Source organism: Hoplias malabaricus, chromosome Y, assembly GCF_029633855.1.
Source record: "Hoplias malabaricus isolate fHopMal1 chromosome Y, fHopMal1.hap1, whole genome shotgun sequence".
NCBI classification, from domain to species: Eukaryota; Metazoa; Chordata; class Actinopteri; order Characiformes; family Erythrinidae; genus Hoplias; species Hoplias malabaricus.
In genome coordinates, this window is record NC_089820.1 from 1,413,603 (window position 1) to 1,698,999 (window position 285,397).

The following is a 285,397-nucleotide window of genomic DNA, read 5'->3' on the forward strand; positions in this document are numbered from 1 at the left end:
AATTGCTAGGAAAACAAGGGACAATTTTTAAAACAATTGCAGTTATTAGGATAATTTGTTTATTTTTAAAAGCTCCCATGCAACGAAAAATATATCATTAATTTACCCATTGGTTTCAACCAGTGCTTTTTATGGCAGACTTAGACATGTATGTATGTATGTAACCTAGAATACTTACTGTGGTTTACCCTACTGATGCTTCTGTGTAGTGATGTATAGTAGAGCCTACCAAAGTTAGAAATCAACTTGCTGTTAAACTGGAATTTGATCTTGTTTGTTCATGTTCTAGGTCATATTGAGTAGAATAAATTGTGCCCTATCTTTTAAAATACACAATTAATACATCTTTGTAATCTTTAATTACAATGTGGTGATGCTTTCTTCCTGTAAAATGTTTTAAGATGTGTGATTGCTGATGTGGGGATAAAAATATTATATATATATATTAACCAATATGCAATAAATGAAATTTAAATTAAATTAAATAATGAAAATGTATGACCCAATTATATCATATTTTCCCTCCACAACAGCTATTACAGCAACAACCTGAGAACCCAGCAATGACATAGAGGCATAATGACGAAGTGCTGAGAAACTTCAGCAATATACAGGTGCATAAAATTAGATACAGGTCATAAAATTAGAATATCATGAAAAAGTTTATTTATTTCAGTATTTCAATTCAAAAAGTAAAACTTGTATATTATACTCATTCATTACACAGAGACTGATATATTTCAAGTGTTTATTTCTTTTATTTGATGATTATAACTGACAACTAATGAAAACCCCAAATTCAGTTTCTCAGAAAATTAGAATATTATTATTATTATTATTATTAATTATTATTATAATTAACTCAAAACACCCGCAAAGGCCTTTAAATGGTCTCTCAGTCTAGTTCTGTAGGCTACACAATCATGGGGAAGACTGCTGACTTGACAGTTGTCCAAAAGACGACCATTGACACCTTACACAAGCAGGGCAAGACACAAAAGGTCATTGCTAAAGAAGCTGGCTGTTCACAGAGCTCTGTGTCCAAGCACATTAAAAGAGAGGCGAAGGGAAAGAAAAGATGTGGTGGAAAAAAGTGTACAAGCAACAGATAGATACATACATACATACATACACACACACACATATATACATACACACATACTTACTTCCTTTATTGATCCCCAGGGATAACGACACCCCGGAGAGGATTGTGAAACTAAACCCATTCAAAAATGTGGGGGAGATTCACAAAGACTGGACTGCAGCTGGAGTCAGTGCTTCAAGAACCATCATGCACAGACGTATGCAAGACACGGGTTTCAGCTGTCGCATTCCTTGTGTCAAGCCACTCTTGTACAAGAGACAGCGTCAGAAGTGTCTCGCCTGGGCTAAAGACAAAAAGGACTGGACTGCTGCTGCGTGGTCCAAAGTTATGTTCACTGATGAAAGTAAATTTTGCATTTTCTTTGGAAATCAAAGTCTCAGAGTCTGGAGGAAGAGAGGAGAGACACAGAATCCACGTTGTTTGAGGTCCAGAGAAAAGCTTCCACAGTCAGTGATGGTTTGGTGTGCCATGTCATCTGCTGGTGTTGGTTCAGTGTTTTCTGAGGTCTACGGTCAACACAGCCATGTACCAGAAAGTTTTAGAGCACTTCCTCCTGCTGACCAGATGCAAATTTCATTTTCCAACAGGACATGGCACCTGCACACAGTGCCAAAGCTACTAGTATCTGGTTTAAGGACCATGGTATCCCTGTTCTTAATTTGCCAGCAAACTCACCTGACCTTAACCCCATAGATTTTCCATTGAAGAGGAAGATGCAATACACTAGACCCAGCAATGCAGAAGAGCTGAAGGCCACTATCAGAGCAACTTGGGCCTTCATAACACCTGAGCAGTGCCACAGACTGATCAACTCCATCGCTGCAGTAATTCAGGCAAAAGGAGCTCCAACTAAATATTGAGTGCTGTACATGCTCATACTTTTCATCTCCATACTTTGCAGTTGGCCAGCATTCCTAAAAATTATTATTTTTTTTGTATTGGTCTTAAGTAATATTCTAATTTTCTGAGATACTGAGTTTGGGGTTTTCATTAGTTGTCAGTTATAATAATCAAACTAAAAGAAATAAACACTTGAAATATTAATCTGTGTGTAATGAATGAGTATAATACAGTGGAACCTCTACCTACGAACTTGATCCGTTCTGTGACCCGGTTCGTAAGTAGAAAAGTTCATTTCTCGAGTCAATTTTCCCCATTTAAAATAATGGAAAAGCAATTAATGCGTTCCAGCCCCTGCCCCGAAAGTCACCCTTTTTGCACTGATATATGTTTACAACACTCTCAAATTAGTAAAAAAAATATATGCAGCATTACTAAAAATAAAAGAGAAATACAGTGGAAACAGTAATAAAAAAGAAATAAAGTTTTAAGTTGTTACATATCGCTACTTTGAAGACGTGACGACTGGCTGGAGGAGTAACACAGGCACTGGCTGTATGACGGGAGGTGGGGGGTGGGTGGAATAACGGAGAGTAGGTGGTGAATGTGGGGATACGAAGCGTAGATACGGCTTAACTTAGCACGAATTTCGATGTCTGCTAAAAAATATTGGACAATTATTGTGATTTTGAATGTCATTTACTCAAAAACTATACACTAAAATCACTTCATATTTCATAGACACATAGTATAGTAAACACAGAACTGATATCCGTTGGTTGTGTGGACTACTTATTAGAAATTACCATATTATAAAGCAGTGAACTTGACTCATGTTAAAAAACAATGAACAATTATAGGGATTTTGAATATCATTTACTCAAAAACTATACAGTAAAATCATCTCATACTTCATAGATAGATAGTGTAGTAAACCCTGAACTGATATCTGTTGATTGTATGGACTGCTTACTAGAAATGACCAATATATAAACCGCTTAAATGCCGTTACTTTTTTAAAATGAAGGGCATAAGCTCAGGTCTTCACGCTCATTGAGTATTACCGGTTTGTCACTAGTATACGCGCACTAAAATTTGACGTGCAGCTAGTTTAACCGTGTTTTCTCAAACAGCGGCTGGCTTAACCGCAGTCCAGAGGTCACTGCGTTGATCGGAGCCGCATTCATCTGAATTAACGGTCACTCCACCAGCGCTGCAGTAGCCCTCTTGGTTCTGTGATGAGGTCAGTGAATTGGACCCATCACCAAGACTGGAATATACATTAAGGAATGTATATTGGTATTATTACTTACCTTGTGTTTCAGTTCCTGTTCCTAGGGGAAGGGCAGCCAATTTCCTGTCTGTCTTTGTGCTAGCCGAAGGGCCCACGGTGAGGTATAGAGAGGGGGAGGGAGGAGCTGGATTCAGGAACCTGTGAAAGGGAAAAAGCAAATGAGTAAAACTATTAATAAAATATGTACATAGATAAACACTTACCAGTGTTGCTGGAATGAGATGTGCTGGGGATATCAGTTACTGATTATACTGTAGAGAATAAATATCTTCCTGTGAGTAACTTTCTTACCCCTTTGCCAGAGTTGGGTTAGTCCAATTAAGAGAGGGGTGGGGCTAAGTTCTTAAAAGGAGGGGGATTTGGCTGCAGTAGCCAGGTGAAGGTAGATGGAACTGCAGTACGGACAAACTATGTCTGTTTAGTTCTAACGCGCGCGTTTTATTTAATTTTCTTTTCTTTTCATTTCTTTATGGGTACCTCTCTTATTGTGACGTCATCACGTGTGCTACGTTTGAATAAATTCTCACAGAAAGAGTTATTTTGAGTCCTGCCTGCTCCTTGCTGAGTGAACCCAAACTTCTTCATCCGTACCCTCCACACTACAATTTTAACATCCATTCCACAGGTTCTCTGACACTTATGGTGAGTAGCATTTGGATTCTTGTTCATTCATCTGTTTATAATCGCCCTTCACGATATGAACTGCTTAAGAACGACCAGGTTTCATCAAATAAACAAGGTGAGACACTTTTTAAGACCTTCCAGATGTTTTTAACCCCATGTTAGCTATCGTGGCTTTCCAAAACTAGCTTTATTGCTAATATAAAACGACAATAATATCTCTGTATGAACTTCTGTAAAAAGTAGTTAAAAGCAGTAAAGATTTGATAGTAAAGATGTATTAGTGAACTGCTGCAAGTTTAAGAATTGTTTCCTCTTTAAGCAAAAGAAACCAAGCTTGGTGACATTTGCATACTGCTAATAAGCATCTTCACTTAAATGAAATTCAGTATTATCATGTAAAATATTAAAAATATATTATAATAAAATACTATCTATATTATAAATATATATTTAATATATGATCTATACAAGTTATTATCCCATGATACATATATTAAAGCCTCATTTATAAATATTTTTCAGGCATTCTTTAGCCTATCAAACTAAAAATAAGATGCCAAACTTTGAAACAGTTCTATTGGTCTACACTAATATCACTAATGTTAGCATATCAGCATTGACCTAACATTGTGTTCAAGTTTAAAGGTTTTAACTTATCTGTAGTAAACTGTATTTATTAGGCATTTTGTAGATAACTAAATTATATCAAAATTTAATATACAAAATGCTTTACATCTTAGAATTGCTGACCAAATTTTGGGCAAATGTCTTATGAAGGAAACTTTACAAATAACTATTTACAGTTTATATTTCTATTATGTTAATTAAGCAGCAATTTAATTACAAACCGGATTCCAAAAAAGTTGGGACACCTAAACAAATTGTGAATAAAAACTGAATGCAATGATGTGGAGATGGCAAATGTCAATATTTTATTCGTAATAGAACATAGATGACAGATCAAAAGTTTAATCTGAGTAAATGTAACATTTTAAAGGAAAAATATGTTGATTCAAAATTTCAGTGTCAACAAATCCCCAAAAAGTTGGGACAAGTAGCAATAAGTGGCTGAAAAAAGGAAACTGAGCATATAACGTACAGCTGGAAGACCAATTAACACTAATTAGGTCAATTGACAACATGATTGTGTGTAAAAAGAGCTTCTCAGAGTGTTAGTGTCTCTCTGAAGCCAAGATGGTAAGAGGATCACCAATTCCACCATTGTTGGGCAGAAAGATAGTGCAGCGATACCAGAATGGTGTTACCCAGTGTAAAATAGCAAAGACTTTTAAGTTCTCATCATCAACCGTGCATAACATCATCAAAAGATTCAGAGAATCTGGAACAATTGCTGTGCGTAAGGGTCAAGGCCATAAAACTCTACTGGACGCTCGTGATCTCCGGGCCCTTAAACGTCACTGCACCTCAAACAGGAACGCCACTGTCAAGGAAATAACAGAATGGGCTCAGGAATACTACCAGAAAGCATTATCAGTGAACACAATCCACTGTGCCATCCGTCGTCGTCAGATGAAACTCTACAGTGCAAAGAGGAAGCCATTTCTAAGCAAGCTCCACAAGCTCAGACGTTTGCACTGGGCCAGGGGTCTTTTAAAATGGAGTGTGGCAAAATGGAAGACTGTTCTGTGGTCAGATGAGTCCCGATTTGAAGTTCTTTATGGAACACTGGGACGCCATGTCATCCGGACCAGAGAGGACAAGGATAACCCAAGGTGTTATCAACGCTCCGTTCAGAAGCCTGCATCACTGATGGTATGGGGCTGCATGAGTGCTTGTGGCATGGGCGGCTTGCATGTCTGGAAAGGCACCATTAATGCAGAGAACTATGTTCAGGTTCTAGAACAACATATGCTCCCATCTAGACGTCATCTCTTTCAGGGAAGACCCTGCATTTTTCAACAAAATAATGCCAGACCACATTCTGCAGCAATCACAACATCATGGCTACGTAGAAGAAGGATCCGGGGACTGAAATGGCAGCCTGCAGTCCAGATCTTTCACCTGTAGAGAACATTTGGCGCATCATAAAGAGGAAGGTGGACAAAGAAGGCCCAAGACGATTGAACAGTTAGAGGCCTGTATTAGACATGAATGGGAGAGCATTCCTATTTCTGAACTTGAGAAACTGGTCTCCTCTGTCCCCAGACGTCTGAGTGTTGTAAGAAGAAGGGGGGATGCCACACAGTGGTAAAAAATGGCCTTGTCCCAACTTTTTGGGGATTTGTTGACGCCGTGAAATTTTGAAACAACATTTTTCCCTTAAAATGATACATTCTCTCAGTTTAAACTTTTGATCTGTGATTTGTGTTCTATTCTGAATTAAATATTAGATGTTGGCACCTCCACATTGCATTCAGTTTTTATTCACAATTTGTTTAGTGTCCCAAACCTTTGTTTTACTGGAAGAACAGACTGACGCATCTTCAAGGTTAGTTGCACTATAAAACCAGTGACTGACTTTTATATATTTATTTTCGTTTGCCATTTTTGTTCATACAAAGGTTTCACTGAGTAATTGAACCAGACAATGGAATGTGCTCTGGAACCCAAGGCTATTCTTTGTATTTTTTCTAAATCCACATGTCACCATATATACAAGTGATCAAGACCATATGATCATAAACAGAAATGGACCTAGCAAGTAAACGGGGCTAAATGTTACCAATCATTAAGTTATTGCCTGTCTAATGGTGGTTCTTATTTGTTTTTTGTAACTTTTTTTTTAATGTATTGGTTAAGAGAACATCTAACTATAAACAATCTTAATGTATGAACAAATGTTCTCAAATCCTGAGAGAGCAGTTCACCTTGCTGCTGGAGGGTTATGGGTTGATATTACTTCTCCAATATAGGACAAAGCTGAGGTTTTCTATTGCCTGATTTTCTTGAAGAAGATAATTTTTTTTCTTTGCATACGCATTATACACATAAAGAATGCAATATTACATAATCCTTAGATTTAGTTGATGAACATGAATCTGTATAAGAAGGCATATTCTAAATCAGTGAATCAATAGTGCACAGACCTTCATTACCATTTTTAATCAAACTGTCAACAGTTGATCTAATCTGTTTGAGCTCATTTAGAATTCTTAATGAAGTGTTCGTGTAATGTAACTAGCCTATAAGTGATGAACCTTGGAAGTAGGTCTGAGGCAGTATTACAGGAAGATTTTCCTTTTAGCTCTATGTAAATATCTGACTGAGTCAGGTTAAGAATTTTCACAGATTCATATTACAGAAGAAAGTACTATCTTAATTTAGGTTTAGTACTCCCTGAATTTTATTTATTGTCTCTAGTTACGAAACCTTGATCTACTCAGTCGACAGTTCAGTCATGACTCTTACTTAGCAACAAGCCGTACAGCTGAGAAGTGAATGCACACAGCTTAGAAATGAACACATCAAAATAATGCAAAAGAAATAAAAACATTAAGTAAGCTCTAGGTAACTATTTAAATGTCTGCACCTTTCTTTACTTGTTAAGGGGGCATTACACTTTCCCAGTTTCCTTTCCTAAAACATTAAATGTGTTTTGCGTTTCCTGTCAGTAAAACATGTACATGTATACAAACCCGTTTATACTCTTAATGAGCCATCTAGACATAAGCCGTTTACTAGTTTCACAGTAAACCACTGTAAAAATTCCTGACCATTAGTGATACTGTTTTAATGTTAATGTTTACTTAAGTTACAGCATCAACCACAGTTAAAAAATATGCATTCTAATGCATGCCAGGCAGAATTACAAACACACTGCCCATTCCACATTAAATAATGCCAGGCACCATGCCACCTTAAATTATAGCATATTGTTTAGTGCCCCCCCAACCTTAAATTGAGAATACATTTCTGAGACAATTTCTATGTTAAACTACATAAGTGAAGTTACCTTCTAGCTCGCACCCCTCTATAGGTGCTGCGGCGGGCCTGTCTCCTGTCCAGCGCTCTGAGCACTCTACGTAGGTCTACTCTACGCATCATCTCACCCCTCCCCTTATCATCCTACCCCTCCCTTCATCATCCCACCATCCATCATGTATGCCTCAGACCTTCTAGCCCACACCCCTCTATAGGTGCCGTGGCGACCTGTCTCCTGTCCAGCGCTCTGGGCACTCGATGCGGTCTATTCTATGATCTACTCTGCACATCATCCCACCTCTCCCTTCATCATCCCACCTCTTCCCCCGTTTCAGCCGCAGCTCCATGCCTCAGACCTTCCAGCCTGCACCCCTCTATAGGTGCTGCGGCGGGCCTGTCTCCTGTCCAGCGCTCTGGGCATTCGATGCGGTCTTCTCACTGCATGGCTTCCTCATTGCTGATTCATTTTCTTTCCACCCTCTGCCCCCGCTACTCCTCTATGCCTCCTACTTTCCAGCTCGCACCCCCTCTACAGGTTGCTGTTGCAGGCCTGCCTCCTGCTAGGTGCTCTGGGCATTCTATGCAGTCTCCTTGCTGCACAGCTTCCTCACCCTAGATTCGATCTCATCCAATCGTCTCATTCTCCCAGCCTCTACATCAGCAGCTTGCATACTTCATGGACGCTCATCCCAACCTCTTCAATTTGCAGCTGTGCCATACCCTGTCTCTAACATTACAATTCTCCTTTTTCTATTTAGGTGCTGCTGCAGACACTCAACCTGACTCCTCTGCTGATGTGCTTCTCCCACCCTCTGGCTTCCAGTTTATACTCTCTTTTCAGATGCTGCTGTGGACTATCATACCGAACCCTCCTCTGTGCTGCCTTGCTGCTCACACTCTACAGCTCCTAGCTCCTGCTCTGTTTTCAGGTGCTTCGGTGGACCTTCATCCCCCACTTCTTGCTGCTGCACTACTGAGTCTCTGACTTTCCAGCTCATCGTCTTCCCGGGTGACGATACAGGCCATGTTCTAATCCTCTCCTTTGCGGCTGTCCCGCACCCCGCCTCTTCCTTTACAGCACGCCCTCTCTCATGCCACAGACCTTCGTCCCAACCCCATAGCTTTGCGGCCGCACCGCCCACCTCCAACCTCTCAGCTTGCACTCTCTCCTCAGAAACTGCTGTGGATGCTCATCCCTATGCCTTCCCCTCACAAACAAACGGCACCCTGCGTCCACTGTACTGCTTGCACTCTCTCCTGCTGGATCTTACCTTCTGCTTCTGCTTGCAGCTAAGCTTCTCCTAGCGACTGCGCCTCGCACTGCCTCTTATGGTACTGTTCGTACTAATTCTTCCAGCAGCTGCGGGCTTTCAACCTGACCTCTCCTCTTCGCAATGATGCCGCTCCGAGCCCCTAAGTTCCAGCTTATGCTCTCTTCTCAGGCATGGCTTGGACCAGCCCCCCTTACGCAGCACTTAACACCTGCGTAACACCAGCCCTTAACACCACCTCAAATTCAATTCACCCTCTCACATGCAGCCTCGTCGCTCTCAGCTTCTAACTTTCCAGCTCGTGCCAGCGAGGACCTTACTCTTTCATCTCTCGCTAGCAACAGCACCTCACCCTGCCTCCTATGGTACTGGTCGCACTGATTCCTCCAGGTCCTGTGGACCTTCAACCTGTCCTCCTATCTTCACAACCATGCTACCTTGCCTCCTTGCTTGAGCTCCTCAGCACCTTTTGGAGTTTTCTCCCATGTGACAAAATGCCTTCTCTCTATCTCGCCTTTCCTGCGGTGCTGACCTTTTTGGGCTTCTTAACTGGCCTCATCTGTCATCCCTCTAGATAACCTTTCCATTCTCAATTCCCTCTATGCGATTGGAAAGGCACCACCAGGGCACACCTGCCAGCGAAGCACATCTTGCTTTATTAACGCTGCCCCTCTGTAGTACTTGACTTCAAGGCTGCTATTAATCCACTTTCCACCTATTGTTGCCAGCCTCAGACCTCTCACTATTACCCAATCGCTATCAATTACACTGAAGTAGAAATTGGACTTAGCAACACTCTGTCCAGTGCATCCAGCCTGATGCTATTATTGTTACATCGTAGCTTAATGACATTTAGCTTTAAAATTCTATTATTAGTTGATCAATTTGATTTCTGCCGACACGATGATCTTGTCCATCTTAAGACCAACTCTGACTCTCACTTTTCGCAATCATCACCCCTTTACCACAGCGGCATCTGAATACTCGAATTACCAGTCACGCTAGAATTTCCGTTATCATAATCAATAAAGGACATTCAACTTACTCATGCTATTTCTCTACCGTCTCACATGACACTCAGTCATGCACCAGTTTATTAAATGTAGTTCATTCATAGACTCACTAACCCCTTCATTCACCTACACACAACCAGGACACCAATCAAAACCCTTCACCTATCCATTCTGCAGCACTTAATGACCAGCATTCCTGTAAATTTTGGGGGGTCTGGCTTCATACGCATTCATAAGCTGCCCTGAACTCTTCCCCAAAAGACTTCTGAGTTCACCTCCCCGTTTCAGCCTCTACGGGCGTGGTCCGTACTAGCAAAATAAGATTTATAAGTTTCTTTAATATGACCCCAGGCTTAAAATAATGAACACATGTATTATTATACCAATGCGTTTTATGTGTAATATATAATTTCTAAATCTAACTTCAAACTTTCTTCTGCTCTTCTTTCATTTTATGGTAATTGTTGCATTGTTATTTTTTTAATACTATGTTCTGATACCAGTTAGGTAAAGCTGCTTTGTGACGTCAGTTGTAAAAAGCACTATAGAAATACATTTTGATTTTGATTTATTGATTGATCGTTAATATACTACGTTCACAATGGCTAATATTGCAATCAGTGTCTTTAAATTGACTAAACCTGAACTCATATTTTGGATACAATATTCCCACGAACAGAACAAATAGATCACATGCTTCTGCAGCGTTTTTCCTGATGGAGCTCATAATGAATGCAGAGAACAATAAGTTCTTCACTCACAATTTTAAAACTAATTTATTTTAAATTCAACTGTTAATATAAAATGGTGAAAGAGATGGAGAATATTTGTGTTTAGAAATACAATGATACATTACACAAAAAGTTTTAAAACGTGTGTTCATCTAAAAAAATAAATTTTTATGTATCTTGCAGAATGTCAATCTAACCTGTAAGTTATAAAATAAAATGACAAATATTATGACAGTTGTCTCAAAACAATCAAATTTTAAAATTAACTAGAGAAACTATGGAACTGTTTTAAATATAATAATTTTTTTTAAATAATTCAAAATTGCTTTTGCATGCAATTTATTTTAACATTTTATTTGACCATTTTACCATTTATTTTATAGGTATCATAATTATTTAACCAAGGAACAAGGCATTTTTAAGAGATGTTATATATGCATTTTACATCCACCATAGACACTCGCCCCCACAAATACTTTCAGTGCGTTAATCTAACCTCGCTGTCAGGATTTTGCCAGTTGCATTCTGAATGGTTCTCTCTTCATCCACGTATATGCACTTCCATGTATCGTTTTGTACTTGCTCTGCTACTGGTCCGATATGAATCATAAAGACTGCCTCCTTCTACACATCATGCCAAAATAACAGACTTGTGATTGGTCATTTTGCGTGTCAATCAAATTTCTTTTCCTGCAGTAGTAGGTGGTTCTTGGCCATGTTAATTAGTGAAAGGTGCAAGACATATGGAGTGAGATCACTGTCTTTTATGCGAGAGTGCAAAAACGACACTAAATCAATCAAGTCAGACTCAACGAGCGCACCGAATCAAGAAAACCCAATGAAAACAGTGACAGTGAGTGCAGAAAAACAAGCACCGTGCTTGCTTCCTGTAGCTCCACGCTCGTTTCACTGTTTTCAGTGTGCGTTCCAGTTTTTTCCTTGCTTCAGAAATTTGAGCTAGCTTCTCAAAATCTGCTCGCTTCTCAGTTTTAACAGGAAATACGTCACAGATTCAAAACCTGGTAACCAATACCTAGTGATGGCATTTAGTTGGTATTTTTTGCTGAAGCCATGTCATGCCTGAATATGTGGACAGATGTCAAGATCACCCAGCAAATTATCTAGGTTTATATTTTACACATTTAATGCTGTAATGTAATGAAGTGTTTGATTAAATCAACTTTTACTATGCTGAATTGTATTGTCACTGAAGTTAATCATAATTAAGTCATTATTTAAAGTTTCATGTTTTACAAAATCTTGTAACCTCCAGTTGCATTAATATATTTTTTTTGAAGTATTCCGGTATTGATGTGGTTTCCAGCAATCTCCTATGAATATTCTGGTGTTTTCTCTGACATACTTGATGTCTGGTGCAAACTATCTAACTGACTATCAAAGTTAAAGTAAAAAATGTAAATACTATAATATGCAGAACAGGGTACTGCAGGGCTAGGACTGAGAATTTGTGGTGTACTTAAATACAGAAAAACAGTTAAACAGTTATTCAATCTTTCAAAATCTAATAAAAATGATATTCCTTAATTTGTTAGTGAAATAAATAGTACAGATCGCATTATTTCCATGTTATAATGTTATTTTCAGTAGGTTAAGCTACATTTTTTCTTAAAAAGTAAAACTGCTGGAGAACAGCAAGATCTGCAGATCTGGGCTGGAGGACAAACTAATCTGAAATGCCAGTGTGCGGATCTGGGCCATAGAACACTAGGCCAGATCCGTTTAATGGATCCGGGCCAGAACTTGTATGTGATCTGGGTAAGGTCCTTTTTGCTATCTGTGATAACTGGCAAGGGTGGCATGGCGTGGGTCCATTTTCTATTATACTCAGCAGCTGCATGCAGGCTAAAATACGAACAGCCCTTAAACACTAAAACATGTCACAAAAATATACAGGGGTGCTGCCAGTGGGTGATAATGTAGGACGATTCTAAAGGCCAGGCACTGACGGGGCCCTTTGAAGGCTATTAATATTATTTAATAGTATTACCTTGTGTAGGCTTTTGAAATAAAACATATAATTTATTATTTTACATATACTGTCTGTTAAAATAAGCAAATTAAACATGGTTGCAATTTGCTATTACATTTTTCTCTATCATTGTCATTTCTCCTCTCTCTTTTTACTGAATGGTACAGTGTGATTCTGGCTGGACATGTGAAATGCGTATGCTCCGGGAATACACGTGAATAAATGTGAGCGATACCACTACACAGGTACACACTTGAGTCTTTGCTAAGCAGAAATGATGGTGATGGTGAGGTGAGCTATGAAATCCAGTTACCAAAAATGCAAGGTGAAGCAGCAGAAAGCTGAGATGGAGAATAAGGGCTGTAATCTTTCATGGGGCCCAAGATTACTAGCTGATAAAAAGATTACCCTGTAAATAGACATTCTAAATAGTCATCCGAAGATGGTATTTTGTCATTTGTTAGATGTTTTTACTTTTTTTAATTAAGACTTGTGCCCAGTGATTCTGGGTGGCCTCCAGACCCACTGCAACGCTAAACTGGATAAGCAGTTACAGACAGTGAATGAATAAATGAACGAATTAATGTATTTTTTTAAAATAGGCTATACACATTATGACTGAGACATTTTCTTCAAATTTTATTTTTTAATTTATTGATTCACTGCAACTTCAAACTAAGCTAAATATACTAAGTAGCCTACTACACAAGACTCATCAAAAACTTTTTAAAAACAATTATTTTTACAATATTTACTTTTTTTGTCTCATTTCTTGTCCAATTTTTGTTTTTATTGACTAAAAGCTCAAATATTACAAAAGAATTTAAATGCAAGCAGCTGGAGAATTCCTAAGTGTTTATCTCATAAGTATATTGCTATATTGTACCAATCCAAGATAAAATCAGAGGTATCAAGTTTTATTGTTTATTTTTAAAAAATAATAAACTATAGCCAAAAAGAATTTAGTCCAAATATAGATTGATTCATGTGCTTAGATGAGGATCAGGTGCTTGGATGAGGGAATACAGGGGCCCCACATTGAAAAATGCTTGTTACAGGTTTGTTCAAATCTGTCGGCTGAAGTCCAGTGACAGGTTAACTACTCACTGCAGTTCACAAGATGTCAACACCTCTGCTACTACTGAGGAGAACACCAGCACAAATGTACAGGAAGGTGAATCTTATGTTAACCAGAGGGATGGTGGCAAGCAGGAGAGTGAAACAAGGGGCGAAAGAGAATTGGGCAGAGAATAAAGGTAAAATGGGCAGCTACAGTAGATAAGGTAGCTTGGAAGTGATTTGAAAGGTATATTGGCTGGTTTGAAGGGGATCAACAGAGAAGAAATTGAATAGTTTAGGTATAGTTATTTATGAATATGGAATGGCAAGGTTTGGTACGTTGCAGGAAATGCAAAGGGGACAAGACGGCAAGTATAAATAGATAAACTAAATTAGGAGTTATGGGCTCTTAGAAAGCAGTGGAGGTGAGTAGAGGAAGAGGAAAGAAATTATATTAAAGTACTACAGAAAGAGCTTAAGGGTAGGCTGGCAGTACTAAGAAGAGCAAAGGAGGAAAAAGAAAGAATGTGCTAGGGCAGCGTTCTTTAGGAATCCTTTTAATTTTTGAAGATCTTGTGAAGACCTTATTTGCATTTCTGTGGTCTGTATATAGATAAAGTATAAGAAAAGATAAGGAGCTAGAGTTGCCACGGGATATTCCATCATCAGGTGAAATCGAGCAGCAAATGGAGATTAGCCCACCAAAATGGAACGAGGTTCAAGATTTGGTGCATCATGCAAAGGCATGTTCTGCTCCAGGGAGTAATGGTGTGCCGTATCTGGTGTACAAGTATGTACAAGTATCCTGAGGTTTTTGTGGAGGTTGATGGTTGTTAGGAAGAAAGGATCATTCCAAAATACTGGAGAAGAGCAGGTGGTATCCTTATCCATAAAGAGAAAGATGCTGTGAGTATAGAACACTTTCGGCCCATAAGTCTTTTTAATGTGGAAAGTAAGATTTTCTTTGTTTATTTGAAAGCAAACAAAATAACTGATACATAAGGCAGGGGTTTCTGGTTTTGCAGGTTGTTTGGAACATAGCAGCATGATGTGGCGTCAGATTCAGGCAGCAAAGAACGAGGGTAGGGATTTACATGTTTCCCTAGATTTAGGTGGCAAATTATGTTACTAGGCTGGTTAAATACTCATATGTTTTGGATATTCAGTTTTGCTTTATTACAGGGGAATTATTTACATCATGGCAGCGATTGGAAATAGGCAAATGGCTTGATGTATGAGGTAGTAATTAGGGCCTCTAAGTGGGTCTTAGGCAGGGAGAGGTTGCATGACGGTACTTGGCCCCCACCAAATAGGGCTTGCATGGATGACATGACAACATTAACGACTACTGTGCCTTGCACACAGATTATCATTTAACTTTTGCAGAAACTGCTAAGGATGGCTAGGCTGAAAGTTAAACCAAGCAAGTCTAGATTATGTCGATTGTCAAAAGAAAACATGTGCAAGAAAAAAATTTGATGGAAGGAGAAATGAGCCCTACAGTACTGGAGATACCAGTGAAGAGTTTAGGTAGATGGTATAGTGCAGCGCTAAACGATACAGACCCAGTGGCTTTGATGGGAGAGTCTAGAGAAGCGGACGATTTCCTGGCCACGATTGTGGCCAATGGAGGCAAGTTGTATTAAGTTTTTGCTGGGAGCAACTTCCTTCCTTCCTTCTTTGGACGTCCTTCCAAAACCACACAATCTTGGACAGTGGGTAGGTGAAGTTGTGGATTATGTACAGGGGTTGACACACTGAAGCATATTCTATCAGCCTGTAAGGTTAGTTTGTCACAGGTCTGTATACATAGAGACATAATCAGGTGTTAAGGGTTTTAGCATGTTTGTTGGACAGCAAATGGCTAGATGTTAATGCATTGAGTGGCTGTAGTAATAAAATCAGTAGGTTTGTGCGTGAGTGAGGGGGAATGTTTTTGAGAATGTGCGCAGGCTACAAATATTAGTAGATGGGGTGAAGCACGAGATTGGAAGTTGCTGGTGGACATAGGAAAAAAGCTGTAGGTCCCATAGTGCATTGTGTTAACTACATTGAGGCCAGACATGGTGCTCTACTCTGAGAGTAAACCGAATTTTATATCAGAGTTAATGGTTCCATTTGTGGATGCAGTAGATGAAGCATTCGAAAGGAAGAAACTGAAACTGGGGGGGGGGGGGGGGTCTGGGATGCCAGACTTCACTGTGAAGTGAAAATTGCATCAAAGTAGGGCAGAGAAATTAACCAATGAACTTAGATTTGAAATACAAATAAAAATTTAGTCTAACAAATTTTAAATTTAAAAAGACAGCTATATATATATCTTTCTCTCTCTGAGAATTCTTGCATTCTTTGGAGAGTGCTTCTCTGCTATGCTTCATTTACATAAAGTCCACTAAGAGGCTGCAAGAAGGAGGAGGGATGTCCTCAGGATCTGAATAATTCAGCTTTTCTAGTGCTAGGCTGCAGCCTGTGCCAGCCTTTGCATTAATCCACACCTAGTGGCAAGAATAGGTAAAATGTACATTATACATTTTCCCCTTTCAGGATTTATTTCTTTGCAAATTCATTGGCAAGGTCTACCAGACAGGAAAGTCAACATCCTTAACAAGATTTCCTCTGAACCAAGCAGGTATGAGATTACTCACAATGTTTTGTTTAAGTGCTTGTTTAAGGGTATAACAGCACTGCTTCTAGAGAACATCAAACATAATTGTGGACGTCTCTAAAACAGAGGCTATATTTACTGTAGTATTATTCAGCATCTTTTTCAGGTGCTGATTTAATTGGACTGTGTCTGGTTCTAGTTTGTAGTGATGGTTTAGACTAGGTAGTCAATTCCTCAGTCAGGAATGCACAGGGAATCAAAATATCGCTGTGTAGCATATGTGTTGGTCATTAGATTTCAGGTTTGACTAAATTCATCTCACTCAATATTGACTGTATTTGCATAAATACAGCCCTCAGCAGGAACCTTCCATTCAGCAGAGAGGAGTTCTCTCCCTTTGATTCTCTTGATTAAATGTTCAATACAACTGGTGGCTGTAGCCATGCAGACAACAATCTTAATGTTTATTTATATACATGAGACATGGCAGCAACCTGGAGATTACCTTTGGCTGAATTTGGTGACAAAATGTGGCTATGTTTATCTAGCTAAGCCAAGGTCCCAAGAAAAAACCTGGCAGCCTGGCTATTTGTTTATAATAATACATTTAATATTAGCCTCTGTGAATGTCATGAAGTAACGTTATTTGAATTCATGGTTTGAAACTGATTGGTACAATCCCTTAACTCTTTTTGATTAAACTACCACCCACGCAAATATTCTTCATATGTTCTATCACAGAGTTCAGTCAATTAATCACATTTGACCAGGGGTGACCAAAGTCTGAGTTTAAGGGCCACGGCATAGAAAATAAAATTAATCACAATAATCACTGAATAATTCTCTGCACGTATAATGGGACAGATACAACCACAGTGTAATTATCACGATTCATGGATGTCGGACGCACATGCTAATAACACAGATGTTTATTAAAGCGAACTATAACCAAACAGAAACAGATAGACTTGCTACAATGACAGTGGAAAGGAAACAATGACAATAGTTGAAACGACAGACTAGACTTGGAAAACATGACACGGGAAAACAAACAAGAAACAGCAGAGAGAGACTAAAGAGCTAAACAATACGATACTAATGACCGATCACCAGGAAATGACACAAGGGAACTTAAATACATGATACAGATGAGACACACCTGGAACAGATAACGAGGGGGACAGATAACCAACGAGACTGACGAGGACGAGTGTGGAGACACGAACAAAAACAAACAGAGCCATGTGCTAAGAGAGCACATGTCGGGGAAAACAAACACAGGACGTGACAGTAATTGTAGATTGCAATGTGTTGCTTAAGTCATACTATGGTATATATTTCAGGAATAAACACTCAGTTTCCTTCCACATCAGGACCAGATTATGATTAGTATTTAAACCCTGAATTGGTGCACAATCCTGTCTATTCAGAAGAGGGCATGTAGTTTCACAGGATATAATTAATGATCATGAAAATGCTAGATCCAGAGCAAGTGGAACTCCAGCGTGCCCACGATGCTCCATCGCGTTACGGCTCATGGACTCGTACAATAAACCAAAACCTTATGCATCACAGTCAGGGGCTGCACTGACGGGGTTTAGTCATCATGTCGTGTGGATGCATTTAATAAATTCTGTTCACTTCGCAGACTGCTTCTTTCATAACTCACTCATGGCGCACAGACCGCGTGAGTCTGTCTGTCTACATATTATAGAAAATAATAACTCAAATAGTGTTTCTCTAAATATTCTGACTGTATTCTTGGAATTACAGATCTTTTTTTACTCAATTATTCTGAGATTTTTCTCAGAATTATTTTGAGAATATTCTCAGAATTCTGACTATATTCTCGGAAATGTATTGTTTTTTTTCAATGCTGAGGCCCTAAAACTCCGTCGTAGCCCCCCAGGCCAAATGCGTCTGCTGTAAAATTTGAATTGGCTCGCGGCTCACTTTAAAGAATACATCATTCATAGCCTACTGGCACTTGGCAATTTTTTCTTTCACCTGACGGTGGCAGCAGTGCGCTAATGTATAGGATATTGCACCAATTTGTTAAAGAACTTAGCTAAACTTAAACGCCATTAATTCCACTGGGTCAGCACATTCACAGAATGACATTTGGTGATGGCTGCAGCAAAAAAAAGCATAAAAATTCACAATGAGAACGAGTGATTTCAAGAGAGAGGGACGTATTTGCAGTAAAATGCTGGACCTTACACTCTTTTGATATCCTGCAGTTAATGCTCTAAAATGAAATTCAGTACTAAATGAATATAAACTGTTTTATAAATTTGTGTGTTTCATATTTTGAATACACTGTTATAAATAATTCAAGAATAATATACTTGGAACGAAAGATTGGCCCTTAAGAATTTTGATCCAGAACATCCAGTTCGGCCCCCTTTGAAAAAGGTTTCCACACCCCTGTGTTAGACAGTTCTATGTCTGTTTCGGACTGTCCTTGGGCACTTCAATATCCATGTGAACACTTTTCATTATCAGTGGTGATTGTGTCTGTGGTTAAATTATTTAAGTTGGACTCACCATGTGGTTCTTCCCACTCATTCTCATGGTCACACACTTGATTTAATTAAAACGATCAAAGCTAAAGCTAACTACACAATCTTTTGTAATATCAAGTCTGTTGATCTGAATGTAGATCTGAAACTGCTCTTTTTCAGTCTTCTTCGCTGTGTCATATATTTAAGCTGTCATGTCCTGATGACATTCTGTCAATTTTAATGGCACGGTCTCATAATTAATGAAATAATTGATCAGGTACCCTCATCTCAATCCACCCATGGTTTACCTCTGAACTCAAAACGTAACTTTAAAGTTCTGTCTGATTTCTCTCTCACTGAGCCATCTCATATATCTGAATTAATAGCCAAATCCAATTTAACTACATTTCAGTTTGATGCTGCCCTTTCCTCACTGCTCAAGAAATGTCTCTCAGTGATCTCTGCCCCGCCTGTCATTTAAGTAACTTGTCTTTCCGTATGTTATGTAGTTACTGCCCTTAAAAATTCTGCCATAACTTGCCTGCTCATAAACTGGTCTTAATAGTAGCTCCCCTGAACATTATAGACTTTTTTGTAAGCTTCCATTTTTAGCCAAAATCTCAAAAAGAGCTGTTGGTTTCAAACCGTCTTTCTTAATATTTATATTATTTAGTTTGCACTTATTAGACTAAAAGTGTTCTTTGAATATGTATAAGAATATAGGCTATTTGATGGCATGTTTATTTAGCTTTAATTATTTCTTTTTTTAAATTCACATTTTGGGATTATTCACAATATTGGTTCAGGTTGATCTTTATGACTTATTTTTGACTTCAGAAAATGTTTGCTTTTGCACACATTACTTATGCAGTGCCATCTCACTCATTTACTGACATCGGGGCTTCGTAAACACAATAGACATTATGTTAATGTTTCTTGAGCGGTCAGAGTTTATCATCTCTATTAGAGATGCAAACAAACAAATAAAAAAGCTACACATAATATTTAAGCTAGGGCGGCACGGTGGCGCAGCAGGTAGTGTCGCAGTCATACAGCTCCTGGAGGTTGTGGGTTCGATTCCCGCTCCGGGTGACTGTCTGTGAGGAGTTGGTGTGTTCTCCCCGTGTCCGCGTGGGTTTCCTCCGGGTGCTCTGGTTTCCTCCCACAGTCCAAAAACACACATTGCAGGTGGATTGGTGACTCAAAAGTGTCCGAATGTGTCTGTGTTGCCCTGTGAAGGACTGGCGCTCCCTCCAGGGTGTATTCCCGCCTTGCGCCCAATGATTCTAGGTAGGCTCCATCCATATTCCATGGATGGAATATTTAAGCTAGCTTAATAATAATAATAATAATAATAACCCAAATATGTGGTCTATCGCTCCCACTATGCACTCAGAAAAAGCTAATGAGCTTGCAGATCACTAATGAGATTGCAATCCTTCACATAATATCTGTCTCTCTCACTTTATCGCCATGTCTCCATTCACTTCTATTCCTGTCTTCCCACAATTAACACATGCATCACCCTTAAATATCTCTTTCCATACCAAATAGCCAGCTAACGTCATCATATTGTCTTTTTTATAGCATTTTACAAAATGTCCCATGTGATTTGTACATAAATGTCCCTTTTGCTTCCATTTGTCATGAGCTGACCTCAAAAATCTAAGAGTGGCCATTTATTGTGGCCGGCCTAAGGCACACCTGTGCAATAATCATCCTGTCTAATCAGCATCTTGACATACCACACCTGTGAGGTGGATGAATTATCTCGGCAAAGGAGAAGTGCTCACTAACACAGATTTAGACAAATTTGTGAACAATATTTGAGAAAAATGCCTTTTGTGTACATAGAAAAAGTCTTAGATCTTGGAAGTCAGCTCATGAAAAATGGGAGCAAAAACAAGTGTTGCATTTATATTATGTACTTCCATCCACATGACATGACAACTAAACCTGTCAGTGCAGCCACTGACTGCGATGCATATGGCTTATTACTGTACATGTCTATAAGCCATAACACTATGGAGCCTCATTTTCTCCACATACGGTGGGCGCCTGAATTCCACTCTCTCTGGATCAATCATATTCATGATCATTCTAATTGTATCCTGTGAAACTACTTGTCCTCTCAGTGCAATGGTGTAGTTTATTTATACTTCATCACTTAAAATGTTTTTTCTTCCTATTCAGTTGATGAGGAAATTAACTTGTCTAAGATCTTTGAATGTCAAGAAAAGCTACCAGTTTCTGGTTACATGGGGCGTACAAAAGTACCCCCATGAAATTGACAGCCGTCTAGGAAAAAAAGGACTGAGATTTAAAGGTTATTTTCAGCATATGGCAATTCCACTGTAGATTCAGGCTGACACACAGCATATTATTGAATAAAAGGTGGCCATATTTTGCTACTCACACCACCTGCGGCTTGATTTATTATATTAATACTTTGAAGTATTTTCCATTTTCTGGAACACAGAATATATGATGCACTGATTTTGATTCTAATATATGCACCTTTGAATAATATATACTCGAATATGTAAATTATAATGAGCAAACCTATAGTAAATTTGCAAGGCCATTTTTGCATATGCAATGCCTAAAAATTATTCTTCTGGCAGTTTATGCAGGAACAGTTAGAGGAACCTGTTGCAAATGGACCCTTGGAGGGTTTGGATCAGAGAAGTTGAGAGCAGTGTTGTCATTAGATCTGTTGTAGATCTAAATGTTCTTTAGCCCCACCCAGTAAGCTGTCCCATAATATTTGGGTTTCCAATTTTCATACTCTTATTATAGAAATAATTTATACCAGAGTGCAACTTTCATTATAAGTTCTGATTTGTATTTTTTAATTCCTCCACCATCCCCTTACCCCCTGCCTCAAATGTAAAAGTGGATTAACCCGCCGACTATTGCTGGGCGATATGACCACAAACAATATCATGATTAATTAAACAGGTTACTTTGATTATACATTTGATTATATTGTGAGACATTCTCCTAAAGAACAAGAATTCATTTTCCTTTCTGTTCTACAACATATTTTTGAGTGAAACAAAGTCCAGTGTCAAGTGTTTAATGCATGTGTAGGAGGATATTTCATTTGATATTATTAGCATTTTATATACACCAAATTGTATTAAAATAAAGACCATTTGTTGTCAATTGAAATGACATAAAACAAAAGGGCTTTACTGAAAGTAAGAGGCAACTCACTTAACAGGGTGAGTCACCATTATGCTGACATTTTCGTGTACGTGTTGCAGCAGCATTCAAATGCAGTGTGCATGGCCTTATTGATGTAATATAATTGCAAAACACAGTCAAAACTAGTTCATTTTTTCCTTTTGTAGTGTGATGTAATTGAAATTCAAATGACATTTTCAAGGTTGGAAAAACATTGCTCTAATTGAAAACTACTGCAGAACCTTTATACCTTATATTGTAAATTTTAAACACTATGAGTAATTGAAATTTCCTCCTTTTGTCTTTGTCCCCTCTCATGTCATATGATATGTCCCTTGGTTCATGTTTCATGTTTCATGTCACGTAGTGTCTTTTTGCGATTTGTCATTGTTTATGTCACGTGTCTTATGGTTCCACCTTTACCAGTGTTTCTTGTATTTATGCCACTTACAACCCTGTGTTTGTGACTAGATGCTGCCACTCATTTTTCATGTTATGTTATGTATAGTTGTAACGGTGGCATATATCTTAGTGTTCTATTTGTTTCACTCTGATTTAAACCAGTTTTGACCAGAAGAGGATAGGCTCTCATTTTGAAACTAGTTTCCTCACGTTTTTTCCTCATGCTCTGAGTGTGTGCATCCAAAACGTTCCAAAATCTAATGCACAATAAAGAAATATTAGAAGAAAAAAAAGCAAACTGAGTCATGATTACCTCCACTACACTTTAGCAATTGGGCTGGTGCTGGTATGGAAACACAGTGCTCGTAAAGTGTGGAGAAAAGAGGATTGAGATTGGGGGGTGCCTCTGGGATGCTCACATGGGGCTCAGGCATGGCTCTCTGTAAAGCTGCGTTTTGACAACTACTTTAAAAGTCTATTAATATATAAATTTTAATTTCATAGGCCCTGTGAAGGACTGGCGCCCCCTCCAGGGTGTATTCCCGCCTTGCGCCCAATGATTCCAGGTAGACTCTGGACCCACCGCGACCCTGAACTGGATAAGCGGTTACAGATAATGAATGAATGAATGAATTAATTAATTTCATAGACTAGGATGCATGGCACAAATCTACTTGCTTCTCAATGTTTGTGATGTAGGCAAAGCTACTTGCTTGAATCTTTGGCAGACTACAGTTTACCAGCTATAATCAGTCATGAATTTACTGCTTATTTTAAAACTGAAAGCATGCTAATTGTACAGCTGTATTTACCTCATTTAACTCATACATGGCAGTGAACACACACCTGGAGCATCAGGCAGTCACCCTTGTTGCCCAGGGAGCATTTTGAGGGTTAAATGCCTTGCTCAAGGGCACTTCAGCTGTGGAGTATTCCTGCCAGGATTGAACCAGTGTCCTTCTCGTGTCAAGCCCGCTTTTAATTCTCAGTGGAGAGGATCTTTAAAAAACACAATATCAGACCAAATATCTCATGGTCTAGTTGGCAAAAGCAATTGTTGAATTCACCTAATTAACCTTTATGCAATCTCATTCAGTCAAAAGAAGCAAAACCAGAATATGTACACATAATTTCATAAACTCAATTTTTTGGTTTCTTTTTTGTTACACTATGTTCAAATGTGATAGGTCTTGATGTTTACACATCTGCTTTTAGATTCATTGCTACGTGTGATACAAGTTAGCAATGCTGCTACAGTACATTCTCAAAATTTCTGCTAAATACCCAAGCATACAGTGTATTTTCTGAAGGACGAAAGCTGTACTGGAGGTTGTCCATAGACAGAGCTATCTGAATATGCAGTGTTAGAACTAGCATTTTATAACAATTTAAAAATTTTTAGAAGACCTTAATCACACAAACAGCAAGGTGTATCATGGTTTAATTTCAAAATCTTCTCATCACATTCCATATAACAATGCAGGATATACATCATGACTACTTGAGTCAATCAGGATCTATTGTATCTGCTCTCTGCTAATAAATTATTTTGATTGTTGTGGTCATGTGCCGATGACCTAGTTAGCTTTGTAAGTGCCTTTGTTTTGGATGCTCTGATTGGAGAGTATGATGTAGTAACTGCCCTTTCAGTGATGAGATTCTATGGCTCATTAATGCTGCATTCTCATACCTGTTTCTCCTTCTTTATCAAGTGTGCAAGAGAAGGGCACACGGCTGATGACTGACATATTAGAGCTGGTCTGCTGGTGTGATAGGTCAGTGTAGCAGGGCTGCTGCTGTTGACACCTCAGACAAACCTATAGTTAAACCCAATAGAGAGTGTTAGTTCTATCTAGTTCTGTCTGTCTGACTGCCAGGAAATTAATCATACACAGAGAAGAGGAGAGGGGATAAGATAAAAAATGGAGATTAAAAAGGGTTAATGATATAGTTCTGGTTCTATGCCTAAATTGCAGGAATAATTGTATAGGTAAACATAAACCCTTAAAAATCCCATGAATATCTACACATATATTAATATTATTATTGTTATTATTATTTATTGCATGGGGGTATTTATTCTTCTCCCAGTTTGCCTATTATATTATTCCTCTCTATTAATATTTTTTTCATTGTCTTTTTCCACTGTCTTTTTATATGTCTGTAGGGAAAAGCAGAAAGAGACTGAGTGCGGCGTGTGCACGTCTAAGTCTGAAGCTTGCTGATCTTTTGTCCTGACTTTCAGGTTGACACATCAAATTGAAAAAAAGAAAAAGGTCACTAATCGCCTGTTTCTACTTGCTGGCCTGATCTCCCCATTTCTGCAGACTGTACTAGGAATAACACTGCAACTGCCAGACTTTACTACCACAAGCTTAAAAGGGCAAATCTATAAGAACCAACCCTGTGTATCCGGTGAAACAAATTACAGATTGTTTACAATTGGCATGTAAATATATATATATATATCAATTGTATTTCTGGTATATATATATGCCAGAAATTCAGTTGTAAAATGTTTTTTTTTTAAACATAGTTTAATGAATAATACTATAACCCAGGCCATCACTAGAGATTAATGATTAGGGGGCTAAGTTTTAACAAGGGGTTCTAGGGGTAATTGCTTTATAGCAGCAAATTTCTTTGACGAGGTACAGATAAAGCAAAGCCAGTGTTACTTAGTGCCACGTCCTACATATGCTCAGTATGCATTTGTTCTATGGTTGTAGCTGTTTAATAACCTGGTTTTCTGAAAGTGACTTGACAGCAGAAATAGTTTCTCAATTAAAATTATATTTATTTTCATATAAAGATATATTACAAAATTTAAACATTTTTTTAATCTTTTAAGCAAAAGCCAGTTGAAAAATAATTAGAATGTTTTCTTTAAACTGTAAAAAAATCCTCTCACCTGACTGGCCTTTAAAGGATCTGCTGCCTTAAAATAAAATAAAAATATATCCATCTACAGGTAGAAAAACAAAACTAAGTTTGTGAAGGGGGGCTACTATTCATTTAATGAATAAATTTTGAACAAATCATTGCACTGAATCACACTAATCAAGAAAACAATACAGATGATTCAAAATATTTAGTGGCTTTTTGCATAGTATATTTCTGTTCTTAATGAATTTTGTCTAATTCAAGTTGGATAGCAAAATAAAAAAAATCAAACTAATATATTTTCATAATGATAATCAAAACCTTTGGTTTACATTTTCAGATTCAGTAAAGTTTAGTCGCAAAAAGGTATGGTCCCATTAAAAGTTTATGCCATTTCTAAAACACATTTGAAAACTTCCAGACCATACAAGTCTAAATTAATCTCAAGAACTTCTCACAATCCTAACACGTAGGATTTATATTTAAGACAGCCAGTAATTTTATCAAGCTAGCCTTAAAGGAGCAATCCGTAAGATATTTACTTTTCTTAGTCATAAAATGTCCAGGGTGTGTGATCATAGATTATGGAAAACACTAAGTTGAAGCACTGGCATCCCTGATGGGAAGCAGTACATTGTCTTTGAGAATACGGAGCTTTACTTGAATTTTAGCCTGAGATCCTGTCTGCTGTCCAATCACATTAAAGTCTCAAGGCACCAGGTTGCAAGGTCTACAAGCATAGCATTTTGCTGCTATGAAATGTAAATGTAAACAGAGATAATGTTGTACCCAAAAAAATTACCAGGCCTAAAAAACACTCAGTGCCCTTTTAAAAATATCCCTAAACTATAGACTGTATGAGAGGACATATTGACCATGTGTTTGAAAGCTAGAGGCAGCTTAGAAGCAAACTACCAAGAGATCCATTCATTTATTGTCTGTAACCACTTATCCACTTCAGGGTCACGGTGGGTCCAGAGTTGGCTAATTTTCTATTAAACAGGTAGCGGATAGTCAAGCTCTGTAATACACAGCAAGTATAAAGGTTTCAACAATATGCAGATGTTTTGGTGACATGATGTACATTTTGTTGTGTATTTTAAGTAGATAAAACAAGAAATAAGAAGCGTTTTAAAAACGAGTTTTTTTTTTATATAAAACCTAGTGCTATCTTTAACTTCAGGTTTAAGGTGAAAAGGAGTAGTCAAGGAACTGGAGAATGGTGGCACAGCAGCTAGTGTCGCTTTCACACAACTCCAGGGTCCTGAGGCTGTGGGATTAAGCCTCACTCCAGATGTTCGTCTGTGAGAAGTTTGGTGTGTTGACACCGTGTCCACGTGGGTCTCCTCCGGGTACTCCGATTTCCACCCACCGTCCAAAAAACACGTTGGTAGGTGGATCAGCTACTCAGAGGTGTCCATTAGATATGAGTGAATGTGTGAGAAAGACAGGCACCCACTCCAAGATGTGTTCCCGCCAGTAATTCCAGCTAGGCTCCGGACAATGCAACCCTGTACTGGGTAAGCAGTTACAGGCAATAAATAACAATCAAGGATCTGCCTCCTAAGATGATATTTATGGTTGAATGGAAAATAACAGCAGCCTTTCATTCATTCCTTCATTCATTATCTGTAACCACTTATCCAGTTCAGGGTCGCGGTGGGTCCAGAGCCTACCTGGAATCATTGGGCGCAAGGCAGGAATACACCCTGTAGGGGGTGCCAGTCCTTCACAGGACAACACACACACTCGCACCTATGGACACTTTTGAGTCGCCAGTAACACCTACCAGCGTGTGTTTTTGAACCGTGTGAGGAAACCGGTGCACCTGGAGGAAACCCACATGGACACAGGGAGAACACACCAACTCCTCACAGACAGTCACCCGGAGTGGGAACCAAACCCACAACCTCCAGTTCCTTGGAGCTGTGTGACTGTGACACTACCTGCTGCACCACCGTGCTGCCCTCAGTAAAGGCTTGTAATCTCAAATTTGTGCCTTTTACTTAAGTAGGTATATGTTTAGTGAACGATGGTTTGTGTGTTCACAGGAATGTCTGTATTCCTTTAACTTTACCCTTCTTTTCCACAAGTTTATGAGTGTATATTTAGTCTCAGAAAAATAATCACTATAAAAGTACAGAGTACACAGTACCAGGTTGTCACTTTTTCAGCATGATCTGATTACATCTACACTGACATACAGGATCATCACGTTCTGGCAACAATTCCTGACACACTCCTTAGATTCTTTCCAATTTCAACTGCTGTCCCCTTGAATGCATCCTGCCCAACTGTGTGACAGTGTGGTATGGCAGCTGCACAGCACCCAATCAGAAGGCCTTGAAGTAGGTGGTAAGAAATACCAATGCATCATCAGTACAAAGCTATCACAGAGCTCAAGTTGGGAAGATGCCTGAGGAGGGCAGGACATTTCTTGGGACATTTCGCACTCTGGCTGTTGACAGTTTACATATCTTAAGTCCAGGAGATGCTTCATTTGAATAAACAACTGCCAGTTTTCATCATCTTCCCAACAATTACTACCACATTCATAGGAATACATGTGTGTATACTCTGCTGGATATCTCATCTGTTTATCTCTCTATACTGCTGAGCCAAAATGCCCTTAAAATGAACAGCTGTTTTCTATACCCATTGTCCATAATTGTACACAAAAACAGAATGTAGTCCACATGTTGCTCTGCATAATTTGTTACTGCACATTTCTTCAGTGGTTAGGATCACCACAGAGCAGGTATTCTGGTGGTTGATTACCTCAGTACTGCAGAGACACTTGCATGGTTGAGGAATATTAATGTGTGTTGTGCTGGTATGTGTGGATCAGACACTGTTGGAATGAAAATTGTCCACCACCTTAAAATTTCCAGGCATCATTGTCCTGCGAGCAGCATCCTATGCCCACTGATAGACTCAATAGTAAATAAAATAAAAAATTGATTAGCTACTCTGACTGCAGAGAGCACAGTGATTATAAATTACAGCAGTACTGCCATTTCAATCACACATACAATCAACCACCATGTCAATGTAGTGCAAAGAATGATCCACAACCCAAAAAAATACCTGCTCTGTAGAGGCCTTGAATTTGAACATTTTGTTGCTATATATATCGCCCAATAGATGTCGAACTAGAACACCAGCATTTCAGATAAAATGGAATGGGCAAAAACGCAAAATGATGCCTAGTCCAATCACTCAGGAAAACACACGGAACATTATTTAGTCATTAAGTTACTTACAAATTGAGGAGAAAAATGCTAGTTCAGAGTCATATTGAAGGCCTTTGGCAGCTTTGTTTATTGCAGTCTTTATTTGGAAAACGTTTTGATCTGTTTGCAAATTCTCTCACATAATGTGTTGAGCAATGACACCTATTTGCTTGCACATTGAGTCATTTGTGGATGCATATTTTACACCAGTTCATCTGCTCAGACCTATCCTACAGATTCATCACTCTTATTTTGTCTCATTAAATTATATCAGGAATGTTGTTGCAGTAGAGAGGGGACCCTGATGTATTTAGACTAGATTGGATTAGTGCAGTCTAAAATGTGTAGAAAGCTGCTTTTCTCAGTGGACTTTGGATATTAATAGCTTTAATAACAAAACCTATGGCATTACTGGATTTAATAGAAAGTCTGCCGATTCCTGCAAGAAAAAGTGCTTGGTAACTTATAGATTGTGATCATTGAAACATAATTATTTATAGCTGTTATCCAGTCTATTCTCATTTATCTTGTCTCCAGTTAAGCCTGCTCCCTGTGTACTAATTTGGGATTTAGCTGATAAATGCTATTAAATATTCCAATGAGGTATCTGCATCTGCGTTCACAGTGTAGTGCAGTATGATGAATGTGCATTAATTTCTAATAAGAAATTTGACTTTTTGAGACATAATCTGCAGAAACTTGGCCTGGTCAGTACCAGTGACCTAACTTTACTCTCAGCCACTCTTTTCACTCCATATTCCCAGGGTCAGGAATTCAGATAATGTTTTGGTGCCTAAAAGTCTGTACCAAGAATCGTAAAACTGACCCTACATGCCACTCCAGACCCTGTTTATGACCCAAGGTCTCTAAAAGGGTCAAGAAAAGGATTTGGACTGAGCCACAGAGTCAGAAAATTCTCCCCTCTGTGAAATAGCAAGACTGTTAAAACTAGAGGATCAAACTACTAAACTACTGCTAATTCCCATAGACAAATTCATTTGTTTCATAAGTTTCAATGTTATAAAATTTAATTCCAGTTAAACAATTAGAAATGGAATTATAATTTTGTGTTTAAATTGACCTTTTGTATGAACCTATTTAGGAACCAAGGTCATCACATATGTGTGTGTTATTTGGTTAAGAATGATGTAAAACATGGTTTTGTCTGAATGATATTACTTTGTGTTAACATATAATCTTTTATATTACATGAGCACATTCAGAAATCTTGGATGCTCATTCAACAGGGGTCTGTGTCTTGTCAAGTGTCGTAAATTGTATATAATGTCATTACTAAGGGAGGTTTTAGTCTAAAAGAACATCCAATCAGAGGCAAGAGATGCTCCAATCCTCAGTCCCTGAGGACCCATCAGGCCTTCAAGGTGGGTTTCCTGAAAACCAGTGGGGCAGAGACTTATAGCTCTCTTACAGACTCTCTAATGGCCTTCTTTAAAACAGGCTCTTAGGCTCACTCTCAAGCTCTTCAACACTTCAGCCTGTGAGAACAAACCCAGAACTGAGAAAGGAAATGTAGAGAGAGAAGGAAAGAGAGGGGTGGAATGAAGGAAATATTTAGATTCACCCAATGGTGAATCTGCTTCAACTTAGGAAGCTCAAGTTTTATCTTTATTTCTATTAGTAATGTTAGAAAGCTATAGGTTAAATCCAGCAAAGCTCACTGCCAAGCCCAGAGCATGAAAGAGACCTCAGGCCTCTGAACCCTCAAAGCGGTGTGACAAGAGCTCCATAATAGTGACAGAAAAGGCCACATGCACCCTCAGAATGATCAGCTTCTGAGGCAGTGCCTCTGAGCCAAGGCCCAGGAGAGACATGCATGGACATGGCTCACACAAGGAAGCAGATCACCAGCGAAGGAGAATGCCCCGCATGCACCTTTAGAATGCTACCAGCTCAAACAGAGTGGTCGCTGTGTCCAAGACTGTGTCTGTGACCAAAAGCCCAAAGGGAAGAAGAAAATCAATGCTACAAGGGCCATGTCTACAAGAATCTCCAGAAAGCCCAGCACGTCTGTGAAATCCAACAAGCCATCTACACTCTTCTCCAGGGACACGTAAAGTGACTGGTTAAATTCTTTCATAACTCAGGAGATTGGTGCTGAAGGCTTTGCTGGGATAAACTATAGCCTTTTTAGAATTTAGGGTAGTTATCATAGGGAAATGCACCTGGGGTATAGCTGTAATCCATTTTATTATATGAATGTATAATCAATATACATAATATAAATAATCTTTAGGGCGGCACGGTGGCGCAGCAGGTAGTGTCGCAGTCATACAGCTCCAGGGACCTGGAGGTTGTGGGTTTGAGTCCCGCTCCGGGTGACTGTCAGTGAGGAGTTGGTGTGTTCTCCCCGTGTCCGCGTCCGGGTTTCCTCCGGGAGCTCCGGTTTCCTCCCACAGTCCAAAAACACACGTTGGTAGGTTGATTGGCGACTCAAAAAGTGACTGTAGGTGAATGTGTGAGTGTGTGTGTTGCCCTGTGAAGGACTGCTGCCCCCTCCAGGGTGTATTCCCGCCTTGCGCCCAATGATTCCAGGTAGGTTCTGGACCAACCGTGACCCTGAATTGGATAAGGGTTACAGATAATGGATGGATGGATGGATATTATCTTTAATAAACCATGTGTGTGATAAAACCAGTCCTTGGTTAATTGTTTGTGTGTGCATCTTTCTTGTGCGGAATTATTATTTTTGGGTCAGATTCAATTTTGAACCTACAGCGGGTCAATAAGCATGTTAATTCATTAATAATAATGAATTCTAGCTAATTCGGCTATGTTATGTGTAATGTCGCTCAGCATGATGGGCTATTTTTTCAAGCTGAGGCTGGACAGGTAAAGACACTACATATTACTTAATGCCTCTCAACTGTGGGGTTTAACAAAATGAATTAAATAATTAATTAAATAATAATTAATTACTAAGTATTGCCCAATACCCAGATTAGCAAATCCCAATTTCCTACAGGAAAACATCACATTTTATACAAATTTCTTATATAAAACATGGAATATGGAAGAAATATTAGGCTCATGGATAGTCAAATATCAGAAAAACTTGATTAGGCATTTTTCTTTTGTGGTGCTCCAGCTACTAAAGCTAGGGTGACCAGACGTCCTCTTTTACCGGGACATGTCCTCTTTTTTAGACTTAAAAAAATGCCGGACGGAATTTCAAACGTCGAAAAGCGTTTCGTTTACAAACTAGTCCCACCCTCCCCTACTCCGTTTGGTTCGCTTAAGTGAGAAGAGCGAGTGGTGAAGTGGCCTAAAATCTTCTGATTGGACGGTCTGAATGTAGAGCTACCGTTATTGGTAGATAACCTTCTCTGTAAACATTTAATTGGTCAGTCTGCACGTCAGTAGTCCTTGTTTACGTCAGGTAAAGCTCATGTACCTTACCCTCATCTCAAGCAGCTATGCCAAAATGTAAATGTAAGTTCTTGGATTAATTAAAAAAGAAATTCCCATGTTGTGTGTAGCAAATAAAGGTGTAAAGGACCTAAAAGCACACATAGGTTCAGCTAAACATACAACGGCACCGAGGGGTGAGAGCTCATCAACCCCACCCCCCTGTGGGACGTGTCCTCTTTTTCACCATCTCTGATATGGTCACCCTACTAAAGCTACATAATTCTCTTAAGACTTTCTCCCCTGTCTGTTTCATCAGCATTTGCCGGTGGCATTAAAAGATTTGAGTACATCCTTGAAATATTTTTTATTGATTTAAATTTTTTTTTTTACTTATTATACTGTGGCATATTCAGAGGCGGAGCAATGACACTTTGACATTACTGCCTTTATTCACTTTATTTAAGTGCCCTTATAAGGACACTAGCAGAAAGGGGCTAGTTTACAGCAGTACATTTGTGTTTGGTGTATGTTGGAACTGGAGAAGACTCTTGTCCAGCCTAAATCCCAAACTCTGGAGGGTGAATACAACTCTGCCTTCGGAGACCGTGCATTCCAAAAACACCAAATTTCCAATAACCCTAGTTTTTTTCTTTTTAACAACACTGGATGGCAGGTTACAGTATACTGCTATTATGACAAGAAAAAGCCAATTAATAACTGAAGTCAGATAGGCCATAACAGCCCTTAAAAGTGCAGATAATTTCTGTAGAAAATCCGCAAAAAGGCAACAAAAGGCACTTGGAAACTGTCAGGAAAAGGTCTGGACTGACTCATTGCCAATGCAGGTGAGTTTTTGTATGGTTTCAAGGAGGCAAAATTATAGTTCCTCATGTGTGTGTAACCAGTTTTCAAATATGATGGAGGAAGCATTAAGGAAGGGAAGTGCCCTGGATGGAGCACCAGTCAATCACATGTAATCACACACTTACTCACACACACACACACACACACACACACACACACACACACACCTGTGGACATTTTTGAATAAACAATTCACGTACAAATATTTGTGGATCATGGTAGGCAAACAGTTCCTGGAGAAAACCCACACAGACATGGAGACCACACACCAATGTCATGAGTGTCAGGGCTGTGGTTTGAACCCAGAACCGCAAGGCCCAGACTTTGAGATTTTTGGGGACTTGAGGTGCATATCTGTTTTTTGGTGCATCTCAGATGACTTCAGGAACAAAGAACCCACCCCACCGGACTTTCTGCACAATTTTAATTTATGTCTTCCTCTTTGTATAATACCGTCTCAAGTTGCATTTCTTGATGCATTAGTGGGCTGTGTTAAGTGACAATGGCTTTCCAAACTACTTCTGTGCCTATGTGGTTATGTTCAAACATTGCAGCTTTTCAAACAATAACACCTCACTGAGGGCTCTATGTTCACACATAATCAGCGGTTGTTTCTGCCCTCCTTTACCCCTGACTCCCTTAGTCTTTTCAATTCATGTAGATGGTAAAAAACCTAATTCTTGCATTAAAAATTGTTTGAACTTATTGAAAATTTTCCCACAAAATCTGGCAAAATGTGAAATAATGATTTTAAATGAGCTTTTGCTGGCAAAATCTCATTTAAACATATTTTATATTTACCTGCTTATACTCTTTCAGAAGTGACAATATTTTCTATAAACTTTTTACTCTTATTTTGCCTGTCACAGCTTTTCTGTAGTGTTTTTCCTATGTTTAAAGGACCATTAATTTGGTCAATGAGAATATTGCAAATCTTATGTCAATTAAACAAAAGTTAGGAGAATTAACAAAAAATATAGATTCATATTTTATTTTGTTTTATAAAATGTCCCAACTTTTCTATAAATGGGAAGTAAAAAAAAAATATTTCAACATTGATAGATTGTGGTATCAAGGGCATTTATAATACTTATTAAAATAATGATGATCAGGTGAGCATCATCATCCGAAATGTGAAAATCTCTAATTTGCCAAAAAAACAGTGCTTTTGTCATAGAATGCTTTTTAGAGTGCTTTTGTGAATTCAACATAGCAGTAATTGCACAATGCAATGACAGGGAGTGCTGTAATTCATTCATTCATTCATTCATTCACTGTCTGTAACCGCTTATCCAGTTCAGGATGGCTGTGGGTCCAGAGCCTACCCAGAATCACTGGGCGCAAGGCAGAAACACACCCTGGAGGGAGCACCAGTCCTTTGCAGGGCAACACACACTCACAGATTCACTCATACCTAGGGACATTTTTGAGTTGCCAATCCACCTACCAACGTGTGCTTTTGGACCATGGGAGGAAACTGGAGCACCTGGAGTAAACCCACACAGACACAGGGAGAACACACCAAACTCAACACAGACAGTTCAATCCTCACTCCAGGTGCCTGGAGCTGTGTGACAGCGACACTACCTGTTTTGCCACCCAGAATGTCAACCAAAATCTCTTTTGAAATAAACATGTTATTGCTGCAGCATAAGTTTTTAGCCTTCTGGGTAGGCTTTACACTGGGTGTTGAAATATAGCACTGAAGATGCCATTGTATTCTGCCACAAGAGAATTGGTAAGGTCGGGTACTGATGTTGGATGACAGTTATTTGATCACAAACACCAATCAAACTAATCCCAAATGTATTAAATTATGTAGCACTTTTTCAGAGAATACAGTTTCAAATCCTAATGCTGGGGAGCTTATTTTTTTTTCTTTTTACACCTTTTAGCTAACATACTGTGTGACATTCAGCTGTGTATGACTTCTCCAGAGTGATTCAATGTGACAACACCAAATACCCTGTAGACACAAAAGCAGGCAAGTCTTGCAATCTGGGTGAAGTCATACTAGGATATATTCTGGCTTACATAAATAAACCCATTAAAAAAAAAAAAAAAACCTCTTTTTGTGGAGGCCACTTATTCTTAGTGAGTTCAGGTGCATTCAATGCTGAACACCCAGTTAATGTGTTCAAATGTTAACAAAGATCATGCATAATATATACATAATAATATGCAAAATGTATTATCTAAACAGAAAAGCATGAAGCAAATCAGGACAGTATTGAGCACCTCCACATAAGGCAAAAGCCTTTGATTTTTGATAGCTGAAGGCTGCGGACTAGTGGACCTGCATTCTCATGAATGATGACATGCGATTTAGAATGTTTGGGATGAGTTGGTTTAGCATTCGTCACCCAGAACTATTCCCACAAGTGCTCTTATGGTCAAATGCCATTAAATCCTCACAAAAATGCTACAACGTCTAGTGTAAAAATGGCACAAAATGTGGACTCTTAATGGTCCAAAGTATTGCACTTTTGTATTTACACCTTATATGTTGATGTATACTGAAGGATCACTGTATTAGGAATACCTACCTTGTATCTACACTAACTGTCAATTTTATCAGCTCTATTGAACATACTGAAACACTTTGTAGTTCAACATTTACCAGCCACCTGTTTCTTTGCATATTTTCTTATCCCCATTTCACCCCCACCCCAAGGACCACAACAGAGCATGTATGATTTGAGTTGTGGATCATTCTCAGTGCTGCGGTGACACTGATATGTTGGTGGTGTGTTTGTGTATGTTGTTCTGGTATGTGTGGATCAGGCACAGCAGTGAAGCTGTCCACTGTGTTAGACATACCTACCTTGTTGGTTCACCTTGTAGATGTAAAGTGAGAGACAGTAACTCATCTGTTGCTGCACAGTTCGTGTTGGTCGTTCTCTAGTCCTTCATCAGTGGACACGTGATGCCCATGGAACGTTGGTTAGATTTTTTTGGTTGGTGGACTATTCCCAGTCAAGTAGTGACAACCGGAGACTTACTTATCATGGCCTGTTAATGCAGTGTAGCTCTATCCCTGTGGTTGTGTGGTCTAGTAGCATGGAATTGCATTTCACAATAAAAGTCAGTCTGAAACAATTTATTGAATGATCAGCTGGCGAAAAAAAAAAGCTTTTTCCAAGATTCACATTATCTTCTAAAAAACTATTCATGCTTCCATGGAACAGTGGCTCTCAAGATGCCCCAGGCAACCCAGTCCATAAAACTGTGGACCATGTGAGGATCTCTGAAGTTTAAATTTAAATTTAAATTTATTTTTAGAACTCAAAAGCGTATAATGTATAGTTTCATTAATAATTTATATTTCTTTCTAAGAGAGTGGAGGTTTTTTAAAGTTCACTTTAACGTTTTTCACATTCACACACACAAAGCATGGCTCTTTAAAAAAAGATCCATGTATGGCACTGCATAAACAACCTGTTTTCGTAAATTGTATATGATCCATTATTTACATCTTTTTAAGTCATTTGCAGTTTATTTAAATATTTAAAATTCTAGATACAAATCTCTTCTTTTTTCAAACATTATTTTTAGGCAAGCAAAAGTGGTACTGGTTTGGAATTGTTCTATGCTCCTTTGAAATCTTTTTCCGGTCATGTAGAAACAAAATCTACAGTCCAGCCCTGGCACTACCTAGTAATGATGATGATGAATGGAAATATGACTAAGCCACATTACCTGTCAAACTAGGAGAAATGACTCTTTCTTATACACCTAATTTGGAGCTGGAACTCAGAGACGTAAAGCCTGGACTGACACAGTGTCACACTCTTCTTCTAATAAAACACTGTAACATAAACAGCTCAATCCATTTCAAATATAAACAGACTCAGTCTGTAAACACTATACGACCTACCTAGACTGGGCATGGGAGAGATATAGAAGACAGAAGCAAATCTTAACATCATAGCTAAGCTTTGCTAAAAAGAAAAAAAAAACATATTAACCATGTTAGAAAAAAGATAAATAAATAAATAAAGTTAATAAAGACTTACATCTTTCATTCAATGAATGGTTCTTTAGGTAGTTCTCCTGTGGCTTTGCACCACAGAAAATGATCTTTTTCTTTGAAGGCTGTATAGTTACAATAGCATAAAATCATCATGGTCATCTATGACGTTTCTGTCTGTCTTCTCCATGCCAGTGTGAAAAGTGCCAAGCAGCACTTCAATTTGTGGCAAATAAGAAACAGCTGCTAACAGTCATGGGAAAAATGAAGATGTTTCCTGTTAACATTTCCATAACCTGCCAGCCAGTGTTCATTTCACAAAAGATAATGAAGTACCAACAAAGGGACGAAAAAGAAAATCAGATATTTTTCAGAAGCCCAAGCTGTTGTCTGAGGTTGTGTTGAGTTCCATCCCTGGATTAAACAATGTCAAATACCGATAGTAGCAGGATTAAATTAAAGTGTTCAGCGTCAAATGAGAACAAGTTGGAAGCGTATGGAAAATGCATGTTTAAAAAAAAGGGAAAAAAATAGAATTAATGAACCTGTATTACGTTGGAAATATTTACAGTTACTTTTGCTGCAGAGTAAGTGTAGTTCCTAATTTCTGTCTCTAGAGGATCTATCAAGAATCTAGAATATTATCTGGACTTTGGAAAAAAGAAAAAAAAAAAAGCCATGTGCTGCCAATTTATCAACTACAAACAGTTCAGCTGTTCTCATTTTTAAATACATATCTGGGATACATTTAGGTTTCATAGATTAGTGTAATGAAATGTATTTTAGAATGTTACATGATGATTTATACATACATAGTTAGCAGTTAAATATGTTGTGTTTATGCTATGAAGGCTTATGCTGTGTTTGTTCTGTGTATGGACTTTTGCTAAATGCACTTTACCTTTTGTCGTGAGCTTGGGGAGGTTTGATTACATGCTTATCAGATTCAAGATGTAAGCCATTACAATTTATCTGAGCAACTTAAGTCACTATCACTTCACTCTTTTTGAAGCTTCCCTCAATTTCTTTGTTGTAGCTTCCCTCAATTAACAAGTACAATCAGATGAGACTGATGCAATGATTCCATTCTATGTAGAATATTTAATTTTGTGGCAATTAACTTCATAAAAGCGCATAAATTGTACATATTTGTGTGGTTTCTTTTTGCAGAGTGTATATATAGAGTTTTTGAATATTCTGTTTATATCTGTGTTACATCCCACCCTCTATTTTGTATGATGGCATCTAGTGGTATCAAGGGATGGGTATAACAAGGAGTGTGTGGTGCAGTGCGAAAGTGAGGGAAACATACAATATAGTGCTCTTTTCAACTTTTATCTGAAGCAAAACAAAATCCAGGGTACAATAAATCAGCATTTGTAGTGTGATATGGTGTAAAGTATACAACATGTAAATGCAAATGTAGTTATAGAAGTGTAATGTAGAAGACAAACAACCCAACGTGCTAAAACCAACCAACCACTACTGGGTGAACAGTGGATGGTGCCAAAGAAAAGAAATAAACAAAAAAAACAACTTCCCTAACAAATAAAACTAACCTACACCAAAAATACAGATGTGGCACCCACCCCTTACCTAGTGTAATATACAGGTTTGATCCTACCCTGGAAGTGTATAGGCACCTGTACTTGCCTGTCCACACCAGCAGTGGTGGTAGAGATGTTTAACAAAGCAATCAACAGTTTTCAAAATGTCTATAATGAAGCTAGGCTAAAGCTAAGCTAGTAAGAGCAAAACTATGCCTCAAGCACTAGCTAGAGAAAGTAATGAATTAACCTTAACAGCAAAAATAACTAAAGGTGAAACTAGCAGCAAAGATCAAACAAAACAGCGGCAACCTCTGTAAACCTAGGCTAGCAACAACAACCTCAAGCCATAACCAACAACTAACTCTCACTAAAACCAGAATTGTCCCTTTACTTGTTCCCCCTCCTTGTGTTCCACTTGGTGGGCTTTATATCCAAGACGTCCCGCCTCTTTCAGGTGAACAGCTCATCCTATTGGAAGATCAGGACAGCAGATCCCCCACTGGCTGAACAGACAACGAGCTAGTGAGAGAGAGGAAAAAAAAAACAACAGTGCCTTTCTGGCAACAATCTGTAGAATGCCAAAGCTGCTAGTCAGGACTAAATAGCTTAGGTTTGTATTCTGAGTGTATATTGTTGCTCGTAACAGTCTGGACTGTCCTCTTCTTGAGTCCTGACCACATAGCATCCATTTCTCCTAAACAGGCTTATAATATTGGTTCAGCTGAACGTAATACACATTCCTACTGCATAATGTTTCCTCCAAAATGTCTCCAAGTCCAGAATATTTGATGGATATGGTTTCTGGGTTTTCTTTTAGTGTAAAGTTTTAACTGACATTTGTGGATGTAACTACATACTGTAATGCTTCACAAAGGTTTACCAAAGTAATCTGGAGCTGTGGTTATATTGACTATAAATGAATGAGAGTGCCCATACAACCTTGTATAAAATTAATTTAAATGGGACATCTACAATTGTGGGGAAATGTACTTGTGTTTGTTTACATACAGAAGCTCTACATCTTTTAAGGTGGAACAGTTTGGTTGTGGGGGAAAAATGACTTCTGCTTGCTTAAGTATAACTTATCTGTAAGTTTTTAATTCACTGTTTGAATTACCACAGAAATCAATTTGTTACACGAGCCATTAAGTTTTACAGCATTCTTAGAATCAGTACACTCAATTTAGAGTGTTTCTAGAGTCTGTATGAGCTACAGCAGAAATATTTCCCACCTATGGAGCAGGAATAGAGCAACATCCTTATCCCGGTTCATGTTTTTCAACATTTGGAGGTGTATTTGTTGCTCAGATGTCATTTTGATCTGCCGTGAGCTGAGAGAGAAAGCCTAGCATACCGAACAAAGACCCTTTTACACATTTACAGACACTGGGGTTTGGCAAATACATTTGATCGGTTTCAAGCACGCTGGTGAAGTAATATCCTCAAAATTTTATAAAAAGTGTTTTTTTATTATTATTAAAACAGTACACATCTTTTTTAACACGTCATACACTACTCGCAAAAGTTTTAAGTCCTTAAAAATCCACAAGATTTATCAATGATAATTTGATTATTTGTGCTGTGTCATATTTGTGACAGCTCTCCAAGACCAACTCTCAAAAAAGTTGATAGTTTTATGTAAGATCAACAATTAATATAACACCTAAAATGATTTGTAAAATAATATTTTTTTGCCACATCTGTACTATGGAAACCCCATGTTTACATAGATTAAAAAAGGGACATTACCTTAACAATGATAAAATGGGCCTTACTCCTTAAATCACACAAGGCCATCCCTTGTCTAGACTCTCAAACTCAGCATCTGACAAAAAGGAGAGTTGTGAGGACCCAGGGACAGGCAAACAACTGCTTTGAAGGAGCAGCAAAGGACAGTGGCTGAGACTGGAGTGAAGATGCACCATTTTCAAGAGTTGTATTATATGACCTGTGTTATAGGATGGTAACTAGAGGTCATTACTGAAGAAAGCACATCAGACTGCCCCAGCTGAATTGTGGGGGTAAGGTTTTGGTTAGATGAAACAGAAAAGGGTTTTTAGATTGGAAAAAAAGACTCCTTTAGGCAGGACTCTCTTGTTTACACTGGTGAATGATTTTAGGTAATTTGACAAAATAAAAATGTGTAGCATAGCTAAGGTTAATTCAGTTTTCTGTTAATCTCAAGACATTTTCTAGCTTTGTTTTGAAAAATGGCATTCTGCATATTTGATACTGAATATTTATACATATATGATAATAATGAAAACACACCATAGCATACAGTAATGCCGCTTATTTAAAAAAAACCCAGAAGAACTAAAAGCCAAGAATTTTAGTGGTTAAACAGAATATTTAATTTGTTTACATAACAATGTTTTTACATCAATATCAAGGACCACAACAAACAAGAGTTTCATTTTCACAGAAAATTGTTTACGAATATTATTTTACCTGTCCAAGTTAAATGGATACTTATTTAAATGCCAGAACGTCTGATGTGTGACAGATTAATGGGAAAAAAAGACAAACAAGGCTCACCCTGCACCCATAGAAAAGCCCTAACAATCAGCCACAAAGCTCTACAGAATCCAAACACCTGAAAGATTTCTCTGCTAAATTATGCCCTGAGGCACTGCTGGCTACCTTACATATATTTTACAGTCAGAACAAAACATTTATATCCACTTATAGTTATAAGTCATTTTAAAATGCTGACTGCCATATGTTTTGTAACACTTTATGTTTATGTCATTGATACATTTTGGACTGAGTTTGACATTAAAGAATGTATTAATACTATGTATTAATGACATTAACATAAAAAACAGCATGTTACAGAACAACAAATCATTTATACTGCATACTGTACTGTAAAGGTATACTGTACTGCAGTAGATAGACTTGTAATGAACTGTCAATTATTATTACAAAACTGAAGCTGGAATTAACAGATTCAACATCACTGAATACTTTGCTGAACTGCACTCGATGTCCCATTAAATACTCTTGTTATGCTTGAAGCTTGTTGGCACGAGCCGAGCATATTCATTTGAAACAGGCTGAGTTCAGAAAATATATCAACAAAAGCATTGCAGACAAAACTAATCTCAACGGTCCAAAAACAGAAAGGGTACATAACTAGACTGAGCACAGACAGGAACAAGACAACTAAAAAAAATTGATAAGGCTAGGACTACGAATAAAACACAGATTAAACACAGAGACAACAAGAATAAACACAGGATACACAGAGTAGCAGTAACACCGAGACCTCCCAAATGCATTAACAAACCAAGCCATGATTTGTTGCAGGTGTGTTTGGTTGAGAAGGGGCGGAGCAAAGGAGGAGCCAGAGCTCAAATGAACCACTGACCAAAAGGAATGGTTCGGTTCAGGCTCTCTGAAGAGAAGAAACTGACAGGATTTCACCATCACTATGAACAGTTTACAGAACAAAGCCAAACATCAATACAGCTTTAAGTCACCAATTTTATCCTTTCCTTATTAATTTCATATTGCAATTAGTAACAAGGAAAATTACTTCCTGCTAACCATACTCAAGACTTTTCACACACCAATAATTATTAGGTATTAACAGTATTGGGACAACTACACGTGTCCAATAAAATATATGCATTTCCAAGTAACTTTACACAAAAAGGAAAAAACGTCTTAATTTTCAACGTAAGTCAGTTGAAAACTTTACACAATATGAAGGAAATCTGCTGTGTTCACATAATGATACATTTCTTCTATTGGACAGTGATGATTTATAGGACGTTTTACGACATCCCCTTTCAAAACTATAATAAAACTTCCAATCTTCTGGCAAAGCTTTCTACAAGGTTTTGAAGTGTGTCTGTGGGAAATTTAGCTCATTCATCCAGAAGAGGTTGTGAGGTTAGATACTGATGCTGGATGAGAGGGCCTGACTCACAATCTCTGTTATAGTTCATCCCAAAATGTTCAATGTAGCTGATGTCAAGGCTCTGTGTGGGACTGTGAAGTTTGCCTTTATGGACATTGATTTGTGCACTGCGGCGCAGTCATGCTAGAAAAGAAAAGGGCCTCCTCCAAATTCTTCTCACAAAGTTGGAATTATACAGTTGTCTTGGTGTGCTAAGCATTAATATTTCTCTTCACTGGAACTAAGGGGTCTAGGCCAACCCCTGAAAAACCCAACAGCATTATCTCCCCATCTCCCCTTCCCCCAAAATTTTACAGTTGGCACAAGGTAGTCAGGTAACGTTCTCCTGGCATTTGCCAAACCTAGAGTAGTAGATACAAAAGCATGATTCCTCATCCACGGGACATGTTTTCATTACTCCATGTTTTCATTATGGCTCATTCCAGTGGCAGCATGCCTTACACCACTTCCTCTGATGCCTGGCAATGTGCTTGGTGACATAGGGCTTGCATGCAGCTGCTTGGCCATGGAAACCCAAAACAATCAACAAATAATTAAAACAGTAAATATTTCAGTAGAAATTTTAGTTCTCCTTAGCCTTTAATATGGCTCATTCTTTTTGGGAATCAAAATAAGCAGCTTCTTATCCATAGGATACCTCCCCCTGCATTCAAGAGCATCAGAGTGATACATACAACATCTTTGACATTCAGCAACAACAGGCTGGTATCATTCCTGTCTTTCCCCTAGTTCTGAGAACAAAGGCTCCTGTTTGATAAGTACTTGGTCTGTTCAGGGGTGTGCTGGCTTGGGGTTGTTATCTTGCTGTAGGATTAATTTCTTCTCAGTTAAAGTTTCCAAGGAGTATTATATGCTGAATTAAAAGTTTCTTGTACTTATCAGCATTTATACAACCCCAAAAAAAAAAAAATTGCACTTATGCCTCATGAAATTGAAGGTTGTAGACATGTACAAGGATTATTTCATCACTTTAGCAACATGTGGACTTTTGTTACTTTTAAACATCTCAAATTTTATAAATTAATTACATTGCAAAAACATAGGTTGATTTTCTCCTGTTTTTTATAGATGAAAACAATGAACAAAAAAGTATTTTCAGAAAAACATCATTTAGCAATTTTAGATGCACATCAGAAAGAAACTATGTATTTATTAATTAATCCATGTATTCATCTTCTGTAACCACTTATACTGATCTGTGGTGCAGTGGATCTACCCAACATCATTTGACACAAGGCAGGTCCACACCCTGAACAGGAAACCAATCTATGTCAGACCGTGAATCCTAACAGTCACTCACACGTGACAGAAATTTGACACATTTACAGTTACCACTTACCGATGTGTGTTTTGGGATTGTGGAAAGAAACTAGAGGAGGAAATCCACACAAACACTGGGAGAACACACCAAACTCCTCAGAAAGTAACCTGAGACAAGCCTAGCTGTTGGCTCTGGAGTTGCGTGAGAGTGAAAATACTAATTGTGCAACTGTGGTAGCTACCCATTAGGATATAATAATATAGGATATATAATATAATTAGGATATGATAATCCTGTATTTAACTGATAATAGTACAAATGTTGAAAGAGAACATTTTTAAATATATGCCCATTTTGAATTTGATGCCAACATGTTCCAAATCAGTGTGAATGGGAACCAATTTCCTTCCCAACCATAATACGTTTGTGTGTGTATGTGCATGGGGGTGACAGGGTCCTTTCTTGGATGGTCGACTGGGCAGTCTGTGAGGTGTGTTTTCCTGTAAGGGTTTCCTCAGATGATCCAGTTTACTCCTGGTGGTAGGTTCATTGATTTGCTTATGCATTTAGCACAGGTTTGTTATGCCCTGTAATGGACTGGCACGCTGTAACAAGGTGCGTTTCCTGCCCAGTGCACATAGATTCTGGGTGGCTCTGCACTCACAATGATCCTGACCATGATGAAGCGATTACAAAGGTGAAAGAATGATAATGAGGTTTTAGAGGTTTTAACCAGACATTTCAATATACTTTGCCTTTGAAAACTGAATGTAAAACCTTTAATGATCTATTTATTGTAGTATAGTAAAAGAAGTTTAGGTGATACTGGGGTACATCACAAAATGCATTTTATACATTTTACTGCATTTATAACCCTACATAAATAAATATATACAGTGCTGTGCAGAAGTCTTAGGCACCTAAGATAATAACATATTTTTAAACTAATGCCTTGTCAGTGCGTGTGGTGCTTGTATAAAGTTATACATCATCACAGTAAATACAAAAAAATAATAATATTAAACAAATAAGATTTACATTTACATTTATATTTATGCATTTGGCAGACGCTTTTATCCAAAGCGACTTACAAAAGAGGATCTAGATTTTGTTTATAAGGTAGTAGGTGTGAGTGAGTTTGAAGATCAATATTTTGTTCAGATTCTCTTTGATTGCGTGAATTTGTTAAATCAACATCACATTATTTAAAATTATTATTTATTAATCGGTAAAACCAGGTATTGGATGATAACCTCAAATAATACGGACTGTCACTAGGGGAGAGTTGGAAAAAGTTAAACCAACACATTCACACACAGAATATCAAACGTACTGGAATAATGTTATTTGTTTTTTAGCAAATAAACACTTACTGCTCAGATAAATAGCTTTTTAAATCTCTGGTGCCTAAAATTTTTGCACAGTCCTGCATATTATGTTCATATAATTCTTATCCAGCACTTTCTAAATAAAACCTTTATGTAAAACTTACACTGGGTGGATATGCTACTATAAGGCTTAATGCTGTAAAAAGCTCTTTTGAAACACTGTACTCACACACAACCTTCGTGGTAAAGGTGGTTGCTGTTGGCAAGGCTGAAGCTGGCTAATGTTGGATTCTGTGTGCTCTTCAGAGAGCTCATGCGTGTGTTGCCATGTGAGGTACTGTGGGTGCACCTAGTCAGAAGAGGACAGCAGCAGCACAGTTGTTTGTTGAACTGTTTCTGAAAGCTCTTGCTCAGCAGATAGAGGGCAAAGGGATTAACACAGGAGTTGGTGAACGCCAGGATGCGAGCACACACACTGGCAATGAAGTGACTCATGGATGTGTCCACCTCAGAGTAGCGGTAGGAGCGGTAGAGGTAGATCACGTGACTGGGCAGCCAACAAATTGAGAAAAGTGCCACAAATACCAGCACTGTCTTTGCCAGCCGCTTTCTTGACTCAATCTGAGGAATGCAGAGGGAAAAGACATTACAAATATGCCTATTTTTATCAAATGAAAAATTGTATAGGTCAAACTTCATTACTTAAAAAGGTATACACATAGAGCACCAGCAACAAACCAAATAAACAGGTCCAATTATTCTGTCTTTTTAATGAACAAGAGCAAAGAGAAACTAGGCAAGCCTAGTTTAGCCGGACCTCCATAGCCATATAGTCATTGTCACAGAGGTTTTTCTGGTATTTCATAAACAGGAAAGCTCAAAATGCATACCCTTGTCATTCGAAGTTCTGGAGACGCTTTGGTGCTTCATATCAACGACTTTATACCTTGCTTTTGAACATTTCTAAAACCAAGCACCTTAACATTTTATCAACCAAGTAATCTATACTTGATAAGGAACAGGGCATCGCTGGGAGCTAGATATTAATTACTGACTTACATTTCTGTAAGGGTCTGACTGATAAAACGGTGCTATAACAAATTCACAGCATCGTTGAGTAACACCTCACTCTGGTGTTCTGGCTTTAATAATCCGGAGATTTTGTCAGTTGCATATAAAGTTAAACAAAAAGCTGTGCAGAGTAACTGTTACGGGCTGTATGCCTGTGTCTCTTCTTTTCCTTTTCTTGTTGTCTTGCTATCCCTCCCTGTCTTTAGGTGGAGCTGTGGAGATTTCTGGTATTGCTGGCTACTGAGGTGCTTCCTGTGTCTGCCTATAAAAGAAGCAGGAAGCTGAAGATCGGAAGGCTTTTTTTTTTTTCCAATTGTGAACTTCTGTGTATATCTGGAGACTGTGTGTTTCCTTGTGTGTGTTAGTTGTGAAATTCTGGAGACTGTGGGTTTCCTTGTGTGGGTTGATTGTGTTCTGTTTATTATTTTTGTGGTCACCTGTGCCGGAAGGGGGTAAGCGCCTTTTGAGTTTATCTATTTTCCCTTGGTTTATTGTTAGATAGGGAGTCAGGGTTATTTATTGTCTTTTATTTGTTTATTGGTTTGAATAGCAAAGTTAGTGTTGGGTTATGTTTGTTATTTTGGCCGTGGCTTACCCCTGGAGATATGGCTTTAAGTTTTGTGTGTTGTTATAAATTTTGTTTGTTTGATTTTGTTTAATATCCATATTTTCTTTGTAAATACATTTTTTTCATTTATTCTAAACTGTGTGAGTTTCTCTTTTTTTTCCTCTTTCTACTTTATTTCATTCACCAATATACCATCTCCTAGACCGAAACGTAACAGTAACTTACTCATCAGAAAGTCAGTAACGGTGAGATGTGTCTGTGTATTCCTGTCGTTATAGGGACAGGCAAGATGACTTTCTGTTTGTTAAATATATAGTAGAAAACAAAGAGCTGGGTCACAGAAGCATTCTCCAAACATGAAGAGACTATGATAAATATTACCTCAACAACGTTCAACACATTTCTGTTCAAGGTGCCAGTAAAACACTGAGCCACACCGCGGTGGATGGTGGACCTACAGCGCTGAAGCAGCGCAAGTGTGTCCCAATTTGGCTCTCAACTCTCTGACCCCCTGAACACTTGAACACTTCATTTTTTAGCATTTTTTAGGTCCCAAAAAGGGTACATGTCCAGGGAAAAAAGGACCTCTGGTCACCGCCGAATGGTTCCAAATTTGATTCACAAACTGGAATGTGAAATATGGCTGAACTAACAACAGACGTTGTAGTGGCACCAGCTTAAGTTCTCAGTCAGTCAGTCAGCGCCTCTAGATATGCCTCTTCTAGGCCAGGGATCCGGCAAAAATTTAAATGACTGCACAATATACAGTTCACCTACTGTATCTTCTGGGGAATGGTTCCAATCCCCAGATTTTCAAAATCATTATATAAAATGGAATAGTATTTGCATATAACCTATACACATCCTTTTGTATGCTTCAGTGTAACACTGGATTAGGAACACCTACACTGTATCTACACTAACTGTCCAATTTATCAGTTTCACTGACATACACTTATACACTTGTAGTTCTACAATTACAGACTGTAGTTCACCTGTTTCTCTGCTTACTCTCTTGTCCCCATTTCACCCTGCTCTTTAAATGATCAGGACCCCCAAAAGACCACCACAGAGCAGCTATGATTTGGGTGGTGTATTATTCTCAGCGCTGCAGTGACACTGACGTGGTGGAGGTGTTAATGTGTGGTGTGTTGTGGATCAGACACTACAGACCTGCTAGAGTTTTTAAAGCCCTCTGAGTATAGCCCACCAAATAAAAATATCCAGCCAACAGTGTCCTGTGTTCACTAGTGAAGGGCTAAAGGACCAACAAAAATTACGCAGCAACAGATAAGCCACGGACTCTGACTTTACATATGTAAGCTGATGTATAACAGAGTGGAGAGTGAGAGAACATAGTGTTCAACAACTCCAGCAGCACTGTTGTGTCTGATCCACTTGTACCAGCAAAACAAACATTAACACATCACCACCAGGTCTGTAACTAGAACTAAAAAGTGCATGGAAAATGGTCAAAAAGATTTTGAGCTTGTAAAACAATATTCACAAATATATGAAAATTTGCAGTTGTGTTTGAGCAAAATTATTTTGAATGAGCAAATATGAAACAAAAACGAATACTAATAAATAATAATAATATTTCACAAATAAATATTTTTAATACATAGAAATAAATTTTACATTTGTAGAAAAGATTGCAATTTGCTAGTACAAACCATGCCCATAAAGGCTGAAACTGGAGGTGAACTCATATATATTTCTTGGGCAGAAGTTCAGGCTGGCTTTGGAATACATATAAATCAACCTCCAAAATTTACAGGCATGCTTTTCATTAAAAGCTGCAGAATGGTCAAGGGTGGGGAGGTACTTTGGTTGGTGTCCTGGATCCTGGACAGGTGATTGAAAAGGGGTTATTGAGTCCAGGAATTAATAAATTAGTGTGTGACAGAGCGCTGTGTGACATGGTAGAGGAATAGCATTAGGCCGAGTACACTGAATGTCGTTTATTGATTATTGACAAGTGTTAGAGTGGAGGAGGTTGGCACAACTGGGTAATTGGAGTCCTCAAAGTGCCGCTGCAGACAAAGGGGTACCAATTACGCAATACAAAAGAGTCAGAGTTGATTTTCAAGGTAGTTGAGATTATCGAACTGGACGGAAGTAGATCAGTAGCTACCATAAAAGTTGCCGAATACTACAAAGGTGGCAGCATTAATAAAATTGAGATGTCCTCAGTTAGCAGGTATGCCGTAAATGTGCCGTTCTGGTAATATAGTGGGAAACTAGAATTAGGAAATGAGAAATCTAAAGGTGATCTAGAGGGATGATTGGTATGGCAAAATAAGAAGCTCCAAAATGGGAGCTGACAATCAGCACTGCATGAACAGCAAGAGAGAGAGAAGGCATCTTGTCACATGGGACTGAACCCTGAAAGAAACAGAATCTGAATGGTGCTGTAAAGCTCAAAAGTTGACTCAAGGATGGCAGAGATGCCTAGATGACGATGGTGTCGGATGAGATTGAGGAAGACATCCGAGGGAGAGGCGGCTTCAGGTGCCTGGATCGCTGGACAGGAGCCTGGTTCACAGCATCACCTGAGGAAAGAGAATGAGCTGGAAGTAGGGGCTGGGAGCAGGGACTTGCAAGGCAGGAAAGGCAATAAGGTATCAGGGCAATTGCTTTCCAGCTCAGACACAACCAGGAAGAGTAATATGACGGTGAGAAGACAAAGGTCATGCGGCCTGAATGGCCAGAGCAGTGGGGAAGCTGGCATGACAACGACTTATTGCATCCCCAAACATGAGGCAGTCACATAGCAGTTTGGCCAGAGATGGGGGTAAGGGGAGGCTCTAAGATGCACGCTGGTGATGGAGGCAGGGGTTCACTCAGGAGGCCGCTTGCAGCGGGAGGAGGAAAAGCAAGAGAAAGCTGAGGCTCGAGCGGGAAAACCTGGAACACGCCGCAGAGCTTAAAGCAGTCAGAGCAGGAAGCAGACATGACAATGGTCGAACTCAAGGCAGGCCCATATTTAACAGAAGGGGGAAATGGGAGTCTCTGGACAGATGATGGAGGCAGACGTAAGGGTTGAATTGTGAACACTGGCTATAGCAGGAGGAGAAACTGAGGCTGTGTGGGAGCCGGTGGGGGGTAAAGCTTTTCCACCCTGTCTCCAAACTTTTTCTTGTATTCATCTATCCAAAGGAGGGATTTGGTTTCATATGCTTTCCACAGCCACCCTGAACACCTCCCCAAAAACATTTGAATTCACCTCCCTTTTTCAGCCTTTACAGGCGTGGTCCGTACTAGCAAATTATACTTAATTATATACCATCTGACTGCATTTCTTTTATTAATATTTCAGCACAACTTTATGTCCTCTATACTAACAAATGGTTTCTATAAGAGCTGTGATTGATTTTTGTTTTAATAATTTATCATAAATAAAATAAAAACAGAATACAATGATGCATATCATTTACACCCTATATTTCATTGAAAATATAGCAAAGACAATATTTTAAATTTTGAAACTGGAAAATGGTTTTATTTTTATTATAATTATATTTTTTTTTTACATATTTGCCCAATTTAAGTTTGATGCCAGCATCACCTTCCAAAACAGTTGGGACAAGGAACAACAGCATAGCTTCAAAAAACAATTAACTATCTCAATTACAGCATTAAATTTGTTATCGTTTTAAACAAAATGTTTAAAAATAAGCGCCACTTATTTTAGCTGCAGGATCTTCAGCTGGGGACCATCATTCCCCAGAACATATGGTGGTGGTGACACAAGTCTTTTCTTTGTACTCATCAGGGTGTATTTACAGCCAGAGCATACAAGGGCTTAACTATTAATATGCATACCAAATAGTTAATTATGAATTCATATTAGCATAAAGGATTGTAGTGTGCAAATTAGATACATCTATTTTCATATGCACTGTGCATGTGACCAGATGAAAAAATTCCAGCTATATATAACTTCAGATTTCATAATTATGGGCCTTAGTCCTATAATTTTAGTCATATTAATAACCAAGCCAGTAGATATGATATGCTCTTTAGCAACCTGGTTGTGTTTGGAAATTTGTAAGCAATGTGAATACTGGTTTACCACTGGCTCTTAACCAATAAACAAACACAAATATACGTTGTAGTTATGGTCATTATTTCTGTTGTCAGTAATAGTAAATGTATTCTTTCAAAAAGCTTCAATGCCTTGTAAGAATTTGGAGTAGCTCACCTGTCTCCTAATAGCTATGTGTCCTTCCACAGGCATGTTTATTGCACTTCGAATCAGACTCCTGGCGATGAAGAAGTAGTATACAGAAATGATAAAGAGAGGAATAACATAGAAAATAAGAAAGGAGGCCATGGAATGAATTTTGGGGTGCAGGTTTGATGCATGAGGGTATGGAGCACATGTTTTGAAGGTTTCATTGGTTTCTGAGATGTGGAAAGTATGCAGGTCTGAGAAGATTGCTTCTGGGATAGCCAGGACCATAGAGAAAAGCCAAATTGCAGAAGCCCTCAAGCAGATCCTAACTGTGGCATGGGACACTGGGATGTCCATTGGTTTCACAATTGCTTTATATCTGAGTGAGAAGAAGAAGAAGAAATTCTTAATCAATAGATGTATGCTCTTCCTTAAAACGGGTAACGTAGTAAATACAATTACCTGTATTTAGCACCACTTTTTTAAAATAAGGGTGCCACAAATGTTTGTCTATACAGAATCCCTTTGATTAGTAAAAGCAGTGTTTTTCAACTATGGCTTTATTTGGTTTGCAGACATTTGTACTGGATTACCACGTGATGTACGAAATATACGTGGGAAATTTAAGGGTTGGTCAAAACAAACATTTATTAATATGTTTATTAAGCGTAATGCTTGTGGAAGGCCAAGGGTCAAAATGACAACACATTTTATTCATTCATTCATTCATGCATTGTCTATACCCACTTGTCCTCTTCAGGGTCCAGACCATTTCCAGAATCACTGGGCACATGGCAGAAACACCCTGTAAGGGGCGCCAGTCCATCACAGGGCACAACACACTTATACAATTCTCACAGTTATGGACACTTTCCATGGCCAGTTCACCTAGAGGCATGTGTGTTTGGACTGTGGGAGGAAGCTCTGCACACATAAAAAAGGTTGGTTCTACAAAGGTACTTTAGTAAATAAAATGGTTCTATGCTTAATCATTTTCTTTAATAAAGAATCCTTATAGAAACAATTTTTCAGTGTAGCACCTGTAAAAGAAACAGGCACAGACATTGGAAAAACATGCCAGAGATGGGATTCAAACCCATAAATCTAGGACACGAGCTGTGTGATAGCGACAATACTTGTTGTGCCATTATGGTACTACAATTCAAGACAAAATTCTACAAAATTTGGACAGTACTTCATATGCAAATAAAAACAGCATACATTTCATTGTAAGATTTTGAATACTTGCCTTAGAATGTTTTTTTTTTTTTTTTGTTAGAATTAGTGAAATGTAAGACAAGGATTGTAACGTTTTCAAAAACATACTAAAAAGGTGATACTGGTACATCAAATTAAGCAATTAGGAATGGTATTTATGAGCAATGGCTTGTCAAGGCTCAACTAAAAATGCATTAGCCAACAATTTACCAATATGGAAACATTCTTCAATTCTTATTTTTTTGCCCTTTATAGAGTATATCATCATTAAAACATTCAGGCATGCCGGAGAAATCTGTTTGCAAATGGCAAGACTAAAAAACCTTAACTGAACATCTGTGACCTTCAGTCCCTCAAATACCAGCACACCCTTGTGATGAAAATTGCTGCATAATCTCTGAAAACTCATATGTCAATAAAATCCAAACAATGGTTACAATTGTAAAGGCATTTATCACTGAAAGAAATGTTCACATATTTGGAGCAAAATGTGCAGCCATCCAGTGAATGCTTCTCACAAAACACCAAACCTCATTCTGCACCTTAAGACAGCATGGCTGGAAAATTTTGTGTAAAAGTCTAACATGCAGATTTAAAGATTTTATAGCAAGATTTTACTTAGATAATTATACATATTATAAAGTTAGATATAATCAGAATAAAAACAAAAAATTAATAATAAAAAACAAATAAGAAATAATATATATATATTTTTTTACAAAGTAGTAGATGTGAGTGAGTTTGAAGAGCAATGTGTTGTTCAGATTCTCCTTGATTGCATGAATTTGTTAAATCAACAGCACTTTATTTAAAATCGTTATTTATTAACTGGTGAAACTAGGTATTGGATGATAACTTCAAATAATACGGACTGCCACAAGGATAGATTTGGAAAAAGTTAAACAACACATTCACACACAGAATATCACACTTACTGGAATAATGTTATTTGGTTTTATTCTAATGTTAGGCATTATTCGTTGTTTGTTTCTTAGCAGATAAACACTTACTCCTCACATAAGTAGCTTTTTAAATCTTATAATTTCTGGTGCCTAAAACTTTTGCACAGTGCTGTAGATCTTCAGTCCGAAAATGAACAATACTAAAAACATTTGTTATGTACACACCGTTTTCAAAAAATTGGACAAATTTAAGAATATAATACTACATGTTAAATATATACAAATTTAGAAACTGATGTCTGTAACACTAAACACAAGCTGTGACAGATTATCACTAGGTCCCACCACCATTTAATTATAAATTTTAATAAGTTGAGAATTGAATATACTATTTGTTAGATATAAAGGAATAGCAAAGAACTTTGGGATTTTCTTCATCTACACTGTTAAAAATAAATGTACTACCGAGATTTCTTTAGGCAATGCCATAGAAAAACCACTTATAGAGTGTGAGTGTGTATGTGGGTGAATGTGCGAGTGTGTATCGCCCTGCGAAGGATTGGTGCCCCCTCCAGAGTGTGTTCCTGCCTTGCGCCGAGTGATTCCGGGTAGGCTCAGGACCCACCACAACCCTGAATTGGATGAGCACTTGCAGATAAAAAAATGAATGAATTACCACACAAACTCTTTTGTAATTTGAGTTGTTTAGTTTTGTAGCACTTTTGGTAATGCAGTTAGCTGCCTCCCGAAATTGGAGACATTCCACCTTAAGTGATCTAAAACAGCAAATATAAGGCACTATTACCCGTGTATGGAGCAGGAATAGAGCAATATCCTCTTCTTGGTTTGTGCTTTTCAAAGTTTGGAGTTTTCTCTGTTGTGTAAAAATTCCATATACCTTTGCTCTGCTGTGAGCATACATGACCGAAACAGTTTTTTTTTTTAAACCCATTTACTGACACCAGGGCTTTGTTAACACATTAGACCAGTTTTGCGTGAACACAACCTGGAGAGCTAGCTATAAGTAAGGAAACATGTTCAGAATTTTATAAAAGCTGTTTTTAGATTGAAACTGTAAACATCACCTTTAACTGACAAAAATTACAAAGACTTCCAATGAATGTAAGTATATGCAAATTATTTAAAACCCAAATGTTGAAACTGAGAACTAACTGTATTAAAAAAAATGTTATATATATAGTAGTGTTGCAGTCACACAGCTCCAGGGACCTGGAGGTTGTGGGTTCAATTCCCGCTCCAGGTGACTGTCTGTGAGGAGTTGGTGTGTTCTCTCCGTGTCCATGTGGGTTTCCTCTGGGTGCTCTGGTTTCCTCCCACAGTCCAAAAACACACATTTGTAGGTGGATTGGCGACTTTAAAGTGTCCGTAGGTGTGAGTTAATGTGTTGCTTGGCGCCCTACATGGAAACCTACGCGGACACGGGGAGACCACATCAAACTCCTCAAAGACAGTAACCTGGAGCAGGACTCTAGCTGTGTGACTGCAACACAATCTGCTGTGCCATCGTGCAGCCTGTGGGGATTCAAATACATTTTTTCCCCTCAAACAAACTGTTCCACCTTAAATGATGTGGAGCTTTTCTTCATATAACCATAAAATAAGTATATTCTAAAATAACCACAAGCAATACATATTTGTGGGTTTTAAACTAATTAAATTTGTATAACATGCTTCAAAATAATCTTTTTAATTTCACAAAAGTCTCATTCATTTTGTTAATCTTGTGTGCTATTCTTGCATTTTGGCAATGCAAAATGATCCTCCCACTTTATGAGTACTTTCTGGCCTGTTTCAAAATCTCATAATTACTAACAGGAAACATCACTAAGAGACACAGTCAGGGGATGAACAATTACTATTCAAATGGTTTCACTTAACGGGGTGAGTGTAAAGCTGCTGTCTCTTTTATGGATTAAAGATACTGATGTGCACTGCCCAGTCTGGAAATGGTTGCTGGAAATTTTTATTTCTGATTAATTAGGTTTTACTGTCTACTGAATTAAAGGGTTATTGACCCTATTGACAAGTGACTTGCAAAAATCTTGGCAATAGAGTGTTCTATCTCTTTTAAAACTTTCACAGAGATGATTAATAAATCATTTCACTGTTTTCTGCCAAAGCATCAGGATCATTAATTCAGATTAGCAATTGTTTCAGCTTCTGGTTTTCATAGAAAAGTTTTAATCACTTTTTATCTACCAGTACTTATTTGATTAATTTTCTAAATATGGAGCCCAGTTATCAGTAGGCAAATATTCATATTTACTAATGAAAATGTGCTTTTAAAAGATGTATATGTCATGCTCTCATGACATATGCTGTCATTGTGGCAATTGATCATTATATTTTAGGATTTTTGGATTTGGAGTAAAAAATATTTTACAAAGTAGTCAGATAGCAAGACATAATCCAGATAACTCAGGGAGTTTGCAAAGGCAATATCTGTCATTGTTTTACCTCTCACTATAGTGTCCACAGACTTGGGCAGGGAGAAGGCAAGCATGGCTGTTTTGTGTCAAGCCACAAGATCATTCTGTTTGTTTCAGGAGACTGTAAGGTAAATGTTCTATGGACTACCATGCCAGAATGACTTTCAAGGAAGACAGTTACACATTTTCCTGTCTTTAGTAACAGAAAATTGTATACATAATACTCATTTGTAAGCCAGTGGGTATTTGCCCAGTGGATCAGATTATTAGAATGTTTTGAACCTTTTCTATATTTAAATTTATGCTAATATAGTGTGAAATGAATGTTTTAATTTCTCTTATAAAAGAAATTTGACTTTTTGGGACCTAATCTTCAGGATTTAGACTGGTCACTTTCAGAGACATCTCCACTTCCCCCAACTAAGATTGGAGTTTGAGATAGCACCCAGAGAGGGTCATAAATTAAAAGTACAGGCCACTCCAGGCCCTGTTTATGACCCAAGGTCTCTAAAAGGGTCAAGAAAAGGATTTGACCTGAGCCACAGAGATAAATACTCACATAATCATCAACTTTAATTCCCAATTTCTTCTCACACATTTCAACGACTGTTAAAACTAAAGAATCAAACATTCCTAAATTCCTTAAAATCCTTAAAGGTTTATCACATGGCAAACAATGTTGCAAAATTTAATTCCAGTTAGACAATCAAAACTGGAATTATAAGCTTATGTTTAAAATGACCTTTTGCACGAACTTATTCAGGAACCAAGGTCATCACATATTGTGTTAGATAGTGAAATAACTGTGTTATTTAGTTTAAGATTTATGTAAAACATGGTTTTGTGTGTTTGCCTAGCAGTGATGGACAGTAACGAAGTAAATGTAAATACTGTACTTGTTTGAGTGTATCTGTATTTTACTGAAGTATCTCCATTTTGGGCAACTTTAACGCTACTACATTTCATACCCAAATATCTTACGTTTTACTCTACTACATTATAAAATTCTGCTGTTCCTTTTGTTGTGTGTGGATAAAACTATAACATGTCTGAACAAATCTCACGGCTCCGTACTGCTCTCCGCGAGTCCCCATTGGCCGGAGATGGATGGATACAGTTGGAGCGCTAAAACAAGTGAACCTAAAGTTTCTCTGCCTACAACTAAGTAATAAGGCAGATTTTTATTTTGACTGTGGTGCATATTTGATCCTGTAAGTACAAACTGGATTCCAAAAATGTTGGGACACTAAAGAAATTGTGAATAAAAACTGAATGCAATGATGAATGATGTGGAGGTGCCAACATCTAATATTTTATTCAGAATAGAACACAAATCACAGATCAAAAGTTTACACTGAGAGAATGCATCATTTTAAGGAAAAAATATGTTTCATGGCATCAACAAATCCCCAAAAAGTTGGGACAAGGCCATTTTTTACCACTGTGTGGCATCCCCCCCTTCTTACAACACTCAAAGGACGTTTCTCAAGTCTAGAAATAGGAATGCTCTCCCATTCATGTCTAATACAGGCCTCTAACTGTTCAATCAGTTCTCCTACGTAGCCATGATGTTGTGATTGCTGCAGAATGTGGTCTGGCATTATCTTGTTGAAAAATGCAGGGTCTTCCCTGAAAGAGATGACGTCTAGATGGGAGCATATGTTGTTCTAGAACCTGAACATAGTTCTCTGCATTAATGGTGCCTTTCCAGACATGCAAGCTGCCCATGCCACAAGCACTCATTCAACTCCATACCATCAGTGATGCAGGCTTCTGAACGGAGCGTTGATAACACCTTGTGTTATCCTTGTCCTCTCTGGTCCGGATGACATGGCGTCCCAGTGTTCCATAAAGAACTTCAAATCGTGACTCATCTGACCACAGAACAGTTTTCCATTTTGCCACACTCCATTTTAAAAGAACCCTGGCCCAGTGCAAACGTCTGAGCTTGTGGAGCTTGCTTAGAAATGGCTTCCTCTTTGCACTGTTTCAGCTGGCAACGGCGGATGGAACGGTGGATTGTGTTCACTGACAATGCTTTCTGGAAGTATTCCTGAGCCCATTCTGTTATTTCCTTGACAGTGGCGTTCCTGTTTGAGGTGCAGTGACGTTTAAGGGCCCGGAGATCACGAGCGTCCAGTAGAGTTTTACGGCCTTGACCCTTACGCACAGCAGTTGTTCCAGATTCTCTGAATCTTTTGATGATATTATGCACGGTTGATAATGATAACTTAAAAGTCTTTGCTATTTTACGCTGGGTAACACCATTCTGGTATCGCTGCACTATCTTTCTGTGCAACAATGGTGGAATTGGTGATCCTCTTACCATCTTGGCTTCAGAGAGACACTGACACTCTGAGAAGCTCTTTTTATACCTAATCATGTTGTCAATTGACCTAATTAGTGTTAATTGGTCTTCCAGCTGTTCGTTATATGCTCAATTTCCTTTTTCCAGCCACTTATTGCTACTTGTCCCAACTTTTTTGGGATTTGTTGACACTGAAATTTTGAATCAACATATTTTTCCTTTAAAATGTTACATGTTCTCAGATTAAACTTTTGATCTGTCATCTATGTTCTATTACGAATAAAATATTGACATTTGCCGTCTCCACATCATTGCATTCAGTTTATATTCACAATTTGTTTAGTGTCCCAACTTTTTTGGAATCCGGTTTGTAATTACTTATTGCAATCCTTAGAACTGTTATGAATTAAGAAAATTGTTTATACCATTCAGTTAGGTTTACAGATCTGTACTTAGATGTCCACTTCAAATGGTTTGCAGGTTTATTTAAGTGTATAACAATTTACAGTGTAAATAAACACAATAATTGAAGCGAGGTCAAAACCAGAAATATTCCAAAACCTGAAAATAAGTACAGCAAGATAAAGTCCAAAAGGCAAATGCAAAACACAGAACCGAGTATCAGGCAAAAGGTCAGAAAATCTAAAACGTATTTAAATAACAGATGGCTCAGAATGGCAGAAATAGCTCAAATAATAGGCCTAATTTGCAGCTATGAAGACAAAACAGAGTTTAAAGGAACTCTATGTAATAATTTAACCTTAAAAACACAGCTTCAAAATTATTGTGATGCTTCCATGAGCTGTAATAGGGAGACCAGAGCCTCCCTCCTCCAGCACTGCAGAAACTGCATGTTTGGAGGAGGACATAGGCATATTTTTCCCATGTGTTCCTGCTCCTTGCTGCAAGTTTTAAAATATTTTTTTCCCCTGAAATGTCTGAAATGTCTTTGTTTAACCTTTTTATTCATTCTGTGATGCCCAAACCAATGTCTGAGGAAATCTCTGCTGTGAATTTGCTGCTGTCCGCAGTCTCTGTAGCATGGAGGATTTCATATTTTTTGGAATTCCTTGGTTCAACTTGAGCCATGTTTGTGTGACTGTGGACCACTCACAGTCACCTGCATCGATGCAATGAGTAGTTAGTTATATCTTTATGAGTGCCCTACGGTGTAAGTTCAACGCAAAATCATAAATTGGGCTTAATACTCAGGAGACAACAACCTCTGTTGGTTTGGAGGGAAAACACATTGGGTATATGTGACATTTGATGTGACATTCATTGTATTTAATATTTGGCTGTTTCTGTTGTGTTTCAGTGTGTGATGTATGAGACTAATTGATGACATTCTATTAAAAGACGCTAGAGTCTGCACAGGACATTAGAACCAAAATAAATCATGGTATTTTTACTTTCGATACTTTGGTACATTTAAAAGTACGTTTGTACTTTTGCTCAGGTGGAGATCTAAATCGAGGACTTCTACTTTTACTGGGGTAATATTCTACATTTAGTATCTGTACTTTAAAAGTACGTGGTTTGTGTACTTTTTCCACCACTGTTGCCTGGTATGCGTGTTACTTTGCTTTGCAGACTGGGGCCCAGCTGCCCTGTGCACTTACCACTTATCCCTACTCTTATATTTTGCCTAAGGGAAGGAAGACTCAATTTTTGTTAGGGTACTGCAGAGTTAGTGCTACCTGGCCCTTCAAACTAAGATTTTTCAGCGGCACACACTTCACTCAGAGTGTTTTCCCAAGATACATTGTGGCAAGATGGCTGACAGAAACCCACACATTTTCTTTTTAAAAACTAAGATATACATTACATTTTTTAAATGTAGTTTCAATTCTTTATGACCCTTTATAATATACAACATTGCTAGTAGTATACTGATGCCTCTGTAGTTAGTTAGTAAATGTCCCAACACCACTTTGTTTTCTGACACAACATTTAAGGTGGAACTGTAAGGTTTGATTAAAAAAATGCCAAGTAAAAGATGAACTGAGCTTTATGTCACAGAAGTGTAAGAAGTTAGGAACACTTTTGAAGGCATACGATTCTCTAAATGTAACTGAATTCCAGACTACCAGAGCTGCTGATGACATGTCATGCTCCTGATGGGTTGTCCCATTTCATTGGGAAAGAATTCAACCAAAAACTCAGCTCCAAAAGGCAATGTAACGCTTGACAGAAGGAGTAGGGTTAAATATAAGAAATAGGATTGGCTCTGGGTTTTTCATTCAGTTTAGTTGCCCCTTACACTCCCTTTAAGGAATAAAGACCTTAGACATGCACTTTAACTGAAAACAGAACGAAAGTAAGATGTTCATGATTTTATGACCAAATGTATAAAGTCTAGCACAATAAAATTGTAATGCTTGGATACAAAAAAAGGAGCAAGAAAAGGCAAAAATGGAGATGGGTTTAATGAATAAGAAAGGAGATATAGACAAGAACACGGAATGAAAGAACACAGGAAGACAATAACTCAAAATGAACAACAAAATGCAACATAGAAAGAGGATAAAAAGGGGAATAGCAGGGAACACCAGCAAAATAATCAAAGGACATGTGACAAGGGCGTGGCAAAGTGAACACAACGATGCAGATCACATGGCTAATGAAAACAATTACAAAATCAGATCAGAACAACAGAGCAAAAAACAGAAGGGATGCCAATATGACAACAATAATCATGGTTTAAAATATATTTGGAGGTCAAACATTTTTTTATCTGTTTATCTTTGCATTGTCTAACAAAATATAAGCGAAATATATTTGATTGTATCTTTAGGAAAATAATACATTTTATTTTGTTGACTAAAACAAGCAGATACTTTGACAATTATTTAATAACTAATGCATTGAGAAGCAGAGTGGTAGAGGGAACACTTTTACTCAGATGAAGCAGACATTCAAATCTCCGACAGAAAACACAGCACCATTCATGTGGAAGAAAAAAAAAATCTTAGCCAAACCTGTTGTCGCTCTTCCATTATTAGCCACCTTCTAATTTCCCCATTATCACTGTACATAGTCATTCATGGTTTTCAAACCAGTGTAAGACTGGCAATGTTTATTTTGACTGAAGTCATTCGATTTTCTAGCAGGTGTTCTGAGTTTCCAAAGACAGCCATTGGTCATGTTTCATATTTGAGGTGTTGGCTGACAAAATACACTTCTCTACTTTAGAGATATTTACACAAACTCTCACCGCGACCCTGAAATGGAAAAGCGGAAAAGAAGATGTATGTATGTATGTACACAAACTCTTTGGACAGGCATCTGCAGCAGGATTTTACATAAAATATTTGAGTACACTTTCAAAAAATGGTGGGGATGAAATCAGTCATTTCAGTAAGTGGGAGGGACGTGTTCCCAGGGTACATGGTGCTCAGACAAAAAATTAAGCCTAGCCTGTCTTATTGAGGTAGGTAGTGTTTTCCACACTGCTATACAAAGCAAGGATTTCAAAACATAAAAATAAACAAACTGAAATTATGCCACAATGTCATGGATCAAAATAGGGTTGAACAATTTAGAGTTCTACATTTAACGCCTGGACTGTTTAAAGGCACCCTGCTGGATAAATTGTTTCTGTAGGGTCTGTAATGGCAGTGAAAAAGAACAAAAATCTGGGACAAAAGCATGTACATCACCAAGCAGAGCCAATGAAAAATTAAAAAAAATGTAACAAGCCTTTAACTGCTTTTTAGGTACAACCCTTTTCTACGGGTGTTCGGGTTCATTCAGTAATGGGCATTTTGTTGTGGGTTATGCCACCACTCTCAGAAAATCTCACACTGTGGTGATACACCCAGAAAAACCATCACTGTGGTTCCCTCAATGGTACATATTCAGTGCCTTAAATTAGGTAACATAGCGGTAAATTTTAAAATAGAGTTGATTTCACACTGCACGATTTAAATCTATTCTACACAAACCTCACAAATCTTCACATCTCCTCCTGGAGAAGGGTATGCAATGTACCTTTAGGAAACAAAACTAGACTCTGAAACCACTGTTGTTTAGACTAGGGGCACGCAAATTTAGCCAATGTGCACTGGGTTTCTCCCACAGCCTGAAAACGCATGCTGATAGGTGCATTTGTTGTGTTAAATTGTCCAAGGGTGCAAGTGACTATTAATTAAGTAATGGTGTGATGCCCTGGTGCCCTGTCCAGGATGGGTCCGTGCATTGCACCTAATGACTTCAGGTACACAAGTAAACTCACCAGGGTTAAATCAACACTATTAGTGTTAACATTATTACACTAACAGTGTTAATTGAACTAATTAAACTAATAATGAACAAATGAACGAACAATGTATTGTGTGTGTGTGTGTGTGTGGTGTTGAGTATAAATTCTCACCTGTCCGCCGCAAGCGCGGTGAGTGTAAACACAGACACACCGACTGAAGTGAGTTGTATGAAGGGGATAAGTTTGCAGCCCACCCTGCCGAACAGCCAACGATCCGCCAGATAACGGCTCGCGTCCACCGGCGCGCAGGTCACCAGCAGCAGCACGTCCCCCAGCGCCAGGCTCGACATGAAGATATTGGGGACGCTGCATAGGGACTTCGCCGTGCAGAAGGTGCGAATGAGCGTTACGTTGCCCACGAGCCCCACCGCGATGATGAGCGCATAAACAGCGGCGATAAAAACGCCCGCCTGCCACAGAGACGAGCTCGTGGCGACCACCGCGCTCCTGTTATACTGAGAGTTTTCCTCATGCGTCGATATGAAGGTTTCTTCTGAAGACATCTTAGTGTTTTGGCATTTTTAGTTTAAACGTGAAAGTTGTTTAGTCGCTGTGTTTCCTCTAGTTAATTCACCCTATCGATTCGGTTTGCAGCAAAGGTCTCCAACGATACGCCTCTCTGCTTGTCGTCTTAGTGTAAGTGACGCTTCTTCACAGCTCAGCACCTGGAGGCTGAGTGCCTTTGTGCGATTATCTCTTTTAAACTCAGTAAACTCCGCCCCAGCAGCAGGATTGGAGACGACATGCTAGACCACAAGACTCTCAAACGATAAATACGCAAAGAAGCCCCATTTTACACTTCCATTTCCTAAATGTGCTTTGGTCAAAATGCCACAAAGATCCAACAAAATACCATTTCACTGTCTAAACAGCAGTGATATTCAGGCACTGGACAGAGAGACAGGTTCAAACAGATATGAGCTCCAAAGTGATTACATTATTAAATTCTCAATAACTTGATTTGATTAGGCAATGATATATTTTTTATTATTGTTAAATCATCTACTAGTTATCTTGTTAAGGGTCGTTGTGGACCGGGGAACACTGGACACAAAGTGGGGGACACATCCTGGACATGGTGCCAGTCCATCACAGGGCACCACACACTTACAAATTCACTCACACCTACAGACACTTGAGTAGCCAATATACCAGTGACTGTTTTTGGACTGTGGGAGGAAACTGGAGCACCCAGAGGAAACCCACATGGACATGGGGACAGCACACCAAACTCCTCACATACGGTGACCCACAGCGATGCTTGAACCCGCAACCTCCAGAACCCTGGAGCTGTGTTACAGCAACTTTTGCCACTGTGCCACCCGCAATGGTATATTTAGTCAAAAATTAAAGGGAATTTCAGGTATAATTCTCAATCATCAATTCCTGAGTTGAGGTGACCAACCCAGCAAAAACTCAATGTGTTTTTTGAAAATGAATGGTGAAAATATGTCTAGAAAAAGATGACCCTCTACATTTGAAATGAGTTAAAACACGGTAAATCATCTGAAAATAAAACATTTGGACCAAATCAGATGGACCAAACAATGCCTAGATTTCAGCTGCTATATTTTGAGCTAAATAAAGGTCAAAATGAACCAACCAGATTTAGCCCATAAAGTTCATATGATATCTGGTGTCTGATGGGAATTTTTTAAGCAGACAAAATGAATACTGGATGATATACAGTATAATGCTTTGTTTTTAAAAGTGAAGCTGCTGTTAACAGCTTTTTGTGTACATTAATGTGTAGTCTATGTGCATTTAACTTGATATAGAACAATGCTATTTATTATTCTATTCATAGAAATTCACTCCTGTGCCAGCAATGTGCAAGTTATTAAGGTCACATTAGAAAACATGTATCTCTATTTTTGTCAGTTTTTAGTTTACTACATCATTTGAGCACAACAGTTGTCCTTCATATTGTGTAAAATGTTTATAATGAATGGACGAATAGAAACGCTCAAAAATTCCTTGGTGCTAAACTTTACTATTTTGGAGATACATATTTTTCACTGGGCAGCGACAATATGTAAGTGTATTGCACTAGTATGTCTGTCGATTTTGACTTAGACAGACATTTTAGTGTCTATCCATTTATGAACAAGATGATATTATGTAGCCTTGTTGAGAACCATCATGATGTCTTCTAATGTTCCTCACGTTCCTCCCTTACAAACATTTCTGAAAGAAAAAACATATCAGCTGCACCCAGAACAACAACATTTCCTTAATGCATCCAGGTGGGAGCAGAGTTAGAGAATTTACCCTTCCTCAGAATCAAGCATTTACTAGAGATCTATAGACTACTAATTGCTCTAAGACTGCAAGGGAAGCTCAGCTTCCCCTAAAATGTCAAAAAATAAGTGATCAAATATACACTGTTGTGTACATGTCATTGAATAAATATGCACTACAACGCGCTCAACTTTTGTTCAGAATCAGCTTCTTATCACTGGTAAAGATGCGGTTTTCCTCTCAATCATTCCCGCAGCTTCACAGTGCTTTAAACAGTGAGGACGCTGGGCGTCCACAGAGTTCAATGGCGAAGCAGCGAAGTGCAGCGAAATGAGACGAGTCATTGGATAAATGCTGGGCTTTGTCCCGCCCATCGGACGCTCAGCGTCTCTGGGGGTCTATGGGGCAGTGGGCTGGCCTCGGCTGGCCCGGACACTCAGCTTCTGCATGATGATTGGATGATCTGTCTGAGGCTGAATCCCTTTTTGATTGACAGCGAAATGAGCGAATCAGCGATCCTTTGGTGTAAAGATCCGTGGGAGCATTACATTTTCATTCTGTTCTGAGTTGAACCGGAGATTTTCTTAATCCTCTTAGCGGCATTTTCTTTGTTAAAAATGACTAGCGACAAATCGAGCTTCTATTTCTGGTGGGTTTCTTGTAGCTGCTTGTGTTTGGAGACTGACTTCTATCACTCTTTCTGACTTCTATCGCAGTTTCTGTCCAGCGGGTGCTGCTGAGCCCCTCCACCGTCACAAAGCACTCACAGGCGGACACACTTCACATGGGCCAGGGCCGTTTAAGCAGCCTAGCTCTGCTGGCCATTGAGAGGACACTAGTCAAGTCCCTGGAAAAGACGCCTTGTAGGTACGACAGGGTCACAGATCATTTTCTTGAAAAGGAACGGAGGGTAGAATTTACGCATAAATAAACCGACACATTTTATGATGTAGACCGAAAGTGACCTTCCCCTCCTTGAAAGACCAGCATATGCAACTGATATATATATATATATATATATATATATATATATATATATATATATATATAGTGATGAGGTCAGGGAATTGGCCCCGTCACCAAGACTGGAATATACATTAAGGAATGTATGCTGGTATTATTAATTACCTTGTGTTTCAGTTCCTGTTCCTGGGGGAATGGCGGCAAATTTCCTGTCTCTCTTTGTGCTAGCCGAAGGGCCCGCGATGAAGTATAGAGAGGGGGAGGGAAGAGCTGGATCCGGGAACCTGTGAAAGGGAAAAAGCAAATAAGTAAAAAAGTAACAAATTATGTACATAGGTAAATACTCACCAGTGAAGCCGGAATAAGATGTGCCTGGGATATCTGTTAATGGTTATATTGTAGGGAATAAATATCTTCTTGTAAGTAACTTTGTTACCCCTTTGCCAGAGTTGGGTTAGTCCAATTAAGACAGGGGTGGGGCTAAGTTACTAAAAGTAGGGGGATTTGGCTGCGGTAGCCAGTGAAGGTAGATGGGACTGCAGTACAGACAAACTAGGTCTGTTTAGTTCTAACTTGATGTTTTTAATTATTTTCTTTTCTTTCTTGGTACCTCTCTTATCATGACATCATCATGTGTGCTATCTTTGAATAAATTATCATGGAATGAGTTATTTTGAGTCCTGCCTGCTCCTTGCTGAGTGAACCCTCACTTTTTCAGCCGTACCCTCCACACTTCAATTCAAACATCCTTTCCATATATATATTGGGTGCACCCAAACCTTCGCTAAAGAATACATGCAGAATTTTATAAATGAGGACTCTGGACTGAGCACAAATGCAGAGAGGTAAAAGGGGAATGGAAAAGTACCGATATTAAGTCAAGAGCATTGGTTGTGAATTTAAGTTTCTGTTTGCAGTGGTGGACACTTAAAGTACAGATTTAAAGAACAGATGCTCAATGTCAAACTCCAGTAAAAGTAGAAATCCTCAATTAAAATCAGTACTTGAGTAAAAGTACAAAAAGTATTTATTTTCACAAGTATTAAGTGGGATGACCATATTTTGGTTTCGAGAAATAGGACACTTGGGGCCGCACAGGAGCTGTGTAAGATGTTGACAAATGCATCCATAACCATTCAATTATATTGTTGAATGTTATAAACAGATACTTGTTAACAAGACGTTTAACCTTTGTGGCCTGAATTTTTTCACTCAACATTTTGGCATCTACAATAAAGAAAAATCTATTTAAAAAATTGACAGTTCCAGACATTTTATGAGCACTTCATGAGAGTCTTTTCTGTTCATACCAAACTACAAAACCAAAGCATATTGATATACAAGTAACACGTTTGCACCAGAAAACTCATGAGTTTAACAGTGATGCTTTTTAACGTTACTAAAAGGACACACCTCATTTTATCACCAAGAAGTGCACTTGATCAATTAATATTTATGCCTGATAAAACAATGCTTCACAGCCTTGTTCCTTGCTCTCTGGCATTTTGGATTTCACATGGTTTCCTGCATAATTAATTTTACTGCACAGATGTAATTTACTCATCAGGAAGTCTGTAACGATCAGATGTGTGTATTTGTATCGTTATAGGGACAGGGGGTATTCTAGTGAAGCTCTAATGTTGAACAGAGCTCGGCTGAAACTAGTGAATGGGGTTTAAGCAGTAGCGTTGTACAAACATAAAGATGGGTTTAGAGCTAATGTCAAGGATTGGAATAAAGGAAAACCTGCAGACAGCAAAATCTGGATATTTTTAGCGTGTTAAAAATTCCCACAGGATGCATTTTTTATGTCCAAAAAAGAGGACATGTCTGGCAAACTGAGTATCGGAAGTAAAAGAACCATGATTTATTCTGGTTGTAATCAGAGGTAGGTAAAATAGCCAAAAATTGTACTCAAGTAAGAGTATTTTTACTTTAGAATAATATGACTCAAGAAAAAAAACAAACAAGTCACCCAATTAATTACTTAAGTAAGAGTCAAAAATTACTAAGTGAAAAACCTACTCAAGTACTGAGTAACTGCTGAGTAACCTTTTTGTGTAATAATCAGGACGTCAAATAATAGACCTGAATGCCCAAAAATATAAAAAAGCAATGAAAAAATTCAGAGCCGGAGAATATCTCTTAAACAATAATAAATTAAACCTTTACAAAGTAACAAATTAAAATCAGCCGTAAAATCTTAATAACAAAACAATGGGCTCAAGAGGTAGAGGTTACAAAAAATAAGAACAAGAAGAAAAAGGCTCTCTGTACGTAAGTTTATATAAATCATACAATGCATGTGTGTTCTGTGTATTTACATTTTCACTAACAAAACAATGGGCTCAACAGACAGAGATTACAAAGAATAACAACAAAGAGATCATGGCAGTCCACACATAAACCATAAATTCTGTATGTGTATATGTTTGCATGTTCACTCCGTGAAGTGACTATTCAGCTTTAACAGCAACTGTCTCTCAAGTTTTCATGGTGACGGCTTGGCTCTGTTTGTTTGGTGAACTGGAGTTAAACGTTGTTTGTGGCTGATTGGTGAGAGGCAGTGATGTGACAAAGCCTCTGTTGGAAGTCTCGACAAAACAAAACAAAGAGACGCGAGTAGAATGTCACTGTAACGGAGTAAAAGTACCGCTTCTTCTTCACAAAGATACTCAAGTAAATGTAAAAAGGTTGCTGCATTAAAGCTACTCTTAAAAGTACAATTTATCAAAAAGTTGCTCAAGTAAATGTAACGGACTAAACGTAGTGCCCTACTGCCCACCTCTGGTGCTAATATTTTGATATTAACACCAGGACACTGGCACTGTTGTTTCCCCAGTTTTTCAGGACTGATCTGTTGCTCTCAGGGCCGCAGCAAAAAATTCGCAGATGGGAGTTTTAGCTACACAAACTTGTTCTGAGGGCAGAAAGAAAAAATTCTTGGTTCAGAGAGATAACCAATCAAATTTAGAGGGGGGGGGGGGGGTACGCACAATAGGCAGAACCAAAATTTGAAAGACACAAAAAATAAATAAATAATACTCTCCCACAATGCAAGATTGTGGTTGTGCACCTGAGAAAAAATGAGGCATACTTTCACAAAATGTAAGAATTTTTCAGTCTTATTTTTTTTCACTGTGGAACGCTTCTGAAGGTGCCCTAAATTTAACGACGTTAAAGTCCATGGGGACTTCCCTAATTTCGCTGCAGACTAGGGTTGTCAAATAAAATACGTTAAAATCATCCCGTATTTGGATTAAAACCGTGTTGGTTATTGGACTGATATGTTTCGTATTTTTGAGATTGGATTAAAACGGGTGATTTGTTTCAGACAGATGCTTTCCCTCAGCCGGAGGGAGGGGAAGATACCCCACGGCTCCGAAACAGAATGTGCGCTTCTCATTGGTCATCACTTTTATTTAGCCAATCAGCAGCCAGAGTTAGCTGTCTAACATTTACTGCGGCAGCCAATAGAGTCATAGTCCCGCCTACAGGAGGTTGTTTTGCTGGCCCTGAGAGCAACAGGTCAGTCCTGAGACACTGGAGGAAACAACAGTGCCACCTAGCGGTCTAGACAGCGACCTCTGTTGGTTTTGAGTGGCAGCACCTTGGGTGTATGTAATAGTTTATATAACACCATTCGTTTTATTTAATCTTTGCCCATTTCTGCTGTGTTTATCAGTGTCAGACTAGTGTCAGTGACAGACAGACAGATGCCCTCCCTCAGCAGATACTCCACGGCTCCTAAACAGAAAATGTGCTTCTCATTGGTCATCACTTTTATTGAGCCAATCCGCAATCAGAGTTAGCTGTCCATTATTTGCTGCGGCAGCCAATGGAGTCACAGTCCCGCCTACAGGAGGTTGTTTTGCAGGTGGGAGTTTTAGTTACACAAACTTGTTCTGAGGGCAGAAAGAAACATTATTGGTTCAGAGAGATAACCAATCAAATTGTAGTGGGGGTGTGGCAAAATAGGCGGAAAATTAATAAATAAATAACACTCTCCCGCAATTGTGGTTGTGCAGCTGAGAAAACTGAAGCATGCTTTCACAAAAGGTAAGATTTTTTCAGTCTATTTTTTTGTGGTTATTTGAGTTTATATTATTTAGCAAAGTTCAACTGAGTGCACGTTAGCTGATTTACCTGATGTCAGCCAGCAGGTTGAATTATGTTCCTTTGGTAACATTTCACTGACGAATATAACTTTACTTTATTCTGTGGAGAACCAAGAAATGAAGCTTTCATCTAAGAGCTTAGTTAGCTATAGCAAAATTAGCTAATTATAATGACTGTGAAATATCACATAATGTTGACTGGTAGCTATGTTAGCTACATGTTTACATGCAACCCCATGCTAGGAATCCTTATATATTTGGGATTGAGTGAATTGAGATTAACTGAGTACTGTGTACCATAGCAAACCCAATTAGCTAACTTAACTCATTAGCCCATATCATACTACACGGTGTGGGGTGGGTGCTGCTTTTGGGGCAGGAGTGCTGCCTATTAGAAGGATACATAGAGAGAAATGTTGTTATTGGGGCCGGAGTACTGTTTTTGTTTGGAGTAAATTATGCTTATTTAAACAACTATTTTATTGCTTAATCTTGCGCTTAAGGCAGAAATGTACTGTGTAGTGTAAGAGTGCTGCTCTAATGGGAGAGGAAATGTACTGTATTACTGCTCTAGGGGCAGAGGAATGTAGCTACTGCTCTGAGGACAGGGGGAATGTAGCTAATGTAGAGTGGTACTGCTCTGATGGCAGGGGGAATGTAGCTACTGCCCTGAGGACAGAAGGAATTTAGCTACTGCTCTGAGGACAGGGGGAATGTAGCTACTGCTCTGAGGACAGGGGGAATGTAGCTACTGCTCTGAGGACAGGGGGAATGTAGCTACTGCTCTGAGGACAGGGGGAATGTAGCTACTGCTCTGAGGACAGGGGGAATGTAGCTACTGCTCTGAGGACAGGGGGAATGTAGCTACTGCTCTGAGGACAGGGGGAATGTAGCTATTGCTCTGAGGACAGGGGGAATGTAGCTACTGCTCTAAAGGCAGGAGGAATGTAGCTACTGCTCTGAGGGCAGGGGGAATGTAGCTACTGCTCTGAGGACAGGGGGAATGTAGCTACTGCTCTGAGGACAGGGGGAATGTAGCTACTGCTCTGAGGACAGGGGGAATGTAGCTACTGCTCTGAGGACAGGGGGAATGTAGCTATTGCTCTGAGGACAGGGGGAATGTAGCTACTGCTCTGAGGACAGGGGGAATGTAGCTATTGCTCTGAGGGCAGGGGGAATGTAGCTACTGCTCTGAGGGCAGGGGAAACTGAATATATGTGTATATGTACACATCATGCAAAATATTTTGAGCTGTGGTTACACAGTACATATCAGCTTATAGACATAAGGTTGATAGCACAGTATGTTTAAACAGTTTCAATCAAAATTTAATATCGTATAATCTAAAAAAGTAAAGGGAAATACTTACAAGGCAATGATAGCTGATTTCAGTTGTTTCATTGTTTATTGTATTGAAATATTTCAAATTGATGTACTGCATGTGTATGCACACTCTTATAGTATAACATTACTAACGAGCGCTAAAAATGAAAATGTCACACTGCAAATTAAATTTGTCTGAAATGCATTAAATGTTTTAATGGCTTAAAATCTATTTTTCTTTTTGCATAAACTTTTAAAACTTGTTAAGGTATTATGAGTATTGTGTTTCCTTCAGAAAATGTATATATTTTTGTTTACTCTGATTTTCTGTGTTTTGTATCAAAACAGTACTTTCATTCTCCATACATTCCTGAAGCTGTTGCCTGTACTGCTGCAAATAAGTAATGTTTCGCTGCTATATGGCTCTAATATCATGGGCAAATGTTCACAAACCTGCCAGCCACATTTCACCCCTGGTGTAGAAATGACTGTAAGCACATATACTGGAAATTCTAGAATAAAAACGTATTTCATCTGGCTGATGGAGATTCTCAATTGGAGATGACTTTAAGGAACCTTATGGAAGACTTACTCCAGGAACTGCAGAAAGTTTATATATGTATGTGTGTGTGTGTGTGTGTTTTTGGTTTTTTTGTTTGTTTGTTTGTTTTTTATTTATAAACAGATTTTATCTAACGTACTAAAATATTTCCCATTGTCTCATAAGTTATGTAAACACATGACACAAATCATTGTAGTTTGTTCAAGTGCAGGGAGGTTATGATGCCAGCCCTCAGCAAAGGTCTGATGGTGATTGTGGAGATATTGATGAATCACCTAAAGCACAAGGAATATGTACAGCGTCCAGAAAATAATATGGGCTTCTCATTGCTGTCCACAAATCACAACATAGTTGCTCAATTCTACAACATGAAAACATTTATTGGTTAGAATGCATGGCACATTGATATTTAAGTTGCTGTCACACAATATCGTGTATTCATCAAATACCTTTATATGTTAACATAGTTATTCCTACTAATAGCCTAGCTTATTTCAGCTTAACTTTGGTTGTGCATGCTTTTTCCAGAGATGAATCTTAACCACATTTGAGCATCCTTAGTGGACACGAAATAAGCAATCTCAGGCTTCCCTGGTCCTTGATCTACAAATACTCTTGACAGAAAATAAAGAAAAAAAAGTGTGAATTTGAAAGGATAAAGATGTAATACATTTTCTAAATAAATTCCTTGAAACAAACAATTTCTCTCAGTAGAGCTCAAAACGTGAAAATTGGCAGTTTTCAAGTACATTATTTAAACACAAAATGTATCCAACCAGTATAATGTCATTCAGCCTAAAATATATAGTATATATCACATAATATTCTAGACTGTTAATAAAATACTACCCCTCTTGAAAAACAAAGTAATGGCCCCAAATTGGTCCTAAAGTACATTTTTCCTGCCTGTAGAGCAGTACATCAGTACATTACTCCTGCCATTAGAGAAGTACTACACATACAATAGCTACATTACTTTTGCCCTCATAGCAGTGGCTGCATTCCCCCTGCCCTCAGAGCACTAGCTACATTCCCCTGCCCTCAGAGCAGTACCACACTACACTAGCTATATCCCCCCTGCCCTTAGAGCAGAAGCTACATTCCCCCTGCCCTCAGAGCAAATGCTACATTCCCCCTGCCCTCAGAGAAGTACTACACATACAATAGCTACATTACTTCTGCTCTCAGAGCAGTAGCTGCATTCCCCCTCCCTTCAGAGCACTAGCTACATTCCTCATGTGCTCAAAGTAGTACCACACAACACTAGCTACATTTCCCTGCCCTCAGAGCAGAAGCTACATTTTTCCTACCCTAAGAGCAGTACCACACTACACTAGCTATATTCATCCCTGCCATCAGAGCAGAAGCTACATTCCCCCTGTCCTCAGAACAAAAGCTACATACTCCTGCCCTCAGAGCAGTACTGCACTACAGTAGCTATATTCTCCCTGCCCTCAGATCAGTAGCCACATTCCTTCTGCGCTCAAAACAGTAGCTACATTCCTCCTGCCCTTAGAGCAGTACATTTCCCCTGCCATTAGAGTAGCATTGTTACACTACACAGTACATTTCTGCCTTAAGCGCAAGATTAAGCAATAAAATAGTTGTTTAAATAAGCATAATTTACTCCAAACAAAAACAGTACTCCGGCCCCAATAACAACATTTCTCTCTATGTATCCTTCTAATAGGCAGCACTCCTGCCCCAAAAGCAGCACCCACCCCACACCGTGTAGTATGATATGGGCTAATGAGTTAAGTTAGCTAATTGGGTTTGCTATGGTACACAGTACTCAGTTAATCTCAATTCACTCAATCCCAAATATATAAGGATTCCTAGCATGGGGTTGCATGTAAACATGTAGCTAACATAGCTACCAGTCAACATTATGTGATATTTCACAGTCATTATAATTAGCTAATTTTGCTATAGCTAACTAAGCTCTTAGATGAAAGCTTCATTTCTTGGTTCTCCACAGAATAAAGCAAAGTTATATTCGTCAGTGAAATGTTACCAAAGGAACATAATTCAACCTGCTGGCTGACATCAGGTAAATCAGCTAACGTGCACTCAGTTGAACTTTGCTAAATAATATAAACTCAAATAACCACAAAAAAATAGACTGAAAAAATCTTACCTTTTGTGAAAGCATGCTTCAGTTTTCTCAGCTGCACAACCACAATTGCGGGAGAGTGTTATTTATTTATTAATTTTCCGCCTATTTTGCCACACCCCCACTACAATTTGATTGGTTATCTCTCTGAACCAATAATGTTTCTTTCTGCCCTCAGAACATGTTTGTGTAACTAAAACTCCCACCTGCAAAACAACCTCCTGTAGGCGGGACTGTGACTCCATTGGCTGCCGCAGCAAATAATGGACAGCTAACTCTGATTGCGGATTGGCTCAATAAAAGTGATGACCAATGAGAAGCACATTTTCTGTTTAGGAGCCGTGGAGTATCTGCTGAGGGAGGGCATCTGTCTGTCTGTCACTGACACTAGTCTGACACTGATAAACACAGCAGAAATGGGCAAAGATTAAATAAAACGAATGGTGTTATATAAACTATTACATACACCCAAGGTGCTGCCACTCAAAACCAACAGAGGTCGCTGTCTAGACCGCTAGGTGGCACTGTTGTTTCCTCCAGTGTCTCAGGACTGACCTGTTGCTCTCAGGGCCAGCAAAACAACCTCCTGTAGGCGGGACTATGACTCTATTGGCTGCCGCAGTAAATGTTAGACAGCTAACTCTGGCTGCTGATTGGCTAAATAAAAGTGATGACCAATGAGAAGCGCACATTCTGTTTCGGAGCCGTGGGGTATCTTCCCCTCCCTCCGGCTGAGGGAAAGCATCTGTCTGAAACAAATCACCCGTTTTAATCCAATCTCAAAAATACGAAACATATCAGTCCAATAACCAACACGGTTTTAATCCAAATACGGGATGATTTTAACGTATTTTATTTGACAACCCTAGTCTGCAGCGAAATTAGGGAAGTCCCCATGGACTTTAACGTCGTTAAATTTAGGGCACCTTCAGAAGCGTTCCACAGTGATCCCCCTCCTAACTGTCTGTGATATGAAGCTGAATTCAGCGGCTTGGGGGCTTTTTGTTTGAACTTCCACATTAAATGCTGCGCAAATGCTTCTCCATTTCAGTTGGCCCCCACGTCCTAAAACAACAGTGCCACCTAGCGGTGGCTTGTTCGCCTGTTGGCTACATTTGTGGATCAGGCTGCATTTGTATTTGGAGCGGGTGAAATGCGAAAGGAAAGTCTCAAAATCCAAAAACCCGCGAGAGGAAATGAACAAATGCACGTCACGGAAAACACGTGAGTGACTTGATCCACAAACGCAGATTCTACATTTTACAAATAAATTTTAAATTCGAGACTTCATCCATCCATCCATTGTCTGTAACCCTTATCCAGTTCAGGGTCGCGGTGGGTCCAGAGTCTACCTGGAATCATTGGCCACAAGGCGGGAATACACCCTGGAGGGGGCGCCAGTCCTTCACAGGGCACACACACACATTAACTCACACCTACGGACACTTTTTTTGAGTCGCCAATCCACCTACCAACGTGTGTTTTTGGACTGTGGGAGGAAACATGGGAGTTTCTTTTTTAATTCATCCGAGAACTTGCATTTACGTTTCGGCATAGCTGCTCGAGATGAGGGTAGGTACTAGTGATGTGTCGGTCGCGAACGAACCGGTTCAAAGAGCCGGCTCTTGTAAGTGAACGATGAGAGCCGGTTCCCGTCTAAGACCGAGCCATTTTTTTCTAAGGCTTGTCATTCAACCAATCAGAGAACAACAAGCAAGCTCCAACCCTCCGAGCTGAGACACTTGGTTTTCCTGAATGCCAATCTGCCTTCCAAAAATAGTTGAAGTAAATGTTAAATCAGTTTTGCACTTTGCAGTGTACAGTGGAACCTATACTTACGAACTTGATCCGTTCCGTGACCCGGTTCGTAAGTGGAAAAATTCGTTTCTCGAGTCAATTTTCCACATGTAAAATAACTGAAAAGCAATTAATGCGTTCCAGCCCTTTTTGCACTGATATATGTTTACAACACTCTCAAATTAGTAAAAAAAAAAAAAACATGTAGCGTTACTAAAAATAAAAGAGAAATACAGTGGTAACAGTAATAAACGACTGGCTGGAGGAGTAACACAGGCACTGGCTGTATGACGGGAGGTGGGGGGGGGGGGGGAATAACGGAGAGTAGGTGGTGAATGTGGGGAGACGACGCGTAGATACGGCTTAACTTAGCAGTCTGCTATTTACACTAATGCTAAATTGTTAAAACTACAATTTGCTAATCTTAAAAGCTCGAGGGTCAAGAAAACGGGTCAATGACTCAAGTCTGGGCGCTGGGAGACTTGTCTATTGGGGTCAGTGGCCATTTCCAGGCGGAGGCTCGGGTTCGTTTCTAGAGTCATGGTTCATTGGTGGAGGCAAAAAATATTCAAATGCCTAGTTCGTATCTTGGAACGTTCGTTAGTATAGGCGTTCGTAAGTAGTGGTTCCACTGTATTTGTTTATTTTATTAATCAGTAATGGATGATTATTTAATTTAATAAGCTGTTTTGTAATACCTACCTTTTGGGTTCCATTGGCTGTATTTCAGAGTTTACAAGTGATTTTTTATTAAGGTGTTTAAATAAAAATCCAGTTATTTATACAATTGAATGTGTGAGTGCAATCAGTGAGTTATTACAAGACAGCCATAAAACAATTGGCCATTGCAACACTATTTATTATTTTTAATATTGAACAATAATATTTTCTCCATATAGTCATGTAAAATGTAGGTTATATTGTTTTGTACCAGTGGAAATAAGTGGTAAAACAAAGAGCCATTTAGGAGCTGAAAAAGCCAAAAGAGCCGGCTCTTTATGAAGAGCCGAGCCAAAAGAGCCGGCTCCCCAAAAAGAGCCGAAATTCCAATCACTAGTAGGTACATGAGCTTTGCTTGACGTAAACAAGGACTACTGACGTGAAGACTGACCAATTAAATGTTTACAGAGAAATTTATCGATATATAAACTATATTCACCACGCCCCCTTCTCACCCAAGCGAACCAAACAGAGTAGAGAAGGGCGGGACTCAAAATTCTATGTAATAGTGATGGGAATTTCGGCTCTTTTTGGGGAGCCGGCTCTTTTGGCTCGGCTCTTCATAAAGAGCCGGCTCTTTCGGCTCCTAAATGGCTCTTTGATTTACCACTTATTTCCACTGGTACACAACAATATTACCTACATTTTACATGACTATATGGACAAAATATTATTGTTCAATATTAAAAATAATAAATAGTGTTGCAATGGCCAATTGTTTTATGGCTGTCTTGTAATAACTCACTGATTGCACTCACACATTCAATTGTATAAATAACTGGATTTTTATTTAAACACCTTAATAAAAAATCACTTGTAAAATATAGCCAATGGAACCCAAAAGTACAAAACAGCTTATTAAATTAAATAATCATCCATTTCTGGGTAATAAAATAAACAAATACTCTGCAAAGTGCAAAACAGCAGCATTCAACGGTAGCGATTAAAACAACCACAACTGTCAACACACATTTAACTGATTTAACATTTTCTTCAACTATTTTTTGGAAGACAGATTGGCATTCAGGAAAAACCAAGTGTCTCAGCTTTGCTTGTTGTTCTCTGATTGGTTGAATGACAAGCCTTAGAAAAAAATGGCTCCGGCTTAGACGGGAACCGGCTCTCATTGTTCACTTACAAGAGCCGGCTCTTTGAACTGGTTCGTTCGCGATCGACACTACTATGTAAACTGTAGAAAAACAAAATCCCAGACGTTTGTGAAATTCCGCCCGGACATTTTTTAAGTCTAAAAAAGAGGACATGTCCGGGTAAAAGAGGACGTCTGGTCACACTAGCCAAAAAGTAACGGCAGATTTTCATTCCATTTCAGTGTAGTGGAGTAAAAAGTATGACATTTGCCGTTGAAATGTATTGTTTATGCCATCAGAGCTCAGGCCTCAATTACTGCTACACTCAGTGTAAACATGCAGTGTTTTGTCAGAAGCATAATGGATGCTTGTATGGAGTAGGAGAGAGAGCTCGTTTGTGTGTGTGAGCTTACTGTGTCCAATGCTGCTTTTATTCATAAACCTGCAAATCTTTACTTTCTGGTGTGCTTGTCTGATCTCTATGAAAACTACAGAGTCAATTGTATTTTTAAATAAAAACTGAGACATCTGGCACGTTAATTTTAATTAGTAGGCAATATTTTTCTGCGAATGGCAAATTTCTATGGTGGGTGCCTGGTGTCTTGAAACCACAAATGCAGTGCTTAAGGATATATATTCATTCGTTTTAAAGTTGTTGATGTATTACTGGCATCCTTAAAAGACATCCCTATAGATGACTGCTTGAAGGAGCTTTCTCAGGCACCTGCTGGGGATGATTCACATCCTCCAAAGAGAAAGGGAACATTGAGTAAACACCTTGGTGAAAACGTTGTGCTCTCAGCTGTGAGTCATATATATTCTGATGATCCTGCAATCACCCTGTCAGCCAAAGCAAACAAGATACTGATGTGATAGATAGATAGATAGATAGATAGATAGATCGATCCATGACTGCTACAGAGGACTACCACCCAGCCCTGAGTAGGTTTGGGATCCTCAAAAAATCATCCAAAGTTAATATCTCAGTTATTGATTCATTCATTTTCTGTAACTGCTTTATGATTTTCATTGTCATGGTGGATCCGGAGCCTATTGGGAATCACTGAGTGCAAAGCAGGAAGACACCCTGGAGGGGACGCCAGTTCATCACCACACACTCACACCTATGGATTTTTATAATATTTCTTGTTTTAAACTGAGGATAAAAATTGAGGCCTTGTTACTAGGTACAGATACTCAGAAACTAACAATTGGAAATGCTATTAATTTTGACAATTTCCCAGTTATGCCCAATGCCTTCATTAAAACGGTAGAAGTAGCATTCAGCTAGACTCTCTCATTTGACACCTGTATATAAAAATTTTCATCTATAAAAACTGCATTTTTCCACTTACACATTATTGCCTAAATGCATCATGGTTTATCCTTAAAGGATGCAGAGATGCGATTCCATGCATTCATAATTTCAAGGCTAGATTACTGCAATGCACTTCTGGTAGGGAGCTCCTGCCAAGCACTACACAGGCTTCAGTTGAATCAAAATGCAGCAGACACAGTGTAACATTTTACACGGACTATAAAACATTCCTTTTGAAATCTCTAAATGGTCTCTAAATATAGCTTTCCTGCTGCCATGTGGGGCTCAGACATATTTTGGATCATTAAATCTATACTGAAACCTACATTTTCACACAGGCTTTTGATTAATCATCCACTTTTCTATCTTTCTACTAGAGTTAAAGCTGTTTTTTTACTTACTACCATCATTACAACCATTTGTAATGTTTTTTTTTTCTCTTGCCTCTTACTCTTGCATTGGGATGTCCTTTTCCTGCTGAACCCCCTGGTGTTGCTCTCCAGTGTCAATCAGTGGAGGATGGGTTCCCCTCATGAGTCTTGGTTCCTCTCAAGGTTTCTTCCTTGTGTTTAGAGGGAGATTTTCTTTGCCACTGTCAATCTTGGCTCATGGCTTGGGCCCAGATCTCTATAAAGCTGATTTGTGATGATTTTCTTTTGTGAAGAGTACTTTAAATATAAAATTTGATTAATTAATTGATTGATTGGTTAACTTCTTTGTCACATTTCTATAGAGACTGTATGTGAGGAGTGAGGTGTGTTCTCCCCATGTGTGGGTTTCCTCCGGGTGATCCACGGTCCAAAAGCACAAGTTGGTTGGTGGATTTGTGACTCAAAATTGTCCCTAGGCGTGAGTGAATGTGTGAGTGTGTGTCGCCCTGTGAAGGATTGGTGCCCCCTCCAGAATGTGTTCCTGCATTATGTCCAGTGATTCTGGGTAGGCTCTGGACCCACCGCAACCCTTGGATAAATCTTTTACAGACAATGAATGAATGACATTTCTATAGAGGCAGGGACAAATGGTGCACTGATAGATAAATAATGTAGGAGAATGTGTACCTTTATATCTAAGCCACTTTAAAAAAAATTTTTCATTATTTTCATGAACAGAGATGAGCTTTTTGGGTTTTAATCAATGGCAGGAGTTGTTCAGTAAAAAGTTCAGTAACATAGGTAATAGAAGAAACACAGAAAATGTTGTAATATTTTAATTTAAAAGTAAACTGGCTCTGCAAAATGTTGAATGCACATTTATTTTTAAAAAGATTGTATGAAATTCATATTTTGGTACATTAGCTCAGTCTCACACTTGAGTATCTGTGGATGTCTTATATTTGTGTAGAAATAATAACATAATTACAAGCATGGGCACAGTGATTTGCAAGGTATATATTTATCTGGGGGCCATGAAAACACTTCAGACCATGGTTTCCTTGCTTTCTGTGAGTGAATTGGCAGTCAGGTGAAACCCCATTCAGAGTAGGCAAGATAATCTAGGGGGATGGACAAAGAGAGGAGTTACCCATTCACAAAGGATAAGGCCACTCTCTCTTTCACCCCCCCCCTCTCTCTCTCTGGTCCAATTCTTCCTTTGTGAACCCCCTTTGGTGTGTCTGTGATTCATTAAAGCTTCTGTGTGACTTTGTGTGAGGTAGCTAATACAACTCTATGTTGTTACCACAGGGACACCACTATGTACTTTCTTAAGGCACACAATCTGCAATAACTAATTGCTATACACACACACACACACAACTTCACAAAACAGTGGTTTGTTGGACTGAAAATGATATACTGAAAATGAGTGTACTGTTTACACATATCCTGTTTACATCATGGTTACATCCAGTTACCGTTTACAGCACAAATGCACTTTAAATTGCAGTGTCTCTCTATCTCCCCCCCCCACACGTAACTATGGTTTTGTACTGTATTGTAATTGTTATAATATATAATATATAATGAGGTGTCTTGATAAATATAACTAAAAATCATTATTATTATCATAAGGAAATATTAGAGTAATTCTTAAGATTATTTTGGAGAATTGTGTTTAAGAGCATTCTTATGAACATCTTAGTGTTCATCTTAAGATACTTTATACCTTTTATTTATTAGGAAAGCTTCTGCAAATTTGACTGCTGCTTCCCAGGACATTTTTTACATGGGCTCTCTGAAATTGTTCAATAGGTCTAAAACATTTATGAATGAGAATATTGGGGGAAAAGTGAATATGGGGATATTCACTTTTAAAGGGATGTTGTACAGCATCACACACAGGGCTTATCTATACAAGACTTGAATATTAGAGGTGAAAATAAATAGACAAGGGATGAAAAAGACTGAGTCAAAGGACATCAGACTGGAGAATTCTGTGACATTTCCACAATCACATAGCCTTTTATTATGCATTTCATCAATCACCCATAAGGCTAGAATCACAGTCCATGACAATCAGAACTGATTTAAAGGGGACATTCATGTCAATTCAATTCAAAGGTTCTAGCCCTTGGTGAGCATCGCTGATGTAACAATGGCAAAGAAAAGGAGGAACTCATCCTGCTCTTTTGGACACCCAAGCAAAAAAAATAATAAAAATAGAACAGTATGTAAACAAATTGCAGCTTCTACAGCAACCAGCAAGAAAAAACAGTTACAGTGTTATAGTGATTGTAAAGTGGTCCATTATACCAGGCTCTAAGTGTGTTAACCCTTGTGCGATCTTAACATTCTGTTTACTCCCCTTGTCCTCTGGGTAAAAAATGACCCGCCCTACCAAAGCTTATTACACAATACAAGAAGATCACCAGTGAAAAAGATTACACTGCCACAACAGTTTTCTTTTACACAGTAGAGGTTTATTATTGCTATAATATAAATGTGAAGTTATTACTTCTGAATTAATTATATTGAAAGGGAAAAGACAGTCAATCTGGAACTTTTTTGTCAACAGTTTTTATTTTATATTTTTTAGTGAAGTGAATTATAAAAATATTTCTCTCATAACACTAACAAAACAGCAAAATGTTGCTTGATTTTGTAAACAATATTCAACATAAACTCTATTTAGCACATGTAGGACAGTATGTGCGAACATGAGAATGGGCTTTGCAGATGTATTTCTCACATGTGCAGCACACAGCTTTTGTCTTGCAGTCCTTCTTCCAGGGGCAGAACTGGCACCTTTTTCTTTTGAGTGACCCAGCTGCAGACTCAGGTGGATCAGGACAAGATGCAACTCCCTGAACAGCTTCCACAATGGCTGCAGAGGCTTCTGTGCGGGGCAGGCGCTCCCTTCTCTCAGTACACGGGGCGATAAGAGCCTTTCCCAACAGCTCAAGGAACATCCTTCTCTTGTTTTTCTTCCCTGACATCCAGCTTTCTCCATATTTCCGGAAACCCTCCAAATTTGTGTTTTCCAGGATGATTTTTTCGATGGCTGGTGTGATGAACAGGAGAAAGGTGGATAAAATGTCCTGGACATGGGCAGCCGAATACCTTGTTGGCCCTGGAGTCATCCTTATGATGTTTGATGCTGCTGCTCTTCCCTGGTTGCTGTCTGAATTTGATGAGGACCATGCAATTTTGCCGTTCTTTGACAAAAAAGTCTCTCTGTCAGCGCGAGGGATTTCCTCTTCTTCTTCATCTGAAGATGCATCATCCTCTGGGTTGCATTCCTCCTCATCTTCCTCTTCAGATACATCTTCATCCTCTTGTTCCTCCAGAGCTCCTGAAAATATCTCATCCAGGACCTGTTGGGCACTGAAATGTCTATTCATGGCTTCAGCAAGCAACCAACTGGGGTTCTTCGATTCAGGGTCCCATCAAAGAAACTCGGACCTAAGAACTGATCATGTGTTATTAGGCCGGAGTTTCTTTTATATGTGTGTGTGTGTGTGTGTATTAGAGAGAGTTTGTGTGTGGCCTTTGAACTTTTTTCTGGTGTCAAAAATGACCCACAAGACAATCTTTGTACCCTAGTGGTGTACAGTGGTGTACAGAAAGTATCATTTTTTTCTAATGAAGGGGTCTCTTTAGGAAAAGTCATAAAATTTCAAGTTGACAAAAAGATAGTTTAAGGTATTTTTTTCTACAGCTAAACATGGTAGTGGGTCACTTTTGACCCGCAAGACAACACAACGGTTAATAAGGGACACTCTAATTAGAGCCTAGTCTCAGCAGTCAGTTTGTGATGTGGCGTACTCATTGACATACTACAGGATCTATGAAAGGTAAACAAGAATCTACAAATTCTTATGTGTATTCTAGAGGACATGTAAGTGCTGTCATATTTGAACTGGCAGGTGGGGACACCCAATTATGACAATTTTCTCCTGTATTAGTCTGGATTAGATGGGATGTTGCTTAACATCAAGTTGACATATTATACTTCTTAAATAAAATATTCTTGACATGCTTTTGGGCGGCATGGTAGTGTTGCGTGTTTGAGCCCCTCTCCAGGTGACTGTGAGGATTTTGGTGTGTTCTCCACAACCGGTGCTCTGGTTTCTTCCTGCAGTCTCGAGGGATTTTTTTCTTGCCACTGTCGCCTTTGGCTTGCTCACCTGGGGTTCTTAATAAAAAAATTGAGGACAAAATTATTAGCCAAATAATTAATGGTTTTAAATGCATTTCCCAAGTGCTGTTAGAGCAAGAAATTGTAACACAGCTTTTTCAAATATCTGTTTTATATTGAATGATGCGCATGCGCAAAGGACGAGGTTTGAGGCGCTGACAAGAAGAAAATGTCCGTCTGTTTCATACGAAGCACTTTCGCTTTTGAAATGAAGGAATGGGGCCGGACTGTGTCACAAAACTTCCCTTTTCTTTGTGAGCTCTATGTTAAAGACAGGGTATTAATTTAAGTCTGTAAAGAATATTAAAGCGTGAACGGATGTTTCTTTCACTCTAAGCGCAAATTTCCTGGGTCTCTCACGAACACATTCTAAGAAAACTAGACGAGCGCCGACATGAGTTTAATATTTCCATGATCCACATTTATACAACTTCATACCGACATGAACAATATAAAACTGATATAGAATGACTAAACAATACGTTTTTTCTTGTTTGTCTTATTAAAAACCCTTTATACAAATGTCCACGTGTTTTATTTTTCAAAAGTCAAAGTCAAAGTGAACTTTATTGTCATTTAGACAAAACACAGCAGTGCACAGCTAAACGAGATTCCCGTTCTCTAAACTCCAGTGTGCTATAAAAAATAAGACAATACATAATTTAAATAGAAATACTCACAATCGACTATAGACAATACAACTACACAGAATAAGGTACCATATTTATGAAATTAAACAATAGCAGCAAGGAATGGCGGTGTGTATAAATAAATAGGTATACGCATAGAATGTAACATACATATGAAGCAGAAAAATATTGCACATGAATATTGCACATCTGGTATATAAATGAATGTAAGTTGGGCTGTATAAAATATGAATATATTGCACATCTGCATCATTGTAGTATACATGGATTTATATCAAGATAAGGGTGATGAGGTTTTTTTTGTTTGTTTGTTTTTTTGTTTGTTTCACACCTTTTTCATTTCCCAATATTTTTTACAAACCAAAAATTTACCGTGTCCTAAACACCTCAAATTAATACCAAAGTGCTTAAGAGCGTAGTCCGGAGTTCATTCTCAAAGGCCAGAGTGACATAAATCTCACATGAAATCTGATCTGGCCGTTCAGACAGAGTCGCTTTGCCACAGATCCCAATGCCACATATAAAAGTGGCCAAATCTGATTTTAAATAGTCAGATTCATACAGCCACAAAAACGACACATCTGTCACATATGACGAAACAGATCGGATTTGGGTCACTTTTATCTGCTGTTTGAACGTAGCCTTTGTCTCATCTGACAAAAGGAAGTGCTTCCAGTATGCTTTCTCCAGGTTGTCCTTGGTGTACTTCAGTCTGGCTTGAAAGTGTCTTTTCTGCGGAAGTGGAGTTTTTCTTGGTCTGAAACCTCGCAATTCATTCCTGTGCAGGGCTCTTGTGATTGTCTTTTTTTGAGACAACAGTTCCTGACTTGGCTAAGTCATTCGCTAGTGTTTTGGCAGTTGTTTTGGGGTCTTTAGACACATTGCCGTATATTTTAACATAAGGCCTTAAGTGCAGCATTAAGAGATGTTCACTGTTGAGTATGTTTAGACGTATGTTCTGTGTCTGTGCTCCAAAGAGAGAAATGTTTAGGATAAGCTGTCAGTGAGGATAAAAGACTATAAATTTTTACCCCTCCCTTAGTCCCTTGAACGTGCAAATGTAGACCAGATTCCATATTCGGAAAGGTTAAAGATCATTTAGATGGAAGTGCAAGCCAAGGGCCGGGAGAGACCAGAGCGTGTGCTGAACCGGACACTGTTTCTGTAAATAAAAATGTATTTACACCTTTAACCGTGTCTGCGGGGATTCTTTTCCATCACCCGTCTTCACAACACAGCAAATAAACAACAAAAAGATGGCGACGAGGATGGGATGTTGAGCTGTGGCCTTTCAGCTTCAGACGGCCCCTGCATTCGAACTCCCACTTAAAGCCGGCATATAGAAGGTGAGATTTTTCACAAATGTAAGCACTGGTTGGTTTTTTGAGCTGTTTGTTGTTTTTGAGCTCATTGGTGTATGCAGTATTGTGTTGATGGTGTTGGAAAGAGTTTCTCGGTTCTAAATTGGGTAAACGAGAGTAATAGAAAAATAAAAATTAAGGAAAAAATAAAAGGGAACAATGAAGTAAAAGTGTAAAAGGAACAGATGTAAAAATGTAACAGAGGAAAAGTAAAAGAGTAAAAAGAAGCAGATGTAACAGAAGAAAAAATAAAAGGAAAGGAAAAGTTGAAGTGTAGAATAGCTTAATTAGTAACATAGTGTGTGAAGATGTGTTGGCCACTGTGTGAAAGTAAGCTTTGAGTTATTGTGGAATTGGAATATATTGAAAATAGTGAGAAGCCCTGGGGCCCCTGTGGTATTTGGTTAAAATGTATATAAGGTTAAAAGTGAAGGAATATAAGGGAAATAGAAGAGAAATGGAGTAATAGAAGAGAAAAGGGAATAAAGGGAAAATAGATAATAGTGAGTTAAATGAATAAGGATGCCGCAATTTGGATAAGCCCTCTTTTTTGTAGAGGCGGGTTTAGCCCGGCCGTAAACGCTGAAAAATTCATTAGGTGATTTTTTAGGTCAGTTTGATGACGAGATAAAATCTCCCGGAATCTACACTCTAAAAAGAGAACAGTTGATCCAACTTAATTGAATTGCTTCAATTGGTAACAAGTAATTCAATTAAGTTTATCCAACTTATTTTTTTAAGTTATACCTTAAAAAACCTAAAAAATTAAGTTGGATAAACTTAATTGAATTACTTGTTACCAATTGAAGCAATTCAATTAAGTTGGTTCTTTTTAGAGTGTACCAACGCATGTTTATGGACCATGGCAGGAACCCCATGCTGACATGGGGAGACACACACAAACTCCTCACAGACAAGTCATTCGGAGCCTAACCCCAGATTCTTGGAGCTGTGTGACTGCGACACTACCTGCTGTGCTGCCTTGCTGCCTTGCTGATTTAAAACAATCTCTGTGGAGAAATCTGTGTGCAACTGTTGCTTGTATGTGGCAGAATTTGGCTGAAATTGTAAGATTTTATTCGCTGTTTGAATTACCACAGAAACTCATTTGTAATTCAAGTTTTTTAGTTTTATAGCACTTTCAGTAATGCAATTATCCATCTCCTGAATGTGGAGACATTTCCACCTCAAGTGATCTAAATCAGCAAAAATATGTCAATTTTACCCTCCTATGGAGCAGGAATAGATCCTCGTTTTGGTTCGTGCTTTTCAGCACTTGGAGTTCTCTCCGTAGTCTAAATAAAAACTCCAGATGCCTCGTCATGAGCAGAGAGAGCAGAATGTTATACAATAAAATTCAGCAGCCTATGTACATTTTGTACACTGGATTTATGATTGCAGCCAGAAGCTGCAGAATGACACAATATTGCTTTGCTTCCTCAGAGGCAGCAGATGATTATCGTATAAAAATCTGTAGCTTCTTCAGAGGCAGCAATCATAACTTAAGTGTGCAGGACCTTACTTCTACAGAATCTGCCTCACAGGCTGCAAAGCATTATAAAAATTGAAAAGCAGCACATTATAACATTTGAAAATCCCCATCAAGTACGTTTTAACCAATCACATTCACCTACACTCTAAAAAGAGAAGAGTTGATCCAACTTAATTGAATTGCTTCAATTGGTAACAAGTAATTCAATTAAGTTTATCCAACTTAATTTTTTAAGTTCAACCTTCAAAAACTTAAAAAATTAAGTTGGATAAACTTAATTGAATTACTTGTTACCAATTGAAGCAATTCAATTAAGTTGGTTCTTTTTAGAGTGTATGACCATTAGCTGGAAACCAATTACATTCCTTCTGCCTCAAAGGCAGGACTGTCTCCCGAACCGTTTTGAGTAGTTCTTTTGCACATTATACATATTTGTGCATATTTCATTCATTCATTCATTATCTGTAACCGCTTATCCAATTCAGGGTCGCGGTGGGTCCAGAGCCTACCTGGAATCATTGGGCGCAAGGCAGGAATACACCCTGGAGGGGGCTTGAGCATATTTAATAACTTTAAAACTTTCCATTGGAGTGGGTTTTTATGTGAGGACACAAATACATTTAGCTAGAATGCACCGACATGTTTCAAAAAGCAAAATTGAACTTACAAACCTGCCATATTTTTTTATTATCATGTAATGTAAGTGTTAGTTTTGTAATTAACTGATAACAGTCTGAATGGTCCTGTTCTACGTTGGTCCAAAGCATCCATTTCCACTATGACAAGGCTGAAATCAGACTGGATAAGAGTGTGATTATCAGCCAGATTCTGTAAACTGTGACTGTTTTTGCAGTATTTGTGGAGGCTTGATGGTGCAATATTGGTGCCCTATTATTTCTTTAAAAAAAGCAAATTAGTAATAATTTCGTGTGTTTGGATATTGCCACAGTGCTATTGTAGAATAATATGGTGTCATGTATTGTTGGCTTTTTATCAAACAAATTATGAATTTGGATCAAATATGCTGTCAGTTGCTGACAAGTGTTCTAAAATAAGCATGAACTCCAGGAGCAGATTACAACATTTCCCACTTATATATTATAAGCAGATTAGAAAATGATTTACATGCGCTGTGGAAAAATATTAAATGGAGAACTGATTTATAAAAGTATACATTCATTATCTGTTTCACAGTTTGTTCTGTAGATGGCGCTTTACACCAGGATAAATAAAGAATCTACTGCCTATAGTTCTGCCTATAGTCAAAAGGCAGTTTTCTGGGAGGTGGCAGAGCTTACTGGCAACTTTTCTACAGCATTCATCTTTTGTTTGTATAGACAAGTGGCCCATAACCTTGTCTTACCCATGATTGACACCTGCTGTTAAACACAAGTCCTCACATCCTGGGGTCCAAATAATCACAGGTTGTTAAGACAATGACGAGTTAATGAATCTTTCTGGAATGAGTCAATAGGGTTTTCAGCTGTTCTCAGTGGGGTTCTAGCATCTTATGATGCAACTCTGCTATTCCTGCACACATCCCTGGACGTATTTAGTCCCATCCCAGGATCTGTAGAACTGTAGGGGCTCCCAGTGGAGGAAACGCATACTGAACACTGCTAACTGTGTTTCGTTCATTTTAATCTCATCAGGAAAACATAATTACCACTGAGATGTATTATTCACTGCTCTGCTAATAGGCTGCTTTGACTCTCTGATAGGAAATTCTTGTGGAGGTCTTGATGGTCACCCGCCAGCCTTGTTGAAAGTAATTACACCATTTGAACATCTGTGAGTCAATTTATTTATCTTATATTTAAGTATTCAAATATTGTACCCCTAAGATATTTTACAGCAAATTAAAGTAACAATAATAATAATAATAATAATAATAACAATAATAATAACTTGTTTATACAGTGAGTTTCAAGAAACAAAGTGCTTGCAATGGTGATTAACTGAACTTTATAAGACAAAGGCACAGCACTACAAAGAGTATAGAACAGCACACACACAAATAAAGAAAATGCTTAGAATATAATGTAATTTTCTTATGGTTTGAAATATAGACTAGGAATCAGTTCCCTTTAGAGTTACTTCAGTGCATTTCCCATTGAAATAATTGTATTGCCAATCAGATTTAGTCAGTGTTATATATTATTTAATAAAATCTGACTGATTATGTTTCTGCAGTCTCAGAATAAAAGGTATGATAGATGTACATTATCAGTAAAGATAAAAAAGTGTAAGTGTACCTTTAAAGGTAAAGTCCAGTTGTGTTCCCTATAGGTACATTACATTTTCTTCTCCAGATGGAGAGGTGAGCATTTGTAAACATTCAGTATAAAACTGTGTAAAATAAATGAACATAATATAAGTCCTCGGTCCAAATATGTTCCCTAATAGGTACAAAAATATACCCATGAGGGTACCTCCCCAGTGACGACAAAACGTACTACCACAGTTACAGTTTTTCTGACAGTGTGGAGCAGTGTTGGGTGCATATGTTTTCTACTTTGTTTTCCAATTATTTTACTTGTGTCAACCACATAATTATTTGTGTCTGTTAACCCTCATGTACTGCCAACTGAAACACCACACCAATATTAATGTATCACTTATGATATTCACTGTGTGATAATATTGACATTAATGTGGCCTCATGCAGGAATTGCAAACAGTGAAAAATTATTTGGTCATGAGTTAAAATCAGTAGTCTTTGAAAGTGAAATGTAACATGCGCCACAGTAAAAAATTGGGTGCCTCTGCATCCAAGCCAACAATTATCTTTTGGCAGTGTGAAATTTGGTCCAAAATCTCAGTGTGATCACTCCTAAGAAGCACAATGGCTTGGAATGGTGCAAGAATTTTATTATCAGAATATCTATATCTGACCCATTGACCCAACTGTCTGACTGAAATAACCATGGCCTCCTATGCCGTGGGCACTGATTCACCTCTATGTCATGACAGATGCTAGCATTTTTACCTTTCACTAATGGCAGTCTGGTCCATTTTGTCCATAGTCTGAAACAGAGAACAAAATTTAAGTTCTTCCTGAAAACAAGCTGATACGGTCACATCTGAGGGAGGATGAAGAGCCACTCATTGGCTGAGACACTGAGGACTAGGCGGAGACTAAGGCGGAGACAAAGGAGGAGACAGGCACAAAACAAAATAGAGCAATGTGCTACGAGCACATGGTAAACCATGGAACCAGGGAGACAGAACAGGAACACACAGAACAGGGCAATTCCTGACAGAAACATGGACTCATCTGAGCGCTAGGACTTAAATTTGAAAATTCTATAAATATTTCACATATTTTGGCACATTGCTGTTTCAGTTTTATTGAAAGGGTTGCAGGCATTTAAAATAAATACGCTGGAAGTCTTGTATTTGTACTTTTTTTTATTTGATAGACAAGAGAATATATAACAGACCACAAACAAGAGATTTTTATTTTTACTGCATTTTACCAAAGATTTTAATTTTCAGGAAACAGATGTTACACTGGTACAATACCTGAGTGTATACATTCAAGTGGTGTAACTGTCAATATTCTGCTTTCCACAGATAAAAGGTTTGTGCCTTTTGGAAACTTGAAACCCAATATCTTGATAATACAACTGAGTGGGCTTCTTGATCAATACAAAAAATACACTGAACACTTTAAAAGTTGTTATAGGACTACTGAGAAGGAATGAGGTGACGGTCAGTGGATCTCTTCACTTCCTATGAAAGAGAAATATGCAATTAATTTTTTTAATCTGGTTACGCCTTCTTATATAGTTCTCCTTTGCTCTCCTTTCTCTCTTCCTTAGGCAGGGAAGAGTTTGGTATGTAGCTGGAAGGGATAACCAGTGGAGTAAACAAAGAACTCTAGCGTTTTAGCTTATTTAATTTGACAGTAGTCTTGAAATTTTATAAAATACAACAGTTTATAGAACATACAATTGTTCATTCATTCCTCTTCTGTAACTGCTTCATACTGGTCAGGGTTGCACACCCTGATTGTGTAGAATAAAACAGGTATTATAAGGTAGAGAAAGAAAAAAGAATTAGTCATTAAAAGCTTTCCATGGCTTGACTGAATGTTTTAAAGCAGTATTCAGCTGTATTGACTTAAAAAGTAAATAGAGCACTAGCTTCTCATGTACATTATTTAACGAGTAATCCTGCAATGAAATCAATTGTACATATGGTATTTTGCAAAAAAATAATTAAAATAAATAAATATCCACACTTAAAGTTATCTACAGGGAGATTTTCTTTCTTTCAAATCTTTAGATTTGCTGTATTTTCTGGCTTGTTTACCCAAAGTCTGTGTGGCTCAAATCATAACTGATTCTGTCCTGCTTAACGAATGACCCCCAGGAGTTCAGGGCTTTTGAATATTATATTTTAAATACTCTTTCAATATCATTAAATATATGTCGGTTAAATGTATATGTATAGAGAACATAATTACAGAATATAATTACATGATTTTTTTTTGCAAGCATTCTATATAAATGATGATTCAACAACATCAGTAGAGTTTCAAAACCTATAGAATGTATCTGTAATTATAAAGTGACTCACAGCACTAGGGTGAAAGGGAGGCTAGGATGCCACTACACTGTGAGATGTGAGCTGCCAGGCATGAAAATATAATTAATTATCCTGATCAACCCCCTTATCTCACCATGTAAGGCCACATGCTCTGCGCACTCATACATATACACACTCTGTTTTCATTCTCATGCTGGCCTGCTCTCCCTTGATTGATATGTAAATGTTAAAGTGTGAGATATTTTTGGAGCTAAGGGGGTCTGTTTTTCCTACCTTGAGGCCTGAAACACTCCCAGTTGTAGTGGAAGGAAATGAAGTGGATACACAATAGTGGAAGCAACCACAATCTGAAAAGATGCAACTTGTATGCAAATGCATTTCTCTCATGGTACATCTCTTATGGATTGCTCTTCTAGCATGCATCATCTTGCATTGAGAGATGATTTTTTGCTCTATTTCTTTTTCACTCATGCTTTTCCTGTTAGGTGGTCTGTTGAACTCAATATTCTGAAAAAAATCATATATTTAGATACATTGTATGACCAATACAAACTGTGTAGCAACAGATGAGCTGCTCCCTCTGATTTTAAATCTACAATGCCAATCAATGAGGTAGATGTGTCTTTTAGTAATCAGTGAGTGTGCACAGTGTTTAAAAACACCAGCAGCACTGCTGACTCCGATCTTCTTGTACAGAGACCCTGAACTGGATAAGTGATTACAGATAATGAATGAATGAATGTTTTTCAAACAAAACAACAAACAACAAAGTTATTGAGAATCAGTGAGGCATGTTATCTGCATTATGATCATCATCAGCAGCATCTTTATATTATTATAAGGAGCAGAATTTATAATAGGAATTTCCTTCCATCATTTCTCATAATTTTCTTGGATCAGTATTCTTGTATGGAAAGAGTCTTATTTGATATTAGGATATTTCATGTAGAGACCCACAGATTTGATCAAATTTCTGTCAAATCAAACCATTATGGTATAAATAGACATGGCCTAAGGTTTAAAGAAGCAGGCTTTGAGATTTGGGGAAAATGGAGTGCCTCCACATTAATGGCTGACGTACCCTAGAGCAAAACACCTAACCCCCAACTGATCCTCTGTGGCTGACTGCTCGCCGCTCCCGGTGAATGTGTACAAAAGTGACTGGTTTGTGTGCATGTGTTCACTGTCACAGAAGGGTTAAATGCAAATTCTCAATTTCTCAAGGGGGTTAATAAAGTATCACTTCTTCAAAATGATCCACAGTGGTATGATGTAAAACATACAGCTGCAGAGAAACTCAAGTGACTCAGATTATTTCACAGCACTGACAGGACCCAGATAATTAAATAGTAATAGATTTGCGATATATTTTTAAAAATCCACTTATAGCAGTGATATGCTGCAGGATGCTGTGTGGCTTCAGTTTCTCTACCACCCCTCTAAACAACTTTGTTTACTTCCTACCGAGTGAATTACACCGATATTTTGAACTATCGCGAGATTTTCTCTTTAAATCGACAAACCAGACACAGTCAATGAATTAATGCAGCTAATGCGTTCATTCAGATCAGTACATCTTTTAAGTAGTCACTCTCCCTGCCTCTTAAAAGCCATTACAGCTAATGCAACTGGCTTCATAGTGATGAATAACTCTCCGTGGCAGATACTTACAAGACCCGTAACTGCTCGTGAATCTGACGCTGGAACCAAACCTGAGCTTAATGCGCTACCCATAGGTCGAGCGACCAAGATATATTTGTCCTTACGCCACTTATGTTCTACTGTATATTCAAACATTACACTCAAATGAAAGTAAGTATATTTTTTTATCCCACGTCTCGAATAATACTTTATATTACTAGGTATTTGTATATTGCCCATGGTGCTTTTTATTCTACCTGGCAGGAGATAGTTTTGCATTTGTTTTTACTTGAACAAAAGTGTTTTTTCTACAAGCTGTCTTTCCTTCATTTTTAAAAATTTTGCTTGTTTGAGTCAGCAAAATGAAAATGACACAATCATTGCTACAAATCTTAAAGCATAGTGCTGATAATTCTTGTGTTGTTTATTGCTGATAGATTAAAAAAAAAAATCAGCCATAAAACCTTTAGAGAATCGTCATATCCCAGTTTTTCAGTGAATGGACATGATTTCTTAAGGGGGATGCAAATCTGAGGGGCAGCTGAACTGAATGCAACACCTGATCCACATTCTTGTCCCTAAATCTTTTTCATAATCATAGCACTGATTATAGTAGTGATTACCAAAACCCAAAAAATATTAGTATGAGTACAAATACAGTCTGTTTGGTGCTATTTGGTGCATTATATAAACGCAATAACCTAAAAAAAATACAGAAATGAAAGCATTGATTGCTGATGCTTGTTACTTACTTTAATTTACATGACTTTCTGTTGCGTGCATCTATAATTTTGTGTTAGCAGTCATTAGTGTTCTCTCAGTGTCATGCAGCTTCTGAGAATTTTCTTTACAGAGAGTAAATAAATCTCACTGCTAGTTTAACTAGTGATAGAAAGACTAATAAATACAGATGTGATATTGCTTTCCTGAAACCTTCTTTGTTTAAACATTTCACATTCAAGTTAGACTCCACTTATAATATAAATACGTGATCAGAATGTATTGACGCATGACACATTAGCTCTAGTTACTGTGGCATTTTTAGGCTGTATATACTGAATGTTTTATGTTAATGTCCCTTATGAAATTATATTCAATTCTCTTTTGAAATTGTTGCCTGTGACACATTCTAAATATATTTGGACAGGGCCAATTGACTAGAAACATTGAACAATGTTCCAAAAATATCTTAAGGATCACCCAGGCTTAACTGCATTAAAACCATCACGCTTCTTACGTGAATATAACCAGACGGCCTTGAAAATGTCTTGACAAACCTTTGTCAAACACATTTCCTTGCTGCGTACATGAATTCACGTTAAGACTATGAAGAGTGGAAGTCATATGTCAAAAATATCCGGAAATGTCTTTTCAGGACCAAAAAGCAAAAGGAAGTGGGGTTTGCAGTGAAAAAAAAAAAAGCCCAGTACTTTTAAGAGTGAGTGTATCAAGGTTTAAGCCTCCCTCCCCACTTCACTGCACGTGACATGCTGTCACAATACGAAAATATTTGGTGGTTTGGCAAGATATGAAACATTAATACACAAAATAAGAGGTGTAAAAAATTGTAGAAAGTCCACCCAAGTGATTTCTTTCAATCACTGACATGAAAAACAAGAGAGTTACACAGAAGATAAAAAGAGGTGAAACTGTGATATCATTGTAAATGTTGATATGCTATTTCAAGCATTCATTCATTCATTATCTGTAACCCTTATCCAGTTCAGGGTCGCGGTGGGTCCAGAGCCTACCTGGAATCATTGGGCACAAGGCGGAAATACACCCTGGAGGGGGCGCCAGTCCTTCACAGGGCGACACACACTCAGACATTCACATCTATGGACAATTTTGAGGCGCAAATCCACCTACAAACGTATGTTTTTGGACCGTGGGAGGAAACCGGAGCACACGGAGGAAACCCACGCGGACACGGGGAGAACACGCCACACTCCTCACAGACAGTCCCCGGGAACGGGAATTGAACCCACAACCTCCAGGCCCCTAGAGCTGTGTGACTGCGACACTACCTGCTGTGCCCTATTTCAAAGAAACAAATTAATTACATCTTTCATATCAGTGCATACTTAATGGGGCGTAGCCTCTCTGTTAATCTTTGTAAAAAAATAACATATAGTTCATCGCTTGCTATTTTATTGGTCGATGCATTGATTAATTAGATACTGTAGACTACAGACGACTTCTTCCTAATACTGGAGCTGGCATAGAATCATTATACGAAACATAGGCTGCATTTGAAACGGCATACTAATAGAAATCAGTGGTTTTCAAATAGTGGGTCTGTACGGGTCTCGACATTTGCTCGAAGCTAAATTATTTTGGAAAATACATCTTGGTTTGAACTCTTTTCAAGTGGTTCGCAAATTAATGACTAAGGGAAAATGTGGTTTCCATGGTAACCAGCTGGGAACCAATACTCTTCTAATTGTGACCTACAATTTCTGATCAAATATATTTTAGGCTAGTAACGTTATGTTGTTTTGGAAGTATCCATGTAATGAGCCATGAAGTTTTATCCAATCAGCGCCCGGGGGACACACCAATAGCCAATCCCAGCTCAGTAGGCGGGACTTTTTGCAATCCGAATGGGGCGAAAAACACAACGCCAATCAACCGTGGCGCGTTGAACCTCTCCGACTGCGCGCAGGGGATCTGTGTGAGAGCTCAGCGCAGGAAAAGCGCAAGATGGCAGCGTGAGGATGAGACTGCCCAGCTCCGTGCTAGTGTCGGTCTCTTTGTTCACAGCCGAGACGACGGCTGCGCTTTACCTTAGCACCACGTACCGCTCCGCAGGAGACAAAATCTGGCAGTGTTTCACGTTGCTGTTCACGCTGGTGCCCTCAGTGCTGGTGCAGCTCACGCTCATTTTCATCCACAGAGACCTGAGCAGAGACAGGCCGCTGGTACTGCTTCTCCACATCCTACAGCTTGGACCCATTGTCAGGTGCGCTCCATTTTCATTGGTTGTTGTTTGCTTATGTACTTTTACTGCTGTCATAATGTTCAGCAGTGATGCGCACTGAGAAGGCCAAGCCTAGTCCACGTTGTTTAAAGGAATGTTGAAGAAGGGTATTGTCACATTTGTCTTTACGAAACGAGCCTAATCATGTTTTGACAGTCACAGCAACAGTAGGCTTTGGATTGTGTTTTACTTGGAAGATATGTGCTTATTTACACTTAGAAATCAACTAAACTTGTCATTTCATCAAGGCTTTCAGAACGTTTGGATACAACTGTATGTTCAGACACCATGAAGCCAAAAGTCCTGATTTATAACAGAGAAGAAGCAAGCGTGTGTAAGCCTTGGCCTGAGTGTGAAGGTCTGGCTTTGTTTATCTCCGATAGCCTGAGTTTTTTTTTTTTTTTTTTGGAAATTATTTGGCAAACCAATCAATAGGGTCAAGCTGCAGTCACAGTTTGGAAATACACATTACCCAAGGAAACGAGAACATTATATTACTCATTGTTCTTTCTGAAACATTCAGTGTGGCCCAGCTTAAGGAAACCTGCTGGTTATGTTTCTTAATAATATAAAATAATGTGTGGTCATAAATATATTAAGGTGTGATAAGGAACAGAAATAGATTTTGAGTCCTTCTGCAAGCCATTATTATTTTATTATGACGTTTTTTTTTTTCAAACATCCACAATGTAAGCCAATGCTTTTTAAGTGATGCTTGAAGAATTTGAATGCATAAGTTCAATTCTCTGGAATGTGATAATATCAGCTTGTGGCTGGGTCACTAAAGCCTCTTTTAACAGTCAACACAACCACCACATCTTTGTCTGGCCCTAACTCTCCGTCATGCTCGTATAGACTATATCCATAATTGATGTATTTGACATTGCCTTCTGGTGCAATTCAAATGGCAGGCACAATCAGATAATGTTAGACAGTGTTTCAGGGACCCTGCTTGGCTCATCAATGATTTATGCTTCCATTTCATTGTCTTTCTCACAATGTTGTCTGGAGTAAAAGCAGACGGCATCCACTACTGGGTCTCTTATAGCTCACTAATTTGATGTTATCTAACAAAGATAAACTCAGAGGGCGATATAAATTCAATGGACGAAAATGAAACTTAATAAGCATTGCTAGTATCTATGGATATTGAAAAATATTTGTTAAATAGAAGCTTAGCACAGTAGAAGATAGCTGGTGTGTACTATGCAGTGGCAAAAGCTGTCCTCTCTAGCAGTGCTGGTTTGGCTGATTTAGCAGCAACACTGTGCTACATTGATCAGGCTTTGAAAATTTTAAGGGGAGTGTTGGGTATAAATCTTTAAACCAGATTCCATGAATCACCTTAACATGGACACATGGTGTTTAAGAAGATTTTTGGTTTGCTGATTATTCAAGGGCCATGGTGTGTATTTATTTTGAATAGTAGATATTGGTAGATCTGTTAGGATTACTTAATTAATTAATTCAAAAAAATGTATTAAAATTTAGCACCACGTTTAAATAATCATTGGTTCATTAGCTGTTTAAATGAAGCTAATGCATATCTTAAAATGATCAACTAGAACTTTTTTTTTTTTTTTTTTTTTTTTTTTTTTACAATTTGCCAATATTTTTTGCATTTATGTAGCCCAAAACTCATTCATTCATTATCTGTAACCACTTATCCAGTTCAGGGTCGCGGTGGGTCCAGAGCCTACCTGGAATCATTGGGTGCAAGGTGGGAATACACCCTGGAGGGGGCGCCACAGGGCAATACATACACATTCACTCACACACTCAGGCCTATGGACACTTTTGAGTCGCCAATCCACCCACCAATGTGTGTTTTTGGACTGTGGGAGGAAACCAGAGCACCCGGAGGAAACCCACGCAGACACAGGGAGAACACACCAACTCCTCACAGACAGTCACCCGGAGGAAACCCACGCAGACACAGGGAGAACACACCAACTCCTCACAGACAGTCACCCGGAGGAAACCCACGCAGACACAGGGAGAACACACCAACTCCTCACAGACAGTCAACTGGAGCGGGAATCAAACCCACAACCTCCAGGTCCCTGGAGCTGTGTGACTGCAACATTAAATGCTGCGCCACCGTGCCGCCCCCAAAACTCATTTTAAATCCTTTTTTAAGATATCTTATTTAATATCTTTTTTTTTACCTTACTAATTGTTCTTTGGAAAGGTACACATGCTTTGTTATTGTTCAGTCAGTAGATTAATCAGTAGAGTACTCAACGATGAATAGAGTAGTTATTAACAGCATTAGTCTGCACTCAATTTGAGAGAGTAAACAGGCTAGGAGCTTATGTTGCTATTTGTGCCTTGATTCTAGCCCTCAGGTTAATTACACTGCTGTCTGAATACTAGATTTCATGAGTTTTTCAAAGTCATCTCTGCACATATTCACATGGAAGTCCATTACTCTAGGCGTGACTCAGAAAAAACATGTATGTCTTTACCTTTATGGTTCAAGGTAAATCTTTGTAAATACCAGTAAATGTAATATGGTGTTTGCGTATTCATAATAGGAGAGTGGGATTATTAAGTGTGTAAAAATGAACTGATTCATCATTTTTTTTGCAACGATTTTGGAATGTTATCATCAAAAATAAATTTAACATTCTTCAAAATATGGGTCAATTTTTTGTGTCCTTAACTGTGAATGTGCAGAAATGTCTTTGCTAGAGAAAGTACATATATATTCCTTAAAAATGTACATATCTTTTTACCATGAGTGCCCAAATATTTTCAAAAATGTATTATCTTTTACCACTTATCCAGTTCAAGGTCACGGGGGGTTCCTGCCTTGTACCCAGTAATACCGGGTAGGCTCCGGACCCACTGCTACACTGAACTGGATAGGCAGTTATAGGCAATGAATGAATGAATGTTTCAATCCCTGGTGGTACCTTAGCCATTTGAGACCTCTATGGGTGGATCAGCTTCCCCCAGCTGTTTCCCTGTCACTCAGCACTGTGCTAGTCAGTGTGGGCATTTCACTGCCTAGTGGTTTTGTGATTAAAGGAGTTTAAATAAGAGCAGATAAAAATTATACGTCACAAAAATACACAAAACAACATACTTGCTAAACAAGATAACAAGATAGTATAGAAATGGGCATTGCAGGAGTAACAGTAACAGCATATTTACTGAAGAACAAACAAATGTCAACTGTAACTTTACAGATAGAGATAAAAACATAATTCTAAACTAGGATTAGTGTCCTAGGAGGGATTATATCTCCCGGTTGGCCTGGGAATGCCTTGGGATCCCCCAGGAGGAATTGGTGGATGTTGCGAGGGACAGAGACATCTGGTCTTCTTTGCTCGCCCTGTTGCCACCGCGACCCTGAAATGGAAAAGCGGAAAAGAAGATGATGATGATGATTAGTGTCCTAGATAAGCAATTACATAATTTAATGACAGAATTAAAGAAAGTGCAGTTGTGCAGCTGCAGGTGTGCATTTATTGTTAAAAGACATGCTGTCAAGGTTTTTAATCTAGTGCAGGTGGATGCTGGGTGGGGGGTTGTTGGGACAGTAAGCTGGCATCAGGGACGTTGGTGTTCCAGAGTCTGGTGCTGGCAGAACAAGTTTCTGTAGATGGTAGGAGTGTAAAGAGTCTTTGAAAGTGATGGGAGATATCTCTCACAATGGTCGAGAGATATCTCCCATCCAAGCTTTGGCTGACTTCACATGTCTCAGAGGATTCATGTGCTAGCCTTCATCCTTCCATCTTGCTAACATCATGTGACAGGAGTAATCGTAGCTCACTTGGAATTAGTCATGGCTAAACTGTAGTGGAACTTTGGGAAGGAAGAAATAAACAGCTTAATCATATATTGAAATAAAAAACTGATTTCTGATGTAATTAAATATTTAATGATATATTTATTTGTTAGGGTGACACTGTATCGCAATATTTAAGTATGTGTCACTGTCACACAGTTTAGTGAATCTGGAGTTGTAGGTTCAAGCCCCATCTGGGGTCAATATTTGTGAGTAGTTTCACCCACAGTCTAGAAAACACATGCTAGTTGGTGGATTGGTTATTCAAAATTGTCCACAGGTTTGAGTGTGAGTGAATATGTGAGTGAGTGATGCAGTTTGTTGGACTTGTGCTCGATCCAGTGTTTCCGATCCATGTTTCAGGCTTGTGCCCACTGATTCCAGGTAGGATCCAGGCTCATTGTGACTCTGAACACATTAAGTGGTTACAGAATTCAAATTAATGCAAATATTTAAAACCAGTGACAGCCCTGCTCTGTGTGACTGTGAAGAGTTTGGTGTGTTCTCCCCATGTTTGTGTGGGTTACTTTCAGGGGATCTGGTTTCCTCCCGCATTCCAAAGACACATGCTGGTACGTGGATTCCCTACTATGTGTCCATAAATGTGAGTAAATGTGTATGTACCACTGGCGCCCCCTCCAGGGTGTGTTCTCTCCTTGTTCCCAGTGATTCCCGGTAGGCTCCAGACCCCTCTGCAACCCTGAACTCAATAAGCGGTTACAGACATGCAATGAATGTCAGAAGTAAGCATAAAAATTTACTTTAAGTGTCTACTACTTCATTTAATGCTTGATAGAACTCAATGAGCAATAGTATTTAAAATTGTTGTGTACTATTAACAAATAGTTTTTATTTAAAATATTATTGTTTAACAAAATATTGAATGTTGTCTAAACCTATTGTTAAATGTTCTTCTGACTTAACCTTGTATTAATAACACATCTATGTAACCCTGGCACCAGTCAATTACAGGGCACCACAAACTCACACCTGTGAACACTTTTGCTTGGTCAAATCACTTACCCGTTTTTGGACTGTGGGAGAACACACCAAATTCCTCAATGCAGTGATCTGATGAGTGTCTCGGATTGACAATCCCAGGACCTGTTACCTGTTGCACCACTGTTCCTCCTGCAAAAATACACATGAAAAAAATACATGAGTCTGTCCACATGAAATTCACTAAAAGCAGTGAACCCCAGACCATCTGCCATCTTGGCTGAAATGTGCTGCACACTGGTTCTATATTTATGATTTGGTCCTGTCGTGTGTTTTCCCTGCCATGTGCTCTCTTAGCACATGGCTCTGTTTGTTGTTGTAACATGTCTCCGCCCTTGTCCCGCCTTTGTTCCTCCTCCTCATCAGTGTTATTTGTAATCCTGCTCTCTCGTTAGCTGTCCCAGGTGTTTCTTGTCTGTGGTGTGCATTTAAGTTCCCTTGTCTCTGTGTGTTTCTTGGACATTCCAACTTTGCTTGTCTGTCTATGGTCTGTTTGGCTTGTCTGTTCCTCAGGCTCTTTCCTATCAAGTTGGTTTGTGTCTCTCTAGTTTGTTTCTCTGGTCTGTTAGTGTGTCCTTTCCTGTGCTTTGTGTACGTTTGTGGTTTCTGTCTGTAGTCTATTAGCTCTCTCTGTTCAGGTCTCTGTATAAGCTCTCTTTGTCAAGGTTTATCTCTAGCTCTCTGTCTGTATCTGTCTCTTTAGTCTAGGTCTCTGTTTAAGTCTTTCTGTCCAAGTCTCCCTGTCTAGGTCTTTCTTTGTCTAAGTATGCTGTTGTGTGGTCCAAGTTTGTCTGTCTTTGTTTTGTTATCTTTTGTTTAAATAAAAGTATTCTGTGTTTTAGCAAGTGCGTCCACCTCCGTCAGCCCCCCCCCACGTTCCATAAACACATTATGTTTAAGTTCAGTTAAATTTATCATATACAGCTATTTTTACTTAAAACCACAAACAGGACTCTGCTAAATCAATTTTTTAGTTTCACAAGCTCATAAAAAAAGAAATTGCTGAAGACAATTGAATTGTTATATTGTATATTTTGAGTTAGAATCACTCAGTGCAGTGTATTTGATCAGTTACGAGTACCAATATATTTCATGAATGTTAGTTTTAGCCCTAATGATACAACTTTAATTTCTTGCTGTTCCTTTAGGTGCCTGGATGCCTTCTGTATCTATGGGAGCTCAGGCAAAGTTGAGGAGCCTTATGTCACCATCACGCGAAAGAAGCAGATGCCCCGCAGCGGTCAAACAGAGGAGGTGGAGCAGGAGGTGGGGCAGGCGGAGGGTAAGCTGGTCACCCATCGGGCAGCCTTTGCTCGCACCTCCGTCATCCAGGCCTTCCTGGGCTCTGCCCCTCAGCTCACACTACAGCTTTACATCTGTGTGCTTCAGGGGGGTGTTTCCATTGGGAGAGGTAAGGCAGAGCACAAAATCCATGTTGCATTCCTCATGTATTAGGGTATTGCCAATTTGCATCTAAGTTGGTTGCTAGTATAGTATTTAATGTAATCGCTAGCACAGATATACATACACAGATGCCATGTTTTCGCACAAACGAATATGTCTCCATATCTGCCATATTTTGGTGCTCAAGATCACAAATACCTGTGAAAGAGTTCTTGTGATTAAATCAGTGGGGATTTTCTTATTACTCATCCAGTTTTCACCAAATTCCTCTTGATAGTCACCCCATATTTCTGCATGTTGCTTTAAAGCCGCAATATTTGTAGAATCCCCTGAATTATTAGAGCTGATTTTGCATTAACTTTCTGATGTGAAATAAGGTTATAGTCTAGTAGATGTAGTAAATTACCATGTAAAATAATATACTGATTTATTTTACATATTTATCTGATGCTTACAATGGCTAGGATTCTCTTGAATCCTAATTTAATGGACAAATATACAAAGAAAAGATTTCCAGTGATTTCTCAGAATGGGTTCTGTAAACATAAACAAATTTAGAAACTAATGCCTGCAGCACACAAAAGTAGGGACAGGTGCACAAGTATTTTGGATTTTGTTTATTTATTTGTAACAGATAAAAATGGATTTCTTTAGAAATATCCAGCTGCATGTGATTGAGGCCTGCAGGAAATGTCTGCTGCTGATTCATACTGGTTATCAAGCACTATAACCAGCCCCTAGTCTTTTTGACACTGACATTTTAATGCATTTTCCCAGAAGTCTGCAATTTGTGTTTTTTAGCTGTTGGCCACAGCCACATTTTAAACTTCTGTATTATTAAATCAGCATACCGTAAAATATCAGCATCTATCAAAACAGCACAGAACTGCAAACTAGTGAAGTATGAATTGCACCTTAACTACTGTCTTCCCCAAAACATACTGTTGTATCAAGTATGCGCTGATATGGCAGTAATGAGTTTAATGAGCTCTCGTTTAATGTCTTTCCAATCATAATCCACAGTCAACGATCAAACAGGGCAACTGGGTGTGTTTTTTACCCACTTTTTTTTTTTTTTTTTTTAATTTTTTTTTTTTTTTACAACCCATATATCTATATACACTGTGTCATGGTGCAAATCCACAGAATATAATTGTATTTTGATTTTATGGCTAAATAGACAAAATAAATTAAATCAAGGTGACACACAGTACAGCAACAAGACACAGAATAACACAAAGAGCAACTATGTTTTTCTATTATTAAACTAATAAACAATAAATAGCAGACAAAAATGTTACATCACAAAAACGTATTAGTGTCCTAGATAAGAAATTACATAAGTTAATGAAGGAATTAAAGAAAGCGCAGTTGTGCATTTATTGTTAAGATAGTCTGTCAAGGTTTTTAATCTAGTGCGGGTGGATGCTTGGGGGTGGCACGATGGGACAGTAAGCGGACATCAGGGAAGTTGGTGTTCCAGCGCTTAGTGCTGGTGGAACAAATTTCTGTAGATGGCAGGAGTCTTTAAAAGTGATGGGAGATATCACTCACAATGGTCATGGCCTTGTGGACACAGTGCATGGTGTAGGAGGTGTCAGTGGTGGGTAGAGATACCCAAGTAATCTCTGCAGTTTTCACAAGGATGTGAAACCTCTGTAGACAGGCTGTGGTGGTTTGCCAACTAAAAAGGGTACAGCATGAAGGGTAGTTAACTCTGAACGCAAGGCTTGGGGCAGGACACAGATGATGTCATTGGCACAGGAAATATGGAAGTCTTAAAGCTTCTTGGGGCAGTTTCTTGGCTCAGGGAAATATTTAAAATGGCTCTCAGGACATCTGCATGCTGGTCAGCACTCACCCAGGTTTATTGTCAGGCCCAGCAGAGGAAATTGTGGTAGTGGGAGGAGGGGTTGTTTTCCTTGTGGGCTGACTTTTCTGTTCAAAATGTGTGTCAAAATCATTCAGTGTTTCTGGGAGCAAGGTTTCACCATCAAAGGCATCTGATGTTGTTCTCCAGTCAGTGAATGTCACCTGCAGCCAATTTCCGCCTCAAAAAGTCACTCATTTAATGTTAAGTAGAAAATTCCTAAAATATATTATTTTGGATTCATACACAATTCTCAAAACAAAGTAAATTCATCTTAATTCTAAGGTATAACTATAATTAGTCAACATGTAATCAATCCTTCACCAGTGTTGGCTGGATGGTTTTAGTTGGTGGACTATTCTTGGTCCAGCAGTGACATAGAGGTGTTTTAAATAGTCTAGCAGCACTGCTGTGTCTTATCCACTTGGCATTGTCATGAGCATGATCCCCCACCCAAATAATTTCTACTTGGTAGTGGTTCTGTGGGATTCCTATATAATGAAGGACAGTGTTAAACTGAGCTTTTGGGATAGGCAGTGTGACAGATGGAATAGTCTATAATGGCAGAATTATGAAGTGTTGATATATTGTAAAAAGAACTGATGAAAAGGAAAGTGAGTGTATAAACAAGGAGGACATTGAGATGTGGCTGGTTGTTGTATGTATAACATATATATTTATTTTATACTTAGCCAGAACACAACGACTGCAGAATAAGAATTAAATTGTTCAGTTTAACTGTGGTTTACTGCCCACAGGCAAACTCTTGAATATTTAAACCCCTTCCATAAGACTAAAGTGTGTGTTCTCTGAATGTTTCTCTAGTCAGCTCTCTTCATAAGCACAATTATGTAGCATTAGCTCACTAATTTTAAACCCTCCTCTTTGCTACATTCTACACCCTCCTCTTGGCTTTGCAGCATGGCACCGGAACATTTCACACTATTTTAATATCTGCTTCCTTAAGCTGTATCTCAAGGATGCATGCTTGCTTTTAAAGGATATCAGTGCTTAGATATATCTTCCTGTAGTGTAGCTTCCAAAGGAAACAAATTCTACACCAAAAGTTTGAACATTTAAATTTATCAGTCCAAACAATTTTACACAAATACAATATTTTTACTCCCCCAGACAGCACAATAACACTTTCTGTAATATTGAGTATCTACCAGTACCAATGCTGAGGGTTTTTTTAAACCTACTGAGCTTTATAATTAGCTATGTTTGAAGCACTACACTTCATATGTAGACTCAATACTCAAACACTTGCCTACTCTAGGCACAGGAAGAAATACACATTCAACTACGTAACATTGCTTATTGTGTGATTAAAGTCTGTGTGTTTTCAGAATAGATTTCTTACATGGCTGCCCATGATATTGTTAGTAGTAACATAGTATGTATTATGTAGAGATATACAGCTGCATTTCACAATGAATACATTTAATTTTAAATAAGGTATTGTAGAATGCCTAATGAAGTTTAGAATCTCTCTCTGTATTAATTTTGGCAGTATGTAGATTTAAAAGCTGGTCCTCTAACAGTCCGTGGTGCAATTGTATGAAAAATGTTGGTTACATATTTTGTTGATGTTCTAATTAAATATAAAGGCACATACTCTACAAAGAACGCACATTTTACATTATAAAGCACAAGAATTGTTCACTGATCAGTTTGACGCTGAACAAAAATAACTGTTCACTGATCAGAATTGGAATCTCGACATTGAGAGGCATACTGATGTATTTTATACATTTGCACCCAGGATATTAAACTTCCAATACATTAAAATAGTGCACAAAAATTAACAGATGAATGCATAATCCAAGTTTGTCCCCTGTAGCAGATTTCACTTTCCAGGACTGACAAAACTAAACAAATGTTTAGAAGAAAACATGTGTTTTAGGCTTAAATTATTGCACAGATTTAAAAAAGAAAAAAAGGTGCAACTTATAAAGAAGTAGTTTTGTCTAGTAGCCCTCATATCTGTGCAGTGGAGGAGTGCTTGTGTTGTCTGCTACTTTAGGCTCCTCTCCATTTAAGCACGAGGCCTGCTGCACTGTCATGGCACACAAGTGTTGTGTAGACCCAAAACTGTGTAACAGGCTTAGCAGCCGTCCTCTGAGCATGCATGTACTTGGCTTGTAATGTTGTAGGTGAAGATTAGAAGAACGATGCCTGGATCTAGATCAGCTGACAGGCTGGGGAAACTATATATTTACACTTAAATTGTGGATTTATTTAGGTTTGATGCCTGGGTGGAGTGAGAAAGTGTACTTTGACTTCCCACAAGGGAGATAAAGAACAATGGAGTTTGTAATACAAAGTGTCAGCTGTGGTCAGATTCACAGAAACAGGATGAGCTAACGTATGCTATTTCATATCCAAACACTAACATAACCCTTGGGATATTCAGTTCTGTAATGTTCCAAATATTTTTTTCAGTGCATAGCTGTAATTGCATATTACAGTGATAAATGTCACCACAGATCAATAACAATGTTGTTTACATCCTTAGCATAGACAGATTTTATATTGTAGGTGATTATTTTTCTCTGTCTATGCTTCTTTTGCCCAAGTCCATTTTTCTTTTCTTTCTTCTCTGCTTCTTTTTATGCTTATCATAATTATTTGGGTTTTTCACATGTATTTCAATAGAAAGCAGGTCTTTATTCACAGTAAGGATTTATAATCGTGTTTACTTTCCAAGCAGCAAAATGTGAATTGACAGTTATTTAATGCATTGCTAAATTGCAAGTAAAAGAAAGAATAAAACACATTTAGAAAGAAGATACTTACATAAAGAAAAAACTTATAATTTACAACTTGGTGTTAAAACACCTTAGGAGGCAGTGGTAATTTTTATTGCGGTCAGGCTTTGGTTATATTTGGTTGGAAGCTATTAAGTGATGACAGAAAGCAAGAGACTCTCTCATGCAGGTTTAGAATATCTAAATGGATATATTAAAATTTGGGCTAAACAATCAAAGAAATGCATAACATTAATGTGGAAAATACTAAAGAAATAAAAGAATCAATTTTGTGTGCAATGCTATAATCACACTGTATTGTAAGCTATATGGCAAGTGCTATTATATTGAATATCAGCACTCCTGTAATTTGGGCAGCAGAGTGCCCAGTTAGTTTAACATTTTACCTCAATTATGATTAATGAATTAACATTTTGTTTTTGAGGTCTAATCCATCACTGAGGCTGCTCTAATTAAGGTATTTAATGACATTCGCTTAAATACAGAGGCTGGAAAGGTATCTCTTCTATTACTACTTGACCTCAGTGCTGCCATTGACCCTAAGATTATTATAGATAGACTCGCAAACTGGGTTGGATTCTCAGGAACAGACCTAAAGTGGTTTGTTTCATACCTGCAAGGCAGAAACTACTTTGTAGAAATAGAAAATAATATTTCTGAGAACATGCCAGTGACCTGTGGTGTCCCCCAGGGCTCTAATCTTGGTCCACTTTTATTTAATTTATATATGCTTCCTCTTCCAGATATGCTTCCAGATTCTGCAAAACTATGGGCTGTCCTATCACAGCTATACAGATGATACTCAGATTTACATGGCCCTGTCCCCAAATGACTCTGGTCCAGTTGACTCAATATGCAAGTGCCTTGAACACATCACAAACTGGATGGGACACAACAAAAAAAAAAGAAAAGATAAAACAGATTATTCTATTTAGGAACAGCAATGAGAGAGATTGGCTGCGCATCTGGACTCGAGAGCCCTCAAATCTAAAGAACTGGCAACCTTGGCATATTAATGGACTCAGATCTCAGTTTTAGTGTCATATTAAAGCAGTTACTAGATCAGGATTTTACCATCTTAAAATCCTTACACTGGATACAACTGTTATAGAATAGACTTTAAGGTGTTATTATTGGTCTATACATTTCTTAATGGTGTAGGACCAGTGTATTTATCAGATTTTGTTTTTTGCTCATATAGTTCACTGACGAGGCTTGTACTGTATATATGCTCAAGTGTTAAATCTAGGTGTTGCTGGGAGCTTTTCAGTCTCTTTTTTGAGCTATACACTGTTCATATTTTGTGATGTCACACAGCTCCAGGTGCCTGGAGGTTGTGGGTTCGATTCCCGCTCCGGGTGACTGTTTGTGAGGAGTTGGTGTGTGAGGTTTGTGAGGTACCAGTGATTACAGGTAGGCTCTGGACCCACAGCGACCCTGAACTGGATAAGCAGTTACAGATAATGAATGAATTTTTTCACGGTGTGCCTAATAAAGTTAACAGTCCAACAAAATATAATATCTGATCTGTTGTGGATGAGAATCAGAATGTCCTTTCCTGTGGTGATAAAATGGGCATGAGGTGCAGACAAAAGCTACATAATAAGCTGGGAACTGCTTATATTTGTATAACATAAAATACATAATTATATACTAATAATATTTACACTCCTCCTTTCAGGCACGCTGATGGTCATTTCTCTGCTCTCCATTGTGTACGGTGCCCTGCGCTGCAATATACTGGCAATCAAGATCCGCTACGATGATTATGAGGTTTCGGTGCATCCTGCGGCATACCTATGTGTGTTCATGTGGCGTGGCTTTGAAATAGCCACCCGTGTAACTGTGCTGGTGCTCTTCAGCTCTGTGCTGAAGGTGTGGGTGCTGCCTGTGGTCCTGTTTAGCTTCATGCTCTTCATTCTGCAGCCATGGGTTCGCTTCTGGAGAAGCCACTCACCCTTCCCTGAGAACATTGAAAAGACTCTGACACGTGTGGGCACCACAATTGTTCTCTGCATGCTCACCTTCCTCTATGCTGGCATCAATGTCTTCTGCTGGTCAGCTGTGCAACTTAAGCTGGATGACCCAGATCTCATCGACAAAGGCCATGGCTGGCGCCGCTCAGCCACCTACTATTCCCTGCGCTTTGCTGAAAACGCCGCTCTCACCTCGCTCTGGTACGTCCACCGCACAGACTTCTACCGTCAAGTAGACGCGCCCGTACTGGAGCTGCTACTGTTGCTTGGCTATGCGATGGCTGTCTTCTTTATGCTGCTTTTTTACCAGTGCTGCCACCCTTGCAGACGCCTATTCTCATCCAGCCCGGCACAGGGCCTGTGGGAATGCTGTGGCTCACTAAAGTTACCTGCCGTACCTTACACTCAGCCTCAGGACAAGCCTGGCCTGGAGCAATCTGAAACAGTCAAAGACACTGTCACCAATGGAGAAATCAACCAGAGTTTGTGCTGAAACTGACAGTTAATGCACATTAAAGTGCCCCTTATGAACCAGAAGCTTGATTAGCCAATGAAGATACTCAAAGCTGTCTTAGGAATGTATGAAGGGATCTTCATCAGACTGAGTGAAGGCAAAATGTCCTGATTTTTTGTGTGTTTCCTTTCAGGTTATGAAGCGAAAGTTGTTGCAGTGATTGTGGCATGGGGTTTTGATGATGCATGTTGCTAAATTTTAACCTTAAGACATTGAAAATGCTGCTTCTATAATGTAATGTTGGAGCTCTTATTCCTTCTGTCGGTTAGTCTTTATCTGTATCTTGCTGTCTTTTTTAAAAAGAGTAAATATTTATTTGGAAAGTGTTTTGAACAGATTTTAGAGGAATTTTAAATGTTTTTTTGGAAGAGGATTATATTTATGACCACAAGTAATGTTTGGGGATGTAGCAATATGAGTTGAAGGCACAAAATGTAAATCAAATTATTTGAGGCTGACTGCAGGAAAACCAGGTGTGAACACAGGTGATTTAATTATGGCTGGGTCACTTAAACCACCTGTGGAGCTCAGAGATGAATGATAATTCAACACAAGCATAAATGTAATGCAATTACGCAACTGCGATTTTTCAGTTGATTTGTTTTACATTTGCTTTCTTTTGATATTTGGCAGAGCGTAAGGCTACGGTCACACAGCAGGTAAAAATGGGCCAAATCTGATCTATTTCTTCATATGTGACACAAATATTTCATGTGTGCCATGAACAGGAAAAAAGGCTTCACCACAAAAAGAACGTTTTCAGTTCCTATTTTGGCCACAATCATTTGTGGTACAGTAATCTGATATGTATCCGATACACAGCAATAAAACATCAACATCTGAACATCCATATCTGAATTCATGAGATTTTATATCAATCCAACTCAACATTTCTAACAGTTTCACGCTTATGGGAAGGAAAGATGGATAGTGAGGGAGGTTCCTGCATCTTTTGGTCATTCTGTTTTCATAAAATGAAATTATCAAATCCTAATATAAGAAATAGAGAAATTTCCATTTTCAGTGACCGAGATGTAAAAGCATACTTTTTTTTTGGGAGAATGAAAAATACATTTTTGCTTTACGGATAGACGGTTACAGGCAATGAATGGATTCTTTGTTTTATTTGTTTTATATAAAAATATGAAAAACAAACTTCCATTTTACCATGGAGAATGTAACCAATCGAACCGTGAAAACAATAAAATGGGTTGTAGTGTGTGGACAGGGGTCACGCCAAAATCAAGCACAGAACAGGCATGAGTGTCCACTCTTGTGACTGAGCACAGTGCTGAGTGAAAGTGTTAACTGCATGTTTGACTTGATTGTTTTTTTGTAAAATCTAACATTACTTTCTAACACATTATAAACTCTATAAAGATCACTTTACAGCCTTTACCAAATATTGTACAGCACACCATTTCATATTACATGATTGTATTACTGTTTTTTGTTTGTTTCTCTCATAATTTGTCTTTACCCAATGTTTTACCTGCTATTATATGTGAACTGATGATACATGGACTGTGGACATAATAAAGAAAAGATAAAACCCATTTGGTCAGAAAATCAGATATGGGACACATTTAAATGTAGTTTGAACATTAGTAGTAAATGAGAAATTATGTTTGCAGTATGTTACTGTAAGTAACCAAAATAAAAAAAAAATGTTTTTCAATTCAAAGAAAGCTTTTCATTCCAAAAAAAGGTGAAATCACATTCTGGATATATTTTAGGGAAAAGATAAATAGGATCCAGAGAGAAACATGTTAAACATAATAGTGGAAGGTAACAATCAACCTCTAAACTGATTAATGGAGATTAATTTTAGCTTCTTGTTAAAGTTTCAAGGTTTTTTTTTTTAAACAAAGCCAGGTTATATGTAAGTGTCTAATCATATATCATTTTCATGTGTCATTTTCGTAGCTAGCAATTCCACCTGAAACCATTTCTTCTTGTTTGACACATGCAGTGATGCTACCTGTACTTACACGTTTGAACTCATCTCATTATCTCCTTCTGAAATTTTTAGAGGAGTTGTAAAATTTTTAAAGATAATTTACAACATTCTGATTTACTTATTTGAGCGGCTTTATCACAGAATTGTAAAAGTACCCTGCTCAAGTGTAGACTTGCACTCACCCAGTAAAGAATGGTGACTAGAGTGAACTAGAGTGGTAGGTAATGACTACGCTATATATACTAGCCACAGTTTGAATTATACAACAAATTCTTTTAAGATATTTCAAGATTTAAAAAATATATATACATTCCTTTAAAGTATTGGCACAGTTTTGCACTTCTTTCACTTGCAATTGTACATGTTTTCAAATGGAAATGCAACCTTTACATATTATGATGTTAAATATTTTGCTAATAGAGGATAGAATATATGGAAAGGTTTGTGATTATTGATGATTGTATTTATGCCTTTGGTGCCCTCTGGTGTTTGGATGTATAACAGGACTGAATTCATCTTTCAGATATACAAATGGAGGCAAAATGTAATCTCAAACTACAGCTTTCAACAGTTTTCCTCTGTAAGCAAATCCTAAGAAATATAAATAAAAATCTGCAAATAAATATGACTTAAATGTGGATTTGTGGTTTTGCAGCACATGTTTAAGGGGACATACTATACCCCGTCCCACATATTTAAAAAATGCCTGTGACATGCTTTGGTCAAAATACCATAAACATCACACAGCACATCTCAGATCTTCCCGTTTCCACAAAAAAGACTTTTTGAAAACGACCTGTTCCTTTAAATGAGAATGACCCTCTGATTAATCTAGAGTCCACCAGTGAGGCATGAGTAGCAGAAGCAGTTGTTTGTTATTTACATTGTTTTATTTCTTCTGTTTATTCTCATATTCTCTAATCTTATTTGTCCTCACTCAATGTGTTTGTTTTGCTCCATTTAACTACGTTTTTGAGCTGGACAATTCTGAACGTTTTTTTTATTTTGAGGCAAAAAAAATGACTGGGTTGTTTGTGGGTTGGACAAGACTTCAGGTCCACAAATAATGAGCTAATGATCCCAAAAAAAGGGATTTTCACAGATTTTCTTCATGTGCGATATAATTATAGATATTTCCCCAGTCCCATCATTCTTGAATCAGGATTTTCTTAAGGATTCTTGTTGTCAACCTGATTAGATCTTTATTTTTAATTCTTGTACGGTACAAATACCTTTTGTCTCCATAGTGACCAACTATTCTGTCTTCTGTGCGTAGGTGTGGGTTAAAACAAAAACAGCACTTATGCTGTAGACAAGGTTATTTTTATGCACCTCATGGAACTGGGCCCAGTTTACCCAAAACATCGTAGTGTTAAGATCATCTTAACAGGGAGAGATAGTATTCAGTGTGATGCTCAATCTACTACTTAAGTATCTTCGTTCTAAGATGCTTTTGGGAAACCCAGTCCAGGCTTGTAACTCATGGTTAGCCTAAAATACACCACAAGATGGCACCACTCACGTGTACGAACTGCTCCACAATGAGGTGATATTCAGTTTTAACAGTAAATGTAAGGGTACTCTGTAACAAAGACTTTCTACTAAAAATGATATGCCTGATATTTTCATTTGGGTAGCATGATGGCACAAAAGGTAGCTATCACACAGTTCCAGGTTCCAGCCCTCCCTCGGGTCCCTGTCTGTAAGGAGTTTAGTGTGTTCTCCCTGTGTCTGCATGGGTTTCTTCCAAGTGCTCTCGTTTCTTCCCATAGTAAAAAAAGATGGATTCGCTGTGCAAGTGTGTTCATAGGGCCCCTGTGATGGACTATGTTCCAAGGTGTGTTCCAGCCTTGCAGCCAGTATGCTAGTAGAAAATGTTAATATTGAATTTAATATTTGATTAACTATTTATAAAGTTCTGGTGTTTGTAAATGGCAAAAAAAAAACAAAAAACACAAAGGGTGTCAGTCTAGTATGATGGGCTTTCATTCTCTCTTTCTGCTCACAGCAGTGAAAAGGCATAAGGAGTTTTTGGACAATGGAGGGAAAATGTTTAAAAGCATGAACTGAGATAAGGATATTGCTCTATTTCTGCTCCATTGGTGGGTAATTAGGGTTCAAGCACTACAGTGCGTAAAACCCTATTGTATTTGTTACGGTTTTTCTTATTATTATTCTTTTTCCCTTTTCTCCTGTAAAAGTCATTGTGCGTAAAGACTCCCCACTTGGAGGGTAGATGTAGTTTGTGTTCGTCTCGGAGGACAAGAAAAAATACACCGATTGGCCTAATGGTGGCGCTATAACGAAGTGAAACGCGTTTAGGTTCATATCTCCTACACCGTGAGGCGTAGAGACAAAAATCTTTTTCCCCCTGATTCCTTGGGTCCTGACAAATCAAAAATGAATTAGTCAAAATTACATTTTCCCACGTTATTTTCGCGCTAATTTGCAAACTACTTGCAAAACCTACTTTTGCGAACTAGTCCGGGGATTTTTGTCCAATTCTCTTGAGCTTGGTGGCAAAATGTTCGCAGGAGTCTGATGGTTAATAATTATCAAAAAAAAACCTTGAAATTTCGATTCAATATGGCCGCCATATGCAAATGAACCTCTTCGGCTTATCATATGTTTTACTTATAAATTTATAACAATTTCAAACTTTACTCAAATGTGTTCAAATTTCATATTCTACTTTGGCATGCTGCTTCTGTGGGCAAGAGTATAAGTGGAAAATTAAGGACAAATCGATTCGGGCAAAATCGTGATCATCATCGGCCAATCAGATGTCAGCAGATGTTTGACAACCTTAACAAGGTCCAATCATCATGGGGTTTGAATGGTTTGTCCTTGGTGCTACTCCCTAAGTGCATAAAAATAAAAAACACGCAGTTTACTTCTCTGTATACTCTGCAGAGGGCCTCACAACTTTGTAGTTGCAAGTGTTGTCAAAAAATGCATCATATTTTCTCAATCACCAGTTGTTTAAAATTGAATCTTTTCGATCTAGTCTGTGGAATTTCACTCTATTCCCAAACAGTTGACTTTGTTAGAATCTGCAGAGTCTGTACGTCAATAATTATCAAACAAAGTTTAACATTTGGACAAACTGTTGTTGTAATAAATCAATTAATCGAAGTGTGTGGAGCTTTAAACATTCTTTCAGCTGTAACTCAAACAAAAGCCCAATCAAGACCAAATCTGACAAACCTACGTATGGCCTTACTATGAAGAAGCATATACAATATGACTCCAATCCACCAAAAGGGGGCGCTACAATTGGACAATAACTTATTAAAATGGGCTTTTTTGTGTTATAGCGCCATCTAGGATTAAAGTGGCACCGCAATTTAATCATGTTATCTGATCCTCATACTGATCAAGCATGTGCAGTTTTTAAATTTTTGGGGAAAGTGTTTTTGAGTTCTAGGTGCTTCTAGGTGCTAGGTGATTTCTAGAATTCATGCTGGATCTCTATTATTGGGAGGGGCCAGTAAGCCACATAGTGATGAAAGTTCAACATTTTATTGATAATTATTATAGGTCAGGTCTTTAGGATTCGGCTGATACCACATATGTCCATAGAGTAGTACTCCCTTAAATAGTTCTGTAGGTGCATTTATACTATAACTGTTTAGCAACACTATGTTACAGTAGTAAATTCTTTCACCACCAGATAGAACTACAAAACTAAATATTGTTTTGTTGATCTATATAGAGGTTAAGATCCTTTTCACCTGCACACGTCAATGGTCATACCATGTGAATATGAATATTTATCATAATTAAAAATTATAAAGTCACCTATACCTCTTCAAGTTGCCATTTACCCTCACTCAGTACATTAGAATAAAACAAATCATAACAAAAGTAATGTCCTGATTATAATCATCAAATTAAAAGAAATAAACACTTGATATGACTGTCTGTGAGGAGTTGGTGTGTTCTCCCCATGTCCGCGTGGGTGAATTGGCGACTCAAAAGTGTCCGTAGGTGTGAATGTGTGTGTGTGTCTGTGTTGCCCTGTGAAGGACTGGCGCCCCCTCCAGGGTGTATTCCCGCCTTGCGCCCAATGATTCCAGGTGGGCTCTGGACCCACCGCGACCCTGAATTGGATAAGCGGTTACAGATAATGAATGAATGAATGAACACTTGATATATCAGTCTGTGTGTAATAAATGAGTATAATATACAAATTTAACTCTTTGAATGGAATTACTGAAATCAATAAACTTTTTCATGATATTCTAATTTTATGATCAGCACCTGTAATATACAAGTTTATAGTATATAATGTATATAGTAATATATAATATTACTATTCTGTCTGTCCAATTTTAAAAGCACTGCTCACAAATTACATACATCACACAATGGCCCTTTGACATCACACACATCACACAGAAACAAACACACCTCAGAGACTGTAGAACACATGTCACAAACACAATCACCTATTACAAATAATCTGACACTGCACATACCGACGTGGTTCAATGTCTAACAATTTTGTCATAGCCACAAATGTCAATACATCCTCTCCCGATCAATTCATACTACAGGAGTTGTCAGATTTAACTTGACTGCCATATGAAGCCAGTTAGTGCTTGAACCCGCAGATAGCCGCTAGTGGCTCTAGTATTGACTTATTTTTGCTGTTTCAGATTACGTAAATGGAAATATCTCCAAATACAGGAGAAGGTAAACAATCCAAAAGTACTGCAAAAATAAACAACTCAAGTAACAAATAAGTTTCGGTGGGAGTTCAAACAGTGAGTAAAAACTTACAGACGAGTAAAACTCTCTTTCACTGTCTCTTTTGATGGCTGATTCTGTCAGGCATGTCAGACTTCCTCTACAGCCCTCAGCCTTAAATACTGAATGCCTTTCACTTCTCTACACCACTCAGTCTTTCTTTCACACATGTACACATTCTCATCTGTTCTTTTAGCATGGGCAACTTTGCAGCAAATGAAGGACTTTCCATCTTCGTCATTGTGAGTCTTTTTAAACCTGATCTTGATTCTTGTGTTTCAGCGAACAGAAAAATAGTTTGCATTATATTGACTTAATTCAAATGTGTGCCCCATTTTAACAAAATACATCACCAGGTTAATGCAGTGAATTACATTTCACAGTGAATTTTCACAGCATGATGTGTAGATATTTGCTATTTTATGTATTTCACATATAAACATATAATTATAATTTAAATGTATGTTTACTTCTTTTCTAGCTGGTTTGGCTTGGAATCAATGCATTCCTTTTTGTCCATTTTTACATTGTATTTCTGGACGACCGATTCTTCTACACTAGAGCCATTCTTGGGGTAAAATTTTTGTTTTAATTGTGAATTTCACATAGCAACTAGATAATCAGTTTTGTTATTAAATGAATGCAGTAATATGGAGCCCTGCTGGTGACATGAGTTCATGACAATTCATGGGAACAACCAAATAAGGCTTTGGAATGAAATATTTAATTCTGTAGCACGACTGAAAAAACATATCTAAACATAGCTTATCGTCATATACTGATGTAAATAAATGAACATTTTGGCATGTAACCTGTTTATTAGCAACATTAGTATTGCAGCTACATCTCCAAACAAAAGAAGACACCAAACACGTGTTTGTTGATTTATTGCATCAGTTGCTCCGAATTGCCTTTAATACAACATAGAAACTAAATATTACATTATCTAGTTCACGTGCCTCATGTATTTACCTGCATTAATTATCTCATTCCCCTACCTTATTAAATCACTCCATGCATGAAGGGATTTCACCAGCAGGGCTGCATACCTAATGTCTTATGCACTCTTTACCGATTTCATCAAATGAACCATCATTACGTTAAAACTGTGTTTTTTTCCATGCATCAAAGAACACAGAACTTGTTGTTGAACAGGTGTTGGAGCTTAAAGTGGTTATGAAAGGAAACTATTCATCACCCCTCTCTCTCTGTCTCTCAGTCTGTTTTGCACACACTCTATGAAGGTTCACAAGAGGCAGCAAAATTAACAAAAAGCTAAAAACACTGCAAATGTAAATATACAGAAACAAAATTCTCACACTTCCATTCTGCCACCTCAATGTTTTTGTTTTGTTCTTTCATTCTCTCTCTTATCCCCCAGCATGCTCTGTCCTGGGCGAGGGCTCCAGCTGCGTGTCTGAATTTTAACTGCATGTTGATCCTGCTGCCCGTCTGCCGCAACCTGCTCTCCTTACTCCGGGGCTCTATACAGGTCAGAAAAAGCGCAGCAGTTCAGACAGGCAGATGAAGAGAAAGAAAGAAAGAAAGAAAGAAAGATAAAAGTTATATATATAACATATACAACTGTAACATAGAGCCCTGCTTTAGACATCCCTTCACAATACAAGGAAATAATGCAAATTAATTAATAATGAATAAGAACAAGACCCTAATGACTTAATGCAGCATGGATTGGGATATTTATTATTTATATTAAATTTAGGCCAAACCTTAATTTTATTATGAAGGGATGTCCACAGCAGGGATAAATAGGTATCAAACTCTGTATATACGCAGATCAATCCTAACATTATGACCACCTCTTTGTTTCTACACTCACAACCATCACGTCAGTGTCACGGCTCCAATGAGAATGACCCACCACCCACACCTGACCATTGAAGAACAGGGTGAAAGGAGCAAATAAATTAGTCTGTAATTGTAATTCTACAAGGTGTATGATCAGTGGAGCTGAGAGAATGGACGGTGAGTGCAGAAACAAAGTGCATTGCACTAGTACAAGTAGATTAGACACAGCAGTTGTTATAGTTGATCGGTGTATATGATCAAGTTTTAAAATTCCTTCATGATTCAGAAAGTGCGATATAGACCATATTTTTCAAGGTGGTGTTATGTGTGTTTGATGTTCCCGAGAAACTCAAATGGAGGCGACTGAAACCAGGGATCACAATGTCTACAATTTAAGAAAAATAGCCAAATATTTCCTTGCTATCCAAAATGACCAATGAACTACACGTTATTTAACATAATAAATCCTATTATTTTGCCATATGAAGATTCTTAAATTCCCTTAAGACCAAAATGTGATGCCAAAAATAATCCGGTAGTATAAACATTTTTGTGTAATAGGTCTTCATCACCACAATTCTGTTTCACATCACATCATTAAAAAACAAAAAAAAAAACAAACAAACAAACAAAAAAGTGGAATTTTAGTGGAATTGAGTTTGAATGTATGTGTTTTTACAGTCCTGTAGCCGTACTGCTGCCCGCCAGCTGGACAGAAACATTACTTTTCACAAACTGGTGGGCTACATGATTGCTTTTCACACAGGTAACATTTGACTATCACATTCTTTCGATAAACTGCACTTATTAAGCTATTCTCCACTATTTGGTTTGTTTTAGTTGTTTCCAACTGTTATTGCATAACATTAGTGTCTGTTGGAGAATGTTTTTAACTGCATTTTTAACTGTGAATCTCAGCAGTGCACATCATCGCTCATCTGTTTAATTTTGAGCGATTCATGGATGCTCAGCTAGATGACAACATGACCTCTCTGCCTCATGTCCTCTCTCTGATTGGCAACAAGGAAAATGTGTCTTTCCTCAATCCCATCAGAAGTAATCAGACGGTAAGTGAAAAGCTGACAACAAAATTCATTTGTCCATTGCCTACATTGTATTGTGCACAGTCTCAAACATTTACTCAGTGAAATGCATACTAACATTTATGTACTGCTACATAAGGGGATCCTTCATAATCAAAGACAGTGTTCTTATTGTAATTATTAATATTTCCAGTGTTGGTCTGTTCAGCAATGAACAATCATGACTACTAGAGCTAAACCTTCAGTTTGGGCCATACATTTCTAAACACGAGGGAAAAAATAAACAAAACAGCAAACAAACAAACAAATAAATATTTTTAAAAAAGCATAGTCCACAGTGAAAGTTCTGATCAGAACTACATTACATTAAAAACTACATATTTATAAAAAATTCCGTCACTTAAAATGTTTTATTGATTTTTAGTTTAATACAACATTCGAACACAGCATCTCTCCTTCATATTGTGTGAGCATTACATGATGAATGGACCAATTAAAATGCTCCAAAATATTTTTTAACATTAACTTCCACCGCAAGTTAACAAAGATTTATCCTTCTCCTGTAAATTTATATAAAAGCCAGTTTATATTTTAAGAATGTTACAAAGAGTTTCGAAATCATGATGTCCCAATGGTTCAAGAGTTTCCCACATGGATGGAAGTTCTTCTTTACCCAGCTTCCTTCCTTAGTCAAGTCTTGTAAAGAAGATTTAGTACCAGCAGTGTGATGAAAGGCAGCACTTTAGGGCTCATACTCTCTTTTGCTGTCTCTCTCTTTGTCACTCAAACACATAACATATGCCAACACAAAGAGAAACTCATTCATACACTCATTCAGTCAGTCAGTCACTCACTCACTCATCCCACATTTCCTTCATGCTCTGTTGCTTGTATAATGATCACATGATGTTACCATGGTGGCAGTGTGACCCAATGTGACCACAGTCCCTTGCATCCAGGAATAGAACAAAAAGAGGAAGAGCACATCAGCATAACAATGCAATAGATCATATCCTATATGAAAAATATAAGCCCTGTTACTGACCTGATGTTACTACTGATAGAAATGGTGGTGGGGGCCCAAACATCAGCTGTGCAGTTAACATACTTTACATACATACTAATCAAGAAGTGAATGTAAAAAGAATTTATTTCAAGTAATTCTGTAGCATTTATATTGGTCCTTTAATTATGAAATTTTCACACAATATGAAGGACATCTGCTGTGTACAAGCAGTGCGTATACCCAACCTGTATAAAGTACTTGACCTTAGAAGGACACTAGGTTAGATTTTTCTCCCCCTACTGTAATTCATATATACAGCACGGTACTGAGATAAATGGGGAAGGAGGGGGTGATATTCTACACTCCTCCAAAAGTTATATAGTGCAGTTTATGCAGTGCTAACCCCAAAGTAGCAATAACAGGCTCTATTGTGCCTATTACAGGTCAGTAAATCACAGTGAATTTTAAAGCTGTAATTTTAAGTGAAAGATACTGCATAGTGTTTTTTAAGCAGCCCCTACATACAAGTTATTCCATTTGTATCTACTGTAGTATTGCAGCATCAGTGTTAAATCAAATGAACGCAAACCTCATGCAACCAACATGTCTTCAATGAATCAATCTGTTCAAATGTATGTGGGCAATTTCTTGTGAAATCCTTTAATATACAGAGACATATACACCAGGTTTCTACATGTTTGTATACGTGCATTTGATGCATGCTAAGTAGTACTCTTTTGGGAAGTGTTTAGCTTGGATGTTGAAACATTTCCATGATGATCTGATTATATTTAGCCATGTGACATTTAGTGAGGTCATGTTCTGATGCTGAATGTTGCTCCATCAACCCAGAGAACACATATTCACTCAGTGCCTCATCCCCAATGCCTGGGAAGGTTGTACCATAGCCAAAGCCTAGCACTGGGGTTGATAACCTCAAGCTCATGTGCAACTGCTCCAGACGTATCCATTTCCTTTTTTTTGCCTTTAAAATATTCAAGCTATTGAAAAATTTGCATATGCCTTAATATGAGTACAACTTAATGTACTGGAATTCACTGATTATAAAACACTGTGTACATCTTTATCTAAGGATGCCCGGATCGGTATTGGGCTGATCATAGCATTATTTTACTGAAATGTATCGGCTTTATTGAGCTCGATACTCCGTTTCCTCTAGGCGGCAAGCTCCAGCTCACACTCCCTCCTCCTCTTCTAGCACGCTTTGTAGATGTTTTTGTGACTCTGCTGGCCACCGTAATGGACACACTCCTTTCTGACTGTTACGCACAAATGCATGTTCCCGCGAGTTGGATTCAGAGCTGGAGGGCACGTGATTAGTGTTGCCAACCGTCAGGTATTTGGACGCTAAAAGTCGTGTTGTGTTTTGGACCGATACGGGACGTTTTATCCCGTATTTCTTAGGTGAGACTTTTAAGATGATGATTTTTTTGAGACACGCTTCTCTTTCTCAGTCGGAGGTTGGGGCCGATTTTCCCCGGTCCTAAACAGAGAATGTGCTTCTCATTGGTCGTCACTTTTATTTAGCCAATCAGCAGCCAGGGTTCTCTGCCCATCATTTAGTGCTGCAGCCAATGAAGTCACAGCCCCGCCTACAGGGGGTTGTTTTGCGTCGGCATCGGGCACAGTATCGGCAGATACTGAATATTAAAGGACTCGTATCGGGATAGGGTCTGATCCACTTGTACTAGCGCAACACATACACACCACCACCATGTCTGTAAGAATTATCCACTCCCCAAATCATACTTGGTCTATGGTTGTTTGTTTCCTGATCATTGAAGAGCAGGGTGAAATGGAATTAATAAAGTATGCAGAGAAACAGGATTAGAGTTTTTAGAAGTACAGCATGCTCCTGTATGGTCAGTGGAGCTGATACAATAAACAATTAGTGTAGATAAAAAGTAGGCGTTCCTAATCCAGTGATAATTCAGTTTTATGGTAAATTTGTATACTGGTGATCATGGTGATGATATGCTAATAAATTCCGTATGTTGAGCAGAACTATACAGTATGCACAAAACTTGCTGTTTTTTATGTTGTCTGTGCAGTTTATTAACAGTTTTCCTTCATTTTTGTTCCACTGTTACAGAACCCAACGATTGTGATGTTCACCACAGTGGCAGGACTAACTGGCGTGGTCATCACCCTTGCACTCATTCTCATCATCACTTCTTCCATGGAGGTCATCCGCAGGTCCTATTTTGAGGTGTTTTGGTTCACCCACCACCTCTTCATCGTGTTTTTTATTGGCCTAGTACTCCATGGGATTGGGTGAGTGAACATAAGAATGGATGACCACCACAACTCACATTAACATATTTTGGGGCTTATTGCAACACAATTTAATAAATTATTATAAATATAATAATTATCTAAATCTTAATGCAGAAAAAACAAGTTTTGTTAGCTGGAGCAAAATCTGAAATTCCTTCGTAACTGCTGAAACCTCACTTCACATCTTTGCTAGATTTTTTTTCACCTATGATTTTAAAGCGTACTTGGGATTGTGAAAGGCACTATTTTATTATTATTATTGTTGTTGTTGTTGTTGTTGTTAAATTCATTATTTGTAGAGAAATATAACAGCTGAATGTGAGTGGTTTGAGTTTGTCTGTTTATGTGAGTATGTTGAATGTTGTCAGACGCATCGTGAGAGGCCAGACAGCTGACAGTATGAAGCACCACCATCCCCAGTCATGTTACAAACTTTTTGAGGATTGGGGCAGAGTAAGAAACTGCTCTGAGCCAGAATTTGCCGGAAACCCACCGATGGTAGGCCAACCCCACTCTAGCTATATTGTACAACAACTTTATTATATTAAATGTATTAAAATCTATGTTGTGATTTACAGAGACATGTGCACTATGTCCAGATTGTTGTAAACACCTGCTTATTCTAACATCACAAGTATTAATAGGTAGTTTGCTTACATTTACTGTGGTGACCCTTTTACATGAAGACCTCACAGCAGATGCTTGTATTTGGTTTCAATTACTTTCATCCACAAGATTATTTAATGAAAGAAAAAAAACAACCCAAACAAAATACACACACACACACACACGCACACACACACACACACACACACACACACACACACACACACACACACACACACACACACACAAATACATTTCTAAAGTTTTCACCAAACAAATGAATTTAATTATAAAAGTAAACCAATTTAGGATTTGATGTGTGCAACACACTCCAAAACGTTTGGGACAGAGGCAAATTAAAAAACTGAAAAGTTTATAGAATATTCAAGATATATTTGAATCTGAAACATTCCATAATAAGCAGGTGTATTAGTAACAGGTGATGGCATCTGGATTTGATAAAAACACTTTGTACTAAATATTCTGTGAGAGTTGTGAACAGTTAAAAATGTGCGCAAGATTCCAAAATATTTCACTATGTACAGTACATAATATAGCAGAAAAATTTTGAGGATATCTGTAGAAATCTGTCTGTTGCCCTGTCTGTGTTAGACAACACTGCTCAAGTGACCCCAGATTTTTTGGGAAGCTGAAGTCTTGTGTCAAGTAAGACTCTGCAAAAATGATATAACACAGTGGTAAACATATCACTGTCCCAACTGTTTTTGGACATCAAATTCTGTTTGAATGTGTTATTAATTACAAAATACAATCAAGTTGTTCAGTGAAAACATGGGAAATATATTTGTTGTATATTCATCAATTATATAAATCTTAAAGAGAATCGCAGATACATAGTTTTATGGCATTTTACAAAATGTCCTAACTTTTCTGGAAATGCCATATGTAGAAGAATCAAAGCCAAAACTAAAAGAAAACAGATGGCACTGTCCATTTTAAAGTTTCTCCTTACATTAACATGAATGCAAATGAGTAGAAAACTGTATAATAAATTATTTGCAATTCAACAAGAGGTTCTTCCAAATTAAAACATATTGTTGCTCATTGTTTTTTTCACAGACATGGAAGTGGGTGGTTGGGCCGATGTTTCTGTATCTGTGTGAGAGAATAGTGCGATTCTACCGCTCACAGCAAAAGGTGGTCATCACCAAGGTCAGTGAAAAATATGTTTAACACAAGAATATTCCACATCATTTTAGCATGGATGTCTCAAGAAGACACCTAATCTGATGTCTAGTTAATTACTTGTCATTTTGTCATTAGTAGACATTATTAATTTACTTATACATTATGTCCTAAATGACTGAAATATTTTAAATATTTTTAAAGCAATTTAATGCAGTTGTAAAGTCAAATCATGTTGTTGCTTGATGATGTTGTAGAAAGTTAAAATATAGTAGCAGGGGCTCTGTCCTTCATCAGGTGGTAATGCACCCATCTAAAACCCTGGAGCTGCAGATGAAGAAGAAGGGATTTAAAATGGAGGTAGGACAGTACATATCGGTGCAGTGCCCGTCTATCTCTCAGTTGGAGTGGCACCCATTTACGCTGACCTCTGCCCCTGAAGAGGACCACTTCAGTATTCACATCCGCATTGTTGGGGACTGGACACAAAGTCTCTACTCAGCATGTGGAGGGGACAAGACAGATGGACAAGAGGCCTGGGAGCTTCCCAGGTAAGAATGTATCATTTGGCAAAGTAAAAACTATCTAAAGTGGCACTTTAACTTTAAAAAGATGCTTTTTATCAGAGTCAATATGTAAAAGACGACGCTCAAAGTGTCACAATTTGCTTTAAAGGCAAACTATGGCAACAGTGAAATTCTGAACACTCACACTGTGGGTGTATAAATATAAAAATAGCATATCTGCAGCATACATCGATCAGGTATAACATAAAAATCACCTCCTTCTATACATTCTATACATTGTTTTAACAGCTTCACTCCACATACATGTGCATTTTGTGGTTCTACACTTAACATTGTTGTGCATCCCCTGCATATCTGTTACATTGTTAGCCCCATTTTACCATCTTCGTCCAAATCAGGACACCCACAGGTCCATCCCACTGCAGGTGCTATTTTGGAGGTGGATCATTCTCAGCTCTGCAGTGACACTGATGTGTTGGTGTCCTACTTGCGTGGCTGGTATGAGTGTTACTGTCTCCACTGTCAATATAGAACATGGGTCCCCAATCTTATCCATAATGGGTCAGTGTGGCTGCAGGTTTTCATTCCAAATAAGCAGAAGCAGCCCTGATTCTACTTGTTTAATCGTCTAGTTTCAGTCTTTAAACAGTTGGTTAGTTACACAAGGTGTGCTCTTACTTGATTGAAATAAAAACCTGCAGCCACACCGGATAAGACTGGCATAGAAAAGCTTTATTTCCTTAAGCTTAGCATTTTCAAAACTGGACAATAAACATAATATTTATATTGTAGTTATTAGATAATATGTTTGATATGTATGATAATATGTTTTAATAACTGAATTGTAAACTTAATATTGGTTTCTCAGACAAAGATCAGACCTGGTTTACTTTTTTATTTCATTAGGAAGGTTGTGTGCAGGTCTGGGTTTCTGAAGCCATTCTAAAAACCTAAAGGTAATGTTAATACGCTGTCTGGCAGACAACTGACAGTAATAAATATAAATAACATGAAGACATTTCAACAGCTTAAAAAGATTACAAAAGCTTTTTGAGTAGGCCTTTAAATAGGAGTGAAAGACAGGTGTGAGAACAAAGTGTATGTTGAGAACTTTGTGGGAAAGCTGTGCAAATGTTCTTCCTTTTACACCCTATAGTATTCAGGGTTGAAAGAGAATGACTTTTATGTAAATACGAGTACGTATACGAATACTGTTTTTTTATTTTTAATTTTTTTTGCTATCATGCCTGTCTGCAGGGCCTGCCACATTATTACATGCCTAGTTTCAACTTTTGTACAGTTTTATAGTATTACTGTATTTGAGGTCAATACAACATAGATAGAACACATGTCAGAAAGTAACAGCTGTGAATGGGGAAACTACATATGTGTAAAAAAGGGGATGTGGCATGGCTGGATTGTACTGAACTGGCAGAAAGAAGAAGTGAGCACATACAAGCGGATGTTTGCAAAGGTTTTACAGAGAGCAAACACTAAAGAGCTCTTACAGAATTTTGATTTCACCATCCCAAACTTGTTTTTGCTTCCCCACAGGAATATTTTAACTACTTCATGAAGCTCAATTACAATAATTAATAATATAATACATTACAAGACTCTGTATTAATATACTGCCCGCTGTTCCTCTGTGATTTTCCTTCTAGTGTAAAAAATATGTAAAAATACATTGTTTGCTCCCTTTCACTTTATTCTTCAGTGTTCAGGACCCCAGAGGAGCACCACAGAGCAGGTATAATTTGGGTGGCCATTCTCAGTTCTGGAGTGACACTAATATGGTGGTGGTGGTGTGTTAATGTGTGTTGTGTTGTTATGAGTGGATGTAGCAGACACAGTTTTGTTGCTGGAGTTTTAAAAAGTGTCCACTCCTTGTCCACTCTGTTAGACGCACCTACCTTGTTGGTTCACCTTGTAGATGTAAAGTCAGAGACAATAGCTCATCTGCACAGTTTGTGGTAGTCGTCCTCTAGTCCTTCATCAGTGGACATAGGACTGTTGGCTGGATATTTTAGATTGGTGGACTTTTCTCAGTCCAGCAGTGACATTCAATAGTCAATAAACTCCAACAGCCCTGCTCTCTCTGATTAATCGCTGCAGCACTGAGAATGATCCACCTCCCAAATCATGTCTGCTCTGTGGGGGTCCTGACCATTGAAGAACAGGGTGAAACGTGGATACGAAAATATGCATCTGCAAATATGCATGAACTATAAAATTGCTCCTGTGTGGTCAATGGAGCTGAGACAATGGACACTATGAGAATGGAGAGAGTGGAGAACTGAGTGTAGAAACAAGGAGGTGCTCATATTGTTATGGTTGATCTGTGTGTGTGTGTGTGTGTGTGTGTGTATATATATATTAGTTGCTGCATCTTTTAAATGTTTTTCTAAGCATTTGTTGAAGAGATGAAGCAACAACAACTTTCACTATCAATATGTTTTTTCATTATTATTATTACTATTATTATTATTATTATTATTTATAATTTCATCATCATGCCAATCAATCCATTTCAGGGTTGCGGTTATTTTATAATTTCGTAAGTTAATTTCAGTCAAGTGTGATCAGCAGTTAAACTTGAGCCTGTGTGCACAGGGTGGCAGTGGACGGTCCATTTGGCACAGCCAGTGAGGACGTCTTCCGATATGAGGTTGTCATGTTGGTGGGCGCTGGCATTGGTGTCACTCCTTTTGCCTCTATTCTGAAATCTGTGTGGTACAAGCATGTACAGCAGAACACTAATGTGTTCACCAAGAAGGTAAGATGTTTTCAACACTAACTTTATGACTGTTATTTATTTAACCTTTACAGAAAAGAAGTATAGAGGGGAGCAAATAAAATACACATCATCATATAGAAGTAAAACATATCCAAGTGTCATTAAAAATGCCTGTGATTAAATCCTTAAAAAATGGTAACTGATATGAATTGATCCAGTTTTAAGAAAGATAGATAAATAATTAGCAAGATCAATAAGAAAGATAGATAAATAATTAGCAGCTGTACACTGAAATGATAACAGGTCAAAAGATTAATTGGATTAAAGGGCCGTTACCGGTCTAGCTGTACAAACCTAGGTTTGTCTTAACATCTGACTGTGACTTGGTAATGTGGTGATAAAATTTTAATGTTAGCTAGATTCCTCTGTATTAGTATACTGTTGTATACATTCACTAGTGGTAATAGTAGAGGTAGGAGGGGGTGTAGTGACCTTTTGACCAAACCATATATCCTTAGTCTGGGCTGAGTTTGGGGACAGATTGAGGTTTGTTAGTAAAAGCCTGGTGAACGTGATGGAATCTGTCCTGCAGTGAATTTAATACCTGCATACAGAGAAGGATCAGTTCCATGAAAGATAGTATAATTTATATTTATTATTATTGAATATAAAAAACAATTGGGGCCATGCATTGAGCCTTGGGGACACTTAATTACATTAGATGAGGTTATTTGTGCTCTATTCACCAAACCCCTCACAGACAGTGACCCAAGGCCAAAAAGCCCAAAGCACTGGAGCTGTGTGACATATATATTTTTTTTAAATATAACTTTTATTCAACCATCCATAAATACATAAACCAGTGAGCACACACAGTAAGACATCACAGACATAAGCACAGTATCATCTACAGCATTCTGCTTCAAGGACTGCTACAAGGATCAGCTCTCCCTCCTCCACTGCACAGGATTTCATTGTGACACCATTCCAGCTCAAACACTTCAGGGTTATTCACGGTTTTGTAGAAACCAAACTCAAAGAGACTCCTTGACTTTAGAAGAGACAAGAACAAAGGCAAAACCTCTTGACCAGATCTCCATTTTATTTCTCCTGTATATAAGGGATTTCAGAATAATATAATATAATATAATATAATATAATATAATATAATATAAGGGACTTCATTCTTCAACTTTAGCCACAGATTATATACACTCCGTAAAGTTTTTGAAATATGAACATATAAGTAAAAACATGAAGAAGTCTTTTAGAGAGAGAAAATATTATTTACCATTTCTGTATTTTTTTTTCTTTTCTTCTGGAAGATCTATTTCTATTGGTTGTGCCCAGAGACACAGGCTTTTGAGTGGTTTGCAGACCTGCTACAATCTCTGGAACGTCAAATGGCCCAGAAACACATGGAAGACTTCCTCAGTTACAATATATATCTCACTCGCTGGAAGGACACTGAGGTGAGCCACATACACTCACACAACAAAATATATAAACACAACATAAAAAATATAAAATGTAAAATTTAGAAACATTTACAAAAGATTTAGCAAAGTCCACATTAAATTTTGAGAGAATAAAATTCTTCATAATGATTAAATGCACAATTTAACCTGTGTTTATTTACTTATCAAAAGTGTCCATGAAAAGACCACCAGGGAACTTGGAGCAGGCTCAGGGGCACCAAGGCTAGTTAATGCTACTGTAGCTCTTCTGTGGAATTACACCAGACAAGCTAGCCACATCCAACAAAGGGTCTTGATTGACCATGACTCTGCCACTGGTTCACACATTTCCTATTTTGATAGTATTTTTACATGCATTTAACTATAAGAAGATAATCTGATTACTGCAGTTATCTGATTATTCAGGTGGTTGTGTATACAGTGTACTATTTGATTTCTCAGTGCATGTACACACTTACCCTGATTTCTTTCAGTTTTCTCAGTCTACGCATGAACTCAAATGTACCCACATGACTTTCATCTGTTCACAAAGTTTTATCTGACACATTCTGGAATAACTCTTGCAATTCTTTATCTGAAGTACCACTGGCTCCCACCAGTCCTTACTACAAATGCATATTTAGCAGACACAGTTTTTGTCTGTAATGGAGGGACCCATATTCTAGGTCCAAGAACAGATGGTCATTTGCTGGTTGCAGAATAGAAATCCCATTACTGCCTGACTTGTGTAAACCCAGAGTTTTCCTATTTGTGCATGTAAACATATTGATCAGAGAACTGCTCTTTATAAAACTTGATTTTCTGCAGCTACTGGAATGTTAAACGCATGCAAATGCAGTCAATGTCTTGAAGTATCTGAAGTGTTTTGCCATAACACTCACCTCTACAGTAAAATTATAGCCATTAAATGAAAACTAATTAGCAAGGAATTTTGTTCACAGTGTATATGCTACTAGCTCAAAACATAGTATCATTTGGTACTACACAGTGAGACCCTGTATGTGCAGACTATAGGTGTGTAATTCTAGAAATACAGTCTGTAGCCCTGCTGTTGCTCTTCATATTGTCTTAGACACCTTTTTGTGTTTCAATACTTGGGACCTCCACAGGACCACAAAAGAGCAGGTATTATTTGGGTGGTGAATCGTTTTCAGCGATGCAGTGACACTGACATGTTGTTGATGGGTTTGTGTGTGTTGACACCAATCAATCAGACACAGCAGTGCTGCTAGATGTTAAAACCCTTCTTTGTATCTGCTGGACTACAGGCAGTATCTAGTGACCACTGATACAGGAATAATGAATGACTAACAAAATGTGCAACCATAAATGTGCTACTGTCTCTGATGTGGCCACTAAGTGGGTAGTCTTTATAAACTCTAGCAGCACTCCTGTGTCTGATCCATCCATACCAGTGCAGCAACATGCACTAACACACCACCACATAGTCTGTGTCACTGCAGAGCCATCACTCAGATAATGCCAACTCTTTGGTTGTACTGTGGGAGTCCTGGCCATTGAAGAACAGGGTGAAACAGCAGTTTAATATTATGTAAAACATGTGACCTATTAAGGGTTTCACTGTGGTGCATCAGGTAGTGTTGCTGTGACACAGATCCAGAGACCTGAAATTGTCTGCTCAAGCCCTGCTCCAGGTAACAGTCTGTGAGGTGTGTTCTCCCTGTGTAAGTGTAGGCTTCCTCCAGGTGCTCCGGTTTCCTCCCACGGTCCAAAAACACATTGTTAGGTGAATTGGCTACTCAAAAGTGTCCACAGTGAATTGTGTAAGTGAATGTGTGTCACCCTGTGAAGGACTGACGGCCCCTCCAGGGTGTGTTCCCGCGTTGTGTCCAGTGAACTGGTTAAGTGGTTACAGACAGTGAATGAAATGTGACCTATTGCCACACTGGGGAACAGCAACATTTCGTGGCATCCAGTAGATGTGTGAAAAGAACCACTGCAACATACTCTTGTAACTTTTGAAATGTGTCCTTTATGTCCACTATTCTCATCTTTAATTAGTGTACTTGTACTCTTAAATGAAGGCTGCTCACTTCAGAGTTCACCATGAAGCAGAGAATGACCCCATCACTGGCTTGAAGCAAAAGACCCTGTATGGTAAACCCAATTGGGACAATGAGTTCAACAGTATTGCCACAAGTCACCCTGGGTAGGTGCTGAACTATTCAAGAGTCTTATCATTTTTAATTTTCCTGTAACATAACCTCTTTGTATTGTGAGTACAAGCCGTTCATTTTTTGTAGCACTAATTTCCCTATCCCTCAGGTGTAAAGTAGGGGTGTTTCTCTGTGGCCCGACGCCTCTGGCCAAAGCCTTGGGAAAGCAATGCCTCAAGCAGTCACAAGCTGGAGCTGAATTTATATTCAACAAGGAAAACTTTTAATTCTTTTTTTCAGGCTAAAGCTTTGAAATTACAAGGGAATGAAATTTGAGGATTCGTAGTTTGTGACAATAATAAAATTTTGTCTTAATTCGCAATAAAGGCAAAATTAGTAAAATAATTAAACTTTTGACTGATGTATTTCTCCTGTGGCATTTCTGGTAACCTATGACAAGCAGTGTTTTGCCTTATACTGCTAAAAATATTACGTCAAATGTGCAAGATTCATCAAGATTGCTGTGGCGTGGTTTTGTTATTAGGTATAACATTAAATTACTCACTTTTGCATCACTTTGCTTTGCAAGTGAAGGACATAGATTTTTGCCTCACCTTAGTTGTGTAATTTCAGGGTTTTATTGCAGAAGTGCCTGTAGAAATAGCTGGCCAGTTTTTCACTGTTCAGGGGCTTTCAAAACCTGTTTCCTCTTTTACAGTTTCTCAGTAGAAATCAAGCTCGCTGTAATTCTAAATCATAAGCACAAGCCTAACTGAAACACATTCCAATCAGTTTTTCATTTGCTTTCGTTCGCAGAGCAGTTTTATATTCCAGGTGTTTGAAAAAAAGTTTGCACAAATAAATATAAACTGTTGAATTGTTGAACACAACTTTTTTTTATTCTTATTACTTTAGAAATCCAAGTAGGGGCGGAGGGTTAAAAAGACAATGGAAGGGGAACTTCGTTCATTTGTTCCAGTTGACTTATTCCTGGTAACGTGATATACAATACATCACATTATGAATGTTCAATTGTATGTAACTTGTATGGGTGGTTTTGTTTAATAAGTAAAGCAAACAAATAAAACATCTGTATTGTTGTTTCTGAAAAACAAATTTACAAGCACATTATGATGTAATATCACTATTATTCAGCTTTGAGAAGAAATCCAGAATTTCTCTTAAAGATAGCACAGTTGCACTTAAAAACAAACTTCAGATTTAAATGCAACATTAGGCTGAAATCAGAGGATTTTCTTTGTCTTATTTCATGTGAGACATTCTCAGAGAAACATGAGGAATGCTGCAATAGAAAGGCTTCATCAAAATGAACAATTTCGATGTTCATTTAACACAAACTCAAATTTGAGCTGGAGGAGCAAACCTATTAATTAAATTACAATGTACATATTTGAAATCATTCTACATAAACACACAGGACTCAAAAATGAGAGATGGCAAAGACATAACTCTAGCATCAAACACAAGAAACTATGATACAGTATAAAGTTTACACTGTGGGCACAAGTGAACTCAGTCATTTAAGGACATGCCTTTCCAAACCAAGCAGCTAAGGGCTCCTGCACAAGTTGGTTCAGTATGCTGAGGCAAGATGTTGGCACCACCTAGTGTCTGAGTGCTTATATTGGTCTCACGGTTTGATGTTGGCCCTAGTTTAAAGAGTGACAGCGACTGCAAACACACTGACCACGCAGTACATTGTGCGGTTCTCCCATCTGACTGTGCAGCTTCCTACAGAGAGACAAAAGCAAGTAAACTTACAAAAAAAATTAAGAGAATCCTATTCAGGAATTGGTCCAATCTTGGTCATTTTCATTTACCATCCAAAGCTGTTTTCCTAGTATGGAAGAGGTCTAATTCCAACAATAGATACATGGGAATTTATCACTGGAAATAAATTAATAAGCTTTAAAATAGTACTAGGCTACTGACAAAATCAAATATGACATTTTTTCAAAACATAACAGTATGGTGGCACATGATTATATATAAATTGGTTTCCTGAGCATTAGTACCTTAACACAATGCCTTAAAAAGCTGATGTAGCTTAACAGTAATACCAAAATACAGAATTATGAATGAAAAACAGACAAAAACAAAATATTACTGTAACTATTTCTAATTTGTCTCTGTCTCTGGAAGTAGCTGCAGCAACTTACAACAAATTAACATTAACTACCATTACACTTTGGACACTAGCGATAAAGTGCACAAATCAGAATTTTGAAACCTGCTTTATGAGCATTATATCATGGACACATACTCAAATTACACTTCTAAAATAAAACTGCTACATTTTCTGACAGACTGTCAATATCACATGCAGGGATAGAGACCATGTTGTCCACTACCAATGGAACATGCTTTTCAGTTTGCATAAAACTCACATTACCAGTGATCCATAAATGTAGACCAAAACAACGCTGTTAAGATATACAGAAAATATATCTGTGGACATTATCAATCAGTACTGTGACACGGCTCAAGTATCACCTGTGTTATATTGCAGATGGTATTGCATTAACTTTAAGAAAAAAGTAGTGATGTTGAATTATTCTAATGTCATTAAGGCATCTTTTTCCTGAGAACCATCTAGGACAAATAATAATCATTAAAATCGTTTTAGGTCCAGTTAGAGTAAATGTTCTCAAGCCAAGGTCCAGAACATAATATATAACTTGCATTATGATCACTGCTCAGTGTCAGATGTCAAATCAAATTATACTTTCAATTACATTTCAACATACATTATTTCAACAAGATTTATGAATAATTAATTATAAATAAATGCTCTAAATAAAATGTCCTTTTCACAATGATTTTGGGGAAAAATAAGCATATTTTAAATAAAGTCCCTAATAACTTTTGTAGTTGCAGTTGATTTCACTGCTTTTCCATACCCAGCAATCTGATTGGCTCATATTGCTTTATATGTTTATACAAACCGGATTCCAAAAAAGTTGGGACACTAAACAAATTGTGAATAAATACTGAATGCAATGATGTGGAGACGGCAAATGTCAATATTTTATTCGTAACAGAACATAGATGACAGATCAAAAGTTTAATCTGAGTAAATGTAACATTTTAAAGGAAAAACATGTTGATTCAAAATTTCACAGTGTCAACAAATCCCAAAAAAGTTGGGACAAGGCCATTTTTTACCACTGTGTGGCATCCCCCCTTCTTCTTACAACACTCAGACATCTGGGGACAGAGGAGACCAGTTTCTCAAGTTTAGAAATAGGAATGCTCTCCCATTCATGTCTAATACAGGCCTCTAACTGTTCAATCGTCTTCTTTGTTGCACCTTCCTCTTTATGATGCGCCAAATGTTCTCTATAGGTGAAAGATTTGTCTTACTGGAATTCTGTGAAGCTGCTTTGTGACAACAGTTGTGAAAAGCGCTATATATAAATAAATTTGATTTGAAAGATCTGGACTGCAGGATGCCATTTCAGTCCCCGGATTCTTCTCCTACGTAGCCATGATGTTGTGATTGCTGCAGAATGTGGTCTGGCATTATCTTGTTGAAAAATGCAGGGTCTTCCCTGAAAGAGATGACGTCTAGATGGGAGCATATGTTGTTCTAGAACAGGGGTGGGCAATCTTATCCCCAAAGTGCCAGTGTGGCTGCTGGTTTTTGTTCCAACCAACTAGGAGGTCACATGATCATTTGTTTTACTCAAGCCAACTAATTAAAGGAGTGAAATCAGGTGTGCTTGAGCCTGAATGGACTTAAATCCAGCAGCCACACCGGCCCTTTGCGGATAAGATTGCCCACCCCTGTTCTAGAACCTGAACATAGTTCTCTGCATTAATGGTGCCTTTCCAGACATGCAAGCTACCCATGCCACAAGCACTCATGCAACCCAATACCATCAGTGATGCAGGCTTCTGAACGGAGCGCTGATAACACCTTGGGTTATCCTTGTCTTCTCTGGTCCGGATGACATGGCGTCTCAGTGTTCCATAAAGAACTTCAAATCGTGACTCATCTGACCACAGAACAGTCTTCCATTTTGCCACACTCCATTTTAAAAGACCCCTGGCCCAGTGCAAACGTCTGAGCTTGTGGAGCTTGCTTAGAAATGGCTTCCTCTTTGCACTGTAGAGTTTCATCTGACGACGACGGATGGCACAGTGGATTGTGTTCACTGATAATGCTTTCTGGTAGTATTCCTGAGCCCATTCTGTTATTTCCTTGACAGTGGCGTTCCTGTTTGAGGTGCAGTGACGTTTATTGTTAATTGTTCCAGATTCTCTGAATCTTTTGATGATGTTATGCACGGTTGATGTCCATTTAAAAATCTTTGCTATTTTACGCTGGGTAACACCATTCTGGTATCGCTGCACTATCTTTTTGCCCAACAATGGTGGAATTGGTGATCCTCTTACCATCTTGGCTTCAGAGAGACACTGACACTCTGAGAAGCTCTTTTTATACCCAATCATGTTGTCAATTGACCTAGTTAGTGTTAATTGGTCTTCCAGCTGTTCGTTATATGCTCAATTTCCTTTTTCCAGCCACTTATTGCTACTGGTCCCCACTTTTTTGGGATTTGTTGACACTGTGAAATTTTGAATCGACATATTTTTCCTTTGAATTGTTACATTTACTCAGATTAAACTTTTGATCTGTCATCTATGTTCTATTACGAATAAAATATTGACATTTGCCATCTCCACATCATTGCATTCAGTTTTTATTCACAATTTGTTTAGTGTCCCAACTTTTTTGGAATCCGGTTTGTATGTTATATGTTTATAGCAAGCCGATTAGCTCTTTATGCTGAAGGACAGGACTTTATCCGTAAATAGAATGCATGCCCAGTGTTATGAGAATTTCCACTTGAAATTGTTCCCTTCTTACTAAAGTTTCAGGTTTTACCTCACAATACACCGTTGTCCCAAAAGAGCTTTTATCTTTATCTTATTTTTACTGGCTTCAGAACAGTATTGTCTGGAGCCCTGACCTGCGTGAGTCACTCATTCGAGTCACAGCGATCATAATAATTTCATCAAATCTGATTGGCTGAGTAGCTTCACGTGTGATATGCAGAAACACATGTGATTAGTCTGTGACTTTTCTGGAGCACTAAACCTGAACCGTAATGACTAGAAGAGTCACGCCACTTAAAACATGTTCAAAATTAAACAGCTCTTAATAGTTTATCAGTTACAGGTCCATGTCCGGATAGGACAGAGTCTGGGTCTGGACCCAGACCGTGTTCCACCTATTTGTGACCCCTGCTCTAGGATTATGGTACACATCCACTAAAATCCCTCCTCAGTGTACAGGCATTTTTCTATTGTTATGGAAACTGTGTAAGCAATCTGGTGTGCATACACCAGAGGCTAAATTTTGATCAAAAGTTTACTTCTGAACTGTATCCCTGAACAATGAACATTAACATTCATGCTATCCCAGTGTCTCAACAGTACAATCCATTTGACAGCGCTCAAAACAAACTAAAAAATGCTGGGCATTTCAAATACAGTCCACCAAATGTTGCCAAAGTATCACAGCATTCAAGCAAGAGTCATTTTTACAAATAGAATTCACTTTTGGAAATGGCCACAGAAATGTTCTCCTAAATGGTCTGTCTTTGATGCTCTGTAAGGGAATTGGATATATTCTGATTAAACTGACTTTATTCACACTTATAACTAAATGTGACAAATTATTTTAATCCTTTGACACCCCTAATCACCACAGGAGTTTTCGTGGATATTGTGGAAAAAAATTTAAATACATGCCATTAAATGACATTTTGCCTTCTGCTGTAAAGTCCCTGATTCATTAAAACACTCCCAATAAACACCAGCCTAGGGGTAATCTTGGATGTACAGTGTAGTTCTTCCATTACTTACCATCAGTGGTAGTATCCCAGTAACAGGAGTTGGCAGTATGAAGTCCTGCCCCACTTTTCTGCATTACTGTGCAGTTAACTGAAAAATATACACAACACACACAGCTGTCTCAGCCAAAACTGATTATATATATATATATATATATATATATATATATAGAGAGAGAGAGAGAGAGAGAGAGAGAGAGAGAGAGTATCTTACCGATATACTTTAATGGTTTTCCCTGTTTGACCAGCTGAGTGAGTGCGTGCTCCACTATGCTGGCTGTCCACTGGTTCACTTTATTCTGGCTGTAGTCCACACCACCAATAACACCTTCAATGCACTACCAAAAACAAACAGAAATGTTCACACATGTGCACACAAAGACCCCCCCACACATTTATTAAATAGAAATGGAGCCTGCTCCTCCTCAAAATCATTTTAAATCTTCAAGCACAAGTTAGGCATGGGACTTGGCACACAACAAAGATTCTCATTCAGAGTGAAAACACACAATCTTCTGATTTACTTAAGGGCAAAGAGTGGAACCTTTAATCTAATATGAACAACAGTAATATGTAACGGTGCACTTTCCAAATTTCTTTTTAACTGTGATAATGGCAGCGTATTTTGGACAAAATTCAGTTGCATATTTGAAAATGCTAATTACATTAGGTATTTCGAATTGAATTTATTGTGTGAGTTTGCATTATTTAAGAGATTATTCAAATTCAAATGCAAAATGTGCAATTTTCAGTGCAACACTGCCAATCAAACACTGGGGATGGGACAAGCTGAATATAAATCTCTGTAGGAGTCTGTAGGAGCGTACTACTAGTCAACACAACACATCAGCTAAGAATGCCTCGAGGATAAAAAGAAGACCCACTGCAAATAAACCAAGGTGTGATATTCTACTTCCCAACCTTAATGTTGAATTTCTAGCGTCCTCTAGTTCTGCTTCTTCTTCTTCAAAAAAAAGACCTCGACTGCATTTACGTAATCATAAACATCTTAAATGTAATTCTTTATATGTTTCATATTGTATAAAGAAATTCATATTGTAGAATCCGCCATGGTTCCCACGTTTGTATCAATTGCTTACAATTGATAAGTACTGCACTTCACAGCTAATATATGTACAGTATGATACACTTTTCACTGACACCTTTTGATAGGTGCTGAAAGTGCTTCTTGGTTTCTGGTTTGCATGCTGTGCCCCTTACAATGAAATATACAATAAACAAGTGTCTCAGTTTTACATGTGCGTAGTTTAACTGTTTTTGACAAAAAGTGGCTAACTTATGTGCATTGTATAAATATATTTATATTAGATGTGATATTACATTTTTCAATTTGCCAAAGATTTCTCCAGTAATCTGCATGTTTAGTTACCTCCTTAACAGCATTACTTGCTTCATCCGGATTGAAGGACACCTGTGTAAAGAACATTGCTAATGTTATGAGATGAAGGAACACGCATCAGATGTAGTTTTTATTCATAATTAAATTAAAATTATAATAATCATAAGCATATTCCATTACTTATTCTCATTTTTCAGAGATACTATGTGCTGCACAGTGCTTTCGGACCCTAATGAGGAAGTGATTATACGAGGCTTTATTTCTGGGGTCAGGAGAATAATTTGAAAGGAAACTTTCAGATTCCTATAAAACACAAAATTTATTAAGACACATTTAAAGTGGTCCTCAATGTTAGAATCCATTGTCTGACCTTGTCTGATTATGGCTAGACACTGCTAGATTAGACAGACTCCCAAAATTATTAGTTCATAACCAAAAAATCAGGAAATAACAGCTTACAGTTATTATTTGGTACAACAGGATAATGATATGTAATGATAACTAAACGTATCTAAAATGAGAGATATCTCCAAATATTTAGTTCGTTTCTCTAAATGAGGCAAGATGAAATGTCAATAAATCGAATATAGTGTCTCAGAATAATGACTTAGTAACTCAATATTGAGATAACATCTCAGAATGATGAGATACCACCTCATAGAAGACTGGGTATCAGGGAGTAGATAAAACCTTAAGATAATGACACAGCAATTAACTTAATAATTAAATATAAAATAACATAAAATACAATATATATTTAAGCATAGTACAATAAACACAATTATGAGCTGAGTTTTTTTGTTTGTTTTGGGGGACTACACTAGTCGTAAACGGACTTCAGTAGAATTAACTTTGCCAAGTTTATTGTATTCATTGTGAGAATAGTTCTTCACTAAAACTGAAAATGTATGGATAAGAGAAACTTATTTTAAACGTATAACGTTTAAACAACGCTGAGTCTGAGAACATAATTCCGCCACACCCAGGTATCTAGATAAATCTATTGTACAACACCGCAACAGGGACATCACTGACTGAAACGGCCAGCAATCAACAGAGAAAAACACATTCACTATTCCCAAAGAATCTAAATTACGTTAGTTACATATTAAGGATTGTGGGCCTTTTTTCAGGGCTCGTGTCTACGAGAGGAGGATCTATCAGCTAAAGTTAGCGTAATAGCTAACATCAAGCAGCTTAGGAGCTAGTGCAAATGTTTTAATAATGAACATGAAAATTCTATCTCAAATCTGAATACCTCATCTCCGGAATGATACTCCTCCATATTTTCTAAGAAGATTAATATGTGTAATGCGTATATCTCCTTAAAGAAGAGAACCGCTTTCTTGATTATGAGTTGACGTCGGTTGGTTTACAAGGGGCTCAGACTGATGATGCAGAGTCGACTCCCAATGAGGTGAATCTTTAATTCTAAATCTTCAGTGAGTTCGAGTCGACTCTTCTCCATTGATTCAAAAAGTCTTGGAATCGACTCTGCCCCTGTTTGTGAGTGCATACTTAGACCAAAATCGAATTAAAGAGACAGAACCTGACACAATTAAAAACTAGTAAGGCATACCACTATAATTCGTACCATCTAAAATGTGTAAATGTTTTAAACGATTTAATCCAGAATCTTCCACCTGAATCTCCGGCGATGACATGGTTCATACAGCGAGGATTCATTTATACATTGTTGTTCTACATGGTTTAAATGACTTTGAGTCAAGGAATCGGATCTAACGACGCTGGCTGCAAGAATCGAAATTCAGAGTCGACTCCTGAAAATCTGTAGTAGCGTTCAGACTCTCAATATCAATGTTCACAAGTGTCTGCTGCACCGCCACCTAGTGCTGTTCATCCACTCGTCACAGACAATAAATGCAATAACGTTGAGACCGAGACAGGATGCCAATTTATAGAGTGGAGACTGACATCGAACGTGGGTACTACAGCGATAGCAATACAATTAATATTGCACTATTAGCCAAAAGTGCAAGGATGCTATAACAAAACTAAGCTCAGCATAAAAAAATAACTGCTTATAAGTATATTGCATTAATACAACAGATTGTGATACATTGCATGTCACACTAAATTCAACCACCTTGAATAAACACCATGATAAAAAGGAAACTTTTATTACATGGAGAAAATGTCACAGATCAACTTTCATTTTCTTTCTGGTTAAAATAGCCAAGTGCATGATTCAAATTTACCATCAGATAAAGATGCAGATTCATTTATTTATTTTTATTATATATATATTATTTTTATTTATTTATTTTATTTTTTTTAGAAAAACAAATTATACGGGAATATCAAAAATGTTTAAGTCTATAGAAGTGCCTTGTCTGTTCACAGTGGAATGATGACAGAGACGTGTACTTTTTTCTAGGTCATGAAGCAAGAGAGGATTTGATTTTCTCATCTCTCAAAGATGTAATAGACCTGTTATAATGTTTACAGGTTTGTTGATCTAGCAGTCCATTTCTCTACAGCTGTAAATGTCCTTTTGTAATTTGTATAATTTGTACACCCAGTCCGGGTGACCCACTGCTACTCTGAACTGGATGGAAATTCAATAAATGGGTGGTTTCTGACATTTGCAGGTTATGTGACATATGCAAACAAACAAATAAATAAATAAATGGAAAATTTAAGACATGAAATACAGTAACAAAATTCATATAGCTCCTCCTAATAAAGCTTTGGAAAATATCCTGAAAATAGACAAACCTCAGTGGTAAAATGTAGTGTTTGGTTTTCTGTGCAAGACGGCAATCATTTCTAAACCAGATCTATTATTTTGACTTCCTTGTAGCAAGACTCATTAGTTATTCTATCAGGAATACCAATTGTATAAGTACACTTTATATATATACATATATACTTGTAGCTCATCTTTTATGGCACAATTTGTAAGTTGCAATCTACCCTCAATAATAAACTTGGGTATACATAATAATATTACATTATAATATTCTATATTTACAACATAATAATATTGTTTGGGTGAAAATTAAGTACAGTGGTTGTCCAACATGGTAATGGAATACTTCACTGTTGTGTGTATTACTGTAGTGTGGTGGTATCAAAATGAGCACCTTCTAGCTCTAAACTTGAGTTAAGTGTTCTTCCGCATTAAACACACCTAATTATTATTGAATCCAATGGGTTAGAATAGGAAAATGCTTATCTGTGATCCAGAATTAACTTAGACATGTTCTCTACTGTGTTAAACTACTGAAGTTACTGGTATTTTCTTGCAAGGTTGAGAATGGTCCACCAAATATAACCAACAAACCCTGGTCTGGTCCTGTGATCAGAAACACAGAAGAACAGAGACCAGAAAGGCTGGTGTACTTTCAAGTTTTCAGTAATTAGAAGCAAATTGCATTTTTCATCAGCTGGAAACATCAGATTAGCCACCTGAGGTTGAAATGTGCTCCTATACCTTTCTTGGCAACTAAGATTGAAGACTCCAGTGGCTATAAGATGGCTAATACAATCTGTGCAAGAAAAAGATGAACTACAGTCCCTAGCTGTAAGTTTACAATAATTAGAAAACCACAAAATGTTACTGCTTTATACCAGCACAATAAACATTAAAATATCACTACTATGGTGTTGTTAATTCTGCATTTATCAACCCAATAAACAATATCTAGTCAACAATATCATTGGTCTATAATAAAAATAACTGTAAACCTACAAAATACAATCCTCAGTTCCAAAAAAGCTTGGACAGAATGTGACATGCGATTAATAACAGAAAGCAATGATTTGTAAATCCACTTTGACCTGGATTTAAAGGAAACAAAACAAACATAGATCTTGTAGAATATGTTTTTTAGATATTCTGACATTAATTCTTGCAACACATAAAAATAAAAAGTTGGTACAGGGCAACTGATACAGAAGGAACATTTTAAATATTCAAAGAAAACAGGTAAGAAAGAAGCATCCAGAAAAGGCCTATGCTTGAGCAAGGATTGTCTGAGGCCCACTGCTTTGAAGAACTTTAGCTATATCTCATTTTACAGTGCATTATATCATCAGAGTTCTCAAGAAATGTGGAAAGATCTCAGAGTTTAAGGCACAAATCCCAACTAAGCATCCATGCCTATCAACTTCTAAGAAAGAATAAAAACAGCACAGTTCTGGGAGGAATTTAGCCACATGAACTTGTGAATACTTTAACAAATTTTTGTCCTCATACATAGCTTTAGACTTCATAAAATTATAACAGAAGAATGGCTTATTGTACATTTAAATGGGATTAGTTGGTGTCTCCAGGCACAAAACTCTTATGAAGAGCCTTATTATAAACAAAATTAACTGTAAAGTGGTGAACATGCTCCTGTCCCATTGTTTTTTGAAGTGTGCTGGCTACAAGTATTACATCTGGAATAAGCATTTAATAAATACATAATAAAGACATAAAATGCATAAAGTACGCATCAAATACTGTTATCATATTTTCCCAGTCTAGATTCAGGTTCACTGTGGCAACCGGTCAAGCAAATAAGCCCAGGCATTCCTGTCCTCAGCATCTTCCTCAAGCTCTTTTCAGGGGATCCCAGGGCTCCCTGGCCAGGGAAATATAATCCCTAATAAAAGCTCATGACTACAGGTGAAGGTGGAGATGCAGATTGACCAGAGCTTGTTTTATAGCCTAGCTCCCTCTTTATCATTACAACGACAGCCCCTACAACTAACATATAGTGAACTACACTTTCATGAAAAAAATGTATTCAAAAAACGGATACTCTTCAGGGTTACTGGGACCTACCCCTGGAGCTAGGTCTGGGGGTAGTGTTCATTGGCAAGCACCTGGTGGCCATACATCCCACAAACCCACTTGGGTTCAAAACAAAGAAACTAACTCTTGGTACATGAAATCAAATGCTTTGTTATGTTTTCAGTTCAATATAAATTAAAGAAAGTTCACTAATCACTGCTTGCTGTTTTTATTAGCATTTTAACACACTGCCCCATGTTTTATGAAACTGGGTTTGAAGATACAATTAGCATTACTTAATAAACTGTACAATTTATTTAATTATGATGACCAGATTATCTTTGAATTTTATTGCTACCATCACAAGTTCTCAGTGCCAGCTCTGAAGGGTCCCATGGAATCTGCTTTTAGCAGTTTAAAAAGCGTCTGTAAACTGGGTAGAATGTGTCCACTGGAGCATTCACAGCAGACTGCAGGTGGCTGAGTGGGACCGGAACTGCTGGGAATTGGGGGCTTCCACACTAGAACTCTTCCTTGGTCCTCCTTCTGAGCTACCTGACGGGGTTTCCCTGGAAGTTTTGGCTGATGTAGTGCTCTCTGTTGGGGCTTCAACTTTCTCCTTGTCTTGCTTGTCTTTGGTGGAAGACATCCGCTTGAACAGAGAAAGCTAAAATCATAAAAGGAGTGGTGGTAATGTTACATCTGTATCTATAGATGGCAGCTAATCAAGTTTATTAATAATGACAACCTGACTGGGATAACAGTAATTATAGGGAAACAAAGATATACTATGAATTAAAAAAAAAAACTTCATATATTTGTACCAATTCTGATAATCATGTATAATAATTTCATATTTACAATACATATTATGTACACATTACTATTCCAGTATGTAGTTAAACAACAAACAGCAGCATTTTTCATCAAATCAAAATCAAATCAAATTTATTTATATAGCGCTTTTCACAACTGATGTTGTCACAAAGCAGCTTCACAGAATTCCAGTAAGACAAGATTTGACATGAAATGTAAAGACAAATGTAAAACCCTCAAGTGAGCAAGCCAGGGGCGACAGTGGCAAGGAAAAACTCCCCCAGCTGAGGAAGAAACCTTGGGAGGAACCAAGGCTCACAAGGGGTGACCCATCCTCCTCTGGTCAATCTACTGGTGATGATAGTTAGTTCATGCCATTCCCTAGTTGTATAAGTTAGTATTATTTTGGGTCAGATACCTTGCTGTTAGAACCAAAGAGGCTTTTTTTCTCCTGCTTTGCTTCCTTGTGGGATTGTGGCTTATCTTCTACAAGTGGACTAGAAGTGCTTTTATCCACAGAATCTGCAAATATAAAAAACAATTTTGTCTTTTAGCTGACCGGGGTAACATTATATGTACAGCTTATCAAAACAATTCCTAACAGACATAGATAAACAGACTGTAATTAAGGAAGCCTTATGGTATGATGTACATATAGATAGTGTTGTCATCATACCAAAATTATGAGTTACGATACAATACCTGCCTTAATATCGCAATAACAATACTGAAATGATACAATCGCTAAAACCTAAAACATCAGGAAAAGTAATATGCTTTCTCTACAAGCTGAGGGTGGTCGGCAAAATCAACGGTATCCGATTATTAAGTGTGACGCCACACGTGATGTTTCATCATTTCTGGGTCTGATTGCGCCTTGTTGAAAATAATTTTTCTTACACTCTCTTCCTCACATGAACTCTAAGATAATTCAGGATGCAACCACCTTGGTGACTTTGTATTATGTAATTACCATGGGGTGCCTTTTGTTCCAACCATTTGGGCCAAGCTGCAGACAGACTGGATGTCCCTAACAGAGCAGGGGTTCTCCATTTCTGTTAACCTGATTGCTATGGTAATTGATTAGGTGTGGTTAAGGTGGGAGGATCACTGTGTTATTCTTAAAAGGGTATTGTACAGAGAGAGTTTCAGACTTGTTTAGGAAGAGACCCATGCGCACCCAATAAACTTAATTTCATCTCTACTTTTCGAGTCTCCTCTCCTATTTTCAAGAAACAACTTGCCAGCAGAAAAACAACAACTTCCAGCGACGAAAGCAGGAACAAAAGAACAAATTTTAAAAGACAACAGCCTTCAGCCCATGTCATACATTCATATGACATGTTTTTACTGTTTGAATGAGGCTGAATGCCTCAATCAATGATGTGATATCAGTTCAGGAGTTCAGCAAAGGGAATAAATTCAATATAAAAGGAAGAAGAAATGTCTTTGGCAGCACTTTTTCCCCCTCACATTCGCAGCGCATTGTGATCTATGTGAGCTGCCGTACGGACTGACTATGCTGATCTGTCTCTGGGAGCAGAGGTGCCGTGTAGAGAGAGCTGTGGCTCCAGCAATTCTGTCCCTGGAGCAGAGTAGCCATGTCAACGGAGCAGTGTCTGTCTGTGGGAACAGAATAGCCACAGAGGGAGCTGTGTCTCCCACGAACGGTCAGTTAACGGTTTGTGCAGAAAGTTGCTGGTGCTAGTCAGGTTTTTTATTGATAAATAACTCGCTAGAAGGTCTGAAAAGTCACTAAAACTAGCGGCAAAATTAATATGGAAGGGAGAGGAGGCAAAGCGCTGTGGGCACAAACTGCCCCCTGTGGCACTCGTTGGAAATACAGCTCTTATTTTCAAACACACTCATTCTTAAAGTGCCAGTACTTTACTCCTAACTCCTAAATTGACCCAAATGCATGAAAGCATGATGCTTTATGTGCTGAGCAGAAGAAAAAGTCTGTCTGTTTTATATAAAGCACTTTCGTTTTTGAAATTAAGGAACTGGACGCACAAACACAAGGATTCCAAAGAACTAGAGGATCGCACAGCCACACAAATGGTCCAGGAATAGATGGGTGGAGTCAGGGAGAAACCAGAGCAGGATTGAACCATTTAAAACACCATGGCATAGACTGATAGCAGTTTCAAAAAGCATAGTCCTTAAATTCTTTCCTAACTCCAAAAGAGCTACAAGATAAAAAAGCACAATGGTCCTATTATAATCATTATAGCTGGCTACATCAGCCATGACAGCCAGTGTGAGATAAGATATGCTGTTTTTGACAGACATCCCATTTGTATTTCTAAAACATCGCACAGCTCTGTCACTCTTATAAACATATCTCTGCTTTTATGTGAAGCCTCAGGCTGAGTATTTGATTGGTCATTAGTTACTTTACATTTTGACCTAATGCACAGACTTCATGTAATGGATGGTTCGTTTATTAGAGTGATAGGGCGGCACACTAATAAAACAGAAAGGGAAACTTGCCCTACTCACTATATAGTGCACTATTTTGGGGTTCCATCATTTTGTAGTAGTGGCCAAAGCCACAGTTGGCAACTTTCAGTGAATTCAATGAATCCCACAATGCTCTGCAAATGTAGTGTACAACCCATGAGCACTAGCTGACATTACCGTGCACTGCGCTATTTGGTAAAAACTTGCATGAATTAGTGTCTGAAATCACTCATTAACCTCCTTTCCTATAATACAGCACTGTATAGTAAATAATATATGGACTAGTGAATAGGGAGCTATTTCAGACACAGGGAAAGATTTTCACGGTAATCCTCTTTTTTATTTTTTCTTAGACCTGCAGAGTTTTCAGTTCATTCTCTATGGGTTCTGGGATGTCTTGCCCCTACATGCTTTCGTGAGGTGTGCCAGATCCGTGTGGAGAGAGCAGCTGGTGGAGTGATCTGGTCAATATGATGTTGACCGTTGGTCAACGGTAAACTTCACAATACTCTTTATTTGTGGATTTGCGGCACCTAAAATAAAATGTTAACCTGAAGATTGAGTGAAAAATGTATAGAATATTATATCTTATGATAAAGCTAGAGGAAATATTAAAGAAGACATTTATAATGAACTCCTAGATATAAAAATATAATACTGTACATTATGTAGATAAAAGAAAGAGAAAAATGTATGTTTTAAGCTTTATGAATCTAATGGTTAGTGGTGTATTTTCTACATGAGGTGATCACAGAAATAAACCACTTTAATGTTAGATGACAATGTCAAGTTAGTTTTCTGATTAATTTGTACAGTGCAATGTGGCAGTTTACATGTCTTCATGGCTATTTAATTTACCCATTAAACAAGCCATTACAGCAGCCATTGCCCCCTGAAAGATTCTGTGCTCTCAAGGGTTCCTCGCTCACATCCCTTGCAATTAGGGCGTGGTGTTAAAATGAACAAATGATGCAAAAAAAGGTAGAATGGCAGTGGTCAGATACTGTCATGATAAAACTGACCTTTGGTTGGTCCATCAAGGACAGCAGTTTCTTCAATATCTTTGCTTTCCTGCATAAAGCATGAATTATATTATTACATTTATTAGTAAAATACAGATTTTCAATGTCTTCTAATGTTTATTCTTAAATGGTTATAATAAAGAGGCCAGGAGAGGCAAAGCATTTTGTTCATAATCTTCTTAAGTTACTAGCTAGCAAATAGCTGGGGTTTTGTGTTTAGAACATAATGACTTACTTTAAATAATAATTCAAACTAAAGAACAAGGGGCATGGTGAGGGATGGTGGGATTGTTTCCTACCCTCCTCCAAAAATTGGCAACGACAGAGTCTCTATTCACTTATTACAAGTGAGTGAAGCATCATAAAGATTTTGAAGCTGTAATTTTATGGTACAAATACTACATAGTGTTGCTTTAAGAAGCAAAGTCAATATTTAATGGAATTCATGATGTAGAGGTAATATACTGTGGCCCGATACAGAAACTATAAACGCAGATTTTAATTGACATTTGTGAACTAAAATATAGTTTCTTTTTTTTGGGTTCGGGTCACCTTTGTTGTTTTGATGTCTTGGTGCTCTATTTTTTCCATATGTGTTTTTCCTTCTTCTCCCTTTTCAGATTCATCCCTCTTATTAGTATTTTTGATTTGCTCTTCTTCTTCATCATCATCATCTTCCTCCTCCTCATCTGTTTGATCCTCCTCTCCATCTGTCTCATCATCGCTGAGCTCTATGGTTCTGTGGCTGTAGACTTGCTGAAAGTCATGTGTGAAAAAAAAACAATTAATTAAATAAATATATATATATATTAATCATAGTGTTTCGCTGAAATATTAATAGAAATGCTTACATGAAATATAATATTGGATTTAGTTCAGGCAAAGAGGAAAAGTGTAAGAAGGTAGTGGGGAGTTCTCACACACACACATTTCATGCAAAACAGCATTCTTGCTCTCGTTTTTTTTCTCACTCAAACACTCAGATGACAAGGTGTGGAGGGTTTGATAATCTATAAATCTGCTAAGGGTGGGTCATATTACAAAATTCTCACCTGGCAAAAGCAACTGTAATCCCTTCAGTTTCCTCATTATAGTTCAGCATTTCTGAATATTCAGGCTCAAATTTTACAAATACTGATGTGTTAAGTCCACCTAAATAGAAATCTCTATTGTAAATAAAGGAGATTTAAAAAAAATACTTCTTTGCATTAACTAATGCAGCATTACATGAGACCATATATAAGGCTGTAACTGCTTTATCCTATTCAGGGTTGTGGTGGGTCAACTAGGGACACCTTTGTGTAGCCAGACCACCTGTCAACAGGCGTTTTTGTTTTTTGGATTTTATGAGGAAACCGGAATACACGGAGGAAACCCCCACATACATGGGGAGAATTCACAGTTCCCCAAAACCTTGGAGCTGTGCGACAGCGACACCAACTGTTGCACTACCATGTTGCCCTAATTAAATACATGTAAGTACTGGTAAAATTATTATTATTTTTTTAATATAAGGATGTAGCAGTTGACTTGTCATTTAAAAACCCAACAGATTTTATTGAAGAACAGGGTGTAAGTGTTTGCAAAGAATAAACAAAGAGAGACAGAACACGGGAAGGAAAAATAATAAAACAATAATAAAAAAGCAAGAAGAATGAAGTTTAACATAAGATCCCAAAAAGGAGACAATTACTTAGACAGTGCATACAAAAACAAAATTAAATTATATCCACTTTATGAAGCCATGGATACTTCAGAGAAATATACTGGAGTTAGTGGCAGTTAAAACATTATAAAGGCACTTAAAGCATGATTATAAAATATAATGTGGGTGTAAGCACAAATTATGTTCTTAGAATGAGCTGAAATCAGAAAAAAAAATTCAGAAAATTAAATTGCAGAAAAAAAAGCATAGTACAGTAAAACATGTAGTACAGTTGATCAGTTCCAGTATCTTTAAATGTTCTCTAGATCACATATAACACTTAACATAATTTAAATATTATGTAAACAATGTTTGAAAAATGAGGGTTGGAAAAAGACTGAGGATCTGTGAAAAGGCAGGTGGGCATGCCTACATCTGTCCAATCACTGGACTCAGTGTAGAGCTTTGTATGCTGCAAAGTCAGGTTTTGCTTTTTGGAATTCTTTGAATTTTTTTTTTTATATATATTTTTGATCTGCAGCCAGAAACTGGGGATATGATTATGGAGGCACTAATATATATATATGTTACGATGTGGTTGAATATTAGTTTACAGCAGCACATTTGCTAGAGAAACTAAGAATAAATAAATATGACAGGTATTTCTAATAATGTGGTCTAATAATGTTTGTCTTTATATACCTAATAAACTGGACACTCCGTCTATACCTGGGGTACTGAGAGAGTGGCTCATAATGGGGCTTTGTTTTGCAGGCTCATTTTAAATTAAGGTATTGAGGTAGAACATCATCCCAGAACTGCCGAGGCTCCTGTGAATCAGAGTCTGATTGGCTTCTCCTTGTTGAGCTCTGTTTAGTTCTGCTTGATGACTTGGACTTTTTGGCCTCTTGTTTTAATTTGTGAGCCTTTTCATTCCATTTTCCTTTCATTTTTGATATTTGTTCTTTTTTTTCATTTTCACTTTCTGCTTCTTCATCTTCGGCACCCTCAACCTCTTGTTCTTCCACATATTCTTCTTGCTCTTCTTGTATGTCTGCCTCTTCCTCCTCCTCACACTCTTCATCCTCTTGCTCCTTACCACTTTCCTCCTCCTCCTCCTCTTTGTTTTCTTCAGCTCCCTCACCTGCATTTTCCTCTTCCCTCTCTGCATCACTATCTTCCTCTACTGCCTCATCTTCTGCTTCATCATTTTCCGCTTCCTCATCTTCCTCTTCTTCCCTCTCTGCTCCACTATCTTCTTCTACTTCCTCTTCTTCCCTCTCTGCTTCATCATCTTCTTCTGTTTCCTCATATGCATCATCTTCTCTCTCCACTTCACTAATTTCTTCATCTTCACTCTCTGCTTCACTACTTTCTTCCACTTCTTCGATTTCATCTTCTCTTTCTGCTTCACTTTCTTCCACTTCTTCATTTTCATCTCTCTCTGCTTCACTAATTCCTTCCTCTTCTTCATCTTCAGCTTCACTCTCTGCTTCACTTTCTTCCAATTCTTCATTTTCATCTTCTCTCTCTGCTTCACTGCTTTCTTCCACTTCATCTTCAGCTTCACTCTCTGCTTCACTTTCTTCCACTTCTTCGTTTTCATCTTCTCTCTCTGCTTCACTGCTTTCTTCCACTTCTTCGTTTTCATCTTCTCTCTCTGCTTCACTGCTTTCTTCCACTTCATCTTCAGCTTCACTCTCTGCTTCACTGCTTTCTTCCACTTCTTCGTTTTCATCTTCTCTCTCTGCTTCACTGCTTTCTTCCACTTCTTCGTTTTCATCTTCTCTCTCTGCTTCACTGCTTTCTTCCACTTCATCTTCAGCTTCACTCTCTGCTTCACTGCTTTCTTCCACTTCTTCGTTTTCATCTTCTCTCTCTGCTTCACTGCTTTCTTCCACTTCATTTTCATCTTCTCCTTCTGCTTCAGTACTTTCTGCCATTTCGTCTTCATCATCTCTATCTGCTTCACTACTTTCTTCCATTTCTTCGTTTTCATCTCTCTCTGCTTCACTACTTTCTTCCCCTTCTTCATCTTCAGCTTCCTTCTCTGTTTCACTACTTTCTTCCACTTCGTCTTCATCCTCGCTCTCTGCTTCACTATCATCCTCTTCTTCCTCTTTTTCATTCTCCTGCTCTGCTGCTTCTTCTTCGTCTGCTTCACTAAGTTCATCTACACTACCCTTCACTTTCTCATCTTCTGTTCCACCACTCCCCTCTGCTTCTGCCCAACTCTCCTGACTCTTTTCTTCCTCACCTTCATTTCTACTTTCCACTTCATCCCCCTCTTCATCTTCTGTTCCACCACTCTCCTCTGCTTCTGTCCCACTCTCCTGACTCTTTTCTTCCTCACTTTCATTTCTACATTCCACTTCATCCCCCTCTTCCTCATCTTCTCCCACACTCTCCCTTTTCCCCTTGAACCCCTCCTCTTCTTCAGAAGTGCTCCTTTCTCGTTCTTCTTCTTGTCCTTCCATACTCTCATTAAACTTTCTTCTATCCTCCTCAGCTTCACTAATTTTTTCTGATCGACGTTCCAATTCAACTTCACTATCCTTTTCTTCTGATTCTTCCACTTCCTTCTCCTCATCCTCGCTCCGGCTCTCTTCATCTTCGCCTAATTGTTGACTGATCTCGTCATCCTCCACCTTGCTTGCCTTATATTCTTCTTCTTCATCTTGCTCCTCATACTCACTCTCTTCCTTGTCTTTGCTTACCTCACTTATTTCATCTTCTTCTCCTTCTGACACCACACTATTAATTCTTTCTTCTTCAGACTCTGTGTGAAGAGTTCTCTCGCTTGTAATTGTGTCTTTGTCTTCCTCATCATTTTTCAAATCACCTGTCTTACTCTCTTCCTCGCTATTCACCACACTGCTGCTTTTCCTTCCTCTCTTCATCAATCCATCACTGTCTGTTATTTCACTATTTTCCTTATCCTCTTCCTGTGATACCTGTCTATACACATTCCCCAGTGTCTGTTGTTCTCTCTCACTTCTGTCAAAACTTTCCTCCTCTTCTGATGAATGAGCCTGAGAATGAGCCTGAGAATGGAAGCGGGAGATATTTTCTGTATCCTCATCTAAAGGACCAGGTTCAGATATTACATTTATTTTAACTGCCGTTCTTTTGCTTGGTTTCACCTCTTCTGAAAACTCAGTGACCGACGAGGCATCTGAAAGTGTCCGTTCAGAAAGTGGATTTGAACTCACTCTACCAGAATGCGCTTGTGTTGCAGATTGTGAGGAGTTTTCAACTGTTGCTTTAGACAGGAACTGGCTAGTGGTCACCGCTCTCACCAGATGCACAGGACTCTCTGGTCCCACATCTTGAATAAATGAGGCTGATCCCCTGAAAAGTTTCTGCAGCATGTTCTCTGATTGCGTGAGCTCTGATTCTGACTTTGCACTCTCTGTTGCATTGGGTAATGATTCAGAGCCCGTGGACATTGTTTTGGTTGTTTTTTTTGTTTTCATATTTCCCTTAGAATGTAAAAGGCTCAGGTCCTTTTTAGTAGATACCTGAGCTTGAATGTGAGGTTTGCTACTAGTGCCAAAAATTTTTTCCCTTTCCTCTCTTTTTGCATGCATTTTAGAACCTGATGTTGTGTCAGATCCAGTGGTAGAATCTGGTGATTTGATCTGAATAACAGTTGGCTTACTATTCACCTTCAATATTTTACCTTCAAGCTCTACATGATTGTGTTTTGCCTGTGGGGATTCAGCAACAATTTTTTTAGATTTTTCTTTACTTTGCTCGTCTTCTTTTGGCTTCCTTCTTGTCATGGTGTCTTTGTCCCCGCAGTTTTTTTGCTGCCTTTTGCTCTCTGACTTCTGTTGAGTTTTTAATCCTTTTTTGTCTGAATATTCTTTGCTTGCACTGTCTACTTCTTGATGCTTCAATTCGACTAAATGAGGTTTAGTAACAGGCTTGCTGAGATCTCCATGACTTGGCTCGGCATATCTTTTATTCTTTTTAGTATCAGATTTAGTTTTATTTCCAATCTCTATCATTTGTCTTTGCACTCCTGTGTGAATATGGGGAGTTTTAGACTTATTTCTGCTAATTTCAGCCACGCTTGATGGTTGAGGCTCTTTTTTAACTTTACTGGTCTTTGCTTTGTCTCTGGTTGATCTGCTTTCTTTCGTTGGTGTCAGAGTATTCTCCTTTTCACTGCCCCAACTCTGAGAGCTTTGACAGAGACTCCTGGAAGGGGGAGAATCCCTAAGCAGTGAGCTGCTACTAGAGATTCTCAGTAATTCTGTGGGCAGAGCCTTAAGCCTAGTAGAGTGGGCAGGGTGTTGTGCAGGCCGTCCTGCCTCCTTACCGTGCTTTTTCACAACCTTAACCTTCTTCTATCCAAGCCCCCGGAAGCAGAGGACAAAAAGAGGGAAAGCATTAGAGAGAAACGAATGAACATGCAGTGCAGGATGAATGAGAGCTGAATGAACTCAAAGCTGAAAAACAAATAAGAGAAAAGCAAAGTCAATGGCAAACGCAGAGTAAGAGAGAGCCATGCTGAGGGAGGAAATGACTAAAAATAAAATTGCACACTTCGGAAAAGACAGTTAATTTACCCGTGTCAAATAGTCTTTTATATATATTAACTTACATTCACTTTGATGAGACTGTATTGTTTAAATTTTTTGTGATATTAAAAAGAGCAATAACACATATTACACCAGGTGGTGTAAAATATAAGGACTAATGTTTCCATGTATCCACAGTGTATACGGTGTTCCTAATGTTTTCACTCTTGTTGGCATTCAATACACCATGCAACATGTTTCTGATAATGACAGAAGAACTACTGAATAACAGTGGCCTTTTAGTATGGCTTATAGAAACACCTTGGAAAATGCTATCTATTTTAAAAGATTTTCCTACTAATTTATCAGCAACTCTCTGCCACTTACCTTTTGAACAGGAGACAATGTAAGAGTCTTTTCACCAGGATCCATCTTCATTACATGAGTCTGTCAATGCAGAAACAATTCAAAATATTTTCTGTCAATATTATACTTTTTGGTCAACATCAAGAACAATGTGAAGCATTGTGGAGGTAGCATCATGTTCTATGTTGCTGGCAGTGGAACTGGTGCATTGCACAGAGTTGATGGAATACTAAAAAAAAAAAGTATATAATACCAGAAAACTCTTTAGCACTCCCTGAAGTATTTAGCTAGAATATTGGAATGTTTATATACAGCTTGGTGTTCTAACAGGACAAAGAAACAATCAAGATTATATTAAGTATTTAGAAAATCCATCCAAAAGACCTGACCTCAGCTCTATAAAAATTGTGGTCTATACCAAAAGAACAGGTCCATGTTAGGGGGAAAAAAAGGAGAACTGTAACATTTCTGCACAGAGGAAAGGTCAAACATGTGACTGGCAGAAATTTATTAACAGCCAACAAAAGTGTTTGTTAAAGGTAAAAATTGCTAGGGCCATTTAATCAAATACTCGTGTGTGTTCTTTGTATAATTTTGATCTGAATGTATAATTTTTTCCCTGTGTTCTTTTCAGAAAACCCACTATAAATTCAAATGTATGTACTGCTTTTTGTCTTTTGCAATAAAGATTGAATCCAATCATTCAGGCAATTGAAACCCAAAGCTCTATGTAAAATTTTGACCACTACTGTAAATACAATCTGTACCAGCTAACATTTAAAGTATAATACAGTATTATATTTTCACTCACTAAATTTAATAAGTCAGTGGTTTCTCCCAAATCCTTCACACTGTCACTGTCCTTGCTGGTTTCAACAGTAGAATGGTTCCCATCAACTTCATCCTCTTTCATCAACTGACCTAACAAAAAGATTAATATGCTGTCAAAAAAAAGCAATTTTTTAATTATGGACTGATAACATCTAGAACTTTGTATGGAATGTACATAAAACAGTTATGTTTTATCACAACCATGAATCTCCAAATTCAAGGAAAAATGAATTCAAGGTTTATTACCTGTGCTACACAGGCCATTTCTCTGAAGGCCATTGGTGGTCCTACTGTTGTGCAACTCTGTGGGAGCCAGTCGGGATGGCAATGTTTGACTAGACACAGGTAGAGCTATGCCATGGTAACCTGAACTAAGAGGTGGAAGAGTCCGAAACATCATACCAAATTGCTCTGGAGAACGTTCCTACAACCAAAAGAAGACTTTTAAATGCACTGCTGAAATTTTATATTTGTTGTAAAGATTGCCTTTATACAGTCATAAGTAAAGATTTGAACACTGACGTTAAATTATGATTGTTGATTTTTTCAGTTAAAATAATTTAACACATACTCAACAGGAATCATAAGTATATAAGCCATTTCCTGTGATTTGTTGTGCACAGGTTCTTTTTTACTGAGTTTAACATACTGGAAAAAATAAGTGGCTTATATGCTATTTAGCCTTATATATTTGAGACATGCTCTCCATTACTGGAGCTCACTCATTATTATTTGTTGGACTATTAACCCTAAAAAGTTACCATAATTTCCCATGCTGATGTGCCTCCTAAAGGGGCAAACTAATATTTAGTTAAGCTTTAGTAATTATGTATTGCAGTAAAAAAAAAATAAATGTAGAGTGTACGCACCCTCTCCCTGCGTCTGACACGGGCTGATAAGCTTCTGTTCAGGCTGGTCTGAGTCACCGTCTCTCCAAGGAGCTCTGTATAGGACCTCTCAAGATAGTCCTCAGTGATGTCATCATCCTCTAGGATCACATCTTCTGACCCTTTGATCCGAGGTTTGGCCAAAACTAGCATGTGACATCCACCACATGCAACCTAGCACACATACAAGTTTGATCCCATGCACTGTGCAGACATTACATTTATGTACATTCAGTTCATGGAGGCCGACATAACCTTAACCATAACTACACCTTGGTTAACATTATCCTTGCCCTAATCTTAAAATATTTCAGTTTAAAACGTATTGATTTACACAGAGGAGACCAAAAGCTAGACCCCACAACAAAGAGGAGTCTACAGTATTTAAATAATTAAAGTAACTAAGTAGATTTTTGTCATCACAACTTGAAGCCTTTATATAAAAACACACATCCGATATAACAAAAATATCTATACGTTTTAGTGCATAAAGTGGAAAATATTTGGGAGAATATATAATAAAAAACTGTCCCCTCCAGGGTGTGTCCCTGCCTTGCACTGTGATTCTGGGGTAGGCTCCAGACCCACCGTGACCCTGGGATAAGCAGTTACAGACAGTGAATGAATCAATGAATAATAATACTTACAGACTGCACATTATATTTGAGAAATTGCGGACATAATGTTGGTTTAAACTGATTGGTGAAATTCTCCTCTCCTAAACCCAGCTTTCCATGACGACCATCACCAAATGTGTAGAGAAGGCCACTGTCTGAAATCATCACAATGAAATAAGAAGTACTGACCTGAATTCAATAGCATTACACAGAAACATACAACTGATGACAAGCCTCTGGAGGGCAAGGGCAACGTATAAGGCCAACACACTGATTTTTTTTAAAACTGCTACTAATGCAAGACCTGTGAAATGAAAATACCCCAAGGATACCTCAAACTGCCCAGATCAGTTAGAGCAGTTGACAGTCATCAGTGCAACCTAGTACTGAGCAGTATTATAGGGGTCAGTTGTGTTTTCCTCCGGCAGCTGAGGCATCACATGCTTAGACTGCTGCACCTCTCAGGATCCCAGTATATGATGCTTTGACATTTATAACATGAAAAAATTATTTTACCTGATGAATCTAATACATATTCATTAGCATTTGGAGATTTGAAAAACTTTTGCTTTGAACGCAAGGGATTCAAATGAACCCAAAACTGAGACTGCATGTCAAAGCATATTGTAAAATAAAAAACAAAATAAACATAAGCAAAACTAAAAATCAAGGAAAAGCCTAAAGGACAATACAACAACAATATAAAGTCATGATATTAAAGGAAGGATGGATGGATATATAGATAATAACATAAGAACCTGCTTTTATAGTGTCTTTATTTTAGGCTCCAATAAACCTGGGAGATATAGTGTACCTAGAAAGATGAGCTGAGGGCTATGTTTTGGTGCTACAGAAGAGGCCATGAGTTACCTGTGAGAACTGAAGTATGATTTTCTCCACACGCTATATGTTTTACTCTCCCCTTGCGGAAGTGCTCCACCACTCTGGGCAAACGGGACTCGAAGATAAATGTGCCATGACCCAGCTGGCCAAACTGACCCAGGCCAAAGGAATATAGGCAATTCTCTGAGTCACACACACACACACACACACACACATTTATATATTGGATTGGAGCAGGAATTACATAGAGAGAAAGAGATGTGACCACAAAATAAGTTTTCTTCTATCAACAATCTCTATACTGTCTTAAAGAGACATGTTTTCATACCAGTGAGAGCTACTGTGTGTCCTCCACCACAGGCCACCTGAAGAACTCTTTCAGTGATGCCTTGCACTTGCTGTGGCACTTTGTGATTAGGAAGCTGTGTTGTTGACAGCCCCAGCTTTCCACTGTCCCTCTCGCCAAAAGTGAACAAGGCCCCGTCCACTGGAAAACTCAACACAAATGCTACTTAGCTACATTGTTTCTAATAGCATTCATGTTAAATAATACAGATTACAGATCTCAAGTAATAAGAAACACATAAATCCTCAACTCAGACTTCCTGTTTCCCTATAATATTTATATCCTAGAGGATACAGCAATAATAGCACACAGGAAGTAGATAAAAGAAAATGCTGAACATTTGAAAATGTTCATTTTCATAATCACGGAATTAAAAACTTTAAAGCAAATGGAGATGGTAAGAATCTGCTGGGAAGAGAAAATATGTCAATAATGACCCCACACATACTGAGGACAATAGTTTGAGTTTGAGCAAAATAATCGCCAAATATCACAAAAGAAAAAATTGCAGACATTATATAGGTCTTGGGCTCAAAATGTCTCCCAAACTACAATCAGATGTCACCTGTATAACCACAGGTTATTTGGGAGGTTTTGTCGCTGATGTCAAAAATCAAAGAGAAAAGAAAAAAAAAATAGAATTTGCCAGCAGTTATTGTGTTCTATGGTCAGATAAGAACAAAACAGAACTTTGTGGCAACAATCCCAGGGGTATGTTTAGCATAGATACAAGAATAGCCATGCAGAAAAGTACCTCATCATAACTGTGAAGTACAGTGTTATGTCTGATTTTATGGGCCCGTTTTCCTTCCAAAGTCCGACATTCATGTTATTATGGACTCCAGATGCCAACAGACATTAAATCAAACCCTGACTGCCTCAAGGAGGAAGATCAAAAATAGCTGGATTTCCAGCAACACAAACTCAACACATAAATGCTTCACTGACGACAGAACCAAGGTTTATGCCATCCCAGCAGAAATGTACACTCAGCGCTATATTGAAACACTGCAGATGTACTGTAATATCTTTACACGTACTTCTGGAAAGATTGTTTGTTGTTCCTTACATACTGCCCCACTGCAGATTACAGATTTTGTGCAATTCTGAAACACTAGTCAGCCATGAAAGCTGTCATGATTATGAAATGTCATTATAACTTCTTAACTTCAGACAAACAAATATTACCTGCTGTCGCCTTCTATGTCTTTCTGTTCCCACAGAATTTTGTCAAGACCAAGCGCATGCACAGAAATGTAATTGCTTTCTTTTAGAATCTGTATCACACAATTCATATTCTGTTGCAATATAAACATATAACTGCAAAAGTATCTTGGGCAGAATAATCAGCTAAAATAACTGTAACTTTCTAAACAAACAGCAATAAAATAAAGCAATAATTCAACAATCCAACATTAGGACATTTATTTGTAAAAATCAGAATTATTTTTTTCTTCCCACACATGGATTTGTGATTGATTAAATAATATACCAAATATTGCTCTCATTAAAATGAACACGATACACTGTGCATTTTTTATTTTCAATAAAAAATACAGCGTCTTCAGACACATTTACTGGACAGCACAATAGTATGTAATGTGTCTGCGTGAGTGTCTATACCGGTGATGTAGGCAGAGTGGTAGTAGCCACAGGAAACCCAGGTTACTCGTCGCCCAACTGACAGTTCCAGAGGAGTCGCAGTGCCAGCTTCTTTACCCAAACCGATTTGTCCTTCTGAATTATCACCCCACACAAACAGCCTTCCATCCTCTAAGAGAAGACAGCAAAAGAGACAAAGTATAACCGTAATTCTACATTTAGTACATCCTGCCATAGAACTTCCCTGGCTTTTCTCAATCCGTAGATCTTCAATAATATTACTGGAGAGCAAAGTTTAATTTGGTATTTAATATTTCTGGGACATATAAATTGAGCTATTTTGCGAATAGTGGATACTAATTTGTAAAGCATCTGTGCTATTTTTACATGAATCACACTTACATTTTTGTTATAAAATGAGAATAATAACTCTTTTAAGCATAAAACTCATGCAGTTTATGAAGGGCAAACTGATGCTGGATAAAGAGCTGAAAACATTAAAGGCTTTAAATCCTGTCTTAAAATGTTCTTATGGCAGAAATGAAACCAAACCTACTCATGTTGTGTGCCTTATACAGTTTACACTCCATTACAGTATTTTATATGCCCTTACGCATAAGGGCAGCTGATGTGTTAGAACCGGCAGTGAGCATTTTGATGGGTCCGTGTTTAGTGAAGAAGTCAACCAGCTGGAATGAGGGTCTCTCCTCATAGTCTCCAAGACCAAGCTGACCTTCGTTATTTCCACCGGCTGCATACAGGTTACCACGCGCTGACAACAAAAGCAAAAGCAAGTGTCACATTCCCTAACACTGGCAATTTGTGTTCACAACTATCAACCTAATGGGAAAATACTCCAAGCTCATTTACTGGTAAGACTTTTGTTCTTTAAAGGAAAATGTACTAAGGTGATCTAAAAATACTTACTAGTGTAAACTAGGGTATGAGTCCTTCCACAAGCAACAAGTTTTACTTTTTCAGATTTCAGTGCTAAAACAAGAGAAAAAAATGCATGTCTATAAAAGTGTATTGACCATTCCACAAGTGGTGGTTTCATAAATCCGAGTTGACCATTTGCCATAAATGTGGAGAGATGTGTTGCTTGACCGAGAGAGGTGTTACTTAGAAATAGAGTATTCTTCAAGACAAACTCTACTGTCTAAATCACAGGTTCATAGGGGGTCACAAGAGTGTTTCTTCAAAAATATATACCAGTACACACTCTGACGTGAGTACACTGTCTCACGGAGCACACATTTCGTACATAGAAATGATAGATGGTAGATTTTGGCTGATTTGCTGTAAATATTCCACTCCTGCAGCTCCTCCCATGAGAAATGTATTAACTGGTCTGCTGTAGATCTGTCACCAATTATTTTAATTTTTGTAATTTCTTTTTTTTAAGATGTAACTTCTGTTTTTTGTTTTTTTGCTGCTGCTGCAAGTAAAAAATGCAATACATAATGTTGGCAGTTTATTTTTACAAATTTACTGCACTTAATTTCAACTGTGAGTACACATTTAATAGACAGGACAGACCATCACATTTAAAATTCCTGAACATTTATTTAAATAAATTAAGCTTCAAATGAAAAGTACCACTATTGTATTAACAAAAAAGGGATAAAAGATAAAAGAGCAGATTTAATTGTTCAACCTGCCATCTTATTAATCAAGGTCTAAGCAAACACCTTCCCAGAGCTCTAGGTTTAAATAAGATTATGGACCACTCCAGATTGGGATTAAGACTCTTAAGAATCAATGGCTTTGTCTTTTCTCCTTCAGTAACACTAAAAACACCATAATATGCCATGTCAAAGAAGTCAAAGAGGCACTGCTTCAGCTGAATATTATAATCATTTCTTGTATTTTGTGCATGAATTGACTGATGTAGTAGCTACTAGTAACAGCAAGACCCTGATCAAATGTTGTCTTTATGATAAAACAAGGCAACTGAAAATGGCATACCTTTCACACATGTAGGTTTGTTCATGCTGCTCTTTGTTCCAAGACCTAACTGTCCCCAGTTATTACTGCCAAACGTGAACAATTTTCCCTTTCCTGAATGAGAAACATTTCAGACAATTAATTAGATGCACTGGATTCATAAGAAATCCACTATTTACAATAATGCTTTAAAAATGACAAACCACTGCCTGTACAAACCTGTAATAAGTGCTGTGTGCTCATCTCCACATGCTATCTTTAGAGGGACATCATTTTTCAACCAGAACTTGCTGGGGACATTGTCTGCAAATTTACTTTTACCAAAAGTGAAAACAGCCCCCGAATCTGTTAAATAGAATGGAATAATATCATAAAAGCATTTAATTCCCCAGCAATTTGCATTTCAATTGCCCATAAAATAAATTCCTATGATACATGTATTCTCTGTCTTTAACTACTCTGGTATGTTGCACAAGACCAGATCGAGAAAGTTAAATGTAAAACCAATGGGAGTGAGACCGTTATGTCTTCTCATACACTGTGAAAAATTAAGCTTACTAATAACATTGCTCCAAAAAAACCCTTCAAGCTATATATAAATTCAAATATAACCATACAACTAAACTGCCATATATATATATATATATATATATCATTGTAGTGGGTGATTAATTACTACTAAATTTTGTGATGGAAGAAGAGCTGATCCCTTCCTTTACTGGAGAGCCCAGTGAAGAGTTTAGGTAGATGGTATAGTGCAGCACTAAATGATACAGAGCAAGTTGTGGGCGCAGAATTGGTGAGGGCTATTAATATCACTGATAGACCATGTTTGCCAAGGAATCAGAAATTGTAGAGTCTGTAGTTTAGCTTACTGCCTCGCATTAGACGGCCGCTGACAGTTTATGACTTTACAATCACAGAAGTAGAGAATATGTAAATAGTCATTAACGAGGCAAAAATGGGAATGGCTAGGGGTGCAGCAGTGTTTAAATAGTGCGACATGGTATGAGAGAGGCGTGCTGGAGCTAGCACTCACAAGTTTAATTGAGGAATTTAAATGTGCGAAGGTGAGTCACAAGATGACTTTGTTAGGTCCTAAGGATGCAGTGGTACAAGCAGCACCAGCAGTCACAAAAGCAGGAAGCAAGTGCAATCTGCAAGTGGCAAATGATTCATGAGTAGGAGGAGGAGACAAAGCGCACAACAGTAAAACAAGGCCAGTGGCTTTGTTAGGAGAATTTAAAGAAGCTTAGTATTACTTGGCAAGAGGTTTGGCCAATGAAGTCGAGTCATATTCAACAGAATCTTGGACAGTGGATAGGTGAAAACCCTAGTTATAGATTATGTACAGGGGTGAGCACCCCTGCTTAGGGGTCGGCATACATAGAGACATAATCAGGTGCTTAGGGTATTAGTGTGTTTACTGGACAGGAAACGCCTATAGATTAATGCACTGCAGAGTGTTTGTAATAATAAATTGGTTAGATTTGTGTGTGAGGGGGAAATTTGTCAGGAGAGTTTGCAGGATTAATATATTGGTGACTGGAAATTGTTGGTGGATGCAGGTAAAAAAAAAACTACAGGTCCCAGACTGCATTAACTACACTGAAGCCAGACATGATGCTGTACTCTGAAAGCAAATGGATGGTTTATTTCATAGAGTTAACCATTTCATTTAAAGATGCAGTACATGAAGCTTTTGAATAGAAGAAACTGAAGTTCACAGACTTGGCGACTGAAGTGAGAGAACGCGGGTGGCAGGCACATGTAAGTCCAGTGGAAATAAATGTTAGGGGATTTGTCTGCTACATCCCTGCTTATGCAGTTTCGCATCAGGGGCTGAAAAGAGCTATCAGAAGTAGCTGAAAGGTCTAGTCAGTGGGGGTCGATAAAGAGAGCACAGACTAGTCAGGGAAATATACTGTAAATGTGTTTGGGTACGTGGAGGACAGACAGGTGAGTGGTGTGCTGTGATACATTATTGCGGCTGCTGGTGATTTATTTCGTAAAGTTCACATGTAACTGGTGGCACTGAGCATGCATTAATGGTGCCAGTGGGGCTTGGTCACCAGGGTTGCCAGTATGGATTTCAATTATTGTGTTTTCACCAAGGGGTCAATGATATTGTAAATGGTGCATGATACATTTATATCTATACTATACTAAATCAGTATATTGAATAATTGTAATATATAGTGACGGCATGATGGCATAGCAGGTAGTGTCACAGTCAGACAACTCCAGGTACCTGGAGGTTGTGGGTTCAAGTCTGTGAGGAATTTGGTGTATTCTCCCCGTGGGTTTCCTCCGGGGGCTCCGGTTTCCTCCCACGGTATAAAAACACACGTTAGTAAGTGGATTGGTGACTGTGTAGGTGTGAGTGAATGTGTGAGTGTGTGTCGCCCAGTAAAGGACTGGCGCCCTCTTCAGGGTGTGTCCCTGCCTTGGGCCTAGTGATTCCGGCTCTAGATCCACCGCGTTTCTGAATTGGATAAGCTGTTACAGACAATGAATGTATGTAATGTTTAGAATATATATTAATATTTTGCAAAGACACTATATTTTCACAAAACACAACTAGACCAATATGAAGATGTTCAGAATTACTATCGTTATGAAATATTATGCTATATTTCGATATGCTATTGAATCGAAACAAACTGCTGCTGCACTTTAAACAAATGGTTTATTATGATAATTCGAATGTTCGAATGTTCGACTATAAATGTTCGGATGTACATCCAAAAAAACACCCACAAAATATACTGAAGTCAAGCCAGCCTCCACTTGGAAAAGCTTGGTCAAGCCAGCCCCCACTTAGATTTGGTGGAACGTCGTATTCTGAACATTACGGTAATAGCGTGCAGAGGAACAAATTTCTAAATAAAAGCCAAAAGTCAATGACAGGAAATGTATGTAATAATAAATAATTTTCTAAACAAATAATAAATGGATAAACAACAAATATTTGCTATTTTGTGGAAATGATGAAGATTTTAGGACATGACTCTCAAGTCACTCTGATGTGCCATTTAAAAAAAAGGCCCTTTGTGTAGTCCTATGTCTGTAAATTTAATTCCAAATTTAAATAATTATTAAAAAGAAACCTTTAGTTTGCACAGAACAATTTCACTTCATAATCATAGTACACCACCTGATTATGTCACTCAATTAATATAAAGTCATTCTGATGTGTCATTTCAAAATAAAGGCCCTTTGAATTGTCCCATTTCTGTAAATTTAATTTCAAATGTAAATAATTATTAAAAAGAAACCTTTAGTTTGCACAGAACAATTTCACTTCATAATCATAGTACCACACCTGATTATGTCACTCACTTAATATGAAGTCATTCTGATTTATCATTCCAAAATAAAGGCCCTTTGAATTGTCCCATGTCTGTAAAATTAATTTCAAATTTAAATAATTATTAAAAGGAAACCTTTAGTTTGCACAGAACAATTTCACTTCATAATCATAATACCACATCTGATTATGTCACTCACTGAATATCAAATCATTCTGATGTGTCATTTCAAAATAAAAGCCCATTGAATTGTCCCATTTCTGTAAATTTATTTCCAAATTTAAATAATTATTAAAAGGAAACCTTTAGTTTGCACAGAACAATTTCACTTCATAATCATAGTACGACATCTGATTATGTCACTCACTTAATATGAAGTCATTCTGATGTGTCATTTCAAAATAAAAGCCCATTGAATTGTCCCATTTCTGTAAATTTATTTCCAAATTTAAATAATTATTAAAAGGAAACCTTTAGTTTGCACAGAACAATTTCACTTCATAATCATAGTACCACACCTGATTATATCACTCACTTCATATGAAGTCATTCTGATGTGTCATTTCAAAATAAAAGCTCTTTGAATTGTCCCATTTCTGTAAATTTAATTCCAAAATTTAGATCATTATTAAAAAGGAAACCTTTAGATTGCACAGAACAATTTCACTTCATAGTCGTAGTACAACACCTGATTATGTCACTCATGTAATATGAAGTCATTCTGATGTGTCATTTCAAAATAAAAGCCCTTTGAATTGTCCCATTTCTGTAAATTTATTTCCAAATTTAAATAATTATTAAAAGGAAACCTTTAGTTTGCACAGAACAATTTCACTTCATAATCATAGTACCACACCTGATTATGTCACTCATGTAATATGAAGTCATTCTGATGTGTCATTTCAAAATAAAAGCCCTTTGAATTGTCCCATTTCTGTAAATTTATTTCCAAATTTAAATAATTATTAAAAGGAAACCTTTAGTTTGCACAGAACAATTTCACTTCATAATCATAGTACCACACCTGATTATGTCACTCATGTAATATGAAGTCATTCTGATGTGTCATTTCAAAATAAAGGCCCTTTGAATTGTCCCATTTCTGTAAATTTAATTTCAAATTTAAATAATTATTAAAAAGAAACCTTTAGTTTGCACAGAACAATTTCACTTCATAGTCATAGCACAACACCTGATTATGTCACTCATGTAATATGAAGTCATTCTGATGTGTCATTTCAAAATAAAGGCCCTTTGAATTGTCCCATTTCTGTAAATTTAATTTCAAATTTAAATAATTATTAAAAGGAAACCTTTAGTTTGCACAGAACAATTTCACTTCATAATCATAATACCACATCTGATTATGTCACTCACTGAATATCAAGTCATTCTGATGTGTCATTTCAAAATAAAAGCCCATTGAATTGTCCCATTTCTGTAAATTTATTTCCAAATTTAAATAATTATTAAAAGGAAACCTTTAGTTTGCACAGAACAATTTCACTTCATAATCATAGTACCACACCTGATTATGTCACTCATGTAATATGAAGTCATTCTGATGTGTCATTTCAAAATAAAGGCCCTTTGAATTGTCCCATTTCTGTAAATTTAATTTCAATTTTAAATAATTATTAAAAGGAAACCTTTAGTTTGCACAGAACAATTTCACTTCATAATCATAATACCACATCTGATTATGTCACTCACTGAATATCAAGTCATTCTGATGTGTCATTTCAAAATAAAAGCCCAATGAATTGTCCCATTTCTGTAAATTTATTTCCAAATTTAAATAATTATTAAAAGGAAACCTTTAGTTTGCACAGAACAATTTCACTTCATAATCATAGTACCACACCTGATTATGTCACTCATGTAATATGAAGTCATTCTGATGTGTCATTTCAAAATAAAAGCCCATTGAATTGTCCCATTTCTGTAAATTTATTTCCAAATTTAAATAATTATTAAAAGGAAACCTTTAGTTTGCACAGAACAATTTCACTTCATAATCATAGTACCACACCTGATTATGTCACTCACTTCATATGAAGTCATTCTGATGTGTCATTTCAAAATAAAAGCCCATTGAATTGTCCCATTTCTGTAAATTTATTTCCAAATTTAAATAATTATTAAAAGGAAACCTTTAGATTGCACAGAACAATTTCACTTCATAATCATAGTACCACACCTGATTATGTCACTCATGTAATATGAAGTCATTCTGATGTGCCATTTCAAAATAAAAGCCCTTTGAATTGTCCCATTTCTGTAAATTTATTTCCAAATTTAAATAATTATTAAAAGGAAACCTTTAGTTTGCACAGAACAATTTCACTTCATAATCATAGTACCACACCTGATTATGTCACTCATGTAATATGAAGTCATTCTGATGTGTCATTTCAAAATAAAAGCTCTTTGAATTGTCCCATTTCTGTAAATTTAATTCCAAAATTTAGATCATTATTAAAAAGAAACCTTTAGTTTGCACAGAACAATTTCACTTCATAATCATAGTACCACACCTGATTATGTCACTCATTAAATATCAAGTCATTCTAATGTGTCATTTCAAAATAAAGGCCCTTTGAATTGTCCCATTTCTGTAAATTTAATTTCAAATTTACATAATTATTAAAAGGAAACCTTTAGTTTGCACAGATTAATTTCACTTCATAATCATAGTACCACACCTGATTATGTCACTCACTGAATATGAAGTCATTCTGGTGTGCCATTTTAAAAAAAGAACTATTGTAAATGATCACATTTCAGCTATATTCACTCCGGATGTTGGAATTGTTATTAAAAGGAATCCTCCAGTTTGCACACACCACTTTCACTTTATAATGAAAGTACTCCCCCTAAATATATGTCTCTCACTTAATATCAAGTCATTCTTGTGTGCCATTTCAGATTAGGACCACTGTAATCAATCAGATTTTAATTATATTCACTGTAGATGTTGAAATTGTTAATAAAAGGAATCCTCCAGTTTGTAAACACTACTTTCACTTCATAATGATAGTACAGCACATGCAAGCATCAATCATTTAATGTCATACTATTGTAGTGTGTCTAATTTGTTCATCCACTCATTACATCCAGATCACATTACTGATATATGTGCTCCCAATGTGCTCTATTATGCTAACGAAGCAAGTCCAATATGCTGCTGTAAAGGTTCTGACTTGATGGAAAACAATGGATTACATTACACCTGAACGTCAGTCACTGAACTGGTTATTGGTAAGACTACATTATATATTTTAGGAATGTTTTTTAAATTGGCTTTATGGTCATGTTCCTATTTTACCTTAGTGAAATGATTGTACACTCTTAAAAATAAAGCTGCTGTCAGAGGTTCACAGTCACGCCCTCGTCCTGTCATGCCCGTTTTCCTCGCCATGTGCTCTCTCAGCACATGGCTCTGTCTGTTGCTGTCCTTGTCTCCGCCCATGTCCCGCCTTTGTTCCGCCTCCTTGTCCGCTGTCCTCATTATCTGTCTCAGGTGTGTCTCGTTTGTATTTGTTTAAATGTCATTTTTTTTGCTGTTTCCCAGTCAAGTCATGTCATTTCATTTTGTGTTGTTAACTTCCTAGTCAAGACGTTTCGTTTAGTTTCCCAGTCGTGTTGTTTCTTCCTTTTTCATAGTCATGTGGTGTTGTTTCTCTCCCACTTCAAGTCAGGTTGTTTTTGTTTCCTAGTCGTTTCATTTTGTTTCCAAAGTCATGTCGGTGTGTGTAATTCTCATTTGTAGTCATATCATTTCGTTTTTCTCCCCAAGCCTTGTCATTTCTTTCCTCCAAGTATCGTTGTTTTGCCTCCAGTGTATCCGTGTCTTGTTTCTTAGTTCGGTCTGTCTCTGTCGTTTTCCTCATTTCATTTCATATGTCTAGTTGTTTCCGTAGTTGCCAGTCTTTGTTTTGTTGTATCTTTTGTTTCATTAAAATTACTGTGTTTTAGCAAGTGCGTCCGCCTCCGTCAGTCCGCCCCGCTAATCGTGACATTCACTGAGTGACGCCATAGGAGAAGTACTATTGGTTCCATGAAGAACCATCTTTCGGAATATTTTAAATGTGTAAAAAAAGCCACAGTCACGGGTGCAGAAGCGGCCGGAGCCACAGTCACGGGTGCAGAAGCGGCCGGAACCACAGTCACGGGTGCAGAAGCGGCCGGAGCCACAGTCACGGGTCCAGGAGCAGCTGGTGCCACCTTCACGGAGACAGGAGCGGCTAGTGCCGCCTTCACAGAGACAGGAGCGGCGGGTGCCGCTTTCACAGAGACAGGAGCGGCGGGTGCCGCCTTCATGGAGACCTCCAGACATGCCAAGAGGCTTGCAAGCTTCTCCTGGAGATCAGGAGGGAGTGCAGCGACGTCCTTGGGAGCAGAGGGCCCTGCGACGACGTCCACGGAGACAGGAGGCCCTGCGACGACGTCCACGGAGGCAGGGGGCCCTGCGACGACATCCACGGAGGCAGGGGGCCCTGCGACGACATCCACGGAGGCAGGGGGCCCTGCGACGACATCCACGGAGGCAGGGGGCCCTGCAACGACGTCCTGTACTGGAACTGTTAAGGGTTTAGGGGGTCTGATGGGAGAACTCTTGAGGGATTTCTTTAACCATGGATCCCCCAGAGGTGCGCCCCTGTTAGCCTCACTTCCCTTGTCCTGAAGTCGGAGGCTAACAGCCCCCACCCTTAACCCCCCAAAAAAATTTCCCCGGACCTGAAGGGGTAATCCACCAGCGAGGGGGTGACTCCAGCATGCTTCTAACGCCAGTTCCTTCGATTCACACTGGAGTAATCACTCGGTACATGAGTCGACTACTCTTGAAGGCGCTGAGGAATCGCGTCGTGCATGAGCTGGAACCGGCTACTCCATTCCGAAGCCGCCTTTAAAACATACCCCACAGGATCTCTGGGGCCTATACGGAATGGTGTCCGGCGAATAGCACACCTCGCAAAAGGATTGTCTGTGTTAGCTGTGTCCTTATAGTGATTGGTCATTCTGTCATGATTAGCGGGGCGGACTGACGGAGGCGGACACACTTGCTAAAACACAGTAATTTTAATGAAACAAAAGATACAACAAAACAAAGACTGGCAACTACGGAAACAACTAGACATATGAAATGAAATGAGGAAAACGACAGAGACAGACCGAACTAAGAAACAAGACACGGATACACTGGAGGCAAAACAACGATACTTGGAGGAAAGAAATGACAAGGCTTGGGGAGAAAAACGAAATGATATGACTACAAATGAGAATTACACACACCGACATGACTTTGGAAACAAAATGAAACGACTAGGAAACAAAAACAACCTGACTTGAAGTGGGAGAGAAACAACACCACATGACTATGAAAAAGGAAGAAACAACACGACTGGGAAACTAAACGAAACGTCTTGACTAGGAAGTTAACAACACAAAATGAAATGACATGACTTGACTGGGAAACAGCAAAAAAAATGACATTTAAACAAATACAAACGAGACACACCTGAGACAGATAATGAGGACAGCGGACAAGGAGGCGGAACAAAGGCGGGACATGGGCGGAGACAAGGACAGCAACAGACAGAGCCATGTGCTGAGAGAGCACATGGCGAGGAAAACGGGCATGACAGGACGAGGGCGTGACTGTGAACCTCTGACAGCAGCTTTATTTTTAAGAGTGTACAATCATTTCACTAAGGTAAAATAGGAACATGACCATAAAGCCAATTTAAAAAACATTCCTAAAATATATAATGTAGTCTTACCAATAACCAGTTCAGTGACTGACGTTCAGGTGTAATGTAATCCATTGTTTTCCATCAAGTCAGAACCTTTACAGCAGCATATTGGACTTGCTTCGTTAGCATAATAGAGCACATTGGGAGCACATATATCAGTAATGTGATCTGGATGTAATGAGTGGATGAACAAATTAGACACACTACAATAGTATGACATTAAATGATTGATGCTTGCATGTGCTGTACTATCATTATGAAGTGAAAGTAGTGTTTACAAACTGGAGGATTCCTTTTATTAACAATTTCAACATCTACAGTGAATATAATTAAAATCTGATTGATTACAGTGGTCCTAATCTGAAATGGCACACAAGAATGACTTGATATTAAGTGAGAGACATATATTTAGGGGGAGTACTTTCATTATAAAGTGAAAGTGGTGTGTGCAAACTGGAGGATTCCTTTTAATAACAATTCCAACATCCGGAGTGAATATAGCTGAAATGTGATCATTTACAATAGTTCTTTTTTTAAAATGGCACACCAGAATGACTTCATATTCAGTGAGTGACATAATCAGGTGTGGTACTATGATTATGAAGTGAAATTAATCTGTGCAAACTAAAGGTTTCCTTTTAATAATTATGTAAATTTGAAATTAAATTTACAGAAATGGGACAATTCAAAGGGCCTTTATTTTGAAATGACACATCAGAATGACTTGATATTTAATGAGTGACATAATCAGGTGTGGTACTATGATTATGAAGTGAAATTGTTCTGTGCAAACTAAAGGTTTCTTTTTAATAATGATCTAAATTTTGGAATTAAATTTACAGAAATGGGACAATTCAAAGAGCTTTTATTTTGAAATGACACATCAGAATGACTTCATATTACATGAGTGACATAATCAGGTGTGGTACTATGATTATGAAGTGAAATTGTTCTGTGCAAACTAAAGGTTTCCTTTTAATAATTATTTAAATTTGGAAATAAATTTACAGAAATGGGACAATTCAAAGGGCTTTTATTTTGAAATGGCACATCAGAATGACTTCATATTACATGAGTGACATAATCAGGTGTGGTACTATGATTATGAAGTGAAATTGTTCTGTGCAATCTAAAGGTTTCCTTTTAATAATTATTTAAATTTGGAAATAAATTTACAGAAATGGGACAATTCAATGGGCTTTTATTTTGAAATGACACATCAGAATGACTTCATATGAAGTGAGTGACATAATCAGGTGTGGTACTATGATTATGAAGTGAAATTGTTCTGTGCAAACTAAAGGTTTCCTTTTAATAATTATTTAAATTTGGAAATAAATTTACAGAAATGGGACAATTCAATGGGCTTTTATTTTGAAATGACACATCAGAATGACTTCATATTACATGAGTGACATAATCAGGTGTGGTACTATGATTATGAAGTGAAATTGTTCTGTGCAAACTAAAGGTTTCTTTTTAATAATTATTTACATTTGAAATTAAATTTACAGAAATGGGACAATTCAAAGGGCCTTTATTTTGAAATGACACATCAGAATGACTTTATATTAATTGAGTGACATAATCAGGTGGTGTACTATGATTATGAAGTGAAATTGTTCTGTGCAAACTAAAGGTTTCTTTTTAATAATTATTTAAATTTGGAATTAAATTTACAGACATAGGACTACACAAAGGGCCTTTTTTTTAAATGGCACATCAGAGTGACTTGAGAGTCATGTCCTAAAATCTTCATCATTTCCACAAAATAGCAAATATTTGTTGTTTATCCATTTATTATTTGTTTAGAAAATTATTTATTATTACATACATTTCCTGTCATTGACTTTTGGCTTTTATTTAGAAATTTGTTCCTCTGCACGCTATTACCGTAATGTTCAGAATACGACGTTCCACCAAATCTAAGTGGGGGCTGGCTTGACCAAGCTTTTCCAAGTGGAGGCTGGCTTGACTTCAGTCAAAAACATCCAATTATAACATCCTCAACCAATTTACCTCAACTGCGCTTTCAGCATTGCATTATAAGCTGTATGTTAGAGAGAGAGAGAGAGCGAGAGAGGCGTGACCATATGGCATAGTTGCCCCTGACAACGCATAGCCCGCTACTTGTGGCTACTCTGCTCGCAACAAATAAAAGACAAGTAACTGCTAAAGTGTGAAATGTCCAATAACTGACGCAAAGCTTTATCTGTCCTAATCCCTGTTCACATGACTTGCGTTTTCCGGTGCACTACAATCCTATATCTTTTCGGTTATTGCCATTAGGCAGGGTTAATGACAGCAATAGTTGATTCAACATTAACTTAACCGAAACATAGCTACTTATCTTACGTTATAGCTCTTGATTAGCTAAAAAAAACACGTACATTGTAATGAGGAAACACAAAAACAAAGCAGTTCATCCTACCAGGTATTTCCTCCCCTGCCTCTCCGGCCATCTCTACGCCACTAATGAGCTTATAAATAACCGCGGCGCTGTCTGTCCGCAGAGTTTTGGCAACCCTCATCCAAAATAAACGCCACTTCCGTTTTAAGTGATTCATTTCAACTGAGTCAAATCACTAAGACGAGTCGGCTCTTATGGACTCCTCCAAATGACTCTTCATTCCGTAGCGCTGCCATTTCGCCCAGACGAGTCAGCTGTATTATCTTTTAATTTTCATTAAACCCCAATTGATCCGTAAGACAAAAATACATTATGCGTATGAAAACAATTTTAATAAAATGTTAATCTCTCAAGACACTTCAGGTATAAAATACCATTTATTTATTTGTGTGTGTGTGTGTGTGTGTAGTATTTTAATTCAAAGTTTAAACACTCTCCTGCTGTTTTTCATCTAATTTTAACTGTTAAATTGTATTCACATATGACAATTTATTATTTTATTTAATAACCTAAAATTTAAATTTAATTGGTTACATTTTTGTGTGTCAATAGATTGCCCACGGCCGAAACACGAGCAAATTGGCCATAGCCATAGGAGAGATTGAGGTGTCTCTTAATTTTAATTATGAACAATTAAGAACAGCTGAACAATTTGTCCTGTGGCTGTTTGATTTGCTTGTCTCGGCCGTGGGCATTCTATTGAGATGGACTCCCCCCTTGTGGTCAAGTTGGTACAGCCTGCAAATTCTTAGCACCTAGCTTCTCAAAAATGTTTTCCCCGTTCATCTTAGGAAGCCTGGGGAAGGATGAGAAAATAAATCTGCAGGTCAAAGCTGGAACATGATAGCAGCTTTTCTCTCTTGTTGCAACTGGTATAACATGCTAAATGTTTAATTGGGATATGGTATATTCTATCATCAAATCTGTACTGCATAGTTTAATGTGTTTTTATACTTCACATGAACAGTGATTAAAAAATGTCTAATGATATATTTTGTAGAAACTTAAATAGTTTAACATGCTTCTACGGTTTAACTCTGTCTTTTTGTTTCTCCTACTTTAATTTTAAAAATGTGTTTAATTTCTAGATCATTTATATCAGCTAACACCTCCTGGCTGTGACCAACTGGGTGTCTTTCAAACGTGGTCCAGGAATATAATAAAATCTTCACTTCTGGTTGAAAAATGGCCTCTTGTGGTCCCCCGAATGCAATCATGCCATGTGTGAATTGGGGATTTAAAAAATAGATGTTGGCCAGAACTTGAGCATGAATTTTGCTATTTGAAAGGGATAAAGACCCGCTGGCCTAAGACACCGGGATGGTGGAGATTCTCAAAATACTGTCCTCGTACACAGAACACTTGCCAACAGAACACAGTCCCAATTGCCAATACTAACTAGTTTTGAGATTGTAATATGTAGTATAGTTACAAGTGTCAAAATTAATGTCAAGAACAAGTCAATGGCTGAATATGTGTTCTCCCTGTGTCTGTGTGGGTTTCCTCCGGGTTCTCCGGTTTCCTCCCACGGTCCAAAAACACACGTTGGTAGGTGGACTGGCGACTCAAAAGTGTCCATAGGTGTGAGTGAATGTATAGTGAGTGTCACCCTGTGAAGGACTGGCACCCCCTCCAGGGTGTGTTCCTGCCTTGCGCCCAGTGATTCCGGGTAGATTCCCGCCACACCACGACCCTGAACTGGATAAGCGGTTACAGACAATGAATGAATGAATGAATGAATTACTAAATTCTGGAAAGATGGACACTACTGTCCCAAAATCCAACAGAAAAGGATAAATGAGGAGCTTTTCATAACAGTCACAGTAAATGTTTAAATGTTATAGTTTGGGCTTATTTATTTACTAATTTCCTTACAGTCTCTGTGTAAATTTTGCTTACATTTGCAAGTACGAGGCCTCATACGCCTTTTCAAATTTATTGGGTATTTTCATTCATAAACATTGAGGAGATCTAGAAATTTTGCTCACATTTGCAAGTATGAGGCTTTAAATGCCATTGCAGTGTTGTTGGGTAGTGTGTGTGTGTGTGTGTGTGTGCAATACCTTTATGACCACCTCCTTGTTTCTACAATCACTTTCTATTTTGTGAGTTCTACAGGCCATAGAGGAGAACGTTGTTGTTTTATAATTAGAGAATACCCTTTACTACTTACAATATATACACTATAAATAAGTATGTATATAAGTACGTATACACACACACTATATATATATATATATATATATAGGGGTTGGACAATGAAACTGAAACACCTGGTTTTAGACCACAGTAATGTATTAGTATGGCGTAGGGCCTCCTTTTGCAGCCAATACAGCGTCAGTTCGTCTTGGGAATGACATACACAAGTCCTGCACAGTGGTCAGAGGGATTTGAAGCCATTCTTCTTGCAGGATAGTGGCCAGGTCTCTACGTGATGCTGGTGGAGGAAAACGGTTTCTGACTCGCTCCTCCAAAACACCCCAAAGTGGCTCAATAATATTTAGATCTGGTGACTGTGCAGGCCATGGGAGATGTTCAACTTCACTTTCATGTTCATCAAACCAGTCTTTCACCAGTCTTGCTGTGTGTATTGGTGCATTGTCGTCCTGAAACACGGCACCGCCTTCAGGACACAATGTTTGAACCTTTGGATGCACATGGTCCTTCAGAATGGTTCGGTAGTCCTTGGCAGTGACGCGCCCATCTAGCACAAGTACTGGGCCAAGGGAATGCCATGATATGGCAGCCCAAACAATCACGGGTCCATCCCCATGCTTCACTCTGGGCATGCAACAGTCTGGTGGTACGCTTCTCTGGGGCTTCTCCACACCGTGACTCTCCCGGATGTGGGGAAAACAGTAAAGGTGGACTCAGAGAACAATACATGTTTCACAATGTCCACAGCCCAAGACTTGTGCTCCTTGCACCATTCAAACCGACGTTTGGCATTGGCATGAGTGACCAAAGGTTTGGCTACAGCAGCCCGGCCGTGTGTATTGACCCTGTGGAGCTCCCCACGGACAGTTCTGGTGGAAACAGGAGAGTTGAGGTGCACATTTAATTCTGCCGTGATTTGGGCAGCCGTGGTTTTATGTTTTTTGGATACAATCCGGGTCAGCACCCGAACATCCCTTTCAGACAGCGTCCTCCTGCGTCCACAGTGAATCCTGTTGGATGTGTTTGGTCCTTCTTGGTGTTACGCTGACGTTACCCTGGATACCGTGGCTCTTGATACATCACAAAGACTTGCTGTCTTGGTCACAGATGCGCCAGCAAGACGTGCACCAACAATTTGTCCTCTTTTGAACTCTGGTATGTCACCCATAATGTTGTGTGCATTGCAATATTTTGAGCAAAACTCTGCTCTTACCCTCTGCTAATTAACCCTTCACACTCTGCTCTTACTGGTGCAATGTGCAATTAATGAAGATTGGCCACCAGACTGCTCCAATTTAGCCATGAAACCTCTCACACTAAAATGACAGGTGTTTCAGTTTCATTGTCCAACCCCTGTGTATATATATATATGTGTGTGTGTGTGTGTGTGTGTATGTGTGTAAATGTAAATGTTGCCAAAACATCAATTTTAATTATTATTTTTATTTAATACTGTTGTCGCTTTGGTAACTATTTGCTGCTTTTATTTTTCCTTTCTAATTTATGTTATTGTTTCTTGTTGTTATAAAGTATATTTTATTGTTCATATATGCATATATGAATGTCTGAAACTCCATGTGTTTTTTTTTCTGTGTTTATGGGAATGAAATGTTTATGTTTAAGCTACTCTCCTATGGGTGAGGGATCAGAAAGCCCTTTTTCTCTCTTAGTCCCAAGGCATGAGATAATGTAAACCAAACTCATGTTTCACCATATTTAGAAGAGAGAAATAACCATATATAAAAGAGAGAGTGAAGAGACGACAAGAACTGGTTGAAATTCTCTCCAGGATTCCATGAGTCCATAAGGCACTGTTTTTTTCTAATAAAAATGTATTTACAATTTAAAACATGTCTACAGAGGATCTTCTTTATTTATTCATCATCTACACAACACCATCACTAAAGAAAGACAAGATATAATGTTTGGCGATATTGTTCTAATAACAGACAGACAGAGAGAGAGAGAGAGAGAGAGAGAGAGAGAGAGGGAGAGGGAAGTGGTGACTCTGGGCCTCGCAGTCATTGTGTGAGAAGCATTTGAATGCATTAGTTGAAATTAAACCCACATATGCTTGAATGCAAACTAGTCTCTGAATTAAAACCTAATTTGGACATATGTGATATCAGCAGAATCATAACAACCTGAACTTTAATAATTATCCAAAAATGTTGAAATTTCATCAATGCATAGCATTCAGGCTCTGCTTAAAACAGATTGCAACTTGCCTTCTAAACATCCCACATAAACAGCTGTAAGTCAAAAATGTTTTTACCATCTGCACAAGCAGTTTTCATATGGGCTTCCGAAAAGATCTTTACATTTTGTTGTTATTGCATCCTTAGGTGGTGCTATATTTTAAGTTTTTGTCCAATTAGAGCACCACCTATATGTGCAATTTGATCATATTTGGCACACTTTTTCAGAGTAATGCCCTGCATAGGTGTACCCATTTTGGTTTGATTCAGGCCCACTCATGTTTGTTGAAATATTGCAGCAAAAGCATGTCCAAAGTTCAAACTTTTTTTGATATTCATTTACCTACAGGAAATACAGGTTGCAATGAGATAAATTGTTTGTGGACAGGATGAAAATCCAGGGACTGGTTCAAAAAGCACATACCTGAGTATTGAGAAAAACTGCATTTTTTGAAAACAATTGCAATAGCAATGTTGTGAGACACTACAGAGAGTATATTATAAAGCTATTATAATGTTGATATTAGTTGATGATGTTCAGTTTTCACTGAGATATACCATATGTTCAGGTTAAAATCATGAATTGTGCACCCTTGTGGCTATCAACACAAAACTTTATAGGCTCTCACAAAGTGTGTGTATGGATATACCATTCAAATTTCATAATGATTGGGCATTGTTAAGCCTGTCAATCACCTGCTGAAATGTGACTGGTCGATGACATTAATAATTTTGCCCATATCAGATTATCCTTAATTTCCCAAGTGTATGCTTTCTCGCAGAACCAGAATGCCAAACGTCAACTTGATATGCGTTGTAGATGCTGAGATATTGCCAAAAAAAGACATAACTACTTATTATAACGCCCTTATAATATATCATGCACCAGAATCATGTCTTGAAGCAATGTTTGAAAGTTCATGTGATTTAAGTTAAGTAAACAGGGGTCAAAGTAAAACATATGCCATGAACGTTCAAGTTCATTTGCATATAGCGGCCATCTTGATTTGAAAGATCGCAATTTTTTTTTATAAATATTGACCAGCAAACTGTTGTGAACGTTTCTACATCAAGTCCATGTGAATCGAATAAAAACCAGAAATTAGTTCGCAAAAATATGATTAGCTAATCATATTTTTAATATGATCGAAATATGCAAATTAGCGCAAATTAGCCTCAAGTGGTTTTCCTTCTCTGTAGCGCCCCCTTTAGGCCTATCGGGCCTAGCTCGAGCGCCTGTGTACACTACTACCTGCTGTAGGTCTTACGGTTTGTGCTGTGCGATTCGTTTTAAGGCAGAAGAAGGAAAAAAGGAATTAAAAAATCCTAACAAATACAATAATAAATCAGCGCACTGCTAAAAGAAGCCCGCCTAACCTAGGACAAGAACGGCAGGTAGGGGAAACAAAGTGAGTCGGATCATGTAAAAGATTCGACTCCTCAGCAAACGGCACATCACTTTAGCGTTCCCTCACTCAGCGGAAATGGAGCGGTCCCTCTTCCCCTCTTCAGCTCCGCTCAGCTAGCGATTCTCATGACGTGACGATACTCCGCAGACCAGAAGACCCTCCACAATGTTGTTATTTATTTCATAAAATGCGCTTTACCTCGCTTTGTCGAGATAAAACACATCTGAATGCACCTAGCAGTTAGCTTGGAGGCTAGCAAGCTAACCAGGTCCAAGGCCACCAATGAAGTGTGATTTAAATTACAGACGTAACTCATTTGTAAAGTCTTGTTTCTGCTTGTGAAGAATGGAGGGTGTACTTTACAAGTGGACTAATTACATGACAGGTAATAAAGGCTTTATTAATGTTAATTTTCGCCGTCACATGGAATAATGCTAGTTACCAAAACAACAGAGCCTCTGGGTTAGCTGACTCAGCTGCAAACTTTTAGGCAGTTGTGAGATGTTTTTTTTTTTTTTTTTCAAATACAAGCTAAATTCTTGGTTAGTTTTTAGAGGATATTTTGTAGCTTTGTGGGTTTTTTCAGTAATAAGGAACTCTGCTGCTGTCATTACTTAAAAAAAACTAGGGTTTATGAACATCTTAATAATGCTTGGGAACGATTTAAGGTTGGGAAACTAATAATGCACGGGAACGACTTAATGAGGCATGGGAAACAGAACGCATTAAAAAGTTGTTGATTAAGCTGTTTGCACATTTTAGTTTTACTATGAAGGGCTCTCACAAGCAGAGCTCTGCAGAATTCTAATACTAACGTCTACATTTTCACGTCTCTGCCACTATGGCTTCCTTTGCTTCATATAGATTATAGTTTAAAAAGAGGAACCATAAAATCATATCGTCAGGTCTTTTTCATTTGCTTGAAAGCGAGCAGAAATCAACTGACCTGGTGCAATTCCACAAAGCATAATTTCTCTGTAACCCAGATAGTTTAGTCTAAAATTGAGGATTTTCCAATAAGATTGCCCCTCAGTTCTATTCTAACAATTTTAAGATTGGACTAGCTTGACTTTGATGTTTGTTTAATTTGGGGAGAATCTGAGAAATCCTGTTTACTGGAAAACCCCAGTATTTTTTTTTTACATAAATCATGTTTTTTTTTTTTTTTTGTAATGTCAGCCTGTGATGTTCTCACTAAAGGACAGTCCATGACACTTTATCTACCTGCTAGATTGCAAATCATTTAGCACTTTGGCATCAATAAATGTGGTTAAACTGGAATTTGAAATATGTGAGTTCACATGCAGCGTTTACTGTGTTTTAGGATGGCAGCCACGGTGGTTCGTCTTGGACAATGGAATTATTTCATATTACGATTCCCAAGATGACGTTTGCAAAGGTAGCAAGGGCAGTATAAAGATGTCAGTGTGTGAAATTAAAGGTAAGAGCATTCAGTCTGTTTATAATTAATGCAAAATAATTTTGAAATGTATTACAGTGTATTGCCTACCAAGCAGGGAGCGTTCAAAACAGTTTAAAAGCTTAATTCTTTGTTTTTTAAACTTCCTCTTGGTCACCAGTTCACCCAACCGATAATACTAGGCTGGAGCTGATTATACCAGGAGAGCAACACTTTTATGTGAAAGCTGTGAATGCAGCCGAGAGACAGAAATGGCTAGTGGCCCTGGGAAGCTCAAAGGCTGGCCTCATTGACACAAGGACCAAAAAAGAGAGAGGTGGGGCATTTGCTACATCGCAACTACATTTCCACTGCCATGTCCTTTCCACTTTTTCTCTCTCTGTCTATTTTCATTGCTAATTATATGATTGAAAGTGCAAACAAAAAAAATTTGACATTCTATACCCCACGCAGAACTAACAGAGACAACTGAATCGTTGAAAACCAAGATGTCAGAACTGCGTCTTTACTGTGACTTATTAATGCAGCAGGTTCACACTATTCAGGAGTCAGTGGAACAGGAGGGAGACCATTCCGAGGTTAGACACTGCACTTCGCATTTCGTTTATCAGTAACAACAATGCAAAGTTTGCTAAAAATACTTGAAGTTAATAGTAGCCCAAAAAAAGCCTTTGTAAATACATGCCAAAATGTTCATACAGGTTCTTCGAAATGCATTGATAAGCTAAATAAAACTTTTTTTCATTTTTTTTAAACTGTTTTAATTCGTGTGCACAGGTTTTTAGCAATGTTAGACTTACAGCTATAACTCTAAAATGCAGAGGCCAAAATTTAACTAGAAACATGTCTTGGCTTATCAACTATATCTAGGGTAAGTGGAAAATTATATAATGTAGAATTTTTACAGAATTGCTCAGGTAGGTAAAGTCTCTTTTAAAGAATGCCTGAAATGTGATGGGTAACTGGGTACAATCACAGTCATTTTAGCATGATTTATGTTATTAAATGGTCAGTGTCATTTATTGTTTATATATTAAATACATTTAATAAAATTGTTATTTATTGTCTCGCATTTTGCTCACTTGTTTTTTTTTTTTCATTTTCACAGACAAGGAATGAGGCTTCATCTTTGCTGAGCGCCACATGTAATACCTTCATTCAGACTTTGGAGGAATGTATGAAGATTGCCAATTCCAAGTTCCAAACAGACATGTTGCAGTCAAGCCCTTCAGACCCCTTAATGTCCCCTGTTTCACCCTCTCTCGTCCAAATGGCCAGGGTAAATAGCACATCTCAATTAATATTGTTTTTGTTTTTTACCAAAAAAATCCCACCACTTGTATTGAAAATATAGTTATGGACAGATTTAACAATGCTGTCATCTTGATGTCTTGATCATTGTTTAGATGAAGCGGTCAATCAGCCATCCAGGCACATATAGTTATGACAGGTACAGTGTAAAATACATTTTTTTTTTAAATACACAGTGGGCTTGTTTTTGTACCATTGATTTCTGTTTCCTGCTCTTAAGGTCTAATGCTCAGAAAGAGTGTGTGACAGTACAAAGGTCTTCACAAAGACGAACAAGGACATGCTCAGATACAGAAGCTCTTAGTGATGGTGGTACAGAGGAAATGGAGCGTGAGTTAGTTTCTTTAAACACACAGATTCACAAGATCCCTGTCTTCATTGAATTATAGAAAAGCACAACTCGCATTTGACTGCAAGAAATCAATAAGTTTAAGGCTATGATTCTGCCTCTACAGCTATGAAGAAACTTGCTACTTGAGAGTATTTTCAGTAGATATTTCATAACTTTATTCAAGTAACCATGTACCTGACTGCTTTTACTTCCATTTCAATAACTTCTACTACAGTTTTGTATGTAGGATAATGTAGGAATTGTGTGTAAATTTGAATAAATGCAATCAATTTTTTTAGTGTAGACAATGTCTGTGGTGTCTTTCCAGGTGTCATTCCATTCCCTTATTGCTGTTTTTTTCCCTTAAAGGTCTTGTGCTGTTCCCCAAGGCCAGCCTAAATGGTGATGCTGCAACAGTCATCCCTGAAGAGATTAGTACAAGCACCCGCTTTGGGTCGGAAACAGACACTCCAGAGTCAGACCTGTCACTTTGAGCTTGGCAAGAAACTTTTTAGAGGTAGAAAACCTGAAGGAATACTGCTGTGCAGCGATCGTTCGCAGTGTGTATTGTTGGTGTTTTAGGAAGTATTATTTCTTCAATGAAGCATTTCGTTGCACTTTATTAATGAGAAAACTGCAGAAAAACAAGTCCAATCTGAATGTTTGTATTTTTACAGGTATTTTAAATTGCTTTGCTTGCCATAATGTTGTTTTTGATTCATGATACATAATAATTATCATAGGCCTTTGGTGAAGAACATGGAAATTCACTTTGGATTTCATAGCTGACGTGTAGCCTATGTTGTTTTGTGCAGAGAACCTTAATAGAAAGGTTTTTGTTACAGTGCCAAGGAACTGTGTGTACTGACATTAACTCTGATGCTTATTTGCTTTGTTGTTCACTTGGCATGCTCCAGTGTTCACTAGTTTATAAAACAAAATACACAATTATTTATTTTCTTAAGTTGCCAGATTGACAGTAATCCTGTCACCACACACTCATATAAAAGATTTTTGCCTTAAAGTTTATTCTTCGCATGGAGGAATTTGATGTACTGATAAGTGTAATGTGAAAAAAATACACATTAAAAAGATTTAGGACGATGTTTTAACTTTTATTTTTCGCATGTAAATATTACTGAAAACTACTGTAATGCTGGATAACTGGGACTAGACTAAGAAATATTACATGCCACATTTAGCTACATGTTGGTCCTTTACTTGCCCAGATGTTTCATACATTACTCTTCTCTACCACATGCAACTATTTCCCTCTAAATTGATCATCATTTCTTTTTAAAACCAAATGTATTTAACTGTGAAAAAGTTTGCCCTTTAAAATGTCTGCTTGCGATTAGCAGGTTGAAAAGCTACAATATAAATACCTGCACTAATCGTTTATTTGAATCACCTAATCTAATGATCAGATTGCAGAAAGATACAGCTAATATAAAGATGGGCTTAGAACATCAGAAAACAACACAGGCTTTTTTTTCACTTAAAATGACAAATGTTGAAGCTTGTATTACAGTTAGCAATAAAATCATTTGGATCACATTCAGAGATTTAGTCAACAAGGAGGCAGCAGAAAGAAAAAAAAATGCTTTTAGTACACGTTTCTAAGTTGACTTGATGCTTCCATTGGTATATTTTATTCCCTTAAACTGTAATGATTTGTATGATGGCCTACTTTTCACTTCACTGTCAACAACATAACATACATAGATGTTTAATTATAGTTTATTATAGTCACAGAGCAGAAGAGGAACATTGGTAGGAAAAAGCAGTATCTTATAAGGTTTTTCGATGCACTCCCAGTATCATACTGGTCTGCCATTTTGAAGTCCTGGCCTGGAACCTGGATTCAACATCCAGATTTGAAGACTTCTGTTCAAATGGCGCACACAAATCTAGAATCAGCTAGTTTTCTATTCTTGACAAACTCAGTGAAGGTGGTTTACTGTGCCCTCTTCTGTGAAAATAGACCTCAATGTATTTTTATTTATTATTATTATTTTTTATCTTGTGTTTAGTGACACCTAAGTTTTCTAAGGTAAAAGGTGATTCAGCCTTACAGCTCAAAATCTAGACTAGAAGCATGACTTGGTTTATCAACTTTATCCTAGGTATGTAGAAAAGTATATAACTTAGAACACAATCTTACTGTAAAAGAGTTTAATAAATCAAATTGTAAAATAAATTATATATAGCTTGCTTTATATTATTACATTCTCAATACATTTGCAATTTATATATTAAAAACATAAACAAATAATTTCGTTTAAATCTAATTGTGAATTTGGCTAATGTTGTAGACTTTCTCACATTTTAACCCCTTCTGATTTGTTTCCTCTTTTGTTCTTATAATAGTTTTGTCTGTTTTCACAGACAAGGAATTAGGCTTCATTTTGCTGAGCACCACAAGTAATGTAGCCATCTCAGCAATAGACAGATAGATACCCTTTTCCTGCATACATGTTTGAGTCATACTGAATTGTATTCAGTGATGGTGATCAATTAAACCCTCAGTTAAACCTATGCACCTTCCAGGCCAGCAAACTAGGCAGTTCCCCAAATATGAATATATGTCACAGTAAAAGAGCTATTTCACATATAAGAATTCTAATTTAATCTTTTCTATCCCTTTTCAAACTTACTAAATATATTCCATTAATTGATTATTCAGACAGATTTCTAACCACCAACTATGAGGTAACTATATCTTTTCATAAGGAAATGGCTGCTCGACTTATTTTTAGCCTTCCGTCATCTGTACTTGTCATTTGATTTTCATTTAAAATAGCTCAGGGATACATGAATGATTTCTCTGGAGTGCGATTAATGTTTGTTTTCAGACAGCTCCATATGCAGGGAGAAAACAGGTGCAAATGAAGCATGGCCTCAGGATCATGCTGGGGTGTCCCTGAGGGTGTCTCTCCCAGCTGGCAAGCCTGTGTCCACAAAGCTGGTGCGCCCAAGTTGTGAGTCATGATCCTCAGCATGAGAAAGGTCTCAAAGTTGTGCAAAACAACAGATGAAGAAATGTATGCCTAAAAATGTTGCAAATTACCAGTACTAAATATTGTTGTTAGATTTTTTTATGTCCTTATATGTTAAATACATTGTTTAAATACTTTTATTAAGAATAGATATTCCCAGTAGGATTAGATTGTCATACTTGGTTTGACATCAAAATATAAATTCTCTTGTCCATGCAGCAAGGAAAAACAAGCTTTATCTAGTTTTATGATTTTGTGTATCATTCAGTCTTTACAGCTTCAGCTAGAGCTTGAACTTCTTGATTTCAAAGGGCCCATATTACACCACTGCGCCAAAATGGCAACCTACTATCCTATATTTTTAGAGGCATGAAATTTTAACCTCTTATGAATTTCACTTAATTCCACAATTTATTGGTTTTTTTTTTATGTTAGAAATTGTGTAAAAAGCCACTAATAATTAATAAATATTATTATAAAGAACAAGATAAAAAAAATCTCAAAAGTTGTCTACTAGTATGGATGTTTAGAATAATATATTATCTAGAGCAGAGTATGGTCGCTGGATTATCTACTTTGTACCTACATTCATTGTCCATTTTATCAGCTCCACTGACCATACAGGAGCACTTTGTAGTTCTACAAAAACAGACTGTAGCCCACCTGTTTCTCTGTATACTTTAGTACCAAATCAGTTTTTAATGGTCTGCACCCCCACAAGACCATCACAGAGCAGGTATGATTTGAGTGATGGATCAGTCTCAGCGCTGCAGTAACACTGATGTTGTTGTGGTGTGTCAGTGTGTGTTGTTCTTGTACAAGTGGATCAGACAGCGAAGTTACTAAACATTTTCCTTTCACTGTGCACTCTGTTAAACACCTCTATCTCGCTGGTCCACATAGTCAATGTGAAGTCAGAGATAGTAGCTCATCTGTCGCGTGTTGGTCATTCTCTAGTCCTTCATCAGTGGACACGGGATGCTGTCGGCTGGATATTGGGTGGTGGACTATTCTCAGTCCAGCAGTGGCACTGAAGGTTTTAAAAACTAGCAGCACTGCTGTGTCTGATTCACTTATACCAGCACAACACCATCAATACGTCAGTGTCACTGCAGCACTGAGGATAATCCACCACCCAAGTGATATCTGCTTTGTGGTGGTCCTGGCCATTGAAGAACAGAGTGAATTGAGAATAAGAAATTATGCAAAGAAACAAGTAGACTACAGTCTGTAATCGTAGAAATACAAAGTGCTCCTTTATGATCAGTGGTGCTGATAAAATGGACAATGAAAGTTGATACAAGGTAGGTATTTCTATATTTTGTATTTTATTATTATTATTTTTTTTATTAAAGTGAAGAATAGCAGGATAACATGAAGGTCATTGCAGTTTACATGTCCCTAAGAAAAGTGGATGTAAGAATAATGTATTATCTACAGCAGAGTGCACAAGCGGGAATTAACGTTGATGTTTTCTGTAGGAAGGTCGTTCTCCACTGGTTCTGAATAATCTGCCAAGTAGTACGGTGATACTGAGTCAGTAGAAGTGACATCTTCAGCGGAGAGGTGGGCAGAGGAGCACCTGCTGTGCTCATTGATAGATTTCTGCTCGTCTTCATCAAGCTTCTCTTCCACTATTTCATCTGAGAAAGATGAGAATTTGCACGGGTTATATGTTGTTTGTGTGTGTTTAACATCATGTGTCACCATTTTTAAAAAAAATCATAGACCATGGAAATAAGGGGCCAAATGGGTTCACCAGAATGTATAAAAAGCATGGTGGGCTTACCAAAAATAATTTTATCACCAATGTCCTTGCAGACAACCAACAACAAAAACAAACAAATGTAACTAAAATAAATTAAAATATCATCACTGTCAAATAAAAATATGTATTTCCAAAAATAGTGATACATGTATAAATAGGAAAAAACCTTAACTTTCAATGGAAGTCAATACAAAAAGATTGTTTTATTGTATACTCCATGTAATTTTGTAATTTCTATGGGGCCATTTGTCATGAAATTCATACATAATGTGCAGGTGAATTGCTGGGTTCAAATGATGTAGTAAACTCAAAATGTACAAACATGTTATTCATTGGACAGTGATGATATACATCAGGAGCACACACACACACACACACACACACACACACAACACCTAAAAGGAGTCCCTTTACTTGGTGTGTTATCATGAGAACTAATTTGCAAGGCTTGCATTAGTTTACATTGTTTTACCAGACCAGAGAACCACACCAATACTGTGGAATAAGTGTATTTTTTCATGTAAAATCACCAAATATCATTATATTATGTTATATATTATATAATCAAAAAAAAAGGGCAAGGACATTAACCTCATGTTATTTAATGATAAATACAAATGATACTAAGCTTCCAAGAGGAGAAGTTTGGAAAGAAATAAACATCACATGGTACTATTGCTATGTATTTTTTTTTTATTATTATTTGTTATTTGTATTTAATGTTAATGTAATAAAATATATGTATTTTAAAATGGGTTTTTATTAGTAAATACATTTCTATTTTTAATTTAAATATCCTCAGGTGCCTAAAACAGAATAAGTTTCAAGGTCCATGCTTTAGAGCAAGTGAAAAGCAAGATGATAGAAAAAAAAGTTTCCCTTTCCCCTACTGTCTAAGCTGTGTTCTTCTTCTTGGTGATCGTCTCTGTAAACATACGTCTCCTTCCCTTTGCCCATAATCTGCTCCTCAGAGAACTGGAGGTTCTGAAGCAGGAAGTATGTGGTCATGAGTCCTTTGCCTTTCACCTGGATCTCCCCTCTTTCACAAATGTCAAACATTTTATCCTTCAGAGCCCTAGAGAGCACAGAAGCAAGTGCTTCTATGTTACATTCTTCATCATACATTCCAGTGTTCCTGCCTTGTGCCCAATAATTAAAGGTTAGCTTCAGACCCACCGCAACCCTGAGCAGTATCAAGTAGTTAAAGAAGATAAATTAATAAAGGAATATGTCCACATTATTTTATAATGGGAGCCATAACAATGTTCAGAGTTAAAATATTACATTTGAAAATAATGTTCAAATATAAGCAACTCATACTTGCCATCAGTGAGAGTTTGAACCCAACACTATGGCTGTTGCTGTAATTTAATTCACCCCAAATTACTTAATTTATCCTAATTCTAGTGCTACTCACTGTTGGCTGGAACTGGCCTGAGCTGTTCATTTGAGGCTTGACTTGCTGCTGGTGGAGGCAGTTGGGCTTTAATAGGATGATAGGTAGCTAGATGAGGTCTCAAATTCAATGTATTTCCTTTTTTCCCTGACCTTTCTGGCACAGATTTTGCTTGTTGCTCATCTAATTTGGCTGGCTCTCAATTCTTATTTGGTTGAAAGCCAAACTGCTCCCAAACAGGCCAAGCTGCATTTGGTTTGTGACCAAATGTTGCCGTTCAGCAGCAGTTCAAATTCCAACGGTTGTGAAAAACATTTTTTTTAAACAAATTTATTTAACATTCCAGCGTAAAACAAGAAAGACCTTGGCTGGACAATTTTGTAGTTTAATATTGTGGTTATTGTAATATTGTTTCAAATTTTTACTTGTTCCAGAAAATTTTAATTATTTATATTTGTGTTAGATTAGGGTTAAAGCTAAACTCTGGGCCTGCACACCTCTTATATTAAACATTTGATGAACATTAGTAAACAATGGCACCAAGATGTATGTAGTGCCAGTAAGTTTACAGATATAAGTAAAAGTTTACCAGTCCAGGGATGGTGGTTGTGTAGCTCCAGTTGTGTTTGTATGTAGATTTAAGCCTGTGGATTACCTGTATGTAAAAGGGCTCAGGTGTATGTGATCTGGGACTCCATGACTCTCCATTCGAGAGGCTGTGTTGACTGTGTCTCCAAACAGGCAGTACCGGGGCATTTTTTCACCCACAACACCAGCAAGCACAGGACCTGTGTGTAATCCTACTCTGATCTGGAACATACAAGAACAGAGCATCATTAATCTAACTCAAAAAATATTAGTTGCATTAATTCTTTTGTAATTAATGATCATTGTCATCTCTAGTTCCAAACAACTGTTAACTGAACTCCCTCTTTAACCTGTCTGGAAAGACCATGTTTACATTTGAGTGTAATATTTAGGGCTGACACTGAATAGTTGAAAATTCATTGATTTGAGGAGCCTGATTCAACTTGTAAAGTGATATGAAACAAGGATTAGTTCCCATACGTTACAGAGACAAACATTTTAGGAAAACAATGTGTGTGTGCAATACCTTTATGACCACCTCCTTGTTTCTACAATCACTTTCTATTCTGTGAGTTCTACAGGCCATAGAGGAGAACTTTGTTGTTTTATAGTTAGAGAACACCCTTTACTACTTACAATATATACACTATAAATAAGTATGTATATAAGTACGTATACACACACACACACACACACAATATATATATAGGGATTTTTAAGTCAGAGACATATCTAGCAGAATAATAATAATAAAAACAATAATAATGATTTGCACACACCAGATTGGCTGTAGATACATGTACACTAATAGAAATGACACACTGCACTTTATAATATAAGAGCCTACCTGGAATGTTTATTTATATTTTAATATTTTATTTTTTAATATTATGTTTATATACTATATATTTTTTTCATTTATTTAGTAAGTTATATAGTAAGCAAGTAATATTTATTTATATATAATAAGCATATTTAAAATCATCTACCGATTTACAATATAGGAAGATAAAAAAAATATACATATGGTAAGTTGAGAGGAGAGGGAAATCAAAAAATAAAATATAAACAAAAAGAAATACCAGAAATTAAATGGAAGCAAAATTTGAGCTGGGATTTAAAAGCTGATGTTCATATTGTAAAATATATTTACTATAAATTTTAATATATATGTATAGCAAGCTCTAACACAAATCAGCACCCCTTCCTCCCCCCACGTAACCCCACCACCACAGTTACACACAGAAAAGAACCAACACCTGTATTGATTGCCCTGTGATAGGATTGGTCACCTCCCTCGCAGCAATCCTCATACCCAAGGCAAAGTTTGCCACTCGTTCAGCGTGGGTGTCCTTGGGGATCGGCACACCGCCGACAACCATATAGGCATCACCAATTGTCTCTACCTGTAGTAAAGGCACAGTCATGTGATTTCAGTTTAAAAACTGCAGCAAACATTTCTATTCAGAATGTTTGGTGCAGTGTTTTCAATATAAATTACATATCACAAATGTTTCATAAGTGGGTGGCAGCAAGTAGTGTCGCAGTCACACAGCTTCAGGAACCTGGAGGTTGTGGGTTTGAGTCCTGCTCCGGGTGATTGTCTGTGAGGAGTTTGGTGTGTTCTCTCATGTCTGCGTGGGTTTCCTACCACGGTCCACAAACACACGTTGGTAGGTTATTTGGCGACTCAAAATTGTCCGTAGGTGTGAGTGAATGTGCAAGTGTGTGTTGCCCTGTGAAGGACTGGCGCCCCCTCCAGGGTGTATTCCTGCCTTGCGCCCAATGATTCCAGGTAGGCTCTGGACCCACTGCGACCCTGAACTGGATAAGGGTTACAGATAATGAATGAATGAATGAATGAATGAAATGTTTCATAAGTTGTTAATGAGTTGCTTGCTACTAAGAACTGTGCAAAAAAGGCAATTTTGTAATACTTTTATTATCACTTTATTTCATTGATCTTGGAGAAACATTTAGATGCACTGAATCAGTGCACAATTACTTAGACATGCTTCATAAACCTGAAATATAAACATAATGATTTTCTGACCTTGTAGACATCATGGACGTTTGTGAGGCGATCAAACTTGGAGTACATTGAGTTGAGCATGTGGACTATCTGGATGGGCTCACAGGCTGCACAGATATTAGTGAAGGTGACCACATCACTGAAGAGAATGGTGCAAACCTTAAACTCTCCTAAGAGGAAGAAACATCAAGAAAGAGAATTAATACAACGAATGAATTACCCTAATATGAAAACTGTACAAACCTGAGACAGACAGATGAAGGCAATTAAAACATTTGGACTGGACCTTAAAAAAGCGATACATCATTTTGCAAAAGTTGCAAACAAATATAATGAAATATTTAATCTTTTCATATTTTTCTACAAAGTGCAATTCAAACCAGATTAAATATCAATTTGCTTTGATGTCTCTAAATGAATCAAAAAATTCTACATAGAGTGGGACCACCATATGAGCGTAGCCATGTTTAAAATGGGTTATATACAATTTCTGACACATCCAGGCCACAGATGTCATAGTTACAGTTTCATAACATGAATGTGATACATTGGAGGAATGATAAAGAAAAAAAAATAAAGAGAAAGATAACTGCAGAGGAGAACAGAAGTTCCAGAAGATTTTCAGAGCTTGGGTGCCATAATACTGAATGATCAGTGGTGGACTACGTACACAAATCATGTACTTGAGTGAAAGTAAAGATACTCAAGGTAAAATAGTACTCCAGTAAAAGTCCTCAGTTTAGATTTTCTCTCAAGTAAAAGTTCTTCAAATGTACTTAAGTATCAAAAGTACAAGTATCACGATTTACTACGGTTTTAATTTCCTATTATTATTTTTGAAACAAGACTCTTGATTAATCAACTTGTTTTATGTAAAAAATACTTCAGAGTCACGCTTGGTTCAGCAATATTTCAATACAATGTCATTAATTAGTGTGACATTGATATCTATTAAAAATATCATAAAACATAAAGCACTGAAGGCAAACTTTGTCCATTAGGTCGAACCAAACTGCTGTGAAATTACGTTTTGTGAACAAGCTGTTTTGAATTAAGATTTATGGGCAATTTAGTTACAAGCTTAATTTAATAAAATAAATAAATAAATAAAAATGTAAGCATTGTAGGCCATTGTTCATAAATGGAAAGAGTTTGTATAAATTCTTGATGATGCCAGGGGTGCTGTAGCAGGTTCCAATTTTCATCATTTCTTTTGGCATACGCACTCAATGCTCCTGCACTGACGCTGAACTGGAGAGCTCTGTTTGGGCCGATTCCCTTTAACTAAGTGTGCGCTGTAACTTGATTGGTGTGATTATGCGATTCTTTTGTTTTTAAAATTAAATATATTGTTGTGTGTGAGGCAAAAGTAACGACAGATTACTCATAATGTAGTGGAGTAAAAGGTAAGATACATGACTCTGAAATGTAGTTAAGTTAAAATAAAGTTTCCCCAAATTAAATATACAACATACTGCAGTAAAGTACAGATACAAAAAAAAAAAAAAAAACACTTAAGTACTGTAACAAATTACATTTATTTAGTTACTGTCCACCACTGAGAATGATCCACCCCCAGTATTAACTAATCTGAATGTAGGTACTGAAAAAAGACCACTGTCAGAGGACCTCAGTAATCTTGCAGGACATTATGGGTGAAAAATATCTGTATCTTTAACAGAAAGCATAGGAAAAAGGCGAGCAATATTACATTTGTTTGTCTAGGGCCTAAATATGTGGTTCAAAATATTTATTATTTCTTTATTTCCACATTTCTACTTTAATTTGTTATTCGATGAGCAGTCCTAACCTCACTTTAGAGCAAGATTGGTTAGCTTGGCAACCAGTAAACGGACCACTGACTCCAGTGTCTGGACAGTAAAACCTGTAAAATAGCGTACATCACCCACTGCACCACTCTACAGACATATGTTTGTAGCTTAAGGTGTGGATGATATTTTGTAGGGACTACCTTAATGTTCTTAAACTGTACTCTCTGCAGAAAACAGAGAGAAGACACCAGTGAGAGGTTGAGTCAGCAACATATTAGCATGATTTTTTTGTAATGGGGATACATTGGTATGATTTCACCAATATGTTTTTGGGGCAAATAAAGTTGCATGTTTTGAAAAGTGGGGTCATTTCAAAGAGCAAAGCACCTCCTAAGGACAGAGGAATATCAATTTGTCAAGTTTTGCAGGTCCCTCAGTCCACTGGCTACTTTACCTGCTGCTACCTTCTTGCCCTCTTTCAGCTGGTTAGCGACATGCTGTGGCAGCATGGCATACAACAGTGTCTCTGTCTTTTTCTTCTCCACCTCAAGGTTGCATGAGAGGATGCGCAGCTCTTCCTTCTTGCGCTCCAGCTGGTTCGAGAGTTCAATTTCAGCCAGTCGCTGCTGGTTAAGCAGGATGAGGTCCCGGGTAGTGTCATGTGGAGCAATATCAGCCAGGTGCATCCCTTGCTCCTCCAGCTCCTGCAAACTACGCAGCTTAGGCGAGCACAGATATATCATACAACGGAGAGACTCCATCCATACCATCTGACCTGAAAGACAAACACAAAATTTGTGCATAATATTTCAGAAACTATTTCATATGTACAGTACTGCTGAAATGATTTAGGCACCTGATTAATCTTGGGCACCTAAATAGATGTTGTTTTTCTGTAGTGTATAGCCTTTATGAGCTTCAGAACAACTAATACTTATACCACAGTTAGTGCTGATTCTAATTGGCTGAGGGCTGTTCTAGGATTGCCATTATTGCACAAAAATTGCACGTTGACCAAAGCTCTTCAAGTATTACGCTACCACACACACACACACACACACACACACACACAAGTAACCTAGCAATGACGCCAGCCCTAAAGACAAAGTAAATACCAAAGTCAGAACAGTGAGACATAGAAACAAGAGACACTAGGAAATTACCAAAAACCTCGAATGGCAGACAAGGGACAAGAAATAGGAATATGGAAACATGGAACACCTTTGGAAGGTTCAAACACGTGACAGGGGTGTGACTACTTAAACACAAGGAAAACAAGCATGTGTAGAATAAAAACAAAACACAGAAAAGAGACAAGAGAACCAGACAAAAACAAAATTGGAACAGAACACAGGAAGGAAAGAAACACCAAACCTGACATGGGGTACTGATCTTTGGAACTGTGCCTCTTGCTTATGGCAGCAGTACATCTGTGTCAGCATCTCGTGTTATAGAAATTGCTCTCTTGTATATTATTGCTTAGATATACATATAATGTCAAGATTTTCACTGGACAAGTTCAACCATCTCCTTGAGGACACCCAGTATTATATCTGATTACCATCAATTTATTCCAGTTCATTGGCACCATTCTTGGAGATTAGAAGCAGATACAGGAATCTAAAGTTTTCACTTCTTATGAGAAAAAGTACTGATTGATCAGTGTTTAGATTGTTATGATAAAATGATGTAAAATTTCACTAGTGAAATTTAGTGATGTCTTCACTTAAATAACCCAAGACATGCAATAAAAAAAAAGAAAATGCTCACAATGCCTGGTCAACCTCCTGATTTGAATCACACAACATTTATTTTTTAAATGCAATGCTCCTAATGGCTTGTGACACACTTTATTCACTCACTCATCAATTAATTAAAATCACAAACACACTCATGTTCAGTGGTTCATATCAAGACCGTTTGTTTCCTTGCTGAAATTAATAGTCCATCAGCGGGACCCTCATAACTTTGAAATGAAGAGGGTTTGCTAAGAGAAATCAGCCAAAGCAGCAAACATATTTTTGGATGCTTTCCTTAACAGCAATGACTGTCAAATACCACCTAGAAAAATAATAGCCTATATCCACACACCACTGTGTTTTGCATTAACCCAAAGTACTTCTACACTTATGTCTGTGCACTATATTGTGTGTATTTGTAATGTATAATGTGACATCTAGTGCAAATGTCTCCTTGAACACTATTATTGTTATTCCATCCCACTGATTCTCAGGTCTGTTCCCCAGATGGTCTACATATTGTCTGTGTACCTCAGTTGGACTATTTTAAGGGTCCTGAGACTCTTCTTGTGGGAAAAACTGGCCACAATATATGTCCAAATGTGTGAAGACACTTCCTCAAAATCTTCTTTGAAAGAGTATTAACAGAAAATGTGAACACTTTTCCACCTTCCTGTAATAGCAGCCTTTACTTTACTCAGAAAGCTTTATATTAATAGCTGATGCTTTGATTGTGGTAAATTAGTTCTGAATCACAACCATCATTCCAACTCATACTAAAGGTCCTTCATTTTTTCATTAAATGCTGCTCTATTATTACATACTAGTGTACACTAAAAAGTACACACACAAAAGCATTCCTCCAACTTGAGAAAGCAACACATTTTAATGTTTTAAGGCATGTCAAAATTAATGTGTTAATAACACAAAAATGGCTTTTCATATGATAAGAAATTGATTAAAAACCTTTCCATTCATTAGAACAAATATTTGTGCTATTTTTAATTAATGAGTTATTAAGAAGTATTTTGATACGTGACGTTACCCAGCCCCCCATTATTGACCAAATTGCACCAAAGTGGTCCGATTCGATAGTGCTGCTGAATGGTATGTGCCTGTAAATAAATGGCATCTGCCACATAATGACACTTAAATACTAGTCTCTGAATCATTCACAGGGTGACACTTGCCCTTTACAAACCAAGTATTAAGCTGAAGAAACGTATCAACTCATCTCAGATTAAATCAGTGAATCTGATCACTAGCCAGGAGCCATAGGAATGGTGACAGGGGAAAATACTAACTTAGGAATTTAATTTCCATGGCTATTTGCTGGTGTGGTTAGTGATCAGAGTTACTAGGTTAGTCTGAGATGAGTTGTTTTGTGTTTTTTCTTTTATGTTTACAAACTGACGCATGCCATTCAGTAAATGACACTTGCCAGTACTTGCCACTAGGTGTCACCGAGCCCTCTCTAACCCCTCTTTAACCAATCTTTAGACTGAGGTTAGCACAGACCGCCCAATTAACATAAAGACCCATAAATGAATAAATAAATGTAAAAACAAATCATTCATTATCTGTAACCTCTTATCCTGTTCAGGTTTGTGTTGGGTCTGGAGCCTACCCGGAATCATTGGGCGCAAGGCAGGAACACTTGCTGGAAAGGGCCAGTCCTTCACAGGATGACACAGACTCATTCACACACTCACACTTACAGACACTTTTGAGTCGCCAATCCACCTACCAACGTGTGTTTTTGGACCGTGGGGAGGAAATTGAAGCACCCAGAGAGAACACACCATATGGGCAGAACACACCCAACTCCTCACAGACAGTCACCCGGACCGAGACTTGAACCCACAACCTCCAGGTCCCTGTGTGACTACCTGTTGCACCACTGTGCTGCCCATATTTAATTTAATTATGCCTTTTTTCATTAACTATACCTAATAATTGATTCAATTTATATATTTATTATTAGGTTAATCTTAAATTAAAGCTCTAATGTCCACAAAGTTCACAAATGTCCAGATCACTATTCTGCAAGTATTCCATTAATAATCATCTGTAAAATGATAGTACCTCGAAGCTTGAGCATGGCTTGATTTTTTAAGTCCTCAGGAAGTTTCTCCCTCTTAGCCTTCAGCACAAACTGGCTGTTGATGAACTTCTTGATACTGTGAATGTTGAGGGTGACCTCAGGATGAACCACAGTGAAGTGTTCATCCAATCGTGTCCCTCTCTTCTGCAGGCCCAGTACAAACTTCTGAATGTTCACACCAGTCTGCTTTACTACAAGCTGCAGAAACAGATGTCATTGGGGTGTTGTTGTGAATTTCAGTTTAGTTTAATGTATCATACATGTTGTTCTTGTGTTGTTGCCATACCTAGTACTTTTTAAAAAATCAAGCATAAAACAAGATCTCATGTTTTCAAGAAAATCTGCTGATACATTTTTAAACACTATCCAAGTTCAGTTTCAGAAGTTTGTATTCTCTGGTTTCACATCCCAAGCAATCTTCAAACACACTCAGTCAAAAGATATGAAATCTCGCCTCTGAAATCTGCACAATATTCTATAGCGCCATAGTATTGGAAGATTTTGTGTCAGAATTCTTTCTGAAGCAATCTATCAATGTCTCTTTAGATTGTGTTGATCACACTGTATATCAGTCACATTCTTTGGTTTAACAGCTTCTGCAAGTTTTCTGAAGACTTACATTTTGGTCAAAGACAATATGAAAGGGAAAAGAATTGCAAAAGGCTTTCTCCTCAATCCACAGTCTCCTCGGATAGCTGGGGTAGAAAGAGTGTGGAATATTGTCTGAAATGGAAAAAAAAGGCATAAATATATATCCCACTGGTAGGGTTTTAAGAGTATGTATTAGCAGCTATGCCAAAAAGTTAACAAAGGTAGGATTTATTTTTACATTTTTACACATACCACATTCCACGTCATTGAGAAGCAATGATCTTAATCAATAAAACATATACTATTTTAGATTTCATATATGGAAATATGCTGTTTATGTCAGGCCACACTGTGCACACTGTGCATTTTCGATGTCAGCTCTGATTAAAATGCTAGAAAATATGTAATACATTAATATTTTCTGTATGCAAGAAATAAAGTGATACTGGAAACAGAACATAGGCCTAATGATGTAGATGACAGTTCTGTTCCTGGTGGACCTACCTAACATGACCTTTTGTGCAACTTTTTTGGGTTCGGGCACATTCTTTGGGTGGACCTCTGTCTTGGCCCCTTCGTTTATCTGTGTCATGAGGAAAATAACATGCTCTTTCTTCCCTGTGCGTTCCTCCTCCTCCGGCTGCTCCAGGATGGTCATGGTCACTTTGCTACCAAAGAAGTCCTTTGCCACTGCTTCGATTATGCCTGCCATGTAGTCATGGAAACAAGACAAAAGTGGAAGAACACAGGTTCTTTGGAATTAGTCTCTGAAGTTGATCTCAATGTCACAGAGTCAACATGTGTGTATATAAAATTGTGTACCAGGTACTATGTGGTGGAGTCCTTTCCTGTCTGAGTAATAGTGGAGCATTGTCCTTCCATCATTCGTTCGCTCCACACGGAAAGAAGGAGCATTCATCTCCTGAAATGAGATTATAGCATGAATGAAAGTGCTTTAAATATGTAAGTCAAAGAGTTTGCATTAATTCATGTGGTCACACTCCTTAAAATGACATGTTTACTGCAAATGAGTGTGCTTACAGAGAGCTGTAAAAAGTATCGAACCTGATAGGATAATGCCAGGTAACTATGAAGGGCATCAAGATTTTCAATGAATTCTATCAAGTTTCCACCAAGTGTGCGCAACATTGCATCATAGCCAGACATCTTACAGAAGCTGAAGAAGTATTCTCCAAACAGCTTTAGTACCACCTCGGAGGACACATCTAGAAGACAAAGCACAAAGCAGGGTAGATTTTCAGAACACTTCAACCTACAGAGAAATTGTAGCAGATCTTTATATTAACACATTGTTTCAGAGTGTTATTTCATTTCATATATTTATTTTGTATGTGGTTCCATACAAAGACTCCAGATTGTCCTCGACCAAGAATGGGATGACCCGGTATTACGGTATTAGAGGATGACATATTGAATGACCAAATGGATTAATGGATTAATTTTGGATGTGTGACATAATGTCGTTTTCTCATCATTTACTACCCCTTGCATAAATGACAGAATCACGATATATATATTGTGGGTTCGATTCCCGCTCCGGGTGACTGTCTGTGAGGAGTTGGTGTGTTCTCCCCATGTCCGCGTGGGTTTCCTCCAGGTGCTCCGGTTTCTTCCCACAGTCCAAAAACACACGTTGGTAGGTGGATTGGCGAATAAAAAGTGTCCGTAGGTGTGAGTGAATGTGTGTGTTGCCCTGTGAAGGACTGGCGCCCCCTCCAGGGTGTATTCCCGCCTTGCGCCCAATGATTCCAGGTAGGCACCGCGACCCTGAATTGGATAAGGGTTACAGATAATGAATGAAAAAATATATATATATATTCTACATTAAACTGTTCCAGCTTTCTCAAATAGCAGTTTACAGTTTATACATAAACTTTACAGGGTGGAGTCTTGTCAATTATAAATGTCAGTTTGAGAACCAGACCATTTCCTTATTATGCCTTATTCTGTGGCAAGGTGCATTATTGTCTTAGAAACAGCTTTTTTTGGTCACCACAAATCTATATTCTGTTGATGGAATGGGAAATGTCCAAATGTAAATGTATATCTGAGCTTTGACAGTTGAGGTAAATACACTAATCTCCTGTGGTTTTCTACATGACATATATCATAAAGATACTTTTCTTTCGACCGTCATCTTCATAATAACAGCACCAAGTTCCCACAACATCTCCCTGGCCAGCGGAAATTTGTTAATTATCACTGAATATCCCTTTCATCCAAATATTCACACTTTTCTATTTGTAAATACCAATACATTCAGCAGAATCCTACACTCCTGTCACAGAATTGAGTCCTGGTTCTGCACATTTGTTTTTGATTTGTCTTGTCCATTTGCATACTGCTTGAGTTTTCAATCCTGATACTTTGACTTCTACTCCTATTTTTCCTTGCATTAACTTCCTCAGCTGACTGGGAACAACCAACATTTTTACTATTACTTTTTTTGGATTTCCTTCTTGAAGGCCTTCTATAATAATTTCTATTAATTCTATCTATCTATGTGTAACCAGAATATCATACAATCATCAATATCATTTATTTTGTGTCATATCTGTGATTTGTTCATTTGTAACAAGGTGTGTTTCTGCTTTGCATCCTGTGATGGTGAGTAGGCACCGGATCCACTACGAACCTGAATAAGATGAAGTGGTTAAAGAAAATGAATAAAGGAATGAATGTTGTAGTAGAAACTCATTTTTTGACATTATTCCAGATTTAACATTTTTGCACACATTTAGTTTCATATCTTCACTGCAAAGTGCTATCTGTGTTTTCAAGAATTACTAAAATGTTAATGTCTCCTTTGCTTTTTTCCTAAGCTGCAACAGTGTCAGCTGGGTCCTTCAAGCCCAACAGTCATTAACCTGAGCCCAGATGTGCAACCTGTCCTGAGGTTCACACCTGTCCTTGGCCGTGCACGCTCTCAGGGATCTGAACTGAACATTGTCCTCTGTGACACGCTGCTCTCGATGGGCAGCCTTCAGCAGGGACATTGTTAACACCTACACACAGCTTTCACTTGCACTCTGATCAGTATACAACTATTCCCCCAAGGCCGTCGCTTACGGAAACACTGCCCACAAACAGCCCGAAAGCCTTTCGCTGGCTCTTCCTCTATATTCTTTGTCTTGCTTCTAGTCTCTGCCTTCATTTATACGGTCTGTATTTAACCCTGAGCCCATTGAGGAATAGCAAAGTACACTCAAGTACAACTCAGTACAAACTATGGAAAGGAGGATGTTTGTGAAATCAGGACAGGAGAGTTGATGAATGGGGGTTGGAAAAAGAGCAATGCTTTAACTAAGTTTGAAAATTACAAGAACACAGGTTTATCATCACACGAAACATCCACAACACTTGATGCATTTTGGCCCTGACCTTCAAGGTTAAAAACACTGGTTCGCAGTCAAAATCTGTGTGAATTAAAGCTCACCCAGCATTTTGCAAGCCTCTTGCACCAGACGGAGAGTGATGACATCATCGTAAATTTCATAAGTCATAAAGTTGTCTTGGACCTGGGCCAATGACCTGAAAAAATATGACTTTGGTAAGAAAGAAGGACATATCACTGTAAAGACGGACAACTCAGCTGAAAACAGTTGCTGACCTTAGATTCTCCCATGTCTCTTCTCCAAACCTTTCAACCACAAGTGTCCTCAGACATGTATTAATGAAGCCATACTGTTAAAACAAGGAATAGTGCAGAAAAATTGTGACAATCTCTTTGTTATTGTTTTACCTTTCTTATATAGGTATACACACATATTAGATTTTATCAATTAATTATTTAAATTTTGAAAACTCAATTTAGCTAACCCCATGCACTAGAGAAAAAACACTATTTTGGACAGCTGCCAAGCAGAAATTATTTGTATGGTGGACCAATCTCAGCAGTGCCACAATATAAAACATTAATGGGCATTTAGTGAATGCTGTATCGATACAAATGAAAAACACAAACTGTACTTGACAAAAAAGCTATTATAGGTTTTACTGATGTCTTATCACATGATATAATATAATATGCAGCTGATATGGTAATACCATTGCAACTCATTGAAACAAAGTCTGATTAACACCCAAATTAAAATCTCATGCATTATAGATAATATCTATTTTCAGTACTTTACCACGCACACGCACACGCACACACACACACACACACACACACACAATACTGAAAATGAATATTCTGAAACGATACACACACCACCTTCATTCTTGAATTAACAAGTATAGCATAAACAAATGTATGAACTTATATGAATCTTTATGGACATCATCACACCCATCAATTAAAAATTTACTTCAATGAAGTTCAAATCATTTACAATAAAAATATGTGGCATTTTTTATACTTATTACTTAAACAAAGAAAAATCTTGCACTTACCATGCCTGCAGCTTTCCAGTTAAGTGGCTGTTGTCACTTGTGTGACTGAAATGATGTCTTTAAATTTTGGCCAAGACACTGCTGTCCAGTTACATGTATCTTTAATTAATCTAAACCCCTCCTTCCTAATTTCTTTTTCTCCTCCCTCTCTCTCTCTCTCTCTCACACACACACACACCAAACACAAACTAAATAATCATTTATTTATTTATTTATTTATTTATTGCTAGTACGGACCACGCCCGTAGAGGGTGAAACGGGGAGGTGAACTCAGAAGTCTTTTGGGGAAGAGTTAAGGGCGGCTTATGAATGCGTATGAAGCCGGACTCCCCCCGTTGGTTAAATGAATATGAGAAAAGGGTGGAGACGGGGTGGAGGCGGGAGCGAGTTTAAAACAGGAGGCTCAGTGGGCTTGATAAAGGCCGAACACGGCTCCGAATACGGGGATCAGCAGGAATGACCCAGCGCGGAGGAGCGAGCTGACGTCGTGAAGCAGTCGAGTCGAGATCCGTCTTCTGAACTAAATGCGGCGAGTTTGTCCGACGCGGAAATGACGTGTATTTGCAGGGTGTATATAGGGCTGAAAGGAGGAGTTCGGGCGTGGTCCTACTCCCAAAATTATGTTATTAGCATAACTTCACACACACACACACACACACACACACACACACACACACATATATATATATATATATATATATATATAACAGATATGCTAGGTATATTAGGTACATTATTTTCACTAAAATTTCAAACAGTGAGTTCAGTTGTGTTCTCTAAAGGTACATTACATTATCTTCTCCAGGAGGAGAGGTGAATATTTGTAATCTTTCATTATAACTGTGTAACTGTGCAAAAACAAACAAACAAACAAACAAAAAAACAACAACAGCATAATATAAACCCTTGCGATGGGCTTATAAATAGGGCATATGAAATCATTCATTGTCTGTAACCCTTATCCAGTTCAGGGTCGCGGTGGGTCCAGAGCCTACATGGAATCATTGGGCGCAAGGCGGGAATACACCCTGGAGGGGGCGCCAGTCCTTCACAGGGCAACACAGACACACACACTCACACTCACACATTCACACCTACGGACACTTTTGAGTCGCCAATCCACCTACCTACGTGTGTTTTTGGACTGTGGGAGGAAACCGGAGCACCCGGAGGAAACCCACGCAGACACAGGGAGAACACACCACACTCCTCACAGACAGTCACCCAGAGGAAACCCACGCAGACACAGGGAGAACACACCACACTCCTCACAGACAGTCACCCGGAGCGGGAATCGAACCCACAACCTCCAGGCCCCTGGAGCTGTGTGACTGCGACACCTACCTGCTGCGCCACAGTGCCGCCCCGTATGAAATCAACACAAATTTAAAAATTAACAATGGCATGGTGGCGCAACAGGTAGTGTTGCTGTCACACATGGAACCCACCCATCAACCATGCTGCGATTTGTTGTTCCTAAGGTTTGGACTGAATTGGGAAAAACAGTTTGCTGTTTTCTGCACCATTTGCCTGGAATAATCTACAAAATCAACTTAAGATTGAAAACATTATTGTATAGATGTTTTACATAAGATGTATGTATCTGAATATGTTTTTGTGTGTATTATTTGTTGTAACCCTGTGTTACATTTTTGGCCAGGTCTCCCTTGTAAAAGAGATCAGTGATCTCAATGGGACTAACCTGGTGAAGTAACTGTTAAAAAATAAATAAATAAATAAATAAATAAATAAATAAATAAATGGGAGTTGTGAGTCGAGCCCTTTTTTTTCTCCCATGGTCCAGAAACACACACTGGTAGGTGGATTGAATCAACAGTGTCCATTGAGTCTGTCAGAAACATTTGTGAGTGTGTTGCCCTGCAAAGGATTGGAACACCCTCCAGGGTGTGTCCCCACCTTGCACTCAGTGATTCCAGATAGGCTCCAGACTCTCCATGACCCTGCCTGCGTTGGATAATGAATGAATGAATGAATTATAATAGAATAAGGTACAATTATGTTCCTTTACTAAATGTACTCAATTGGTTCCCTTGAGGGTACCACCACAGAGTGTACCAAACCCAATCAGTCTTGCTCTGTGGATGTGTAGGAAGTCCCCCACGTCTCCCCTCATAATAAGCTCATGTGCAAAATCACTACTTAAAATAATTCTGAATTGGTGGCACTGCCTTTGTGGAAGAACAAATTTTACTGGTTACCCACTGGGTAGAACGTGATTGGTTCGTATGTATTGGGCAGAGATTTTCAAATACCCCAATGTAGATCAGATGCTGTTTTAGTTTTCTACATCAGAAAATATGCTGTTTTAGAAGCTAGCAGTTCTGGCTTCACATGTCTTAATAACTGTGGAGAAAACTATACTTAAAAAATAAATCAGCAGACACATCTTAAAATTATTTTGTAATGATGCCAGTGCTCCACAACATTAAGTAGGCAAAATAATTTTCAGAAAAAAATATGCAGGATGTATTTCAGGACTAGTACCAGGATCTACAAGAAAACATAGACACCCAGAATTTTGGGCAGCAGCAGAGAGTTTGGACAGTCACATGACAGTCCTCCTATTACAGTTTTACCTGGGCTTCTTACTGTTTACTAAGGGTGTGAAAGGAAGTTTACCATAAATCAGACCTGTTTGAACCTGTACATGTTTTATGGTTACAATAAAATTTGATCTGTGAACTCCCTAAAACTTCTACAAATATATTTTGTTTTACTTTCATTTCCTTTCTAGTACAAAAATGTTAACAATTCCTAAGGAAAGGCCCTTCCCTAACAAGTTGGCGGAGTTCTGTTTTGATGGTATGAATCAAGACCCTAAGAGTTACATTCCAAAGTACTGTTATTTACACTGACATTTATGTCACTGACAGACAATATTTTGTAGAGCAACTTACAAATTTTTTAAATTATGTTAAGAATAAACTTAGCACAAAATGTAATGAAATTTGTATTTGGTAAATTATTTATTTGTTGTAACAATGCTGCTTGGCAATAAATCTTATACTGTTGGAAAGCCTGTTAATTTCACTTTTTGTGGTGCCATATTTGTAAGGAACATACATTTGTGGGAGGAGCAGTAGAGCTCTGTATGTGGGTTGTGCCCATGAAAAATTTGTCAACTCTTCTCTGCCAGTGCCAAACAGCTTATTTTTCTGTTGCAAAAATTGACATTCGTTTTGAGCTTCTGTTTCTGCCAATCATGAGCATGCTAGGGCCTGTGTAATAGGGCAACTTCAAGCTGGTGTTTTGCCCAAAATAAGTTGCGGCATTATTTGGAGTGAGCCCTAGTTCCATCTCTAAATTGAAGGCCAAGTTCCATGTAAAGGGGGATGTCAGAGACAAGCCACGAAGTGGATGTCCCAAGAAGATGACACCCCAAGAAGATCGTTTCCTCACCCTGTCAGCATTTAGTTACCATAGGCTGTCTTCTACATATTTGCGATCAAGGTTTGCAAGACAATATGGCAGACAGCTCTCTGCCCAGACAATCTGGAACAGTCTGCACACAGCCAGTCTCCGGTCTCATTGGGCTGCCAGGAGGCCTGCCATAACTGCCCTTCACCACCCGGCCCATTTGCGCTGATGTCTGCAACACATGTACTGGAACCTGAACATGTGGAGGAACGTTATGTTCACAGATGGATCCAGATTCTGCCTACGGGAGTTGGATCATTGGGTCAAAGTGTGGAGAAAACACGTAGAATGCTATGCTGATTGCTGCACCGAAAGAGTAACATCTTTTGGTGGAGGCAATGTGATGGTGTGGTGTGGCATGTCCCTCACTGGAATAACGAGGCTTGTCATCATTGAAGGCAATCTCAATGCAGAGAGATATCGAGATGAAATTCTGCAACCAGTGGCAATCCCATATCTTTACAGTCTGGGACCGAACTCTATCCTTCAAAATGACAATGCTCGCCCCTACAGAGTCTACCTCCAGAATTTATGGGTGGAGAGGAAGGAATGGCCTGCCAGCTCCTGACCTCAACCCCATTGAACACTTGTGGGATCAGCTTGAGCGTGCTGTTCATGCCAGAGTGACCAACACAACCACTTTGGCTGACTTATGACAAACGCTGGATGAAGAATGGACTGCCATCCCACAGCAGTGTGTGACCAGGCTGGTGACCAGCATGAGGAGGAGGTGCCAGGCTGTTGTGGCTGTGTATGGTTCTTCCACATGCTACTGAGGCTCCTGTTTATTAAATCAATTAATTGTTAAATTGCCAATATGTCTTGTTTCTTCAAACGTCAGTCAAACTTCAATCATCCAGTCCAACACCAACACACAACAAACAGCAGAATAAGCTGTTTGGCATTGGCAGAGTGGATTTGGCAAATTATTTATGAGCACAACCCACATACTCAGCTTTACTGCTGCTCATCCCACAAATGCATGTTCCTTACAAATGTGGCACCATTTTAACAGGATACTAACAGGCTTTCCTACGGTATAAGATTTGTTGCCAAGAACCATTGTTACCAAAAAGAAATAATCTACCAAACACAATTTTTCTTACTTCTTGTGTTAAGTTTAACAAACATGCTAATATAAGTTTAGGAGTTTCCTATGTATATTGCTATATCCAGGTATTTTTGAGTGAAACCAAAACAACAGCTAAAGTACAACACAACACAACACACTTTCCCCAGTAAAGTTTATTCAAGAATATGAATTGATTATGGTAAGTACATTGATTATCACACAGAATATGATGATCTGCCACAATGATGCCCATTGACATCAGTATGAGGACACAACTACAATTGCAACAAGCTGGGATGCCCTTTCACCTTTTTTTTAACCCTAGAGTAGCCCTTCTTTGGGATCAAACCAGACATGCTAGATTTTGCTCCCTTGTGAATAACTGAGCCTTGGGCACCCGTAACACTGTCACCGCTTCACCAGTGACACCCCACAAGATCTGCAATTTTGGAAATGCTCTAATCAAAACAATATTACAATCACAATTCAGACATGTCAAACTCACCTGTAGTCTCAAATTGCCAGACTCTCTAGGGAGAGTGCTTTTCGCCATTTAACGTGGCCAAGAACCGCCACAAATCTGCTATTTTGATATGATGTGTAGAAGGAGGCAGTCTTTATGATTCGTTTTGGACCAGTACAAAGCCAGTACAAAATGATCTATGGAAGTGGGTGAACAAAAAGCCAATCAGAACTGGCAGAATTCTCACAGTGAGGTCAGATTAGTGCACTGAAAGTATCAGACTCTCCATCAACTTATGGTCAGAGTGTCTGTGACTGAGACCAGTTGTGACGTAACCCCATGGTGCAATAAATAAATAAATAAATAAATAAATGTATGTATATATGACTATACATCTCAGAGGAAAATCTTCAAGGTCATGCATAGGGCTCATGCTCCACTTTTGTTTAGAAATAATTTATCTGCAGATGCCAATTCTGTTAGTCATCTTCCTGGAAAACTCCCAAGAAGACTCCATGAAATTGTTCCTTTATTAAAAAAATCCATGCTTTTTATGAGATCACATGGTCTCATTGCACTGTGGCATGCTGGGTTTGTCCTGTATAAAACTGGATGACCAAAACCTTCCTTCAGCAATACACCCATGAAGCAGTACATTCCATATTTATTATTAGGTGTTATATCACTCTGAAAACCACCTACAGTTGTCATAAATTTGCCCATATAAAAGCTTGTTATCTGGCTGTGTGCACTCTAATTCTAATTTCTAAGTCTAATTCTTACTACAGACTACACTGCAACTAAAATAACAAGGTAAGTTTGTTCTTTCCTGACAGTTTATTTAGATACTAGTTTCTTCTATTTGTAATCTTTTCTCACAAAAAAAATTAAATAAGAAAAAGTGGGTTGAAAATGGGGCGGCACGGTGGCGCAGCAGGTAGTGTCACACAGCTCCAGGGGCCTGGAGGTTGTGGGTTCGATTCCCGCTCCGGGTGACTGTCTGTGAGGAGTTGGTGTGTTCTCCCCGTGTCCGCGTGGGTTTCCTCCGGGTGCTCCGGTTTCCTCCCACAGTCCAAAAACACACGTTGCAGGTGGATTGGCGACTCGAAAGTGTCCGTAGGTGTGAATGTGTGTGTGTCTGTGTTGCCCTGTGAAGGACTGGCGTCCCCTCCAGGGTGTATTCCCGCCTTGCGCCCACTGATTCCAGGTAGGCTCTGGACCCCCCGCGACCCTAAATTGGATAAGCGGTTACAGATAATGGATGGGTTGAAAATGAACATCAGGTTTTAAAATGCTTTTATGTTTGTGAAAGCTATTTGTGGATGATGGGTTACCACAAGAAGCTGGACAAACTCCAGGAATGTTCAACGGTTGTACCCCTCCTGGACTTCTCATCGGGCCATAGAGATCCTGTCCCCAGCAGTGTCCACTCAAAAGATAACACTGATCATGTCCTTGCTCACCTTTTGGAACGTATCTGGCCTTTCAGCAAAAGTGATCATTCAGGACAAAGCAAAAAAAAAAAAAAAAACCAGCATCTTATTCCTTACAATGATGTTGCTTCAAAGGAGGCAGAGTGTCGAGTAGCACCTTTTTAGCAGCTGTATGAATGTCTTGGGTGTGAACAGGCAGGACTGTCTCGATGAAGGAGATGCAAACTTCCATCTTGGCTCTGTATAAAAATGACATGAACAATCAAGAGTAATGGAATGCTGTATTCTTCAATTATGCTAATTTTGGCTGCATTGTGATAAACATATTGTTTTATTTTTATTATATTTCTATAGGCTATATACTTTGTAAGTATATTGTGAAAATGCACTTATACACTGGGAAGATGCCAAAAAGAAATGCTTTCATGAATAGCTGTGCTATAGGACTACATAAGGAGTGTGCTCAAGAGGGAAGCACCTAGCTTCTCTCAGTGTTTCTGGTGGCCCCCTTCCTGAGAGAACATGGGAAGGAAATAAAGGGACTTGAAGGGACTTGCGCCCCCTCCAGGGTGTGTTCCAGCCTTGTGCCCAATGATTCCAGGTAGGCTCTGGACCCACTGCGACCCTGAACTTGATGAGCGGTTACAGATAATGAATGAATGAATGAATGAATGAATATTCATCCCCAGAAGGTGCTTATAATATTTGAAGTGGAAATAGTGTAAGCAGGGCAGAAAAAATGCTTGTTTCAAGAAACTAAAGAAAAGTCTGAACAGAAATGTATGTAGTATGGTTTTATGCAGACGAGTGATGATGAAGGCCTATATAAATAAATAAATATATATATATATATACTCATACTTGGTCTGGGCTCCTTTTGCATGAATTACTGCATCAATGCTGCTGCGTGGCATGGAGGAGATCAGCCTGTGGCACTGCTGAGGTGTTATGGAAGCCCAGGTTGCTTTGATAGCGGCCTTCAGCTCATCTGCATTGTTGGGTCTGGTGTCTCTCATCTTCCACCTGACAATAGACCATAGATTGTCTATAGGGTTTAGGTCAGACGAGTTTGCTGACCAACTAAGCACAGTGATACTGTGGTTATTAAACCAGGTATTGGTACTTTTGGCATTATAGACAGGTGCCAAGTTCTGCTGGAAAATGAAATACACATCTCCATGAAGCTTGTCAGCAGAGGGAGACTCTAAAAAATCCTGGTAGACGGCTGCACTGACTTTGGACTTGATATAACACAGTGGACCAACACCAGCAGATGACATGGCTCCCCAAACCACTGATTGCGGAAACTTCACACTACACTTAAGCAGCTTGGATTGTGTGCTTCTCCACTCTTCTTCCAGACTCTGGGACCTTGATTTCCAATTTAAATGTAAAATTTACTGACATCTGAAAATAAGACTTTGGACACTGAGCAACAGTCCAGTCCTTTTTCTCCTTGGCCCAGGTAAGACGCTTTTGGCATTGTCTCTGGGCCATGAGTTTCTTGACACAAGGAAAGTGACAGTTGTAGCCCATGTGCTGGATACGTCTGTGTGCGGTGGCTCTTGAAGCACAGACTCCAGCAGCAGTCCACTCCTTGTGAATCTCCAACATATTTTTGAATGGCCTTTTCTTGACAATCCTTTCAAGGCTGCGGTTATCCCTGTTGCTTGTGCACCTTTTTCTACCACAGTTTTTCTTCTACTCAGCTTTCCATTATTATGCTTGGATACAGCAGGAGGGTGTCAATGACTGCCTTCTGGACATCTGTCAAGTCAGCAGTCTTCCCTTTTATAGTGTAACCTACTGAACCAGACTAAGGGACCATTTTAAAGGCTTAGGAAATTTTTGCAGGTGTTTTGTGTTGATTGTTCTAATTTTCTGAGAGAATTACTTTAGGGTTTTTATTGGCTGTAAGCCATAATCATCAACATTAAAAAGAAATGAATACTTGAAATAGATCACTATGTTTGTAATGAATCTATATAATATACGACTTTCACGTTGAATAACAGATATAAATTAACCTTTTGATGATATACAGATTTATTGAAATGCACCTATTATTATTTAAAAAATGTTTTCAGAAAGAGGTTGATCTGGAAAATTCATTTCACTATGGCTTTGTGTTGACACTGTATTTTTTTTTACGCAGTATGACATTAAAACAATGTACATAATTTTAATGAATTATGCCTCAAGGTGTGTCACATCCATAGTGTGAGAGAAAAGTGATGCTTGTTTTATATAAGATTATGAAATGATTTAGAATTTTTTATGAAGTTATACTTAATATAATATACATTTTAAAGTATTAAATGTCAGAGTTTTTATTGTGACAAACAAACTTCCAGTTGCCATGGGGATCAGCTCGTCAGTGTTCCTGTCTTCACACTGCTCAGGGCTCGATGTAGCCATAGGTCAGCGCTCAGCTCACTATGTCATGAATAATTAAGATGAACGGTAGGGGCTACATTCACAGTAGTGATGTTCATTACCACTAATTTCCTTTCCGATCTGATACTGAGTAAAATTTAAGCTGATATCAGAGATACCAATCCGACACCGATACCAATCCGCACATCCCTAGTTCACAGAGTATTTATGTTTTGTTGTCAGCTACAATGTTTGATGTGAGTCCTATTATGAATATGTAAGTATGCCCGGTTTTGAACCGTAAGCAGTGTGTTAACATGCAAAATTTTAATTACAAGTTACCGTGCATGCATCAAAATGTTTTGAGGCCAACGGCCTTCCATATAAAGGCTATGCGAATGTACCCCATTCGTTTCACCTTAATTATTCATAAAATTGTGAGCTAAGCACTGACCTATGGCTACATCGAGATCTATGTGAACAGTGTAAAGAAAGCATCACTAGCATACTGACCCAATGGCAACTGGAACTTTATTTTTCACAATAAAAATTCTGGCATTTAATACAATAAAATTTGTAAACATGCATATAATTATTTAACTTCATAAAATGTTATAAAGCATATTATAATTTTGAATAAAACAAGCATTATTATTCTCTCACACTGTGGGTGTGACACAACTTGTAATTCATTTACATTGATAAATGAACATAGTTTTAATATACTGCCTAAACAGAAATCCAGAGTGAATTGAACTTTTCTGCTAGGCTGTAATATACAGATGAGACGTTTGGAAAGCGGACATACGTCACAGTACATTTTGCAAATTGTCCATAGTATAGATGTAGGGGCAGTGCAGGCGAAAACCGCATCACAATGTCTTTGTCTTGTCTGCCCTCTAGTGGAAGCCTCCAGTTACAAGAATAGCACATAGGCAGATATGTAAAAAGTTACGTTCATCGCTCATCATAATGCACAGGTCTGATTGGCTGAGTAGCCTCACATAAGATATGCAGAAATACATGCAATTAATCAGTGAATTTCCTGGAGTGCTAAACCTGAAAAGTAATCACTATAAGAGTCAGAAAGAGCCACTTGAAATATACATTCATTCATTCTTTCATTATCTGTAACTGCTTATCCAGTTCAGGGTCACAGTGTGTCCAGAGCCTACCTGGAATCATTGGGCGCAAGGCGGAAAATACACCCTGGAGGGGGCACAAGTCCTTCACAGGGCAACACAGACACACACATTCACTCACACCTATGGACACTTTTGAGTCGCCAATCCACCTACCAACGTGTGTTTTTGGACTGTGGGAGGAAACCGGAGCACCCGGAGGAAACCCACGCAGACAGAGAGAACACACCATCTCCTCACAGACAGTCACCCAGAGGAAACCCACGTGGACATGGGGAGAACACACCAACTCCTCACACACAGTCACCCGGAGCGGGAATCAAACCCACAACCTCCAGGTCCCTGGAGCTGTGTGACTGCGACACCTACCTGATGCGCCACCGTGCCACTTGAAATATACAGTCTGTTCAAAATTAAACAGTTTATCAGTTACAGGTCCATATCCAGATAGGACCACATCGAGGTCCAGACCCAGACCGCAGTCTGCTGATTTGTGAACCCTGTTCTAGAAGGATATTACAGATGTGTTCAGCATCACATTTTCTGAAACACAGCAGGAGACATCTCAGAACACACTGTGTTCCTAGAACTTGTGCAGGGGACAGATCAAGTTTTCTGAGACTGGGTTTGTGGGATTAAATTACAGTGTTTAACTACATTCTGATAAGAGCTTTTTTTAGAGTCACTTTTCACGAGTAATGAACTGAAATTCCTCAAAAGGCATGGTTTCTTCCAAACACCCAAGCAAATGATAGCTGGATTTGCCAAGCCATGATTCATACATAAAAACAAATCATGTATCGATAAGAATTGCATGATTCAAGGAGATGGAAAATCATCATTAAAATGGGATTGAGCACGATAAATTCAGTTCATATGGGATTTGTCTGTTTTGTTCAAGGTCTTGTGAAACAAAGCAGGCCCTCTATTTGTATGGAGGCCTTGAGGTAGCTCTGGCTGTGTGCCTGTAGCAGATTCTCATACAAATACACTTGCAGGCCTGAGCTAATTAGTACGACAGAGTTTTAGGGCCACGGCATTGACAAAAGAGAAAAAACAAAAGATTCAGAGAATAATATCAGAATTTTGAGAATAATGTCAGAATAATTCAGAGAATAATCTCAGAATAATGTCTGAATAATTCTGTGAATAATGTCGGAATAATTTGCTGCATGTATACTGGGGCAGACACAACCACAGCTTAATTGAGGAATGCAGTGTGTTGCTGAAGTCAGACTATGGTACAGGTTTCAGGAATAAATACTCAGATCTCTGCCACATCAGGCCAGATTGTGATCAGTATTTAAATTCTGAATCGGTGCAAGAACCCGGTAATTCAGATGAGGGCATGTAGTTTCACAGGATAAAATTAATGATCACGAAAATGCTAGATCCAGAGGGAATGGAACTCTGGCTTGCCCGTGAAGCTCTATCGCATTTTGGCTTATGGAGTCGTACAATAAACTAAAGCTACATTGCAGTCAGGGGCTTCTCAATTGCTTTGGTGCATTTCTGACATCACTATTAACATTTGCAAAACATTAAGTGAATTTTTCAAAACAATTAGTACAAACTTCAAAAACACGTTGAGAACCTGCAAAAGTTTTACTTGCTCAAAATGAATAGTTCATTCCTTAAAAGCAAGTATTCATATCAATGAAAGTGTCTGTGTCATCAAAATAAAAACTCCTGACACCATTGTTTATGAACAAGATGTGGTCAAATGGCTTTGTCATGTGTTCATTATGACAGTTCACTCTGTGAGTGTTTTCCAGTGCAAAAAACTCTACCTGAAAATGCTCAAGACAGCACTATACACTATTAGCACACACCCATTTGAAGTCTACAGTTACAGTAAGTTACACATTATTGTATTTAGTGAGGTAAAAGAGTACAAGACACTATGTATGTTTCACATTTTTACTGCATATGCTCTTTGAAATTCTAATTTGTTCACAGCATTGCGCAAAAGCAAAGTACAAATTTATTTACAACAAAAATTAGAAACACCCTTTGGATAGAGTTGTGCACAACTGTAAACAATATTGCAGTACATATTGGAACGGAATAGGAACATACAAAGTACTGTAAATCATTCTTGCACATCCAGACGTTCCTGTCTGTCTGGCCACATGTTTACATTGACATCACAGAGAATATCATCCCTGGCGATGCAGCAAGTAAAGTATCTCCTCAAGTGGTGAATCCACCCTCTGCAGGATGCTGCTGTGATGTCATCATATGCTGCATCCATGGCTACTAACAGGGCCATTTGGGTCTGTGGATGCCGGTCTTATACATTCCACCTCCAGGCAGAGAAAAACTCCTCTGTTGGATTAAGGAATGGGGAGTAGGGCGGGAGATATTCCATCAGCAGCCTTTGTGTGCTGCAAACCATTGTCTGACCAAATCTGAGTGGTGAAAACGCACATTATCCCAACAAAATTGTTCAGATGGTCTCCATTTAGACCCCTCTCATTCTCAGGGATTATGTCCCTGTAAAGAGTGTCTAAAAAAGTCAGCAAATGTTGTGTGGTGTATGGACCACGATGTGGCATATGGGTGAGGACGCCGTTTTCTGTAGCCCTAGTTTCATCAGGAATCTGCCTATGTACTTGGCCTCTTCTTCCTCTTCCCCTGGTTTGTCCCCTTCCCCTTCCTCCAAGCATCCTCACCCCTCTTCCACAATGCTGACCTTTCATTTCTGTGTCACTGTATTGACAAAATGGTAGCAAATGATAATGTTATAAAACAGCAGAGAATTGTCAGGAAGAAATTGATGCAATTTTTTGGACGGAATGAGAAACTGCTACTATGATGTGCACAAATGAGTCTATCTTGTGGAGTTTGAACTAACAGTTATGAGATATTTAATTCTGATCAGAGAAATGCACCAAAGCAACTGAGAAAAACTGTAATAAATAAATCTGTTCACTTCACTGACTGCTTCTTTCACAATCCACTCTATGGCGCACAGACTGAGTCTGTCTTCATATTATAATAAATAATAACCCAAATAGTGTTTCTCTAAATATTCTGACTTTATTCTCTTAATTATACTAGCTATTTTCTCAAAATTATTCAGATATTATTTTCAGAATTCTGACTTTATTCTCTGAATCTTTTCAATGCTGTGGCCCTAAAACTCTGTTGTAAATTTGACCGGGGCCTAAATCCATTAAAATCACATAGATTATTCCTGTTCATGGTAACGTTTGTCATAAAAACCTGAAGACTCTCACTTAATTAGAAGTGTACTTTGTGTGAAATGATCATTCAGTTTTAGATTGTTCGTATTCACAAAATAATGAGAAAAAAAATGCAGTAAATAGAGTCAGGAAAAAAAAAAGGAATGGAGCTAAGGGTGAAATAAATGGGCTAGTGTGGCTAAGCTAATGGACATTTTAAAGAGCATTGGTTTCTTTGATTTTAACAAATGATAAAATGGCAGTAACTTCTGATGTCCCAAGAACAACAGTGCCATCTAACGGTCATAAGAATTTGAATAGGCTGATTCACATCAAGCCAAAGCTGTAGACACCACAGTGCACAATTGCAAAGTGATACAGTCAGTGAAATGCACTAAGGTTCATTATCACCACAACCCCCCTCAGTTACTATGGTAAAATTATATAGGCTGAAGCTGTCTTAATAAGAAAGAAATACCATTATCAAATGTAGTAGTAATACTCAGTACTCAGACATTTTTTCATGTGAACTGAGTTTAACATTTTAAAAACTCCTCACTTCACTTACTAGCAAAAATAGTTTTAATTTAGCTGAATAATGAATTCCTTCATTCACTGAAACAGTCAATTTAGACAAATGTGAATTGTTTATGGAGACTATGCATATTACACTGTATTTGAAAGTCCAGAAGTACAATGTGATGCTTAATGGATCATAATTTACATACAGTCTGTTTGTGTTTAGTGGCTTGGCCTTTCAATTGCTTAACTTGGATCAAATGCTCAGGGGTAATCATGTACAAGCTTCTCACAATTTTAGCTCATTCCTGTAGGAATTCAGTCAAGATTTTTGGTTTCTTTGGATGCTTAGAATTTTTGTCCTGCTGGAAGAACCATTTGAGTCCAAGTTTCATCCATCTGGCTGATGCCATGAAGTGTTTGTTCAGTATTTTTAAATCATCTGAATGAACCTACTTTTCCAGGACGCCATCTGCCATTTGAAGTGCACCAATCTCTTTCTCAGCGATACATGCTGCTGCTGCCCCATGCATCACAGATGGAATGGTGATCTTTTGACCAAAATCCTCACACCTTTCCTGCTATACACAGCACTCATCATTATGGCCAAAGAGTTCTCACCAGAGAAGACAACTCAAAAAGACAGACAGTCACCCGGAGCGGGACTTGAACCCACAACCTCCAGGTCCCTGAAAGTTAATATAGTGAATTTAAGCTTATAAAAATCTGTCTTTAATCAGCTGTTTTAAAATGACATATTAAGTGAAAAACAGTGATGACTTAACTGACTGGTCAAATGTATGCTGACATGAAATGGAGCTTTTAGGAGCTTTAAAAACAGAGTGTAAATGTCTTTAGGTGTGTATAAAACGTTGGCCTCAACTGTAGATCAATAAAAGTTAAGTAAAAGCAATTAGCCTAATTAAGTCACTGTTTAACCTTATCTACATTTCAGTCAGATATCAACAGTATAGAAAATATAGAATAGGCACCAAAAGCTACAGATGATGATGACAACATCACTAAAGAAACACTAACTACTGTCTAGGACCAGTTTACATGATCTTACAGTTTTTCTCAATTGCTAAAACACAAAACTCTGGTGTCTGAATCAAATTCTCAGTGTCCTAAACCCATTTACTGAAATTGTCACCCATTTGGCAGAACCATAAGCACATTTCACCTTTTAAGACACAATTTGCAAACGTATTTTCACCCACTAAAACACATTTTGCACTGTGATGCACGTGGGCTGCATAATGGTAAGCACAGGTAGCAAAAGTGAAACTCAAATAAAGCCCCAATGTCACAACTTAAACACAGCCTCTAAACTGATCACACATGTGACCAACGATGTTAAGAAACCAATATAAGCCAGTACAAGGGTCCCGGTCGTAGAAGTTACACTGTGGATAGAAAGAGAGAGACAGAGTAAGGGGAAGAGGTGGAAGAGGTGAAAGAAGAGGAGGGACGAGACGAAGAATGATAATTTCAGATGAAATACGGGCAACCATCATTGACCACGTTCTTGTCCATGGATTGACTAGAGGGAAGCGGGACTTCAAATTCAGCCCAACCTCAGTAGATTCACAGTGTCCACCACAGTCTGAACATTCAGCGAGGAAAATGTATATGTTTACAGTATGACTCAGTACAGATCTGTAAAAATGTTTTTCATTACATTTCCCTTAAACATTTGTAGGCTTAGTGCTGTATGCAATATTTTGTAACAGCATGTTCTTTGGTAGAATCGCAAGACTGCCACATCGCAGGGGAGGACGTCTATGTTGAACCCACACCAAGAGACCCTCATTGTTGACATGGTCCCTCAAAGACAAGTGTAATCATACTTACATGATTACAGGAGAGGCAGGAACATGATTGGCCAACAAGCCATTGTTGCAGTCCCTGGCCAGCATGGTGGCAATGTCACGTTATGTGCTTCCATCAGCAATCCACCGTCATACCACATTGGGGCCATACAACACTCAACATCTCTTGGCTTTTATGAGTGATCTTGGAGATATTGTGTTAGGGCGGGAGCAGCAGGGTCATGAACAGACAGGGCACCCTATCTATGTCATTGTGTGGGACAATGTGAGTTTTCACCGTGCCGTCCAGGTCAGACAGTGGTTCAATATCAACCAAGATTTCCTAAATGTTTTTCTTCCACCATTCTCCCCTTTCCTCAACCCAACAGAGGCGTTCTTCTCTTCATGATGTTGGAAGGGGTATGACTGGCAACCTACACCAGGGAAAATCTCTTGCAGGCCATGGAACTGGCCTGTAATGCATGCCTAGCATGGGTCAGGCATACTAGGAGTTATTTCCCAAGCTGCCTGGGCAGGAAGAATGTGGCCTGTGATGTAGATAAAATCCTGTGTCCTGATCCAGCACGTCGACATGATGCTGCAGTAGAGTAGATACTATATGCACTTCTGTTGTAATGTATTTTTTTTTTGTATGTTTTTTTTTTTACACACTACATAATTACTCATTTTTGTTAAACAAGAGTTTTGTTTTGAAACTGCATTTTCCTTTGTGGACAATAAAGATTATTTCTACAGCTTCATGATGTGATCACTGTGTTTTCCTTTTTTCGGTGTTGTGTGTAATGACTGTTCAGTGCTGTTTTTCATTGTGATTGACTTGAGGCCTGATTTGACCACATTGTTTGGTGTGGAGCACTGCTTGAACTGTTTTGAGGCAATGGTTTGGTTTTGCAGGAAGAGTCAGAGAATGGTTGTGAATGTAGTGTGTGAATTGGATTTTGTGTTTACAGTTTGGAGAAATGGATGCATGGTTTCAGGGAATGTGTCTTGGCAACTGAGAAAAACTGTATTATGTTCATTAGCTTGGATTAATATTAGTAACATTATGATTTTTACATGCACCAGCAGCTAGTAAAACACATATGAAGATGTTTTAATTTTCTAAATGATCACCCCAACGTCTGTAAATTTGATAGATCTAGTTAATATTCCAGTTTCCTGGGAAAACAAAACAAACAAATCTTTTCTTGAAAAACTATCATTTATAGTTTCATTTTTGTAGCAATTGCTACAGTAAAGATGATTGAATTGAGCTGATGCTTTCTTTAAATACCCTTAAAAAGTGTCATTTCCTAGACCCATTATAAAATTACCAGCAGGATTAGTTAATATCTATACCAGGAATGCGTCTCATAATATATATAAGACATTTTTAAAGAGGCATTTTGAAGCTCATTTAAGGGGCTATTTTGGGGTCATGGTGGGACCTTTGTGCTCATGCTTGCCCAGTATTCTAAAGCAGGCTATGTGGAAGGCACACATGGCATAGCAGGCTCTGTCTAATGCATTCATGGTAGAGAAGACTGCTTGCAATGCTATTCAGCAGGAACGAATGTCAGTTGTCAGTGCACCATGAGAGACGAGATACAATGGATTAAATATGTGTCTTTTATGGCTTCATAAAATAATTTCCCAGACACAAAAAAATGATATTAATGCAGAGGTTGGATAAGAGCAAGGCCAGAGCACCTCAAATCAAAATGAAGGCCATTTTTTCCTTTTCTTTTTGTCCCCTCTGTCATGACAATTTCCTTCCGCTCTTTCCCTTTCTCTCTTGTTCTTACTCACTCTCCATTTCTCAGCTGCCCTCCCTTCTCTCTCTCTCTCTCTCTCTCTCTCTCTCTCTCGCTCTCTCTCTGTCTCAAATTGAGTCTGTTTTGATTAGACCTGTTTGAAAGGGAAAACATTTTAAACCTTTGGAAAAAATATATATATTTTACTGTCAGTTTTCTGAGTGCTTGTACTGTCTACTGTATCCTTGCCTGTGGTGTATGCTCAAGGCTGTCTCTTTGTGGAAAGTGCTTTTCTGTAGACGAGAATTTAATCAAAAAATCTACTGGTGATTATTTTCACAGACAGTTTTGTGCGCATTTGTGGAGAGAGGGAGAATGTTTGAGTAAGAGAGAGATGGAGAGAGAGAGTGTGAGAGAGAGAGAGAGAGAGAAAGAAAGGAGACAGAGAGAGAGATAGAGAGAGAGAAAGCGACAGAAAGAAAGAGAGAAAGGAGACAGAGAGAGAGAGAGATAGATAGATAGAGAGAGAGAGAGAGAGAGAGAGAGAGAGAGAGAGAGAGCGATAATGGACGTCTTACACTGAGTTTAATTGTCTGGCTGCCACTATGCAATGTCACATTGTATTACAGTGCAGAGTGGCCTCCTCGCTCCTTTGCACCAGTCAACTGACCCTGACCTTGTCCTTCCTTATTCACATCCTGTGCTCCACAAATGGGTTTTATTACAGGTGACAGCATGCTGATTTATGGGTGCTGCTGAAGGAGTCCTGGAAAGAGAGACAGAGAGAGAGAGAGAGAGAGAGAGAGAGAGAGAGAGAGAGAGAGAGAGAGAGAGAGAGAGAGAGAGAGAGAGATAGAGATGGACACACATGGAGAGGAGATACCAAAAACAGGGAGACAGAGAAAATGAGAAAGATGAGAAGGAAGGACAAAATAGTGCGAAGAGACTGAGTAGAGAAAAATAATAATAAAAAAGGACTGCTCAAATACATTTCTCATAAGCAACACTTGTCACTTCATTTTTTTTAAACTGTCTGCATGATTAAATTGTTAAGACATACACCAAGTCATTCAGAGGGGTTTAGTGTGCAAAGCTCCATTTTAGAGAAAGTTAGAGTCAGACATGTATCAAAATCTCTAAAGGATTCATCACATAAAGTAATTACATTACAAACAATTATGTTACAAAAACATCTGAAACTCAAGAAATTGTTTTATAAAAGACATGATGTCATGCACATCAAAAATCACTGTAAAAGAAATCTGAGTCAGTAAGGTTACTACTACTACACTATCAAGAACCCAAAGTGCTACAAAGATAGTACAAACAGAATGAATAGCAGTGGTGAGGGTAGCTAGGCAGTAGTTGAAACGAAGAGTCATTGTCAATGGTACTTCTGTAAATTAACACATTGAAGGTAAACTGCACTGAACCACAGGGTTTAAACGGACCCCTGAAACTGACAGTACTTGACAGGGACCTGTGCCTCCGGCTGACTCCAGCAACAACAGGAAGGTGCCTGCCACAGAGTCTGACAGAAGAGGCAAAGGCTAGCAGGCAGCTGCAGAAAACCAGCTATGAACATATGAACCATTAGCATCGATAATGCTAAAAGCCAAGCAGCAACCATAATAATAAACCAGGCTCTCACCATGAGAAGTCACAGCAGACAGCGCAGAGCAGTATGTTGCACATATATTCATATGTAACTACAAATGAAAACAACGACCAAGCAAAAAACAAAACAAAAAAAAAGGGTAAAACAAAGGGAAGAGAAGCAGTCAAACAGAGGTGTATCAGCATGCTCTCGTCCAGAATTGATATCAGTACAGACAGGATGAGACAGACAACAATTTAAAGAGACCAGGTGGAATGGATATAAACAACAATCCCCTGATAGCAGTGAATATTTCCCCAAATGTGGCACATCAGCACTTCTCATGTGGCCCACATTTGGCTTGGAATGACATTGTTGACTCAGGGTGAGTCTGACTCAGGTTCACCTTATATACATCAGATACCAGGTGTGTTGTTGACTAAATCAGAAAAAATTAATTTGGCCCACAAATCACGCTGTAACCCCTGTGAAGCCTGGGTTTTGCCCACTCAAATCTAGCCAGTGCCGTAAGTGATATTTTATATATGTACATATATATAGAGAAAGAGAAAGAGAGTTTTCATTATGTGTAATTTTATTAATGTCATGTGGTTTATTTCAGCCAAATATTTCAAATAATATGCCAACAAATACGAATATTTATTTAAAAAATTGTTACACAAAGCCAACTTGCTTTGTTTTTGCATACATCTCTTCCTCCCGAGGCCTTGTAGCAAAAACCTTGTAACCCCCCCAACTCACCCCTTTGAATTGGAAAACATGCATTTGGACCTACAGTGGAGTAAAACATTGCAACACACAAGGACAAGCAATATTTAATTAAACAGCAGTTTTCATCTGAGTTGTGTGTTTTTGTGACGGCCTTGAGAAAGACACTTGTTTGTAATTACATCAGCAGAAGACACAGCAGAGGCGTGGGAGAAAAGTGTATCGTCCATTATCCTGCCGATTGACATTGAGAAGGACGAGAATAAAGCACAATTTTTTCCTAGTCAATGAGGACTTCAAGGTTTTCTTGAGCTACCTATTCGGCCTTCAATCTATGAGTCTGCAGGGGGAAGAGTTTTAGGCAGGGATCATCTGGATTTAAGCCCAAAAATTACAACAAGGCTTGCGATCACAGAAGTGCACAGATGCTTTTAATGATTCTTGTCAATTCTGAGGATACAGTTGTTACCAGTGCTGTGTAGCACTGCTTTCATGCAGGCCTTTTTGTAACATGAGGCATTTAAATGTCATGAGGTAATAATGAAAAATATCTCAAAAGGTTTGAGGATTTGAAAAAGGTCATACCTGAAGGGCTCAGTGAAATAAAAGTTGAAAGTATGTTCCTGAGACTAAGTTCCACATATATTTTTTTATATGTTTGCCTAGTATACACAACAAAAACAGTTGAAAAACATATGTAGCATCACAGCACAGAAGGGTAAGAATTTTTAATGGCTAGCAATTAGCATGTTATACCAGTTTCTTTCAGTTTCTACTCCAGGGAATCTTTTTTTTTTTTTTTTTGGAGGAGCTAACCTGCTAATGTTAGCCATTAAAATTTTTTAGCAACCTTTCTTGTTCATCTCACTAGTAGAATACAAAAAGTAAGGAACAATTTTTTCTGCTTTCTGGATGTTCCAGTATAAGCCCAAATAAGACAAGATAAGAGAGGCTTTATTATCATTATACACTAATTCAGGGGTGTCCCTGAAAACACTAATGATGTATTCTTGAAAGTGATGCCGCAGGCAGGCTGCATTTGGCCTGGGAGCCGGACATTGGACACCCCTGTGCTTGTATAATGAAATTTTGTTGACAGCCTTCCAGGTCAAGACAAATATTTACAAATACAAATTTACAGGAAATGAGTTAGATTTCTTATGTCTTTGCCTACCTATTGTCTGTCCAGTTCTGGCCATGAGATAGCATCACATCATCACAAGAATATACTTCAAGATTGGCGGATTTCTGCTTGTCCCTCATGGAGCCTTCTGTGTGTGCTGCCCTGTGAAAGACTGGCACCCCCTCGAGGGTGTGTTCCTGCCTTGCGCCCAGTGATTCCTGGTAGGCTCTGGACCCACCGCGACCCTGAACTAGGTAAGCAGCTAGAGACAATGAATGAATGAATGATTTGAAAATACTCTGTCATAAAGCTGATTTTATTTTCACACGCATATATGTGTGTGTGTGTGTGTGTGTGTGTGTGATTCAGTGGTACAGGGCAAAAGAGTTAAAGCTGTTCTGCAAAAAAGAACACGGGGATCAAATTCTTCCACAGCAATGTGATAGATGTAAACATTAAGCTTCTGTGGCTGAAGATGTTATTCATATTACGAGCCAATTATTTTCACATTGATGGTTAACATATTTATACCCTGTTTTCAGTATTTTTATAGTTCAATTCTTGTTATTTTTTAGCATGTTATTATTATTTTCTTTAGAAAAAATATAAAAAAGTATTAAAATACTAATAATTAATAATTCCATTAACATACGATTACAATTTCAGATTCATGTTAAAACATTTATTAAACAAATTCAGCAGAGTATAATAAGAGTATAATATAATGAACTGAAAGAAATACTGTACATTAACATTCACATTTATTGAGCTAAGGGTTTCTTTCAATTAATTAGAAACTAGTAATTAATTCATGGGGTGGCATGGTGGTGCTGCAGGTAGTGTCACTGTCATGCAGATCCAGGGACCTGGGGTTGTTGGTTCAAGCCTCGCTCCAGTCCCAATCTGTCTGTGAGGAGTGTGGTGTGTTCTCCCTATGTCCACGTGGGTTTCCTCCGGGTGCTCCAGTTTCCTCCCACGATCCAAAAACACATGTTGGTAGGCGTGTCTGTAGGTGTGGGCGTGTGAGTGAATATGTGAGTGTGTGTGTTGTCCTGCGAAGGACTGGCTCACCCTTCAGGATGTGTTCCAGTGGTTTTGGGTAGGTTCTGGACGCCCGTGCCCTTGAACTGGATAAAAGTTATAGACAATGAATGAATTAATGATTTCTTAATGTTCATATTTTATGAAGACATTTATAATGAAGTGCTACTAATGAATATGATTGAATATACAATGAAAGTTTATTGCACATGTTGGTGTACTTGTGAATAAATAAAAAACAGTCTATGTCATTTTAAGTGTAACTGTGACGCGGCCTACCTCCTACCCATTAAATCACCACACCCTAATGGTCATAAGAGGGATAATACCCACTAACAGAATGGGTTATATATATATATATAAAAAAAAAAAAAAAAAAAATACTCTGTGATTATAGTCCGACTACGCCACCTGAGGAATTTCACCTCAGGAAATAAGACTAGTAAAACTAGCCAGGAGACCCATGTTCGTTTGTTGGAGACAGAGGCTCGTGGTCTACACTCAATTTTATTTTCACAATAAGAATTTTATTTCAGGACACATTCAAACATTGACCTAAAACACTAAAAGACTTTAGCGGCAGCTTTTAAATTAATACATCAACATTCATTAAAAAAAATCATTCAAAATTACTATATTTTAAAATGACAACAAGGTGCCATAAACTAGCTGCCACAACACGAGAGAGAGAGAGAGAGAGAGAGAGAGAGAGAAGGACTAACAGAAAAAAATAAAACATTGACAAACTCAAGAAATAACCAATTACAACAAAACCAAAATAAACAAAAATAATCTAACAAAATAGAAACGAAAACTTAACACAAAAGAAAATCAACAATTTCCAAAAAATGCAACTGACGCAGAAACTGCGCCTTGAAGACGAAACAATAAAAAAAGAAAATAACCAAAAACAAACAAACAAAACGATTTAACAGACCCGCAAGGGATACGGATCTAAAACAGCGCAGCAGCACGACTTCGCCCAGACGTGGAGATAACAGCAGCACCACGAGAGGAGGAGCAGCTAGGAGAATGTTTAAAGGCCATTTAAAAGGAGTTTATCTCTCTGTCGGCACAGAGGTGCGACAACCGATAGCAGAGAAGGAGCAGCTGGCAGTGTGACGGTTCTGGAATTAAACTGTGAAGCAGCAAAATAGCGAAGATGCAAAGCACAGAGCAGCAACGATGCGAAGCAGAGAATGATTGAAGGCCTCAGACCACGGCTCAACTCCCACAGCAATCACTGAATCCACCACCGCCAAACCACATGCCAAGCCAACCACAGGAAGGTCAAGTTCACCAGAAAAGGGGGGAGCCAAGCAGGTCAAACGAATCACTAAGTCCTACTCCCCCTTCTTATAGCGCTACAGTGACATTCCCCAATTAACCCTTGACATTACCCTTACATGAGTATCAACTGGAAATAAATAAAACACAATCTGCCACATAACTTTAAGTGTACATTTTATAAATCATTTGGTGGATTGTTTCTTTACCATATACTTTTACAGTCTTTCTCAGTTTATTTGGTGCATTTCTCACATCATGATTTACATTGGCATCACAACAAGTGCATTTCTCAAAACAGTTAGTGCAAACAACAAAACTCAATGAAATACCTGCAAAAGCATGTACTTCGCTCAGAAGTCTTTGTTTTTGCCTCAAAAGCAAATATTTATGTGATTAAACTTGTCAGTGGCAGAATGTCTAGTCTGTGTGTCATTGCCTATGAACAAGGCAGTCAATATACTTAGTCATGTTGTCCGTGCAATAGAATACACTGTAAGTATGTTCTAATGGAAACTAGTTAAGGTTTTGATTACGTAAAGAACGCTGCACTTTCTGTGGCATATCAGTTGAAACGGTACGTGGTACACACAAAACACAACCTTACACAGAACACACAGTTACACACTGTATGTGGGAGACTGACAGCAAGAAATTGGACAGGAATCAAATGTATGCTGTAATATTCTTTTACTGTTTTGTTTGCACTGCAGTTTCTTGACAAAAAACATCACAGAAACTCAGGAAAGACAGACGATTGATTGGCAGCACTCTGTAACACAAAGGAAAAACTACAAAATTAGAAACTTACTCTAAACATTCAAAATAACCTGAGACAACAACTTAAGGAATTACAGTGCATTCTTTTCTATACATCTTGAGGCTCCTCTCTGTTCGGCCACATGTTTTCATTCACGTCACACTGGATATCTTCTCTTGCAATGTACTGTGGAAAGAATATCCTCAAGTGTCTAATCCAGCCTCTGCAGGCATCTGCTGTGATATCCTCACAAGCTGCATCCACGGCAGCCAGCAGGTTCATCTGAGTGTATGGCTGGTGATCGTACACCTTCCATCTCCAGGCTGAGAACTGGGTTCAGGAATGGGGAATACGGTGTGAGGAATTCAATCAGCGTTCTGTGATGACTAGCAACCCATTGCCTGATGGTGTTAGAATGGTGAAAACTCACATTTGAAAAACTTTGTTTAGGATAAATTACCCTAATTTACCAAAAAGGTTTCATAGCAATGTACAAATGATGCCTGAGAGATTATGACAACATGTTCAGCACTTTTAAATGTAATGACCTAGGCAATGACCTAAAGCCTAAATGTATTGGAGGGTAAGACAATTCAACAGACAATCAGTAGAAAACATTTTGATCAACATGTTCATAACATAACAACAAACATAACATAAACAATTGATAATGCAAAAAACAGCCATTTGCATTTACATGACCATTTGCATGAATGTACTAAAGCATTTGCAAAATGTGAAAACAATGAGAAATGCTATTATGAGGTGCACAAGTGACAAGGAGATGTCACAAGGAGATTTCAGTTCTGATCTGAGAAATGAACCAAATCGACTGAGAAAAACTGTAAATAAAGTGTAGGTTAAAAACTTTTTATACCTTTCAGAATGCTGTTTTGAAGACTCAGTGTATTTTTTCATGTACTGAGAATATTATTTTGTGGATTTAATATATTATTTTGTGGCCTCAACTTATCAAAAAACACACCATACACACCATATCATCTTAGGGTCTCCGTAAAATAGAAATGCCTCCTCATCCACAAATGTGGCCAGCATGCAAAAAAAACACCACTGGGTGGCCCTGTTGTTTTAGGACGTGTGGGGATTACTTAAATGGAGACGCAATTGCGCAACATTTTATGTGGACATTCAAACAAAAAGCCTACCAAGCCGCTGAATTCACCTTAGGAGCGGGGGATCACTGTGGGACGCTTTTGAAGGTGCCCTAAATTTAACAACGTTAAAGTCCAGGGGAACTTCTCTAATTTCACTGCAGACTAGAGTTGTCAAATAAAATACTTTAAAGTCATCCCGTATTTGTACATTAAAAGCCGTATTGGACTGATACGGGACGTTGTATGTTGTGTTACATATTTTTGAGATTGGATTGCTAAAACGGGTGATCCTCTCCCTCAGCCGGAGGAAGGGGCAGATATCCTACGGCTCTTAAATAGAAAATTTGCTTCTCATTGGTCATCACTTTTATTTAGCCAATCTGCAGCCAGAGTTAGCTGTCCATCGTGTACTGCGGCAGCCAATGGAGTCACAGTCCCACCTACAGGGGGTTGTTTTGTTGCGGCCCTGAGAGCAACAGGTCAGTCTTGAAGCAATGGGGGGAACAACAGTGCCATCTAACGATGTTCGCCTGCTGGCCACATTTGTGGATGAGGCTTCATTTGTGTGTGGATCGGGGGACATGCTAAAGGAAAGTCTCAAAATTAGGGTGACCAGATCTGAAATGGGGGGGTGGGGTTGATGAGCTCTCGCCCCTTGCTGCCGTTGTATGCTTAGCTGAACCTATGTGTGCTTTTAGGTCCTTTACACCTTTATTTGCTACACAAAACATGGGAATTTCGAGATGAGGGTAGGTTCATGAGCTTTGCCTGACGTAAACAAGGACTACTGACGTGCAGACTGACCAATTAAATGTTTACAGAGAAGGATATCGACCAATAACGGTAGCTCTACAGTCAGACCGTCCAATCAGAAGATTTTAGGATACTTCACCACGCCCCCTTCTCACTCAAGCGAACCAATCGGAGTAGGAGAGGGCGGGACTAGTTTGTGAACGAAACACTTCTAGAAATTCTATGTAAGCTCTAGAAAAACTAAATCCCGGACGTTTGTGAAAATAGAGGACATGTCCGGGTAAAAGAGGACGTCTGGTCACCCTACTCAAAATCCAAAAACCTGCGAGAGGAAATGAACAAATACTCGTCATGAAAATCACGCAAGTGACTTGATCCACAAATGCAGATTCTACAATTTACAAATACATTTTAAATTCTAGACTTGAACTTTACAAATATATGAAATGTAAATGTATGAAAACCAAAAACATTTAACTGTATTTGTACATATTGCAGACCGTGCGACACAGATTGGGATGTATTAATTTGTGAATAGTGAAACAAATTTGTGACTTGTGTTTAATTTGTAAAGTATTTTGAGACTAACCTTGCTCCATACCAACCCACCTACCGACAGTGGGAGCAAACCAAAACACCCGGAGGAAACCCACACAGACACAGGGAGAACAGACCAAACTCCTCACAGACAGTCACAGATTTGAACCCACAACCCCAGAGCTGTGTGAAGGTGTAGGTTTAAGGTACAGAATTTAATTTTCATTGCAATATTAATTAGCAGTCACTCAGTTTACACCTATTATAATCCACACCTTGGTCATAGTGCCAGTTGCTGCTGTGAGACATGGCCCCTATGAGCATTTTTTTTGTTGTGGGTCTAATAACTTAACGTAAAATTTAATGACAAATTTTTCCATTTACCCTGATTTCAGTGTGGATGATGTGCGATATAATGCACAGTTGCATTTTTAATAAACTGATTGGCACACCTTCAAAACTCAGTTCCTCTTTTCATCACATCCCCATTTCTTCCTGCAACTGTGTTGTATTTCAGGATACAGTGCCACAGCCATCTTTGAATAAGAGAGAGAGAAATGTAGGATTTTTCCCAATACTTTTGTAGGAATCAAAATTTTATCAATGTCATAGCTAAAATGCTTTTGGCATTTTTTAACTGATTGTTAATGAAAAATGACAGCATTTATAATGCAGCATATTTTTAACTATTCTTTGTATTCGTATTGGAAATCGTAACAATCATATTATCCAGAACAATGTAACCACTGCTTCTTTCTCTTTCTTCTCACTCTCTCTTTGTTGTAGGTGAATCAGGTTACCCACAGTTCATCTTGCTCCCTGCCTCTCCATCACCCTGCCGCCTCCTCAGGTGTAGCATCCGTCAGCAGCGCCCGCCCTGCCCAGGCAAGATTGATGGCCGTGGCCTTTACTGTTGCCGCTTCACCAGCATGCTCTGCCAATTTTACATATTAATTTATGGCCTGCAGCACTGTAATTGAGAGAGGGGGAGGAGCAGGCCCTTTTGAGGGGGGGATGAAAACCACTCAGTCTCTGATTTATGCTCCTTTCATCACCTTTTATAGGGTCCGTTTGAGCAGGCCATGTACACGTTGCCTTCACAGGTGAGTGGGAGAGGGTCATGTTTGCATAAAAGGTTAAATTATGGGCCTAATAGTGTCAACAAAGCAAGAGAGACCACTGAAGAGGCTGAAGGAACAGTGCTTCAAAAGGCATTTAATGAAAAGGATTACTTTTGTGTTTGATTCTGTTGGATAAATCTATATTTAAAAAATGTATTGTGTAGTTAGATGTGCCATCAGTATACAGTTAATGACAATTCTTTACAGTTTTTCTCAGTCGATTTGGTTCATTTCTCAGATCAGAATTGAAATTCTCAAAACTGTTCATTCAGTCGCCACATCTCCTTGTCACTTGTGCGTTTCTCATTGTGTTTCACGTTAAGCAAATGCTTTAGTACATTCATGCAAATGGTCATGTACAATTGTCAGTTGTTTTTTGCATTATCAATTGTTTATGTTATGTTAATCAAAATGTTTTCTACTGATTGTCTGTTGAATGGTCTTACCCTCCAATACATTAAGGCTTTAGGTCATTGCCTAGGTCATTACATGTAAAAGTGCTGAACATGTTGTCATAATCTCTCAGGCATCATTTGTACAATGCTATGAAACCTTTTTGGTAAATTAGGGTCATTTATCCTAAATTGATTTTGAAAAACAATGATTTTCAAAATGTTCAATCTGTACCAGATGGCAATGAAACAGCTGTACAAAGTTCTACCTACGGTGAGAGACCTACGGTACCAGTATGTACAGGTAAAACCCGTATGCATACTGACACATTTGCTATAGATGAAATGTATGTAACTGTTTCTTGTCCAAAATGAACATTATATGTAGTTCATTACTACTTTTGTGCTGTAGCGTATTATGGAGCTGGAATCAAGAGAACCACGCCACACTTTTATATACCTGGACGAGGCTGGCTTCAACCTTACAAAATACAGAAGGCGTGGTAGAAAGGGCCATCATTGGCCAAAGGGCTACTACTGATGTGCCAGGCCAACGGGGATGAAACATCACAATGTGTGCTGCTATGTCAGAGAATGACATGCCTACACATATTCCCATTGTAGCAGTGGCGGATACTGGTCTTTCAAGGAGGGGAAGCTCAATTTCGGCCAGCCGAGGCCAGCCCACTGCCCCATAGACCCCCAGAGACGCTGAGCGTCCGATGGGCGGGACAAAGCCCAGCATTTATCCAATGACTCGTCTCGTTTCGCTGCACTTCGCCTGCTTCGCAATTGAACTCTGTGGACGCTCAGCATCCACACTGTTTAAAGCACTGTGAAGCTGCGGGAATGATTGAGAGGAAAGCCGCGTCTTTACCAGTGATAAGAAGCTGATTCTGAACAAAAGTTGAACGCATTGTAGTGCATATTTATTCAATGACATGTACACACAACAGTATATATTTTAGGGGAAGCTGAGCTTCCCTTGCAGTCTTAGAACAAATGCCTCTGCATTATAGGGCCCTATAACACACAGCATCTCATCACATCCTTGGACACCCTCTACAGGGGCCTCATCCCTGATCATGAGAGAGACGTGATGAAAGAGGACTTGCCCAAATATGTGGTCATTTGGGATAATGTTTTCACCATTCTAACACCATCTGGCAATGGGTTGCTAGTCATCACAGAATGCTGATGGAATTCCTCACACCGTATTCCCCATTCCTGAACCCAGTTCTCAGCCTGGAGATGGAAGGTGTACGATCACCAGCCATACACTCAGATGAACCTGCTGGCTGCCGTGGATGCAGCTTGTGAGGATATCACAGCAGATGCCTGCAGAGGCTGGATTAGACACTTGAGGAGATTCTTTCCACAGTACATTGCAAGAGAAGATATCCAGTGTGACGTGAATGAAAACATGTGGCTGAACAGAGAGGAGCCTCAAGATGTATAGAAAAGAATGCACTGTAATTCCTTAAGTTGTTGTCTCAGGTTATTTTGAATGTTTAGAGTAAGTTTCTAATTTTGTAGTTTTTCCTTTGTGTTACAGAGTGCTGCCAAACAATCGTCTGTCTTTCCTGAGTTTCTGTGATGTTTTTTGTCAAGAAACTGCAGTGCAAACAAAACAGTAAAAGAATATTACAGCATACATTTGATTCCTGTCCAATTTCTTGCTGTCAGTCTCCCACATACAGTGTGTAACTGTGTGTTCTGTGTAAGGTTGTGTTTTCTGTGTACCACGTACCGTTTCAACTGATATGCCACAGAAAGTGCAGCGTTCTTTACGTAATCAAAACCTTAACTAGTTTCCATTAGAACATACTTACAGTGTATTCTATTGCACTGACAACATGACTAAGTATATTGACTGCCTTGTTCATAGGCAATGACACACAGACTAGACATTCTGCCACTGACAAGTTTAATCACATAAATATTTGCCTTTGAGGCAAAAACAAAGCCTTCTGAGCGAAGTACATGCTTTTGCAGGTATTTCATTGAGTTTTGTTGTTTGCACTAACTGTTTTGAGAAATGCACTTGTTGTGATGCCAATGTAAATCATGATGTGAGAAATGCACCAAATCGACTGAGAAAAACTGTAAAACCTCAAACACCAATAGTAATTTAAGTGAAGAATATTTTTTTGAACAGCTTTTGTACGAAGCCCCTAAGGTGACATGGTGTGTTTTCTTAAGTTATGGCCACGAAATATTTTGAGATCACAAAATAGTATTTTGATGCCACAAAATAATATACTGAGGTCACAAAATATTTTGAAACATTTAAAAATGTTTTAACCTACACTTTATATAAATATTCAAACACCAATAGTAAATGTAAGTGAGGAATATGCTTTTGAGTATGTTATTTGCTCATATATGATTTAATTTTTGTGTATTTTTTAAAATGAAATAAAAGTGGCTTGACAAATAATCAACCCTACATACTTTTCATTTCATATGCTTTTATTTATTATTATTATAAAACCAGATAAGAAAACAACTAACTGCATCAGTATTAAATTACTTCTTCAGTTTAATTCTTGTTTTAAGTTAAAGGTTTTTGTCTTTGTTTTTTATTTTGTTTTTGTTTTGAGCCTGTAGTTTTGTTACACCAGATTTGTTACAACCATTTCAGGGTTGTTTCTGGTTATGACTCTAAAAGTGGAGGATGAGGACTAAGAGGCTGGAACAAGAGGCTGTGATTTCTCACTAAAACAGCCGTCATTTGCACAAGTGCATGTTGCCCTGAACATTTCCAGAACATCCTTGTCATGACGTTTCCCTGAATTGTCCTTCTGATAACTTAGGGTTTCCTAAATGTTTGAAATAATTCATATGAAGTCTAGTTTAAACTGATTTCTGTGTGAAATTGCTGAATTCTCCTGAATTTCATAGCTGTAATTCTGTTTTCTGCCAGCGGGTGTCGTAAATGTTCGCTCGTTCTAATCTTCTGTTATTCAGACACGCATTAAGGCCACAACACGCATCAGAACGGCACCTCATCGGCCATCAACAGCATGACGTAACTGAACGGGTAACAGCTGGCTGTGATGGAAATAGCGACGTCATAGCGACGGAGAACTTTCTCCCTTATCCTTTGCTCTGGTTCTCTGTGTCAGTCAGTAGAAGACCTCAGGCTGCGTCCCAAGTAGCACAAAGCTCCCTACATAGTGCACTTCACAGATAAGAAAACTAATAATACTGCATACAGACAGTAATTAGACACTAAATTAACAGGGAAACATGAACATTATAGTTCACTAAAATTATTTTCGACATAAAACACTGAGTGTAGAAACCGGGAGACATTAAGTATTCGGACTTGGCTTTACTGCGGCATGGAAACATCACTCACTGATCACTCACATTTTCAGACAAGAGCTGCTCTATTAAACCTTAGGCCAAATCAGAGAAATAGTCCCACTCTCAGAGCGCAGGGACAGCAGGATCAGATTATTTACCTGTAAACGGAGAAAAAAATGAGACAAAAATTCTATGTGGCTTGTGTCTGACACGGAAAAACAAAACAAGAGTGAAATAACAGGATTACTGAAGCTTGTTTAAATAACTCACTCATATTCAGAGAGAGGAGCAGAGAAACGCATTAGGGTTTGACATGCTAACAGATCTTATGCCGAAATGTGGGTGTTTAACGGTCTTTTAGTGGGAACGAAGCGGTGGGACTTGAGTGTTGTAAGACTCTCCCCAGCTTAAAGAGAGGAGTTGTGTATGAGATCAATTCATCCATCTTTTCCGTCTGTTTATATTCGTGCTGTGCTCTGAACAAGACAATCAGTCTCCAATAAATCATGTGACTGCAACCTTATCTCATGGCCTCAAAATACTAAAGTATAAGAGTGGTTCAAATTTTACACTTGCTGCTTCTAAGATTTTATATAATCATTTTTGAAATATATTTTTATGCGATATACTCTCAATTTAGTTTGATTTTCCCACAAATTGCTAATTAGGCTTGATTGTAGACAAGAAAACATTATAGAAATATGCACAAAGAGATTTAGAATTAATTGAATTAACTTAGAGACAATAAAGATTGTGTTTTATACTTAAGATTTAATAACATTATAACTAGTCTGTACTGAGAATACCTTCAGTTCCCATAATGAAAATCTTTAGTGAAAGAACAATTAAACTGTTATGCATGTTAATTTTTCAAATATAGAGCCTGTTATATGGGACACTTGCCATACAATGTATGTGGTAATTCCTACAGAAACACTTACACACATACACACACACACACACACATACAGAGAGAGATAGAGAGAGAGAGAGAGAGAGAGGCAAGACCAAGATGAACACCAAAGAGCAATAAGATACATTTCTCACTTTAGAGTTAATTCTTTGTGCCACGTGGAATCATTCATAACCATCTCATTTTAATGCACAATTAGTTTAGTTCCTGACTTAAATATGTTGGAAAAACCTTAGCATTTAATGTAATATTGATATTTAGTTTTACTAGACCTCCAAAAGTATCTGGGGTTTTCTATTAGCAATAAAGAATACAAACTTGGCATGAGCCTGTAAAATGTTCATAACATAAAAGTATTATTATTATTATTTTATTTATTTGATAAAGCTTGTGCTCCACATTCTGATTTTGTTCTTTTTTTTTGTTGGACAGTATGTTGAAAACACATGTAAGTTTCAGGTCTAAGTGCTGTTTGTCTGGAACTGGTTGAGGGTGTGGAGATGTCCATAAACTAGCTTTCCTGTGCTCTGCACATCTAATGAATTATCTTTTCATCTCTGCGCCTAGAAGGACAGAGCCAAGGCCACGCATTCAGAGCTTGTCCATGAGTCAGAGCAGAGATGGAGAGTCTTCACAGACTGGTCGTTCAAAGAACTGCACAAAAGACAGAGAAGGAGCAAGGCCTTGTGAGCACAACCAAGCTTCAAAATTGTTTCATGAAAAATGAAGAGGACCATTTGTTCAACTACCTGAAGCTATAACCCACATGTAAGTGTGTGCATACAAATGAGCACACAAAACTTGTATGAACTCATCTCCGGTGGCCCATTTCATACAAGAAACCACGAGGCAGGTAGCTCTGTTCACAAAATTTGACTTAAATTCTGTTATTCCGATATGATTTTAGCTCAGCATCCCAAGTTTACCAAAAAAAGAAAAGGAAAAAGTAGAACCATGATTGAATTGATACATTTCTCTGACAATTCTTTAACCAAAGGCCTTAATAGGTTGTTTGCAGATGAATTGCAAATGGAAGGCAATAAGAGGAAATGGAAAGCTAGCTTACTGTGCAGTCTATTGTAACACGGGATACAAAAAAAGCAACCTGAGAAAGCAGATGCAAATGCAGGGATGGTTTTAATGAAAAACAAAGGAGATGTAGACAATAAAATGGAACACTGAGATCAAACACAGGAGAACAAGCTTTAAAAATGAACGATAAATGGGACACAGAAAGAGGGCCTACAAAGGGGGAATAACACAGAACACCTGCACAATAATCAAAGAACATGTGACAAGGGCGGGGCTAAGAGAACACAAGGACAAAGGGGAGCACATCTAATGAAAACAGTAACAAAAAGGCACGTGACCTCGGATCAGTATAGCAAAAACGAAGATTGGAAGGTATACCAACATGACATTTATGAGGAGTGAGTATTGTATTTGCTCAGATCTGTGAGAGCTGTGGGTGCCCATTGATGATTGACATAAAACATAACGTTACATTGAGTGATCAAGCATAATATTAACACTGAGAGGCATTGAATGTTGAACCAGCCTAAGCTTTCATATACTTAGTTCATTCATTCATTCATTGTCTGTAATCGCTTATCCACTTCAGGCTGGCAGAATCACTGATTCCTGGAATCAGTGGACACAAGGAGAGAACACACCCTGGACGGCAAGTCCATTACTGGACCCCACATTCACTCACACACTCACACCTATGGACAATGGGCACAGCCAGTTCACTTACCAATGTTCACCTACCAATGAGGAAACCGGAGCACTCACTGTGTGAGGAAACTCACACAGACACAATTAATACACACCAAGCTCCTCCAGGGCCCTGGAGTTGTGAAACAGTAACACTACCTGTTGCACCTCTTTGCCACATACTACTCAATTCAATTACAATTTATTTACAGAGCGTTTTCACACCTAGCTCGTTTGGTCCGGACTTTCAGACTTTTCAGTCTGGTCCAAACCAACAGCACTTGCAGGTGCCTTGGACCGTGGTCCGGAACAAAAAAGAACAATTTATTTCGACCAAAAGAGGTGGTCTCGGTCTGGATCAAACTGAACACTTTCTGAATGGTTTGGACTTTCAGACCAATTACAGGAAGTTGAGACACAGTAAACAGTAGAAAAACAAAAAATATATGCCGTAGTAGCACACGGGAAGAGGAGCAGATAAAATAGTTAATTGAAATATACTGCAAGTGCTGTATATAAATATATATTATTGTATATTAATATCTATCTATCTATCTATCTATCTATCTATCTATCTATCTATCTATCTATCTATCTATCTATCTATCTATCTATCTAAACCAATCAAAATCAAATGTGGGGGGATGCTATTCACGTATGTGATGACGTCAGCATGTGTATATCCTGCAAAACGATATGAAACGGTGTGAAAATGGCCATAGAGCATTCTACAGCTGGTGTTGTCTAGAAAACAGCAGGTCTGGTGAGCTGTTCCAGGAATGCCCTGCTTTGTGCGTGTTGGTCCAAATAAGGACAACTGCTGAAAGGTGTTATGGCTTACTAATACCCAAGGCTCACTAATGCACACAGTCATCTGCTCTGACTCCTTAGAAGAGTTATTATAGCACAATTTGCTGAAAAATGTTGTGTGAACACACTGCATTACATAGACTGTCAGTTTCCATGATGGCACCTGCCCAAAGGAACTACGTTGGCCATGTAAGTAGTGGAACTTGCAGTACTGTTGGTAGGAGACCTGGTCTTATGGATCAAACAATCATTAATCTGGAGGAAAGATGATTCCAGTATGCACTACAGGGAATAAAGCAAGCTGGTCTAGACAGTGCTGGGACCACTTGAGTTCTAGCAGTTATGAATTGGTGTTATTTTGCCATGTACCACCTATAACATTTTTGTAGGTCAAGTAGTCTCCTTAATGGCAACTGTATTCCCAGGGTAATGCATCCTGCAAGTAAATCTGAAGGAATGTCTGAGAGATCAGCTCACAATGTTAACTTGGCCTTAAAATTCCCCAGGGGATTGGGATCCAGCATCTGGTATTGAGTCCAGCACATGGAGAACTTGCTAACATCTTGGTACTAGATACTACAGGACATATTCTGATGTCTTGTGGAGTACATGCCTCAACATGTCAGATGTATTTTGATGGCACCCATATTGATTTTATTGTGGAAAAACCAACAGTGAGTGTCAGCACTCCATTGATAGGAGAGGTCAATGGATAATGAAAAGTTCCAACTTATAGAATGGCTGCAGTGAAAAAACAAATCCCACGGTCTTTCAGTAAGTCTGAGATGAGCATGGTCCCAAAGAACTCAGCAGGTTTCTGCATAGAATTGATGTAAGGCTTTCTCTTGGCATATGAAACTTTCAAGTTGCCGTTATGATGCATACAGCATGCTGTTTTAAGAGATGAAGGTTTTCCTAAGTACTCCCATCAAGCCTATGTGTCTGTACTGATCCATCAGAAAGCTCAATGGTCATGCACATTCAACAGTGGTTTCTTGCTTTGCCCTATATCAACTGATATTTTTCTGGATTTCCTGAAGCTTCTCTCAATACATTGTTTACTGTATGTGGTGAAAGACATCTGTGAACAATATAACTGAAGCCCCAGACATCCTCCCGTGGGAGGCCAGTCTTGGTGTAAAAAGCATAACAGGGAACAATCAAGAGACTAGAGACTCTAAGAGAATGAAAAATACAGTGTAAATGGTTAAGCATAAATAACATTGAACCTCAACTTGTTCATATTTAAATTCTGTTATTTAAACATTCATTCATTCATTTTCTCTAACTGCTTATCCAGTTCAGGGCTGCAGTGTGTTAGGTGCCTATAACTGGGTACAAGGCAGGAACAGACCATGGTGGGGGCACCTGTCCTTCATAGGGTGATACACACACACACACATACACACACCCACACACACACACACACACACACACACACACACACACACACAAACACCTAGGGACGTTTGTGAGTAGACAGTCCACCTACCAACATGTCTTCTTGGAACGTGGGAGGAAACACATGGACGCAGGGAGAACACACCAAACTCCTCACAGACAGCCGACAACACCAGGACCCATAACTTCAGCTGTGTGTACCTGTTGTAAAGTAAAAAACTTATATATCCCACATTATATTGTGTTTATTATAACCATGACATAAGTAACACATTAAAATTCATGCAGCACAAACTATAATGTAACTAATGGTGATGTATTGAAAGTCATAGAGGAATTACAGTAGTATACATAAATAGACAATAACTAGTTGTTATATTATTGTTGTTATTGCAAACATAACCATTAAATGTGTAAAAGTTATCAGAGAAACTATTACAAAAAAGGTTGCTTTTTTGATATTTTGGTAATGTCAATAATGTTACAATATTATTACTGCTTTGTCTCTTCAGACTGAAAAAAGTCCCCTTATACATTAATTCAGGAACATGTTTTGCATGTTCAGGTATTTGCTTCCAGAATGGCAAACCCTAAAGAACTCCTATTTTTACACAAGCAGAAGCCAAAGAACTCTCTCTCCCTCTCTCTCTCTCTGTGTGTGTGTGTGTCTGTGTGTGTCAGGGGTGGAGGGTGTTTGCTGTGTATTTGGCATCTGCTCCTTTATGTGCTGTGAACAGGCTGACCTTGTGTTTGTGTGCCTGTGTGCTGGCCTTGAGCTAGGCTGAAGCGGCAGACAACTGCTGCTACATGGCCATGAAAAGTGTGTGCATGTGTGTGTTTGTGTGTGCATGTGTGTGTGTTAAAAAGTGTGTCCAGGGAAAACAAACACTCAAAGAAAGTATTGAGCAGTTTCCAAAAAAATGTCCGTCTTTATAGCCCAGAAACGAAAATGAAAGGGAAATGCTGAAGATGCCATAATCAAAGTTTATGGAGTAAATAGACTGACATTCTAATACATTTTGTGATATTTTTCCAGCCTTAAATATATAATTTCACTCAATATTTATTACCATTTTGTGTGCTTGAGGACATTCCCATTACTCTTTAAATATATAAACATAAGATGGCAGCACCCTTGTGCTTGTGTCCTTGCTAGGAAACTTTCAGGTCATAAACTCATCTGTAGAATGGTGGCCAGGTGTGTTACTTTTATTTGGCCTATCTAACTACTAATGCCTTTTCTCATATTGTGTTCAGTAGCGGTGCTCTTATCAGCAAGGGCAGGGACAGGAGCAGTGCTACTGGTTTTCACAATCATGGTCACTACTTCAGGACAGAGAGAATGTGCTTTTAAATATCCTGTAAGGAGAAACTCTTGTTTAAAAAAAAAAAAATAAATAAATAATTGCAGTGAAAAAAGAAGCAGGGCTTTGGTTAACACAAAGGCTTCGGAATTAATGCAAAATTGTGAGACTAGTGTCTCTTGAAGTCTACCAGATATCTGTGTTGTGACTTATACAGCTGACACACTTGCTGTGAAGAATACAGGTGAAGCTGAAAAGTGTCTGACATTTTCATGAAAAATGCTGTTGTAGATGCTCTATCTTTTGTCAGATGGCAAGTTGCTGAATAGGTTTTTAGAGTGATGGAAGGGGTTTTCCACAATGCCAATGGCCTTATGAAAAGTGTGCTCGGTCTAGGTGTTGTTAATAAGTAGTAGAGAGACCCTAATGATTTACCAGTCATTCTTACAATCTGCTGCATGGCTTTGCTGTGTGAGACAGCATTTTTCTTTAATACCAGACAGTGAAACAGCTGGGGAGGACACTTTTTTCTGTCTGTAGAAACTGATTGAGGATAAACAGAGAGAGGTATGCTATCTTCATTTCCGAAAGTGGTTTCACAGCTGGGCTTTTGTCAGCAATTTGAACATCAAGTAAAAATGAACATATGACTCTCTATATTTGAACAATTGATGTCAGCTGTAGAGTGATTCACATGGGTCGCCTTGAAGTCAACAAGCATCTTTTTTGATTTATCCACATTAGAAAATAGAATGTTGTCTCTAAACCACTCTAAAAGCTGTTCCACTGATTCGTCATAATTGTTGACAAGGCCTACACTACACTGATCTGTCTGGACTGATGTACTGCATTCAGTCTCAAAAAACAATGCTCAAATTACTGCAATCGTTTTTGAGGTTTTGTATTCAAAGGCCTGCTGTTCCCATTAGAATTCTGTGACATCACCAGCTAAATATCCTGGGGGACAACAACCAGGCAGGTACCATGCCGTGTAAAATAATCTAATTATGTGGTGATGTTTGAGGCCATGTTGCTGATTCTGACACATTGAGGTCTCCCACTCAGGAAGTCCAGGATTCGGTTGCAGAGAAAGGCATATGAATCTCAACTTTGAAATAGTTATTTGGGATAATAACTGTAGAGTATTAACAGAATACTCATCATCAGCATCATCATCTTCTTTTATGCTTAATCCATTTCAGGGTTTCAAAAAGCCCAGGCATCTCTGTTCCCACACAACATTCATCATTACCTCCTGGGGATATAATCCTCCAGCATATTCTGGGTCTCCTCTGAGGCCTCCTTCCAGTTCATCATGCCTGGTATATCTCCAGTAGGAGGAGTCTAGGAAAACCAGCTCAATTGGCTTATCTCAACATGAAGGAGCAGGAGCTCTTCTCCAAACTCCTCCCTAATCACTGATCTCCTAACCTGATCATGGGAATTGTGCCAAACAACTTAAGAAAACACATTTTGGCTGCTTGTTTCCGAGATCTAGTTCTTTAGGTCATGACCATAGGTGAGAGTGAGTATGTAGAGTGATTTGTAAATTGAGAGCTTTGCTTTGTGTCTCTGCCCTCTCTTCATGACAATGGTCCAGTACAGTGACCACATTATTGCAGATTCTGCACCTAACCTACGGTCCATCTCACAATCACATTTTCTATCAATCATAAACAGCGGAGCAACATGTATCCTGCCCAGGTAAGGGTTATTGGGACCTACACCTGCAGGAGTCAATCCTGGGGCTTGTGTCTGACTACAAGCACCTGGAGGCCCGGCAGCCCATGTGAAACAAAGGGTTCAGCCTGAAATGGCAACGTGTGAAAGTCAAGTGGACCATCATCTGCAAGATCCAGAGTAGGGGTGAAAGGGCCCCTGGAGGCATAGACTTTGGCAGCGGAAGAGAATACCCACTTAATTTTTCTTCCTGTCCTGGTAGTTCAAGGAGAGGTAAATATCTGAAGATATGGTGTTCATATTTTATGTTTTACAAAACAATCTGCTCAAAGCACATGATGATGGAAATAAATTAGATAGGTTTATAGTCATATAGGCAGGATACAATTTTTTTGACAGACGGTTGAGGAGAGTTTTCTTGAAGTGCAGAAGGAAAACTTCTGCATTAAATTGTAGATATCTATTAAGATAAGCTGGTCTAACATTTTCTGACCACCAGTTTAGGGCAAATCTGTAGTTATGAGATCTGTTGTATATTGCAGCCATGTCTTACTGCACCATCTGCATGTTTGTGTTTTAGCATTTGTGTAGCTACAACAACATAAATAATCCCACCACAACAGGCTTTGAAGAGCAGCTTGTTGATAGATCTTTTCCTTTTTCCTTCTTTCTTTCTCAGGGCACAGCGTGAAAGTAAATTATGTTCTTTCTTAATATTTTAGCTAACTACATGAAGTATTTGTTGCCAGTCATAGTCAGCTAACCATAATTTAAATGTTTATAATTTGATAGGTTTTGGTATAGCAGAATGAATGTAATTGGTCACCAGCCTAAAGGCAGAGATGAAACATCTTTGGAATAAAATAAGTGTGCAATATATATATTATTTTTCACTGTAGATTAGTTCTGTTTCATAATATCTTAGAAGGGCAGAAATCTCATTATTTTTGTTTTGCTGCTCTGCTGCCTCTGAGGCAGATTCTGAAGAAGCACTTTCCTGCATGTTTGAGTTTTGACTGCTGTCTCTGATGAAGCTACAGAATGTTATACACTACAGTTATTCTGCCTCTGAGGCAGATGTTAAGTACATTTGCACATTTGATTTATGATTGCTGCCTCTGAAGAAGCTGATGATACAGTAGTGCTCTGCTTCCTCAAAGGCATCAGTCATGCTCTATTCCACTTTGTCTTCACTGCTTCAGAGGCAGCAGAATTTTATTGTATAACATTCTGCAGCTTCCTCTGAGGCAGCTGTCATAACTTAAACATGCAAGACAGCACTTCTTTAGAATCTGCCTCAACAAATTAGGGCAGGACTAGGATTAAGTCTACAATAGCAAATAAAAAAATGATATTGCACATTTATTTATTTGAAAGATATTCCTGGCAGGCAGGGCAGGCAAACACAGGTCTAGGCAGAGCTTTACTTGTTCATCCTGTGTTTTTTGACATATCCAGCCAACGTGTGTTAACCAATCAGGATCATCCCACCTTTTGGCTGGTAACCAAATTACACTCAGCGATGACTCTGAAACATCCAAAACCATTTCATCACAAAAGTGTTAATATTTTAATAGTTTAATATTGAACTTGTATTGAATTTTAGGGAAAAAAAATTCTTCTCTTATGATGGATCATTGAACTTGTGCATCTACAGTTTTATTGTGTAATCCAGGGAAAAAGTCTGATTGTTTGTGTGCATTTGATAGAGGAAAGATTAACTCAGCATTTAGGTCATCTGTGAATGAGCTATTCTTTTATTTGCTCACTGCTCTTTAAATTTCACATGTCATGGGCTGGCCATGAATCCTGTAGACAGAGTAGTCCTTTGCATACCCACAGATCAATATTTAAAACAATGAGTCTGCACACTACACTCTCTACACAGTTGGTCATAACTATTCTTGCCCTTTTTGCCAGCATGCAGACATTCACAAGAATCCACACACATGCACATACACCAGAGAGTCAAATGAATTTCCTTTGCCATAGCTCTTTAAGCTACAGACAGAATGACAGAAGCCCTTGAAAAAGAGGAGTATTCAATTTGTAAGTCTCTTAGCCACAAGGCCATCTCACTTTATGGGTAAAGTCATAGAAGCAGTCAGAGAAAAAAATCGAGCTAGTTACTATAGTAACAGTCTGAACTTCTCAAAACACAACAGGGCACTAAGAAGATCTCTCTTACAGGAAACTTTGGGGAAATTCTTTGTTTTTAACTTTCAGGGTGGTTCTTTTTATGTGTGTGAATCAGAAAGCAAGGCTATGATTTTAAAAGCTCTTCAAGGTCGCTGCTGTTCATTTGTGCCAGTTTCTTATTCTAATGGGGTCATGACAACCTGGCTGGATGGTGTGGGTTTATTTGAGCAGAGCAGAGAAGCAGTACTCTTTTTCTGATGAAGCAGCTATGCAACAGACACTACATAATATCACTATTAGCACCTTTCCACTTGTAATACAAGATACATGACTTGTGTAAGCGTTATGTTTATTTAAATTCTGAGGATTCTAAAGGATGTGCCATGGAGGATAAATACAGGACAACCAAGTACTGCAGTACTGAGTTAGAGATGTATAAATGTATGCCCCCCCACCTCCCCCTTGACCTTTAGTTTAAAGCAATGTAACATATACACAAGCCACAAGATTAAAACCACCAACAGGTGAAGTGAATATCATTGGTAATTTTCGATAATACAGTGGCACCTGTCAAGGGGTGGTGTATATTAAACAACAAGCAGGAAAAATGGGCAAGCTTAAGAATCTGAGTGATTATGACAAGAGTCCAATTGTTAAGTCTGGTGTCAGCACTGCTGTGTCTGATCCAGTCTTTCCAGCATAACACCCAATAACATACCACAGCCAAGTCAATGTTAATGCAGAGTTTTTATTTGAGTTGGGTTTATAGCTCACTAAAAATGCGAGTGCACATACCATAATTTATGGGGTAGATTACGAAATATGAAGGTTGAGTCAGTCTCTTACACACTAAAACAAAACATGAGTGAAAAAGATGTAAATTACTGAAGCTTGTATCTGATCTGTACATGAATAACTCAGATTCAGAAGACAGAATAGTACAGAAACACATTAGAGTCTGACATACTAACAGTTTTCCATTAGACCCAATGACAAAAATGCTAATATGGCTAACCAATATTAACTTTATCTTTCTCCTTATTACACTACACAGTACGATCCTTTATCTCTTTAACATATATATAGAAGGTGGGTTCCTGAGTTTCTGGGTCATGTTAAACTCTCTCTTGTGCAAGGACAGTACCTGTGTATGACATGAATCTATTAATTTGTCTAAATTTTTATCAGTTTAATGAGGTTGGTAGAGAGATTTTATGAATTTTTTGAATCCCTTGAGGGTAATTAATTTGTTATAGTAGCCAGGTGCTTTTATATACAGATCTAAAATACCTCAAATTGGGAAATGTGCAAAAAAGTTAGAAGAAGTTTGTAATACACGCATAGAATGCTAAAGTATGGGAGATAAATAAAATTAATAAGAGCAGATTGGGTCGTAACACAAAGGCCAATAGAGGTAAAAGCAACCAACACATACTTACTCCCACAGTTTTTGGACTGTGAGAAGAAACCGCATTTTATTTTCTTGCATTTTTATGCATTTTCATACATTATTACTGTGATTTTAAATGTAGTGAAGGACAGTACTTCAAGCTAAATTTAAAAGTAAAGATTTTTAAAACTACTTAAAAAGTACAACATTAAAAAAAGAAAAAAAAACTACTACTCAATTACAGTAACGCAGGTAAATATAAATTGTTACTTTCCTCCAAACATGCTAAAGTTGAGTTGGTGTTGCCACTGCTGCAGGAATCTGCCCTGGCGTGTGTAGCCTGCATGTGTAATTTTCAGAATAGGACACTCAGTCACTGGTCTGGTCTAGGCACCCCTTTCTGGACTCTGGAATTCTGCCAGTAGCCCTGATTATCTTTGCTCTTGGTGCTGTAGGTCAACCCAACTCTTCTCTGGTCCAAGTGGTAAAGATTTGTAATGTACTAAAACACACCAAGTGGGACGTTTAACAACACCTAATTAAGTAAATCAGCAATAGGTCAGTAAAATGACACTGCATAAAAAGAGCATCTCAAATAAGAGTATTTCAAAAGTAAAGACGAGGAGGAGTCCATGCAATGTGCCAAAAGAATAAAAATTCTCAACTTCCAAGAATAAAAATTCTCAACTTTAAATAGTAATGTACTTGGGGATTTTACAGTACAGAAAATCATTATAAGATTCAGAGAAATTTCTGCATGCACTGGAGAAGGTTGAAAACAGATGCTGGCTGTGATCTTCTTGCCCTCAGGCAGCACTACATTAAAGCCATACCTGATTCTATAGGGGAAATTACTGCACATGCTCATGAACACGTTGGAAAAACAGTGTATCAGTAACAGTTATTCTTCAGTGCAGCCACTAAGATACATTTAAATTTTACAATGCAGAAAGAAACTATATTTAAAGCAGATATAGGAATTCTGCTGGCTTCTCTGGGACCCAGCTCATTTAAGCTGGATTAAGACCAACTAGAACTTTGCATTGCAAAGTTTAAATGTATCTGGGATGTAACTCATTCATTCATTCTTTTCTCTGAAACAGCTTCATATTGTTCAAGTTCACAGTAGACCTGAAACCTACCCATAATCCCTGGGAGCAAGACAGGAACCCTCCCTGGACAGGGCACCAGTCCAACACAGGGCACCGCACATTCACTCATACCTATGGACACTTTTGTAATACCATCCTATGCAATCAAGAGAAGGACAAACTCTTCAGAGACAGTGATCTGAGGTGATGTTTGAACCGACAATACCAGGATCCTGGAATTGTGTGGTAGTGACACTACCTGTTGAACCAAAATCATGGATGCTTCTGTTGTGACTAAAGAGGAAAGTGACCATTTGGCTTTTTATCAGAATATAGTTCAAAAGTAATTCAAGTTATTTCATCAAGAGAAGACTGAAACATATAAAACAATATTCTGCATGTGTTACAACAGAGTCTATTTGCTGAATATCACTGATACAGAAGCTTATATTGGTATTTTCGAGAGATAAATGCTGTTATGATAACTTTTCCCAGGAATTCCTTGTCTGTTTCAGCAGCACAATGCCAGACCACATTCTGTACAAAATAATGTTGCTTCATAGACTCAGTGTGTGTGTGCTTGACTGTCTTTGCAGTCCAGATCTGGAAATGCAGTTTTGTTAAAGAAGTAACATTATACAAACTGATATGTGACAAATGTTTTGCATCTGAAAGGTTATTCAAACTTAAAAAGAAATAAAATGTTCCATTTTAATTGTATGACATTTTCAAGGTGAGTGGTCCACATTAAATAGTCAGAATTTACTTATCAATGCACATGGACTTATGCACCAAAGCATTTTAGGAATGCTTTTCCTCGCCCCCTAAAGTTTTCATTTTGGAGATTTGAAGACTTTTTACAACACTGAGGATATGCTGATTTACTGTATCATTTTACTTCTGGGAAAGCCTGTATTTATTATAGATTTATGCATATGTGGGGCATGTCACATATAAAAAGAGATTAAAGACATAAGCTAGAGGGCAAGACAGCAGAAAAATGCAGATCAGTACAGCTACATGGAATTGGTGGAGAATATAATTTATCTCGGAAAATGGCCTCAAGGAGTCCTTCACATAACCAGGCTACAATGAAAGCAGTTTGAAAGCTGTACTCTTGGTCTTGAAGGTTATCAACAGTGTAGGAAAAGTTGTGTGTATTATTATGAGTTATTCATCCATCCATCCATCCATTATCTGTAACCGCTTATCCAATTTAGGGTCGCGGGGGCTCCAGAGCCTACCTGGAATCATCGGGCGCAAGGCGGGAATACACCCTGGAGGGGACGCCAGTCCTTCACAGGGCAACACAGACACATTCACTCACACACTCACACCTACGGACACTTTCGAGTCGCCAATCCACCTGCAATGTGTGTTTTTGGACTGTGGGAGGAAACCGGAGCACCCGGAGGAAACCCACGCAGACACGGGGAGAACACACCAACTCCTCACAGACAGTCACCCGGAGCGGGAAACGAACCCACAACCTCCAGGCCCCTGGAGCTGTGTGACTGCGACACTACCTGCTGCGCCACCGTGCCGCCCATGAGTTATTCAATACCAGACTTATTTACTGCAAAGCTAAAGAAAAAAAGAAAAGGAAAGGACAGTAAAACGTAAGGTCTGCATATTCTCACAAAGATTCTCAGATTTATGAGCAGTTGGGACATCTTTTTCAGGGTAAAGCTAGAACGTAAAGTAGCAATCGCTGTAGACTCAAGTTCAATACTTTTAACCCTAGGCTTTTTGTTCAGTTATTTATCATTTTTATTATTCATTAATGAGCTGCCTCAGGCCCTGTCCACACAGATCTGGATATTTTTTAAACCAGATTCTCCTCCCTCCGTTTTTGAAAATATCCTCATCCAGCCAAATATAAAAAGGGATGTATTATCATGCCAATCCCATAGGGGGTCATAGTACAGAGACACCAAAACACTGCTAAGAATGATAGAAACAGAGGTTTAATCCCAAATCACTCCATACATACTATGTAGTGCCCTACATTAGTGAATATGGATCTTACCCGTGCATTATATTTTTCTAATACAATGTCCTTTATATTTATTTATATGTGAGAATATAGTGATATTTGCAGCTGCATTATGTATTTGCATTATGTAATTCAATAAATAAGGAGTTAAGAGCTATTTGAATTTCAGCCGGAAACAAGCATTGATGTCAGCGTTTCACATGACATCAACATGACAATGGCTTTATCCAAAATCTACATATTGGAGAGCATTTTCGAAAACTTCTATTTTCAGTGACCTAAAAGGCAGCTTTCATGAGGAGACCAAAAACAGACAAAAACCTTCATTTTTAAACATATCTGGATCATGTAGACAGAGCCTTAGGCTAGTCATGGGTTCTGGGAGGTGTCATAAACCCTACAGGTTTAGTACAAATTTATAAAATCAGTATAACAAAACAAGACCCATTGGAGTACTGCATGACTGGTGTGGAGAAATCAGACAAATATTAATAATCACACAACACATCATGCAATTCAAAACCTTTGTTTTTAATGAAGATGTACATGAAATATATGCTGCCAACATACAGCGACTTCCAACACTGTTTTGTCACTTGATAAATGTTGCAGTTTTAAATATAAGGAAAGAGTTAACTTCAAACATGACCCACAGTTTAGTAGAATTAGCAGGTCCTCATCTGTTAAACCAGTGAGTAACCCAGCTTCATCTATCATCCAAAATCATTCATTCATTCATTCATTCATTATGTGTAACCTCTTATCCAGTTCAGGGTCGCGGTGGGTCCAGAGCCTACCTGGAATCATTGGGCGCAAGGTGGGAATACACCCTGGAGGGGGCGCCAGTCCTTCAAAGGACAACACACACACACACACATTCACTCACACCTACGGACAATTTTGAGTCGCCAATCCACCTACCAATGTGTGTTTTTGGACTGTGGGAGGAAACCGGAGCACCCAGAGGAAACCCACGTGGGCATGGGGAGAACACACCACACTCCTCAGACAGTCACCCGGAGCAGGAATCGAACCCACAACCTCCAGGCCCCTGGAGCTGTGTGACTGCGACCATCCAAAATCACACTTCAAATAATTTTCAGACTATTTCACTGGCCAGCAGAGGGTTACATTTCATAACTTACATATACACCAATCAAAAATATCTTTATGTCCACTTTCTTAAATTCTACACCTCAATATCATTGCCGTGTTAAGAATGATGATCCACTAGCTAAATCATTTCTGCACTGCGGCGGTACTGTGAGAGTCGACCTTTGAAAGACAGGGTTAAAGGGGGCAAGAAAGGTATGCAGAGCATCAGATGGACTGCTGTCTGTAATTGTAGAACAACAAAGTGGTATTGTGTGGTTAATGAGAGAATGGACAGTAAGAGTAGAAACAGGGTTGGTGTATAACATACTGATATAACAATTTTATTAATATTTTCTGGTAGCATGATGAAATTTATAGATAGCCTGGGGTCTCCTGAATATAAATTAAAAAAGCATGTGCCAAACATTCCAAATGTTATAAGGCAAGGTAAGAGATCTAGGACCTCTGAAAGGGTTTTGCACGGAAAGTAGCTATTAATAAAATAGAAAATAAAATAGTGATAAACAATAATAAGAAAATAAAAGAAATGAAATAAATCAGAAATGTAAAGAAATACATTTTTTGGCTGTAGTGTGGTATAAAGAGCAGTGCTAATCAAAGGCACAGGGGAACAGGAAGGTCTTTAGATATGCATTATTTGGGGCAAATCTGACATCTTCCTTCAAGGTGTGGGCTGCATAGTGTCTGAAAACTGCCTCACCCTGTGTGGTTCTGATCTGGGGCAGCACTAGATGACCAGTCCTGAATGATTTGAAGGGCTTACTGGGTTCATACAGTTCAAGAAGATTTGAAATATCTGTCTGAGGCAGTTTGCTGATTAATAAACAATTAATAGCAGCTTAAAATCAATTTTGTGTTTAATTGGTAGCCAGTGCAGTGACCTGAGGACCAGAGTAATGTGCTCAGTTCTCTTTGTTCTGGTCAGTGTTCTAGCTTCTGCATTTTTAAAAAGCTGCAGCTGCCTAATTGTGGACTTGGGAAGTCCAGTAAAGAGATCAATGCAGTAGACCAGCCTGTTGGAGATGAATGCATGAATTAGTCTTTCAAAGTCTGGTTGTGACATATAAAGATGAATCTGGAGACTGGTAAGTCCAATGACATTATTCTTAAAATATTTCTTCTTTAAATGTGACGTTCATGACTGTAACCAAAAAAACGCTTTTTATAGAATTCAGGTCTCTCAGGTCTCTTTGAGTGCTAGAAACTGGTGTAATGTGTTTACAAAGCTCTGGTGTCAGTAAATGGCTAAAAAACAATGTGTTTCGGTTCAGCATACTAAGCTTTCTGTCTTTCCTCACAGCAATAAAAAGCATCTGAATTTTTTTAGACAACAGAGAGAACTCAAACATTAAAAAATCAAGAACCAAGATTAGGATATTGCCCTATTCCAACTCCATAGGTGGGTAATATTGACTTATTTTTGCTATTTCGTATTAACTCCAAATCCAGGAGACATCTAGATTCATGAAAGTAACCAGACCAAAATTACTACATAACAAAAGAACTTAAGTTACAAATGAGTTTTAGTGGTAATTAAAACAGTGAGTAAAACTTCCCAGCTAGCAGGTAATGTTCCCACAACTTTGGCTAACATTACCCAAAAGAAAATCTTTTAGTCTAATATAAAAGTACGTTTTATTTAAAATGACAAACAACATTGATAAAATGTTTGTTGAAAGTTAGACTAAAATGTTTTCTTTAAAACTTTATTAAAATTTTTGGGTAACATTAGCCAAAGCTGTGGGAACAGTTACTGCTAGCTGGGTTACAAACAAATAAACTTAAGCTATGAGCAAACAAGAGTGAAACCAGAGAGAAATGCAGATCCACACATTCAGAGACGTTCTCTTTAGAACTCTTGTTTAGATGATTAGTGACCACAACTTGCCAGAATACTCTCATCAGACTTCTCTGAGAACAGTGTGGACGTGGTCTTAATATTATAGTCGAATGTGTTAGTGACAGCCCATTTTGTTTACTTTTATGATACCATGGCAACACACAGCCATGAAGCAGAGAAGCTATCTGTGTATTGTTTAATTTTTTTTTAGCTTTTTATTTTGAATTGTGTTTGTGATTTCACAGATCTTTAGCTTTTACTGAGATTCTGATCTCTGTAATCGAGTTACCAGCCCACTACTCCAGTAGAGCAGAAATTGTATGGCAGCACACACACACACACACACACACACACACACACACACACTTGCCTTTGCATCCACAGACATGCTTTGGCAGAGGGTTAGAGTACATATTTTGGTTATCCCCAGGAAGGTAAAGCTGAGTAATAAATCTCAGATGCATTTCCCCAGTATGTGTGTGTTTGTGTGTGTCTGCAGTTAAAGGTGTGTGTTTCTGGTATTTCCTTTGTCTGGAAGTCACCTCCCTCATGTATGTAGTTTAAGAACAGAGTCAGAATCTTTGCTTAAAGCCCCTGGGTACACATTAGCTTTTGCTCACCAGGTTGAACTGAAAAGTCCTGAAAAAAGTGAAATGATGGCAGAGCCTTGTCAGCCTTGTGATTGGTCAGGGTAAAGGATATGTTAGTTTTACCCATTTGAAACATTTAATAAATGTATGTGTGTCAGTGAGTGTGTGTGAGTGAGTGAGAGTGAGTACAAACAAAATTCATGAGGTGCTTTGAATTTAAAATTACTCCAGAGTGCAGCACAATATTTAACATTTTCTTCAGGTTGGGGGTAATATCTCTGTCTCTCTCTCTCTCTCTCTATAGTCACATGGTGGTATGTAGGGGAGGTCAAAGAGCAATGAACAGGGAGGAGGTAACTGCAGGAGACTTTTAATTAATACAAAAAGGGAACTAAACAGAGAGAACTAATACTAAACAGAAAAATTAAACAAGAACAAAACATAACAGGCTAAGCACTAAACAGAGAAGATGAACACAAAACAGAGGCTAAACTATAAACAACAAGACTAAACACAAAGGCTAGGACATTATACACAAGGGCTAAACACTAAACATTGGGCTAAACACTAAACATTGGGCTAAACACTAAACAAGAACAGATCTAAAGGGGCAAGACACTACACCATGAGATAAACATTAAACAAGGCTAAACAAGAGGACTAAACAAGATAGCTAAACAGCAGAACACAGAAACTAAACAAAACACCAAAACTTTGCATCTTAGAATCTTAAGCACAGACATGGATTACAAACATACATACAATCACAATGGACCACATACATACATACATACAAGAAACACCTGCGACAGATAACGAGTGGGCAGGAACACAAAGGAGGCACAAGAGGGAGGAGCGAACACAAATGAGACAGACAGCAGGAACACACCAGACAGAGCTATATATATATATATATATAGTATTTTACTTGAATATTCAGTGTGTTCGTTATTTGTATATGAATGAAAGTACATTAGCACAAATTGCTCTTTGTTGAAATTACCTTACCTGGACATATATTTGGCAATAATATAGTTGATGTTAAACATTTTATTCATGTTGTAACGTCAGGTGAATTTAATGCATCTAGCAATTTATCTGATGGTTAGAAAATGCTTTTTCTAAACATTTCGTGAATTTAATTTTCCAGCTTACACTGCCCAAGGCCCATCAAAGTCCCTGAAAAGCTTTTTGTAGACTTTTAAATTTACTGTGGGCAGTGTACATCTCTCTCTCTCTCTCTCTCTCTCTCTCTCTCTCTCTCTCTCTTTCAGACTCATGCACATGAAAAGGCAGAAACAAGAAGTAGCATGACCTTGAGATGAAAAGAGTTGATAACAGGAATTCAGCAAATACAGCTTTTATCGTTCACTGACTTACTCTGTTGCCAGTTTTTATGGTAAAACATCAGTTCAGCTATGTATAAGACCAAAAGTAAAGTTTTTTTTTTTTTTTTTTGGTGGAGATTGATCATTTGACCACAGTAATCTTTGTTGAATTTGTGTCTCACCACTGACTGTAATCACTCTCTTATATATGGACAACCCTTTAAAATATACATTAAATTACTAACTGCTTCATCCAGGTGCATTTATTTTCCTGGACATTATAATTGTCTGTGATATGTGGTTTACAGATGTTTTACTTTTTATCTCCAGAGCATATTTTAGATCAGGCGATTTAACAAAACATCTTTACAGAATTCTGGGTCCTAGCTCCAAGTGAACATCTCTGAAGGGACAGTGACAGGAAAACCTCCATTAGAATATTTTAAAGGAACCTTGATTGGGTCCAAGACTGGGGAATTCATCCTGCTCTGGTCAATAATGAACCTTTGGTCAATAATAATCAAAGAGCAGATTGAGTATATCATTACCTAAAATCATAAGTGGAGATATTTGGTAAAAAAAAAATACAGGTCAAAAGCTTGGTCCAAATTCACACACACACACACACACACACACACACACACACACACACACACACACACACACACACACACACACACACGTGTGAAGTGAAATAGTGCTGGTGTGTCAGTGTGTGCTGTGCTGGTATATGTGGATCAGGCACATCAGTGCTGCTGGATTTTTTAAAGCCCTTAGTATCACTGCTGATCAGAAAATATTTCACCAACCACCAGACAAAACATGTCTTGTGGACATCATTCACGGATTACTGATGAAGGCCTACAGGATGACCAATACAAATACTTGCAACAGATGAGTTACCTTCTCTTAATTTACTTCTACTTTACATACATGGACCAACAAGACACCAACAGTATGGTCCACCACCAAAATAATACCTGTTTTGTGGGGGTCCTGCTTACTGAAGAAATGAAAGATAGTAGATGATAGATAATTATAATCTTAGTAGAACTACAAAGTGCACCCGTGTGGTAAGAGGAGCTGATAGCACGAAGAAAATGAGTGTAGATACAAGGAACTGGCTTTTTCTGTATGGCTGATCTGTATATATTTTTGTTACCTTAAGGAGTACATTTTTTGATGGACTGGTGTCTTGAGCCCAATGATTCCAGGTAGGTGCCAGATTAGTCTTAGCTACAGTTGCCACAAGTTGACAGAGAGTCTGATACTTTTAGTGCATTAACCTGGCCTCGCTGTCTGGATTTTGTCACTTGCATTCTGATTGGATATCTGACTCCTTCCACTTATCATACCAATGTAGCAGGCTTGTGATTGGTCCTTTTGTGTGTCAGTCAGATTCCTTTTCTTGCAGTAGTAGGCAGTTCTTGGCCACTTTAAGTGGCAAACGGTGCCAGACTCTCTGTGAGAAAGCACACACCAGCCATGACCCTGAAATATTTGTATCAGTTACAGAAAATATATGATTTAATGAATTAATTAAAAATATTTTTTAAAAAGTGTGAAACTGCTAGGAAGGCAGGGTGGCACAGCAGGTAGTGTCACTGTAACACAATTCCAGGGATCTGGTGTTGGGGGTTTGAATTCTGCTCCGGGTGACTGTCTGTGAGGAGTTTGGTGTGTTCTCCCTGTGTTTGCATGGGTTTCTTCCGGGCATTCTGGTTTCCTCCCATGGTTCAAAAACACACATTGGTAGGTGGATTGGCGACTCAAAAGTGTCCATCGGTGTGAGTGAGTGTGTGTGTCACCCTGCAAAGGATTGGCGCCCCCTCCAGGGTGTGTTCCCGCCTTGTGCCCAATGATTCTGGTTAAGGCAATGAATGAATGAATGAAATTGCTATTCTTCACATATTTTTATGTTTCCCATATCCTGCATTGAGACATTCCTTAGTCATTTCTACTCAACAAATTGCATACACACTTCAGAAAACAAGGATGCTTGTTCTACAATTTTTTTTTAAATCCTTCTGTGAAAGGATGTTGTAAAGCAGATGTAAATGTAATGGTTCTTGGATTAAAACTGGTAAAAAATACATTGAATGATTACTGGATTAGGAACACCTACCTTGTATCCACACTCACTGTCAATTTTATCAGCTCTACTGACCATTTCACCCTGCGTTTCAATGGTCAGGACCCTCACAGGACCCCCACAGAGCAGGTATGATTTGGGTGGTAGATCATTCTCAGTGCAGCAGTGACACTCTTGCAGTGGTGGTGTTTTAGTGTGTGTTGCACTATTAACAATCACTCTTAACCGGTTCTTTATATGGTTTCTTTTTGTGGATGTGTTTGACTAAAATATCCTATGTTCAAGCTTTAAATGTAATCAATGCCATCATTGTAAATATTGTCTATTGGACTAAAGTCAAATAAACAGGCAGCTGGGAAGTGTAATCTTTTTTCTTCTTCTTTTAGTTAGAAGAGAGTAAAGAGAGTAAAGAATTTTAAATTTAAAATAATATTCTTTTACGTTTTTTAGATGTGTATGGTAAAGCTTAAAAGCCTTTAGAAACCTTTATGCTAAAGCTTAGCCTGCTCTGGTGTTGCAAGGTCAGTTCTGTAAGTTAATGACGAACAAGCAAGCACAACTTTAGTATAGGTGCAGGAGCAGGAGGAGGATGATGTAAGCCTTGGCCTTCAAGGCCAACTCTCCAAGTCACCAAAGAGAACATGACCCAGAAAAGAATGTGCACTGCTTCATGGAACGCTACTGAGAGCTATAATCTAAGGCGAAATTGTAATTTCACAGAGAAGCTTGCCTGTCAGACGCTGAGACCTTGAACAGAAGCTCAGTTGGATACAAAACAGTGTGTGTTTGTGTGTGTGTGTGTGTGTGTGTGTTGTGTGTTTGGAAAGGGGGGGTTGCAAATAGAGAAAGCTGTGAAGGTTGTTTACTTGACATTGGCCTTGATATAAATGGTGAAAAAAGAGGGAAAAAATCTTTTTCAAATAAATCAATTGTGCGAATTCACATTTATCTCACAATATTCTAATCCTCTGTGACTGCTTTCATCCCCTACACTGCAGACTTGTCCTTCGACCATTCAGATCCAAGAGCACTGCCTTGATATGACTGGGTCTGTCTTTTACATACATGCACAATAAGGATGACCCTGAGTTGAAAGTTTCCTTGATAAATTTTATTTTATTTTTATTTATTTATTAAGCTACAGAGAATGTCGGCAATGACACACACATGTAAATCTGTAAAACCCTGCATGAGGCACTAAACTGGTTGTCCAGCTAAAGGGACATGTTATTAATAGGATTAATAATAGAACGCAAAAGTGAATAAAAAAGACAGAATGGATGTCAGCATGGCTTGGAATATTTTTGCTCAACACAAAATGCTGACATTGACATCATGAGTTGCCATAGAAATAGGCATCAATCAGTCACCTCTGGAAGTCCAGAGGGTCTTGTCTTTTTCAGCCATAATATCATGAGACATCCAAAGCACTTGGCCTGATCTTCATCTGGTCTAGACAGACACCTTGCTTGCAGGTAGATGCCCTCTGAAGAGCCACTTCGGCATTAATTCAATGCCAACATATTCAGCCTCCCAAACTACCACCCGAGAGGCAGAGCCATGGCTGAATGCAGTGAGAAATAAAGGAGGCCTGGGCTTAGAGAACACATGTATGGTTAAACACAAAGCTGAGATAATGAGTTCAGAAACTGTGTGAAAGAAGGCTGGAAATCAAGGACAAGGAAGTGCATGTTTCTTTTTTATTTTCCTTCTTTCTGCTCCTCTTTAAAAAGCCTCAGTTGTGTAAACATGAGGCGTTAATTAAGACTTGAGGCCTCTGAATAGAAGCAGGGAATAAAAGTGTCATTGTTGATCTGAGAAGAGTGTGCCCCCCAGGTTCACTCTCCAGCTAGTAATGCCCTTTACTAAACATGGAGTGCTTTAGTTCTCTTATTTGGCAAAGAAAGAACAATGATGGTGGAAGAACAATACTTAATTAAACTCACCCAAGAACTTACAACTGTGCCTACATAAAACACTGCAGCTCTTACCTCAGGCCATAATAAATATGACTTTTCTTTCTCCTCTGCTATAAAAAGTGGCTAATGCGTTGTATTACTCATACGGCACATAATTCATTGTACATAACCACTGCATTTACTGTAAATACCATGTCTCCTTCCTATTGACTGACCCCTTTGTAGTTTCCCTCTATTGTTAGCACACTCCTGTACTTTGATGTTTGTCAATATAAATATTTTTATACATCTAGAACACTAATCACATATGTTATATAACTGGTATACGGTTAGTTGGTGAATAAATTTTGATTCAGATTCTGGTAGAGTGTCAGGAACGCGGGGGGGCAGACTGACGGAGGCGGACGCACTTGCTAAAACACAAATACTTTATTAACAAAACATAGAAACTTTAACAGAAAGCTAACACTCAGGGAGCTAACAGAGACAGACAATGAGGGAAGCTGACTAAACTAAACTACCAGGAGCTAGACAGACTAAACCTAAAACAGAGAACTAAAGCAAACAGGAAAGACAGACAGACTAAAGATCTTGAGGAAGCTAAGTAAACAGAGAGCTAAAGCTAAACCTAAACACAGAGAGCTAAAGCTAAACCTAAACACAGAGAGCTAAAGCTAAACCTAAACACAGAGAGCTAAAGCTAAACCTAAACACAGAGAGCTAGAGAAGACACCACAGACAGACTTAATAACATAACACAGAAAATGACTGAGACAGACAGACCAGACTGGGTAACATCACACTGTAACAATGGAAAAGAGACCAACATGACATGGGGCATGAAACGAATGACCGACAAACAGGAACTACAGGAAGGGGACTTAAATACAAGACACTGACGAGACGCACCTGAGACGGATAACAAGGGGGCAGGGTAACAAATGACAGACGAGGAGGCGAAACAAAGGCGGGACTAGGGCGGAGACAAGGACAATAACAAACAAAGCCATGTGCGTATAAAGCACATGGCAGGGACAACAAACCTGACAGGACCAGGGCGTGACATAGAGCTAACAACTTCTGCAGCAAACATTTTTTCATTCATTCATTCCTTAGCTGTAACCGCTTATCCAGTTCAGAGTTGCGGTGAGTCCGGAGCCTACCCAGAATCATTGGGCGGAAGACAGGAATAAACCCTGGAGGAGGCGCTACTCTTTTGTAGGGCAACACACACTCACACATTCAGCAAACATTTTAAAAATAATAATGTTTCTACAATTTCTACAAATTAAGTTACATTCTATTCTTTAACAATAAAAATATAAAACTGTGGCATGCACTTAGGTAGGTTAAATATGGCCTTTAAGAACAGTCATCTGATGATCTGACTTGACATAGTGAATACGGAAGAGAGAAAAATATAGAAAAGCACTACCAATTCATGATATAAAATGTCATGAGAAATGGCAGTTGCATGGACCAGTGTAAATTAAACATCTGGAAAACCAAAGTATGGTAGTATTCAGGCCTGAAATACAGTAACGGTCTGCAGAAACGTTTAGTTGCTACAGGAGTGGTGGTTCATTATTGTACTGTAGCACCAACATAATTTGCATGGATTGCATGCAATTCATTAGAAGTAAACCTTTCCTGGGATGTCATCACATAATTCAAGCTGAAGTTTTTGGATAGGCTTTCAGGGTCAGTGTAAATTTGTGGGAAGGACTTTAAGATGTTGTTCACAATTTTAATCAAAAATAATTGAAATACTTGATGTTTCCTCTCCATTTGCTGCTCTCCAGTCTGTTTGTGTGCTTTCAACATGTCTAGTGTTTTAACGAAGCCCCAGTGTCTGTAAATGGGCAAAAAAAAAATTCTACTGATAAGCATACATTGTTCTGAAAGAGCACTAATTTGTCTAGATGCTTGTGCTTCATTTAGCAGAGGGAGCAGAGTTTGGCATGGGATGTAGGAAACAAATGATTTCAGCACATGTAGTTGTACTTCCACTGTCTGGTTATTGTTCTTCATATTTCTTACCTTTCTTATCATTAGTCAGAGAGTGAATTGTGAAACTGTGGCTCCAAGAAGTTATTGCACATTTTTAAACAAAATTTAACTGACTTGAATTGTAATAGTCATTTTTATAGCTCTGTAATTTTTCTGTTTGAGCATCTAATTATTGGTCCCTGGCAATGCATTGGTGTGGAGCTATGGACATGGGGCCACGCACAGTGGCATGCCCTGCAATCACCCCAGTAAAGCACTCTGTGCTGTTTTAAGTCATAATGGGTGTTGTTTTATTTTTTTAAAGACATGTCTGTGTGGTGGGTGGCATGATGGCTCAGCAGGTAGTGTCACAATCACACAGCTCCTTGAACCTGGAGGATGTGGGTTCAAATCCTGTTCTGGGTGACTGTTTGTGAAGAGTTTAGTGTGTTATTATGTGCTATTTTATTACATATTATATGTTAGAGTATGCTCTTCTGTATTGCTCTAAGCCAAAAAGCATTTTCCCTTGCCTTCTTTGATACAATTGCAACAGTAACCCCTACCTGACAAGCTTTATTTTGGTAGGAATCAAGTTATTTGTACTTTTTCAAAGCCATTTATGTTGTACAATAATCACTATGGTAGCATAAAATATGCAGTGTTCACTAAAAGAAAGTTTTCACACAATCTTGCATACAACACTAAATAAAATACAATAAATTATTATCCCTCTGCCTCTGTGTTCATTCTTTTCTCACATAGCTTAAAGAGTGTGTGTGTCCAATATGTGTTATGGATTCAAAACCCATGACTTATACATCAGCAAGAACACATGATATAATAATATAATAATATAATCCCAGCCATCAGTATAGGAACAGTGGCAAACAGGCTTGTCTGCTGAAGTCAAACAGAAACTGGACAGCAGAGGTGTTGGATAACAAATAAAAAAACAACAGCACCATTAACACCTGAAAAAGCAAGTTAACTAAACTGAAGCACGCAGCCAGAATAATGTCAATGAATCCTATGTTTTACCTTTGATGACAAATACCTTTGATGACAAATGATGTAGAAAATGACAAATCAACAGCAAAAAGCTCATTTTATTTTGGCTTTGGAGTGAGTTTACAGTCAGCCCTCTGTGCCTGTGGGACTCAACAACCTTGGATTAAAAATATTTCAGAAAGTTCCAAAAAGCAAAATTTGAATTTGCCACACAGCGTGCCAAGCAAATCCAACTGCTGGAAGTTATGTATAATCAACCTGCTGGAGCCTCCTGCCATTTGTTGGTTGCAAAACAGTTCACATTTTACACAACATTTACACTGTATTAATTATTAATGATTTAATGTGTACAGGAAAGTGTACATAACGTACTACCCTATTATATATTAGATACTTGAGCATCCATGGATTTTTGTTTCCGTGTGGGGTTTTGAATATCTGTAACCTTTATTGTAAGGACATTAGATACAATTTACAGGAATATATTCTATGAAAAATTTACTTGTTTATACAACCTTGATCATCATGATACGGAGCCCCTAAGGTGACATGGTGGGTTTATTTAGCAAGTCATGGCCTCTATATGGTATTTTGAGGCCACTAAATAATATTTTGAGGCCACTAAATTATATATTGAGGCAACAAAATAATATATTGAAGCTTGGACCAAGGGACCTGCTTTTGCAATGAACACAAGTTTGATTAGCAAAGCAGCTAAACAACCACACAACTAACATTTCAGATTAAGTCTAACACCGGATTGTAGTTGGTTAACTTTAATGCACACTGCCTTGAGGTTCATGGATGACATAGAAAAGCAATGCGAATTACAGAACTTTCTCCAGGAGAGATATATGGAGGAGAAACAAATAGCAAAAATGGTGGAAGACAAGGTAGGTTTGTGCAAGATTTGTCAGGGTGCACAATCATTTTGTTGCCTCAATATATTATTTTGTGGCCTCAATATATTATTTTGTGGCCTCAATATATTATTTTATGGCCTCAAAATACTATTTCATGTTATTGGTAGTACAGTGCCTTGCAAAAGTATCCTGCCCCCTAACTTTTCAACCTTTTGCCACATTTCAGGCTTCAAACATAAAGATACAAAATGTTAATTTTTTGTGAAGAATCAACAAGAAGTGGGACACAATTGTGAAGCGGAATGAAATTTATTGGATGTGTCAAACTTTTTTACAAATAATAAACTGAAAAGTGGGGCGTGCAATTTTATTCAGCCCGCTTGCGTTAATACTTTGTAGCGCCACCTTTTGCTGCAATTACAGCTGCAAGTTGCTTGGGGTATGTCTCTTTCAGTTTTGCACATCGAGAGACTGAAATTCTTGCCCATTCTTCCTTGCAAAACAGCTCGAGCACAGTGAGGTTGGATGGAGAGCGCTTGTGAACAGCAGTCTTCAGCTCTTTCCACAGATTCTCGATTGGATTCAGGTCTGGACTTTGACTTGGCCATTCCAACACCTGGATAAGTCTATTTGTGAACCATTCCATTGTAGATTTGGCTTTATGTTTTGGATCATTGTCTTGTTGGAAGATAAATCTCCGTCCCAGTCTCAGGTCTCTTGCAGACTCCAACAGGTTTTCTTCCAGAATGGTCTTGTATTTGGCCCTGTCCATATTCCCATCAATTTTGACCATCTTTCCTGTTCCTGCTGACGAAAAGCAGGCCCAAACCATGATGCTGCCACCACCATGTTTGACAGTGGGGATGGTGTGTTCAGGGTGATGAGTTGTGTTGCTTTTACGCCAAGCATATCGTTTTGCATTGTGGCCAAACAGTTCGATTTTGGTTTCATCTGACCACAGCACCTTCTTCCACAGGTTTGGTGTGTCTCCCAGTGGCTTGTGGCAAACTTTAAACAAGACTTTTTTATGAATATCTTTGAGAAATGGCTTTCTTCTTGCCACTCTTCCATAAAGGCCAGATTTGTGCAGTGTACAACTGATTGTTGTCCTATGGACAGACTCTCCCACCTCAGCTGTAGATCTCTGCAGTTCATCCAGAGTGATCATGGGCCTCTTGGCTGCATCTCTGATCAGTCTTCTCCTTGTTCAAGATGAAAGTTTAGAAGGACGGCCGGGTCTTGGTAGATTTGCTGTGGTCTGATACTCCTTCCATTTCAGTACGATTGCTTGCACAGTGCTCCTTGGGATGTTTAAAGCTTGGGAAATATTTTTGTATCCAAATCCGGCTTTAAACTTCTCCATAACAGTATCTCGGACCTGCCTGGTGTGTTCCTTGGTCTTCATGATGCTCTCTGTGCTTTGAACAGAACCCTGAGACTATCACAGAGCAGGTGCATTTATACGGAGTCTTGATTCCACTTGATTTGCAATAGGTTGAAAAGTTCAAGGGGGCCAAATATTTTCGCAAGGCACTGTATATTATTTTGTGGCCTCAATATATTATTTCATGGCCTCAAAATGCTATTTTTGAGTAGTGGCCACAACTTGCTACATAAACCCACCATATCACCTTAGGGGCTCCATATCATGATAGTATGGCCTCTGTCAATGGCAAGTCTTTCGGGGTGTCCCAGTATGCACTGGTTAGTTTCTACCAAAGATACACCAATGAAGGACAACTGGTGAACCGGCACAAGGTCATGGGCATCCAAGGATCACTGAAGACTCACTGGGAAACTAATTCTAGTCTTGTCTAGTTTGAGATTAAAAGAGCTATTGTGACAAAAATTGTTGAAAATTTTATTATTATAGAAAGGAGTCAGAACATACAGTCCATAAACATTCTATCATTTTCTTGCGAATCAATTAGCCTTGGGCATGCATGTCATAGAGGGTTCATAGGTTGTCTTTCTTTGGACCACTTTGGTAGGTAATTGACACTGCATAGCAGAAACACTTGCTGTTTTGGAGATGCTCTGATCAAAGCATTATTAAAATTGCTCAGATCTCACGCTTGATCATTTTTCCTGCTTCCAACACATAAGCTTCAAGAATTGACTGTTCACTTGCTGCTAAAAATATCCCACCTATTGACATGAGCTGTTTAAACAAGAAAATCAATGTTATTCACATCACCTCTGTGTTTACTTATGGTTTAAAATATTATATTTTCTAAATATATTTTGTCTCAATAGTTTCAGATTATTTTTCACACTTCCTTTGTGGGTGATAAATGGTTATAAGAATTTCACCTTTTGGTGATCTAGAATAATCTTTCTCTGAATTAAATTTATTCTGGAAAAAAAAAATTCAAGAAATAATCGTTTTTAACAAAACCACATGAAAATTTCTGGCACCCTAGAATTTTTTAGAAATAATGCATTCATTCATTCATTCATTCTTTGTCTGTAACTGTTCTTCCAGGTCAGGTTCACAGTGGGTCCAGGGCTCACTGGGAACACACTCTGGAGCGGGCGTCAGTCTGTCGCATCACAACACACTCACACAGTCACTCAAGCCTTTGGACACTTTTGAGCAGCCAGTCCACCTCCTAACATGTTTTTGGACTTGAAACAAAAGCACCCAGTGGAAATTCACTTGAACATGGGAGAACATCCCAACTCCTCACACAAAGTCACCTGGAGCGAAGATCGAACTGACAGCCACAACACCCTGGAGTTATGTGCCAGTGACACTACTTTTTGCGCCACCATGCTGCCCTAGAATTAATTTTTAAAAATTGATCAGTGTCTAAGAAATTTCAAGCAGTACTGCATTACTTCTTGTTTTACTATGTATATATGAGGTTATGCAAAGTTCAAATTACCTTAGTCATATTTCAAAATATATTAACTTCCATAGATTATTACTACAAAAAATAGTCATTTTCCTAAAAATGCTCATTGCTACAGTTATATAAAAACAGTAATAATAAAAACAAAGAAACAAACCAAATGCTGAAACTGCAACTACATTTTCAGGATAAAAACTTAAACTCCTTTTGTTCCTACTCACAATGAGTATGTTTAGAGAGGCTGGGTTGCACAGGGTATAAGGCTCCAGGTGAGTGTGAGGATGTTCATAAGTCCCCAGCTGGCAGCCGTACATTTGGAGTTTGTCTCTGTAAACAAGAAGGTTGTCTCAATGGAGCTTGCAAGAAGGAAAACTTGGACTGTTGTGTGCACATATGCCCAGAGTATTGGGCCTTCTTGGAGAATGTGGGTAGAATTTGAGAGAGGATACCATTCTTCACTGTTTTGCTGGGGGACATCAGTGTTCTATATGACTGGGAAAACTGTAAAGGGAAGAATGATCTGCCTGATCTGAACCTGAGTAATGGGATGTTACTGGATATCTGTGCTAACAATGGTTTGTCCATAACAAACACCAAACACCAGTTCAAGTTCACAAATACCGTAACTGTACTTGGTACCAGAGCACGATGGGGCAAAGGTCACTGATAATTCTTTTGGTAGTGTCTTCTGACTTGATATTCTCTGTTTAAGAGAAGAATTAAACTGTCTGCTGAGCTGGATAAGGTGGCAGGGAAAATCACTGGACAGACCTGGTAGACACAAATATGTAGTGAAGGTTTGCTGGCGAGGGGCTCTGTCAAGAATGATGTCACCTCTGAGAATATTTTTCACATGTTCACGGTGGTCACAGTCACACAGCTCCGGGACCTGGTGGTTGTGGGTTCCAATCCCACTCCAGGTGAATGTGAGGAGTTTGGTGTGTTCTCCCCGTGTCCGCATGGGTTTCCTCCGGGTGTTCTGGTTTCCTCCCATAATCCACAAACACCTGTTGTTAGGTGGATTGGTGACTCAAGTGTGTCCATAGGTGTGAGTGTGTGCGTGTGTGTCGCCCTGTGAAGGACAGGTGCCCCCTACAGTGTGTGTTCCTGTCTTGTGCCCAGTGATTCCAGGTAGGCTCCTGACCCACCACGACCCTGAACTGGATAAGCAGTTACAGACAATGAATGAATGAATGAATGTTCTGTTCTGTAGAAGGTGAGGGACATGGTGTTGTTGGAATGGTCCAAATTATGAGGAGCTGTCTTGGGTGAAAACCTATACAATATAGCATGGACGTCAGCAACAGAGTCTTAGGATTGGCTGAGATGGGTGGTGGCTTCCATTAAAAAAAAGCCGTCCAGATGGTCCGTGCCAATTATCAAAGCATCACATTTTTCAGAGTCCTTGGAAAAGTCTATGGCAAGACATTGGAAAGAAGAATCCATCTGAGGGTTGAACCTCACATATCAGAGAAACAATGCAGATTACTAGCCATGAATTGGCCATGTGTGAGTGTGTGTTGCCCTGTTAAGTACTGGCGCCTGCTCCAGGGTGTTATCCCGCCTCGCGCCCAGTGACTCCGGGTAGGCCCTGGCCCCACTGCGACCCTGAATTGGATAAGCGGTTTCAGACATGAATGAACGAATGAATAACACATTTCATGTGTTGAAATACTTGTGGTGAGGCCAAGGTAATGAATCTACAACAGGATATAAATAACATACTGTACATATACTTACTTAAAATACTAAATTACAGAAACAGAAAACACCCACCAGTCATGAGCTTTGGGTAATGGCTGAAAGGATGAGATCGCAGGTGCAAGTGGCCACAGGGAGATTTCTCTGTTGGGTTGTTGGGCACATTTTTGTGTCACCTACATCTAACTATTACAGTTGCTGTGGTGGTTTATGGTCCGATCAGCAACCAGCTACCCTTAACAACTAGGGTAACTCATTGAGCCCAGTCCATGACTAGCCAAAATCACCCACTGCATCACTAGTGTTTTACAGGGGTCACTGAATTAAGCCCCCGGCACCTCCAGAAGGCTTAACGCCAAAGCCAGACCAACCCCTCTTCAAAGCTACCTGTACAGCCCTCCTTGGTGACTAAAGCTGTACCAAGCCACACTGGCATCTCTAATGCTTGCTTTGCTGGACCAGTTCCATGTGAGCTTTACATGATACTCACCTGCCCTCTCCTCCACATACCTAAAACACACATCAGCCAATCCACATTTACAATGTATTTCTCCAAGTAGTCTGTGTTCTCTTTATCCACAAACACAGACTGGACCTATCAGCTGTTTCTGATAACTGCTTCACAGCTGCCCTTAGTCTACAGCCCCTACAGCCAAACTGCACGAGCAAGGGTGTGGCAGACTTGGCTGCAAATCCCTTGAAGATTAATTGGGCATTTTGGCAACCACAAACTCCTGGGCGTAGCATAAAAAAGATTATGTATGGTGTAGGATCTGTGATGTTGTAGAGCAGTTTTTCATTGGAAACAACGTTAGCGTCATCTAAAAACAAACAAACTAAAAAGCAGAACATTTTATATCTATACATGCACCCACCCAAATTCTGCCATGGAAACTTGATCCACTGATCTCAACCACATAGAAAACCTGTGGGGAGCTAAAGAGGACAGTGCACACATGACCCTGGACATTCTGGAGAGATTCTGTACAAAGGAACGTTCTCAAACTCACTGCAATGTATTCTCTAAACTTGTAAGATCTAAGATAAATCTAACTGATCTTTAATGTGATTGTAAACAAAAATATTAAATGCACGGCTTCAGATATTATATAGGTCACATGTAGGTTTGCTCCAATTAAAATTTGAATTGTTTGTAGTTTTTGTTCTTAGTTTGAGATCAAGCTAATTCACCAAAATACGAATCTTTACAAGAGGTGAAAATAATAGTTCATTGTGCTGTATGTATATATGTATTTATATATTTTATTAATTTCGAGATTACTTTACAGTGGGAACTTAATCTGTTTACAATATTTTGAACGGAGAATGAAGAATTAGCACTTATTTTTTTTATGGTCTTGAAAGTTTCGTATCATTTTTATTTCATGAATTTATCTGGGAGAAAGTTATAGTAATATATATGACATATGGACACAGTACACAACTACATTTCTGCTGTCCTGGTGTTTATATGAGAAGGGAACTAGCTCCCCCTGTGTGCGTCAGAGAGAGAAGAAGTGGGCGGTGTTAAAGCCCTGTTTATAAACTCTAACTACTCGCCGTTTAGACAGAAGGAAGCCAAGCTGCCGCCGTGCATGGAAGTAGTGGTCGTTGGGCGCGAGCAGCGTCTGACCAGCAGCGAGAGTCCAGCATGGCTCACTGCGGCAGCTGTCAGTGCAGCAGCACCAGCAGCATCAGCAACAACAACAGCAGCAACAACAGCAGCATCCTTTACAGCCTCCTGAATAGCGACGCGCCTCGTGCGTCGCACGCGCCTCGCAGCCCGCGCCTCACAGCCCCCTCCACACACGCTTGCGCGTGCGGCGCCGTGAAGCGTGTGTCCGTGCGAGCGCCGCACAGCGCCTGCCGGGCGGCGTGCGCCGTGCTCGTGAAGACGCTGAAGTTCGTGAAGAGCGTGCCGTGTTTCCGCGCGCTGCCCGCGGAGGACCAGCGCGCGCTCGTGCGCCGTGGTTGGGCGCCGCTTCTCGTGCTCGGCATGGCGCAGGACGGGATGGACTTCGAGACGGCGGAGACGGCGGAGGTCAGTCTGCTGCAGCGCATCCTCACCGGCGGAGAGCAGCAGGACAGCGCGCGCACACGCACGCACGCGCACACCGGCGTGGCGCTCGCGGACGTTCAGACCATCAAAACCTTCCTCAGCAAGTGCTGGGCGCTGGACATCAGCACCAAGGAGTACGCGTACTTAAAAGGAGCCATCCTGTTTAATCCAGGTCAGCAACCAGCGCTCTGACACTGCTGGACACGGAGGATGACCACCTTAAATTCATCCAACTAAAACAAACTGAACGCCAGGCAAAAGTTTGGGAACTCCCGGTCAGTGGTCAGGCGGGATCTCCCTCATAGCAGGGTTTTCGAGTTTCAGATAAGTTAAGTCCTGATTTGAGGACTGGTTTAGCCGGGTTACTAAGGTCCGAGTATGAGTCGTCCAATAGAAACGCCATGCTCCTCTCCTCCAGTTAATTAGATTCATTTTTGTAACATCCTCCTCCAGGTCCCAGACTTGGCGTCGAGGGGGAGAGGAAGTGATAAATGAGGCCGTGTGGAAAACCAAAAGTCTCTTTTCTATGTTATTTCTTATAAAAATAGAAATAGAATGTGAGGGTTACATGGCATTCATACCGCCCATTCTGGGGTAATTCATTCAGATAGAGGTTTGGTTCTGTTTAATAGGCCAAGTCCTGTTAAAAATCAAACAAATGGCTGATCGAAAAGTAAGAAAACCGTATTGTTACAGAGACTCTAGTACAGTGTTGTAGTTTATATCTAAAATGAATGAGTGTGTTAAATTGTTCGGTGTACGCTTGTGCACTCACACAGCAAATTCACCAGTGCTACATCAACACTATTAGTGTTAACTTGCCACTGAGAGTGTTAAATTATTACACTAACAGTGTTGATTTAACACTAAAAGCAGTTCTGTCAAAACTTGAGTCCTGTTTCGGCCTGTGTACGTGTATATCACTAATATCATGTTGTGATCAAACTTACACACGCACATCTTGGACTTGTCTTGCTGGTTCCCAGAATATTTGAAAGTGAAGACATATTTAAGGTGACTGTTAGGGTTAGGCCAGGAGCAGCTGTGGTTAAGGTAGTTGTAAGTCTCTACGAAGTGAATTTAAGCTTTTATCTTGTCCCCACAAGTAATAAAAACAAAGATGTGATTGTGTCCCAGGTGTAAATCACGATATACGCACACAAAGCTGTTTTAAACGTACTTGTTTATGAGACCTTGTCTGCCTGTCCCCACAGCATACATCATATTTGAAGGTGACCACATGTTAGAGGTTAATACTATATCAGTGTTATGATTCTGCTTAGTGTTCGGGTTAAGTTAGATGTAAGTGTAAAGAAATAAAGGAATAAAAGTCTATGCAGTGTACCAAGAAGTCTTGAAAACAAACGTGTGTGTGTGCTTTTTTTTTAGACGTTGCAGGTCTGCAGTGTCATCGCTACATCCAGGGGCTGCAGAGCGAAGCGCACCAAGCCCTGAACGAATACGTGAAGATGATCCACGGAGGAGACACGGCGAGGTTCGCTAAACTCTTCATTGCGCTCTCTATGCTGCGCTCCATCAACGCTAACGTAGTGGCAGGGCTCTTCTTCAAACCAGTCATCGGCTCCGTAAACATGGAGGAACTGCTGCTCGACATGTTCTACGGAAAGTAGCGACAAGTTTTTCATGCGCGCTCCCTTCCTCCCACGGACCGAATCGGCGGCGCGTACTCACGGACAGAGACTGCAGGGGAAGGCAGGAGCAGTGCGCATGCGCTCTCCACAAGAACTTATTCCTCATAAAACACGTTATTTTTGTACGATAATACCCGGACTGTGTTCTATCTTTGCCTTTTGAGTGGAACTCATCGCTGAATCCAAAGTCTGACGTTATCCCCCTTTGGGGAAATAGCTTTATAGTTGTTCCTTCTTCATTTAATGAGCTTTCCTGTGTGTGTTGCATTGTGCAGCCGTCTGATGAAATAACGTTAGGCTATTTATTGGAGTATATTTGGATCATTAGAAAATCTTGTAGGTCTGTGTTTCTATTGTTGCCTTATATGCGTTGACCACACTGAAAAAATAAAATATTAGGCTAACAATAAAGTTTTTTTTGGGTCACAGAAATTCCATAAGACAATTCAGAAGGACAAAAGGAAGAAGAAAAGCAATCCCATAAATAAATAAAACTATATATATATATATAATTATTTCTTCCTACCAGAAGAGGGCAGTGTTATCCCACAAACCTCAAGACTAAAAAAAATTAAATAAATAGCGCAGAAAGATTTCAAAGCAGAAAGGCCTAGCCGCACACCTTACTCAAACTCCATATATTTGTGGCCTAAATTATTGGCTCGATAAACCAATGATGTTTGGTTTGGTAAATTTGGAACAAGCTTATAAAAATGGCATGGTCTGTTTTATGTTGTTGCTGACCAAAGAAACATTTTGATCTTCAAAATAGTAACTGTATTGGATATTATTATTATTATTATTATTATTATTATTATTATTGTTATTATATTCAATGGGAGTCCGTTTTAAAAGATTTTACCCCAAACCATATTTGAGCATTTCAATTGGTCCATTCGCATGAACTTTTCACACTATGTGAAAGACAACTGCTGTTTTCAAATAATAATGTAGTAAATTAAAAATCAACAAACATGGAGATACACATTTTTTTTGACAGTAAATATATGTGCTTGTTTTTCCCCTATCAAATTTAATTTCTTATGTACATGGGCTCAGTTAAGGTTACACGAAAAATTGAGGTCTACAACTTGGTAAATAAATTTAAACAACAACAGCAAATTGAATTTTTCCTCACGTCTGGATGTTGACCAGACAGTAGATAAACATACCTTTGAATTCTGGCCCAAATCCCCCTTTTCACTGATCCACACGCCACATGCACTGAGCAAACCATTCAACCATTTGCCACATAAACAACAAAATTGGGGTTTCATCACCCTGCATTATTTTACCTTTTTCCTGGCATTTCCTGTTTTTCACGGCCACAGCCATATCTTTGCCAGAAGTGGGCAGAACGGTTTTGTGACATGAGCCTAATATGCACTTTTAATATGTTAGCAACTTTTGGTTCACATCAAGTTTGGAAGTACCAACAGTGGCCCAGCAGTTTGCCAAAAATGACAAACATCCACATGCTATCTGGCTATCTGAAACATTTTGTGTAACAGGCCGTTGTTACATCTGTATTGTTGTGATCCACATTAAAAGGCACATAGAGGGTACAAGTGAGTACGCTCATGATTTGTAAAATGAGACTCTCGAGCCTGTGAGGGTGCACTGAGCTGTAGTGGCAAGGTACAGCTTTATGTTGTCCTTTTCCTCCACTACAAGACCCCTACTTGAACAGCATCCTGAACAAGTGTAAAACCTTGTTCTCAAAATCAGTGACAGGGTCAGACATGGTCATGTGGTGCAGGAGGGGTCGCCATATGCTGGTCTCCAGGAGCATTAGTCATTGAATTGTTAAGCGACAGGTCAGAATGTGTTTGAGCAGGAGAGCAGGACATGGCACCTTGGCTGATGGAGATGGGCAGGAACACATGGCTGGCCATGAGGAGAGGACAGTCTGTGGATTAACAGAAGAGTCTGTCAAGGGTAGTGTGGGTAAGTATGTTGGAAGTGTGTTAAAAAAAAACACCCAAGACCAAACCCAATGAAAAGAAACCATATACAAAAACGAAACTGTAAAGATTTAAGGTTTGAAGGAATACTTAATCTGTATCTGCCATATATCTATATGTGCTCTGTACTTTAACAAGTAGTGGGTTTGGATAACCATCAAACTAATAGATGTATAAATATGTTTTAATGCTTTTTTGTGACTCTTTATGAAAACTGTTACTTCATATGAAATTGTTAAATGCGCATATTTAATAAATTTAATAACCTAAACATTTTAATATTTTGTCAATGGCAAACAAGAAGAATGTATTTGTTGCTGCATTCGTAATGAGTTTCATTAAGGAAGAAACATGTACATGAATTTTGTTTTAGATAATGTATAGAAGATTGATTAATTTTAGCGTAGTGTTTTAAAACTTTTTAGTTTGACAGTTTTCACTTTAAAAACTATGCAACAGGTAACAAAATAACAATGGAGTGGGAGAATGTTTCATTTCAGAATTACAATTATATACAAATAATACTTTAAAACTTATTTGTACACCTAATAAATGTCCCACCCCAAAGGCTGATGGGATTGTTTCCTTATGCTTATGATGTATGAAACCCTGGCTTTCTGAGTCTATTTCTGAGAGTGTCATTTTTGCACAGGAATTTCAAAAAGTAGATATTTAGCTGCAAATTTTTCTTTGGACTGAGTGCTAAAACAACTGTGAATTGGCTTCTATTAAAAAAAAAAGATTTTATGTTAAATTGTTATGTTCAAGGAAACATGTTGATAAACTGTACTGCAGATGCAAAAGATACAGATGGGTTTCAATTCCTCAGTAACACATCCAGTCTCATAAACATATATACTCTCAGTGACGTATTATTCCTGTCACGCCCTTGTCCTGTCTCATGCTTTCCTGTCCTGTTTTGTTTTCCCCATCATGTGCTCTGTTTGTTTTATTCTTGTCTCTGCCCTAGCTCCGCTTTAGTCCCACCTCAGTCTCATTAGTATTTCCAGGTGTTCTTCATTGGCCTTGGTATATTTATACTCCTTTGTTTGCCGCGCCCACTTGTCTGGTCTTGTGTTTGTAGATGTTGGTTTCTTTTTGTGTCTCTGAGATTACTCATGTCTACCCTGGTTTCCTGTTGTTAATTGGCTGTTTCCTGGCTGTCCTTGTCTAGTCCTGTTCAGTTATCTAGTTTGTTTGTGTATGTTTTGTTATAGATTTGTTCTTTGTTAAATAAAGATCTCCTTGTATGTATGTCCACCTCCTCATCTCCCTGACAGAAGACCAGACCGTAAATATGGATGTAGCAAGGAATCCGTTTGCTGGGTGTACCATTCGCCAAACTCCTTCCCAGACTGGTCCCAACACACTAGTGGGGTATGTTTTGGAGGCACACTGGTCCTCCACACACCGTAAACAAAAGAGCCGGCATCAGCACCATGCTGGAGCCTCCCCCTCACTGGAGGACTACCCCTTCAAATCTGGGGGAATATTTCGGGGTGTGCATTGAGGGTTGGTGCTGTTAGCTTCAAGCCTCAGAGCAGAGGAAGTAAGGCTAAAAGGGGCACACTTCATGAGGATCCTTGGTCAAGGGACGCTCCTATTCTTGTGATGGTGGCATCCACCATTTCTGTGACTATGGATCCCGTTGCTTCTGTTCTTGTCTCCAATTCAGCCCCAAGGACTTCGGGGCTGACTTCTAGAACTGTGCCCTGGCTGGTTTCACAGACATTGCCATAGACTCATACCAGGCTTGGGCAGTCACCGATGTTTGTCCCTCTGTCCGTTCCTGTCTTGGTCCCCGTTTCTGTCTATGTGCCTGTGTCTGCCTTTGTGTCAGTCCTTGTCACCATGATTGTGTTATTCCCTGTTAATGTTTTGGTCCCTGTTCCCCTGTCTAGTCCAGTCCCCGTTCCAGTCCAGTGTCTTGTCCTCTGTCTCGTCACCTGTCTTGAGTCCAGTCTCAGTACTTGCCTCCTGTCACCGTTCTTGTCTTGTCCTCAGTCCAGTCTATGTTCCAGTCCGGTGTCTTGCCTCCTGTCTCCATTCCTGTCCTCATTCCAGTCTAGTGTTCAGTCTCCTGTTTCTGCCCCTGTCCTGTCATTTTTTTCAGTTGCATGTTTGTCTCCTGTCTAGTCACTTTTTCAGTCCCCTGTCTGACCCTTTATTTTGGTTTCCAAGCTCCTCTCCGTCCCAAGCTCTGGGAGGGTCTAGGTCTACATGTTTGGGGTTTAGGAGGGGTTTCTGTCACGCCCTTGTCCTGTCTCAGGCTTTCCTGTCCTGTTTGTTTTCCCCACCATGTACTCATTTATCACATGGCTGTTCTTGTCTCTGCCCTAGCTCCACCTTAGTCCCACCTCTGTGTTTCCAGGTGTTCCTAGTTTGTCCTGTATATTCATACCCCTTAGTTTGCAGTGCTCCCTTGTCTGGTCTTGTGTGTAGATATTGGTCTCTGTTCATGTCTCTTAGTTTACCCATGTGTACCCTGGTTTCACAGCTGTTTCCTGTCTGTCCTTGTCTAGTCCTGTTCAGTTATCTAGTTAGTTTGTTTTTGTTTTGTTCTTTGTTAAATAAAGATCTCACTGCATGTATGTCTGCCTCCTTGTCTCCCTGCCGTGACAATTCCTCACTTTCGAACTTCTTTAAAAAACAAATGCCTTAACCTGACTATGTAAAAAGTGCCCCAAACTTAGTTTAGAATGTTTCAAATAAGAGTTGATTTAAGAGTGCTTTTTATTTTTATTTTCACTCTCTCATATATATATATATACTCAGTGTACTTCAAAATATGCCTTTTAGTTCCAAAAGAACACTCAATCATTGCACTGTGTAATAAGAGAGAGCGCTACCTTTTACAAGGAACTATATTTAACTACTATTAGCTATATTAACTATATTAATCTTGTTCCTGTTCTTAATGTAAGTACAATTTGCCATGTAGCAGTAGCTAAGAGGTTTAGGTGGCATGGTAAAAAAAAACACTAATATACAAAAATGAACTACACAGGAATATAGACAGTAAAAACTAAACAAATGAATGAAGTCGGTCTGTTAAGTCCCATAATTAAAAAAAATTATATATATACACTGTAATCAATAAGTCAATTTTATCTGACAGCTTCATCCTCAAATTTATATACAATAGAACTGATGTGCTGATGTGTAACTGATGTGCTTAAAAAAGTATTTATTTTCCGTGTTATATGCTTTTGTATTTAAGAATAAGAACATACAGATGAATAAGAAGAATTCATAATTTTAAAGCACACAGATAGTGATAAAGTTTAAAGCAAATTATATTTACTAAATTAATGCTTACTTACCTGGAGACTTATGAAGACGAGAAGGATTTATTAATTTCCTGTAAAAATTAATTGTATTGATGTAGTATATAAAATCTTTGTTTAATAGAGACACAGAACTATTAAAAGTCATGTCTAATTAACTTATAAGAAAAAGGGTGGTCTGACTTTTGCACAGAATAATGGTAGATAGTGCTAGTTATGTGCAATTTGGCATGTTTCGCATAATTTAGAAGAGTAATTGTTCTTTTAACTGAAAATGGACAGATAGTGTCCACTAACACTACAGATCAGCTCCAACACAGATAGTGTCCATAGCACTAACTAGCACAGCGCTCTATTTCAAAACAGCTTGCAATAACAGCTGATGCTGTGATTGTATCATGACTTATCTGGTAGACACCTGCTTAAAATATTTTCAGCACAGGCTTAGTGCAGCAAGGAAGCTAATTAAATGGACTTTAAATATTCAGAACCTTAATATTAACCTATGACTTGAATACATACATTTGCACACTGGTGCATTTTGCATACAAAATAAATGTGCATGGATGGCTATGGAAGTTGATTCAAGATGTCAAGTACTGTTGAACTGTTTTGAAGTGTCCCAGAAAACGTCCCTTTCCTTTTTCCTTTGACTCTCTCTCTCTCTCTCTCTCTCTCTCTCTCTCTCTCTCTCTCTCTCGTAAGTTGAAATATGTCCCTCTATAAATCTTTAGGAGCTCAAGTTAAAGTCAGTGTCTGACACAGACACACAAACACACAACACTCAGGCTCCCAAAATGATCCTATCTCATTCCCAAGCAGGCAGGAGATCATGACGGATTGATCCAGAAGCCTGCGGTGCTGTCAGAGCCCATCCAGATATGGAAGACCTTTCAGTAAAGAATGTCAGAAAATACACCATCTTTGCTTAGGGCTTCGCAACAGAATGGAGCAAATCACTTCCAGCCATCTGCACTAATGGAATCATCACCTTATGTTATGAAAACCTTAGCTCCAGAATTCTGCAGTTGGAACTTTGTGTGGAGTTCTATTCCTGAAAGGTTACCCATGTTATCATGAACAGGTTCCATTAATTGGATTGGATTTTGTCTATACTTAGGAATGCAAGAAAACAAGGTCTTATTCTGCCTCTCCTTTCCAATCATGTTGATGAAAGATTCCCATCTGCCCCAACATCTCTACGCCATTCATGAAGCATCTGGAAGGAAACTGATAACAAGCTATTGTAAACCTGCAGGCAGCGCAGAGACAGCATATGCTTAGCATTGATGAAGCTGCACAGCTTAAAGGACAGCTTCACCCACAACTGCAAAAGCTGCTAATGATAACTGAATTCTAGTGGGGAAGTTGTCATATGCAAGGGAGAAATGTGGATTACAATAAGGATTGAAATTTTTAAAACTCTTGAAGGGTGTTAATCAAACAAGCAGGTTTTATTTATATATCCACATGTATTCCAAAGGAGTGGCACAGTGGTGCAGCAAGTAGTGTTGCAGTCACACGGTTCCAGGGACCTGGAGGTTGTGGGTTCGAATCCCGTTTGTGAGGAGTTTGGTGTGTTCTCCCTGTGTCCTCCGGGTGCTCCGGTTCCCTCCCACGGACCAAAAACACATATTGGATTGGTGACTCAAAAGTGTCCATTGGTGTGAATGAATGTGTGAGTGTGCCCTGTGAAGGACTGGCGCACCCTCCAGGTGTTCCTGCCTTGTGCTCAGTGTTTCTGTGTAGGCTCTGGACCCATCAGGACCCTTAATTGGAGAAGCGGTTACAGATAGTGAATGAATGAATTAATTAATGGGTTCCAAAGTAGAAAACCCATATGACATTCAAACAAAAATACACAATGTATTCAGATTTGCAGTTGTTCTCTATTAAGGCAACAAAATTGACTACACAATAACTTTTTGTGTAGGTACTCAGTGTCATCAAGATACAAGTGAAACTCTGAGGTAAATGTGGGAACATAGACTTAGGAGGGCTATAAACAGGCTGAATTGTAGACTGGTATTTTATAATTACTCTAACACTTCTTTAAATTTGAATTCAAAGTAGGAAGCAATGGTATACAGACAGAAAATAAGTTATTAACTCATAGATAGCAGTTTTTAAAGAGTGCATACTTGGTAAACTGTATTTGCGTTTTTGGAGCATGCAACAAGAGCTTGGTTTTCTAAAATTACTAATGCAAATAATTACAGGATTAAATAATAAGAAATTAAATGTCTGATATTAGCCTAAATAAATAAATACATACATAAATTGTAGCAAATTTGTTGAATATCTACATGGCCCTTTGTAACTAGAGTCGTGATTTTATCATATAAATCAAGCCCTTACTCTTAAACCAATTCATGCTCCTAAAGCAGCACATTCAGGCAGGTTCTCTGCTGTATGCCTGGGTACTCTGAATTTCAATAGCACTGAATGGCTGCAAAGTTGTCCAAGATGGGTTGCTCTCCTTAGATGGCAATGCCACACCCAAAGCCAGTGTACTGCTTTATTGCTGCCAGGTCTCAAAATGGATTGAATGTCCATTGGATTAGTCTTTTCAGAAAAATCTGAGACTTTAGTTTCATATGTTGTTTACAAACAAGAATATTTAATATGGTTAATATTTTTAAATTAAATATTAAAAAAAAAACATAAAACTAATACAGGGAGCCCTCAAAAAGTTACACAGTGCAGTTTCTGCAGTGCTGAGCCTTGAGTAGCCAAGACAGAGACTCTATTCTGTGAAACTTCACAAAATTTTTTAAGCTGTAATTGTAAAGTAAAAAAAAAAAATTACATAGAGTTCCTTATATGAAGGATCACTAACTTCTGACTGAGCTCACTTTCTCCACTGAGAGACTCATCAAAGAGTTGAGTGATATAAATAGACCCAGTTAAGGACATAAAATGTAAGTCTGGAGGTAGAGGCAAATCAAAATCGAATAAAATGGATCAATCTGTGCAACAATATTTTGATTTGAATTTCAGAAGCAGAAACACAAGTCTAATCCTGAGGTCAAACAGGACTTAAATATGCCTAGGGTATGCCAAGTAATTTGCTACAACAGACCATGCCTGTGAAGGCTGAAATGGGGAGGTGAACTCAGAAGTTTTTGGGAATGAGTTCAGGGTGACTTATAAATGCGTATAAAACCGTAACCCAATAATTACAGTAATGCTAGTCATTAAGTGCTACAGAATGGTCAGGTTGAGTGGTAGTTTGGTCGAGGGTTCGGTTGGTGTCCTGGTTCGTGAGTAGGTATGCAAAAAAGGTTTAGTAAGTCCACAAATGAACTGCCTTTAATAAACTGGTGCATGACTCAGCACCGTGTGAGACGGTAGAGGAATAGCAAAAGCTAAAAGGTAAACTGAACATCCTTTATGGATTATGATGACAGAAATTCTAGCGTGAAGGGGGACGGCGTGACTGGTAATTCGAGTCCTCAAAGTACCACAGCAATAAAGGGTTAGTGGTTGTGCAACACGATAGAGCCATCAGAGTTGGTCTAAAGATGGCTAAGATCACCGGGCCAGTGGGAAGTGGATTAGTAGCTGCCCTGAAAGTTGAATTCTATGGAGGGGCAGCATTAATAAACTGAGATGTCCTTAGCTGGCAGGTATGCCATGATGACACTTTTCCAGTGGCATAGTTGGAAATGAGGAATGGAAGGGTGATCTAGAGGGATGACAGATGAGGCAAAATAAGAAGCCCCAAAAGGGGAGCTGAAGGTCAGCACCGCAAGAACAGCGAGACAGAGAGAAGGCAACTCGTCACATGGGAGTGAAACCCTGAAAGAGACAAAACGCAGTGTTTAAAAAAACTCAAGTAGCACTGCTGTGTCTAATCCACCTGTATTAACACAACACCCAGTAACACACCACTACCATATCAGTGTCACTGCAGTGCTGAGAATGACCCATCACCCAAATCATACCTGCCCTGTCGTGGTCCTGCCTATTGAAGAACAGGGCAAAATAGGGATAAGAAAGTACGCAGAGAATCGGGTGGACTACGGTCTGTAATTGTAGAACTACAAAGTGCTCCTGCATGGCCAGTAGAGCTGAAAAAATGGACAAAGAGTGTAGATACAAGGTAGGTGTTCCTAATCCAGGATCATTCAGTGTAGTTTTTAAAGTATTTTACTGCTTTTTAAAAGTGTATTTCTTTCCATTTGCTCATAATGATTCCTGAAATCCAGCTGAACTTGTTTTTCCTCAGTGCTTCACTGCTTCACTTGAGCTAATGGAACTGCTCAGAATATAGATTTGGAAATAGACCCAAAGGGAACAAAGAACAGTTTAAGTTTTAAATTCAGAATCTATGCAGGCCCTATACTCATCAGTGGGGTCAGTGGGCCATGCAGGTGAGGCAATCCATATAGATGAGTCCATGGCAGGTGAGCATCTTGGGTCAGCACAAATCTCTTCAATTTCAAGAGTGGAACATAGAAGTGTTACATCATGGTCAAAACTGCTTCAGAGGAATGCAGCCAGGGATACACAATCAGGAATATTTTTCACCAGCATTAGACCAGACAGGATGGTTGGTATGTTCTCTGCAAACAAACAAATAGTTATGATGTTTTTCAGGGTCACTGGAAATATTAACAGAGTGCAAGCCGTACAAAACAAGACAGCCCAACTTGAAAGGATGTCCTGAAATGTAGCACAGACATGAGGGCTCCCAGAGATATCCCATCTGCTTCAGCATCAACAAAACTGAGTGAACATGTGAGAGCAATGGGATTACAACACAGACATCTCAGTATGTCAAAATTTTCAGTATCCATAACCCCCTGCACCTTATCTAATCAAAAAGCTAATGACCAAAAGATTAATTCAGAGTTGCTGGCTCCACAGGCTTATGTCAAATTTACAGTCTACAATTAAACTCGATGTAAAATAATTATTTTGTAAAAAAGTGAATTACATATTTGAAACACAACTAGTTTAAAAAACAGATCGACACCCACCAGCTTAGACAACTCAGTCTACTTGTTCAGTGAGCACCAGACATTGAAAGGAAGTGTTCACACATAACGAACTGCAAGGACAAATACACACACTTAGACCTTTTTCACACTTGTAATTTGTTTGCTCTGGTCCAAATCAGTATCATGAATTTGTAAATTTGGAGGGTTTTCTCTTGGTTTGGTGTTCCTGTGCTCTGGATTAGTGTATACCTCTGTTCTGTTTCTCCAGTTTGTGGCTAAACTTTAAACAGATCTTTAATTAATTGCTCTGCAGTGTCCAATATGCAAAAAACTTGAGTAGACCTGATAGTTAGTTTGGATTGAGGTCAGGTCACATTCGCACATTCTCACAAACAAACTGCTCCACGACCTCTCAAGGATGGTGTAGTTGTTGGGTTTTTTTCACCCCGCATCTGAGTGCACTTGCTTATTTTGACACCCGTTTAAATAAACTGCAACAAGGTTGAAAAAGAACCAAAGCTGGACTTAACCAGACTGAAAATTGCAGGTGTAAAAATACCCTTAGATGCTATGAGAACTGAGAGAACTGAGAAAAGCCGTTTCACATGTGGATTACATACCATTCAAACTCAAATGGCAGCCTTGATCTAAAAATTAGACTAACTGTCTACAAATCGCACTTTAAAGCAATGCTTGGACAACCGCCTGCTTTACCGACCATGACATATCATACAGATTCTGTTGTTAGCTTTAAAGTTTAAAGTCGCCGCAGTCTGCAGTGCCATACATCTAACTTCCAATGGTTACCTTAAAGGAGAAACTAAGTTTTAAAGGCTGTAATACTGAATCACCTATAACCAGAGCACATTCAACACACTTTGCAGCAGGTTGTCTGCTGAGTGTGGTAAGTCTGTAGGACTGTGTACTTCTCTGTTTCAGGTTAAAAACTAATAGAGAAAATATTTCTGATAAATGTGTTGACTATCAGTTGTACTGGGGAAAGAACACATGGCTTGACATTTTAATAATATTCATATCACTTCATTGAGTGATTCAGCAAAGCCATGGGCCCTAAAATCGCTGCATGTCATAGTAATGTTCTGAAGACAAAGTGGAGTTTGTAAGGAATTCGTCTGACATTTCTCCTAGATTTCTATATAGAATTCAGCTTAATTCCTGTATCTAACAGAGTCTTAGTTCAATAGTCGTTCATATTTAATATTGTTTCTACTTCTGAGTATGTATTCTCTGAACATGACGACAAAGCTCTGTTGTAAATAGCTCTGGATAATAGTCTGCTAAAGGATGTAAATGTAAGTGATTTAATTTAATTTTCATATATAAAATTTGCAACAAAACTGTTTATGGTGATACTATATTGTGGGTTTCTAGTGACTCCCACACTTGCTAACCAGAGTAAATAAAAAAGAAAAGTGGAAAAAACAGCTGACAATTCACAGCATACCACCTCATCTGTAAAACATGGAATGGGCTTTATATGGCTGCCAATAAAACAGTCTCACTCATCTTTACTGATGATGTGGCTACCATAGGGGGATCACAGAATGAATCCTGAATTTAAAAAAAGAGCCTCTGCTCTGATTCTGTGAAATGCCTCAAAAGTCTTTTATATGGTCCCTTTCTTTGCCTCATGTGAAGCTATGTCATATAGCATTATACAATTTCAACAATTCTTTCTCCTTTCAGGCCAAAATATTGAATCTTCTTGATTAATATAACTTTTCCTCCCACATAATACGCATTTACTTTAATAAACATGACAACTGATCTAATTGAATACATTCAAACGAGCACAAAAAAAATTGCTTCTGTATAAGAGTTGCTCTGTATCTCTAGGGAAATGATTGCCACTGCCCATAGATCACAGGATCCAGGCAGTCATTGACTGCAAAGGATTTGCAACCAATTGCTAAACATGGCAGTTTTAAGAGGTTCATTATTTTCAATTAGCGTTGATTTCACTCAATAGCGAGTATAAGTTCATAGGAATGTGAAATGCATGGCTTGTTTTTTTATTTATTTGTTTATTTTTTAATTGAGAACTGTCAGGATCGAGGGACGGACTGACTGAGGCGGACGCATACGCTAATAACACAGACTTTATTATAGAACAAAACTAACAAACAAAGACAGGCAGACTAGATAAGGAAACACACAACACGACTTGGCTTAGGGAAAGGAAACGAGTACGGAAACAGATACACGAAACAGTACAAAGAACAGTGAACAAATGAACGCCAACAGGAAGTGAGGGAAGAGGACTTAAATATACCGACAGACGAGACACACCTGACACAGATAACGAGGGTAAAGGAGGCAGAACAGAGGCGGGACAAAGGCGGAGACATGGACAATGACAGACAGACAGAGCCACATGGCAGGGGAAAACAAACAAGAAAGGGCCAGGATGTGACAAGAACGCAGCACATACAAAAGCCATAACACATTACATACATAAACACATAAATAAAAAAATAAATATACTATGTAAATTAGCTGAATATTTGTACTATTCTCAGATGTCATTGATGGTTTATATGGTAATAAATACAGATTCCTGTGGCAGGGCTATGCTTAATTAGTGATAATCCCAAGATGCACTTTAAATGCTTTTCATCATTCACACTGTAAAGTCAAGTTCTACACCATTTAATCTTTAAGGATCATGTTTTTCATATGATTTAAACATTGGTGTATGGCACAAAGACATACATATTAGTCAGGCAGACATGTAGATAGGCAGACATCAGGTTTGGGATGTTCAGCCCTTGAAGACTTTTTAAGCACATTGCATGAGTGATAAGAAACATAAGAAACAGTAAATCCGTGATTTAACAGAGGTTAACTTGAGTTTCTTTGAAAGCAAGCCTTAAAACCAGTTAATGTTTTTGATACAAAATATTAGATGGCCGGATATAATTAATGCTTCCCTCTCATTAAAATATCCATCATTTTGGAGTAAAGATGCAAGCATGTGTTTCCTCAAGAACACTGGCCCTATTAGGGATATATATCAAAAGTATGCACATTATAATTTTGTATTAGGTTTGTCTTCTCTGACTCGTGTATAATTGTGCTTTAATGTTTCTGACAGGTGATCAAATTCTGTAGAACAAATATTTAATTAGATGAATATATTTTGACCTGTCTCTCACACTGCACATGTCGCCTGGTCTCTGAACACAGTTTTTCTTACAATGTATCTAATACAAGGATGATATGAACGTTGATGTCATGAATTAATAAGGGTTCATAGAGGTTATTCCTTGCCTCCTACTCCTCCTCCACCTGACAATCCCACACACCCACCTCCACTGCAAGAGGAGCTCGTTTATGCATAATTTCTTTAATTTCCTCCACCTGCTGAGAGATGTATTTCATTCCTTAGGGAGACGTAAAGCTACAGAGTGTGAAAAGAACAGAAGAGGCCAAGCAAATATCTCATCTCATCTCATCTCTCTCTCTCTCTCTCTCTCTCTCTCTCTCTTATAAGAGATGCTACTGTAATTCATACATATCTGCCAATTCTCAGAATAAACCTACCTTTTGTCACACCCACATACGAGCCGTATTTACTTTCCAATTAAGCCTGTAATTGCCAAAGATAATAACAAGTTAATTATTTGTCTCAGTGCTAATAAAAGCACAGCTGTCACCAAGCAATGACACACCAAAGCTGCCATGGCTGCTGTCGCCATAAAGTCACCACGGAAACAGAGCTAAGGCCATCATGCTCAGAACTCAGTGACCTTGACAACATCCAGAGACCCTCAGGTGCATGTAAGACAAAGAGTGTACTTCTGATTACACATCAGAAAAGAGACATTCACTGCACAAAGATTACCAAAAGATTTAAATTTTAGTCATTCATGTCTTTAATTGACCTACACATGCTCCACCCCAATATGCATGTTTTTGTTGTTACAGTTGTCAAGTCTGGCAAGCTTTATTTTGCAGGTGTGTGTGTGTGTGTGTGTGTGTGAACATGTCATTGATATGAAGGTGTATACTGGAAATTTAGACATTATCTGCTAACAGTACCACATATTGTACTGGATAGCCAACCTTTATTTCAGCAAGAAAATGCCAGCCCTCATTGTGCAACTACAAAGAGTTGTTGAAATTGTTTTAGACAGCTTTTTGTAATTATTATCCAACCTTTAAACAGCTACTATTAGGTGGATCAATACCAATTCTTTAATGTCCAGTATCAATATCAATACCCCAAGAGTACACTTGTCAATACCAATGTGATTTTTCCCTTTTATTAAACCAGTTATTTATACATTTGTCTGGATGCACTTTGCTTAAGCTACACATATACGTGAAGAATCATACTCAAACTGTGAAACAAATATTCTACTCCCTGTGACTCAGTTGTAATACTGCTGTTTCTTTTTAATTAAAATTTTTAAACACATAGAACATTTAGCAGTATTTCTAAATGGTTATCTCTATTCAAACCTTCAAAATGACAATTAAAGAGCAACTTTAGATTAACAAATTAACGTAATTATTTATCATTAAAGTATAAAATGCTGGTTCTCTCTCAACTCTCAAGCCTGAACGCCAATGAACAAAATAGTTCAGCAATCGTGTCAAGAAGGGTATCCCTGCAGGACATAGACACCTCCAAGTGGGAGGGACAACCTAACCCTAAACCTATCCCTAATTTCCCACTTGCCAGTATTCGCCTACTTCCGGTGTATGCCACGCCTACATGTTGCTCTCCGGCCTGCAGGGATATGTATTTGTGGTGTGTGTAGTGTGGGGGTGATCATATCTGCGTCGCACGGCAATTGCACTGCCACACCACTAGAGCTGAATCTTAGAAATCTTCCTCCACACTATGTAGTACACAATACGGTGATGTAGTTTGATACATTTTTAAAACTGTTCTATGGATGTCGTTGTTTGAGACAGAGTATAGTTTACATGTGGTGCCAGAAAAGGAACAAATACAAAGCCGGCACGTTTTTCTGGTTTCTCCTTGCTCCTGGTTGTATTTGTGAACGCGACCATCCGCACCAATTGTGGTAGCGCCCTAGTCAAGACAACGGCTGATGTCTGAGCACATGCGAGAATGGCACCGGAAATGTTCTGGAGTTTCTCCTGCATGCGCTGCGCCACGTCTAGACCACGTGATTTATTTTCCACTGCGCTTACTCCAGGTGTAAAGAGCAAGAATAGGGCCGGTGTGGCTACAGGTTTTGCGTTGCAGGAAGTGGTAACTGCATTCACGTTGGCTCTCTACAGATAAATTTGGATACCTCTGCATTAAAGCAAAATCTTACAAATACATTCTAAATTTAGGCTGTGGTGATGATTATGATGAAGTCATATCAGAGCTTGACTGCAACAACAAACTTCTCGTCCATGAAATGTCATAAGTCAATGACTGATAGGGCCCTTCCGAGCTACCATTCACGTGATAGTAATGGATGGGATTGAATTACAAATTACATTTTTTCCTTCTGATGTCTGATCAAGGGAATTTGGCAATTATTAAAATGATACTGGGATCAGTGCACACCTAGTTACTTTGAAGGAACACACTTGAGAATAGGACATTAAAAAGCCAAGTCCAAAATCAGAGTGGCCGAAAAGCAGGCATCTTTGTCACCAGCCACTTCCTTCTTTTCTTCTTGGGTGATATCCCGGAATTCCCAGACCAGTGCAGAGATGTAATCCCTCCACTATTTCCAGGGTCTACCTTGGGGGGCCCCGTCCTAGTTCGTTAGGCCTGGTAAACCCCCAAGGTAGGGAAACAGGGCTTCATTATCACATGTCCAAATCATCTCAACTAGCCCTTTCAACATAAGGTTACAACAGGTCTTTTCAGAGCTGTGCCTGGATCACAATGCTCGTCATCTGATCACAAACATTTAGCCCAGAAACACTGTATCCACAGTGTCAAATTTTCAGTCTTTATACAAAACTCATGAACATAGGTGAGGATGTAGATTGAACTGCAAATTGAGAGCTTTGCTTTATAGCTCGGCTTCCTATTCACCATTATTTTACTGTATTAGCCACCATTAATTACCATGGGGGGTATATGCGTCTACTATGAGGTCCAATGTAATGGTCATTGGGAAAAGTCCAGGCCTTGGCAGCTTAAAGCCCAGTGTTGTCAAACAGAACTCTTAATGTTGCCTACTGATTTTATATATATATTTATGGGGGTTTCAAAAGTGCAATAAGTATGTCTGCTTTGTGACTTAATAAATCTATTACAAATCAGGTAATTGTTGCATACCTATGAAATGGACATCTTTTACTCTATTCTGCCTGTGATTTCTCACAGTCCTGTTTGATGTGATAAACTCCAGGTGTGCACCTAAACTCGCCGCTCCAGGCTATCAAATGTCTGGTAGAGCCAGCGAAAACGAGCGTTTGATAACTTAAACCACTGCTGAGAATCACAGTAGGATGTCTAGCATAGGGAGAAAGGAGCACATCCAAGTGTTGTTGGTTTGAATTTTCACTCCAGTCTTTCAGTTGAGGGGGAAAAATATCTGTATGGCTTCTTCAACATACCAGGCAGGGATGCATAATAAAAGCACTTATGTGGAGACAATGCTTGATGGTCACAAAAGCACACGAGAAAATGGAGTGAAAGGCAAAGCTAAAATAGCATAGCACTGCATTTTTAGCCACACAAGGCGACGTACGGGATTGTTATCAAATAACACATTTTGTAAAATTCAGAAGTTTTCTCACCATTTGCTACCGCTCTAGTCTGTTTGCAAGCCCAAAACCTGTCTAACATGTTTATGAATCCCCAGTGCCTGTAAATGAGTCTCAGTCTATGCTAGGCTTTCTCTCTCTGGGTGCATCTGGAGTTTTTAGATAACTTAGAGAACTCCAAACATTGAAAAGCACAGGACAATATTAGGACATTGCTCTGTTCCTGCTCAGATTGACTTATTTTTGCTTTGTCTGATCACTTAAGGTGAAAATGTCTCCAAAGTCTGTTGACTGCTAAGCGCATTACTGAAAGTGCTACACAATGAAACAACTCGATTTACAAAAGAGTTTCTGTAATAATTCAAACAGTGAATAAAAACCTATAGACAAGTTAAAATTAAATCACGTACAAACAACAGTCATTTTTCAAACACATGGTTCCACCTTGACAAAATGTGACAAAAATCATCAAAAAAAGTGGCGAATTTAAAATATGACTTACTATTTGCAAAGGGCAAATAAACATAAAATGTTTTTTTTTTGGGACACAGCTGTTTAACAATGTCAGGAATGTCAGGGGATTATGCAAATCATTCTGCTCTGCCCCTGTCCTGCAAGAGGGCAATGGCATTTATGCACCAATCACATGAGGAAGATCAGGGGGCATGAAGGGTCCAGAGTTGCTATCTCATAAGACATGCTGACAGTCAATGACACACCAAGCTTACAGGAGGACAAGGTGTGTGTGTGTGTGTGTGTGTGTGTGTGTGTGAGCGCATCTCCTGCAGCACTATAAATCAGTTGAACCTAATTCACTGTCTTTGTGAGTGTCTGTGAACTGAAAGATTGTGTTCTAATATTCTCTCCCTCATCCTTCTCTCTCTCTCTCTCTCTCCCTCTCTCTCTCTCTTTCTCTCTCCCCTCCTCACTCGCACGCTTTCTCACCAGAGCCTATAACTCACAGGCTTGCTGTAAAAACAAGATTCAGCAATCAATAGGACTCTTCATTCCGCTCTGCTTCTCTAGACCTGAGCTGGCCCTGAGCTGCTGACTCTCTCTCTCTCAAACACTCTCACAGAGGGATTTACAGGTGAGTGAGGTGCATGTATACTACAGAAAGTGTTAGCAGTCGCTCTTTCCTGGGCATGAAGCACTTTTATTTGCATGTGCAGGATCCCTCTTCAGGCCACTTTTCAGCCTTTTAGGTCCTTTCAGCTTCTCCACCACAGTTCAGAATGTGTCCTTTATTCTGTGGTCTTACATAATCCAGTACTCCTATTGTACATCCATGAGTCATGGGTAGATACCATCAAATATTGAAGCCCCTAGGATAGGTATATTAGAACAGAAACTAACAGATTTCAGCATCCTTGGGTTATTATTTGTGGGGTGCCCTGGGACCAGTTTGCCACAGCTTTCAGGGATGATTTGTATAATGAATTAAATCTTTGTAAAGAAAATTAAAAATGAAACAAGTCTTTTTAAATTGAGCTTTGACCTGTAATGTAATAAAACCTGTATAAAAGTAAAATGACTCATTGTTTCACCCCCAATTTGACTACAAATTTAGAGAAAGTTTGACAAACTGTAAATCCCAATAATCAGTGAAGATCATCCAGTACAGTGTTAGACCTCTGTGAGCAATGGCGGATCAATGCTTTGCACTCTCCCCACAAAGGCATTAGTATTACTAAAGCTTGTGAGATGGATTGATCCAAAGTGGTGACATGGTTTGTGAGTCTGGCTTTCAAACTGATTTAGAATATATTTAGTTTAGGTCTTGGGTAAAAAGGGAACAGATCATCCTGACTGTTACCATCTGTTTATAATTTTGTTCTACCGTAGAAGCTATGTTTTTATCAGGGATATCCCTACAACACCCCTCAACAAGACAATGCCAATCTATGTTGCACTTGTGTTACAACAGTGTGGCTACATAGTAAAAGACTGCAGGAGATGGACTAAACCTGCCTGCATCCAGACCAGTCTCCAACAGAAATCTTTTTGCACGGTGGCGCAGCAGGTAGTGTCGCAGTCACACAGCTCCAGGGACCTGGAGGTTGCAGGTTCAAGTCCCGCGCCGGGTGACTGTCTGTGAAGAGTTTGGTGTGTTCTCCCTGTGTCTATGTGGGTTTCCTCCGCGTGCTCCGGTGGATTGGCTGCTCAAAAGTGTCCATAGGTGTGAATGTGTGTGTCTGTTGCCCTGTGAAGGACTGGAGCAGACTCCAGGGTGTATTCCTGCCTTGTGCTCAGTGATTCCATGTATGGTTATAGACAATGAATGAATGAATGAATGAATGAA

General features: G+C 38.4%; 8 protein-coding genes across 12 annotated transcripts; 4 read left to right on the forward strand and 4 right to left on the reverse strand.

The window, feature by feature from the left end:
- Window positions 1-45,120: 45,120 nt before the first annotated feature.
- LOC136679527 (gastrin-releasing peptide receptor-like) lies at window positions 45,121-62,389 on the reverse strand. Its single transcript, XM_066658118.1, has 3 exons — window positions 61,968-62,389; window positions 50,742-51,093; window positions 45,121-45,516 (listed from the first exon to the last, which is right to left on the reverse strand). Exons 1-3 carry the CDS (start codon window positions 62,357-62,359, stop codon window positions 45,121-45,123), a joined length of 1,140 nt encoding a protein of 379 aa, XP_066514215.1. The 5' UTR covers window positions 62,360-62,389.
- A 32,664-nt stretch (window positions 62,390-95,053) lies between these two features.
- Window positions 95,054-111,232, forward strand: LOC136678392 (endoplasmic reticulum membrane adapter protein XK-like). Of its 2 annotated transcripts, none has more exons than XM_066656448.1 (3): window positions 95,054-95,334; window positions 101,296-101,558; window positions 107,874-111,232. In XM_066656448.1, exons 1-3 carry the CDS (start codon window positions 95,090-95,092, stop codon window positions 108,659-108,661), a joined length of 1,296 nt encoding a protein of 431 aa, XP_066512545.1. In that variant the 5' UTR covers window positions 95,054-95,089; the 3' UTR covers window positions 108,662-111,232. The 2 variants fall into 2 exon arrangements, with proteins under 2 accessions (XP_066512545.1, XP_066512546.1); XM_066656449.1 differs by lacking the exon at window positions 95,054-95,334 and adding an exon at window positions 100,622-100,675.
- A 4,318-nt stretch (window positions 111,233-115,550) lies between these two features.
- LOC136678391 (cytochrome b-245 heavy chain-like) lies at window positions 115,551-130,464 on the forward strand. 4 transcript variants are annotated; one of them, XM_066656444.1, is made up of 13 exons: window positions 115,551-115,636; window positions 115,876-115,968; window positions 116,776-116,886; window positions 117,885-117,969; window positions 118,122-118,270; window positions 121,366-121,547; window positions 121,919-122,048; window positions 123,237-123,329; window positions 123,600-123,853; window positions 126,443-126,605; window positions 127,892-128,038; window positions 130,090-130,214; window positions 130,331-130,464. In XM_066656444.1, the coding sequence occupies exons 1-13, from the start codon at window positions 115,592-115,594 to the stop codon at window positions 130,446-130,448; spliced, it is 1,695 nt and encodes a 564-aa protein (XP_066512541.1). In that variant the 5' UTR covers window positions 115,551-115,591; the 3' UTR covers window positions 130,449-130,464. The 4 variants fall into 4 exon arrangements, with proteins under 4 accessions (XP_066512541.1, XP_066512542.1, XP_066512544.1 ...); XM_066656445.1 differs by having other exon boundaries at window positions 118,125-118,270; XM_066656447.1 differs by lacking the exons at window positions 115,551-115,636; window positions 115,876-115,968; window positions 116,776-116,886 and adding an exon at window positions 117,000-117,380 and having other exon boundaries at window positions 118,125-118,270.
- Window positions 130,465-131,210: 746 nt separating this feature from the next.
- On the reverse strand, window positions 131,211-138,816 carry LOC136678393 (dynein light chain Tctex-type 3-like). The gene is made up of 5 exons (XM_066656450.1): window positions 138,662-138,816; window positions 137,434-137,475; window positions 136,258-136,381; window positions 136,057-136,134; window positions 131,211-131,913 (listed from the first exon to the last, which is right to left on the reverse strand). The coding sequence occupies exons 1-5, from the start codon at window positions 138,686-138,688 to the stop codon at window positions 131,837-131,839; spliced, it is 348 nt and encodes a 115-aa protein (XP_066512547.1). The 5' UTR covers window positions 138,689-138,816; the 3' UTR covers window positions 131,211-131,836.
- A 9,471-nt stretch (window positions 138,817-148,287) lies between these two features.
- On the reverse strand, window positions 148,288-171,681 carry LOC136677826 (trichohyalin-like). The gene is made up of 14 exons (XM_066655486.1): window positions 171,560-171,681; window positions 160,281-160,406; window positions 160,083-160,175; window positions 159,042-159,104; window positions 158,728-158,886; window positions 158,136-158,285; window positions 156,495-156,653; window positions 156,194-156,349; window positions 155,354-155,478; window positions 154,689-154,880; window positions 154,066-154,243; window positions 153,800-153,909; window positions 153,010-153,069; window positions 148,288-152,448 (listed from the first exon to the last, which is right to left on the reverse strand). The coding sequence occupies exons 1-14, from the start codon at window positions 171,657-171,659 to the stop codon at window positions 148,870-148,872; spliced, it is 5,250 nt and encodes a 1,749-aa protein (XP_066511583.1). The 5' UTR covers window positions 171,660-171,681; the 3' UTR covers window positions 148,288-148,869.
- A 5,951-nt stretch (window positions 171,682-177,632) lies between these two features.
- LOC136679110 (pleckstrin homology domain-containing family A member 3-like) lies at window positions 177,633-181,661 on the forward strand. Its single transcript, XM_066657412.1, has 8 exons — window positions 177,633-177,687; window positions 178,627-178,743; window positions 178,883-179,038; window positions 179,176-179,300; window positions 179,831-180,001; window positions 180,129-180,172; window positions 180,254-180,363; window positions 180,734-181,661. Exons 1-8 carry the CDS (start codon window positions 177,648-177,650, stop codon window positions 180,856-180,858), a joined length of 888 nt encoding a protein of 295 aa, XP_066513509.1. The 5' UTR covers window positions 177,633-177,647; the 3' UTR covers window positions 180,859-181,661.
- Window positions 181,662-184,757: 3,096 nt separating this feature from the next.
- On the reverse strand, window positions 184,758-199,835 carry LOC136679575 (guanylate cyclase soluble subunit beta-2-like). Its single transcript, XM_066658185.1, has 14 exons — window positions 199,770-199,835; window positions 198,985-199,058; window positions 198,811-198,905; window positions 196,419-196,579; window positions 196,176-196,275; window positions 195,858-196,058; window positions 195,382-195,485; window positions 194,744-194,960; window positions 191,374-191,694; window positions 189,169-189,317; window positions 188,375-188,521; window positions 187,183-187,337; window positions 186,022-186,206; window positions 184,758-185,006 (listed from the first exon to the last, which is right to left on the reverse strand). The coding sequence occupies exons 1-14, from the start codon at window positions 199,770-199,772 to the stop codon at window positions 184,798-184,800; spliced, it is 2,121 nt and encodes a 706-aa protein (XP_066514282.1). The 5' UTR covers window positions 199,773-199,835; the 3' UTR covers window positions 184,758-184,797.
- A 64,228-nt stretch (window positions 199,836-264,063) lies between these two features.
- LOC136679234 (nuclear receptor subfamily 0 group B member 1-like) lies at window positions 264,064-266,637 on the forward strand. The gene is made up of 2 exons (XM_066657648.1): window positions 264,064-264,707; window positions 265,925-266,637. Exons 1-2 carry the CDS (start codon window positions 264,128-264,130, stop codon window positions 266,164-266,166), a joined length of 822 nt encoding a protein of 273 aa, XP_066513745.1. The 5' UTR covers window positions 264,064-264,127; the 3' UTR covers window positions 266,167-266,637.
- The last annotated feature ends 18,760 nt before the right edge of the window (window positions 266,638-285,397 follow it).

Coding starts and splice junctions, on each gene's coding strand:
- LOC136679234 (XM_066657648.1), top strand. CDS start 264,128: ATGGCTCACTGCGGCAGCTGTCAGTGCAGCAGCACCAGCAGCATCAGC. Junction 264,708..265,924: donor AGCCATCCTGTTTAATCCAG/GTCAGCAACCAG, acceptor CTTTTTTTTTAG/ACGTTGCAGGTCTGCAGTGT.
- LOC136678393 (XM_066656450.1), bottom strand. CDS start 138,688: ATGGAGGAGTATCATTCCGGAGATGAG. Junction 136,382..137,433: donor CAAGTAATGCTGTTAAGGAG/GTAACTAAACAT, acceptor TGTTTTTGGTAG/TGCATTGAAGGTGTTATTGG. Junction 131,914..136,056: donor CTGGGATACTACCACTGATG/GTAAGTAATGGA, acceptor GTCTCTCTGTAG/GAAGCTGCACAGTCAGATGG.
- LOC136677826 (XM_066655486.1), bottom strand. CDS start 171,659: ATGAGGGTTGCCAAAACTCTGCGGACAGACAGCGCCGCGGTTATTTAT. Junction 160,407..171,559: donor GGCAGGGGAGGAAATACCTG/GTAGGATGAACT, acceptor TCTATTTAACAG/ATTCGGGGGCTGTTTTCACT. Junction 153,910..154,065: donor AAATGGCCTGTGTAGCACAG/GTAATAAACCTT, acceptor TCTTTTTGTTAG/GTCAGTTGATGAAAGAGGAT.
- LOC136679527 (XM_066658118.1), bottom strand. CDS start 62,359: ATGTCTTCAGAAGAAACCTTCATATCGACGCATGAGGAAAACTCTCAG. Junction 51,094..61,967: donor ACCGCGCTTGCGGCGGACAG/GTGAGAATTTAT, acceptor CTTCTCACTCAG/ATATAAAGCAATTGTGAAAC. Junction 45,517..50,741: donor ACATAGCTATTAGGAGACAG/GTGAGCTACTCC, acceptor TGCATTCCTCAG/ATTGAGTCAAGAAAGCGGCT.
- LOC136678391 (XM_066656444.1), top strand. CDS start 115,592: ATGGGCAACTTTGCAGCAAATGAAGGACTTTCCATCTTCGTCATT. Junction 115,969..116,775: donor ACACTAGAGCCATTCTTGGG/GTAAAATTTTTG, acceptor CTTATCCCCCAG/CATGCTCTGTCCTGGGCGAG. Junction 130,215..130,330: donor ATTGCCACAAGTCACCCTGG/GTAGGTGCTGAA, acceptor CCTATCCCTCAG/GTGTAAAGTAGGGGTGTTTC.
- LOC136679575 (XM_066658185.1), bottom strand. Junction 194,961..195,381: donor ATATTGTCTTTGACCAAAAT/GTAAGTCTTCAG, acceptor CTGTTTCTGCAG/CTTGTAGTAAAGCAGACTGG. Junction 185,007..186,021: donor AGAAGAACACAGCTTAGACA/GTAGGGGAAAGG, acceptor CATCTTTCTCAG/ATGAAATAGTGGAAGAGAAG.
- LOC136678392 (XM_066656448.1), top strand. CDS start 95,090: ATGAGACTGCCCAGCTCCGTGCTAGTGTCGGTCTCTTTGTTCACAGCC. Junction 95,335..101,295: donor CAGCTTGGACCCATTGTCAG/GTGCGCTCCATT, acceptor CTGTTCCTTTAG/GTGCCTGGATGCCTTCTGTA. Junction 101,559..107,873: donor GGGTGTTTCCATTGGGAGAG/GTAAGGCAGAGC, acceptor TCCTCCTTTCAG/GCACGCTGATGGTCATTTCT.
- LOC136679110 (XM_066657412.1), top strand. CDS start 177,648: ATGGAGGGTGTACTTTACAAGTGGACTAATTACATGACAG. Junction 178,744..178,882: donor GTCAGTGTGTGAAATTAAAG/GTAAGAGCATTC, acceptor CTTGGTCACCAG/TTCACCCAACCGATAATACT. Junction 179,039..179,175: donor AAGGACCAAAAAAGAGAGAG/GTGGGGCATTTG, acceptor TACCCCACGCAG/AACTAACAGAGACAACTGAA.